The sequence below is a fragment of the Choloepus didactylus genome, chromosome 2, assembly GCF_015220235.1.
Source record: "Choloepus didactylus isolate mChoDid1 chromosome 2, mChoDid1.pri, whole genome shotgun sequence".
NCBI lineage: Eukaryota > Metazoa > Chordata > Mammalia > Pilosa > Megalonychidae > Choloepus > Choloepus didactylus.
The window spans coordinates 105,921,693-106,210,050 of NC_051308.1; the positions used below are offsets into that span (position 1 = coordinate 105,921,693).

At 40.3% G+C, this 288,358-nt stretch overlaps 4 protein-coding genes, 1 non-coding gene and 3 pseudogenes across 15 annotated transcripts; 4 read left to right on the top strand and 4 right to left on the bottom strand.

Annotated features, from left to right (window-relative positions):
- Positions 1-17,580: 17,580 nt before the first annotated feature.
- On the bottom strand, positions 17,581-21,015 carry ACKR1 (atypical chemokine receptor 1 (Duffy blood group)). Its single transcript, XM_037813492.1, has 2 exons — positions 19,100-21,015; positions 17,581-18,597 (listed from the first exon to the last, which is right to left on the bottom strand). Exons 1-2 carry the CDS (start codon positions 19,118-19,120, stop codon positions 17,608-17,610), a joined length of 1,011 nt encoding a protein of 336 aa, XP_037669420.1. The 5' UTR covers positions 19,121-21,015; the 3' UTR covers positions 17,581-17,607.
- Positions 21,016-23,011: 1,996 nt separating this feature from the next.
- On the bottom strand, positions 23,012-51,620 carry CADM3 (cell adhesion molecule 3). 4 transcript variants are annotated; one of them, XM_037825616.1, is made up of 10 exons: positions 51,381-51,620; positions 33,871-33,972; positions 31,713-31,853; positions 31,067-31,219; positions 30,229-30,366; positions 29,715-29,885; positions 27,432-27,522; positions 26,837-27,006; positions 24,165-24,287; positions 23,012-23,279 (listed from the first exon to the last, which is right to left on the bottom strand). In XM_037825616.1, the coding sequence occupies exons 1-10, from the start codon at positions 51,460-51,462 to the stop codon at positions 23,161-23,163; spliced, it is 1,290 nt and encodes a 429-aa protein (XP_037681544.1). In that variant the 5' UTR covers positions 51,463-51,620; the 3' UTR covers positions 23,012-23,160. The 4 variants fall into 4 exon arrangements, with proteins under 4 accessions (XP_037681544.1, XP_037681545.1, XP_037681546.1 ...); XM_037825617.1 differs by lacking the exon at positions 33,871-33,972; XM_037825618.1 differs by lacking the exons at positions 33,871-33,972; positions 51,381-51,620 and adding an exon at positions 32,143-32,207.
- On the top strand, positions 35,400-190,306 carry AIM2 (absent in melanoma 2). 7 transcript variants are annotated; one of them, XM_037825627.1, is made up of 7 exons: positions 35,400-35,800; positions 97,498-97,561; positions 170,662-170,943; positions 184,305-184,447; positions 187,076-187,489; positions 189,154-189,342; positions 190,085-190,306. In XM_037825627.1, the coding sequence occupies exons 3-7, from the start codon at positions 170,682-170,684 to the stop codon at positions 190,103-190,105; spliced, it is 1,029 nt and encodes a 342-aa protein (XP_037681555.1). In that variant the 5' UTR covers positions 35,400-35,800; positions 97,498-97,561; positions 170,662-170,681; the 3' UTR covers positions 190,106-190,306. The 7 variants fall into 7 exon arrangements, with proteins under 7 accessions (XP_037681555.1, XP_037681552.1, XP_037681553.1 ...); XM_037825624.1 differs by lacking the exon at positions 97,498-97,561 and adding an exon at positions 130,150-130,263; XM_037825625.1 differs by lacking the exon at positions 97,498-97,561 and adding an exon at positions 167,921-168,012.
- TRNAR-UCU lies at positions 74,669-74,742 on the top strand. The gene has a single exon. It is a non-coding gene; the product is annotated as a tRNA-Arg (tRNA).
- Positions 105,948-110,437, bottom strand: LOC119512553 (annotated as a pseudogene).
- On the top strand, positions 170,996-172,841 carry LOC119526500 (annotated as a pseudogene).
- Positions 190,307-197,046: 6,740 nt separating the features above from the next.
- Positions 197,047-218,286, bottom strand: LOC119526495 (myeloid cell nuclear differentiation antigen-like). 2 transcript variants are annotated; one of them, XM_037825615.1, is made up of 8 exons: positions 217,861-218,286; positions 210,152-210,436; positions 209,188-209,324; positions 208,638-208,811; positions 205,354-205,521; positions 200,231-200,650; positions 198,709-198,811; positions 197,047-197,355 (listed from the first exon to the last, which is right to left on the bottom strand). In XM_037825615.1, exons 2-8 carry the CDS (start codon positions 210,414-210,416, stop codon positions 197,312-197,314), a joined length of 1,311 nt encoding a protein of 436 aa, XP_037681543.1. In that variant the 5' UTR covers positions 210,417-210,436; positions 217,861-218,286; the 3' UTR covers positions 197,047-197,311. The 2 variants fall into 2 exon arrangements, with proteins under 2 accessions (XP_037681543.1, XP_037681542.1); XM_037825614.1 differs by having other exon boundaries at positions 198,623-198,811; positions 217,861-218,269.
- Positions 218,287-279,260: 60,974 nt separating this feature from the next.
- On the top strand, positions 279,261-281,027 carry LOC119526494 (annotated as a pseudogene).
- Positions 281,028-288,358: the final 7,331 nt, after the last annotated feature.

Consider the following 288,358-nt stretch of genomic DNA (forward strand, 5'->3'; position numbering starts at 1 on the left):
AGATTCAGTAACCCTAGTTTGTTCTATAGAGTCCTCCATGGTTTAACTCCTCCCTATTTCTGTCATTTCTGCAGCCTGCTTGGTGCTATAGCAATGTAGACCTGCCAATTTGCTTGCCATTCTCCACTCAGATCATGATGACTTTCCTCCCTGTGCCAGCTCACATTTTCCCTTCTACCCAGAGTCCCATCATTTTCTCTCCCCTCACCTGGCTAGTTTCTGTCTATCCTTTGGTAACAGAAATATCCATTTCCCCCATCCAAACTTTCTTCAGTCCATCCCCTGATTATGGGTTCTTGAGCTCCTTACTCAATGGATGATGACAGAAGAGAATTCAAAACAATCCTTACACTACCTTATTAGGTAACCAGAGATTTTATAAAGCTCCAAAGTGTCCAGGAGTATTGCTTGGGTGAGTCAAATCAGAGAATTTGCCACATTACTGGACCAGTTGTGTTGACTGGAGAATTGCCACAGACATCTCTGAGGCAGAGACCAGATTCAATATAGTCTGGTCCCTGGAGAATAAGAACAGTCAGGATTCCAGATGTGGACTGCCCAGGGGAGCTTCTTGGGAGGATCATCCCCTGCATGCACTGCTGGTATGGTCCTGTAGTGTAGGTCCAACTCCCAGGCACTTACTTGCAGCCTCCCATAGTTGCTTGTTCTCTTGACCACCAACCCTGATCTTTACTTGCTCAGTATTCTGCCTGGTTCTGTTAATTGGTTAGAGACTGGGGACCCTGACACTTTTTCTCCTCTGCCGCTCTCAAGTACTCCCATCTCTTTTCTCAGATCTTCCACCAAGGGCTGATTTCACCGTCCTCATATAAAAGGGGTGTTGGCCTCTTGGGCCCGGACATTTGCCAGGAGGCTAATATACAGGTGAACTTCAGAGCAGTGCTGTGCCCAGCTCCCTGGCAATTTCCCCTTTCCAGCCTTTGAACCCAAAGGCTGATCATTTTTCCCAGCAAAGGGAAGAAGGGATTCATTTTGTGCCTCAACAGCATCTCTCTAAAAAACAAAACAAAACAAAAAACCTGGATGAAATTTATTTACAACAGGGAATTTGTTAAGCTTTGAGCCTTAGTTCAGTGTCACCACTGACTGGAAGTCTCTCTGACAAGCAGTGTGTCTCCCCTTCCCCTCCAACTGGGTTGGGGGCTCCTCTTCTTTGCCCTGTAAACAGCAATATCTACTTCATGGCACTCACCACATGGTGTTGAATTGCGTTGTTTGTATGACTATCTCTGCCACCTCTAAGAGTTTTTTGAGGGTTAGGGGTGTCTCTTAGTCATTTTTGTATTCTTTATCCCAACAACAGTGAATGACACATAGTAGATGTTTAATAAATCATTGTTGCTGTTTTACTGCATTTCACTGATCTCCTTTGAAGTCAGGAGTAAGTCAGAGAGCTGACCCCTGCCCTCAAAGAGTTTATATCCAATTTAACCCAGATTGCTGCTATTGATAATAGCAATCCTTTCCTGAAGGAAGGGGCAGATGAGACACCAAAAATTACTATGCAGGTGGAAAACACATAGAAATATATTTAGTGAACCAAGAGCTAACAGCTTAGACCGTCTGAATGGTCAGCCAGAGCTGCAGTGATTCAGCATGAGTCAGAGGATTGTGGCAAGGAGTCCATCAGGAACCCAACATTTTACCTCCCCCCACCCTTCATCATGTTCCAGATGAGGCATATGCTGTGTGGAAGGGTAGCAGGTACTCTGTCTGACCCACAAAGCACAGCATCAGATGCAAAGTGGTCTTTAAAAGTTACTTCTTTCAAAGCTGATCCATGTCAAGGAATAATCCTAAAATCTAAAAAACAATTGATTTAGAAAAAAATATAGCAGAGTTTTAGCCATGTGGGAAGCATGTTTGGAATAGGGATTCTTCCAGGGACTTTCATTCTTATAAAGAAGATGAGGGAGGTGCATGTGCAATTGGTGCATAGATATGTCTCTAATCTCTTTTCTCTGAATTGCAAAAATTGGCAAAAAGGCAAGATCTAGAGGTGATGAGGGACTTCGACTAGCAGGACATCTGCTGGAAGTCTTATGCAGAACATCTGATGAATTCTTGCTTTGCCTTGCTGACAACTTCATCTCTCAGTAGGTAGAAAAAGCAATGAGGGGGAACTTCTGCTCAGGACTTAATTATCACCCATAAGGAAGACCTGGATAGTGATGTGCATATGGTAGGACACTAGGAAAAAAGTGACGACAGCATCTCAGAAATCATAATAATAAATGACAGAGTGGTCCTTTATAATCAGTATGGCAACCATCTCAATTCCTTTTGGGAAACAGGCAATGTATGAATGAAGTAATTAGAATAGTCAGATCGGTGTACCCCAGATACTAAGAGAGCAGAGTTCTACAAGCTCAGAACAAAAGTTTATGATCTTGTGACTCATGATGTAAAACAGTAATGGAGCCCCATTGTCTAATGTGATGGGCATTTCTAAGAAATGAAATTCAAATAAAATAATCATAAGTCATCCTGATAAAAAAAGGAGAAGGCAGGGTAACAAAACCCATGGGGCTGCCTAAAGAGCTCTTTGATGAGCTCAGATAATATAAAGACCTGCACAAAAGATATAAGGAAAGAGCATAACTCAGAACAAGTCTAAAAGTTCACATGGCCCTGTAAGGACAATAATAATATTAATGCCCAGTATTTACTGAGGATTTACTTTGTGCCAGGTACTTTCTCAGTACTTCAATATACATTAACTCATTGACTCCTCAGAATAGCATTATGAAGTAGGTGCAACATTTATTGTCTTTTTACAGATGAAGGACCTAAGAAACAAAGTGCTTAAGCTACTGGCCCAGAGTCAAAAAACCAGTAAGTAGCAGAATTGGGATTTGAATCCAAGCATGCTCTCTACAGAGTCAGCACTCTTAACCTCTATTTTATACTTCTGTATGCTTCACTATAGTACTCAAGACATTGTGAGGCAGGTAAAGAGCAGAATGCATAGTTCTTTGGGAAAATAATAGCTTCAAATGGCTTTTAAAAGGATATTCCACCTAAGAGGAAGAAAAAAGAAATAATGGTCTTAATGGAGATGGTAAAATGGAAACAGATATCCAAGAAAAGGCAGCCCTATTGAACTCTTATTTTGTTGGCATTTTCTCCAAAGAGAAGGCTTTTAAGTTGGAAAAGGTAAACATTGCTGTAGTCTTGAAGCCAAAATAGACAAGGAGAAAGCTTCTAGGTGTTTCAAAGTGTTAGCTGTGCTGGTTGCTGGGATGCTGACTGGCCAGAAATGAAACAGGACCCCTTTATGCTAAGACTGCAGCATAAAAGCAGGGAGCCCAGGTCAGGAGGGATAATAGTCATGGAATTCAAGGCCCAAAACACCACTGAGCCCAATTCTTTGTCCCATTTTTCTTCATAGAATCAACTAAAGATCGGGTTCAATTCTAGGCATAATGTTTTTTGTTTTGTTTTGTTTTGTTTGCAATTTTATTGAGGTATAGTCTCACACCATACAAATCATCTGTAGTATGTAATCATTGGCTCACAGTACCTTCACACAGTTGTGCATGCATCCCCATGATCAATTTTAGAACACTTTTCAAAGATAGTTTTTGTGCCAATACCATGCTGTTTTGGCTACTGTGGTTTTATAGTAGGCTTTAAAGTCAGGCGGTACAAGTCCTCCCACTTCATTTTTCTGTTTTAGAATGTTTTCAGCAATTCAAGTCATCTTTCCCTTCCAAATAAATTTGGTGACTAGCTTGGCACAAAGATAGACATATTGATCAATGGAATCAAATTGAGAATTCAGAAATAGACCCCCAGATCTATGGTCGACTGATTTTTGATAAGGCCCCAAAATCCACTGAACAGGGACATTATAGCCTCTTCAAAAAATGGGGTTGGAAGAACTGGATATCTATATCCAAAGGAATGAAAGAGGTCCCCTACCTTACACCTTGTACAAAAATTAACACAACATGGATCAAAGATCTCAATAGAAGAGACAGTACTATAAAACTCCTAGAGATAATGTAGGGAAACATCTTCAAGACCTAGTATTAGGAGGTCACTTCTTAGACCTTAGACCTAAAGCACAAGCAATGAAAGAAAAAATAGATAAATGGGAACTCCTCAGAATTCAATGCTTCTGTACCTGAAAGGAATTTGTCAAAAAGGTAGAGGCAGCCAACTCAATGGGAGAAAATATTTGGAAACCATGTATCTGATAAGAGACTAATATCTTGTATATGTAAAGAAATCTTACAACTCAATGACAATAGTACAAACAGCCCAATTATAAAATGGGCAAAAGACATGAAAAGGCATTTCTCCAAAGAGGAAATACAAACGGCTAAAAACACATGAAAAATGTTCATCTTCACTAGCTATCAGGGAGATGCAAATCAAGACCACAATGAGGTATCATCTCACACCAACAAGAATGGCTGTCATTAAACAAACAGGAAACTACAAATGTTGGAGAGGATGTGGAGAAATTGGAACTCTTATACATTGGTTCAGCTACTCTGGAAGACAGTTTGGCGGTTCCTCAGGAAACTAGATATTGAGTTACCCTACCATCCAGCAATTTCACTTCTTGGTATTTACCAAGAGGACCTGAAAGCAGTGACACGAACAGATAATTGCACACTGATGTTCATAGTGGCATTGTTCACAATTACCAAGAGATGGAAATAATTCAAATGTCCTTCAACAGACGAGTGGATAAACAAAATGTAGTAAATATACAAGATGGAATACTACGCAGCAGTAAGAAGGAATGAGGTCATGAAACATATGACAACACTGATGAATCTTGAAGACAATGCTGAGTGAAATAAGCCAGACACAAAAGGAGAGATGCTGTATGTTACCACTAACGTGAACTCTGTGAAAAATGTAAAATAAGTGTCCTATATCGTAGAATCTAGGCATAATATTTTATGGGTGCAATGAGTTGATGGTAGAATGGATGCCATCCTGCTTGAATATCTCCTCATGAAAATAGGGCTGTCCTATAACTATAGGTATAATATCTGAATGGCACCTCACCGTACACAAAGTGCTTTCACATACATTACCCTCCATGATCCCCACAACATTCTACAGTGGTAGAAGCTCTTAGCCTATTTAACAGAAATTTAGAGGAATAAACCAACAGGCAGAACTGGAACTGATTTTAAACCAAAGGCTCTGCCCACTCATGGTCACTGTCTTCAAAGATCTGAAGGACAGGGATGTAGAAGAGGGATTAGATTTGTTCTGTTAGCTCTATCTGGCTCTAAGGGGGAACAAATTTCCCAGCAATGATAGCATCCTGGCCTTGGAACCATGAAGATGTCATATAAGGTTACTCTACTGTTTGGAGGATTGGTCTGCTAGAGCGATGGACCCCAGAATTTTAGATTTCATGGACAAAGCAACAACAATAATAATAAATGGAGGACTGACCTAGAATTAATATTTCTACCATTTTAGCAGCTCATTAAAAAAGGGAATTTAACACCAAAGAGAGACGAGCCCATCTCTACATTGCCTTTTTGCTTTTTTATTTCATTGCAGTCTGGTGAAAGTTTTGTCGCAAACTGGCACCAATCCACAGATCATTGTTTGGGAAACTGGATTAGAGGGTTTTTAAGGTTCTTTCTAAAAATTGTACAACTCTAAATCACATATTTTGGTATGTAGTTATGTGTTACTTATACTTTAGCTAGTGTCTTGCAAACGTAAGCACTGTGCTGAGTTCTTTACACATTAGCCAATTTAATCTTCCCAATAACCCAATATAATAGATACTGTTCGTCCCATTCATTTAATATGGAAATGGAGACTCAGAGTTCTGTGACTTGTCCCAGGTCACACAGGGAATTGAATTTAGGTCTCTGCCTTCAGTGCCTTTGTTCTCAATGACTGTGTTATGTGGCCTTGCATTATTAAATACCAATAAAATATTTCAAGTGTCTTCATGGACTCTGAGTTTCTAGATAGCAGGGCCCGTATATTGCTAATTTCTGAAACCCTCAGTAGCAGCTAGCACAGCACCCCCACTACATTCAGCAAAAATGGCAAGTATTTATTGAACACCTAATGAGTTTCAGGAAGTTAGTTTAGGGCTTACTGAGGTACACCAAAGATATTTGATTAGTTGATCAGCGAATTCATATGGAAGAACTTTGGAATCTATGAAACAAGCAAAATAATACTCTCTAACTTCTACACTCGCTGAGTACTCAAACACACAGAAATCTTCAGTAAGGAGAGCCTTTTCTCTGACCTAACAACCCAAAGAAGAAAAGCCCTGATGTTCCTCACGTCTTAGACCCTCTGCTCAGTGCCAGGGAGGACAGCAAGGCCCTTGTCTGTCCTCTATTTCCTGTATTCCCAGCACCTTGCAATGCCTGCTGACCGACAGGCTAAAGGACTCCGTGGGGTCCCCTGGGGGTCTTTCTTAGTCTTTGCACCACTAGAAGGCTGTTAGGAAGAACTCACAGTGAGCCAAACAGGAAAAGCTGGTTCCGTGGGAAAAAGCTGAGAGGAGTTGGGGTAGTGTAGGCAGGAGGTAAAGATTCTAAAGGGACCAAGAGCCTGGCGTTTGATCCCACAGCTTATGTCCACATAGTGCTCGTCATCTGCCCACTGCCCGGTGTGCCAAAGAGATTTTTTGTATCGCACTGCACCTTGACAGTGAAAAAGGGTGTAGCTTGCTGAGAACTTCCGATAGATGTAGTTGTTATCTGGGCATGAATACAGCAGATGTGACCAGCAGCCGCCGCTGGAGTGTTGTGAGGTTTAGGGGCTGAAGCGAGGCTGCTGGAGGTGCCCTCACTGAGCCCTCTGCCTGCCACCTCACCGGCACTGGGTGCTCCTGTGCCCCTTTAAGGGCTGCCCTTCCCAAACACTCAGGCGCACACACACGTCCAGCACCGGGGCTCAGGGACTGTGGGCGGGGGAGAAGAAAAGTGAGAACAGCAAAATTTATCCATGACAACCTGAAGGTGGCAATAATCACTTTTAACTCGAAAATTGCTTGAGAATGAACTACATATCTTTGTGTGGCTATGCAAAAATATATGTAAATGTGTGACCCTTTTAGCTAGTTTCTCCTGCAGAATGTGGCCCCTTGGTGTGAGGCTAGAGGAAGCTAACTCTAAGTAAGTGATGGATTCTGTCCAGTTGTCCCTTTGGGCTGAAGGGGTGAGTGGAGGAGCAAGTCTTCTGTTCTCCTGACCATCTCTGCCTCATAGCTGGGGGTTTGGAAGGAGGCTAGAGCACAAGGGTAGGTTCCTTATCAATAAATACCTATTGCTTTGATTCAGTTTGATTGGATGCGAAGAAGGCAGGCTGAGGGCTTTCTGATCCTGGTCCCCTTCCCCATCCTTCGTACCCCCACTCCTCCCCACCCAATCACATCCTGGCCCAGACATGACAGCATCACCATATTACTTTGAATGTCACAGTAAAATGGGAACATTTCACATCTCTGAGCCTCACCTTTATCATCTACAAAATGAGAAGGAGGCTGGACCTGATCCTTTTTGATGTTCCTCCTAGAAGTTCAGATCTGAATGTCTTGAATTTATGATGAAAAATATAGCAACAGGGATGTGCTGTCATGACTCATCACCAGCTGGGAGTAAGCAAGAAGAAGGAAAAAGGGCTTTGAAGTTATTCTGAAACACAGACTTGGGTGCAAGTCTTAGAGTTTCTGGTTCCTAACAGTTTATATGGGGACAAGTTGCAGAACTTCTCTGAGCCCCATTTTCCCTTCTGTCAAAAGCATACATTAAAGCCCCAAAAGGTTTTTGTACTTAACCTCTGTCCTCAACACGTGCATTAATATAGACAACAAACCCTCAAAATGCATACTATGTGTCCAGTGCTGGCTAGGTTCCAGAAACTAAAAATAAGGAAGCCAGAGACTCTGTCCTTAAGAAACCTGGACTAGTGGGGGACAACACAGGAGAACAGAGTTAAGCTACACCAAGGTGATATGTATTGTGCCCAAAATACTTTGGGAGCAAGAGCAGACACACCTAAATCACCAGCCCAGCCCACAGGGATTCAGAGAATGGCTGCAGATCATGGGGCATCTGAACAGAGCCTTGAAAGACAAGTAGACATTGGTCAGACAGAGGGGAGGTGTTGAGAGCTGTCCAGTCCAAAGGGCAGCCTGTGCAAAGGCACAGAGGCCTGAGACAATGTGGCTTGCTTTTTCAGAGCTACTTATCACTCAGCGTGCCTGGAACTTAGAGTGAGAGCATGATTGGGGAGGTGGAGAGGCAGACCTAGGGAAGGCTGGGGGTGGGGCTTAGGTGCCCTAGGAGGGCTTGGCCTTACCGTAGGACGATGGGAAGCCAGTGACATTCAGAGGAGCGATGTGGGCAGATGGGCTCGTGTTAAGTATCTCTCTGAGTGCAGGTGGAGATGTGTTGGGGAGGCCCTTCAGGAGCCTGGAAAAGCCAGTTGCCTTCTCCCACCTGCCCTGGAAGAGCTGAATACCTGTAATCCAGACTGACATTACTTCCTACATTATTGGCCAGAGCTACTCTGGGGCATAATTGTGACAATTCTCTGTGCCCCTCTTCTTCCCCCCACGTCCCCATCTCTGCTCTTCCTTCCATTTGGCTCCTTGTTCCTCCTCAGCTGCCTAATTTTCTCCTACTGCCCTGGACCCTCCTTGTGGCAACATTTCTGAAAATTAGCTTACATATGATGTCTGCTATTTCATTCATTGCCCCTCTTAGAGGAATTTTTATGTTAAAAGAGGGACATAGGGCGAGGGCAATGTTTACCAGAGAGAGACAGGGCGGGGGTGGCAGAGAAAGAGTGTATGTATAGCAGCGGATTGGGCAGCAACACTTTCCCACTCTCCATCCCACCCCACCTCAGATCACAGGTAGAGACTGACCCTCTCCCCTGAGCAGACCAGGGTGTGAAATAGCCAGCTGGGGTTAGGCAGATGTCTATGCCACCAAACACAGACAAGACCTGGCCACTGGGAACCGGGTGGATGGCCTCTGCCTTAAGGGCCCTGGGGCCCAGACATAGCATCTGGAAGCAGGAGACTGTGTGTGTCAGTGCACACCTGTGCATCCGAGCACACACTCACATCCCATGACTGCGTGCATGGTGTGAGATCCTGTGTGTGGTGTGAGGCTGTGTGGATCTCTCTGCTCCCTGGAGAGGTGATAATTTTCCGTCCTGTGCTTCCTGGCCCCTCAACACTCATTCAGTTCTGATCCTGCTCTCACCCCACACCCGATTTACTGACAATGCCTCCTGTGGTCTCCTTTTCATCCAGGGCAGGAGAAAGAAAGGTAGAAAGGTTGTGTTCTCCATCTTTGCACAGCCCCCAGTCCTCAGCCATTTTTTGGAAGGATCGAGGCAGGTCCACATTTCTGGGACAGAGGAAGCCTTTGAAGGAATGGGGATGTAGCTTGTCTCACTTTGCTTAAAGCATAGGAACTGAGTACTTGTGCAGGGCCTGCCATCAATGCATGGTCGTGCCTGAATTTTGAAGTGGAGTCTGGAGGGCAAGGAGACTGGAGAAGGGAGAGGTCTGGGGAGCCAGAGCCTTCCACTGCTGGGGGTACGGGTGTGGCATGGGACAGGAGGCCTTGGATAAAGACAGAGCCCAGGTTTGAATGTCCAGCAAAGCATGCCCTGTGTCTCAAACTCCAGTGCAAGCCACCTGGGGCTCTTGTTAAAGTGCAGATTCTAATTCGGCAGATCTGGGTGAGACCTAAAACTCTGAATTTCTAACAAGCCCCCAGCTGATGATGCCAAGAGTCCACATCTTGAATGGCAAGAATGTAGATTAAATGGCACTAATCTATATTTCACAAGAACAGTGGTTGCAGGGGGTGGGTGAGCTCAGTGGCTGCTGAGAAGACAAGTTCTCTCCCACTACTCCACCTTCCCACAACCATAAGGAGCCTCCAAAGGACTCCATATTCGAAAGAGCAAAAACTACAGGAGAGAATGTGTGAGAAGGGCTGGAATATAGTCATTGTAGGGTCCCTGGGGGAAGGTTGGGTATGGTAAATGGTATTCTAGAGGCATCACTGCTTTTTGGCAACCCAAGAACATTTTATTGTCTGCTCTAAATAAGACTGTAATGCAGCAAATGCCAGCCTGAATGCTAGCAAAACGCCTCCCAACAGTCCCCTTTTCTCCACCACCCTCACCCTCACCATGTCAGCCTCTATTTTAAAGGACTGCTTCATGAGAGTTTCCTATTAAACAAGATCTCAAGGCAGTTCTCTTAGTCAGGTGGTCACAGTGGCTAAGTGAAGATACAAGGACAGAGATGGAGGGCCGACTCCCAGCAGAGCAGCTCCCTGCATTACTGCGTTTGTAAGAACTCACATTAGGTAGAATGGTCCCAGAAGGCAACGGACATTTTCCCAGTTGCCTGTGGGGCAAACTGTTCTTTAATACTAATTGCAGTATTTCCTCATAGCTGTAACTCACTTCAGAGCCTCCACATCTGTCAGCTCATTTAATCCTTACATCAGTTCTGCGAGCTGGCAGAGCAGGTGTCATTACCTGCTTTTCCTCAAGTGAGAAAACTAAAGCTCAGAAAGCTGGTGACATGGCTCAGAATGCCAAGACCCCTGTCCCCCAATTCAGCCCAAGGCTCTATCGAACTACTCAGCCTTGATATGTCCAGGGAATGAGAATAGCCCTTGGAATCCCTGATCAATAGCCTGGCATCTTGGGAAGTAGTCTACCCTGGTTTGTAAAGGCATCTTCCTCAACCCCCCTCCTCTCTGATCATCTAAGCTATAGCAACAGGGAGCAGGGGGAGTCTGGTAAGCAGCTCATGAGTTCTGCCACCTCCATTTATTAACGTTAGTTCTAAAGAACTCTTTATATTTTATACTTAGGATTCTAGGCTTGCTTTTCATAAGAACCTTTCACCTCTCTTAGAGCAGAAATAGCAAATAATTCTCTGGCCCAGCCTGGGCTGGAAGGGAAGTGGGAGCTGACATGAGAGCATCTGACCACTAGAGGGACCCCTGGCACCAGCTACAATTTTGCTGCAGCAATTGGTGCCTGGAATGGTACCCATCGGTTAGAAAAATTCAAGTCAGGTGCATACCTGGCTAGGAATCCCTTCATTGTTCTGCAAACCATGATCCAAAGTGACTAATGTATCCTGACTATGAACCACAGGAATCGAATTCCAGGATCCAAACAAAGAGATTAAAATCATCACAAGTGGGACCCTGACACCAGAATCAAAGAACATGCATTTTCATCTAGAGCTCTCATTTAACATATTATCCTAGGATTTCCAGAGTCTTCTAGTCACAAATATTCTGATTCAGAACATTTTGGGTTTGGCCAAGGAGTATTAAAAATCTCTCCTCAGGTGATTCTGATGCTCCGACAATTTGGAGAAAGCTGCCAAAGTCATTCAGGCTCTCTCCCAGTTCAGGAATCCCATTTCTACATTTCAGTAATTTGTCACTGCCAGCAACAGGTTGAACCCTTTTTGTAACTATGAACTCAAAACTAAATTAATTTTCCCCTCTTATTCTCTTCCATGACATCAATTCTTTTTTCTCAAAACAGCATTTGCAATTATTTATCTGTGTGTTTACGTGTCTACTCTCTGCCTTTCACATTAGCCTCTAAGCTCCACCTGGGCAAGGCCCATAGCTGATATGCTCACCAACATAAGGCAAGAGCATCCAACAGTACAGAGCACATAGTTAGTGCTAAATGAATGTATTTTTTTTAATTAACAAGAATGCACAGCCCATTTCTATGACATAGTTCCAATTTGGGGAGGTTCTTAACATTTAACCCAAATCAGTCTCCCATCCAGAGTTTCTAGTTTATAGCTACACAAATGTCAATTGCTTCTTTGATAAGATAGCTATTCAGTTATTTAAAGACAGCTAGATGTTTTCTCCACTTTTCCACTGCCCCCCATCTCCTTTAGCATGGTGTTTAGATTTCCATCATTTTGGCCACCTTACACACACCTCTTACCCCCTTTTGAGGGCTCAGATTGGATAGAGGCCTTTCCAGGATGCAGTACCCAGAACTGAGCCCTCTATTCTGAATATGGTCTGTCCAGGTTTGGGGGGAGTGGCATGGTGCTCTCCTTTGTCTTGCACACTGTGTCTCAATGCAGTTTCAGTCTGCATTAGCTTTTTGGCTGCCACACACTACTGAATCATCTTTAGCCTGTGGCCAAGTGAAATCTCTTAAGAATTTTTTTCTTTACAAGAACTTCTGTTGAGGCAGTGTCTATGCAATTGATTTTTTAAATGCGGGTTTTTGCATTAACCTCTATTAAATTTTATTTAATTTCTTCAATTTTTGCTATCCCAGTGTCCTTCCCTCCCTATGTTCCTTTCACAGTCTCCTAAGTTTTCCATGGATCTTCTTCTGTCAATCAACCAAGGGTGTGAAATGAGCAGCCCTGTTCTGGGGCTGGAAGGATATGAAAGAGAGGAGGAGAAGCATAATCATGTTTTTGGAGGCATCGAGGTTGACAGGACAGACAATCTCACCTCTTTCTCAAGCCACAGACAGAAAAAGTCCAACTAATTTACAAAGATCTTTCTTCTCCAATTCTCCACACCCGTTCCTTGTCCTCTGGGTAAAATTGGCCTTTAGCATGCTGGCTTCCAGAGTCCACCACACCCACCTTGGAAGACTGTGTAAGGGCAAATGCTCTTCTCTCTTGTGTCTTCTCTGCATCTGCACAGAAAGAACATTCTGAACATGGCAGTGAGGAAGGGCCTCACCGTGGATTTTTTGTGCATCCTGGGATACAAAGGTGTTCAGAGTTGTTGAGGGCAAAGGCTGGGGAATCCTGAGGACCCAGGAAGGAAGGGGTCAAAAGGAACCAGGAGGATTCTGGGAGACACTGATCTCTAGAATTGTGTCTGATTCATTTCTATATCTTCCAGGATTCCACACAGTGCTTTGAACTTAGTAGATGCACAATAATAAGTTCTATAAATGAAACGAATTGTATACTCTTAAGTGCCTTAAAGGGTTAACACGGCTCAAGTACCCAGAAAAGCAGAGAGAGAAATTTCCACAGGGGGGCGGCAGAGGCCAGAAGGTGAAAGAGAGGGAACCCCGAGCTCAGAAGTGGAGAAGGGGTTAACGGGACAGGGCAGTCAAACTGGACCTAAAGAGGAGGAGGAAAAGCTGAAAAAAGAAAGAAATCAACTGGGCGGTCAAAATGACTTTTAGGCCCTAGGAGAGTGTGGGCTCTCTCCCTGAGTGTGATGAAATCTGAGGAGGTGGCTGGACTCTGAATTTGATTCTGAGCCAAATGGAGACTTTGTCTCCTAGAACTCTGGGTAGTCTCCTGTGACTCACTTTTTTTCAAGTAAAGATGAAAAATGACAGTGCTTCCCAGCTTTCCCCTGCTGTCCAAAGCCCAGTGTTCCAAAGGAAAGAAAGCCTTGTTCCTCCAACATGTGTCTCAGAAACTGTGACAAAACCCCCCAGCTCCAGTCAGCTATAAGTTGATGTAGAAAACAGGTTCACAGGCCAGAAATCTTGTACTAACAGTCCAGTCTCTTCCCATCCAGGGATGGAAGGAGGGAATGGACAAGCAGTAAACTGGCAATCCAATCAATGAACAGACGAGGCAATTTTACTGTGTGATGAATGCTACAATGGAAACACCCCAGGTAAACTGGTAGAGAATAAATGGGCACATTTGATGGCCTGAGGGCTACATCCGATTAGATGGCCAGTCTTTGAGGAGGCAATCTGTGCACGGAGATCCAAAGCGTGAAATGGATTCATCACATAAGGAACACAGAAAAAGAGGGTTCCAGGCAGACGAGATGACAAGTAAGACTCTGGAGTGGAAAAGGGATTTGCTCATTCAAAAAGCAGAAAAGTTGCCACTGAGGCTAAAGCTTAGTGAGTAAGAGGGAGCACAGCCTGGCTACCTAAGTCCTATTACATAGTGCAAAAGCATTTTGACTGAACTGTAAATGGCAATGGAGAGGAACTAAATGCCAGATTGTGGGTTTAATAGTATATGGTCCTAAAGAGATACTCCATAACTGTCAACCGATTTTCTAAGGGTCCTATAATCCTCCAAAAGTTAATAATTTTTGGTCCAGAGGTAGAAAACAAAGTTCATGCCATGTAGAAAGACACAGCTTGGAGTTACATACAATGTATTCTTCTAAGACATGAAGAACCACCCAAGAAAAAAGTATAGACAGTTGTCCTTGGGGGGAGGGGGGAGGGGATTTTATCTGGGAAATTTTAGAGAGCAGGCAAGTTTAAAGAGATTGATGTGTCCAAAAATGTGGTTGGGACCTACAGAGGAAGGTGGAGAGACATGATAGTGATGGGAAAGTTAGGGCTCTCATGCTAGAAACCACAGTTGCAAACAACTGAACAATAGAGATATTTGAGAATTACAAGCACTTTGTTGCCTCATTTATACAACTTTCTCTAAAAAGTTTCCTAAATCTATTTGTGGATAAAGATATCTGATGTATCCCCCTTGAAGCGATGTCCCTATGTTCCCCTGAACCAATTTCCCCAGAGACCTGGCTCCTGGAAATTCCCTATTCCCTTCGCCGAAATAGTTAAAGAAAAGATGAAAGCTAGCATGCATTTTTGCTGAACTGATTTCTCAAGCCCCACCCCCATCCCTCCTGCCCAAATCACTTCAGTGTCTAGAGATGATTTGGAAGGACTTGGACTTGTTAATTAACCCATACAGTCACATTTATCTGCAAGGTGCATTATTGTTAATTAAAACTGCGATTTTCCTTGTGCCCAGACGGCGGGCTGCTGTTGTCAGAATAATTAGATAGCATACAATGGTTTTCATGCAAATCCCTGGCAATTAGAGTTGGCGATGAATTGGGTTTAAAATCCCAGCGAAGTTCTCAATCCGAATTCCTCTGAAGGTGGCTGTGGGAATAAGGGATGATGGGGTTGAGGATAGAGAGAGGAGGGGTGGATAAAAGGGTATGAGGCCCAGGTGTTTGTTTCCTAAACCCTCCGGGAGGGGCACCAGCCTGAAATAAATGGACTTTGAGCTTCAATCTTACATTCAAGCTTCCCTCAAGGTATAAGTCTCTCTCCTTAAAGAAGCAAAGCAAATTGACCCTCCCTGGGGTTTCATGCACTCCCAAGAGCTTGCCTTCCTGGCTCTCATCTTTCTGAGAGGATTTTTCCCTAGCCAGGAGGCCCAATAACTCAAACATGGCTAAAGCCCCTGCCAACCCTAAGATCAAATTCTTAAGGGTTCTAAGGAACAGGATTTGTATTCCTGTGGGGTTGCAGAAAAGATGCCAGCTTCAGACCACTTTTGGAGTGGTTGGTGGGATGCAGTAGTTTAAATAGACAGGGGTAACAGTACTCTGAAGAAACCCTTAAAGAAATGACTAAGGTCAGGGTTTAGACAAATTCGTTTCATAGATAATGAAAGGAGTGGGGCAAAGCTGGCAGTTGTGGGAATAAGAGGGAGATAACTGGGGAGGCTGTTTCCAGTGCACCCCTGACCTCTTATCAGCTGTGGGCTTCTGCTCCTGCCTTGCCTTTGTGAGGGATGTGATAGATGCTGAGCTATTACCCAAGAGTCTTGGGTTCTTTCTAACTGGACTGAGTGAAGAGGGATTTCTATCTGGAGGTACAGGGTGGGTGGTAGATAAGATGACCCTAGTGGTCATAAATTAAACATCAGGCTGACACTGAAAGATTCAGGACATAAAAAGCAAAGAAACATCCTCTCATCCCTGTCAGCTAGGTCAGCCTCTGAGTCCAGCACTTTGTAATGGAGGAGGGCAACGTCTGGTAGGATTGAAAGAGTGTTCAGGGCCTGGAGAGGGAACTTTGAGAAAAAGCTGGAGAGGCAAAAGAAGAAAAAGAAAACACTGGGACACATTCATGAACTCTGAACTGTGGTCAGAGACTTTAGCATAATTTAAGATCTTGGATTACATTTTTTATTCATTTTGTCTCTTTTCCTTTCTGTTTCAGACTTTCTTCCGTGTCTCAATTGGTCTCTAAATCCCGCCTTTCAATTTATGATGAACCAATCAGGAGCTGACCTGGTTGTTGCTATGAGACAGGAGGGGGGGAGCGGTTAGAGGTTTGTCACTACACCCACCCAGGAAAATTCCCTGAACCCTTTGCACTTTCCTGCTTAGGATGCTCTAAATCATCTCTGCTCCTCTCTTGTACTCTCCAATTGAATCCCACATCCAAAGAGTAGAGCAGAGCATCTTATGGAAGAAGCAAGGTACAGCACATCTTTGAAAAATGGGTTCACATCTGTACTCATATTCAGACAAATGTGAGGTATCCTCTCAAGTTTCCTTTGCCCCTTTAATTGGATTTGAGGAACAGATATAATTTTGTGTGTGTGACATCATGGAGAGAAAGACGTGTTTGTTGCTGATGGTAGAAGTTGTTCCCTTTGTGATAGGGGCTTCCATTGATCACCTAAGCTCAGCTATGTGGGAGTTAAGGAAAAGCCTCCAGGGTCACGATTAAGCAGCCAGAGAATCAGGGGGATTATTTGGAGGAATGGGATGCCCAGAGCATAGGAGTACCTTGTGGAAGGTGGAAGGAAAGATGTGTATAGGAAAGAAAGGTTTGTTTCAAGAGTTGGGGTTCAAAAGGGATAATTGGGGGATTCCAAGCAGAAGATGAATCAGATCAGACCCTCCTGTAAGTTCCTCCACCCTTAACAATTTCTTGATCTTTTCTTCCCTCTACACATCCTACACAGCAAAGTCTCAGCAAAGAAACCAGGGTAAAGAAAACTCATTTGGGTAAGAAATGAATCATAAGTCCTGATTCCATATCCTGAGAACAAGGACAAGGAGTAGAATTAAGTGTGTGGGGGTTGAAAGAGATCTGTGCACAGACCTAGGTTTGCGCAGTTCAGACACTGACAGAAATGCACGTTTATGTGTAGACATGTTATTACCTGTATACATCTAACATGAATAAGGGTTCTACCAGAATGAGACAGACTGATGCCCACACACAGATACTCACACACAAGGGATAAACCTGGGAGAGATGAATCCTAGGGAGGGTCTTTTAGAATTATCTTGGTATGTTCCTTGGACTAAGAAGAGTCCCCAGGAGGCTTCTCCCACCTTTCCCCACTACTGCTATAATCTTTAAACAAACCAACAGAAGTCAGAGAGCTGGAAGGCAGAGAAGAACGCTAGACAGGCCAGACAGGGGAGAGGCAATGGCACTTTGGGCTTCATCCTCACCCTTCTCGTCTTCTCTGTCCAGATTCTATTCCTATCCCACTTGCTCTCTGCAGCTTCTCTGCTTTCTTTACCTGCTAAGCCATTTATTCTAGTTTTTCAGGTTTAGCTGTTACCCTGATGGCTCTGCTCCTTCTTTTCCTCCCCGTGCAATGGCAGAAAAACCCCACACCTCAAGGGAACATCTGTGTGCCCTGAGGGTGTTTGCACATCATTCACATTCTCTCTGGGCCAGCTAAAAAAAAACAGATGCTGGCAGGAAAAGCTGGTGTGAAATGTGTCTCTCCCCCCATTTTTCTTCCTCTCTTCTTCATCCTCAGACAAAATAAGAAACCATCCATTTCATAAAAGCAGTGTAAGCTTTAATTCAGGATTTGCCTCCAAGGGACTCCAGATGAGAAGACTGCCTTGTAGGGAAGGGCAGGCAGGACATGGAGGTGTGGGTGGCCTGGTGGCAGAACAGGGCCAGAAGCAGGGGTGTAGCCATACAGTGTGATATTGCCAGGGCTTCTGCCAGTTGCAGCATCAGGTCCAGGACCCTCTGGGCCAGACATGTTGACAATAGCAAGATCCTGGACCTCACCAGGGCGTCTATTCCCAGAGCCATTCCATGAGGCCACCAGAAAATGAACCAGAGCCACAGGATATCAACCCAGGGTCCTGGCCCCCTCCCCAATGCCTTCTTCAGACCCTTGGCTCCTACCAAACCCAGTGGCAACAAGAAGAAGATGGCAAAACAGGCTGCAGTGTGCACGGACTGCAAAGCTCCCAGGCTCCTGCTGGACATCAGGACACAGAGTTCATCAGAAGTTTCGCTGGTCAGGGTGATTGGCAGCCCCAACAGGAGAGCTGCTCCCCAGACTCCCACAGTGAGCCCCAGGATGAGGCCTGGGACGTGATCTTCACCCAGCTTAGGGCCCAGGCAGGCTCGGCACCCTAAGAGCAGGGCCTGCGCAAAGGCTGAGCCATACCAGACACAGTGGGCCAAGCGGCACAGGCTGGTGCTGTGGGCGCTACTGAGCCCTGGAGCCAGGATGGGCACCACGATGCTGCAGAGGATAGAGCCCACAGCCAACTGTGCCAGGACCAGCCGGCCTGGGCAGAGGTCCCAGTGGAAGAGAGGTCTGAAGAGTGAGAAGAGGACAGCCCCACTTCCTAGGATGCCCAGGACGCTGGCAAGGATGAAGAAGGGCAGCGAGGAGTTGTCAAGCAGGTTACAGGAGTGGCAGGGGGCAGCTGCTTCCAGGCTGGTGTCGTTGTAGTCAAATGATTTGTAATCATACCACTCAGACTCATTCCAAATATCTTCCCAAGCCAACTTACTTGAGTTGCCACTTATGGAGAGGGAGGGCTCCACCTGGAGGACACACCCAGAGGGCAATCAGATCATCTAGTTACTCCCACTTTCCCCACTGAAAGGTCTCCTGAAAACTTTGGGAAGGTGGGAGGAGAGAAGGACAAAGGGAGAGCTGGGGTTGGGAGAACAAGGGAGCTGGGGTATCTTCAGACAGTTAAGATGGTGAAAAAGGACATAGCAGTGAGACTCAGGAGACTGCGGAGAAAGAGAGTCAAGGAAAAGCTGAGGAAGGGGTGGTGGATAGGACTGGAAGAGCAGGAGAAGGTCAGAGAGGGAGGATAATGAGGGAAGTAGGTGGACATGAACTCAAAGGGAAATGAGAAGGAAAATAATGGGGGGGGGTTGGCTAGGAGTCTGGGGTAAGAAGGAGAGAAAGGAAAAAGATTTTAAAAGTGAGAGAAAAAAGAGGGAAGGGGTAAAAGATGAGGGGAGAGGTGAGGTAAGCAGAAGGGGGAACGGGGGCAAAGAGAGAAGGGATTGTGGGCTTGGCGCCCACACTCACCGACTGCAGACAGTTCCCCATGGCACTGGCTGAGCTGAGGCAGGCGGAGCAAGGGCTGGGGCTACTCTACTGGTGGTTCCGAGATAAGTGCCAAGGACTAATGAGGGCCATCAGTTACTGGGCAGAGTCATGGGGTGGGTGGGGGGCATTCCGGAAGCAATCCACACCCACTGCCTTCCTAAGCCTCAATTCTACATAGGGACTAGCCCCAGGGGCTTCCTGTTTTGAGGTTGGCTTCTTCTGGTCAGGACCTGTACTCAGGAAAGGAAGGAGGTGGGGACCAGAAAATCGGTATTTTCCTGAAGGTGGAGAGAGGCAAGCTGGAAGGGAAAGCTGAAACACCAGTGGGGCTTTCCAGCAAGACAAGATCCTTCAAGAACAAGGAAGGAAGAGGGGGTCAGGGGCCAAGTGTGAGGCAGAGATAAGAGAGATGCTAGGAAGGTAGGGGGAAAGGGCAGCTAATGACTCTCACCGTTTCTCTATCCCCTTGAACTTGATCCAAGGAATGCAGTTCTAAAGCTATGTGTTTCTGGGAGGGGTGGTGGGTATGTGTGGTTGGGCCCATGTGATGCTGACAACCTGAGGGTACAGGCGTGGGCTCTTCGTGGGCATCAGTCTGGGTATAAGAATGTACTTAGTTATCTGTGTGTGTGTACGTGGCTGTGTTCTTACATATCAGCATGCATATATATCTGTGTGTTAGGGGGTGTATGGGTGTGTGCATGCCTATCTCTATGTCTGGGTGTTACAGTGTGAGAGGAGGGAGGACTTGGGGTGGCTGTCAAGGCTGCATAAAGAAGCTAATTTGGGAAGCAATTGGGCATTTGCCTAGCCACCTTTGGGTGCAGTGAATGTATCTTCCATATCAAACAGAACACATGGTCTGACACGTTAAAGTAGACTCAGGGGGACAATGGGATGGCATATTTCAAAATGGGACTGTTGCCCATCGGGTACTCTCTATTCATATTTCTTTTGGGAGACATACAGCCTCTGGAAGCTGGTTCATTGGCCTAGCATCTTAGCAATATGTGAAGTTTCTTATAGGAGAGAAGAGCTATTTCTCTCTGGCCAACAGAGAGAAAGGGCATCTACCCTGTAGGCAGATTCTGAGGTAGCCACTTTCCCCCAGCTGCTTTCCAATGATCTCTGCTGTTCCATTCCTGCTTTTTGCATTTTATTTCCCCTGCTGGGGAGACTTAGCCTGGAAATTGGGAAGGGTGGGAATGGAGAATCCAAGTCAGGACAGTGAGGTAGAGAGGAGTTGGTTAGGGGACACAGTTACATTTGTCCAAGAAAGCATGAGATATTTTAACCTAGATTCTGCCAAGGAGCTTCAATCCCATGCGCAGAGAGGTGGAGAAGGGAAGTGTCACATCTCACAGCAAGGTGCCAAAAGGCCTTATAGACATTTTCTCCTTTTCTCCCAGGACACTAGCTCAAATTCCAGGCTCCATGTGAGGGGGGTTGGAAAGTGAGGTTTGGGGGAGTCTGGTGAAGTTCTCCAGGAAGGCTGTTGATGGTTTCCCACCTTCATCTCAACATTCTCCAGCATTGCCTAGCAGAGGGCAGCAGGGAGCAGCCAGATGCCCCAACCCCAAACACTCTCTGGGAAACAAGGACTCAGCAAAAGGGGTGGAGGGAGAAGAAACTGAATACACTTTTCTCCCTCCAAAAGTTATACTGTTTGCAATACAAAGATACCATTGGGTGGTGGCATGGAAAGGGACGCACCATCTATGGAGGTACCAGGTGCAAGGGATACTAGAAGAACAGCCCTTTATACACAAACATCTGAGCAGCAGCGAGAGCAGCAAGAAGGAGGCAGCCGAACTACACGATAATCCAGATATATTGAGGGTAGCCCGTCTGAGATTAGCACAGGAGAGTTAGAAAGATTATAAAGATACACGATCCCCTCCCTGCTTTCTTCCCCCCACCCCTCCACCCCCAAAGACAGACGCACACAGCACAACAGCCCCTCTCCCCCCGCCCCCCGTACAAATATGGCTTCTGTGTAATATGGACAGAGTGGTTCAGCTCAAAGAGGAAAAGTCATCTTCCCAAAAGCAGGTGCTGGGAGACAAGGGAACCTGACAGGCCTGGGGCCCCAGGCTCCTTTGCTTCTGTAAAGAGGAGGGGACCCTGGCTTAGGTGAGGGGCTGCCTTGTTGTGCCCAGGGCCCTGACCAGTGGCTGGAAGATTCACAGCAATATTACCTGAACTGAGGGGTGGGCAGACCTGCTGGTTTGCAGCTGCCTCCATTTTGCACGCCCCTTGTTGGAGCAGGGAGGACATGCTGGAGGAGGGTGAGACCAGTGCCAAAGGGCATCCTGGGTCTGAGGTGGGGCAGGCCGGCTGGGACAGAGAGGGCCAGCAACATCATCTCCACAATAACCAGTTCCCACCCATGGAAGGAAGACAGAAAAATCAAAAGCAGGGGTGGAGAAGGGAAAGAGACAGGGCCTTTCACTCCCAGTCCTCAATTCACTGAGTACAGACTATGGGAAAAGGAAGTGACAGTGGATCATTCCAGGGTCAGTGCCAGGGAGAGGCCTGGGGGGTGCATAGCAAAGGCTGTGGCACTGACTCCATGGCTTGGGGAAGGGGAACGAGGGAGGGGTTGGATGCTCTGTGTTTTAGGGAGACACGGGATGGACAACTGAGCAGAAACACATCCTGGGACTCCTTATTCCAAGACAGATGGGCATTGGGAGCAGCAAGGAAAATACCAGGATGGAGCAACATCCCAGGTGAGGTACAAACCCTGACTAGGAATCCTCCACTCCCAAAGCCCTCCTTTACCTGTCCCCACAGTCCCACCCACCTGCTTAGGACCCCTGGGAGTTTCCCCTCCTCCTCAATCTCTCTTTTACTCAAACACACATGCATGCACACACTGCACACACGCACACATTGACATACTCAAAGTTCACATTATTCCCTTAGTTTGGGCAGGAAACAGCTCAGTGCACTGAAGCTCCTTTTAGTATTTTTGTTGTTATATCTGCCTGGCTGGTGAGGGAGGGAGAGCTCAGGGCTGTCTTAGGGAACAGGAAGGAGGCACAGGGGGCACAAGAGGCGGGGAGGAGTTGCTGAGCAATGCCAGGAGAGGAGCGGTTGCCGTGCAACAGTCCAGGGTCTCGGGTAAGAGGTCGGGGGGGCCCCTCGGTGGGGGAAGCAAATGCATTTCAGGCCCCAGAGCAGTGCCTCTCCCACAGCCGCTATAGCAAGGGGCCCACAGAGTTCTCTGCTATCCCTCAAGGGCAGTTCCTGTGAAAAGGGCCTGGCTTCATTCACTGTGGGAGAGTGGGGTGGCAAGGAGTGGATGGGTACATCTCTGCCATCCTTCCCCTCCTTGCAGGGACCTGCGCTCTCCCTATGGTGCAGCTCTGGATTCCTGCATGGCTGCGTGCCATCTGCAGGTCACATCTCCTGGGGATCTCTTCCATTCACCCCTTCCCCACTGCGGTGGAAGGGGACGCTGGGATGGCCCCTCCTCCCTGTCCCTAGCTCTCCCCGTGTGGCTGGCAGAACAGCCACCTCCAGCTCCTGCTCACAACCCTCCTGTTTCTGGAGAAGTCTGGGGAAGCTGCACTGTTTTAAAGGATAAGCGTCGGGGGTGGGGGTGGGGTGGAGGGTTTGGCTGCCGAGAGCCCCCCATGACCAAACCAGCCCAGCTCCTTCCCCTTTCCTTACCCCTCCACCTTCATTCTCCTCCGAATCCTCCAGTTTTTGCTTTCCTCATCCCAGGGCCCCTGCCCCTCCAGCCTGGAGACGGATTTGATTTGGGATTGTTACAAAAATAATAATAACCCAAACGCAGAGAAGCCACGGAAAGGGCCGAGGGCAACCCTCCCCTCCCCCCCGCCCTCCTCCCTCCCCATTCCAAACCGAGTACAAAACCGCACCCAAAGCAGACATTCTGTACAGGGGGGTGGGCGGGCTGGGGAGCAAGCGGGAGGGGCGGCCCTGGGGTTGCTCTGTACAAGTCCGGGTTGGTGACGGCCCCAGCAGTCCCCACGGGGCCCCTGGGGGGCGCAGGAGGTGGGCGGGCGCCCCTAGATGAAATATTCCTTCTTGTCATCCCCGCCCGACTGCCCGCCTTCCGCGTTGATGATGGCCGTGTCCGCGTCGGGGGCGTCGTCGGAGCCTTTCGCCTCGTGTGTCAGGTAGGTTCCTGGGTGGAGACAGAGGCTCCTCCTCTCAGGGGCAGCTTCCAGCTCTCTGAAGCCCACACTGTCCGCCTCCCCTTCCATCATCCACACGCTGCTCAGGTACCTTTTCCCTTGCCTAGCGCTTTCTTCCCACCTTCTCTAACCTGCGTTTTCCTTCCAACATCTCACACCTGATCACGCCCTCCCATGAATTAATGAATCTTGCCCTTAATTACAAATTCATCTATAATACAGGCAAAAACAAAAGTGCTTGCAGGTGTATGTGCATGTGTGCGTGAGAGAGAGTAAGAAAGGCGGTGAGGGGGAAACTGCTATCTGAGCTTTGTGGGAAAGGCATTTGAGATCTGGCTAGCATTGAACCAACCCATATAGACAGTCCGCTGAACGTCATATCAGAGGGGAAGTCTGAGAGGAAGGAATGTGAGGTGAGGGGTAGAGAGGGTACGGATATAGGAAGAAGGTAAACAGAGCGTAGAGAGAGGGAAAACAAATGGTGTGGGGACAAGAGGTGAGGAGATCCAAAGAAATGAGGCTAAACAGAGAGAATGGAGAAATGGGATGGAGATGCAGAGTTTCAGGGAACTTTCTGCCTTACGGCAGGAGACCCCCGAGGCAGAGCAGCATGAAAGCAGCAGCTGACTGAGTGGGAAGGTTTGATTTGACTTGGATGGCCACCAAGTAATCAAGCTTTACTGAGGGGCTTGTGGTGCTTGGTTATCGCAGGGCTGACAGTGACGGAGTTGGCAGCATTATTTCTCTTTCTCAAACACTCCAAGGGCTGAGTGAATCTCTGAAATCTCTTCCTGCATCCTTTTCCTTCCTGCCTGTCCCTGTTTGACCCTCTATCCTCTCCCAAGTCCTCCCGATGGCTCCCGCTTGTCTCTGACCTTTGTGCCGGATCAAGTAGTGGCCAAGGAGGATGAGCAGGATGAGCAGCAGGAAGACAATGAAAGCCACAATCCCACCGATGATGGCGAACATGTTGGAGGATGAGGGCACCGGACTGGGGTCTGGAGGGAGTGAGGGATGCACACAGTCAGATCTGGAAAGAACCCTTATTCCATAGAATATTTGACCTGGCCATGCATAGTCCTACAGAGCACAGAACATGGACTAACATCAGGAGAATGAAGCGGCATCATTCAGTAAAGGGAATATGCCTTAGTTTGTACCCTAGTTTCTTGCACAGTACCTAGTTAGTAATTGTTAAAACAAACTGATGCATGCATGACAAAATAAAGCTTCTGCTCACACCCAAGCCTCTAAGTTGAGTTAATGGCACTGAAGCTTGATTGTGATCAAATATCATCAAATATCATCACTTTAACTCTTATCATCTCTTGCTCTTTTTTTTTTTTTTTTTCTTTCAAATTTCTGGGTTCCCAGAGTATTCCTTCCCTACCCCCCATGCCTCTCACCCTCCAGTCTGCTTGCTATTCTGAGCTGGCTTCTCTCAGGGGCTTTTCAGCCTATTCACCCACTGCTCTGAGATAAAGGAGGAAAGAAGAAGTCAAAAAATGAGGGGCAAAGAATGAAGCACTTTAACAGAACCTGTAAAAGAGGATAGTTGGTGACCGCCTGTATAAAGAGCAGTGTTTGGCAGGGGAGCTTAGAGTAACAGTAAGCCCCCAATTCTCTAGCCTGTTCCAACTAGGTGGCCTGGGACTCCATTTTTATTTCTATACCAACCAAAGGTTTGTAGGAAGGACGAGGCCTGAACTGCTTGCTCCCATGATGGCTAATGTCTCAGCCATCAGATTTGGAGAATGTGTTCTACATAGTAATATTTATAGAGGATTTCTGCAGCACAGACCAGGCTGGGTGTGGCAAGGACAGCACCAGCCATAGCCAGAGTCCCAAACATCTCTGGACACAGTGCAAAGGCCCAGGATACAGATCTGATGTGTCCAGAATTATAATACCCATAGATGTAGCTCTCCCACCCATGGGAAAGCTGCTACTTTTCTGTAGACTCAGCTTGAGCTTTGATGCCTCATTGACTCCTTATATATTTTGTCTCTCCTTCCTTATGTCTCCTCAGGCTTGACTGGGCCAACATTTTAGCTCCTTGCTTGTCTATGTTTTACTTGAAAAGAAAACATTTATGTTCTGGTTCCTTATGCTCTGCTTGGGAGGGAAGGAGAGGAGGGGTCTCAGGGCTCCATGATATGATGGGGCAGTTGTGATGGTGTAATTTGGAGGAATCAGAGCAAGCTTACTCACTGTCTCTCTCCCAGAGATATGTTAGACACAGTCCACATTGAAAATTAATCTGGGATAATTATTCCAGAGGCTACAGAAATGGAAATTCCCTTGAAAATTACAGGTTTTCATGGCCAGAAAGACCTCTGGGGTCATCACTGACAGGCGCCTGTCTCTGCGTGGAACTACATTTAATTTCATTCCAGGCAGGTGGGGTCAGTACTGCTTAATATTTCTGGAAGAAGATGCAGCAACTCATTTGACCGCGAGGGGTCAGCACTCGAAGCAGAGGAAGTCAAACGGGACCCTCTTGGCTTTTTACCACAGGACAGAGAGGGATCAGCAAGATCCCAACCAGGAGGACACCGGGACTTTGGGGAGGTGCAGGACTTCCCTCACTGCCAATCACTGTCAGAGGTGGTCTGGAGAGATCCAGGTACAGAGACCAGACCTCAGTGCTTTGTCTTTGCTGTGGGTGTCTTATAATAGCCTCGATTGTTGTGCTGAGGCTGCCCCCACATGCTGAGGTCTGTCCCCAGAGTCAGAAACACCAATTCGGATAGTCTGGTCCCAAGAACCTCAGGCCTCTTAACCTTGGGGGGCCTGGCTGTGATCCCCCCTGCTTTAATGGGTGTTTCCAGGAAAGGGAGCCTCTGCCATGCCCCTGACCATGCATTTCCCCTAATCTGAGAAGAGGCTTATAAGATGTTCTAGCAGGACCCCACTACCCTTGGGATCTTACAAAAAATCCCCTGCCAACTCTTCACAAAGGAGACTCTGTGCTAGCCCATTACTTCTCCTGAAGCTAATTATGGGGTCACAGCTTTGGGAAGAAATTCAAAGGAGAATCATCTAGTCCTCCTAGAAGATATGGCATCTGAGAAAAGATTCTGTCTCTCAGCATAGTACAAGCTTATCTCTATTTTCAGCCTGGACCCAGAAGAGTGTGTTCAAGGTCTGCAGAAATATAAATGACTGCAATAGCATGCATCCCAAAGCTAGTGACAGGAGAAGCAACTCTGACAACAGCCCATTGAAAAGGCAAATGCCTATACACCTGCACTTGAGAGGTTCTGGGGCTTCTAAACACAGAACTATTATTCTTGTTGTCAGGTGAGTGCAGGGGCTGGAGGATGGTGTCACTTAAGCCACCACTGCTGAACAAAGGCAGATGGGAGCCCACCCTTCTATTGATTTTTCCTTGTTATACATTCCAGAATGGACATAGGGCTAAGTCCTCAGGCCTCCACAGGTGGGCTGTTGATCCTTTACTCCTCTCCCAATCACTGTATGGAGATGCTATTGGGAGAGGGAAAAGAGAGAAGATAAGAACACGGTAGAACTGAGGAGGGCTCACCGTTAACATTGAGAGTGTAGTAGGCCTTGTAGCTGCCCATGTTGCTCGTGGCTGTGCAGCCATAGGTGCCGCTGTCACTTTTGTTGAGGAAGGGGAAGATCAGGGCACTCTCCTGGGTTATCTTGAGGGGTGGTACGCTGCCCTCCTTCTCCCACAGGTACTGCTGGGGACTGTTGAGGCAGAGAAATCAGAAGTGTTCAGGAGACAGTAGGACTGGGAGCTAAAGGAAGAAAAAATGGGGAGCAGGGCAAGTCAGGGAAGGTTTGATGGGGGCTCAAGAAGTTACAAGGGCACAGAGGCTGAGCTGCTCAGAGGCAGGGGGAGGAGGAAATCTTTGGGTCATTTTGGGAAGGTTCCTAACTTGCATATTGCTGCAACTTGGCTCCTTATGGGAACCCCAGGGGTTAAAGCCAGGGATGCCCCCTCCCCACTTCTGCTGTCTTTACAGGAGAAACAATTATTGATGGGCATTGTTAGAGAGCGGCAGGAAAAATGGGAGGCTCAGGCAGTACAGACGATAGGAATCCTTTAAGTGAAGACAACACAATCTGAGAGCACGGAGGTACGTTAGAGGCCAGGAATCGGATCTTCTTACACGGGATTGCCGCGACCCTCACAATGTAGTGACAACTTCTCGCCCTCGCGGGGATGTGGAGGTTCTGGCCTGATCATTGCTGTAGGTGTGTCTGTGGAGAAGGAAATGGTGTCAACGTAAAACCCCCCAAACAATTTAGATCAGCTGCCTTCATACGTGTTTTGAAATCACTCAGTTTCGCACTATAGTTTCTACCACAAATGCCTCAGGAGCCCAAGGAGCTGTGAACAAAGGCCCTCCTCCCTTTACCTCTGGTGAGCAAAGACCATTCTTGCTACTAGATGTGTGAGAGACTTGTTGTATTGCAACCTCATGGTGATAGGATTCCAGAAGCTCTGTCCTCAGTGGGTACCCAGGAATGACTTAATAGAGACCTGGTTTAACTGTGCCTAGCAAAAATGCCGAGCACATAGATGGGACGTACATAGATCGTTTTTGACAGAACAAATAAACCTGAGCTTGATCACTTAACTAAGTTCACAACCTGTCAGTCCTCTCTGTTCTGCAAGGGAGCTTAGAATGGGAAGCAACCTTTGAACATAGAAATTTCTAATGGTCAGTCCAAAGAGGAAGGGAGAGCTTTGAAATAGGAAGAGATGGGGGTCATATTTTGGCTGCAAAAAAGGCACTGACACATATAGATGGGCTCTGTGAAAGAATAATGGCATCTGCCTCTGACGCCAAAGGGCTGCTTAGGAGGCCAGGTCCAGATGGCCGCCTAGAACAATACAACCAGATGCTGGTTTAGAACAACAGATAAAGAGGACGAGCTTCCCTCAAGGAGAGAGCCAACCTTAACAATCAGTTAATGAACATGTACCAGTCAAATCAAGCAGGACAAAATAAATAGTCCAGGTGAGAGAATGGGTATTCCAGGGCCCTTTAGCCATCGAAACCTCTAGCACGGTGCCTGGACTATAGCATTTGTTGGCTGAGTGCTGATCACAGTTTGGCCAAAAGGGTCTCTGGAGAGTAATTGCCAGCTGGTCTGTACAAAACAGTGGAGCCTTTGTGGCTCAAGTCAGGGGATGGAGACTAAGGCTGGGAGCCTGACACTCAGAGATAATAATAAAAGAAATAGCATTAAAAAAAATAGAATTTTGAAGTTTCTTTCATATACATTGTTTCATTTATCCTCATGATAGTTCTCAAAAGTAAGTAGGAGCCACAAACAAATTAAATGCTTTGGCCAAAGGAACACAGCTACTAAGTGGAGGCAGTAGAGCTATAACCCAGGTCATCTGCCCCCAGGCTAGTTTCTGAACTTCTGAAAGAGACTGAGTATCTACTAAATGGAAAGTGATGCCACCCCAAACCTCTCCCATGGTAAAGTTTGAATAATGAGACTAGCAACTGATTTGAATTGCATTAAGGTTAGGAAAAGTCAGTTAGGACAAGAGATGCATTATTTTACAACTCTTTATCTTCTGCCTTTGTACTTTGTTTTCCTTTTCCCTTTATGTCTCCCCACTCGGAAAAGTTCTTTATGAAAAATTCCTAATTTCCTCAGATGAGGAGGGAAATTCTCCTGTCCCTCCTCAAGGCAGAATTCATAGGGGGATGAGGGTCCTTGGAAAGGTTAGGGACAGGATAGTAACAGTGGCCATTTCAGGCTGGAATCCCAAGATGAGTCATGGAGCTGGGGCAGACAGGGGAGTACTCAGTTGTAAGGTGTGGGAATATCAATACTAGGGAGGCTGTGGTTTCATACAACCCATATTTTCTTGAAATCATAGAATGTTAGACCAGGAAGATGCTTTGGTGATCCTCATGTTCATCTATCTCATTTAGCAAATAACAAATCAAGCTCAGTGGGGATAAAGTAATTTTCTTGACATCATGCAGCTAGTGGTGTGCAGACTAGAACCTATGTCTTCTGCCTCCTGATTTGCTGTACTCACCACTACAATTTAAAATCTAGCTGCATAACACTGGCCTAGTGCAGGGGTTGGAAAAAGTCTGTGGGACAAATCCTGCCAGCTGCATGTTTTTGTAAATAAAGTTTTATTGGAATATGACCATGCTCATTTGTTTACATGATGTCTGTGGTTGCTTTTGTGCAACAAGAGAGCATTAAGTAGCTGAGACAGAGGCTGTATGATCCTCAAGGCCTATATATTTGCCAACTGGGTCCTTTACAGAAAAAAGTTTGCCAACCCCTGGCCTATTCCCGCCATCTCTCATTTCTTTGTATATTGCTTCAGCTACAGTCACCTGCACTTTCCTTGACCCCACTCCCCACCTCGTACCTGATCCCTTTTCAACCCCAAGCCCATGGCATACATAAAACTTCAATGCGCTGAGAGGTGGATCTGTCGGCTCCCTGTAGAGATTCATGGTTCACAGAGCATACTATGCTGGCCCCATCATCCTCTCGAGTAACCTGGAACGTCACTGAGCTGCTCACAGTGAAGGTTTTGCCATTGGGGTCCTCCTGTACTCGGGTTGGTTCTCCTAAAGTACAGAAATAGATACATGTATACACAGAGAGTGAGCCCTAACATACATATATAGTGTGGGCCCCATTGTAGACACACAGATAGTGTGTCCCAACTCAGACAAACTTAGAGACTTTTGAAATGGATATGCCCACCCAGAGAGAATATAGGCCCTAGCACACACACATACTCACACACACAAGCGTACACAAAATATATCATGCCCTTTCTCTTGCTATACAATTATACCACACCTTACGTGCCCATACATAGGCATATATTTCTCTCTCTCTCTGTCTCTCTTCCTCTTCCTTCCCCCCACCACCTCCTTCTATAATCTCAAGACAGGAGGTACTGACCGTGGAGTTCTTGGTCACCCTTCCTCCAGCTGAGCTTGGCTGCAGGTTTGCTCCCAGAAGACTGACAGTTTAGGGTGGTTGACTCTTTTTCCCGTAATGATGACTTGTATCCAGAGATTATGGGCTTCTGTGGAATTCCTGCCATGGATACAGGATGGACAGAATAGGAAGGAGAGGCACCATGTTGTTATGCCTCAGTTCTCCCTGCTGAGAAGGCATCCCTGGGGGTCAGGTACCTGGGTTCTACTTTACTTTTTGATGGGTAGGAGCAAATAGAAAAAAAATCATCTTTCTCTTTGTATCTTCTCTCTGAGGGCCAGGAAAGAAGACCTACAGGAGGCATGGTAGTGGGGAGATATCCCATGCTTGAGACATGTGACAATACCCAACATCCCACTGCACAATGAGGTGGCCACAGAAATAGTGTGACACTCAGGGAAGCAAAGAATAAAATTAAAATATAGAGTGGAGATTTCAGCATGTAAGCAACTGAGATAACTTGTTTTGGAAATTAATACTACACATCACACACACATCTCATGTTTCCTTCACTATAATCTTGAGAGGTAGATGAAATAGACACAATCATTCCTCTTTATAAGCTAGGAAATACAAGCCCAAACAGAGCAAGAGGTTTTCACAGATCAAACAGTAATTAGAGGAGGAAGGATCAGAAACCACTGCTCTTTGCATTTTATCCCGTTGCAAGGAAACACAGGCAGAATGTATCAAGAATGCTTGGAGATTTGCCTGGCTCCAGGCTGCTTCAGGGGCCAACCTAGAGAGGTGTGTTTGCAAAGCAGCATGCTGTGGAGACACTAGTGTTTGGGAGCCTCACCGAGCACAGTGACGAGAGACTTGGCAGTTCGCACAGGCATGGTGAAGATTGAGCAGGTATACTCGCCCTCGTCCGCCAGAGCCACGTTGCTGATGCTGATGCTGAGCTCGTGGGGAGTAGAATGAACCAGCTGGATCCGATTATCTCGAAGGGCTGGGGGCAAGTGGGAGAATTGGAAGCCAGGCTTTTACAGCACCTCTCATATTTATCTTCCATTCCCAGGCCTGCTCCCTTGGGGGAAGAGGTATAATGTGGTAGGGATGGGGGGAAAGGGAACCTGCTCTTCAGTTTGAGCAATCTTTAGGTCATTCAGTCACTTTCCTGGGCCACTGGGCACAGCAGCCTAAGAGACATACAGAAAAGTAGGATGGATCTTGTGGGCTTCCTTGTGAGATGCCTAGGCCAATACTGACATCAGCTTGGCCTGTGAAGTCACTCTGGGATCCTATAATCCCACACATGGTCTAGGGCAGATCTATAATGCCTAAGTTTCTCTAGAACCATTTGTGGAGCCTATGGCTTGCTGCTTCCTCAAAAAGCATATCTCCATGTTTCCCAGCCTCTGGACCAGAGGGACATATCTCTCAGGCTCCACAGTCCCCTTCCCCAGCCTGTGGTTCCCAAGGGGATAACACATGGGACATACCTCTCTTCTCCCCAAAGTAGAGAGTCTGCTGGGCAGGGTTAGACCACTGCAGGGATGAGTCCTCATGGTCTTTCACTTGGCACTTGAGCACCACTGTGCCACCAGCCACCACTGTTTCATCAGATGTCCAGGGCTGACTGTCTGCAGGAGTAGAGTAGGGTCAGTTTCCTGAACAACCCCTGATACCTCCACCCATGTCTGGGCCAATGTCTACTTCACCTAGTTCAGACCCTCCAAGGCCCAGGTCTCTGTGTGATCTTAAGGCTTCATGGGAGAATAGAGGTGGTGACGGGAGTGGGCGTGGGGGTAGTGAGGCAGGGTTGGGGCTCTGAACACACAGAAAACACGTATTTATACTTGTTGAAGGTTTGCTGAATGAACCAACAGGGCCATATACAGAGGAATAAAAGCACCCCAAATCTGCACATACCCTCCATATGTATCTTTTCGGATAGGGTTCTACCATTCACTTTTGAAAACACACATACACATCTGTCACTCTATGTTTTGCCTTCCTGCCACCACCTGCATGTAAGAGCAAGAAGAGGAGAAGTGGTTGTAACTAATAATCCTGAAAGTCAAAAGAAGAAAAGGCTAAGCTAATCCTTGCTTTGAACATTCATTTACACAACGCATAGCGGATAAAACTGTAAAACAAACAAAAACAAATAACTGAAACATTTTGACATAGACTTTTAAATTCTCCCAATAATAACTTCCCTTCAGTCACCAACCCCTTCATATATTCTTTTTAGTGTCAGTACTACCCACCTCCCAACACACAAACCCATATCAACCTGTTACTTTTTTAAAGGGTAAAGGATTAAGGTTTTTCCCTTCAATGTGATGAAAATATACTTCCCAATCCCTTGCTCCTTACTCAAGTTAAAAAAAAAAAAAAAAAGGTTTCATAAGGTATCTTATGAGTGTGTCATTTGAACCCCAAGTATACCTTCTATTCAGGCCTGGTTGTGAGCCCCTCAGACCTGGTAACACTTGTTTCCTCTCCAATATTGTTCCATGTTCCCCACACTGTGGACTTCTGATTCCCAATATTGAGTCTCTAGTCTTCAGAACTGACTTTCTGTGGCCCAGAAAGCTCCACAGAACTAGCAAAAAATAAACAACATCTTCCAGCCCTGATTCCAAAAGTCCCACAAAAATTTGTTCTACAGTGTCAAATTATTTAACCAGTATTGTTTATCTCTGAAAAGGAAACCAAGAGACTACCTTCCTACATTCCTCTCATTGAGCACTTTAAAAACAATCCCCGTGATCCTCATGGTGCTAACCTCATCCAACCCTGTCTGCTTACTCCTTCCTTCTTGGTCACTGGAACTCCATTTCCAAGAGATACAATAAGCACTCCTAGCAGAGAAGAAGCTGAGGAGTGAGGGTGACATGTGCTCGAGTTGATACCAAATATCAGTGGTTCATTCAGGGTTGTCTCTAATCATCTAGTAGTAGTGTTTAGAATCATAAAAATTAGAACTGAGGAGTATCTCAGAGATCATGTAATCCAATGTCCTCATTTTAAAGATGTAGACAATGAGGCAATGGAGGTGAAATGATTGCCCATGATTATTCTGCTAGCCAGTGATTCTAGTATGATCTAGAACTCAGTTCTTCGACTGTAAATGTGATATTCTTTTCTTTAGAATACCTCTCAAGCAGTTGGCTAACAGGAGAATTCAAAATTTGATTCTGAGATTAATGTGCCAGTGTCTGAGCTGGCTGAATAAATTTGCAAGTGGTATATTCCTCAAATGTCTCAAGAAAATGTTTGGGAAACCTTTCATTTACTGCTAGCCATACTCCAATTTTTGACTAATAATCTCTTTGTCCTTGATTCATTTTAAGGAGTTTTGCCTTGATGTGTCCTTCCTGCTTCTGCTGATTAATACATGCCCCTCAAATCAATTTTTTGGAAAAAGGTATGGGGGTACAGAGGTCTCTGTACTGGAGTAAGGGATGAAGGAGTAGGTGCAAGAGAAGTTGGTGGTGTAAAACTAAGAAATAAAATATCAAATGGAAAGAAGAAAGTTGTGTGGTAATGAGGGGAGTGAGAACACAGGGTAGAGGCAGTGTGAATGGGAGATGATGTGAGAATGGGTGAGGGAACTGAGGCACATTGAGATGAGGGGGCCTGGAGTCTCACCTTGACTGGCCAGCATGTCAGGACTGCTCCAGACTGTGGAGCTGAGGGCCTCGTCCAGTGGAGCCAGAGTTCCCAGCTCCAAATCCTGCTCCTGCCAGTAGCCTGGGGAGAGAATCTCCATCAAGGATGAGCCCTACATATGAACTGCTGCAGTCTGAGGTCTGTATTTCTATTGTTGGGAGTAGGGGAGAGACTAGGTGCCTGTGGAAAGTATAGTCACCGGGATACCTAAGAGAAGGTGGGTTTCTCAGAGAGGGGAGAATTAAGTAGAGTCCTGAAAAAAGAAGTGAACTTCTCCTCCAAAGGAGTGAATTATAGGAGGATGCTAAGTTTTATCTGTGTATCATATAATGTTAAAGACAACAGAGATCTTAGAGATCATCTGGCCCAATTATCCCTCTTCACAGATGAGGAAAATGAAGCCCATGAAGACTCAAAGTGACTTGATGAAGGTCACTACAGAAAAATGAAAGAGAATCAAAGATTTTTCACTCCATATCCAGGATTCTTTCTTCTATACCATATTATTCATTAGAATAATGACAGGTTTAATAATTATGAAATACTTTCACGTGTAATCCTTGTAATAAACCTGTAAAGTAAGTTGGCTGGCATTATCATTCCTATTTTGCAAAGTGGAAACCAAATGAAGTGACTTGCCCAAGGCCATACAAGTGGAAGACCTGAAAATCAGATGACTGATTCCAAACCCAAGCTCTATTTGCTACAAGGTGAGGAACCCCGCCCCGTCCCTCCACTGAAGGAAGAGACTATTGTTAGGGTGAAACTTATCCCAGCCTTCCCATGATAGATAATTACTTTCTAATGGGTACTCAAATTACTTTTTAAGTTTTCCTACTCTACCCTCAGTCACTCTGCTCCGTATCTGCCACTGATTCTGCTCTCATTTCTGGTACAACACCTCCAGGACCCGGAGGACCATCTCTCTTCTTACTAAGTGGACCCTAAACCTTTCTGAGAAATTCTGTGGCGTTAAGGGCCTATTTCAACCAGAGGAGGCGGAGGGACAAAGAAACCGGTCACGCGCATCTTTTCAGGATCTCCCGCCATAGAGCCCAGAAGCGGCCAATCACGTGCGCAAAATTCAGTGAGGTCACCAGCTGCTGAGCGGAGACGGGAGCCGTTTCGCGTCCCGGGCCCAGAAGTGCGTGGAGAACTTCGCCAATCGTCCCAGCGCGCTCGAGAGCCAGCGGGGGTGGGGATGGGGGTGGGGATGGGGGTGGGCGGTGCTGGTGGGAGAGGAAGGACAAGGGGGTACGCTGGGACTTAGGGCGGGACAGGATCCGGGGGGCCTGGGGGCAGAAAGATACTTAAAAGAGAAGTGGGTCCCGGGCTTAGGGTTGGCGAAGAAGAAAGGGCACGAGAGAGAGAGCTGCGTTCTCAGAAGGAAGAGCACCGCCAGGGTGGGGGAGGGGGGAGAGGAGAGGGAAGGGAAAGAGGGGAAGGGAGAGAGGAGTGTGTTTTTATGGGGGGCGGGGGGGGCGTGGGGAGAAAGCGGGCAAGGAAGGGGGTCCTGGCCTTGTCAGGATGGGGCTCAAAGAGGGCGCTTCAGATGTTCACTGGCCTCCACAGGGATACCACAACCCCCTTCCATCTTTCCTCACAGACATCACCCAGGAGATTTGAGCAATTACTCTGTTCCCAAATGGGAGAGGTGCTAATATCCAAATGGGGAAAGGAAGAAAAGCAGAGAAAACAGAAAAACTGTAGCAAGTAGGTAGGGAAAAGTTGGTAAGGAAAAGGGCCAGGGAAAATGCTGATGCAGCAAGGCAAGAAGAATGAGACTAAAAGGAAAGGGCCAGGGAGAGGACAAGGGCTCTCAAATCCAGCAGAGGCTCTCTGCGGGGCGCCGCGGGTCCTCACCTTGCTGCTTTCTGTGAACATCAAGGATGGAATCCACCTGAGTTTGGTGAGTGTTTCATATAATTTTCCAGTTATGTGTGTTTATGGGTGAGCTGCCGCAACGGGCAGTAGGAAGCCAAATTGCGTTGTGCTGAGGTTTGGGATAGTGGAGGGATAGGGAGCAGCCAGGGAGGGGTCATCCCCACATTTTGGTACCTAATGCACAAAGCAAGCACTCAGTAGGCATCTGACTGAATGGAGGGAATATCTGTCTGGTCCTTTGGTATAGAACTTTCAGTTTATAAAATGAGTTTTCATTTAATCTCAAAAACAAACTTAAGATGTAGGCAGCCACATAGAAATAATTGATTTTTAGAGATAAGGCTCAGAGAGTTCAATGACTTACCTAAAGGCACACAAATAGCATGCTTCTCAAGAACTATCTTCCTTTTCTCTGGTGTTGCTCTCAAAGCTTTTCCAACAGCTGCTCTTTCTGATAGTATTTCAGCACATTGCATTTTAATTGTTCGTATAGTAATCATTCTCCTCATTTAAACTTTGAGCTGGTTAAGAGCAGGGGCATCTTTATATCCTTAGCATTTAGCCCATAGTGGGTTCTCAATACCTTTAATTAGTTCTGCTAATTCATTCAATCACAATTGGCAGTATGCCACATATATTCTTAATCAGGCAGAGCATGTTTTCTGTCTAACAGCATGGATTTGGCCTTTGCTCTCCTGCTCCTTCGTTCATCTGTGTATTTTCCTGCATCCTCCTGAGTTACTTTTCCCTGTGCTCATATTCCTTTCATCCCTCCCCTTTTCTTACATTTTGCTGGCATTTTTTCCCTGCTATGATGAATAAGTGAAATGGTGATGTAGGTCATTCAAACCAAACTGAACTGTTTAGATGAAGAAATGGATAACTAAACAAATTATTTCCAATAAATGGCATATTTGCAATATGCTGGATAAATTGTTTCTGTAGGTTTATGGGAACTCTGGTTGTAATGTTTTAAGGAACTGGTTGAGTGGTGGCTGTCCCCACTCCAGCCCCGGGTGACAGTTTCTCTCTCTAATTCTGAAAAATTTTCGTGATCTCATGTCTCCTTTTGAAAACTATCTGTTAATATGCCTGAAAAGTTTTCTTGACGTTTTTATAAAATTGTAAAACTGTAATGATAAATCCTGATTGGTCGCTCCCCTGGGAGCAGATAAGTGATTATAATGCCGTCAGCAGAAACATGGATAAGTAGCAGAAATCATAACCTGTGTTGTGAAAGGCTTGTGCCTTCTTTGGAGTTATAGTGTGCCAGTCATTTATGACCTCAGCATAAATTCTCCCAATGAGTTGAGACGGGAAAGGAAAACTTACAGCAGACAGAGCAGACTTTGAAGTGGAAATAGTAAACATTCTACTCAGGTTTTTTGGAAGGAGCTGCTGTCACAGAGGCCAGACATTGAGACCACATGACCATCAGCGAGGGGAGGCCCAGGCTGCTCGTGTAGAACAACAGATGAAGAGGACTCTTACTATTGCTCATATTATTTCCCTGCATAGACTGTGTTCGCTGACTCCCCATTTTCTTCAGATACAATCTTGATGTGTTAGCCTGACCCTCAAGGTCCTCTACGGTGTGATGCCAACCCGCCTTTCATCTTTGACTTTTCTCTGCTGCACTCACCCCAAACCCTAGCCTTATGAAGCTATTTAGAGTTCTCTCTAAAAATCCTTTGCTTTCTTGCACCTGTCCCTTTACTACAGTAACTTTGTTTATAATGCCCTTTCCCCAACTTCACAGTTCTAAACCCTATCTATCCTTAAATCCTAGTGTATGTGGCACCTCCTCCAAGAAGTCTTCCCTGATTATCCCAGATGGAAGTTATCTCTCATTTCTCTAAGTTACAACATTTATCTACATTTCTCTAAGTTACAACATTTATCTACATTTATCTACATTTGTTAAATGATCTGGCTTCCCTCCTAAATTGTAGTTTATTCAGGTGGGTTGGTACCTGATTCACCTTTGTATCTGATGCTGGCCCTAACACAGCATACTGCACACAAAGGTGCTTAATAAATATTTATTTAATAAGTGAAACAATGACACCGAGTATCTTCTAATGTGAGAACTAGCTTCAAAATCTGCCATTGCAGAGGAAATAGCAAACCAAATAGGATAGGAAGAAATAGTCCAAGGAAAGGACAGACCATACAAAGGCTGAAGTTCTAGAAACCTACAAAGGGAAGGAAATCAGTATTTACCGAGCACCTTCTATGTGCCAAGATCCCAGTTAAGCGCTGTATGTTCATTATTCCCAGAATAACTCTTAACGGGTATTATTATGTACATGTTAAACATGAATTAACTACGGCCTGGAGAAGTTAAGTAACTCATCCATATAATACATCTATTAAGTGTTGGGAAGAGGCTGGCTTTAAATTCAGGGTCCTCTGATCACAAAGCCCAGGCTTTTTCCATGTCTTCACTATATTGCTTTTTTCTGCAGGAGTGTGTATTGTGTGTGTGTGTGTGTGTGTGTGTGTGTGTGTGTGTGTGTGGTGGTTGGGGAAGTATAGGGGAAAAATTTCCTTCTTACATTGATGGCCACTTTTGAGCTTCTTTCTGACTAAGGGTGGCCTATTTAAACAATATTCACAATACTCACCAGCAGTGTGATAAAAATTATGATGCAGCAAGTTGGAAATGGGTGGTGGTGCTATGATTTAAACTCACTGAATTACATTGTTAATTGGATTTCTTAATGTGTTTTCATCTGTAACTTTGGGGCTCTTTCCCGCACCCCTAAGAGCCTTACAATATGGGACTCTTAAGTTAACCAAGCAAGAAACTCACCTAGTTAAAACAAACAAAATTCCCACACATTTTCATAGCGCTCTAAGCACCTAAGCTTAAAATGGAAAGGTTATTTTCTTGTTTGCCCTCCATTGCTTTGGGGGTTTCTTAATTCTTAGTTGATTTACCCATGGGTTCCAGTATTTTTAGGATTCTCAGCATTTTAGAGGACAAAGTAGCCCTTTCAATCCTAATTTCCTTCTGATTGACTGTTCAAATTAAGAGCAGCAGAGGTGAGAATTGGAGACTCACTAATGTGCCTCTTTAAAGCATACATGGGCACCTATGATTTGGTATTTCACTCAATAAGTGCTCAATAAATATTTATTGAGTAAGTAAATGAGTGACTCAAACAAATAAAAATGTAATATGTCTCCAATGTAAGTGTCTGTAGTAGGACGCCTATGAGAGCATGCCAGGATAGCCCTTGATTCCTTAGTATATAGATCTTCCCTACCCTGTCTCTTTTTGGGACCTACATAAACACAGGCCTTAGGGCCATTAGCAGGGTCACAGGTGCACATTTGGAATAGAGGGAAAAGGGGACAGAACTTTCCTGCATAACCACTGCTGGTCTTGTCAGGGCTTGGGTCCAGAGCCCTACTTCCCTGACTATAGAGGAAACCTTCTCCCTGAGTAGGAGTTGATGATGATGGTGATGGTGATGATGATGATGATTCAGCATTTCTATAACTCCAGAGTTAAAAATATGCTTCATGCCAGCCTACTTGTTATTCCTCACGACTACCATGACAGGTGGGTGGAAGAGTGTTATCTCCAAGGGAAAAACACATTGGGGGCTGTGGCCCAGAATACTGAAGGGACCCACTTTTAGAATGGTTTACCCACACCCATCACTGGGCCCCCTGACCAAATGATCTCATACTAATTTTTCCCTGACTCCAGCTACTTTAGTGAATTCTTGGTGTATCTGGACCACACACACAGAAGGGAATGGCCATGACAACATCAGGATTAGAACTCAGCCCCTGGAGCTTTTCTTTATGCTCAGAGACACATTTTTCTTTTACAGTGAGAGTCCAGTTCTGCAACTGGAGGGAAGCAGACCAATCCCACCCAAGTCCTGATTTAGGAAATTACTCCAAGATTCTGGGGAGTCACTTTGATCTGAGACTTTAAAGCATAACACAGAAAAGCCTCTCTTTACACTAAACTTCCTACAAGTGTTACACACTTCTACTGCAGTCACTGTCCTTTCCTGGTCTAAGGGTTTGAGGGCCTGGGTGTCAAAATATTCACCTACTTCCTGCCTTCTATCCCTTTCCAACTTTGTGTTCCCCTAAGTTTCCAGTTCCCTAATGTACCAGATATTACAGTGCAGTCAGCCGAAAGCTGGGTCCATAAGAAGTTATTATATCCATATATCTTATATCCGTAAGAGTTACTCTGTCATCTAGGATCCCCTGTTTTCTCAGGTTTATTTCCTTCACTTTCTGTTGCTCCTCAGGGGTAGGCCTCTGTCCTCTGCCACACAGCAGGATCTTGTAAAGGATCTCCTCCCTTTAGCTCAGACGCACTCCAGCTCACATTCACTTCAGAACTTCGTAGCTCAGTCATGCTTCAGTTGCCTGCCTCCCTGATCTAGGCCTCTCTCTCTTCCACTTCCCCCACACTCCCATCCTCACTCTAGCTGGGCTACTGAAACCTTGCTCTTCCTTGTTTCCTTTCTCCTTGATTTTCTGTTGCTGTCTGGTTTTCCTCCTGGAGTCTTGTTTATCTACTTCCTTTGGCTTCCAGCAGCCTCTTGGATCTGGAGTCACTACTCTGTCTCAGCTTTGCTTTATTCTCCTAGGAGACATACAGAATATAAGTGAAAATAGATGGTGAATAGGGGAGGGGAACAGAATCTTCATTATAAGAAGTTCCTACCATCCTATTTAACCCCTTTGCTTGATAAGGCCTGGCCAAGTGGTCCAAGATACATAGAAGCAGGAATCCTATACTATTAGAAGAGCCAGGAGATTTAGGTTTGGAAGGGGCCTGTATGCAGCCTGGCCTCAAACTGCTTTATTATTGCTCGCTGGCAGGTTCCTTTTGGATCCATCCTAAGCAAGTTGTTGAAAATGGAGGGCTTTTATTTCCTGGATTTGGAATGGTGTGTGGCTAGGCTCTTTCTAAGCTGAATGAAGAGGAGGGACTCTTTGGGGTGGTTGCATAGCTTGCCTGTGGTGGGGGTTAGGGTAGGAGTTAAATGAAAAGCTTACCTTGGGGTCAGCCTTCTTTCACTGAGAAAAGTTATTCCAGATGTTTTTCTATATTCAAGTGTACCAAACTCTAAGATACCATGAATGAATATATTTTATATATGTTTCCTAAAACCTTGGAATAAATTTGCATGTCTGGTCATTTTCCATCAACTTCTAATGGCTAGAAGTGGTTATTCCTAGAACGTTTTTCATCCCACCAGACAGAAGATGGAGCCAAAGTCCTTTTGACCCTCTGCTGCCGAAATTCCGTAATTCATCTCCTTCTCTGTTTTAATTATACCTCAGTCTGTCCAAAATATTTCTTCCCTTCCATGGTTCTTAGAAACATAGACTTTTAGAGTTCACAAGGATCCTAAATAGCATCTAGTCCAGTGCTCTCATTTTAAAGATGAGGAGCCAAAGCCCAGAGAGGTTCAGGAACTTGAGCACAGTCACACAGATAGTTAGGGGTAGAACCGTGTTTATAACGCTGGTCTCCTGAAGTCACTGTCATTTTATAGCAGCCCTTGTAAGGGGTTAAGTTGGCATTTATTGTAGTTTCACATCCAGTGACATCCAACCTTCCCACTCCCCACCTCACGCTTTATAGGAGTGAGGAACCACAGGACCCTAGACTTCAAGGGAAGTAACTCTACTAAATGTTGGGTTAGTTGAAAAAGTTGGCACAAGATGAGAAGGGAATGCCTGAAAGAACAAATAAAGCCACTGGGACCGTAAGAAACCATGATACAAAGAATGCATCTTTGCAAACTTCAGGGCCTTACTAACAGATTCCAATTTCCACAAAAGAGGAGGCCAAAGGGCAGAAGGAGCTAAAAAGGGTGACTCAGAGGCTAGGTTGTGTGTGTGTGTGCACATGCTGGAACCTGCACTGTGGAGAGCTGTGGGAATGCTGACCAAATCAGGAAGTGGGAGACTGGGACTAGAAGAGAGGAGATCACAAAGCAGAGGAGAATGTCCTGTTCTTGAGCTACAGAAAGAAAAAACCTGGAGGCAGAAGTGGGCTTGTGGTAGGCTGAGGGGGGCCCTCAGAGACTTAGTTAAGATTCCGACGAGCAGAGACTGGTAAGTGGGTGGCAAAGAAGGAGGTGGGGACAGCTGTTGCTTTGATTTGCTATTGAGTCAGTGTTCTCAGTGCATTAGCACTGGGAGGGAGCCCTAGGCTGGCCCCCAATGAAAACAAGCCCCTCTGTAGCCAATACTGGGTTGTACTAAGGAGAACTGTGGTTGGGAGACAAAAAGGAAGGGAATCTGACCCCAAAGGAGCCCCTTCCTAGTTTTAGTTCCTTCCTTCTAGGACTGGATTGTGTGCTCTCATCAGGCATATAGTGTTCTGCACTGAACGGCTGGGAGGATGGGATGAGGCATGGCAAAGGGGATGGGTCTCCCAAAGACCTTCTGGGAGAATGGGTTCTGTGCAGGGATTTGACTCTCAACGGTTGTTTCCCAGGTAGGGCCCTAAGGGAGGGATAAAATCACTCCATTTGAGGATGTCCCTGAGCCATTTTAGGAATGCCCATTTACCCCATTTCCTCATCCTCTTCCAACCATGCTCACATACTTCAGAAACCAGAACAGATATGACTTGGGATCTGCAGATAAATGCAGTGGAGAGTCAGGTGGCCAGTCTGTGTCTCAATTCTTAGATGTCCCCTGAACTGAGTGGAAGGGTTTTACCCCCTTTCCCTGAATTTATTTTATTACTTTTATACTTATGAAATAGTGCTAGGGGAAAAAAATCCCCCATCTTAGGAAGGTACATGGGAAATGAACATAATAGAGTCATTGTGGGGTAAAATGAGAGCAGAATTTAGTTTCACTCATTGGAAGGGTATGGGAAAATAAGGAATGGGAAAAGATGATAGCCCAGGAAAATCAGGTTAAGGTTGCAAAGCCTTGCTCACACTTTCTAGTGCCTGTCACTGTGCTTCAATAACTGTTTGAGTGCATGGATGAATTCCTTTTCTCAAAAGGTTCTATCTTATTCTCCTTTGCTCTTTGTATCACACTTTAGATATTTCAGGATGGTGACTTGGTGTGATGGGATAAGAATTCTGTGAAGAAAGTTTAATTTTTTAGAAGTCAGGCAAGAAAGCATTCATCTCTGCTAGTTCTGGTTTTGCTGATTTGTTTTTACTATTTCCCTTCACTGGATGATCAGAGTCAGGGTGTAGATGACAGGTTCAGGGCAATAGTTAGGAGTGCTACATGAAGAAAAATGTGTTCTGCTCTACACACCCACACTACTCTAGCTTCCCTGCTTCACCCAATCCTAACTGAGATTTAGTCTCTTCCCTTCATTCTTCTCACTTAAAAAAATTCTGTGTTTTTTTAACAAGTGCCACATTATTCACATTAGCCTTACTTTGTGCCTTCCTGGGAATTTAACTCTTCCTTAAAACAGACACATTCTTCCAAGTCTACAAACCTCATAGTCTCTGTAATGTCAAATAATACTCTTCTGATACAAGGATCCCCTCCTCTGTTCTTAAACTTATACTGAGTGTCTCTTCTTTGATGCAGGTATACATCCGTTCTTGTTCCCCTGTTAAGATGCATGGCTGTTAAGACCTGGTTGCCCGCTTTCTCTCCTTCAGCAGGCATCCCTCAGTGTACATACGACAGACCACAATTTTCACTATTCATATCTCTGTTTTCCTTTTCTTCCTGACATAAACACACAGCTTTTCTTATGACCCAGATACAGAGCCCTTTTCAAATGCCTATATTAATCAGAGCTCCCTACTTCCAGAAAACCATATGGCTTAAACTCAGGGATTCTCCCCAAAAGCAGAATTCAGGCTCTCTCTTCTGCTCAAACTCCCCAGGAGAGGGCTAGAATCCTCTCCTCCCCAGGGCTGAGGCTCAGTCCATCTGTCACTGACATTGACTCCAGAGCTCCGAAACGTAAGAAGAGTTGGCATTGAGCAGTAGTTGAGGCTAAATTAGAATACGTGTAGCCCAGGGGCTTAGTGATCCTGGTTTTATATTTGTTTGAGATTACAGGATAGAGATTAAGGGAGGTATCATATGATACATGTTTGGAAAAATTCTATCTTTAAGAAGTAGACTCCACCCAGTGAGTGTAATTTTCTCATTGTCATTTTTGCATTTGCTGGGAGACTAGATGATTAAGATGCAGATGATAAAATTGGCCCTACATTTAAAAATAAGACAAGAACTGGACTGCAGGCTTTTTAAAGGCTGGCTGTTATGCTAAGTTGCAAGGTCTCTGTCATCACTGTATTTATTGGACTCTTACTGGGTTTCCAAGAAGGATCAGAAGTATTTAAATCAAAGATTCAGTAAACCAGCTCACCTTCAGGGTTTTTTTTTTTTTTTTTAACCTGTCTGAAATTCCAGGCTTTGTCTGGAATTCTAGAATCAGAACTCAGAATTGGAAGCAAAGAGCCAGGGCATAAAAGAAGAAAAATAAACATATGAACCAAGGATACTCAAATTCCCAGTGACGTCTGGTGGTATTGGAAGTACTAATTTTCCATCCTACCTTGTCAACATATGGCACTACAAGAAAGGAGGAGTGAGACAAGGAATGGTTGGCTTAGAGATGAATGGCTGAGACATCTGCTTCCATGTTTCCCCCTAGGACAAGGTGATGTGCCTGACCTTCTTGACCCTGAACTGGAAGTAAATGAGCCAAAGGTGCTTATAATTAGCAATCAATACACAATTAGTGTAAGTCTAGCTGGTGGAAGGGAAAATAAATCCTTAGAGAAGACAACATTTTAGTTTGTTCTTTTATGTTATTTAGCTTTCTTATTCTCCTAGAGACCTCCAGGAGAAAAATATAGAAAGACAAGAGGGTTAAACTCTTATCCAAGGGTGACATAGAGGGTGATAGACATATTTAAAGAAAAAACTTGGAATATCTGCATTGGAATTCTTCATAAAATGTGTCTTTTTTTTGATGAGGTCATGGTCTCAGGGTGATGAGAGGATGGGATATACTCCAGCTGTTGCTGCAACCCTAATCCTGTCTTCCTGAAGGCTCACTCACTGAGACAAATCGCTTCCATTACCAGTGCTTGAGAAATGAAGTTTCTCCTTGTTTCAAATGAGGAAACTAACGAGGGATCCTGGAAATTCATTTTGAAAACCTGCCTCCCCAACTAGACTCTGCTGTAGGTCACTCATGAGTGTAATCTATCATATGAACTGTTACGCAGAAATTGACCAAGAGAAATCAACATTTAGGGGAAGAGAAGCTTGCATAGTTCCTTTGTGATGTGAGGAACAGGCTGTCTAGTCTCAGACTGGCAGGAGCTGAGAAGTCGCGGCTCCTTGCCGCACTTGACATCATCAGCTTATTGGCAGATGACCCAAAAGACTAGCAGAGTCCAGTTTAAAATGCATCTACTGAGATTTGACCAAGGACCTGGACTCTGGGATGGGATGGTTGTATTTAAGGCCATTGGTTTTGTACAAGTTGGTTGTAAAGGTAGGGAAAATGAGTCTAAGGTTTTGATTTTTGTTTTCTGTGCCTCTCGCATATTGGGTTACTCCGTTAACTATTCTGCTAACCCATATTATGTATTATCCTTGTATTTACTAATAAGGTTGAGGGTAAAGGAAAACTAAGCACTATGATGGGACAGTTGAAGTTGACTGTCAGACTCATATATGATTATCATATATGGGCAACATGGTGTCAACCTAAAACATGACTATTCACAGTTCTGTTTTTAATCTATGAGGCCATTTATGGCAAAGCATCCAGTTATTTTGAGGTCATTTGAGGTCACTCTATGCCTCAGTCTTCTGTGTATCTCAAACAGCCCTTCTTTTTAACCTGAGACTTACTCTTCAGATCTGTATCTCAGAGCTCTGTTTCACTATTCCTGGTGGAGCAGGTCAGTGATCATAACTAAGATCATGCTTGTTTGTGGTGGAGGGAGGGAGATTCCAACCCTGTTCTGAGAGCTGCACTGTGGAGAGTAAAGAGATTATGTAGCTTGGAGAGAGAGCAGGACCACGGAGAGCAACAAGAAGAGCCTGGAGTGTCACCATTAGGGGTTAGTACCATGGAGAGCTCAAAGCACAGGTAGTTTGTTCCACAAAGAACAGGGGAACTGGGATTATGATTAGGGCAGCCAGTTCCTGTGCAGTCAAATTGAAAGAACAGACGTCAGCTCTTCCTTCAAGAGACCATCACTCCCATCACTTGCTCTAAAAGGTCTTCTGACCTACTTTGAACCTGTCAGAGAATTGGACCTGAGGGATTATGTTCAAAATGGAGGACCACCATCAGACTGAGTTCGTCAACATAAGCCTCAGGATTTATGACATGAATATAAGTATTAGTAAAGGCAGAAGGGGTTTTACTTTGCTACAACTGATTATGAATAAGATTAGGATTATCTTCTAATGAAGGAAAACATCCAACAGAGCCTCTGTTACCCCTCAGAGATCATGGACACAAGGAAGCTTAAACATCTGTTACCATCAGTTAGGACATGAGATGTATCAGGGTCAGAGTGCCCTAATTGCTGTAAATAGTCCAGACTAGATTATATATGGAAAAACGGTGTGGGATCACTCCTCTAAAAAAGAGAATCATCCTTAGGATGGTAGTGGGGGAATATCATCATTCTCTTTAGGCTTAGGGAAATTTTGGAAAGGAAAAAATGGTTTTCTCTTCAGTACTTCCTGTTTCAGTAAAGAAATATGTGGCTTTACTGAGGTGCTGTTGAGCAAAAATTTCAAATGTTTTGTATGTTCAAGGCCCTTGAGAGTTTGGCTTCTTGTTGGCAGAAGGGATAGATCTCCTTATTATAGCAGAATTGTATTGAGTTTTTACTTAGGTAGTCATTGCACCCCTGAGTGTCAGCTGGTTCCGACCTTGTTAAGAACCATGACCACTGCTGATCCTAGAGGCAGACAGGTGTTTTGCTCCAGGAGACTTGTTCTTCTCTGTTTTATAATGACATGGAGTGTATATCCTTAATTTGACTGGGTTCTTGGAGATCTGGATCTTTTTCTGATGGTTTGCTTCTCTCTATCTCTTATAAACACTCCCGTGGTTATTTCTCTTGTCAGAGTTTATGTGTAGCCCTCCAGAACATGACCCCATCCAAGAAACAAAATGTACCAGCATATGGGCCTACAGCCAAAGGTTAAACAGGAAATATTAACTTCTAAGATAAAAGAGAAAGGAGAAGATATAATTACCCAAACTTTCTAATACCCTGGATTTTTCATTCAGTAGTCAGTAATGAGCTGGTCCAGTCCATAGCTTCCTTTCAAGGAGAATCTGGGACCTAGATTACCATCCTTAGATGAAATTCCATTACTGAGAAGTCGATGACAAAAAAGGGATTGTTGAGCCATATACAGTTCCACTGGAATAGGAAACAAGAGAATGTGACTAGTCACAGCTCTAGGCGTTTTATTTCTCTGGTGATAACTGTGGAAATTTTTTCCCTTCCATGTGACTAGAAAAAGCTCCTCTTGACCCCATTATACCTATTATTTGGCTGCAAGAAAGTAGTAATAGCAAGGAATATCAAAATCAAATCTATGGATTTAAAAAGCCATGGCATAACTGCCCAGCCTGCTTTCAAAGTGACCAGAACACCAAAAAGATGCCATCTGTGGATTTATTTGGCTGCAGAAGTATGAGTCACTCTCCAAGTGAATAATGAATGTCTGAAAACAAGTGAGAGAGAGAACCAGCACGCCTGACAGTAGTGAGCTGGTTCATTTTACTGTCAGTGTAGACAGAAGGTTTTACACTGTGTTTAGCAGAACCCTACCCAAGTTTTGCTTTTAAGGATTATAGGGAGTGTGGGGAGCCCCTTCCTGGGAGAAAGGGGAAAGGGCTCCAGTTCTTACTTTCTTATTTTAACATGAACAGTTCTCCTTAAGGGATTTCACAGTCTTCAAAAAAAAAAAGAGTTGAAATCACTGCCCTAGAGGAAACTGGAAACTACTGGAACCAACAGTGCTTTTCAGCCCTGTGGAAAACTTACGATAAAATCTTTGGTATAACTGCTGGCTACCTAGGCCCCACATCAGAAAGACTTGTTTTGTATGGAATTAACTAAAGTTTACTCTACTTACTATATCCAATGTCTCTGTGATGGTCTCATCTTTTCTGTGACTGAGAATGCTTCCATTCCTGTGTCTGAAGGGAGGGCATATCCTTCCCAAGGGTTACAGCTGCAACTAAGAACAGAAACTGGATGGAGTAGCTCTGCCAAGCAGATCTGTGGGCAGAGCTAGAGTGAATGCCTCCTGGACCTCTCCAGCACATTGGGCATGTTCTCCACACTGGGCATCTGGCCAGGGGGCTGCAGAATGTATGGCAGTGGACAGAAGGTCACTGGGAAGGGAAAGATTTTCATGTGTGGAGCAGTGCAGTGCAAGGTTAAATTGCTGTGACCTGGGTTTAGAGCAAAATGAGGCTGTCCACTCTCCCTTTCTACCTAGATCAACTCACAGAGTGCTGGAAATAACTTGAGAAGGGAGAATCCAAGGGAAGCTGGTCACAATGTTGATTGTCGAGCAGCTCACCAGTGAGATGACCACAGGATACATTAAGCCTATAGGCTTTGTATCCCCCCAAATCTGTAATTGCCAACTTCTGCCTATACTAGGAAAATGTGAGAAGGAAGGGGCCAGTGGCAAACTCTGAATGTCTTTAATTGTTCCAGAGCTTCTAGCCAGAGCACTAAGGGCCAGCTTCAAATATCAGTTGTTTGCCCTTCTCCAACCTCGCAATCCCTATTGAGCCTTATGGAGCTTTAAAAAAATTTATGCTAAACTTCAGGGAGCTATGTACCCCAGCAGCACATGAAGTTTGTTTTCCTTAGTCTAAATGAAAATAGCCACCCTACCACAACAACCTTGGCCATTCATTCATCCACATATTAGGTGTCTTGTAAAGAAGACAGTTGGAAAATACAGGGCAGTATTTAAAAATTTTAACTCCAGCATTAGGAATGTTCCAAGTTATGTTTGAGGCTATGGCAGGATTATATTCCTTAAACCTTCACATCTCTCCTAGTTTTGGTCAAACATTACCAGCTAGGACAAGTGCTCTCTAGTCCCCATGCCCAGGCCAACTCAGGGTAACAACACGCCTTCTGCATAATTCTGATTAGAATAGCCTTCAGGATCACCATCCATGAGCTTTAAACCTGTATACCTACCTTTGACCATCAAAGTTGACCTTCTGAGATCCAGAAACTAAGGGGTAGGGTTAATTTAAAGTAGAAGATTGCATGTGGTTTAGTTCTGTCCAACAACCTGAGACAGTGCCCACCCAAATGGCCACTATCTGGACAGATAATGCTCCACAAGGGAAATGAGGCTTGATTTAACTTTTCCTTGGGAACACATCTCCCTCCTCATCTAGAAATCCTCCATTCAAAAGTTGCTGCTTTTCACTCTTTGCTTCAAGCCAGTGCTCTAAGACATATTTTTATACTTGGGAATAGAGCATTTCTGTTCCTCTCAACCTTAAGCCTGAGTAGGGGCCAGGCGCCAAAGTTGAATACCAAGACAGAATAATGCAGTTGGAGAATAAAGAATTGGCTAACATACAGATTTACTCCATTCTCCAGTGTTTATATCCTAGAGTAGAAGAGGTCACACCTTTTCGAGATGGCATCTTTCTTTCATTTTAGGTCCCAGCCTGGCACCATTAGCTTCCATTGCCTAACAGGTGGGGTTTGGGCACGCTTGCCTCTTTCTAATGTAGCTAGCAGATTGGGAAGGCCAGGCGTTGTAGTTGAAAGTGAAGGCCCAGTCAGAGGTTCAGTATTGAGGCACAAATACCCAGCAGCCTCTCTTTGCTTTGCACTTATCCTGCTCTCCTCCAGGACTCTCTTCACTCTCCTCAATGGGTAGGGTCATCAGTGCAGTCCTCCTGGGAAAGGGGATCCCAGGAGGAGGGACTCCTGTGTCTGTGGTGACTCAAGCAGGAACTACCTTTGGGGAGTTTCGATGGGTAGAGGAAGGAAGGAGTCAGCCAGCTAGCTGTAGGAAGGGGATCCCCAGAGTCCCCATACCAGGGGAAGCTCCTTTATCATGATGGAGACTGGGGGAGGAGGTCAGGTGAGGTGGAGCAATTATTCCTCCAGTACCCTGCCTCTTAGCCTGTTTTCCTCAGATGAAATTCTCTACATCATTCTCCCTAGATTCAACCCCTCCCCTTCCACCCCCGCTCCGCCCTGTGCCCATCCCTGCTGGCCACTGGGTCCATTGCCCAGGAGCCGCCTCCCCTTTCTCCTCCCCTGCGGTTCTTTCTGTTTTTCACTGGCATCTGGCCGGGCACACCACCACCCTCCCCCTCACTCTCCCCACATCCCTTTGCTCCGCAGAGGTCCAGTTCCCTTCTTCCCCTCCCCCACCCAGCCCTTCTCTGAAAAGGGCGGAGGAGAGAAAAAGATACATTCCTTTAGTCCCTTCCCAGCCTGCCCTCCCTTCTCCAGGGACCTGAGGCTCTGAGCTATGTCTCCCATCCTAGTCTCCTTTCAAACTGCCCCCTGCCACCCCATTAGCCATCAGCAGCATTTAAGAAGGCAGAGGGTGCCCCCACATGCTGACCTACATAGCTTGGCCAGGGCGGGAGGGACTCTCCCCCAAGTCCCCTCATCCCTGGCCCCGCCTCCTTTCTCCCCCTACTCTCTTCTTTCATCTCTCTACCCTTACCAACCGAAGAAGGTTTGAGTTACAGAATGGGGCAAAGGGGCTAGGTATGCTACCCAACCCCAAATTGAGAGAATCAATGCTTGTCCCAAGAAAGCTTTGGGTTTTCCATACATCTTCCTAATATATCTTGATCCTTTCCTTTGCCCAACCTCCCTCCCCCTCTGAAACCTCCTCCACTCCTGTCTGGGTTTCTTTTCCCAGCTTCTGTCACCTAGGGATATTGCCATCCAGGAGCCCCTTCCACCTTGTGGTGGTGTTTTGCTCCAAGGAGAAGCCCCCCTTCTTTGCCCACGCCCCCCTCAGCAGCCTCACCCAGGCCCCCTTCCCAGCCCAGTCGGAGCTCTGCCGTGGGTGAGGGAAGGTGGGGGGTGCAGAAATGTTTGCATACAGCAGTTTGGGGATTGCACTGGCTACCCAAACCATACTGACATACATACACAAACACCGGACACACGCCCTGACTGAAACAGCGACAAACCTCACTCCGCCCCCAACACACACTGACACAGACATACACACAGATACTGACACAGAAACGCAGAACCAGACACCAACACAGACGCGCACACCCAGACACACACACGGACATCAACACATCCAGACCCAGGGCTGCTCATAATAGACATAAGCCCTGAGATCCAAACCCGGAGGGTGCACACGCAGACACACACTCGACGGTGTACACAGGGGAGTGCACACGCCGGCACACCCCACGATCCACAGAGACAGGGATGCTCAGAGACAGACACAAGGGTATTAGCAGCGGCTGGCGACTTCAACCCCCGCTGCCAAACAAAGCCTACAAGCTCCCTCCGCCCCCACTCCCGACCCGAACCCCCGCCAGGTCACTCCCCACCTCCCCTGGCGCCGCCCCCTCCCTCACTCACCGTCCTGGGAGAGGTTGGCCCCGCCGGGCGCCCAGCAGCAGGCGAAGAGCAAGAGCAGAGGCAGGGAGGATGGGGCCCCCATCGCGCTTCCCGGCCGGCTCCCTGGCTGAGCGCTGGCGAGCCTGGGTCCCCAGGAGCTGGGGAGGGGGGCAGACGACGATGCTGAACTGAAAGGGCGCCCCCGAGCCGCTTAGGAGCCCGGGGCCGAGGCGGGGACCGGGAGGGAGCCGGCGCTGCTGCAGTTGCGGGGATTAAATAGGGCGCTCGGAGCAAACCATTCTGTTGGAGGTGGAGGGGGGGTGACGGGGGCTGGGCTGGTCGCGGGAGGGGGCCAGGCTGCCGCATTCCCCACTCCCCCCGCCTCCCACACCCCCTCGGTGCTGTCGCGTGGTGTCTTCCGCCCTCTCCCCCGGGAGCTCCACCAGCCGGGCTTGGGTGTGGAGCGGAGGGAGGGAGCTGGCTCAGCAGCAGGACCCAGAGCGCACCCCTCTTAGGCTTGGGGTGGAGGAAGGGGAGTCGGGCAGGGCGGTGGGCCAGCTGGCGAGAGTGGCTACTGCAGGCCTTGGCAAGGGCGTGCCCACTAGCTCGAAATCCTCCCGCTCTGTTTTCCATCACTTGGCTTCTGGGGATCCCCATAACCCATGGGGTCCTCCTGTCAGCAGTGTGCCCAGGAACAGCTCCTTAATGGATAACTTGTTATCTTGGCCATTCCCCTAACCAGTACATCCCTAGTTCCTCTGACCCAGGAGTCCCTAGTATCTGTCAAGCAACAATTTCTGGACTCAGGCAATCTCCTTTGAAAAGCATCCTCCAGCAACCGCCCCCCACCCCCCCACCCCCCAGGCATGGGAATCCAATAGCTCCCTTAATCCATTGCTGAAGAAATTGCTCACCCTCTAAAAACAGTGGATTCACTTCAGACTCTTGCCCAACCAGCCTATAAAACTGCAGCTCAGTAGCTTTCCCTCTTAAACCTCCCTATTCTGCCCTTCACCCCTAGCCCAACCCCCTACCAATATTTTTTCTTTTTTCTTAATTTTTCATAGGATCTTATCCTTCCTTTTCAAGTTTGTAGTCAGTAAGATTCCTGGGTAAATGGTCTGCTCTACAGACCCTTAGGAAACTGTCCTCTTAAGGACCAGTGCTTCTGGGCCTAATGCAGTTCTTTTCTCTGAGGCCAGATATAAGATAGATGGAAGAGGAAGGGTGTTTGTTCTTACTCTTGGCTCAAGAGTCCCAAGTCCTGGGGGTTTGCTGTTCTTTGTGATTGAGGGACCCTGGAAGCCTCTTGGTACGTCTCTGGAAGGGATCCTTCTGAGACAATATAGCTAAAGCTTAGGTTTTGTGAATAAGTGTCTCAATTTTAGAATCATAGGATCAAAAACTTCAGATATGTAAAGATCCTTAAAAAACATCTGGTCCAACCCCTTATTTCACAGCTGCAACTGAGGCCCAAGGGACATTAAGTGACCGACCCAAGTTTACACTGATAGTTAATAGTAAGAAACACACATGTTGCCTAGGATATTGAACAAAATGACTTAAAAGTGCCTTTCAGACCTCTACGGCTAATATTTTGTCCCTTAGGGATCTGGGTTCAGGTCTTCCAACTCCTAGACGAGTCCTCTTTCTGTGTTAATGACAGTGCCTCTTTTTGCTGATGTTTAGGTATCCTTTCTCCCTCCAAGACAAAGTTTCTCAGCCCTTGGGATGTAGTTAATGTCTGTCACCTAGTATCTCTAGGACCAGGATGTGGGAAGTACTTTGTAATCAGTAAAACTCTATACAAATGTTAACTGATGGAGACTCCTAGAGAATGTTCCCAGGAGATCCTTTCGGATGGTCAGGGTGCTGCCCCACTTTTCTCTCACTGCCTTTTAAAAATTTTCTGAGTGTCTGGATAGTTAATAAGAATTTTTTGCAGGGCAAGAAATTGAGTACCTTTGGCTGTCTGACTTGCCTGCCTTGACATATCTCAGTGCCTCCAAACCATTCTGTTTCCCTGGGGTTCTTTTTCTCAGTGGTTCTGATGTCTTGAAATCTCTGAGAGGTGAAGATGGAGGGGCTAGTTTAGTTGAGGGATATGGAAGACACTGGCTGATATGTGGAGACCTGGATGTAAGAGAGAGAAGAGGCTTGAGTATGGTGGGGGAGTGGATAGGAGATAAAGAGAATATTGTACTTTCTGGCAGAGGTGGGACCAGGTTGGCATGATGTTAGTCAGGCAGAGAGGAGGATGGATTGCATGTATTTTAAAAGAGAATTGGGCTTCAGAGGAGGAAGATTAGGTTTTCCTAGTCATAGGGTTTTGATGGATAAAGAGTATTATCTTTGGAGCTGGAAGAAACTTTAGAGATCATCTAAGCTGAGCTTAATAGAGGACAGTTTAGTGTGTGGTGGGGAAGGCAGTAGAGTAGAGATGGATGAGGTGGGGAGGGCAGGATGTGGGATTAACGAATCATCTTTTCCATCTGCTGCTCTGCAGTGATCCCTTTCTGCCTTTCCCCTCCTTAATTCTCTAATGATTCTGCTGGTCTGGCCCCACCCTCTACTGTAACTGCATGGGATGAGAACCAAGGGTGGGAGGAAAAGAGGAAAGCTATTTTGGAGAGTAAAGAGCTAGCAAACGAGACTCTGGAATGCTCTTTTCCCACTGGCTCCTCTTCCCTTTACTGCATCATCAGCATCAGTTTGCCAGCAGCTTAGTCTCTGGGAACAGGAACAGTCATTGGCTTTTAGAATTACAGAATAAAGAAGTATTAGAGTTTTAAGGGGGCTTCATGTTTTCTAATCAATATCCCTTGTTGAACACATGAGGAAAATGACTCAGAGAAGCTAAGTGACTGTCTTTGCTCACACAGATAGCTAGTAAAGGCGATGCCATTATTGGATGGGGAAGGGAGATAGATGTCCGTTCCCTAAACCTTCATATACACCTGTGGTTGGAAGGGGCGGGATGGATAAGGAGAATCATTCCCGGGACTCCTAGAGCAGTATCCAGTCTGAGGTATTCCTCATGCCTTCTCATCTCAGAGTGAGAGTGGTCTCTCCTACACTGATGTGATGTCCCCATTTGGAATAATTCCCCACCTCTACTCACTTTAATTCCTTTTTTACATGCATACCCAGCATTGTACAGGTACCCTCTCCACTGGGAACAGAGTTCTATAAAAGAACTGACTATGAGGACTATCCCAATCATAAAAATATGGAAAGTAAAAGTATCCATGTTGGATCGTGCTCTCCATGGTTACTTGACACTCTAAAATTCTGTGACATAACAGTATGTGTTTCTCAGAGACTTGAGCAAAGTCCGGAGTAGGTTGTCAGTGGAATTATAGCCCCGGTAAATACAGTGAAAGTTGGGGGTGGGGGGAGGTAGGCACGTCTTGGCTCCTGGATACCCCTGTCCACTCAGCAACAGCCTGGGGAGCGGGGGTTTGGAATGTGGTGCTGGCATCAGTGCTGGGCTAGACACAGCTGTGTGGGCGCTGGGCATTCCTTTCCCTACGCTGCTCTTTGGGCGGGGGGAGGGAGAGAACTGGGCCTGAGTGGGGGTGAATTTTACATATTCATCTGGGAGGGATATGACAGCACCTATAGGAAAAGAACTCAGAAGACTTGGCCCTGTACCCATTTAGATTCTGCTTTGTACTTTAAGCCTTCTCCTCTGTATGATCTTTATCAGTAAATTCTGCATAGGTTTTCACATTGCTTTCCTCTTCAATTTTCCACCCAACTAAACCAGTACTCCTCATACTGATTCTTAATTCCGTTATCCAGTTTTAATTAACTTCATCATTAATAATAACCTCCGTACACATTTTAATTCTAACCTTAATTGAATTCTAATTTCAATCCTAACCTAATCTATTACAGATTCTAGCTACTAATCCTAATACCAACTCTATTTTAATTGCCAGTTTTAACCAGCATCTTAATTCTAACCTGTTTTAAGCCAGCAACTAGGACAGCAACTTTCACATAAAAATGATCACAGGTACCATTTATTGAGAATCCATTCTATGCCAGACCTTATGATACATATTTTGAATATATATGCTCATTTAGCTCCCTTACAAATAGGATAAAACACAGGTTTAATGAGATTATGTAATTTGAAAATAGTGGGTTCAACTCTAGGTCTGCTTGACTTGAAAGCCTGTGCTTATTCCTCTTTCTGCCAAGAAATACTTTTTGAGTGACCCTCTCCTAAAATTCTAACTAACTCTGACTGGAATGATGTCTAAAATACTTAATTTTATTAGTAGCCTAGTTTTTCTTTTTTTTAAATAAATGGTTCTACAAAATAGAAACCAAGCCAAACCTCCCAATCCCTCCTTCCCAAAAGCTCCAAATCTCCCAGCTCAGAAACCCCATTAACACCTTCAATAAATTATTTGTAAAGTTAAAATATTCAAAATATAGAAAGAAACAAACTGAGAAGAAAGGCTTACTTCCCAGGGTTGCCACATTGCACAATTCCAAGAAGCATCATTTGCATTGGATTTGTGCAAGAGCAACTCCCCAAGGCTTATTAGCAAAGCGGATAAAGCCAAGGTAAATATCTACAAATTAAATCACCCTACGTATGTATATGATTTAGGCATGAGAATCACTAGACAATTTTATGATTAACCTAATGGCTATAACTGTTAAGGGCCAACTGTGTACCAGATTCTATACTAAGTTATTTACATTTATTAGTCCCTTAAATATTCACAAGCCCTCCATGCAGTTTGCATTATTCCTGTTTTACAGCGGAGGGCAGTTAGACCTGGAGAAGGAAAATGACTGATATGAGAGCACAAAGATAGTGAAAGATGGTCCCAGTTTCAAATATAGATTTGTCTTACTCCAAAGTCTGAATTCTTAAACCATTACACTCACCCAGGGAAGGCTTCTGAGAGAAGAGGACATTTCGAGCTTGAGTCTTAAAGAGAGAAGGGAAGTCATCTGATATTAGAAAGGAGAACGACCTGTGAGACAGGCTGAGATCAATATGGGGAGGACAAGGGGAAGAGGAGCACGATAAGTGGATTACACGGGGAGGTCAGTAAAAGGTGAGCGAGTAATGGGGGACTAGAACAAATAATGAACAGAGGCCAGGGAAGATGTTTGTGATAAATTCAGGCAAAAATAAAATCATGTAATAAATATGTGTGCCACTGTTGCTTCAGCTACAGACTGATTAATGTATTATGGGAAGACAGTAGACACACATAATCATCTGTAAACAAAAGTACACATTTTCAGTTACGTGGGTATCTATCTGTGGTCTCTCCAGTGAAATAGCTCCACATTCCTCTCCCTAGGGCATTCTGTGCTCCAGCAATATCAAATGGCCTGTAATTTCCCACACATACTGTGTTGTTTCATGCCTCAGTGTCTTTGCACATGCTGTTTTCCATACCTGGATTGCCCATCTCATTAAGCCTGATGAAACTTGTGTTTGTGTTTATCCATCCAAAGTTTGATTAGATGTTGCTGCCTCCGTGATACCTTCTACCCAGAGATAATCACTCTTTGCTAGGTGCTGTTGCTATATTGGATATATGCTGCCACTATTACACTTCTCTCACTGTGTTGCAATGGTTTATCTATGTGTTTTTTCCCTCTAACTGTGAGTTTCTTGAGGACAGGAATGATATTTCATGAATCTTGGTATTGCTGATGCATAGCTTAAAAACTGATGAATAGTATGGATGCTTAGTTTACTCTACTGAATTAAGCTGAAATTATATGTTTATAAACACATAGGTTTGATAAACCATTTTTCCAGACCCACATGCATGCATATAACCACATTTTGTGTTTTGCTGCCATACTCTTCACGTGAATGTATGTGTTCACATAGATACGACATGCAAAAGATAAGGTGGCTGATTTTAAGACACGTATATACACATTTTCATCCACTTATTCAAGATACTCTAATTTTTGGAGTTGACTTTAGAACATGCCACATTCTTTTGCATAACTTCAGTTGTGGAAAATTTTCATCCTTTGAGGTTGGCTTTTAATTTTGAAAATTGCCAAATGTCTTTGGGATCCAAACCTTATAGATAATGGTGGGGCATGTTGGGTAATACAAAAACAAGACATGACTGTGAAATAATAGTAAATGGTTTCAAGGTGGACTTATCTGCTGGTTCTTGGTTCTTCAAGCAATTCCCAAAGAGGAGTTCTAGAATAATTCTGACTAGTGGAATTCTCATCTATTTGTCAAAACAAAATCAAATATGAGTTTCATAATTTTATAGCCATACCTGGTGAACATACCTGCATATGTATAAACACAAAAAATCACATATCCAGAAAAGAACTTACTGATCTGTAATTTATTTGTGCATTGACTTATTAACTCATTCTTTCATTCATAGTTGGAGTGTCTATATGCCATGCACAAGACTAGTTGAAATTGGTTGTTTTGACCTGGTTATTTTATAAAAGGCTATAAATTTCCAGGTTTTAACTTCTTTCAAAATTATAAAATAAAACACTCAATGGATGTTCTTGACCTGTCCCCAATTTCCACCCCAGTTTTGAGTCTCATTTTATCTGTGAGGAATAATGCAAGAGTCAGAGATAGGGTTGGATTCCAGATTAAAAATACCTGATAATTAAAACCAATATGACAGTTTAGTGACTGTTAAAAACTGCTCTAACAAATGTCGATTTCTGGTGCTAGAGATTTGAGAATACAAAGGTGAGTACTACATGAAACCTACCTTCAAGGAATTCCTAGTCCAGTAAAAGATAAGAATGCAAACACATAATTACCACACCACATGGTAAGTGGTGCAGTAAAATTATATGTAAGGGATGGTGGAAGCAGAGAAAAGGCAGACATTAAATTTGTAGAGAACCTTAAGGAATGACTAACAGTTGGTCAGGTGTGGAAAGTATGAAAGTCACTCCGAGAGAGGGAACAACATATGCAGTTGCAGTCAAGTAGGAAACAGTAGTCAGTTGTGGCCAGATTGTGAAGGGAATTTATGCTCGAGATTGCCCTTCATTGTGCACCCAAGGAATCGTTGAAGGTTGTGAGTATTGAAATGACAGTGCTAGGTTTGCATTTCAGAAAGATAATTCTGGCAGTGGTGGATGGATGTATTAGAGGAAACACACCAGTTGATGTAGAAGTCTGACCCTTCTGAAGGCCACAAACCTAGTACCATGACATTAAATAGGACCCACTGAGTGTGGTCTTGTCTTATATACTGTGGGTAATGTGCTAATACACCCAGAACACAGTTATAGGCCCCACTTACCAGTACACAGTGCAGTGCTGCAGAGCACACAGTTGCACAGTGATGCACAGTGAGACTGCAATCTCCAGATTAAATGAACAACTGGGTCATAAAGTTTCATAGAAGAAGGGGTGGCCAACCATCCTGGTTTTCATGGGACTATAGACTTTCTCAGGAAAGTCCTGGGCAAACTGCGTGGATGGTCACCCTAGGCAGTTCCTGGCAGAAGCAGCGTGCATTCAGTAGCACCTGTTACCCAGAACAACTCCCTGGTAACTGGCTGGGGTCAGCTCCAGGGCAGAATGGAGGGAGTGGAAAGACAAGGGAGTTATTTTCTGTTTTAGGGAAGGGTAAAGGTGGCAAGGGGCAGAGCTGGCGATGCAGAATAGCTAGGCCAGTTCAATGGGACAAGGGAGGAGAAGTAGTAGGAGACAGAGGGTGGAGATTGGCCTCTCATCCAGAATAACACCTCCACTATCTGAGATTCTGGGCTCTCTGCTGGTGATAAGGAACATTGCAGACTCAAAATAACAAGCATTGGAAAGAGTGAGTGTGTGTGTTTGTGTATAATCTTTTCATTCATACATACATTTCATATATTCGTGAATCTGTTTATTCATTCAACATCTGTGGAATGCCTTCTATGGGCCTGTATTTTGAAATATATCTTTTAGTCTTTATGCATGGCTCTATGACTTGTGGGAAGTAGTGTCTCCATTTTACAGATGAGAAAAATGAGGCTTGTGAAATTTGGTAACCCCTTACAAATCACACATTAACTGATGGAGCTGAGATCTTAATTTAGTTTTAGATCTTAGTTTAATTTTTGTAATATTCCTGTTCATTCCAGCAAGTCACTATACCCATCTGTGCCTGATTATAACAGTTACCTGGGGGAACCTGTTAAAAATATTTTAGGGGCCCAGGAGAATATGATTCCATATGTTAATAATAAAGATTCCTGACCTTACTGTTAACAGCTGCTCCTAAGTGTTTCTTAGGACCTGACAATCCTGAGAAACAACACATCGCAACCTGCATCTCCTCACAAAGAGCTCATTGACTTCCAAGGGAATCGTAAGTGTAAATAGCTCATTAGAACACAGTTTTGTTACATCTTAAAACCAAAAAAAGTCACTGATTCTTTCAAAAAATAATTTTCTTGACCCCTCCTCTCCAGTGATGGCTAACTTTGTTTATAAAATCCTGCACAATCTGGTGCTTGCCTCTTTCTCTGAACTCATGTAATGCTCCCACTTCATTGTAGCCACACTTTAAAAAAAAATCTTATGCCTGTCCTAAACTTCTGCCCTGATTGGTCTTTCGGACCTGGAATGCCCCTCCTCTATTCTGTGCAGAGCTGGCACCTTCTTTCTTTCATATCTCAGTTTAAATGTCACCTCTGAGAAGCCTTCCCATTCTTCTGCAATCATTTATTATTTTTTGCTGTTTTCTTAATAATTTATCTTTTGCTTGTTTATTTATGGTCTGCTCTCCCCCCCACTGCCAGTAAATATAAGTTCCATGAGAACAGAAACCATGTGTATTTTGATCCAAGTTGTGTTGCCAGGAAATAGAAGGATATTTATTGCATCTAACAGTGCCTGGTACATAATTGGTGCTTATTAAATAGTTGAATAAATGAATGAAAGAAAGAGACTATCCTTTTCCATCACATTTAGAGAAGAATGTCCAAATTCTCTGATTTAACACTTTAACCTTACAATCAAGCTCCAAAGTAAACCTCTCACTTCCATTAAAGCTTTCTCTCTGGTTCAGTGAAAGAAAACATCTCTTTCCCTTTACCAGCCTCTATGTAATGTCCCTCCAGAGGCCTTAAGACTGTTATTAAATTGCCCTTCAGCTTCCTGTATATCAGGTGAAATATCCTAATTCTTAACCTTTTGCCAGTTCTTTCATATTTTCAGTACCTCTTCTCTCATTATTTTTTCTCAGACAGTTGGGTTCAGAACTTGTCCCAGAAGGTAAGGCCATGATTGTTACCGGTTGAACAAGAGATGCTGTCTTTTGAATGTTTTTCTGTTCTTATTTTGAAATTGTCTTCCTTCGCTAAGTGGTCAATTTGTGGTCCATTTTGATCCCAAGACCTTTTTATACCTTAAAATTCCAGAGCTTCCTACAGCTAGAATTGTATTCTCTCCCCAGGTAAATAGTAATTTAATGACATCTGGTAAGGGTTGCCTCCAGAGCTTCCAAACTTAGGGCTTCACTGTGGACCAGCGTACCCACACGTCCATGCCTGTCAGGTTGGCATTTTTTTCTGCTATTCCTGTGGCTAAGCCAGAAAGGAGACTGACAAGTTTAGGGATTCTCTCCTACATTCATGTGTAGTCCCAATTGCTTTTCCACTTTTACTCACGTGTCTTCTTTTTGCTATGGCTGGGCATAGCCTGCTCTCTGCTACCCTCGTGTGGCCACGCTGACCCCTCACCATTCCTGATCCTCTGCTCCCTCAGTGTGGTTGCTTTGCTGTAATGCAGCCTCTCCCCAGCTCCTTAGAAGCTCTACCACCCAACTCCTGAGTTTTGAATGTACACATAAAACATTTTTCAGTTTAACTTCAGTCTTCTCTTCCCAGGTAGAATCATCCCAGTTCCTTTAACCTTCCCTCATTTCCTTCTAATATTTATTTCATCTGTCAGAGATACTGGTAGGAAACAACCTGCATACTGTGAGAATGGACTCCAGTAAGGTCTCTTCAAGCAACAAATCCCGTTATCTTTTGCCAAGTTCAAAACCCAGTTCTGTCTCTCATGAATGCAGTTAGAATAGTATGTTGCTATTGTTATTTAATCACAGAAAGACCCTCTTCTTGCTCTCAATCTCAGATCTCTTTAAGCTAATAAAAATATACCCATTCTTGCCTCCTGAAGTCAATGGTGGACTTGAAAGACCCAGAGTGCCAGTGCCTCAGGAATGAGTAGTGTAGGCAGAGGTACATCTGCTTTCTTCCTCTTCTCATTGCATAGCAGTGTTAGCAAGGAAAATGAAGGATTATTTAGGATAAAATAGGTATGTTAGTTTGTTTGAAAAACTCTGTGGATGTGAATAAAGGTGAGCTGGATTTAAACCAAATTGGGGAGGATGGGACTTGAAAACCAAGAACTGAAGGGTTTTATCTTTATCAAAGATAAGTCAGTTGGAAAAATTTTGTTGCAGGATATTATGTTACTGAACTGGTATTGAAAGATTATTCCTCAGATTCAGTGTGGTAGAGATATTAATTCTTTCTTCCTGTTAATCTGTAAATTCAGTGCAATCCCATACTAAACCCCAGTAGGATATTTTATGTAACTTGACCAGCCAATTCTAACATTCTCTTGGAAAATAAAGTCCAAGTATAGCCACAATTATTTTGAAAACACACATGGGGTGAGAGGAGAGGAGGGCTTGCCAGATATCCTAAGTTATGTTAAAATTATAGCAGTTAAAACAGTGCAGCATCCACACAGGAATGCATAAATAGATCCATGGAACAGAAAAGAGAACATAGTCAAAACCCAGTGCAGGAATTCTGTGTATGAAGCAGATCATCATTATACTACATTTCTAATTAGCGCCTAGGGGTTGGACTGTTTAAGGAATGGCTCAAGAATAATTGGTTGTCTATTTGACAGTTGAGATGGGTGGGGAACGAGGGTGTACTTAGAACCCTCCCTCATACCATATTCAAGAATAAATTTCAGATGGACTGAAGTGCTAAATTTAAAAAAAAACAATTTTATTTAAAAATATTGAAAATATTTGTAATATTGGAGTGGGAAAGGACTTCCTGAGAAAGACACAAAATCCAGAATCCATGAAGGAAAGGACTGACAAATTTGACTGCAGGAGATTTAAAATTGATATAATTGTAGATGTCATACACAAAATTAAAAAGCATGTTACAGACTTGGAGAATCTTGTTTACAATATTTATACCAAAGTGTTAAAATTGATAATACACAAAATATCCAACAGAAAAATAGTCATAAAAAGACACAAAATTCGATTAATAGGCAAAGGATGTGATTATTCTCAGAAAATATAGTTGTCTAACAAACATAACCAACAGAGAGACCCTAGATTATTTAAAAAGCATCATAGAGACCCATTGTATTGTTAAAAATTAAAATGATAGATAATATTCAGTGTTGGCAAGTGTATGGGAAAACAGGCACCATCATACATTGTTAGTGAGAATGTAAATCGGCATAGCCTTTTTGGAGGGTATTTTGGCAGAATGTATCAAAATTTATAATGGAAGTACTAGCAGCACCATTTCCACAAATCTGTGCTATAGAATGATTTATGTATAGGGATGTGCATCACATCATTGTTTCCATTAGTGAAGAATTGAAAACAACCTAAATATCCATCAATCGTAAATTGGTTAAATAAATTATGCTATATCTATACTTTGTAATAACACCTAACAGTTAAACAGAATGAAGTAAATTTATATGTGCCAACATGGAAAGATACCCAAGATGTATTGTTAAGTGAAAATAGTAAGTTAGAATAGGAAAAAAAGCCTAAAATAATACATGTGTATATGTTACATTTTATATATTTTTAAGTGTGTATTTATGTAAATGATAGCTACTTACTGGCTGTGTAACACTGAGCAAGATACTTAACCTTTCACTATTTTATTTTCCTTGTAGAAAAAGTAGAGATAATAGTATTTTCTTCCTAGAGTTGATGTTAGAATTAGATAAATTAATTCATTTAAAGTGCCTTGAAGAGTTTCTGGCACACGGCAGACACTCAATGAGTGCTCCTATTATTACAATGCATATTAAACTCAGATAATCATTATTTCTAGGGTAGGAGTGAGATTTAAGACATAAGCAGGGTGACTGTAATTCTTCATACTTAAAATTTTTAATAGTAATCATGTGCTTATGTATTGAATGATTAAAAATGAAAGAAAATAATTTTAAGAACTTATTTCAGGGAGATCAGTTAAAAGACGGTGATAAAAATCCAGGAACAAAGTAAAAATGTCCTGAGCTAGGGTGATGGCTTTGGGAACACAAAGGAGAAGCTACATTTGGCACCTGATCCCTGTCTTTCCAACTTATTTACTATTACCCCAACCCCTACTTCTGCCTTATGTTCTGCAATGCCAAAGTACTTACAGTTCCCAGAAAAGCAAGGAAAGGGGAAGGGGAAGGAGAGAGGAAGGGGAAGGGCAAGGTAAACAAAATGGTTCCAGTTTTACACTAACATAACCTGATATGAGAGAGAGGGAGAAGACAGGCAAGGCTTTCAGTTTTGGGGTCTTAGTGACTTGGAAAATGTGGAACCATTGAAAGAAACAGTGGAGTCAAGAGAAGTTTTTTGTGGGATGTAGTATTTTGGGATGGTGGAAGATTTAGTTTTGTTTAAACCGTGTTAAGTTTAATTTGTTGGGAACCCATGTAATAGGAAATATTCAGTAGATTGTGTAAAAAAACTGGCATTCTGGAGAAGAACTGAAGCTTTGCCCCTTTAAGGTAGAATGACAGAAGCCTCAAGTTCTCAGGTCTCATTTCAAGAGTTCGATCTAATACTTCCATTAAATAATAAAATAAAGAATTGTGGCATCATGGAACTAGCCATGGGCTTGAAGGAGAGAAGACCTGTTCTGGCTATGCTGTTTATTTATTCATTCTTTTTTCAGTAAACGTATTGAGTAACTACCTCATGCCAGGCACTGTTCAGACTATCAAGGTTAGAAAGAACTCAAGTGCTTGCTGTCTGGTAGGAGACAGACATGCACAAAATTGATTGCTTTATGGTGTAGTCATTTTGCCAATGGCCTTATGCACAGGGTGGGGTAATGCTGCAAAGATGGGTGTGATCCAGTCTGCTTGGGATTGTGGTGGATATCAGGGAAGATCTAACAGAAAATGAGGTGATTGAATTGAATCTTCAAAGAGAAGGAAGAATCTTCCAGGCAGATGTGAGGGTGGGAGAATAGAAGGGGATTACAGAAAGGGGAAACATTGTATATCAGGCTATGTTAGTGTAAAACTGGAACCATTTTGTTTCCCTTGCCCTTCCTCTTCCTCTGTTCTTCCCCTTCCCCTTTCTTTGCTTTTCTGGGAACTGTAAGTACTTTGGCATTGCAGAAGATAAGGCAGGAGTAGGGGTTGGGGTAATAGTAAATAAGTTGGAAAGACAGGGATCAGATGATAAATAGCATTTAGGGAGAATGGAAATTGAGAAATAAGGTAGGCAATGGAGAACATTGTGGGATTTTGTCTTCAAGAAAAATGATAATCCCTCTGTTGATAGTATGGCAGATGGGTGAGAGAGGGGAGCAGGGCTGGTTACAGGTCGGGGAACGGATTATTAAAATATTTCTAAAAATCATTCTGTGTCTTTCTGAACTAGGCACAAGCAATGGGAATGGAAGGTGAAGGATAAGATTTGACAATTAAAGAGGCAGAGTTGATAGAACCAGTAGCAGATTAAGTTTGGAAGATAAGGGTTGAGAAGTCTTGACAGATTCCAGGTTTCTGACATTAGTGACTGGATGACCAATCTGTCTCCCCAGTACCGCTTTTATCAAATCACCCTTCTCCTTTCAATTTATTAGTAGCATGTAATCATTTTTATGACTGTGGTTCAGATCTCCATTGTAACTTACCTTGATTATTTCAAAAGCCTCCTCACTGTGCCCTCTTGGAATTACCCACCACACAGAATTATCCATTATTATCCGTTATAAAATTATCCATTATAAAATGCAAATGAAATCAGAGTTCTCCCTTCCTTAAAAGACTTCACTGCCTCCACATCTCCTGCAGGATTAAAATCTATGTTCTTTAACATGACTGTATGAGATCTCGGTGAACTGGACTGACTTTCCCTGTCTTTCTAGCCACGTGCTTTGTCACTGCCTGCCCAAGACTTTGTACTTCTGCAGCACCTCACTTCTTATAGTTTCTTGCACAGACACAGTGGTTTTTTGGTTGTATCTTTGCTTCTGCAGTCCCCTCTTCCCCTTCCTTGTTGGTTTCCCTAACCCAAAATACACACACACACTCCCCATCCTGACTTCTCTTTTTTCCCTTTTCTTCTGGTTAATGATTGTTCTTTCTTACTCTAGCTTAGGTTTGGAGTGCTAGAAAAATGTTCTTAGACTCAGTTTGTCTATCTTCTTTGCTGTTGTAGGATCTGTGGACTTATCTCTACAGCTAGGCAACTTTGTTGGATGATTTGGCTTATTTTTCTGTTTCTGGCTGTACTTTATTCAGGGAAGTTACAATGTTTTCATTGTATTTTTATTTCCAGTGCTTAGCACGTTGCTTGGTTTAAAGGAAGTGTTCATGGGTGTTCCAGTTTGCTAATGCTGCCATTAAGCAAAATACCAGAAATGGATTGGCTTTTATAAAGGGGATTTATTAGGTTACAGATTTACAGTTCTGAGGCCATAAAAGTGTCCAAAGGAAGGCGTCAACAAGAAGATACCTTCACTGAAGAATGGCTGATAGTGTCTGTAAGACCTCTGTCCGCTGGAAAGGCATGTGGCTGGCATCTGCCGGTCCTTCGCTCCTGGGTTGCATTTCGAAAGGGCTTTCTCCAAAATGTCTTTGGGTTTCAGTCTTAGCTCCTCTTTCTTAGCTGTGCCTCCTTGCTTCTTTCTCCCAGGGTGTTTGTCTCTAAGCATCTGGGAGTCCTCTCTTAGCCTCCCTGGGGCAAACTGTGGGCTTCATCTCTTAGCTTAGCATCTCCAAACGTCCTTCTCTCCAAATTTCCAAGCATCTTTGTCCTGGTTTAGCACATCCCGTGGCATTTTGCCTCTCTCCTCTCTGTGTGAGCTCTCTTTAAAGGACTCCAGGAAAGGATTAGACCCACCTGGAATTGGGCGGGTCACATCTCCATGGAAATAACATAATCAAAAGGTCCTACCCAAGAAGATTGGATTAAAAGATCATGGCTCCTCTGGGGTCCCATAGCAGCTTCAAACTGGCACAAAGGTTTGTGGAAAAATAAATAAATAGGTGGATAATGCTACCATTAAGTACATTAGTGTGTGTGAAAACAGCAGAAAACTTACAGAAAATATAAATTCATATTTATACGTTTTTCAATTGAGATGCCTGGGAGTCATGGGACGTACTCTAAAGGGAGCTGAATATACCAATTTGGATTTTAAGATACAGATTTGGGAATTTTCACCTCATACTTGGTGGTAGGTGCCATGATGCCATTTAATTTCATCCAGGGAGAAAATAGAGAAGAGAGGAAGAGACACTGTAGGGCAGTGTTTTTGACCACAACCCACAAAAGAAATCAGTTTTTCAGTATGACCCAGAACACACACGTATACATGTACTTGTAACTGAAATAATAGTTTCATGAATCAGTCCTTAGTCTTATTAGAGGATGATGCCATCTGATACTTTCTTTTTCATCCTTTCCTTTCCTTTCCTTTCCTTTCCTTTCCTTTCCTTTCCTTTCCTTTCATATGCTACACTATACTATGCTATTTCTTTTCTCTTCTATTTAATAAAATAAAGGTGCTGCTAACATTCTGACTTGAAGTCTGATGAACACTGCTCTGTGGAACACCGATATTGAAGAAGCAGAAGGAAGAGGAGGCCCTGGTAAAAGAGACTGAAAAGGAAGGGCCAAGAAATAGGAGAGTGAGAATAGCAGAGGTGTGAACATTTTCATGAAGAAAGGTGTGGTTAGTAGTGTGAAACACCGCAGAAAGGTGAATTTGACAACTTGGAAGCCAATAATGACTTGAATAAGAACATTTTATAAGAAGCTAGATTGCAGTCAATTGAGGAATGAGTGGGGAGTAGGAGAAAACTGACTGAGCATAAACTGTTCTCTGTAAAAATAGAGACCATGCTAGGCACTAGTCTACTAAAGACTTTCTCATCCTTTATCTCATTTGTGCCTCATAATGACCTTACAAGATAGATATTATTAACTTTTGTGAGTTTTCTAAAAATCAAACGAGTAATCTGAGTCTCAGAGAGGTTCGTTTAGGCCCCCATTATCATCCAGTAAGTCCCAGAGCTGGAATTCAGACCTTCATCATCCTCACTTTCAAGTCTGTGGTTTTCCAGTTGGACCATAACAGCAATCTTTGTGTGTGTGTGTGTAACATTGGATAAGTAATTTAATTTCTATGAGTCTGAGTTTACTAATCCATTTAATTACAGCTGGAGAGGGTTGACAAAAATTATAGACTAAAGAAATACAGAAAATAGAAAGTAAACATTCACTCAGCATTATCAGTTAAATATTCAAACTAGTTTTTTTTACATTTATAGAGTAATAACTGCACATGTAAAAATTCAGCTGATGCATATGGTTAAAAGTGAGACTAAATTATTTTTTAAAATTTTCTCTATTTTGAGCATTCTTTAAATCCAGGGAGAGGATATTTGATCCTTTTGATTTTCTAGTTTATCATACTAAGCATTCAGTACCCTCCTTCCCCTTCCCTGCATTCTTCAAAGAGATTGTATATTCAAGTGTGATTAAGTGACATTGTGGTGGAGTAAAAAGAGAACTGAATAGGAGTCAGGTACTCTGAGAGTGGATACCAGGTTTGTGACTGACTAGCTAACTGATATTGAGCAAGTTGTTTTTTTTTTTTTTTAATCTGGACATCAGTTAAGAAACTGGGAGTATAATGAGCCACTAAAGTAGAAGTCGTAGAGAACTTATCTAATGCTTTTCTCCCTGTCTTCTAAGCACCCACTACTTTTTATTCCACCTTGGGATCATTCCCAGGCCTGACTGCCCCTTCTAGCCTATCCTATCCTTGGAATACCACTCTACAATTGCCGAGACAAGGAAGAGACCTTTGGGGAAAGATCTCGGACCCTTGCTTCCTGGAACAAATTGTGAAGGGTCTAGTTTGTGCCTTTCAGCAGACACATTTTGTGGAAGCCTGTCTGCAGCTGCTTACTGGCTGAATGACTTTGGGTAAGCCACTATATGTCTCTGATCAAGGTTTTTTCTTTTGTAAAAGGATAATAATGAAAATAGCTCCTCCCACACTATAGGATAGTTCTGATGATAAAATAGCATAAAGAATTCAAAATACTCTTATGATCATTATTACTACTGTTAATACTATTTCTTAGAGTGATAGACTGGTAGAGGTAGGGAGGACCTTGGGAATTCAGCGTCTGCATTTTAAAAGAGGAGAACCTAAGCCTGAATGAGATTCAGTAGCTTACCCTTGACCCTGTCTTTGGTGTTCTTCAGAATGTTCTTTAGGGACAGAACTTAGAAAGGCTGATCCTATGTAAGCCATGGTCAACCACTGTGTCAGGATAAACTGTATATAGATGTTGGTATGATTTGCCAGATAGAAGATGCCTGTGTAAGGACAAGTTTAATCTCTGGAGCATTTTACTGTCATACATTTTGTTTAATTAAACTGATGCATTGTAAAAGGTGAATACTTTATTCTCTAACCCAGTATGGAGTCTTCTTTACCCTGTTCACCTCAGGACTCATTGCAGGCTGAATGGGAAGTGGGACTGAGATCACTAACTGATGAAGAAAGCCCAGTTTACTCATAATACTAGGCGAAATCAGTGTTCTTGACTCCTTTGGCCTATGACCATGGAATCTTTGACACATTATGGATCCATCTTCTAACTCTTTGGCCTCTGGCCTAGAGTATCTGAGTCTTTTAGGACCAGGGCCCCAGAGAGACTGTGAAGATTGAGGATGCCAGCCCATCTTCATGGTAACTCAAAATCATGGGGATTTGTAGGGCCCTACTCAGGGCCTCTCATTTTTATACCCCGTGGTACAGAGTCACAGGCGAAGAGGTAAAACAGACCCAGGTGTTTTGTAGATCCAGCCAAATTCTGGTGGTGAACATGGGGAATAAGGGATGAATGAGCAAGTCATCTGGGCAAACCTAAAGAATATCACACTGTGTCCGCTGCATGGAAGGACATTTGGGAGAACAGATACCATAGACTGAAGAATAAAAGGAGGATGGGAGATCAGCGCTGAAAGGATGGGGAAGGAGTGAGTAAAGAGGTCTTGAGAATGAAATCTGCAGGAAAGAAAAAGGGCTTGGGGACAAAGAATGGAGAATACCTAAGACTCTGTGGCCAAACGACAGAGTATAATGATTGAGGGGAGTGGTAGAGGAGCTCAGAGGCCTGGGAAGCTCAGAGAGCCTTAAGGAACTGCAGAGAGAAAAGACCAATGGGCTGAATCTGAGGGGGTCTATGACCAGTGACTTTGGACATTAGTGTTTGGAATAGATGGGTACTAGGGCAAATGAACAGATGAACACATGGCCTAAGGAATTTAGCATTATTTACTAGGTGGGAAAAGGACTACAAGATAAGGGGTAAGTTTAAAGGACATGAATGAAGATAGGTGTGCACAGAAGGGAAGGGGACTTTTAAGCAGAAAATGACTAAAGGTGATGGGCATTGCGGAGGTAAGAGAAAATTGTTGAGGATGGCAAGAAGAAAAAGAAGACAGTACTGGGGAGCTAGATCTGAACACACAAGAAGGTTATATCTTGGGATTAGAAACTAAGGTGTAGAGTATCCTATTCTAAAGAGGATAAAGGGAGTTGAACTAGAGAGTAGCACCACTAATTAACTCATTTGTTGGGGGATCCAGATGAAGCAAAGGGAAATTCTACCCCCAAATGCTTAGAGCTATCTGGAGGAACATGACAACACACTGCCCCTCTTTCGTTGAACACCACTAGCTTCCTTGTTCTTCTTGAAAAAAGAGAGACTTCATATCCTTGGACACATCTCTAGAATTCTCTAGTGAGGTGGGGGATGAGGCAGTCACTCGTAGTGGACTGGAAGGTAACTGTGGGGTAGTCTCCCAGGAAAGGCAGATTCTTCACTATTTCCAAATCCTGTTTCGGGAGTTTAGAACTACCTTGACTCATGATTATGGACTCTGTTACGATCTCAAGTAGCCCTTGCAGGTTCATCCCAATGTCTTGATAGATGGGTTCTAGGTATATTTTATGGGAAGCCTAAGAGGTCTGGGTAACCCAATTGGACTCAGCTAGACCAGGAATGGTTTCTGAAAGTTGGAGGGGATGATTAAAGCAAAATTAACTCTGTATTTGCTCCTCCTTTGACTTGATTCTCAGACTTAATTATTACCTTGATTATCTCACTTCTTAGAGATTAAGAGAGAAGTTAAGGAGACAAAGAGCAATCTGCAGTCAGGCCCATTGGCTGAGGAAGGAGGGCAAGGGGAAATTCAGGGAACTTAAATGTTTTGGTATGATGGGGCTAGAAAAATGCATAAAGTGAGGAATAGACAAATGAGCACAGGGCAAGACCACATGAGGACAAAATGTCCAGAATGGAATTGAAGGGCCTTTACCATTTTGCCCTTCTTTAAAGAGTTGTCCATTTTGCCCTTCTTTAAAGAGTTGGGAATTATGAACTGAGCATCTGTTAGTTCTGCAGAGTGGTCTAGCACCATAGACCTGACATAGCAAAATACTTTATTCAACACTCCTGGGAGGTTCTGACAGGAGGTGCTGAGTGGGCTGATTCCTAGAGCGTGAGATAGTAACAGGGAGCTGCTGGTAGGTAGAGACAGGTGAAGATGGTGTATGGAAACCACTTCTAGAGACTGTGCTCACAGTGGATCTGAAGTAATATTTGGGGCACTGTAGGAAGATGAAAGTATAGAGTTTAAGGGCTGTATTGTCCATATGACTATTTTATTGTCTTACTCCATCTAATATCTTCTAGCATTTAAAACATGGGCTAGCTGGTATAGGCACCTTTAGGGAAGGTGTGAGTAGGACCAGAGTGGTTGTAGGATTTAATTGTATTTGTTTCCAGGCCAAAGGAAGAATTTTTTTTGGCATTTGTCATATGTATCCCAGCAACACTTCATGAATGAAATAATGTATGAGCATCACCAATTTGTCTGTAGGGTCAAGGAGAGGTATTCAATTAGCAGCATGAGTAATGTTTGAGTCACGGATAATTGGTAGAGTTAAATCAGTAGGTTTTTTTTTTTTTTTTTTTTTGGAAGGAGAATGTACTTATCTTCTAAGGAATTTACATAAACACAAATGACATATACTTAGTTTCAAAGAAGATGAAATGTACTGTCTTCAATCATTTTGAGTGGCTTAACCTCATCTTTCCTGCCACTTAAAAAATATTGCTTTCTTTGAATGTTTCCCTCCTTATTTTAAAATTAAAAACCTAGTTTAGAGACATTATTCACACTTGCTTATCAAGAAGCTTTTTTTGATTTATGGATGATAAAACTAAACAAGAAATGTCAAAGAGACATTTCTTATTTGAAAAGAAACCCTGGACTAAGTTCAGAGTATTTTTTGTTGAAATAGATTATATGTATAAGGGATACCTGGAAAGACTAATGGTGGAGGTTGTTTGCTAGAATGGAGAGATTTCTGTGGGTTGGTTGGGGCAAGGAGGAGGGGGAGATGAAGAGAGGGTATAAACAGGGAAGGGAATAATCTGGGAAATAGAGTTGAGGATTGTAACTCATGAAATAGGGGAAGGAAGGGAACAAACACTTTGCACCATGACATCTCAGCTAATCTGTATCAGCAGCACTACTGTATAATTGCCTCCCTCTTTACAGATGAAGAAACTGCAGATCAGAGAAGTTAAGTAATTTTCTTAAGATCTCAAAGTAAGAAAGCCACACAATTTGCAATTGAGGCTAGGCCTTTCTGCTTCCAGAGCCACAGTCTCTGGTTCAACTGGGAAAAATCACCACTTATGCCACCCAATGCCTCCCATATGTCTTTCAGAGTAATTCCTGTGTTGGAATTTGCCTGCATACTCCTTTAGGGTGGGATCATGTCATTATTTCTTTCATCTTTGTATCACCAGCATCAAGTGAGATCATTGCAAAATAGTAACTGAAGCTCCTGAAGAGAGTTGGAGAGCTGGGAGTCCAGGCTGTGGAGAACACATAATGTTCTAAAGGCGGTGAAGTTTTAGGGATAATTTGGGAGCCTGATGTATTTCTTGGGTATGGGCCAATGTCATTATGAAGAGCAGAGGGTGTGCATGTGTGAGTAAAAGAACATTGATTGAGTTGGTGGTGGAAAGTGTCCCTGAATGTCTAGGCTTTCCATTCCCTTGCATTGGAGTAGCCCACTGCTGTCCTGTGGGGTTGAAGTCTTTTTTTATAGGCCACATGGCCCTTTGATTAGTTCCTTGACTAGCACATGGTTAGTAGCCATTCAAAGTAATACAAACTCTGAATCAGTATTCAGTTCTGTAGATCAGGTGCTTAGAGTCCTCTAGGATAAATGTGTTAAGAAATACCAATTCTTTGCCTCTTATTTTAGGTGAACAATAACGATCAGTTCTATTTTTTTTTTTTTTTTTTTTTTTTTTGAGACCCTGTCTCTAGGTCCTAGATGGCAGGCAAGCATGTTTGGAGTGGCTGCTTTTCCCCAGGTGTTGGAGAGGCTTTTTATTGTATCCCTATCCTTACTGAATTGACTTGGTTCTGTTCTATATCAGGTCTCACTTTCATGGCTATAAGAATGGGTAGGGCAGTGTGGGATAATTGTAGTCTTATAGTTACAGGAGTCCTTAAGGAGCTTCTAATGTAAGCACTTCGTTTAGTTATTTTGTCTCTTCATTTGGCTGTCACCTGAGCTCATGGTTTAGAAAGAACTACCTTAACTTATGATTGGAATGTATTGGCAGTGTCCAGAGCTGTGGGCCATGGAAGTATATGCTGTAAGAGACGAGAGGGGAGTCTGAGTTTGCTCTCAGCTTTTATTATAACCTTTTGAGTGGGAATGGAGTGGCAGACACCGAATCAAAATCTTTAAATTGTCATCAGGAGCATAGAGGCCAGTTATCTCCTGATGTGTCTGGGAACCAAATAGAATATGAGCTGCAGGTGAGATAAGAGGGACTTAGATTAGACTTTCAGAAGAACTGGCACAGTGGAAATTATAACCAACAGTGATTATGGAATTGTCTTCTCCAGGAGACTTTTAAATATAGGAACTATTTTCTTTGATGTGGGCAGGGTAGATGGCTATGGAGGGTCAATTTAATTGTCTTAGGACAACTCTAACAAGTCCAAGTAGCTGAGAAACCTTCATTCTTTGCATTTGGCAGCCCTGAGAGGAAAGAATGGAAGGGACTTGGGGCTGGGGAAGGTGGAGGAATGGGAAGCAGGTATGCATGCAGGGCTATATGAGGACCATCTATTTCATCAGCAAATTGCCATCCTCAGTTCCCTCACACACACACACACACACACACACACACACACACACACACACACATTCTCTCTCTTGCTCGCTTGCGTGCACGTTCTCTCTCTCTCTCACACACACACACACACAAACTCTAACATGCACACACATTCAACACTGTTCACCACATCCTTAATTCTAGTGAAGATGCTGAAGGAACGTCAAATCAGATTCTCGGTACCTCTTCCCTGGGCTTGACAAATACAGTTCTTAAAGCTGAGAACTGAACCAGTCTCCTGGAGTCCAGCTTCCCTGCCATTCTCTACTGCCGTTCACACTGTTTCTTTACAAAGCAGCTCCTTTGTCTCTAGGATCCAGGGTTTTCCTGAATCCCCCAGCTTTGCCCAGCTCCTGTCTGAGAATAGCTGGACCAGGATGAAACCACACTGAGGGAGTGGGGGGTGGAGGTAGAGATAGCTTCTGCTTTCTCAGCAGGGCTGGGTGTGATCTGTTTAATTAGCATGAGAACGGAGAGGCTTTCTCTGTATCCTCTCTTAGGGATGGAGAGGAAAGCAGAGCAAATGCTCTTGCTCTTTCCTTGTCCATTAGGGATTCTGGGATTGGGAAAATGATCACCTTTACATTCCTCCAATCCTCTGAGGACCCCAGGACCCACGGTATCGAGAAAAGCTTTGATGGAGCTGGCTGGTGGATCTCCACTCCAGATTTTCCAGCTGTCCCTGTCCCCCCCTCCACTGCTCAGAAAGCAGGATGCAGAGATGGCTCGGTGATGCAGAAGGTATGTGCTTTTTCAGTTCTGGTGCTGATGCTGTGTGTGTGGTGAGGTCTCTGTGGCGCAATGGACGAGCGCGCTGGACTTCTAATCCAGAGGTTCCGGGTTCGAGTCCCGGCAGAGATGATCACCTGGCAGGTATCTCTTTTATTTTATTTTTTGTCTCTCTACGTTGATAATTATATTTATCTTTCCCTGGAGGCTTTGGGGAAGCTAAAGGAAACCACTTTCCTTGGGAATCCTGGACCTCTCCTTTCCCTCCCCTACTTCTTCGTTCTTTCTCTACACCTCCCTTACTGACTTTCATTGTCTAGAGGAGGCTCCGATATCTCCTACGTCTCTCTGCTTAGTCTGACCAAACAGCCTTTGAATTATTTTGCTTCATACTGGGATAATTAATACATAGTGACTGAGATGCCAGATTACAGGTTTGGGACCATTATAATTCCCTCCTCTTACTTCTGAAAACAGAGAAAGCAAACATAGGCCATTGGGGAGAAGTCCAGATGTCCTCTCAGGTAACACCCAGTTTGACTGAGATGAACATTTATGGATCAAGAGATGGGCTCACGCAGAGAATAATTACGTTTACTATTATTATCAGCTTTGTTTGCTTTCCTAGGGCTTTTTGTGCTAAAGCTCATCACTCACTTCCTCATCTACAAGGTGAAATATAGCATTCCTCTTTTTCTCAGTGGAATAAACCATGGCAATACACTGGTTACCAGCAGTGAGTTGAATAGGTTTGTTCCCAGAAATTCAGAGCCCTGATCTCTTCACTGTGAAAAATCCGTAACCTTTCCTATTTGCAGGACATGCATGGAGGGTTGTAGCGAATATTATTTTCACAACTCCTAATTTTCAACAAGCCATATTCTTACCAACCTCTCTCATCTCACATTCACTTCTGCTGTCTTTCCCTCTTTCATCTAATGGGCCACATTTGGCCAGATTCAAAGTTTGGTCAGATTGGGATGTGGCTTGGGTTTCTATTTGGGACTGCTCTGGCTCATTCTCTTGCATATTGTTGTCTCTAGCCTATTAGCTAGCAGAATCACCCCTGCCAGGAACTGACCTCTACCTCAGGTGAACTCAGGAAACCTGAGAAGACACACTTCTCCGCCCCACTGCTGTGGAGAGTCAGCATCTCTCCCATGTGGGGCAGCCCTGGACTGGTGGCCAGAGGACACAGCCTTACATTTGCACTCGTAGGAAGCTGGGGATGGGTGAGTGAGTCCATGTAAAGTTTAACCAAATCTTTCAGGGGGTAGGAAATTAATGGGCAAACAGGAGGACTTTGAGGGAAATTGATGTTTTGGGTTTTTTTCCCCCTCTTTAGGATACATAAATGTAATAGAGTACTTTAATATGACTTAAAATCCTTGCAGTGAGAGCCAACATAGCTTTACCTTTCAGAGTTATCTTGGTGGAACATCAATTCAAATATTAACTATCTCCTACCAGCCCTGTGGATAAGCCCTTTGGAGGATATTGGTGTGGTCCAGAAATTCCTAAGCAGCCCTTCCTTGAGCCTTACTTTTATTGTTAGCTCGGCTTATCCTAGACATTTTTACTTTAAGCCCTGGCTTGAAATGGACAATCGTTGCATTTGGTGGGGGAAGAAGAGGGTTGTGAAGGAGAGTGTCTCATTTTTCAATCATGATCCCTAATACCACATCTTTCGAAATCTCCCTGCGTCATTCTATTGTAATACAACTGTTCAGCAGTAAGTTTTGAGAAAGTAAGGAGACTTTCACTGAATCACTGCTAATGGTCAGGACAATGGTAAGGTCCTGTCTGGTCCATTCTAAAGTTTGCTCATTCTAGAAGCTTTCTGGCAGTAATGATCAGGCTTTGTGGAATAGCAGGGGGAGTGGGGGTTGATGTCAGGGAGGGAATGTGTGCCCAACTGGGATTAGTTCAAATGTCTGATCAGAGTGAAGTCCTATGCCAGTGAGAACTGAAACCCACAGATAATCCCCCAAGCCTGATTTCAGCCAGTCATTTCCATTTTCCAACTTGGAACCAGAAGGCCTTGGTTTAAGGTGCATCTTTGCCAAGTGCTAAACCTCTCTGAACTTTAGTTTGCTTATTTATAAAAACAGGGTTATCTATATGTCCTAAAAATATGAAAATGGATGAAAAAGTTTGTTGTAAAATCTATACAAATTTACTGGCTGATGATGTTAATTATCCAGTTGGTTTTGTCTCTCTTCTCAGGATGTGCCACAAAATAGGGAAATGAAAGAAGGATGTAGGGTCTGAATAATTGACTCTTGCTTGGAACATCCATGGTGGCTGTGTACCATCAGTTTGGGGCTGATGCTGAGCTGTACTACCCTAAGAAAGAAGACAGATTTGACTTTTCTGGCTGGTGGGGTCTGTCAGAAGGCAGATGTTTCCTCTGTACCCCAGATGTGGGGCTTCAGCTCAGCCGGGTAGGTGGAGGTTCCTGTCAGCTATACCCAAGGGAGCAAGGAGGCTCTGCTTACTCAAAATGTTGCCCATCCTTCAGCTCCCTCAGCCTTTGAGAGATAGCATTTAGGGGACTTGAAGGATAGCAGAAGGACTGGAGGCAAGATTTCTACCTTGGTAAAAGTTCTTCCATGTGGAATAACAGTTTTTGTCTTAATACTTGAGGGTTAACTCTTATTTTATGAATATCATAATTAATGTATTTTAAGTATACTCTTGGAATATAAACTATAAGTGGTTGCTTTTTTTAAAAAAGTTGCTTCACTCTAGGACTCAAATTCTCAAATACTTCAGACGTGTTGGAGCTGATCATTAATTACAAATTGTGTGGGTAGGATATGTCTTATTTATTATTGTGTTCACAGTGCCTGAAATATGATAAGCATTTGATGACTATATTTGAAAGAATTAATGCTGACTTAGACTAGTGATAAATTATGTAGATAGGAAAAAGAAAGAGACAGCTCGTAGGAGAGCGGGAACACAGGCAATATCTTTATGCATTAATTCATTCACTTAACAAATATTCATCAAGTGCCCACTTTGTACTACCTTCCATATTCTAGACACTGTAACCCAAAATAGCAGTCCCCACACTCTTGGCATGCATGTTCCCATGAAAGAGACAAATGATAGACAAATAAATAAGTATTATGGTATAAATTCAGGTAGAGACACATGCTGTGGAGGAATCTTAATGACGATAAGGGTAGGGGGTGATGGGAAGAATGGTGGTCATGAAAGACCTCTTGCAGGAGGTGGCATTTGAGTGAAGACCTGAATGAAGCTAGGGAGAACAATGAGATCTGGAGAAAGGGCATTCCAACCAGAGAAACAGCAAGAGTAGACACCGTGAGATGGGCATGAGCTTAATGACTTTGAGGATAAGTTCTAAAGCCAGAGTGGCTGGAGTGGCAGGAGCGATGGAGAAAGGATATGACAGTAGGTTCAGCAACTAATAGGGGTCATGTCATACAGGGCAATGTTCTCAAGCCTGTCACCTCCAACTCTACCTTTGTATAATAAGTCCAATACATTTTCACTTCTTACTATCCTGTAATCAGATTCAAAGGTAATGTAACCTTCCAATGCACATAATTAAGCAAATCAATATAATCTCCTAATTGCAATAAAGACATAAGAGGAGATAAATTTGTAACAAAGTCATAGTGATTTTAATATGTAAATGCCACACTAGCCATCTCCTGGTTATATGAAGAATCACCTTGAATGTAACAGCTATGTTTGCAGACAAAGCGGGTGTGTTGTACTGCTGACATAAATATTCACGAAAGATGTCATTCACCAGCAGTGTTGTGATTTTTTAAACTGGTGAATGCTTCTTGGTAAATTTTTGATCAAAACAAAGTAAATCTTCTCACAAAGCACCCAGTACTTAGAATTCCTGTAAAGTATAAGAAGTTTTAAACTATGTAGAAAACTCTCTACATTTATAGGTAAAAATGAGGTAAACTCCAGACTTATATACAGATGGATTTTTAGTAAGTCATTCACAAGAGAGGCACAACATGGACAATTCTTCTTTGTGTGGGGCATTCCTGCACACTGCTGGACATATAAATCCCAGGCCTCCCCAGTCATTATGACAACAGAAACACTCTACCAAATTTTCAGACCACTTCCCAGGGGCAATTCCAATCCCAGTGGTAAGCACTGACATAAATAGGGCCTTGTAGATCAGGCTTCCCTATGTCATATTAAAAACCCTTGGTGGGTTTGAGCAGAGGAGTGAAGGGATCTGATTTATGTGTTAAATGGCTCATTTTGACTGTTGGTAGAGAATAGACTGGTGTGGGGGTGGGAGAGCAGGTTTGTAGGTCTGCTTGACCCAAAGCCCTTTAGAAATAGCAGAATAAAGTGCTGTGGTTCCCAAGTGGTGGTGCTGGTACCCCCAAAGATGAAGGGTTTTTATAACCATGTCCACCTGCAGAAGTGATTTAATATCCCTGGAGAGTTGACCTGGCACACCTATTTCACCTATATTTGGCTAGTAACTTGTTATTTTTATTTACTGTCATTACCAGAGTTGTCATCTACTAGTGAAAATGTTCTTTTTGTTTATATATAAAAGCCATAGCAAATAGAACTTACTTCCCCAAATGCTGTTACAGTCTTTAATAGTTCCCATAAATTATAATGGAACAGAATATCTTTAAACTTCTCTGTGTCCTCCTTGTAGGCTTGGTCTTTTTGCTTCTGTGATGGTAAGGCCTAATCCTTTTGAGAGACCAAATGGTGAAACGTGAAATGTTGTGATAAGAAAAGTGGAAAACTATGAGCACAGTGGAAGAAGCAGCTGCATGGGATTCGCACGGACCTGGGTTGGAATCAGAGGTCTTGATCTTTGCTTGTTTTATGACTTTGGGAAGGTGTTAGGTCTCTCTAAGCCTTGTTTTGTTCATCTGGAGAGCCGGCTAAATAATACCTAGAATTAAATAAAGTAAAATATAAAGTGCCTGGATGCTTAGAGGCGTAGTGGGTGCAAACAAATGCTAGTTTCCTTTGTAGGCAGTTCTTTTAGCCAGTCTTCTTCAGATTGCGTGGGTCAAGTGAGCTTTTTGGAGACCCTGTGCGAAGGTTTAGGGGACTCAGCCATGGAGGGCTCATGTTTCTGTCCCAAGAAGATGCTTGGGAATTGTGAAGTCCTGGTAGAAGTAAGAAATACATAATATATTTTAGATAGTGGTCACCCTCCAAGAGCTCTTTCACTTCCGTGTGGTCACTGTGGGAGCCATGGATTCTTGGAGGCTATGAGACTGCAAGCCCTGCGTCAATCCTGAGTACTCTGAGAACAAAGTTACAGGAAGTCACCTCTGCTTAGAGCAATGCAGGGCTTTGAAGCCAGGCTTGAAGGCAAGTGCATCTGTCTAGAGAAGGCAGGTAGGCATGGTGAGAGCTGGAATTAAGAAAAGACAGATGCTTGGGTCGCTGGGAGGAGACAGGAGACCAGGCCTGGGTTGCTGGGTTGCTGTGTTGCTGGGCCGGGGCTCCTTCCTGGAGTCTTCCCTGCTGTGGGCCCAGAACAGTGCTGAGTCTTAGGGGAGCATCTTCTGGGAATCACTAGCAACCTCTTATAATCATTTCTTTCTTTTGCTACATGTATAGGCCACTTCTGAGGAGGGAAATGCTAGCATCTAAAAAGTAGACAATTTAGAACCAATTATATTTCTTTTGAGGGAAGATATGACTTTTTTTTTTCTTTTCTGATTATGTAAAAACTTCTAACAGTGCTTTTTGAATGTTTGTACTGAAGTGTGACCCTAATGGCAGAGGAGAGTGACTGCTTACCCCCAGGTGTCAGGGAGCAGAGCCTAAAGTTGCCTGTGCCAAGGACAGTGTTTCTTTGAATCCTTATACTTTAAGCTGAATTCTAGTTCAAATTTGGGTTCTACTTATTAGCTGTGCTTTTTAAAATATAAAATAAGGATCTGACCCAACTTTTAGAGTAAATGATGCCTGGCATGTACCCCCCATATGGATGTCTAGTGTACCCTAGTTATAAAACCAGAGAGATATATTCCTATTAAAAATGAGTTTGTGGTCCCTGAGTATCAACTCAGAAATGAAGGAGGAGGTAGCCTAGCAACATGTTAGGTAGACAGAAACCTGGCAGAGAATAAACGTTCATTCATTTATTCATTCGACCAATATTTATTTAGTACCTACCATGCGCTAGGCATTGAGCCAGGTACTGGGTGCATTGATGAGCAAAAAGAGAGAGAGTCACACAAATAAACAAAATTGTGACTGTGAATGAAGGAGAATCCACAGAGCAAAGAAAGTCTGTGGCAGGTGGAATTGACCTACTCAGGGAGGTGAAGAAAAGCTTCTTTCTATAAAGTGTCTCTTGACTTGAGTCTGAAATATCATTAGGAAATCACTAGGCAAAGAATGAAGGGAACAGCTTTCCAGACGGAACGAACAGCATGCACCAGGGTCTTGTGGTGAGAGGGAGTATGCCAAGTATGAGGGACTGAAAAGCCAGTGTTGTTTGACTACAGAGAGTAAGGGAGAAAGTGGCGTGAAATGAAGTTGGAGAGGGAGGCAGGAGGCAGACCCCAGAGAATCTTGTAGTCCCTGTAGGGGGCTTTGTCCTTATCCTAAAAGCAATGAGAAGTCACTGAAGGGTTTTAAGCCAGAGAATAACATGATCGGATTTGCATTTTGGAAAGATTACTCCAGCTGCTGCACAGAGAGCAGAGTGGAAGGATGCCAGGAGCTAAATTAGGAGTTGCCACCAGTAGTTGTTGTGAGAGGTGATTGGATTAAGGGGTGATTGGTGGTGATGGTGGTGATGTTAAAGACAGAAGATGGATTTAGAGATATTATGAGCTGAAATGTGCAGGATTTGGTGATGGAATGGAAATGGAACAAAGAAGAGGGAGTTGTCAAGGATGTCTTCAAGATTTCTGGCTTGGATACCATTCACTAAGACAGGAAACCCAGGAAGGAGACCAGGTTTGGGAGAAAAGATGGTGAGTTCACTCTTGAGCTTCTGATTGGGGTGCTTCTGAGGTGCTTTTGGGATATCTAAGAGGAAATGTCAGGAAAGTGTGAAGTTGAGGGCTGGGTGAGGGTCTTGTTTTTAAACTTTTTATTATGGAAAATTTCAAATATAAGCAAAATTAGAGAAAATGGTATTATGAACTGTCATCACTCAGTTTCAACAATGATCAACTCATGGCTGAACTTGTTTCATCCATCCCTCCACCCACTTTGTTTTGTATGGAAGAGACTTGAGTTTATTTGAAAGCTATTGGTAAGGAAATCATTGAGAGGGAGTCTGAATATTCAAGAGAGAGCAAGAAATATAAATGATAGGCCAGAGTTCCTGATAAAGTGGGAGGGGAATAGAATATAGAGTACCAGTGGAAAAAATTTACTTTAGGACGCTAGAGGGCCAGCTCCTCTACTGCAATAGGAAGGAAAGAGGGTAGGATGATGGGACGTGTGCAGATAGGTTTGCATGTTTGGTGTCTGGAAGATAAGAAAATTTCCCCTGATGCCTGCTTTTTTTTTTTTTTTTAAGTCAGTACCTGTGTTATCATCTTTTTCTGGGGGAAAAGAAGATGTTGGATGTTTGAATCGAGCATAGAAAGTTGAATTAGTTATTATGGAAAGTGAGAAAATGATAATATAGCACAGAAATGTAGAATATTTACTAGATGGTATTAAGGGCCCGTGTGGATTAGATGAATTGATTCTAAGCAACAGATTCAACTGACATACATTTGTGCATCCAGCTTGTTAATGTTTACTTTTGTAATATAATGTTGTTACTCTATTACTTGGTGGAGGAATGTGTCCCTGTACATGTATATGTGTGTGTTCTACAGAGGTTGTGGATTCCACAGTCTCCTGTGTGTGATCCAAATATCATTGTGTCACAAAAGAAAGGTGCTTTTAAGCCTTAACATGTTGTATCTAATGCCTGCATAGTTTGTTTCTTATTAATTGGTTCAGGGTGCCACCTGCTGGACAGCATGCTTAACATACCCAGTCAGGTTTTTCCAATGCAATTCTAAAACATTTATTCTTTGAAACATCAGTGTTTTTGCATACATTCCCAACCCCTCTCTCCTAAATGAGTTTCATTTTTCAGATACTCTTTTACTTTTTATACCTGTGGATCAAAGCAGATGCATTAAAATGTGTTTTGTTCTGACACTTGGTTTTGGTCTTTTGGTCGACTGCTGCAATCTTTCCCATTTCAATGCATTTGTTTTCTGCAGACCTTATCTGTAGAAAGCAAAGGAATAAAATGTCAGATATTATTGGTTAAAGTTCTAGAAAATACAGGGAATAAAAACAACAACTTTGTCCAGATTAAGAAATGTCCTGTTTAGCAATCCCTCAATTTTGGATTTTGTGATCCACTCCCTTCCTATTCCAATTTATTCTTCTAGTTCTTTAAAAATGTGTATTTCTTTATAGTTTTCAAGATGAGCACTCAGGAAACTAGTCTTCTATATGTGACTTTTTAAAATAGCCTATCTTAATATGAACACAATGCCCTTTAAAACCTTTTCTCTAAGCTCTTTAGTTCACAGTACTGAACTTCTCCCAATTTCTAGGTTTCCATTAAATAATTAATTTCCTTCACATATACTCACTTTATTGGAGAATTTGAGGCTGAATCACTCTAGTTTCCTCTCCAATAATTCAGTCAATAACTTTTAATTATGGTCATTTCACATGCACAAATCCAACCATGATTCACACAGAATTTAGAAAGCTACAAATATGAAGTACTGAGTCATTTCACAATAAAATTACCATTCATTCATTTACTCAACAAGTCTTTATTAAGTGCCCACTTGTGTCAGGGACTTTGATGGGCACAGGTGATATATGGGGAATAAGACAGGCACAATTCTAGTCTTTCTGGAGCTTGCTGTCTAGTATGGAAGACAGACATTACTTGTCACTCCAACAAATTATGGTGAGTGCTGTGCTAGGGCAAGTAAAAGGAATGCCCCAGGAGCATCTGGAAGCTAAAGAGTCATGGAGATCCTCCTGGAAGAAGTAGCATTAAGCCATGAATGAAGGAGAGAACAAAAAGACCCCAGGCAGGGTGTATGCCTCATACTGAGGGCCAGATTGCAGAGGGGCTGGTAAGCCCTGTAAGGACATTCGATTTTATCCTAAGGCAAATACCAGCCAATGAAAGATTATTCGTGTGTGTGTGTGTGTGTGTGTGTGTGTGTTTAGGGGTGGGGTGACCACGTTTAAATTTATATTTTAGAAAGATTAATCCAGCTGAAACTTGGGAGAAGGTCTGGAGGGAAGCCAGGTTGGAGACCAGTTTAAAGGGAGGTGCATGTGGCATTTGCTTGTATTAGGGCAGTAGACAGAATAATAAGTGAATGAATCTGAGAGATATTTAGGACATAGAATGGATGAGACTTGGTGAAAATTGGCTGTAAGAGATAAGAAAAAAGAGAAGAGTCCAGGATTACTGCCAGCTTTCTGGCTTGAGCAAATAGGTGAATAGTGCCATTTAATGAGAGAAGGAACACTAGAAAAGAAGTAGACTCTCCAAATGGCCAAGGACAATAAGTATTTTCACTTTTAATATGTTGAATTTGAGGTGTCTAAGATGTACACGTGAATATGTCTAGTAGGCAGTTGGATATATGAGCCAGGAACTCTGGAGAGAAGACTAAAAGAAATCTAAATCTTAGGAATCATCAGTCTGTTGAGAGTAAATTGGTATCTTAGGAGTGGTCGGTGTCTCATAGAGTATGAAGTAGGGAAAGAAGAATGGTGATGTGGATCCCTGAGGAACCATTATTTAAGGAATCATTTGAGAAGGTAGGAGTCAGCAGTGAGACTGGTCAGAGAGGCAGGAAGAAAACCAGGAAAGCTGGAGCCAGAGCCAATAAAAAGGAGCATCTCAAACAGGAGGGAGTGGACTGCAGTGTCAGATGTCCCTGAAAAGGGCTAATGTTTTCTTTTGAATTTAATAATATGTGACCTTGTCCAGTGCAGTTCCAGTAGAGAGACAGAACTAGATTTCAGGGAGTTCAAGAGTAAGAGGGAGATGAGGAAGTAGAGGCAGAGAGTGCAGAAAATAAGAATATTTGTTGTGAAACTGGGTTTAATGATGAGATGGGAGCTGGAGGGAGCTATATGGTTAATGGTGTTTTTGTTTGTGTGTTTGTTTTTTGGAAAAGGAATGGTTGAGAATGTTTAAATGCTCATGGATATCATCCCATAAGAAAGAAAGATTGAAGGAACAGGAAAATGGTAATCAATAGATTGATTAGTCATAAAGAAGGCAGGCAGAAATAATAAAAAAATCATTTGTAGTGTCCTTTTATGTGCGGAAACTGTTCTAAGAGCATTATGTCATTTAACTCTTACAGAACCTCTCTAAGATAGATGCCATTATTATCATCCCACTTTTCCAGGTGAGGAAACTGAGGCGCAGATGGGTTCTGTGAGTGATCAAGGCCGCATTGTAAGTTGTGGCACTAGGCTTCAAATCCAGGTGGTCCAACCTGAGACTTGCACCATTAACTACAATGCTATATTGTGGATCCACAGCCCAGCTGAAGACTTAAACAGGAGATATCCACCTTAGTTATTGGAAATGAAGTTGAGAAGTATAGGGCTGGCATGGATGAAGGTATCATCTTGGTTAGGAAGTTTAGGGAGCTCCATTCTAATGGATTCCATATTTTTTATGAAGTAGAAAGTTGGCTAGTTTGCTGAATGGGCACAAATGTAGAGGAATCAAATATATGAGGAGAGTGAAGAAATCTTGATATAATCATTATTGAAATTGGAAGAGTCCGACGACTAGGAAATATAGGTTTGAGGGGGCAGCATGGAGAACCCAGAGGAAGTTTGTAACTGTGACTTTATAGTTCTGTGATTTTCTCTGGCAGCACTTAGCAGCCTAGTTACAAACACAGAGGAAGCTGAGAGTTGGAGGGACCCAGAGTTAGAGTTTGAGTGGGGGTGGGGGTGGGATATGAGGGCAAAACAAAGGCAGAGGAGGTTTAGGAGGCTGGCAAGTGTTGGGCCATAGAAGCCAAGCTAGATAGGCATGGAAGTGAGGTCAGAAGGGGAGCTAATGGGTGGGTCAAAGAAGTCAAAGCACTGGTATATTGGAAGTAATTTCGTAAACAAGCTGAAATGATCGAAGGTTATTTTCAGAGGATAGAACATGTGATTGCATTATTTCACAGGCAGAAAAAAATCTGGATTAGTGATTGCAGTAGAGGAAAAGAAAAGGTTAATGGAGATGGGAACTCAATGAAAAGACAAGGCAGGATTCTGGACAGGTCACCTCTGTGACACAGTCATGCAGAAAAATGGCAGGACCTGGTGTGGAGAAGGTGGCTCACAGTGTGGTTGCTTGACTTGCGCCTCAAGGACTGTTAGCAGTTGGAGGAAGCTGTTGATGGCGGGCTCCTTGGGATGACAGTCAACACCCATTTTACATATGTGCATGGCCTTGATACACTGGCCTGTGAGCTCTTCAATTCTAAAATGAAAGGCAGAGTAGATTATCTCTAAAGATCCTTCTGATTTTAACTTCTGTGTTTTTAAGCAGAATTCCAAGTCTGTAGGGTAGAAAGAGCATCTTATTAAAAAGTTCTTCTTAACAAAGTGAAACTCAGAAATGACTCCTGTGAATCCACAGATCCTAGACTTAGAAACTGTTGATTTTACTCATACTTTGGTTAATACCTACTGCCTACCTCTAATTCTGGCTATTTGTTTTGTTCTGTTTTTTAACTATAGAGGTTTTGATGAAGTAACCTTAACAGTACAGCCACAGAAAGTTCTCTGTTGTAAACACATGGTTCCAGAAGGTCCCTGAACAACAGGTTCAGGCTCTTGAGTTGTTGAAGATCTGCCTTTGCTGAGCATCAAGGAGGACCACTAAGGGCTTGTCTTCATTGTACCTGCATCATATGCACAAGAGGCTTGTTTATCTTCAAAAAAGCATTAAGCAAATGATATTGACACCACAGCAGTCATTTTTGTGGTGGGTTTCTCATTCGGGTTAATATAGCAAACTTTCACTCTGAAAGTGTATTCCAAGTTGTTCCTTTTGTTTGAAATATGTACATTTTAAAGGTGGATTGAATATGGCCTTTACAGGACATGTGCCTGAAATAAATTAAACATGGCACCACCTGGAGACGGAGGGTTAGGAGGAGGTGATGTTTTGAAGTATGGGGCTGTTCCAGTTTGCCAATGCTGCCATTATGCAAAATACAAGAAATGGGTTGACTTTTATAAAGAGGGTTTATTTGGTTACAAATTTACAGTTCTGGAGCCATAAAAGTGTCCAAAGTGAGGTGTAAACAAGAGGATACCTTCACTGAAGAATGGCTGATGGCATCCGGGATGCCTCTCTCAGCTAGGCAGGCATGTGACTTTGTCTTTCAAAATGGCTTTCTCCAAAATGTCTCTGGGCTTGTCTGTCTTAGCTTTTCCGGAGCAAACTCTGCGTTAGCATCTCCAAACGTCTCCAAGCATCTCTAAGCATCAGCTCCCAAGCATCTCTCCAAAAGTCTCTCTCAGCTCCTCTGAGCTCCTTCTGTTTGTGAGCTCTTTTATAGGACTCCAGTGATTAAATTAAGACCCACCCTGAATGGGCGGGGCCCATGTCTCCATGGAAATAATTTAATCAAACTTTCGCACACAGTTGATTGAGTAACATCTTGGTGGAAACACTCAAAAGATTAATGTCTGTCCTCACAAGATTGCATTAAGGAACATGGCTTTTTGGGAACATAATATATCCAAACCGGCACATGCATTTTTCTAGTTTTGCATTAAGGAAAGGAGAGTTTAAGTGGAGCAGAAAATAAAGCCCTTGGTTTTAACACTTCTGGCTGGAGTTAAATGGAGAAGAGTCATGAAGGTTACTCTTCTTTCCAGATTTGTACAATTTATCTTCACTGTGCTTTGAATGCCCTTCCTGCATTTCTTCACTTGGTAACTTAAAACATCCTCTGAGATATCAACTCTTCAGTGTAGCCTTTCTTGATTTACTTCCCCACTCAGCCCCATCTAGATCAGGTGCCCTGCCTTTGTACACACATCACATCCTGTTTGTGTCTCTGTCATGTTGCTCACAATGAAGAATTTACTTGTCATTTATATCTGTCTCCCTGACACAATGGCTGGCCATAGTAGGCAATAAATTAATTTATAATGCAGTCATTTTGTTGTGGATTTACAATAAATTTGTTCTTTCTTTGCTCCTGTCATCATATCTGGCAACTTTTTGATGCCATGCTCTATATTAGGAACTGGGAAAGTAAGGATGCACAAGGCAGACAATGTCCCAGCCTTCATGAGATGTGTGTTCTAGTAGGGTAGACTGACGAAAAGCAAGTAAACATACCACAAATGAACAAATACACTGAAGTTATATTTAGTTTGTTATGAAGGGATCAAATAAGAGATAGAGACTGATGGGGAAACTACCTGAGTTAAGATGAGTAAGAAGTCCTTCTCAGTTGGTGGCAAGGGAGAGAAATAAGAAGCCGAATACTCAAGGCAGAGGAAACATCAGCATGAAGATTCTGGATCAAATGTGGGTGAAGCAAAGTGAGCTGGGGAAGACTGGAGAGTGGAAGGTGTGAGATTACCAAGAGGCTGTTGCCTCAGTTAAGAGTTCAGAAGAGAGGGCCTGGGAGTACAGTAAGAAGGCCATTGCAATAACATCATGAGTAAGAGAGCTATTGCTGTCTTGGGATAATATAATGGCAGTAAAGATGGAAGACTGTGGGTTTGCTATGTGTTTTGAAAATGAAAATTGATCATATTTGTTGATGATTTGGATGTGATAAGAGAAAGAAGGGAACCAAGGGTGTCTCTGACTTAAATAATGTATGCTATTTACTGATATAGGAGATTCAGAAGAAAGAGATGCAAATATGAATGAAAGTCAAGTCGCATCCGTATTTGAGATGTATGTGGAATTATCCTAGAAAAGGTTCAGTGTGGGAAGTTGGGTGTCAGTCTTGAGCTCGAAGGAGCTAAGAGCCTTCAGATATTAATTTTAGAGGTCTTGACATAAAAATTATGCTTTAATCTATGGGAATTGGTGAGATCATTTAGGGAAAGAATATGTAGAGAGATAGCCAAGCCTTTTGGAACTCTTAGGTTTGAGTCCTAGTACTAATTTAGGTAAAGAAGGAAGAACCATTAAAAAAATGAGCAGAAATAGCCTATAAGTGGATGGCTTTTGGAAGCAAAAAGAGAAGAGGGCTTCAAAGAAGAGGGAGTGCAGTTGTGTCCACTGAATTTAGCTTAACAAGGCGGTCACTGGGTGCTTTGGCAAGAATGGTTTCAGTGATTGGTAGTGAGCAGAGAAAGTAGGAAGTGAGGCAGTATATGTAAAGAACCTTTCAAGAATTTGGTTATAAAAAAGAGCAGAGAAGTGAACCAGTAGTTCAAAGAGATGTAGGCCAGTGAAGATTTGTTGTTCCATTTTTAACTGGAGATAGCAGATTATGTTTGTATGGCAATGAAGATAATCCAGGAGAGAGAGAGGTTAGAAGTTTTAGAGAGGAAATGGGTAATGTAAGACTGGAGTCCTCTGTAAGGTTAGAAAAGATGGAGTCCAGAACCTAAGGCTTTGATGAAAGGAATTTCCTGTGCCAGTTTGAAATTGTTATGGACCCCAGAAGAGCCATGATCTTTTAATCCAATCTTGTTGGGTGGAACCTTTTGATTGAGTGTTTCCATGGAGATGTGACTTGTGCAACTGTGGGTGAGAACTTTGATTAAATTATGTCCCTGGAGATGTGACTCTGTTCATTGGAGTCCTTTAAGAGAGCTCACGGAGAGGAGCTCAGAGCACCTGAGAGAGACATTTTGGAGAGAAGCTAAAATACGTAATCCAGAGTTTGCCCCCAGGAGAAGCCAAGAGCCAACACAGACTCAGACGCTTGGAGACACTGGGAGATGCAGACAGAAGGACATTTGGAGATGCTAAGCTAAGAGATGAAGCCGAGTTTGCCCAGAAGAAGCTAAGAGAAGACTCCCGGATGCTTAGAGAAAAACACCCCAGGAGAACCAAGCTGAGAACTGAGAGAAGCTAAGAGAGACAGAAACTCAGAGACATTTTGGAGAAAGCCATTTTGAAATGCAACCCGGGAGCAAAGGACCAGCAGACAATAGCCATGTGCCTACTCAGCTGACAGAGGTGTTCTGGACACCATTGACCTTTCTTTATTGAAGGTATCCTCTTGTTGATGCCCAATGTGGACACTTTTATGGCCTTATAACTGTAAATTTGTAACCTAATAAATCCCCCTTTTAAAAGCCAATTCATTTCTGGTGTTTTGCATAAAAGCAACTATAGCAAACCGAAACATTTTCCTTTCCCTGTTGAAACAGAGGGAGAAAGAATATGATGGGTACATATGAATAGGTGGGTGTATAGGTTGCTGGTTGCTGGTAAGATGTGGGGCTTTACATCTAATGGCTTCTGTTTTCTCACTGAGGAATGAGGTGAAATCATTAAGACAGAGTGAACAAATGATTGGTTCTATTCTGCTCCCAATGACAATACTTATTTGTCAGTACTCCTTGGATTTCTATTACCTTTTGGCATGGATGGACTCCAGTTCAGCTACGCCTTTTCTTGTCTGAAAGCAGTTTGTTGTGCGTGTCAATAGTTCTTTTTAATCAAATGCATCTCTTTGCATGTGTGTGTGTTGGGGGGGGGGTCAAATAAATGCCCCTGAATCATGCTTTTAGAGCAGGAGTTGGTCAGGATGGTTGACTTTGCAGTTTGGGAAGAACTGATTGCTGTAACCTTAGGGGAGCTTTTCAGAGGCTTTGGAGGAGATGGATGTATGAGAGAGAGAGAGAGAATTTGTACAACAGTGGTAGAAAGAAAGGAAGAATGGAGATGACTAATTAGAAAGTTTAACTTCTGCTTTGTGCTGTGCACCATATAACTCCCATTTTTATCTTCCACAAAATTTTTAATAAAATTTACAACATTGCTAGCCAAAGCTGATACTGGTGCTGTTAATGGGCTCAAGATAGTGTGGAATGAGAGCAGAGGCTACCCAAGGGGTCCCATGTACATTTGGGTTACATTAATTTTTTTTTATTATGAAATAAATTATATATACTGAAGAGTGATGTAATTCATACAAACAGCTTAAAAAGTATAATTACAACCATAAAGTAAACACTTAAGTTCTGACCAGGCAGCTTAAAATTAGAACACTGCCAGTTCGTTTGAAGCCTTTCTGATGAACCTCCTCCATTGCATCCCCTGCCAACTCCTAGAGGGTACCAATCATCCCCTTAGTTTTCTTTATAGTTTTATCATGTGTATAGCTATTTCTAAGCAATATGTTACCTAGTTTTGCTTAATTTTTTTATTTTTATTTTGAAATAAATTCAAAATTATAGGAACAGTTGCAAAAACAATACTAACCCCATACACAGAATTCCATCATACCCTGACCCCCCTCCCCTGATAGCCCAGTCCACCAACTATGACATGCTGTCACATCGCTATTTCTTTCCCTCCCTCCCTCCCTTTCTATCATCCATCATCTATTGCACTGTCTTCTGAATGTATGAGAACTAGCTGCACACTTCCTTGAACATGCACTATCATTCACATATACACTTCCCATGAACAAGAACATTCTTTTATGCAATCCCATTAAGCGCAGCTAAGAAGTACAAGAGATTCAACAATGACACAAAGCTTACATTCTATATTTCCTTTTCCTTATGTCTCAACTGTGTCGCTTTGAGCCTCCTGTCCTCCATCCTCCAGTCCCATCCAAGTTCATCCTTGGCATTCAATTGTCATCTATTTAGACTGTCTTATGCTCTTCCCCACCATCCATTACTAGAAATTTCCCTTCAACTCAGACAGCAACCCTACACTCATTTCTTAACTCCCCATTGCCCCTTCCCCCATTTCTCTTAACCCAAATTCTACTTTTCATCTCTATGGTTATATTCTCTGATAGTTTCTTTGTGTTTACTGTGGGGCTTAAAATTAACCTCTTAAATCCATAACCGCCTTGTTTTTCTTTGACACCACCTTCACTTCAATAGGACACATAAACTATGCTCCTATACTCCTCCATTCCCCCACCTTTATATAGTTATCTAAAATTACATATTTTACATTGAGTTCAAAACCACTAATTTGTCATTAGAGTTTGTGTATTTTATATCATGTAGGAAGTAAATAGTGGAGTTACATTTCAAAAATTATTGACTTCTATTTGTATTCCATTGTGGTTGGAGAATGTGCTTTGAGTATATTCAATTATTATTTTTTTTAATTTATTGAGGCTTGTTTTATATCCCAGCTTATGGTCCCTTCTGGAGAAAGATCCGTGATCACTGGAGAAAAATGAGTGTCCTGGTGATTTGGGATGTAAGGTACTATATATGTCTGTTAAAATTCTCTATATCTCTTTCTCCTTTCTTTGTTTCTCTGTTGGTAGGGATCCCTTTAGAATCTGAAGTAGGACAGGTCTTTTATTGGCAAAGTGTCTCAGAATTTGTTAGTCTGTGAAAAATTTAAGTTCTCCCTCAAATTTGAAGGAGAGTTTTGCTGGATAAAGTATTCTTGGTTGGAAATTTTTCTCTCTCAGAATTTTAAATATGTCATGGCACTGCCTTCTCGCCTCCATGGTGGCCGCTGAGTAGTCACAACTTAGTCTTATGTTGTTTCCTTTGTATGTGGTGAATTGCTTTTCTCTTGCTGCTTTCAGAACTTGCTCCTTGTCTTCAGTATTTGACAGTCTGATCAGAATATGTCATGGAGTGGGTTTATTTGGGTTTATTCTATTTGGAGTTCACTGGGCATTTATGCTTTGTGTATTTATATTGTGTAGAAGGTTTGGGAAGTTTTCCCCAACAATTTCTTTGAATGCTGTTTCTAGACCTTTACCCTTCTCTTCCCCTTCTGGGACACCAATGAGTCTTAAATTTGGACTTTTTATTTTATCTATCATATCCCTGAGATCCATTTCAATTTTTTCAGTTTTTTTCTTCATTCTTTCTTTTGTTCTTTCATTTTCTGTTCTGTGGACTTCTAGGACACTGAGACGTTGTTCAGCTTCCTCTAATCTTGTATTGTGAATATCCAGAGTCTTTTTAATTTGGCCAACAGTTTCTTTTATTTCCATAAGATCTTTTATTTTTTTATTTACTCTTGCAATGTCTTCTTTATGCTCTTCGAGGATCTTCTTTATGTCTCTTATATCCTGGGCCATGGTCTTCTTGATGTCCTTTAAATTCTTTGCCATGTTTTCGTTCCTCGATTGTAGTTCTTTGATTAATTGTGCCAGGTACTGTGTCTCTTCTGATGTCTTGATTTGTGTGTTTGGAGTTGGATTCTCCATATCGTGTGGTTTTATCATATGCATTAATATTTTCTGTTGTTTTTGGCCTCTTGGCATTTGCTTTGCTTGATAGGGTTCTTTCAAGTTGTAAAAAAAAAAGATACCAATCTAATTTTTCAGAAACACAGTTTGGTGATGTACACTTTCTCTAACCAACCAGCAGATGGCATCTGTGAGTCACCTATACCCCTCAAGTCAGTTCTCAACCTTGTCCCTGCAGTGTGTGGGGAAATGATTCTGTGGCGTTCAGTTGGAGAAGTCAGTTTGGGTGTGTTGCTGGAGCCGTCCACCCTGAATATGGGGCGTGTATACGGGTGGCCAGGGAGGAAGGGCAGCTTTAATATTCAAATCCCCCAGGTTCCCGGAGATTCAAGGCCGCTGCAAGAGTCTAAGCCTTCATTTCATTTCAGCCCCAGCCCCTCTCTCTCGATGTCTCACAAACCACTGGACTTGGCATAGTGTCCCTGGGTTGTCTGAGCGGGCCCCCTCTCCCAGCCGTGATCCTCCAGGGCCTCTGCTGAGGGAATGCTGTGCTACGTCACCAGTGCGCACCATCCCTCAAGGGAAGCCCCGGGCCGCTGGGCCGTGCAGGGGCGCTTTCAGCCTGATGCAAAGATGGCTGAACGGGGCATCTCAACACCCCTCTCCTCACACAGTTCCTCCTTCCCAGCTCCGGGACAACTGGCGGGGCTTTGGGCTGTGGGCGCAGCCCCGGGCAGAAGTTTATCCAGCCCTCTGGGGAGCCAGCTGCAAGCCGTGGGGTTTCTTTCTGGTTCCGGCTCTTCCCTCCGTTCCCCCAGCCCTGAGGGTATCTGTAGCGGTCTATCTTCCAGGCCAGACACCGAGAGGCCGGCCCAGCCCCCTCTTGCTGTGTTTTACTGTGTGGCTCCCACTGTCACAACTACAGCTGCTCCTGGGTTTTTCCCTTTTTTTTTTTTTTTTTTTTGAAAGAGCCAGTCGGTCTTCAAACGCCAAACCCTGGCTTCCCCAGGCCGCTGCGCGGCTGTGGGTCTTCCAGCCAGCTTACTCACTTGTTTCAGAATGCAGACTCCCGGTTTCACCAAGTATATGGCCCCTGTGGAACTAGCAGACCTCGTCCAGCTGGCTCATCACTGTAACCAGTATTCTGGGTCACTTTCTGGTTTTTATCTAGTGTTTTTCACGGAGGTGTTTTTTTTTTGCCATCTCACCTAGCCGCCATCTTAGTTTCTCCCATAATTGTGTTTTCCAGTTTCTTTTTGAAACTGTTTTTCCTATAGTCCTGTATCTTCTACTTTAGTAAACTGGGAAGAAAACGTCAAAGATTACAAAGGTTGCAGAGGGTGGCAATAGACTGGGGACCAGAAGTTTTCAATCATCTAGAATAGGGTTGGTAAACTTTTTCTGCAAAGATGTTTTGTTTTACAATCCTTTAAAAATGTAAAGATGATTCTTAATTTAAGATCCTTACAAAAATAGGCAGCAGTCTGGATTTGACCCATAATATTCCAACTTCAGTTCTCTAAGTTCAACCTGAATTGCAGAGCAACAAAATATCATAGAAAGACTTTAAGAAACTTAAAATTGTAAGTTGTGAGAGGAAGTGGTGAGCAGTAACATCAGGATCAAGCATGAGTAAGAAAGATTTCTTGGAAAACAGAATGAGCCAAGGAGAGGAAAGGAGGGAGAGAAATTATGAGACATTTAAAGGAATTAGGGATGTGGGAAAGAGGCAGGGATGTGAGATGAGGACCGAACAGGGATATCTTGAACAAAGTGGAGAATCTGGGAAAATGGACCCAGTGAGGTAGATTTTCTTCTAAGGATGATTTAGAGCCTAATACACACCAACTCTTCTGTGTAGCAGACTGGATTTGCATGGGACTTTGAGAAGGAATTCACTTCCAACTGTGGTTTATAACTTGAGACCTGTTTTAACTGTATGTGGCAGGTCATAGAACTTCGCTTGTTTTCCTAACACCTGCCGACACTGTGGTTTAGTATTTGTTCAAACAGCTTACATGACTGAAGAAAAAGAAAGATAGAAAAAAGAAAAGAGAGGGTGAAAAGAGTGAAACACTGCCCTGTGGTGCACATTGGCAGGGTGGATGGGAAGAAAGCAATGTTTGTGGGAAACTTTTTGTGGATTGAGATGCACATGCGGTAATTTCAGGCATATAGCTTTAATTAAAATATGAATCATTTTTTTTGCCCCCAGATAATTGACCATCAGAAAATATTCAAAGTGGAGAAAGAGAAAAATCACAAAATAGACTGAGAGGTAATAGATGCCAAAGAGAAAGGAAGGAAATGAACATTAAATATGAGACCAGGATTGAAGACAGGTTAACTGGCTATTTTTTCCTGGAAGATAATTTAAAAGACAGAAACTTCTAAATACCCTGGAAACATTGGACAAGGGCCCATTTTTCCCAGATTAATGAAAGAACACTGAATTTCAGGAGTCAAAATATCTTGGCATTTGTCTTGAGTCTACCCCTTATTAACCTTGTGACTTCAGGGAAGTCATTTAGCTTATCTGTGTCTCGGTTTCCTCATTAGTAAAATGAAGATAATATATTTTTCCTATTTCATGTTGTTTTGATTTATAAATGGATGTTAAAGGACTTTGTAAGCTTTAAAGAACTACAGTAATCTCAGAGACCTTAATAGTTTTAGTATTTTATAGGTTATTTATATACTATGATTTGAGGAATTTCTAAAGGATTAGATATCTGCCAAATTTCTCCTAAATTGGCCTGTGATAAAATGATTAAATCATTTTCATGGGGTCCAAAGTTTCTACAGTCCTTGGATTAAAGAAATAAAGAGGATATTATTAAACAAATGTTATCCAAGTTGGGGCTTGATTCATCTGTGAACAGCTTAGCTTTTGATTAGCTCTAATCACTTAGCAATATCTTGAGAGAAAAGAAGAGAATTGCCACTAAATAAAGAGGTCCAGAGAGCTAGGGGTCACCATAACAGTACCAAATACTTGTCAGGAGGACAGCAGTAGAGGGGAGGAGGGCATAAAGAGAGGAGAAGCCTATTGAAATAACTTCACAATTTGAGCTTAAGCTGTTTTTTTCTACCTGGATGAAAGATTTTTGAGATGGCTGCCTGTCATCTGTTTTCCTTTAAATTCTTTGCCAGTGCCATTTTTCCCTAAACAAGTGGTTTCTTTAAAAAATTCAATTTTATTGAGATATATCCACATACCATAAAATCATCCAAAGTGTACAATCAATTGTTCACAGTACCATCATATATTCATCACCCCAGTCTATTTTTTGAACATTTTCTTTGTACCAGAAAAAGTAAAAATGAGAATAAAAAATAAAAGTAAAAAAGAACACCCAAATCATCCCCTCCACCCTATTTTCATTTAGTTTTTTGTCCCCATTTTTCTTCTCATCCATCCATACACTGGATAAAGGGAATGCAATCCACAAGGCTTTCACAATCACACTGTCACCCCTTGTAAGCTACATTGCTATACAATCGTCTTCAAGAGTCAAGGCTACTGGGTTGAAGTTTGATAGTTTCAGGTATTTACTTCTAGCTATTCCAATACATTAAAACCTAAAAAGGGTTATTTATATAGTGCATAAGAATGCTCACCAGAGTAACCTCTTGACTCCACTTGGAATCTTTCAGCCACTGAAACTATTTCTCTAAACGAGTGGCTTTTAAGACAGAATCCTGACTAAGTCCCTCGGAGCTGCTGTGGCATAGACACCTAGCTTCCCACTGAAAGTTCATGCCTTCCTTCCAGGGACTGCATTTTCCAGACTCCCATATAGATAGGACTGGGTGATTATTTCTCACCAGTGGCACATGAATGGGTGTGATGTGTGTCTCTGACAGGCTGAGGTAATTAAAAAGCAAATGTACTTTTTCCACTCCCTTTTTGCTTGTCTGCTTGCTGGGTATTGATCCACTGACAATGCTGGAAACTAACTCTTGAAGATGGCACAGCCACAGTGATGTAAGCAAACTGGACCTCTGAGTCACTGTTTAAGAGGAGAGCTGCCCCAACCAGGAACACTTATATCAGACTGAAATGTGAGCAAAAATTTGGTTTTTGGTGTTAAGCCACTAGGATTTTGGGGTTTTCTTTTGCAGCAGCTAGTGTTACTTGAACTAATACATCTACTGAAATCAGATGATTCTGTTCTTTGCAAATTGGGATTTGCTGAAGGCAGATGAATGATGAAATCAACAAAGAGCAAAGAGAGGGGAAGAGTAATGATTATTTCTTTCATTCATCTATCCATCCATCTCTCCATCCATCCATTCTTTTCTCTGCTTGACTTGACTGCATGGTAGTAGCCCAGAAGCTGGGTGGGAGTTAGTGACAGCTCTTTGTATGCACTTGGCTTAAACTCTTGTGTTGGAGATGAAAAACGTATAAACAGTAAAAGCCAGAGTTTTCAACAACATGATTTTAAATTGAGTGCTGAGTGAAAAAGTGGTTTTTCACCACTTTACATACATTGAATTTGTTTCCTTTTCATTTTTTACTTTCCAGTTGGCAGAGTGCCCTTGAAATGCAGGATTTGTCATTATCTGGTTTCTAACATCAGCACAGGAAGGTAAGAGAATTGTTTCTGCCAAAAACCAAGATGTGTGCTTGGAGTCCAGGTTTAGATACTAGAGTATGAGAGAAAACTGGAGCCCAGGTATCTAAGTAGGTAAAGTTACACATGCAAAGTAAGCAAGACCTAGAAAAAACAAACAAATAAAAATAGGGCACTTATAAAATCTCACCAAGCTGGTCTCTGAGATCTCATAATTTTCCCACTTATATAGGTTATGCTCACAGGTACTTACAATATGATCACAGCAAGTTTACATTTAAAACAGTTGTCACAGTGTGGTATTTGAATAGCAATATGGGGTTAGACTAGGTCTCAAAATCAGAGTCTAAATAAAAAATTTACCCTATAGTCACTATAGGATTAAGTGGTTTAACTGAAACAGAAAACGTGGTTTGAGGGCTCTCTCAATAAGTCTCTATCACTATTTTGTTCAGGCAACTGAAAATCTCACTTGCATTAAGTCTTTCTTTAACTTTCATAGTCAAATACCTGACTCTTGGAGGAAGAGCTTTCTATGGTATGCCGGATTCTGTACGATCCTCTCTGGGTTTGAATCCTTACTCTGCCACTTATCTTTCTGTATGACTTTGGGTAAGTTACAAAACCTCTCTCTCCCTCAGATTCCTTGTTGGTAAAAAGGGAATAATCATAGGGCCTACCACAGAGTTGTCTGGTGGGGAGGGGGAGAAGTTACATTTGCTAATAGAAATGCCTCATTAGAACAATAACTACTATGTAAGAATTTTCTGTTGTGAGGTAAATGCATTTCCTCTTGTTTGAACTTCTGTTGAGAGGAATGCAGTTGACCTCCTTGGACATTATAAGGCCCTGACACAGGTTCCTTCAGGCTTTTCCAAACCATATTCGTAGCACTGGATACCATAACCAGCATGTCCTTTATGAAGGCCACACCAGAATCCTGGCCTTTTATCTTTAACTGTATCCCTTTCCCTTACCTTCTCTCCCCAGAGTCTTTCTGTCTTCCCTGCAATCATGTCCTCACCTCAGTAGCAGTTTTTCACTTGATAACCCAGTCTTCTACATCTAGTTCAAGAGATATACAGAAGAGGGTTTATTTTATTTTATATTTTATTGATGTAGAGATGTTAAGAACCTAAAGTTTTTCATAGTCATTTCTGGGAGAAGAAAGGCATTTTAATTTAGGAGTAAAAGAACAATAGCTGTGAGAATAACATAGGTAATCACAAAAGTGGGGATTGGTGACAGAATAAGCTACCCTAGGATCCATCATGTTGGCCCTAACAGGTCACTCAACAGGTGGTTCCCCAGAAGGAAACTGGGTTTGGGGGGGGGCGGGATGTAGACAGAGGAGGATCTACAACAAAATCGGGCAACTTTACTTTGTATTGGATTTAGCTGTCATAATTGCACATATTTTGTATTCCCAAGTAGAAACTGTAGCAAATTAACTGAATTTCATAGCAAATAGATTAAGATAAACACAGCAAGAAGAATTATTTCAAGAGTCTTCTGCACACAGAATTCTGTGTATCTTTTGGTGACATATTTTCTAATGACAAAAATAACTCAAGGAAATCTTTAAGTTCAATCAGTAGTTTAATCGTCAGTATTCTAATTTTGAAATATTTTATTTATATTGTAGAATAAAGCAAATAAGTAAAAATGTTAATACTATTAGGAACCAAGATTTTTGGTTAAAGGGGAAAAAGCCCTGTATTGAAAAATCTTAGTTGGAAGTATCAACATGAGTGCAAGATTTTATACACACACACGAACATAACACACACATACATAAGATTGTATATAAATCTGTATATGATATATTGTGCTACATACAGTATAATCAGTATAATTATACACTCTATCTAATTTGCATATAATATAAACGTCTATATTATATATATATATTTATATAGAAAGAGAGACAGCTTGACAGAGAGACAAATAGAGACAGAGAGAGTATAAGAAAGCACTCTGTTCAATGAAAGCCTAGAAACCATTATGCTCCAGAAAGTAGGAAACACTTCTGGCATTCAGATCTTATTTTGTAGATACCGTTCTTACTAAAAGGAATCAGAACTCCTTGGATAAATGGATAATTCTAGATTTGGGGCAGGGAAAATTCAAGGTGAGCTTAAACTATTTTCTTGTACCAGAATGCAAGGAAATGCTAAAGACTAATTGGTGAGCATCTTCTCAGAGGGATCTAACTTGAAGGGACTCCCAATGGCCAAATTTTGGACAATGTCAGGCACAAAAAGAATGATGTCTGCCTTTAATCATATCAATAAAAATATCTCTGGGTCCAAAATGATACTAAAAATAAAAAGACAAAAAAAAAAGGAAAAAAAATTTATTTGCTACAATGAAGATTACAAGTCCACCAATTCCTCATTCTGATAATTGATAATTAAAAGGAAATAATCAAGCTTTGCTCTCTTTGTTTCAGTCAGGATAGGCAGGTTATGCTGCAGTAACAACCTACCTCGAAATCTTAGTGGCTTAAAACAAGAGAATTTATTTCTACTTTTACTACCTATCTTGGGTTGGCAGGTGTTTTGATCCACATTGTCCTCACTTAGGGATGCAGAGTGACGGAGATTGTGTCATTTAGAATGCTGATGGTCCCTGTGGCAGTGGAAAGTGTTCGAAAACACACCATATGTCTGCACATATTTCATTGGCCCAAGCAAGTTACATGGCCATGCCCATATTTAGAAGGGTAGAAAAGTTCATTCTACTGTGGCAGGTTGTATGGTTTTCTTAGGAAATAATTTTCTGTCTTCTCATTCCCCAGGGATAGAGTACACTTCCTCCTTCCACTGACTTTGGGACTTGCTTTGTCCAACACACTGTGGGTGGAATTGACAGTGTGCTGGCCCCAAGCAGAGGCTTTAAGAGGCAGCTCATGCTTTCACTCTTTTTTGCACTTAATGATCCAGCAGCAGAAGAGCAGATCCCCAGTAGCCACTGCTCTTTTCTTTAGAGTTTCAGTCTGAGAGACGTGGTATTGATCCAGAACTTGGAGCAAAGCTCAGCCAATCTACAGCTAAGCCAAATCACAGAACTGTGAGCCAGAAATGTTTGTTGTTATAAGTCACTAAGATTTTGGATTATTTGTTATTGAAATAAAAGCTGTCTAATGCACCCATTCTGTATACAGAGGGAAGAAAAATAAAGAATATTGGTGACTAGCTCCAAAGACTACCGAATTGCTTTTAGAGAAAGAACTTTTCTGAGGATTTCAGAAGATTGCCAGTTAATAAATGTAGAAGAAATGATAGCATCAGAATTCACCATCTTGCCGCCCTGAAATACAGGCCTACCTCAGAGATATTGTGGGCTCAGTTTCAGACTGCCACACTAAAGCAAATATCACAATAAAGTGAGTCACTTTAAATTTAGTGGTTTCCCTGTGCATATGAAAATTATGTTTGCACTATACTGTAGTCTTTTAAGTGTGCAATAGCATTATATCTAAAAGAACAGTGTACATATTTTAATTAAACAAAACTTTATTGTTATAAAATGCCTAACCATCATCTGAGCCTTCAGCAAGTCATAATCTTTTTGCCAGTGGAGGGTCTTGCCTCGATGTTGATGGCTGCTGACTGATCAGGTGGTGGTTGCTGAAAGTTGGGGTGGCTGTGGCAATTTCTTAAAATAAGACAACAATATGAAGTTTGCTGCATCGATTGACTCTTCTTTTCAAAAAAGATTTCTCTATAGCATGTGAATGCTGTTTGATAGCATTCTTTTTTTATTTTATTGAGATTGTTCACATACCATACAATTATCCAAAGATTCAAAGTGTGCAATCAGTTGCCCACGGTACCATCATACAGCTGTGCATCCATCACCACAATTAATTTTTTTTCCAATTTTTAGAACATTTTCATTACTCCAGAAAAGAAAGAAAGACAAAAAAGAGAACTCAATTCCTCCCCTCTCCCTACCACCCCCCTCTATTATTGACTCATAGTATTGGTATAATACATTTGTTACTGTTGATAAAAGAATGTCAAAATACTGTTAACTGTAGTACATAGTTTGCAATAGGTATATATTTTTTTCCTATATACTTGTTTGATAGCATTTTAACCACAGAACTTCTTTCAAAATTGGAGTCAATCTTAAACTCTGTTGCTGCCTTATCAACTAAGTTTATGTAATATTCTAAATCCTTTGTTGTCCTTTCAATAATGTTTACAATATCTTCCCTGGGAGTAGATTCTATTTCAAGAAACCACTTCTTTTCTCATCCAAAAGAAGCAATTCATCCATTGAAGTTTTATCATGATTACAGGAATTCAGTCACTTCTTCAGTCTCTACTTCTAATTCTGTTTCTCTTGCCATTTCTAACACATGTGCAGTTACTTCTTCCACTGAAATCTTGAACTCCTCAAAGTCGTGCATAAGGGTTGGAATCAACTTCTCCCAAACCCATCTTAATGTCAATATTTTGAACTCCTCCCATGAATCACAGATGTTCTTCATGGCATCTAAAATGGTGAATCCTTTCCAGAAAGTTTTCAATTTACTTTGCCAAGATCCATCTGAGGAATCACTATCTATGGCAGCTATAGTCTTACAAAATGTATTTCTTAATAAGACTTGAAAGTCAAAATTACTCCTTCATCCATTGACTGCAGAATGAGTATTGTGTTAGCAGGCATGAAAACAACATTGATCTCATTGCACATCTCCATCAGAGCTCTTGGGTGACCAGGTGCATTGTCAAAGAGCAGTAATATTTTGAAAGGAATCTTCTTTTTCTGAGCAATAGGGGTCAACAGTGGGCTTAAACTATTCAGTAGGCCATGTTGTAAACAATTGTGCTGTCATCCAGTCATTATTGTTCCGTTTGTAGAGCAGAGTAGATTTAGCATACTTCTTAAGGGCTCCAGGATTTTTGGAATGGTAAGTGGGCATTGGCTTTAACTTAAAGACACCAGCTGCATTAGCTTCTAATAAGAGAGTCAGCCTGTCCTCTGAAGCTTTGAAGCCAGGCATTGACTTCTCTTCTCCAGCTGTGAAAGTCCTAGATGGCATCTTCTTCCATTAGAAGACTGTTTTGTCTGCATTGAAAATCTCTTGTTTAGTATAGCTACCTTCAATTTTCTAAGCTAGATCTTCTGAATAACTTGCTGAAGGTTCTACGTCAGCACTTGTTGCTTCACCTAGCCCTTTTATGTTGTGGAGACAGCTTCTTTCCTTAAACCTCATGAACCAATCTCTGCTAGTTCCAAACTTTTCTTCTGCAGCTTCTTCACATCTCTCAGCTCTCACAGACTTGAAGAAAATAAGGTCCTTGCTCTGGATTAGGCTTTGATTTAAGGGAATGTTGTAGCTGGTTTGATCTTGTATCCAGACCTCTAAAACTTTCTCCACATGAGCAATAAAGCTGTTTCACTTTCTTATCATTCATGTGTTCACTGGGGTAGCACTTTTAATTTCCTTTAAGAACATTTCCTTTGTTTTCACAACTTGGCTAACTTTTCTGTTCAAGAGGCCTAGCTTTCAGCCTAGCTCTGCTTTTGACATGCCTTCTTCACTAAGTGTAATCATTTCTAACTTTTGATTTAAAGAGAGAGATGTGCAACTCTTTCTTTCACTTGAACACTTAGAGGCCATTGTAGGATTATTAACTGGCCTAACTTCAATATTGTTGTGTCCCAGGGAATAGGGAAGCCTGAGGACAGGGAGAGGGACAGGAGAACAGCCAGTCAGGGGGCAGTCAGAACATACACAATATCTATCAATTAAGCTCACTGTCTTATACAGGCGAGGTTTGTGGCAGCCCAAAACAATTATAATAATAATAACATAAAAGATTACTGATCACAGATCACCATAACAGATATAATAATAATTAAAAACCTAGAAATACTGTGAGAATTACCAAATTTTCACACAGAGACACAAAGTGAAAACATGCTGTTAGGAAAATGGCCCTGATCTTGCCACAGACCTTCGATTTCTAAAAAACACAATATCTGCAGAGCACAGTAACATGAAGCACAATAAAATGAGGTATGCCTGTACTTTCTATTTTCAATGGGGAAAATGTACTTTTAGAACAGAGATCTGTCATCATCAAACTCTCCCTCGTTAAAATGGACAGCTTGACATTGTGTGTCTCCTGGTGTAATGCAACTTGAAATAACAGGACTGCTTTTGAAAAACCCTTGCCAAAAATGTTTCATCTGAATTTAATTAAAACTTTAGTTCTGATTTCCAATATGCAGGAAATTCAGGAGGCATACAAATATATTAAACAATGCTATGAGAAACAACAGAACAATGAGGAATGTGGGAATTTTATAAGGTGATTGGTCAAGTCTTTTCAAAATGTTCATGTCATGGGAAAACAAAACAAAACAGTATGTGTGTGGAACTGTTCTAATTTCAAATTGACAAAAGATGTAAAAAACTAAATGTGGTGTATAAACAATTGGATTCTGGTTTGAAAAAACTGTAAGACATTAGCTGTATGGTTTAGGAAAGTTGAGTATGGAAATTGGGTGATAAAAGATTTTTTTCTAATTTTCCAAGTAGGAGGCTAGAGTATTTATAAAGTTCAACCTTGATGGGGAGAAACAAACCAATCAAAAACAGGACGGTGGTGAACAGGTGTTTTAGTTTCCTAGGCTGCTCCAGTAAATACCATGAAATGGATTGGCTTAAATAGTGGAAATTTATTAGCTTACAGTTTTGAGACTGTGAAAATGTCCAAATCAAACCATCATCAAGGTGATGCTTTCTTCCTAAAGACCAGCTTCCAGGGATCCTTGGCTCCTCTGTCATATGGCAAGGAACATGGTGATGCCTGCTGGTCTCTCCTTCTCTTTTGATTTCAGCTTCTTGATTCCATGGGTTTTTCTCTCTCTCCATTCTATTTATAAAGGACTTCAGTAATAGAATTAACACACATCCTGGTTGAGGTGGGATACATGTTAGCTGAAATAACCTCATTAAAATGTCCTGCATACAATGGATTTACATCCACAGGGATGGATAAAATTTAAGAATGTGTTTTTCTGGGGTGCATACAGCTTTGAACTACCACAGTAGGTAAAGCCTTCTTAACACTGTTAGGGAAACTCAAACATTAGGTTTTATTTTGCGTTTTTTTTTTTTTTTTTTTTTCTGGGATGCAATTTTCATACCTCAGCAGTTAATGAATGTGATTCTTCATATTCCAGCAGGCTGAGAGTGACTGATATCCAGAGGATCTATCAAAAACTGACCACACTGAACCTCACTTAACATAGTCTTTGGTCTGTATGGGGCTGGGTCAACTATTGTAGTACTAACTCAGCACAAATCCTGAAAAATACGTATGTGAGAGTCCAATTTCTGGATGGTATGTTCTCCAAATAGGGTATCTTCATGATAAAAGATATCATGTATTATTATTACATGTATTGGTATCTGTATTCAATAAGCCCCCCAGACTAAAAGTAGTATAATGAGTTTTGCTGTTTGAGGTCACTGTATTGGAAGATCATACCCCATTTCCCACTCACTGTCCATTAAGTAATTTACTTAAGAAAGTTAGACTTTATCTGAAACTTGGTGTATTAATTAGGGCTCTCTAGGGAAACAGAACCCACAGGAGATATCTTTAAATATGAGATTTTATAAAAGTGTCTCACATAACTGTGGGGATGCATGAGTCCATATTCTGTAGGGTAGGATGCACTACTCCAAATTCCCTAGGTCAGGCAACAAACTGGCAACTCCGATTAAGGTCTTCAGTGAATTTCCCAGGAGAGGCTGGCTGACTGAAGAAGAAGTGAAAGTTCTCTCTCATCTTCCTTCAAAGCCTTCAATTGATTGGATTAATCCAGCTGATTGAATTCTTTCATTGTAGAAGGCATGCCCTTCATGGATATAATCAGCCACAGATGCAATCAGTTGACCGATGACTTAATAAACCAGCCTTCTGGTTTATTAACCAGCCACAAATGTCCTTGCAGTAAGGGTTAGGCCAGTGCTTGCTTGACCAGACACCTGGGCACCATCACGTGGCCAAGTTGACATGTGAACCTAATCATCACAGTTCACCTCATGTCATCTTGGCAGCTATCCACATCACCTTAAACCATGCTTAGTCTCTAAATAGAATACAATAACAAACATGTCTTACCTAACAATACTCAGCTGTCCTGTGTATAACTGGGAATGCACTAAATCTCTTCAGAATAGGGTGAAGTCCTTGAGTAACATTCACTCTTAAACTTGATGTCCTGTAATTTAAATACTATGAAATGAACAGTACAACTTATGTCATATGATGAAGGGATAAGATAGCAAAGAAAACAAAGATATTTGCTTGTAGACAAATAGAAGAATACTCAAAACACAGAGGAAATATTCATGCCATCGTAATTCTTGTTTCTGTAACTGGTCATGTGGTCATAATTCATATTTATCACTACCTTCTTCCACTACCCATTCCATGTTTCCTTTACCCTTAGCAAGCACTTCAGCTGGCTGTGGTTCTCTGCTTGATGGGGTGACCCAAACCTTCATTCCTGAAGTTTCTGAGCCATTGGTAGTCCTGCCTGGATTGGGTTGTTGCAGTTTTCCATTGGCTTTCATCACAGCCCTAGAGGATCTCCTGCATTCCAGGAAAAATCTTCTTTACCTCTATTGTGTTGTTACAGTCCTATTTCCCCTTGGTAGTCAGAATCAATCACCCCAGCCAGTTTAGTGATCCCCTCCCTTGCCTGTTGATTCAGAGGCATAAGAAGCCCAAAGTGGCCAGGTGGCAGTCTTAACTTCCAGTTCAATGGAATTATTGTTGTGTTTCCTGTTGAAAGCACTCCTCCTTTTGGAACAAAGACTTGTAGACCAGCAGAGCTTAAAATTGCAGGGATAGGAAGCAAAAATTTTCCTAGCGGATCACTAGGAGTGATAGTGAATGGTGCCACTCCTGTTTCAACCCCTTGATTCCTGGACGCATGAATCCTGGCTATGGGAGAAACAACACCATAGAGTGGATGCTGATTCAGAGCATACACTGTCTCCTGGAGAACACTGCCCCAGCCCTGCAAGGTAGTTGCTGCCATAATTGAGTCTTCAACAGGCTGTTCCGCTGTTCTTTCAAGCCAGCTGCCTCTAGCTGATGGGAAACATGGTAAGACCAGAGAATTCCATGAGCATGTGCCCATTCCCTCACTTCATTTGCTGTGAAGTGGGTTCCTTGGTCAGAAGCAATGCTACATTGAATACCATGACAGTTGATAAGGCATTCTGTAAGTCCACAGATGGTAGTTTAGGCTGAAGCATTTCGTGCAGGGAAGGCAAACCCATACCTGGAGTATGTGTCTATTCCATTAAGAACAAATTGCTGCCCCTTCCATGATGGAAGTGGTCCAATGTAACCTCCCACAAGGTAGCAGGCTGATCACCTCAGGGAATGGTGCCATATCCGGGACTGAGTTTGGATCTCTGCTGCTGGCAGATTGGGCAATCAGCAGTGACTGTGGCCAGGTTGGCCTTGGTGAGTGGAAGTCCATGTTGCTGAGCCCATGCATAACCTCCATCCCTACCACCATGACCACTTTCTTCATGAGCCCATTGGGCAAAGACAGGAGTGGCTGGGGAAAGAGGTTGACTGGTATTCACTGAACAGGTCATCTCACCACTTGATTATTAAAATTCTCCTCTGCTGAAGTCACCCTCTGGAGAGCATTCACATGAGACACAAATATCTTCATGTTTTTTGCCCACTCAGAAAGGTTTATCTATATAACTCTTCGCCAGACTTCTTTGTCACCAGTTTTCCAATCATTTTCCTTCCAAGTCTGTGACCATCCAGGCAAACCATTAGCAACAGCCCATGAATCTGTATACAGACACACCTCTGGCCAATTCTCCTTCCAAGCAAAATGAATAACAAGGTGCATTACTTGAAGTTCCACCCACTGGGAGGATTTCCCTTCACCACTGTCCTTTAAGGACACCCCAGAAAGGGGCTGCAGTGCTGCAGCTGTCCACTTTTGGGTGGTACCTGCGTATTGTGCAGAACCATCTGTAAACCAGGCCTGAGTTTTCTCTTCCTCAGTCAACTGATTGTAAAGAACTACCCAAGAGGTCATACCTCTGTGCTGGGAAAGAGAAGGTAATGTGGCAGGAGTGGGGGCCATGAACATTTGGCCATGAACTTGTGCCTTCAGGACCTGCTCAAGCTCTATCTCGTGTATACCATGTCCATTTTATGATGGGGTGCTGCTGTGTACACCCAACTTTATGACTTGGCCAGTCAGACAACACCCAGTTCATGATAGGCAACTCAGGTCTCATGGTAACTTGGTGGCCCATGATTAAGCATTCTGTCCCTGCTAAGGCCCCATAGCAGGCCAAATGCTGTTTCTCAAAAGGAGAGTAGTTATCTACAGAGGATCATAAGGCTTTACTTGAAAATCCTAAGGGCCTGTATTGTGATTCTCCGGTAGGAACCTGCCAAAGGCTCCAGAAGGCGTCTCTATTTGCCACTGGCACTTCCAGCACCATTGGATCAGCTGGATCATATGATCCAAGTGGCAGACCAGCTTGCACAGCAGCGTGGACCCGGCACAGAGCCTCATCTTGTTTCAGTCCCACTCAAAACTAGAAGCTTTCCTGGTCATCAGTAAATGGGCGAGAGTAGCACACCCAAATGAGGAATATGTTGTCTCCCAAATCCAAAGAGGCCAACTAGGTGTTGTGCCCCTTTTTTGGTCATAGGAGGGGCCAGATGAAACAGCTTATCCTTAACCTTAGAAGGGATATCTCAGCATGCCTCACACCACTGGTCACCTAGAAATTTTACTGAAGTGGAAGGCCCCTGTATTTTTGTTGGATTTATCTCCCATCCTCTGACACACAAGTGCCTTACTGGTAAGTCTACAGTAGTTGCTACTTCTTGCTCACTAGGTCCAATCAACACGGTATCATCAGTGTAGTGGATCACTGTGATGTCTTGTGGGAGGGAGAAACAATCAAGGTCCCTGCAGACAATATTATGACATAGGGCTGGAGAGTTGATATACCTCTGAGGTAAGACAGTGGCGGTATACTGCTGACCTTATGAGCTGAATGCAAACTTTTTCTGGTAGTCCTTACTAACAGCTATTGAGAAAAAAGCATTTGCCAGATCATTAGCTACATACCAGTTACCAGGGGATGTGTTGATTTGCTCAAGCAATGATACCACATCTGAAACAGTAGCTGCAATTAGAGTCACCACCTGGTTAAGCTTACAGTAATCTATAGTCATCCTCAAAGACCCGTCTGTTTTCTGCACAGGCCAAATAGGAGAGTTGAATGGGAATGTGATGGGAATCACCACCCTTGTATCCTTCAGGTCCTTAAGAGTGGCATTAATCTCTGCAATCCCTCCAGGAATCCAGTATTGCTTCTGATTTACTATTTTTCTAGACAGGGGCAGTTCTTGTGGCTTCCACTTGATCTTTCCTACCACAATAGCCCTCACTCCACAAGTCAGGGAACTATTATGGGGATTCTGCCAGTTGCTGAGCATGTCTATCCTGATTATGCATTCTGGAACTGGGGAAATAACCACAGAATGTGTCTGGGAACCCACTGGACCCACTGTGAGATGGACCTGAGCTAAAACTCCATCAACCACCTGACATCTGTAAGCCTCTACTCTGACTGGTGGACCAGAGTAACATTTTGGGTCTCCTGGAATTAATGTCACTTATGAGCCAGTGTCTAATAATCCAAAAAATATCTGATCATTTCCTTTTCCCCAATGCATAGTTACTCTGGTAAAAAGCCATAGATCCCCTTGAGGAAGGCTTGGAGGAAGATTAACAGTACAGGTTTTTGGCAGTGTGATGGGATCCTTCCCCAAGGGTACCTGGCTTTCCCCTCATCCAAGGGTCTGTAAACTGTCTTAAGTCTGGGAATTTATTAAGGGGACACGACTCTCTATTTTTATAATTCAAGTTAGACTTTTGTTCAGTTGATGTAGAATTGTTCTGCTTATACATAGCAAATAAGAATTTAGTAGACTGCCCATCTGTTTTACTGCTAGGTATTCCATGATCTGCTAGCCAACACTGTAAGTCTCTATGAGTCAGATTATTTTGACTGCCACTTTGAGCCTGCTGTCCATTATGGTAGCCATGCCCACCTTTCCTTTGGCAATTAACTGCTGCCATGTGGCTTCTGCCAACTTAGGATCCAATTATCCCCATTGTGTTTAAGGATTCCAGCTCAGTGACAGCAATTCTCAAAGTAATATCTGACCTACAGAGAAGGGTGACTACAGAGCTCTTCAGGGATATGGGAGCTAGTCTCACAAATTTATTCATCACAGTCCTTGTAAAAGGTGTGTACTCTGGACATTCCTGGGGTGTGTGAGCAAGTCTTCCATGATAAATCCACTCTTAACATTCCAATCTTTCTAAGCCTTTGGATTCCCTCCTCTACATTATATAAGGGCAGTTCTGCCATTTTGACCTTAGGTAATGTCAGCCACCTTTTGATCCATGTTTCAGTCAACCACCCAAACTGTTACTGTCCCCCTTTCTGACCCCTTGAGCTACAATACTGAATGCAGGTCTCTTCTTAGTGGGCCTATATCAATAAATTCAGCCCGATATAACTTTATATTCCTTTGACCATTATCCCACATGTATTCCCCTTTATAACTATATAAATTGGAAAGCTCATGCAGTTATTTTGGAGTATAACATACTTCCTCATAGGTCATACTTTGTACCTCACCCTTTGGGGCTTGTTGGGACTTTAGTTATAGCTCTTGAAGAAAAGAATGGTGGTGGGGGAAGGACATGAAAAGAATTAACAGGTATTTTTCAAGCCAGTTACCTCAAGACATTCCACTGCAGTTTCATCTGGTGAAACATGATTAATCTCTCCAGACAGAGGAGTGAGGGCTGCTTCCTCAGGGGAGGTAATTACAGGTTTAGCAGGCACTGAAGGGTTAATCTCTTGGATGGAGGTTGGATGGCAGGCTCCTTAGGGCAGACTGGAGGTGGGGAAGCTGTCTCATAAAGGCAGAATGGAGGGCTGGGGTAGGGGGCTGTTTCCTCAGGGCAGACCACTACAGGTATATCTAGCAAAGACTGCAGAATCAGGGTTCCAGTGCACCCACTGCCATTATTATTATCCCATATGTCCCCATCCCAATTTTCAGGACCCCATTTTTTTCCAATCAATGCCTTTTCTTTAAAAGCAGACACACTGAGAGGCTGAAATTTTAGTTTACATTGTAAATCTACTCGCACAATGAGACTCTGGGTCTGGTTTTCAGAGATCTCAAGTCTGCAGCCACAGGAAATAAGATTTTCTTTCAGGGCACAAATAGAAACCTTTACATCTGTTACTGGGCATTTAAGTTTCAAATTTGAAGCCTTCAGCTTGTCCCTTTCTCTTATAACTTTATCCAGCATATCTAAGAGCAATCAGCGAACATCATTATACCTCTTAACTCCACAAAACTCTGTTATGGTGTCAAAAACACTGTCACCCAGAGCTTTGCCTCATACAAGAGTATGATTAGGAGAATCAAATGGTGATATTTTGCATATCTCCATTGCGAACTCATGCCATGGACTTCAGTGCCATCTTGATTATTGGAAAAGGAGTCAAATGGAAAAGGAGTCATTAGTGCTTTTGAATCTAATCAGACTAGAAAACCAATTGTAAAAGCCCATTTTAAGATTCTGTTTCTCAAGAACCACTCCAGGTACCAAGCTGTATTAGTTAGGGTTCTCTAGGGAAACAGAATCAACAGGAAATATCTGTAAATATGAGATTTTATAAAAGTGCCACATGAACTTTAGGGATGCATGGGTGCAAGTTCCATAGGACAGGATGCATGAGTCCAAATTCCATAGGGCGGCAGTGAGCTGGCAACTCCGATGAAGATCTTCAATGAACTTCCCAGGAGAGGCTGCCTGGCTGAAGAAAAAGTGAAAGTTCTCTCTTTTCCCGTTAAAGTCTTCACTGATTAATCCAGCTGATTGGATTCTCTCATTGTGGAAGGCATGCCTTTCGTTGTTACAATCAACCGCAGATGCAATCAACTGATGATATAATAAACAAGCCTGGGTTTTTGTTTGCTTGTTTTGTTTTATTAATTTTTTAAAAAAGTTTTATTCTAGTAACATATATACAACCTAAAATTTCCCCTTCTAACCACATTCGCATATATACTTCAGTGGTGTTGATTACATTCACAATGTTGTGCTACCATTATCATCATCCATTACCAAAACTTTTCCATCACCCCAAACAGAAATTTTGTACCAATTAAGCATTAACTCCCCGTTTCTTACTCTCTCCCCAGCCCCTGGTAACCTATATTCTAGTTTCTGACTCTATGAATTTGGTTATTCTAATTATTTCATATCAGTGAGATCATACAATATTTGTCCTTTTGTGTCTGTCTTATTTCACTCAACATGATGTCTTCAGGATTCATCCATGTTCATACATACATCCATGCATGTATCAGGACTTCATTCCATTTTTAGGGCCGAATAATGTTCCACATTTTATTTATGTATCACATTTTATTTATCCATTCATCTGTTGACGGACTCTGGGTTGCTTCCATCTTTTGGTAATTGTGAATAATGCTGCTATGAACATTGGTGTACAAATATCTATTCAAGTCCCTGCCTTCAATTCTTTTGGATATATATCTAGAAATGGAATTGCCAGGCCATATGGTCCTTCTGTACTTAGCTTTCTGAGGAAGCACCACACTGATTTCCACAGTGGCTGCACCATTTTACTTTCCTATCAACAATGAATGAGGGTTCCTATTTCTCCACACCCCCTCCAATACTTATTTTCCATTTTTTTTTTGAGTCTAGTCATTCTAGTGGGTATAAAATGGTATCTCACTGTGATTTTAATTTGTCATTTCCTTAATGGTGAATGATGTTGAGCACCTTTTCATGTGCTTTTCAGCCATTTGCATAACTTCTTGGAGAAATGTCTATTCAAGTCTTTTCCCCATTTTTTAATTGGGTTGTCTTTTTGCGGTTGAGTTGTGTGATTTCTTTATATATTCTGGATATTAAAACTTTATTAGATATGTGGTTTCCAAATATTTTCACTCTTCTTTAAGGTATCTTTTTACTTTCATGATGAAATCCTATGATGCACAAAAGTTTTTCATTTTTGTGAGGTCCCCTTTATCTATTTTTTCTTTCACTGCTTGTGCTTTTGGTGTGAAATCTAAGAAACAGTTTCTAACACAAGATCCTGCAGATGCTTTCTTATGTTTTTTTCTAGGGGTCTTACATTTAGGTTTTTGATCCATTTTGAGTTAATTTTTGTATATGGTGTGAGGTAGGGGCCTGCCTTCATTTTTTTTTTGCATTTGGGTATCTAGTTTTCAGTCTGGTTTTCAGACACAAGATTTTAACAGAATGACCCCCTTCAGGCCATTCTAATGATGTTCACTGCAGTTTGTTACAGCTTGCCCAGAGGCAGCAAAGCCTGGTGGTTAACCAGGAGCCATCTATATGGCCTTGAGCTACTGACACACAGCAGGCCCCCATTGGCTCTGTCTCCTCAGCTATAAAATGGGAGCAGGACTCTAGGAATTCTTTCCTTTGGTTTGGCATCATTCTCACAGGCCTCTGCTAACTTTGGGAGAGATAGGCTCCCAGACTGAGCTCCACTTTTACCCATAAACTCCAATAAGAGAGGGGAAAAAAGGCCTCTGGCCAAAAGTAAGTGTGCCTCTGTGTTTCTGGGTGGAGTGGGAAACTTCATCCATGAATCTCCTCAGTCCCTGAGTTCAGACTTCAGCATTGCAGCTTTGGGCTTGGTGTAGACCAGGAACCAGACCTGCCTGTTGTGTTTCCTGCACTCAGCAAGCTTGCCTTTTGGTTCTGAAAGGGGTCTGACTCCTGTCACCAACCTCTGCCTGGCCCTACACAGGGGCCAAGCTCACTGGAGACCCTGAATCTGTAGAACAGAGAAGGAAATTTAACTCTCTGATTGAATAGACAGCTAGGCAGCAACGGTGTCTTGTGAAGTTCTGCAAGTGCTTGCACTATGCTCACCTTCCATCCTTTACCTCAGTCACTCCCCCATGACACCTTTGCCAGGTAGGTACTGTTATCAACCACTTTAAATAAATAAGAAAGACACAGAGAGGCCCACTTATCCACCCAAGGTCATGTAACAATAGGAACCCAGGGTGAGTGATCTATCTTTCTGGAAAGCCTGTTCTCAAACCTCAGCATGCATAACAAACACCCTGTGTATTTCTGGGGTGCCACACTTTGAGAAACTGAACCTTCATATTCCCCTGAACTGACTGGGCACAGCTAAATTAAGTTATAGCCTCAAAATGGAAACCTATGTAGTAATTTAAAAATCATGGTGAAGAACTTAAAAATAGATTTTTTTTTTTTTCCAAATAAGAAAGTATGTGCTCATTGTAACAAATTGAAACAGAACCAAAAAGAAAGCAAAACTCATTTTGGGTCCTAAAGATATCTACCTAAAGATATCTCCCTAAGATTTCAGAGAGTATTTGTTGATGTGGCCAAATGTTCACAAAAGATGGATATGCTAGAACAAACAGGTACAAATACTTCTGTGAAACTCCACTTATACTGGAGCTGGGCTCACACAGGTTCAGAAGAAGCCTCAGGCAAGTCTCTGCTAGGCAGCTGCTGGAGATGGGGGTTATCCCTCACCCCTCCTGAGTCTATCTGGTAAAGCAGTTGGCATGAATGGAATGTCCCTGGTGGCTAACCATAACTGGTTTCCTCCTACTCACCCTGGGCCTGGGCAGCTATCTCAGGGGCCCCCAACAGCAAGCCACCCTTTGCTGCAGAACTGGACACTCACAGAAGAGTAACGTTAATTCAACCAACAAACATTTACTTTTGTTGTGCTAGGATGTGCAGACCCCGGAGATATCGAGATGAATGAGACAAGTCCTTGGCCCTCCTGGAGCTAACAGTCTAACAGTGGAGACAGAAGTGAAGAGACGATTAAAACAGGGTGGAGTGAGAGAGGGGGAGGCACAGTGGAGACTTGGGGTGGTGGTGCTGGGGACAAAACCATGGGGAGATCCTAACCAGCGGACAAGGCAGGTGGCAAGGACAGCTTCTCAAGCAGGAGGCGCAGAGTCAGCCAAGCACAGAGGGAGGGCAGTGGAGTATGTCTGAAGCTGGGCATGCCTGAAGGTAGCGGCTGGTCTCACCTCTGGGGGGCCTGAAACCCAAGGAGGGTCAAAGACTCACCTAAGGTCACTCAGCCTACTCTTAAGTGCCTTTTCTCTAGAGAAAAAAAACCTCGAACAGAAGATTTAGGGCTGCAGTTTTCAATCGAAGGGCTTTGTGGTTGGATATGGAAGGGGCAGGGCCTTAATCTTGCAGGAGGAATCTCAGCCTCCAGCAGCCTAATGCATCTGTGTTTTAGTCAGGGCCCCACCCAGAGGGCAGGGGCTGTGGTGACTGAAGGGACCATTCATGGGACTTATTTTCTTCTTTATTTTCTCATTTGGGGTTACTAAAACTTTGAGAAGTTCATCTATAAAGCAAAGAATTTAGGGGAACTCCAAGTTCCCAGTCCACCTGCTGGGGGGGGGGTGTTCTAGTCTGCTAATGTTACCAGAATGCAAAACACCAGAAATGGATTGGCTTTTATAAAAGGGGGTTTATTTGGTTACACAGTTACAGTCTTAAGGCCATAAAGAGTCCAAAGTAATGCATCAGCAATCAGGTACCTTCACTGGAGGATGGGCAATGGTGCCTGGAAAACCTCTGTTAACTGGGAAGGCACGTGGCTGGCGTCTGCTCTAAAGTTCTGGTTTCAAAATAGCTTTCTCCCAGGATGTTCCTCTCTAGGCTGCAGTTCCTCAAAAATGTCACTCTTAGTTGCACTTGTGGTAATTGTCCTCTCTTAGCTTCTCCGGAGCAAGAGTCTGCTTTCAATGGCCATCTTCAAAATGTCTCTCATCTGCAGCTCCTGTGCTTTCTTCGGAGTGTCCCTCTTGGCTGTAGCTCCCCTTCAAAATGTCACTCTCAGCTGCACTGAGTTTCTTCTGTTTGTCAGCTCATTTCTATGGCTCCAGTGATTTAATTTAGACCCACCCTGAATGAGTGGGGTAACACCTCCATGGTAGTTATCCAATCAGAGTCATCATCCACAGTTGGGTGGGGCACATTTCCATGGAAACACTCAAAGAATTACAATGTAATTAACACTGATACATCTGCCCACACAAGATTACATCAAAGATAATGGCATTTTGGGGGACATAATGCATTCAAGCTGGCACATTCCACCCCCTGTACCCCAAAATGACATTATCTTTCCATTTACAAAATACATTCATCCCACAACAATATCACAGAAACTTAAATCATTTCAGTAACAATAGTTAAGTACAAGATTCCACCAAAATCAGTTATAGGTGTGGTCAGTCCTAACGCATAATTTTCCTTTACCTGTGGATCTGTGAACTTAGAACAACTTATGTGCTTCCAGTATACAAAGGAGGGATATTCATAGGATAAACATTCCCATTGCCATAAGGAAAAAGAGTAAGGAAAACAGGGCTAACAGGACGAAAACAGTTCCTAAAACCCACAGGACAAACTCCATTAGATTTCAAAGTCTGAGAGTTGTTTACAGAATGACATTGCATCCTTAGGGCTTGAGAGAGCGGGAGTCTAACCCTTCCTAAGGGCCTTTGTGGCAGCCCTTTCCTCTCCAAACGCTAGGGGTGAGTTCTCCAACATATCCACACATTGGGGAGACCACCTTCTCGGCCCCACCCTCCTCAAACATCAGGGCAGCACCCAGATTCCCTTCCATCTCTGGGGCACATGCTCAACCCCTTCAGAACAGTGGGGTGGCAGCCAGGCTCTCCCCAATTCCCTGGGAATGTGCTCCATCCTATTTGGGGCCTGGGGTGGCAAAACTCTATCAGAGCATCAAGGCGGAATGCCCACTTTCGACCTCCAGGGCAAACTCACCCTTTCCATGTGTGTGGGCCACTCCGCTCTCCCAGCCCAAGGCCTCTTGACTCCAGACCTCAGCCTCCATGGCTCTGTCTTTGAAGACATTTTTCCTTCAATTTGTTCCTTCTCTGTCTCCTCCAGTCCAGACCAGCAATGGCTCTGTCTGTAAAGATCTTGCAAAAATTCTGTTGGCTTTGTGTGAAGCACACAGGGGTCAAAGCTGTCAGAAAATAGGACTTTGCACAAATCCTTTCTGCTTAACTCCTTTTCCAATCTTGGCTTGTACTGAAATGGTGGCTGGGATTCTGGGATTCCACCCCCTGGAAGCTCGTAATTTTCGAAGCCATCAGCTTCTGGTTTCTTTGAACCCAAGAGTTCAGTTCTAAGTTTATCTCTCTCCACTCGCATTTTACTATAAGCTGCAAGGAGAAGCCAGGGTACATCCTCCACACATAGTCTGGAGATCTCCTCAGCTAGGTATTCGAGGTTGTCACTTTCAAATTCTTCCTTCCATCTGACAACAGGACTCAATTTTGCCAAATTCTCTGCCGCTTTCCAGTTCACAATAGCACATTCATCATTTCTGTTCAAGGCCTCGTCAGAAGTATCTTTAGAGTCCATATTTCCACAAACAGTCTCTTCAAAGCAGTTAAGGCCTTTTCTATCAAACTCTTCACAGTTTTTCCAGAATCTTCCCCTTATCCATTTAAAAAGCCACTCCAACATGTTTGGTGTTTGCAAACTCAGCAGCAAAAGCACCCCACTGCTCTGGTACCAAAATCTCTTCTAGTTTGCTAATGCTTCCAGAATGCAAAACACCAGAGACGAATTGGCTTTTATAAAAGGGGGTTTATTTGGTTACACAGTTACAGTCTTAAGGCCATAAAGTGTCCAAGGTAAACACATCGGCAGTCGGGTACCTTCACTGGAGGATGGCCAGTGGTGTCTGGAAAACTTCTGTTAGCTGGGAAGGCACGTGGCTGGCATCTGCTCCAAAGTTCTGGTTTCAAAATGTCTTTCTCCCAGGACATTCCTCTCTAGGCTGCAGTTCCTCAAAAATGTCACTCTTAGTTGCACTTGGGGTATTTGTCCTCTCTTAGCTTCTCCAGAGCAAGAGTCTGCTTTCAATGACCATCTTCAAAATGTCTCTCATCAGCAGCTCCTATGCATTCTTCAAAGTGTCCCTCTTGGATGTAGTTGCCGCGGGCCCCACGGACCACGTGATCCAACCAAGCCTTCTGGTTTTAACCAACCACAAATGTTCTTGCAGTAAAGGTTAGGCCAGTGCTTGCTTGACCAGACACCTGGTCACCCTCACCTGGCCAAGTAGACACATGAACCTAACCATCACACTTGGCTACACAGCACCAGATTTTTTCAGGAAATCTTCTTGTGTTCAGATCTTAGCATTTCCAGCACATCACGTCCTTCATAGTTACTAGAGATAGATATGACACTGTATAATGCAATCCAACTGGTTTCAAGAAAATGCTATCTGGGAGACCCCTACCTTTAAGCTTACTTGCTGAGATAGCTGGTTTTGCAAGTGTCATTTACTCGGGATAGGAATAATAACTGCTTATCTTTAAGTCTACATAGTTACTCTGCCTTGAGGGGGCCTGCATTCTTAACCCTGAGGTATGGTCACTGTAGTGGCCAAAAAAAGCTGAAATCCTATGATATGTGGTGAGCTCTTTTCTTACAGAATTCGAATTTCAGATCATGTATACACCAGACAGTCTGAAACAAGAAGATCCATAGCGGTATTACAATTCGAGTACTAGTCCTCAATATCCAAGGGCATTGTGCTGGTTTGGATGTATTATGTCTCCCAATATGCCATGTTCTTTGATGCAATCTTGTGGGGGCAGACGTATTTAGTCTTGATTAGGTTGGAACCTTTGGATTGGGTTGTTTCCATGGAGATGTGACCCACCCAAGTGTAGGTGATAACTCTGATTGGATTATTTCTGTGGATGTGTGGCCCCGCCCATTCAGTATGGGTCTTAATTAAATCACGGGAGCCTTCTAAGAGCTCAGACAGAGGGAGCTTGGTGCTGTGGCTTTGAGAGACATTTTGGAGATGGCCACTGAAAGCAGACTTCTGATGACGCTTTGGAGGTACTAGCCCAGAGTTTGTTCTGGAAAAGCTAGAGAGGACAAAATGCCCCAAGAGCAACATTTTGAAGAATGCACAGGAGTTGAGAGAGGAGCTGGAAAACAACCTGGGATCAGCAGATGCCAGCAACATGCCTTCCCAGCTAATAGAGGTTTTCCAAACACCATTGGCTTTCCTTCCATGAAGGTATACTCATGTTGATGCCTTAATTTGGACATTTTCATGACCTTCAGACTGTAAATTTGGAACCAAATAAGTCCCCTTTTTAAAAGCCAATCCATTTCTGGTATTTTGCTTAATGGTAGCATTAGCAAACCGGAACAGGCATAATCAAATTTTTTAGTCCTATTGTATTCATTAGAGTTGATAGAACTCAATCCAAGGCAATGGCAAGAAATGACTATAAGAAAACCGTAACTACCTCCAAGCAGTTGCTGAAGGAGTGGAGAGCTAAGGAGGCCTGCTATAGCTACTTAAAATTTCTAGCAGATGAAGCTGAGCATATAGGTTCTTAATGAATATCTGTCGAATGAAGGCATAGATGAATGAATGAATTAAATATCAATTTAAGTTTCTTAACACGGTCTACCAGTTTTTCTTCTACCTTATAATTAGGCTGACACCATGCGGAACATTGTCATATGCAGGACAAGCACTTATGGTAGGGAATAGCTCTAGGAAACCTGATACATTACTTTATGTGTGCCTAACTCTGGATTAGATTATCTAGACTTCATCTCAGACCTACCTATTCTTTACTCCAAGGGCCACAATGTGATGCTAATATCACCAATTATCTCCTACAGCCACTTCCCCTGCCACATTTATCTGGCAGGTTTTATCAGTTCACTCACTTCTCTGCTTGACTTAACCATAAATGCAACCTGAGCCTCAACCAAGGCTGCAGGAATCTGCTGACCCACATGGAAGACAGACAGGAATGTTTTAAGCAGTGGTTCTCAAACTTCACTGTGTGTCAGAATCACCGAGGAAAGCTTTTTAAAACAGTTTGCTGGTATCACTTTAAAGTTTCTAATTCAGTAGATCTGGGGTGAGGCCCAAGAATTTACATTTCTAACAAGTTTACTGCTGCCCCAGGGGTCACACTGTGAGAACCATTACTCTAGGCTGGGAATGTACTTGAAATTCAGGAAACAAAACAGAGAAAGAGCTATTTGCTTTCAGTTCTCCATGCCTAAAACATCTTTGGCTGAAATTTGAAGTTAATAGGAGAAAAACTGGTCAGACTTCTCTGAAACAAGAAACAGGAAGTTAAGAACTTTGATGGGAGGAGACTTCAAATCCTGTAATAATTGCAACCTCTCTTTCCAGGGCTCAGCACACTGGTAATTGGCAAGGGCTGGTCAACTTTCTAAGTTAAACTAGCCAGTGGCACTTTTTCCTTGTTATCTTTCAAAATCGCTTCTTATCATGGCCCACCATTAATTAATGAAGAGCTCTAGCTTTCTACGCTAACAGTCATTACTGAAGCTCTGAGTTCACAGCTAAGCTGTTGTGGAAGAGATTCCAGTAAGGTAAGGCCTGTGGGAAATTCTCTAGAAAAAGCTCAGGGAACCAGTTGCTAATCTGAAAATCAGGAGAAATAGTAGTTATAGGTTTTTGTGGTGGGAAGAAAGGCTAGTATTTACTATATTCCAAAAAAGAAAAAGCTGCATGTAGTCTGATTCTAAACCTTCAGTTGACTGGGGGAATAGATGTCATCTTTTATTTCACCGTAAGGTCTCAGGACCTTAAAAAAGGAAATGCATTTGGCTGCAGCAGGTATTAGAATAATACCTGTTCAAGGGGTTGACCCAGACTGAGCCTAAAAGGAATTCTGGCTTTCTGGGTGTGTTGGCTTGTAGGCGTCTTATTTACATGGATTTATATTTAGAAGAGGGCTTTTGATGTCTGGCTTATGGAGGCAGGAGAAACTTAGGATCTGAGGAGCGATTCCTGGGAAAAAGACAAGAACAGTGGCATGTCAGAAGGTCTATTATGTGATATTAGGTTAAAAATATCAGAGCACAAACTGTATTATACAGTGTTCTTGCAATAAAAGAAAAAAAAAAAAACAAAAAAAACCCTGGCAGATAAACTCTTATTCCACAAATTCAGATATGCAGGAAGTGTGGATTTATAAAATTTTTCTATTACACAGTTGAATTTCTATTTCCTTCAGTCTCTTAGATGTCAGAAAATTTCAGTCCATTTGAGATTGGATTCCAATTTTCCCACAGTTACAGCTAAATTCCTGGATTTGGGGAAACCAGTTAATTTCATATTATAACTATTCTTTGAAATTTGTCAAGACATCGTCTATAGCCCTGTTGAATATATAATAAATATTTCTAGATGTTCCATCAGATCAAGGTTGTTAATTGTGCTATTCAGCTCTTCTATATTTTTGCTGATTTTTTTTTGCTTGAACTCTAATTTGTTGAAAGAAGTATGCTATAATCTACCACTATCATGGTGTATTTGTCAATTTATTGCTGAAGGTTTATCAATTATTGTTTATATCTGTTGATACTATTTTATGAGGTGCCTACATGTTTAGAATTGTTGTATTATTTTGGTGAACTTAATCATTAATCATTCTATAGAAACTGTATCCTTAATAATGCTATTTGTCTTGAAGTCTTCTTTGATTGATATTAATATAGCTGTACTACCCACTTTTTGGTTAGTATTTGCCTGATGTATCTCTTCCCATTCTTTCCTTTTCAATCTTTCAGTATTTTCATGCTTTAGGTGTGTTATCTGTAAATAGCATAGGAGCTGGATTAGAAACTTTTTTTTTGATAGAAGAGTTGTATGTTTACAGAAAAATATTGCAGAAAATACAGTGCTCCCATATACCATCCTACTGTTAACATCTTGAATGTTCTATTCAAATGGTACATTTGTAATTGATGAAAGAATATTATTATAAATATACCATTAGCTATAATCCTGTTCTGGAAGGGCAAACTCCTTGGAATATCAGAAGACTCTTCTTCACAGCTTCAACATGAGTGATAGGCATTAGATTTGGGGAGAATTCTGAACTTTTCGTGGTGGAATGGAAATGGAGGACCTAAAACATAAGATGATTCTTTGGATGGATTAACTGTGGCAGCAGTGATAAAATCATCTGAGGGAGACATAAACAAAGGTTCCCTGTGTCCATCCATGGCCACCCTCCTGTTCCTCATCTAAAGAATCGAAAAGTATTCTGTTTAGACATTGGCCATAGCCTACAGGCTTAACCCTCCTGCTCTGATAATTCATCTTACCAACTGTGTCAATTATAATCTGCTCCACCCTTACCATGAGGAAACCTGTCACACAATCTGTATTGGTAGGAAAAAGTAGAGGATTTTGGAGTCCAGATTGGCTGAAGCATCTAGTTTTTAATCGCTCTTATTTTTAAAATCTTACCTCTACCCAGTTTCAATCTCAGAGCACACTGGTTTCTTGCATATATCCCTTCATATATCCCTTTCTGGAGTATAGTTTCTGATACAGGCTGAGACTGCTCTCGGAGCCTGTCAGAGCAGGTTTACAAGCCATGTATGTAATTGGTTGCCCAGGACCTGGTGAGGACTTGGTGATGAAACACACATTCCAAAGACATATGACAGTAATAGGAAATAAGGAAGCAATTATGTCTCTGATTAAAAGCTATGAGACATCACTCTTCCTCTTAGTTTTCATCTAAACTCTGTTTATGCTTCCGATGCTTTGAGCTTTTGCTGCTATTGCAACTCTACCTTTTGTTTGATTTTTGATGGTTTTCTCCTGTCCAGACGCTGAAAGCCAGACACAAAACATGTCACTGACTCCACCATAGCCACTCAATTCTTGGCAGCTCTACTGTCGTGTGCTGGTTTGATCGATTATGTACGCCATAAAAGACTATGTTCTTTTAATCGACTCTTTTGGGGGCAGACCTATTGTGGGTGGGACCATTTGATTAGATTGTTTCCATGGAAGTATGATCCTGCCCATTCAAGGTGGGTCTTAATCCTTTACTGGGGTCCTTAAGAGTGCTCATGGAGAGAAAGAGCTCAGAGAAGCTGAGAAAGACATTTTGGAGAGAAGGTAAGACATGTAGTCCAGTGTTTGCCCTCGGGAGAAGCCAAGAGAAAAGCTAAGACAGAAGCCCAGAGATGCTTAGGCAGAAACACCCCAGGAGAAACAAGCAGAGAGCCGAGAAAAACATCCAGAGACATTTTGGAGAGAGAGAGCCATTTGAAACTAGAACCTAGAAGAGAAGGTCCAGCAGACTCTGGCCATGTGCTTTCCCATGTGACAGAGGAACCCCAGATGCCGTCGGCCTTTTTTCAGAGAAGATGTCATCCTGTGGATGCCTTAATTGGGACATTTTCGTGGTCTTAGAACTGTAAATTTGTGAACTAATAAACCCCCATTGTAAAAGCCAATCCATTTGTGGTATATTGCATTCTTGAAGCTTTTGCAAACTGGAACATGTTGGGTCAAAATAAAGACACAAACACACTTTGCCTGATACATGCACACACCCCCCACCCCCACAAGGTCCTTTCTTTATTCCCCTATGCTGTCTTCTGGTATCATCATTAAATTTATTTCTGGTTATAATATGGAGTATGAGTGAATAGGAACCTCTGGGGCCAATATTTACTGGGTTCCATATGTTTAGAAGAAGAGAACAGCTATCCTGGCTCTCAGAAAAATTAAATCTGGATGGAAAGGAGTCAGCAAGATGGCAGCTAGGTGAGACAGAGCAAAAATCACCTCCGTGGAAAACACTAGATAAAAAACCAGAAAGTGACCCAGAACACCAATTCCAGAGTAGCACCAGCCAGACAAGGTCTGCTAAAGCCACAGAGAACATGCATTTGGTGAAACCAGGAGTCTGCATTCTGAAACGAGTGAGTGAGTTGGCTGAGTCCCTCGGCCACGCTGCAGTGTGGGGAAATGGTGAGTTGGCATTTTTTTAAAAAAAAAAAAAGAAGCCCAGAAACATCTGCAGATAAGACGGGTGCGGTCTGGACTAACGCCTCGGTGTCTGGGGTGGAGGATACCCCTTCCCACACCCACTGCTGATTGTCTCGGGTCCAGGGGAGCAAAGGGGAGCCAAAAGGAGAGGAAAAAAAAAAAAAAAACGCATGACTTGCAGCCATCTCCCCAGTGGGTGGGGCTACTCCTGCCCTGGGCCAAACACACAGCACAGAGCAGAGTCAAGAAACCCAGCCTGACAGGGAGTCTTTCCCGCAGCACCGCTCACAAGACACAATATCGGCTGTGGACAGTGGCCTTGAATACACCCATGGCTGATTGTCCCGGAGCTGGGAGGGCGGAGCTCTGCGGAAAGGGGGAAGTTAACACGCTCCATTCAACCATCTTTGAAGTGGGCTGGGAATGCCCCTACACAGCCCGGCGGCCCAGGGCTTCCCTGGAGGCCGGCTCTCACTTGTGACGTGGCACGGCCCTCCCCACCTCAGCAGAGGTCCTGGAAAAGCACAGCAGAGAGGGGGGAACTGCTTGGAAATCCCAGGGAAACTACTCCAATACCAAGGACTTTTGGGTTGGTGGCAGAGAACAGCCTTAAATCTCTGGGAACACCTGGGAGGTTTGATTATTAAACCTGCCCTTTCTCCCTAACCGCTCAGGCACACACCCCTCATTGAGGGCAGACAGCACTGACAGCACACCCAAATTAAGTGCACCAATTGGACCCCAAAAGAATCAGATCTCCACATACCACAAAGTTGGGGAGAACTGACTTGAGGGGAATAAGTGACTCATGGACACCATGTGCTGGTTAGTTAGAGAAAGTGTATGTCACCAAGCTGCAATTCTAACAAATTAAAGATCAAGTAAAGCAAATGTCAAGAGACCAAAAACAACAGAAAATCTTAAAGCATATGATAAAACCAGACAACATGGAGAACCCGAACCCAAACACTCAAATCAAAAGATCAGAAGACACACTGTTCTTGGCCCAATTAATCAAAGAACTACACACAGGCAATGAGAGTATGGCACGGGATATAAAGGACTTGAAGAAGAGCATGGCACAGAATATAAAAGACCTAAAGAAGACCCTAGAAGAGCATAAAGAAGATATTGCAAGAGTAAATAAAAAAATAGATCTTATGGAAATTAAAGAAACTGTTGGCCACATTAAAAAGACTCTGGATACTCATAATACAAGATTAGAGGAGGTTGAACAACAACTCAGCCTCCTCGAGGAGCACAGAACAGAGAATGAAAGAACGAAAGAAAGAATGGGGAAAAAAATTGAAAAAATCAAAATGGATCTCAGGGATATGATAGATAAAATAAAACATCCAAATTTAAGACTCATTGGTGTCCCAGAAGGGGAGGAGAAGGGTAAAGGTCTAGAAAGAGTATTCAAAGAAATTGTTGGGGAAAACTTCCCAAACCTTCTACACAATATAAATACACAAAGCATAAATGCCCAGCGAACTCCAAATAGAATAAATCCAGATAAACCCACTCCAAGACATATTCTGATCAGACTGTCAAATACTGAAGAGAAGGAGCAAGTTCTGAAAGCAGCAAGAGAAAAGCAATTCACCACATACAAGGGAAACAACATAAGATTAAGTAGTGACTACTCAGCGGCCACCATGGAGGCAAGATGGCAATGGCATGACATATTTAAAATTCTGAGAGAGAAAAATTTCCAACCAAGAATACTTTATCCAGCAAAACTCTCCTTCAAATTTGAGGGAGAGCTTAAATTTTTCACAGACAAACAAATGCTGAGAGAGTTTGCTAATAAAAGACCTGCCCTACTTCAGATACTAAAGAGAGCCCTACAGACAGAGAAACAAAGAAAGGAGAGAGAGATGTAGAGAATTTCAACAGACATATATAGAATATTACATCCCAGGTCATTGGGACACCCATTCTTCACTAGTGATCATGGATCTTTCTCCAGAATGGACTGTATGTGGGGTCATAAAAACAAGCCTCAATAAAATAAAAAATAAAAAAATGAATTTGTTCAAAGCACATTCTCTGACCATAATGGAATACAAATAGAAGTCAATAACCATCAGAGACTTGGAGAATTCACAAACACCTGAAGGATAAAAATGAGGGGGAGATGAAAACATTCCCGGACAATCAAAAGCTGAGGGACTTCATCACCAGTAGATCAGTCCTAAGCAGGCTGAAAGGAAGGGACACTAAACAATTGACTGAAACCACATGAAGAAATAAAGATTTCCAGTAAAGATCACATGGTAAATATAAATACCAATACTACTGTATTGTTGATTTATCACTCCACTATTTACTTCCTACAGGATCTAAAATACATAAACTGTAATGATAAATTGGTGGTTTTGGACTCAATGTTAAATATGTAATTTTTGACAAGAACTACATAAAGGTGGGAGAATGGAGGAGTACAGGAACACAGTTTACATGTCCTATTGAAGTTAAGTTGGTTTCAAAGAAAAACAAGTAGATTTAAGATATTGAATTTAAGCTCCATGGTAAACACAAAGAAAGTATCAGAGAATATGACTATACAGATGAAGAGTAGAGTAGGGGTTCCAAGAAGTGGGGGAAGGGGCAATGGGGAGTTAAGAAATGAGAGTAGGGGTTTTTGTTTGGGGTGAAGGGAAACTTCTAGAAATGGATGGTCGGAAGGTGGTAGCATTGCAACATTCTAAATGTGATTAATTCCACTAATGGAATGCTAGGGAGGGGTAGAATAGGAAGATTTAGGCTATATATATCTTCCCAGAATTGAAAAAAAAAAAAAAAAAAAAAGACAGTCTAAATAGATGACAATTAAATGCCAAGGATGATCCTGGATGGGATCTGAGGTCAGAGGAGAGGAGGCTCAAAGGGACACAGATGGGACACAAGGAAAAAAAAAGAAGGAAATACAGAATGTAAGCTTTATATCACTGTTGAATTTCTTGAACTTCTTAGCTGCGCTTAATGACATTGCATAAAATAATGTTCTTGTCCATGGGAAAGGTATATGTAAATTATATTGTTTGTTCAAAGATATGTGCAGCTTGCTCTCATATGTTCAGAGGACAGAGGAATAGATGATGGGTGTTAGGGAGGGAGGGAGGGAGAGAGGGAGAAAAAGAAAGAGACAGTGGTGTGACAGGATCTTAAAGGTGATGGATCGGGGTATCGGGGGAGGGGGATCAGGGTATGATGGAGTTCTATGTATGGGGTTTGTACTGTTTTTGCAACTGTTCCTGTAAGATTGAACTTATATCAAAATAAAATTTATTATAAAAAAAAAAATCTGGATGGAAAGTTTCAACCTGAGACGAATCACCAGTCACTTCATTTGTTCAGTAGGCCTCCCCGTTGGCAGCCATTGCCAGTGTACCAACTTCTGGCTGCTTAGGCCCTTCTCTGGAGTGTGATCTTCCCTCCTTATGAGCCTGTGCTCTAGCCTGTCTTCTCTCAGAAGCTGCTCTACACACAGCCTTCCTTATCTCAATTGATAGGAACCATGTCCTTCCAGTCCTTCAGCTAAAAAAATTATTTTTCTCTATACTCTGTGTACAATCTGTTAAGAGAATATGTTGACTAGACCTTCAAAATATATCCAGAATTGAATATAATTTCTTACCGTCTCTGCTGTTACTATACTATTATGAGCTGCCACCATCTGTCCTGTAGATTACTGCAATAGCCTCCTTACTTCTGTCTCTACAGTCTATCTCATTGTATCAGCCAGAATGATCCTTTTGAAACAAAAGTCAGATCATGTCCTCCCTTTTGCAAAATTCTGTTCTGACTTCCTATTTGCTTCGGAGTGACAATGGCTTATATATGGGATCGCAAACATCCTGGTTTATGGTGATGGTCCAGTGTAATTATTAATAGCATCTCTTACACTTAAATGTGCCCTACTTTGGACCATAAATTGTGTGGCCCTACATGATCTGTCCACCCCATCTCCCACTTTACTTCTCTAACCTCATCTCCTGTTATTTTCCTCCTCCTTGCTCTGCTGTGACCACACTGGGCACCTTACTGTTCCTTGAACAGTGCACTCCAGAGTTAGATACTTCGCAAAAGTTATTTCCTCTTCCCAGAATGTTCTTCTCCACTTGCCTGTAAGACCAACTCCTTTAGGTCTTTGCTTAAACTTTATCTTCTCAATTAGTCATATCCTAGCCATCAATTTAAAATTGCATCACCCACCATCCCCTGCATTCCTGATCCCCCTTCTCTGCAGTGTTTCTGATTTCAGTAACATACTATATCATTTACTTAGAAATCATGTTTATTGTCCCTCTATCCCAGGTAGAATGTGAACTTCTAGAGGGCCAGGACCTTGTATTTTTGGTTCCCTGATGTAGCAGAAGAGCCCAAAGTGCCTCACGTGTAGTAGGCACTCAATATATATTTGTTGAATGAATGAGTGAGTGAGTAAATGAATGAACTGTGGCCACCTTTCTCAAGGACTTGTCAAGTGACTGGATAGATTTAAAGAGCCTAAATGTTAATAGCCGATAGTGACTTATTGGTCTATTCCTGAACTGGATATCGTTTGCATTTTTATTTTCCAAAAGAGTATTGGAACTTTTTGAGCATATGATTTGGCCATTTTCTCACAGGCCAGTTTAGGGGAGATTTGGAAGACAGGTAAGTCTTTGGGATCCATAGAAATAATCCCACAGAAGTAACTATATGTTTTATCTAGGAGGAAGGCTAATCCTGCAGTAATGGTACTAAAAATATAAAAGATGTTGATCTTGGCATAGTACTTTGCAGTTTACAGAGCTCACTCAATCCCATTACCTTATTTAATCCTCACAGCAACATTTCTTCTTATCCCCATTTAACTGATGAGAGACAGAGCCCAGAGAAATCGATGACTTTCTGAAAGGTATACAGCAAATGATAGAAAGGTCAAGTGGCAAAGAAATTTCACCATCCGCGTTCAGTGTCCATTTTCTTAATATCCCTTTTAAGATTAAATCAGGGTTCCCTTTTATTGTTGTGCCCTTTGGAATTTTGTGGGAAAGTATGCAAGAGACAGGATTTTCTGACCAACAGCAAATTAGGACATTTCACTGGGGTCCTAATATACAGCTGGACCCCATGGGAGCAAGGCCATGTGATTTTTCATTCAGATCAAAAAATTTTGTACAGGACTTGCATAAGAAAGAGAAAAATAACTTTTTTTTTTAAATAGCATTTCCTAGTCCCCTCCAAGTTTTTCTGCACCCACAGCCATGACAACCATAAATATAATAATAATAGTTACATATATTGTACACATCATTTGTCATGAACTATTCCAAGTGTATTGCATGTGTTAATTCACTTATAGCTCACATCAACTCTATGAAGTAGTCATTATCATTAGCCCCCTTTTTTTCTTAAAAGGTCCATAAAAGTTAAATAACTTTAAGCACATTTCATAGATAAGAAGTGGTAGAACTGGAATTTGAATCCATGTGGTCTATGCTCCAAAGAAGTGCTGTCCAAAATAAAATATAGCCACAGGTGTGATTTTATATTTTCTAAACATCACATTAAAAAAAGAGAAACCAAGTCAATTTTATTAATGTATTTTATTTAACCCAATAAATGCAAAATATTAAGTCATCAATAGAAATCATGTAATTACTTTGTCCTCAATATGAATAAGCATGTAATCCATACAAAATATATTAATAAGCTATTCAACACTTTTCATACTAGGTTTTCAAAGTCAGGTGTGTGTCTTATTCTTGTAGCACATCTCAATTTGCATGCTAAATTTTAATCAGAAATACTTAATCTGTATTTAGATTTCATAAAATTTACAGTTGAAACAGTAGATTCACATAGCCAAGTTATTCCAATCATACTTAAAAATTTCTAATAATGGAATCAAGTATTGGAATTTCAATTAAAATTGAATACAATTTAAAGTTCAGTTCCTCAGTCACACATTTCAAGTGCTCAAGTGGCTGTTGTTTTGGGCAGTGTGGCTCTAGAGCCATGCCTGGAACCACCATGGCATATTTCTTTGATTGACAGGGAGAGAAGCCCTCCTGTTGCTGTGACTGCCCAAGTGTCCCTATCCTTGAGTAGTCTCTTTCCATCTTCTCCTTGTGAGCTTTCCCTGATCTTGGCACTTCATTCTCATGTTCATCTTTAATATTTCAAATACCCCAAATTACACAGCCCTACTTATCAACTTGAGGAAAGGAGAAAAACATTATAAAGCCAAAGGGAGATGTAGGTTTTCCCTATTAATGTTGACTAAAAGATAGATAAGAAAATTTAGGAAGAGGGAGGGCTGCATATTATCCAATCCTGGGGAAAAATATTAGCTACAGTAGTTTTTATGCCAAACTCGGTTTGCTTGATCAGGTTCAGAAATAGTGCCTCCAGTTAAAATTGAAACCCTCTTAGTATCCTCCTTTTGTTAATGTGATTGTATTTGAGAGACAGAGATAATTTGTAAGAAATCAAAAGGAGAAAGCTACACCTAGAATTTCCTTTCACATTCCAGATTTGGTCTTCAGGGGAAGAAGTACCTGCCCCTCTGAAGCCAGGAAGACACTGAAGAGAAAATGAGAGGAAAAGCAGAGACCTGAGAGGCAACTGAAAGTGGGGAGGTTCAGAAGTGAGTTTATCTTCTGGTGTGTTCTAGCTAGTGGTAAGAATCAATGTAAATATCTAGATAGTTATTATTTTAATCACCTCACTCATGTGTTTCAGGCCCAGAATCGCAAAGTAACGCATTGAGGACTATGGAAAACTTTTAGGTTCTTTTCTTCTATTCTCTTCTCTTGCTCTAATCCTTCCCTTGGGGAGGTGCAGAGAGAAGCTGGCTCTCTGGCCATATTGATCTATAGTAGTCTTTGCTGCCCTGACTGACAGCTTCCCTGAGATGAACTCTATGCTAGTGGTTATTGTGAGCCCATACTGACACAATAGACTAGAAAATCAACATGAAAATTGTAAAAATTTTTGAGTATATGTGATATCATCCAAGTAACGTACGATGAAAGCATGGTATATACCTAGCTTTCGTGCTGATGGAATAGCTCACAACAGCTAGAATGCAGTTCAGCCTGGGGAAAGGTATCATCCATGTGTTTGTTATTGACTATCTCCCTCCGCTGCAGCTCTATGGGACGAGAGACTTTGTTTATATTATTCTTTTCTATATCCCTAGCACATTGGCCAACACCTGGTACTCATTTATTAAATAAGGAAGCAACATTCAGCTTAGATGTCACTATGTCCAAGAAATTTTCCCTAACCCCTGTCTTCTGTAAAGTCTGAGTTAGGGATTCCTCACTTTGCACCCTGTGTTTCTCTATCATGGATTTTTTTACACTATAATCTTATTGCCTGTTTACTTACCTTTATCTTTCTCTACATCAGCACAGCCCAACAGAACTTTTCAGTGCTGGAAATGTTCTGTATCTTTGCTGCCCACTGTAGTAGCCACTAATCACATATGGCTACCAAACACTTGAAATGTAGGTAGCGAGACTGAGGAAATATATTTTTAACTGTATTTATTGTAATTAATTTAATTTTAAATCTAAATGGCCACAAACAGCTACTCATAGCTGTATTGACCAGCACAACTCTAGATTTTAAGCTCTATGAAGTAGGAGACGGTGTCTGTCCAGTTTTCTGTTATATTTCTTGGGGTCAGTATAGTGCCTGGAATATAACAGGCACCCAATAAAAAAGAAAGTTGGATGTATAACCTGCAAACCTGCAGACTGTGTGTCTCTCAGAGGTTGATACCTTGTGCTGTGAGATGGAGTTTGAATATGAGAAAATTCCATTTCAAAAGTCTTGGATATCTGCAGTGATGAGTTGAAGAGATTTAAGTTACTATTATTGGATGTATGAAAGTCCTTCAAATGTGATCTACTAATAGTTGTTAGGCTTAAGGTAGCTGAATTTGTGAGAGAAATTACTTATTCTGCCTCAGCTCTGAACTATACCATAGAGATTTTAAAAATGTATTTTCATAAGCTGCTTGAAGATCCACAAAATGAGAAAAATGAAGGAGATCCCTACTGGGAATGAAACATTACCTCAGAGTGGAGTGGGCATCTCATTATTTCTCCTTTGTGGCTGAGTGGTTTCAGTGCCTGCAACTTCTTGAGTTGAAAAATTGATTTTTCCAATTTAGTAATGAGAGCTAACACTTATAAAAGTATGTGCCACATAACAGGCACTAATCTAAGTGTTTACCATGCATTAGCTTATTTGATCCTTACCACAACTTTATGATATTCTTCATTTTACAGATGAGGGAATTGAAGCATAAAAAGAATAAGTGACTTGCCCAAGGTTTCTCAGCTAAGTGGGGAAATGAAGATTCGAACTCAGACATTCTGGCTCCAAAGTCCATTCTCACCTATATTGCCTCTTGTATAATTATTTGTACTGTCTCTCTATACTTCTCATTACCCTAAAATGTTTTGCTGTGGCTGTGAAATTGTGTGTGTGTCTGTGGTGAGAGTTTCCTAATGATGGTGTTTTCTAGGCAGTCTAGGAGATGAGGGAGCTGGAATGAATAAGGAGTTGGATGATGTAGTTGTGGTCCAGTGAAAAAGAATTTACCTTGGATTAGGAGCCTCTGTTTTCTCATGAAGCTCTCAGAAATGTTCCTTACCTTATAAGTAATTATGGAGGCTATTAAGGTCAAATAAAATATGTATATGAAAGGGCTTTATAAACTATAAAAGGGTTGCATCCTAAGTCGGAGTGGCTGTCTGAGAATCTAGGGCTATTACAGAATGTCAGATTTCAGGGATTAGAGTTACAGAATTTAGCAGTTTGCCTGAGAATGAGGGAATATTCTTAGGAAGCTGGGAGAATTAGCATACCTCAGCAGGAGTCAGTAGGAATAGCTCTTCTGTATCCTGCAGAGATTCATCATGTCCTAGGGAGAAAGAGAGGTCTGGTAGCATCATACTTCCCCAACTTTGTCTTCTTCCTTATAATCCCAGATTTTCTGTCTTGATATTGCCTCAATCCCAATGCCTTGGAAATCATCCAAATCACAAGCAGGAGAGAGATTCAAGGATGATAAATTCTAGAATGACTTTATTTCTGTTACCAGAGGCCAATTAAGTCTGTGAATAGAAAGTCACCTCCCGGGCTACCTTGGAGCAACCTAGATTAGACCTCTGTTCTCATGGTTGTTAACTCCTATGAAGAGCTATAGGTTTCTTCCCCTTGGTTGTTTCAGCTCTGATGCTTTAGTGAGAGGCATCTGTGGCCACAGGGTGTCTGCTTGAGAGTACTGCTTGTTGTTCTGGCTATGATCATACCTCAGAAAGAACTAGTAGGCCACAGAAATTATGAAAGTTTAGAGAGACTTCCTTAAGAAGAGATAATTTTACATATCTCTTTTATACTGGAATGAGGAGACCGTGTTAGATAGCATCAAAATCCATAAAAATTTTGAAGTGAAAATAAATGGAAATTTATTTATTAAATCTTAGGTTATTATTCCCATTATATATGTGGTACAACCAATACTTAACTAAGCTCATACCATGAAGTACAATATGTGAACATTATTATAATTTTCTTCACAACATTCCTGCAAGGTAGGCATTATACTTCCACTTTACAGACCAGGCTCAGAGAGTCTAAGTACTGTGCCCAACAACAAATAGCTAGTCAATGCAAGAGACAGGATTTGAAGATGTGTAAAAATTTTAAATTTCTTGCTCTTTCTGCTGTACCAAGTTGCTTCTCTTGAAGCAAAAACGAGAAAGCTTGCACAACTAATTAAAAGAAGATTTTCTTTTTAGGGTGCAGTAAGCTTGTGGATGGATAGCATCAAAATTATGCTTTAGTTTCAAAAGAAAGTTAATGTTTCATCCAGATTCAGCACCCTTCTCTTTGGTAGCCAAGTATTCCTAGAGCCCAGGTATATTCTACCAATACTAATGACAATTTGGCTTTATAGTAACAGGAGATTTTATAAAAAATGGACAGGTGAAATAATGTGATGTTTCAAGTTTTATTGAGATTTAAAAATGCAGATTCACTTCCATGCTTTCTGCATTTTTTTCCGATTTTTTTTTCAAAATGAACATCTACAATCAGCAATATAAAATGCAAATGGAGACTTTGATGTTTCCTTTTCAATGTCCCTGCCTCCTTCTAGGAAATCTTGATAGTATACAATGTATAATATTGCTAATCAAGTTTTAAAAATTTTAAATGCTCCTAGCCATTACATACTGTCATAAAGGCATCCATTATGATATTAAAGGTAGGTTTCTCTACTTCAAGGAAAGTTTGGTACCGTAAAGATCTCAATTACATAATCTTTCTATATGAGGTGGAGTAAACTTAGGTACATATCAGCAGAGGCTGGAAAGAGGAAGATAAGAAAAGGTGCAGAATGTAGAAGAGAGTGTTCTAGAGAACTTAGCTGGGGAAATATAGATAATAGACGGGCGCTATCGTTAATATAGAGGCCCTGTAGGCTGGGATGGCAGAGAGAGGACATGAGTGCTTTCACCATGCCTGTCCCCTGAGCCCTCCATGGGGACTGACACTTCACAGCTCAGAAGCATTCTCACAAAGCGTCTCAAAACAGAGCTCACGCAACCACTCCCAGCTAGTCAAAGTTGACCCTCATGATGAAAGCTTTTCTCCATCCAAGTTCTAATTTTTTACTAGCTTGAGGAAAAGATTGAATTATTTTCCAAATCTCTTGGTATACAGAGGAAAAGAAAGAGGGAGCAGTTTCAAAAGTTCTCTGCCCTTTGATTTAGTTTGACTAAGTAAGTTATGATAGATTATAAAACATGTATAACAAAATACCACTTTTACCACAGTTACATTAACTTATAGACATTAATGAAAATGATCTGAAAGGATTTTCACAAATGTGTTAATTAATAGAGGTGGTCTCTCTGGATGGTAGGATGAGTGTTTTTTTCCCTACTTCGCTTTGGCTACATTTTCTGATTTTTCAGTAATGATTTATATTGCTTTATTAATAACAACAAAAACAAAAGCAAATTAGCTGAATGAAAGAATATATAAAATTTTTTTTGTGTATTCAGGTTGTTTTATCTTTTTTTTTTTTCTAGCATAGGCTGTCTAGAAAAGGGATAACTGGCTGAAAATAGACATACACAGCAAAAAGAGCAAAATCCTTAATCCAAAAAATTGATTTAAAAAATTTAAACCTTCATGAAGTGTTGCTGTTCTAGTTTCCTAGACTGCTCAAGGAAATACCATGCAATGCTTTGGCTTAAACAATGGGACCTTATTTGCTTATGGTTTTGAGGCAAAGAGAAAGTACAAAATGAGGCATCATCAAGGCGATGCTTTCTTCCTGAAGACTGTGGTGTTCTGGGCTGGCTGCTGGCAATCCTTGGTTCTTGGCTTGTCACATGGCAAGACACATGGTGGCATCCTTGTCCCTTCCTTCTCTTCCGGGTTCTGTTGATTTCAGCTTCTGGCACCTCCCGCTGTGGCTTTCTCTTTCTGAATTTCATTCTGCTTTTAATGGTCTTCCAGTAATAGCTTAAGACCCATCCTGACTGAGGTGGGCCACACCTTAACTGAAGCAACCTCATTAGAGGGTCCTACTTAAAATGGTTTCACACCCACAGGAATGGATTAGGTTTAAGAACGTGTTTTTTTCCTGAGGACAAACGGCTTCAAACCACCCCAGTTGCATTAAGCTTCATAGTGGGTCAAAGTTACAGTTCTTAAAAAACCTCATGGAGGACATTTGATTTCTTAAGATTGTTAAATACTGAATAGATACGTGAATTTTTAAGCATGTGTTTAAGACCTAAAGGTATAACAGCATGTATAAATACCTATGTACCCATCATGCAATTAGCATTATTGCTTCTGAAGCCCACTGTGTGCCTCTCTCCAACCCCAACCAACTTCCCACTCCTCTGAAGTAACTACTATCTTGAATCTTGTGTATTTTTATCTCTCTGCTTTTAAGTTTTGTATAATAAACAATGTATTATTTAATTTTTTATATTTATACTTTAAATAAATGGAACCCAATTATATGTCTTCTTCTACAACTTGCTTTTACCTACTAAATGTTATGTTTCTGAGATTTGCTTATGCTACTATTGTAACTGTCATTAATTTTCACTGCTGTGTAATACTCCTGTATGCCAATATACCACAATTTATTTGACCATTTTATAGGTGGTTTTTATGGTGGTTAAGTTCATGCATCAACTTGGCTAGGTTTTGGTGTCCCAATTTTTTGGTCAGGCAAGGACTGGCCTGATTTGTAGTGTGAGGATATTTTGTGGATTTGAATCATTAGATCATTAGTCAGTTGATTGTGTTTTTGACTGGTTACATCTGTAGTAAACAAAGGCAATTGCCTTTGGCAATGAGACAAGTCTCCTCATTCAATCAGTTGAAGGCCTTAAAGGGAGAAGCGATTATTTCAGCAGTCAGAAAGAAGGAATTTCTATCTCTACTTCAGCCAGCTAGCTTCTTCTGGGGAATTCATGGGAACTTGCATCAGAGTTCCCATCTTGCAGCCTGCCTTATAGAATCCAAACTTGCCAATCCACATGGTCACTGTGAGCCAATTCCTGTAATTAATCTCATAATATTTACAATATATACATATACCTTTACTTGTATCTCCTGTTGGTGCTGTTTTCCTGGAGATCTCTGATTTATACAGTTACTTTTCTCCCCTTTTCTCAAACAGAGCTGATAGAAAGTTTCTCTAGGACTGGGACTGCTGTGTCGTAGGATATGTACATCTTCAAAAGTAATAGATAATGCTAAACCATGTTCCAAACTGGTTGTATCTCCTTATACTTCTCTTTTTAGCAGTGAATATTTTCCAATTATCTACATCCTCACCAATACTTTATATTTGTCATACTTTAGTATTTGCTTCTCTTGTGGTTGGTAAATGGTATCTCATTGGTAAGGATTTCCATATGTTTTTTTGCCAGTTGTGTTTCTTCATTTGTAAAGCACCTGTCTCAGTTATCTATTAAGTTCTCTATTGGGTTATCTTTTTCTTACAAATTTATAGGATTCTTTGTGTATTCTGGATACAATTCCTTTGTCAGTTACGTGGGTCTGCACATACCTTCTGCCAATCTTGGGCTTGTTTTTTCCACCTTCTCTGATATGCTTTAATCAACAGAAGGTCTCAATTTTAGCGTAATCGAATTCATCAGTCTTTTCATAATTTTCATTCTATACCCTTTACTACTCTATTGTTATGAAACTATTGTTATATGTTTTCTTCTAGAAGTTTTATGGTTTTGCCCTTCACGTTTAAGGTTTCAGATCCACTTGAAATTATTTTATGTGTACTGTTTCATTTTTATTCCATATAGAAATGAGAATTACTATTAAGACAATTCTTCCCTATAAAATATGCACATAAACATTTGATATTTTCTTTCTGTGTTCAATAATTTACATTTACGAAAATAAATCTTGTACATTTTTGGTACCTATTTTTTCTAGTCTTATTTGATTATTTAAGATATCTATTGTGTTAACAACAACATATGAGCTTTCCCTTCCATCATTGTGTTTCAACAGATCTAATAAGTATTTTCTGTACCTTTATCTGAGTGCATGTTAAAAAAGTCTTGCTCAGAACCAAGACCTGGGCACCTCTTGCCAGATCATACTTCCAAGCTTAATTCTATTCATGAATAAAGCTCTAGAGATGCACCTTTAAAAGCAGCTACAAATCTACCTATTGATAACATCTTTTTTTTCTAGCTCATCTGTACCAAATGTTAAATCCAAAAAATTTTCCCTAGAATCCAGTGTGTTCTGACTACTTCATTCCACTGACACTTAAGAAGTACAGATGCCTTTTAATACTTTGTAACTTGGGGATGATTGAAATAAAAAATGTTAGACCTTGTGTACTTATATATGCTGTCACCAATACTTTTGCCTTTTGTAAATGTCATGAAAGTGTGTGTATATGTTAATGTCCTTCAGTATTTTATTTATGCCAAAGTAGATCCGTATGTGGTTAAGATTTCAGGCTCTGGAGACAAATTACCTGGGATCAAATATGACTTCTCTACTTGCATCTTGGGCAAGTAATCTATCCTATCCATGCTTTAGTTTCTCTATCTGAAAATGGGTTTAATAATTGTTTCTATCACTAGGGTTGTAGTTGGGTCTGGAGAATACTGTGGTTTAAAGATTCACTCTCCCTCTCAGCTTCCTGAGGCGGGTCTGTCTATGTTCCCCTACCCATCCCCACTCTTCACCATGTTCTTCCCCTCTCCAGAGCTTTAGCCTGCCCCAGTCTGAAAACGTGGGCTGAGCAGAGAACAGAAGCCAGTCCACAATATGTTTTGTGGGGTTGAGCATATGCCTACTTTTGCTAAAATTGTTAGCTTCTATCACAAACCTCTACTGCATATATGTTTATGAAATTTAGACACATATGTAGTAACTTACTGTTTTCAGAAAATAGAAGATAGTGAACCATTTCCTGTGTCATATCCTTCTTCAATACCATTTTGGTGGCTGTTCTCTCAGTTTTGCATGATCACATAGTTTCAGTTAAAAATTGAGTTAGGATGAATTGCCATTTATTTAAATCTGAGCTTATAGCTTTATTTCTTAAGGTAAATACCAGGGAGAAGAATTGCTGGTTTATAATTATTAGCAGTTTTTTCAAGAATCTTTAATTCACTGTAAGATCACTGATCTAGGGATTTTACTTCACTTGTTTCCTTCCTTAATTTGAACCCTAGAAATAGGGCTATTTTTAGAGTGCATGTGTCCTTGAAATAGTCAGCCCCTTTACTTCCTCCAGCCCTGCTACCTTGCATAACTCCATAAATGAGTTGCATTAAGGGACATCATTCACCTTCTATTCTATGTGTCTGAGGTCCTCCTTTATTCCAGCACATTTTTAAAATAGGTTACATCATTTGAAATGTCCACCTCTTAAACAGGGCCTTTTGAAAGAAGAAGGACAGAACCACCTCTTTTGCTTTGGAAATTATTGGGATTTTGATGAATGCATATTCATATATATATGCATTCATATGATTTTTTAGCACCTTCTTTGCATCTCCTGAGTTACCCTCCAAATTAAAGGGCAGCAAGAGAAGCAGACCTGAGCTGCTTGGCTTGAGTCATGCTATCCTACAGATTGTTCTGAATACTGAGATAATGAGGATTCATGTAAATAGTATACTTTTTAAATACATAATTGTATTCATTGTAATCAGTTACACACTTTCCACTCTCAAGCATGTAGGATAGTATTGTAACTTGTGAATATTCAGTATTCCTAGGAATTCCTTCTACCCTTCAACAATGGGCATAGTTAAAAGGATCCCTGCCTGTAATAAGCAAAATGAGAGAAAGGCAGAGCTCATCAAGACACATCTTGACAGTTGTTCTATCGCTGACCAACTCTTCTACTCAGCTGTTTTTTCAGTGTTATGAAGCCACACATAGTATTAATCTGACTGAATGTAAGCTCTACTGTCCTCCACAACTGTGAGAATAAGAACAACTGAATATAGGAACTTTAACCTTTATCCCACCATTCTCTTTCCAGCTGAACTTTTTAGGTTATTTTATCTTTATTAATTATTTTTTACCCCTTTTCTAAGTTCAGCCTTTCCTTTGGAATTTACAAGTCCCATTTTTTTTTTTTTTTTTTTTTTTTTTCCATTTTACCAATGCTTCTGAGTCATTCTTTTTTTTTTTTTTTTCCCCTTTTAAATTTTTATTGGGATTGTTCAGATACCATACAATTATCCAAAGATCCAAAATGTACAATCACTTGCCCCTGGGTACCCTCATACAGCTGTGCATCCATCACCACACTTAATTTTTGTTCAATTTTTAGAAACTTTTCACTACTCCAGACAAGAAATAAAGTGAAAGATGAAAAAAGAAAAAAAGAAAAGGAAACTCGAATCCTCCCCTATCCCTAACCAACCCCCCTCAATTGTTGACTCGTAGTGTTGGTATAGTACATTTGTTACTGTTTATGAAAGAATGTTGAAATACTACTAACTGTAGTATATAGTTTGCAATAGGTATATATTTCTTCCTTATATGCCCCTCTATTATTAACTTCTAATTGTATTGTCATACATTTGTTCTGGTACATGGAAGTGATTTCTAGTATTTGTACAGTTGATCATGGACATTGCCCACCATAGGATTTGGTTTTATACATTTCCATCTTTTGACCTCCAAATTTCCTTCTGGTGACATATATGACTCTGAGCTTCCCCTTTCCACCTCATTCACACCCCATTCAGCACTGTTAGTTATTCTCACATCTTGCTATTAACATGTCTGTTCATCTCCAAACATTTAAGTTCATCCTAGTTGAACATTCTGCTCATACTAAGCAACTGCTCCCCATTCTTAAGCCTCGTCCTATATCTTGGTACCTTATATTTCATGTCTATGAGTTTACATATGATGATTAGTTCTTATCAGTGAGACCCTACAATATTTGTCCTTATGTGTCTGGCTTATTTCACTCAGTATATTGCCCTCGAAGTTTTGTCATCAACCCATTTTTTTTTTTAATATGGTTTTGTTCACTCACCATACATTCCATCCTAAGTAAATAATCAAGGTTCTCTGTATGGTCATATATTTCTGTGTTCACCACCTTCACCACTATCTATATAAGGGCTTCTACATTTCTTCCACAAGGCAGGAGAGAGAGTCAAAGAAGGTAGAGAGGCAAAAGAAAGAGGGAAAAAAAATGGCAGCTAGGAAGCAGCAAAAGGAAAAATAACCTTAAATCAAAGTAGAGTAAAGAATCAGACAATACTACTAATGTCAAGTGTCTAATATGCCTCCCCATCCCCCCCTTATCTGCATTTACCTTGGTATATCGCCACTGTTACATTAAAGGAAGCATAATACAATGATTCTATTAGTTACAGTCTCTAGTTTATGTTGATTGCATCCCTCCCCCAATGCCTCCCGATTTTTAACACCTTGCAAGGTTGACATTTGCTTGTTCTCCCTCATAAAAGAACATATTTGTACATTTTATCACAATTGTTGAACACTCTAGATTTCACCAAGTTACACAGTCCCAGTCTTTATCTTTCCTCCTTTCTTCTGGTGTCTCACTTGCTCCCAACCTTCCTCTCTCAACCGTATTCATAGTTATCTTTGTTCAGTGTACTTACATTGTTGTGGTACCATCTCTCAAAATTGTGTTCCAAACCACGCACTCCTGTCTTCTATCACTCTGTAGTGGTCCCTTTAGTATTTCCTGTAGGGCGGGTGTCTTGTTCACAAAGTCTCTCATTGTCTGTTTGTTGGAAAATATTTTGAGCTCTCCCTCATATTTGAAGGACAGCTTTGCTGGATATAGGATTCTTGGTTAGCGTTTTTTCTCTTTCAGTATCTTAAATATATCACACCACTTCCTTCTTGCCTCCATGGTTTCTGCTGAGAGATCCGCACATAGTCTTACTAAGCTTCCTTTGTACGTAATGGATCGCTTTTCTCTTGCTGCTTTCAGGATTCTCTCTTTGTCTTTGACATTTGATAATCTGATTATTAAATGTCTTGGCGTAGGCCTATTCATATCTCTTCTGTTTGGAGTACGCTGCGCTTCTTGGATCTGTAATTTTATGTCTTTCATAAGAGATGGGAAATTTTCATTAATCATTTCCTCTATTATTGCTTCTGCCCCTTTTCACTTCTCTTCTCCTTCTGGGACACCAATGACATGTACATTATTGTACTTTGTTTCATCTTTAAGTTCCTGGAGACGTTGCTCATATTTTTTCATTCTTTTCTCCATCTGCTCCTTTGCATGTAGGCTTTCAGGTGTTTTGTTCTCCAGTTCTTAAGTGTTCTCTTCTGCCTCTTGAGATCTGCTGTTGTATGTTTCCATTGTGTCTTTCATCTCTTGTGTTGTGCCTTTCATTTCCATAGATTCTGCTAGTTGTTTTTTTGAACTTTCGATTTCTGCCTTATGTATGCCCAGTGTTTTCTTTACAGCCTCTATCTCTTTTGCAATATCTTCTCTAAACTTTTTGAACTGATTTAGCATTAGTTGTTTAAATTCCTGTATCTCAGTTGAAGTGTACGTTTGTTCCTTTGACTGGGCCGTAACTTTGTTTTTCTTAGTGTAGGTTGTAATTTCCTGTTGTCTAGGCATGGTTTCCTTGGTTATGCAAATCAGATTTTCCCAGACCAGAACAGGCTCAGGTCCCAGAGGGAAGAAATATTCAGTATCTGGTCTCTCTGAGGATGTGTCTTAGACAATTGTTCCACCCTGTGATACCTCAGGTCACTGTGCTTTTGTGCCCAGCAGGTGATGCCTCTTAGCCTATAATTCTTGACTGGTGTGAGGAGGTATGGCTGTGTTCCCCCAGGCTCTGGGGTCTGGTTCTGAATTGAAAGGGCCCCACCCTTTTCCTCTTAGAGAAGACAGACCCCCTAGGGGGATCTATCTTAGACCTCCTTAGGGGGAGGTCATTAGCATTTCAATGGTCTCTCTCTCTCTGCTTGTGCTGTCTCCACCCTTCTCTGAGTCACAGCCCTGGAAACTGAAAATGACTGGGGCTTTCTCCACTGAGCCGAAAAAGAAACAGATAGTCCCCTTCAGACCTAGTCCAAGGTGACCCTCCGGCTCGCCAAGGTCAGTTGTCACCCAAAGCCTCTGTCTCTTTTTTGAGGACTCATACCTGTACTGAGCAGTTCACACTTGCTACTTAAAACCCCAGTTGGAGCTCAGCTGGGAGAGAGCTTCTCTCTGGCACCACGAGGCTTTGCAGCTCGGGCTATGGGGGAGGGGTCTCATGACTTGGATCCACAGGTTTTACTTACAGATTTTATGCTGTGATCTTGGGCATTCCTCCCAATTCAGGTTGGTGTATGATGAGTGGATGGTCTCGTTTGTCCCCCCTGCAGTTATTCTGGATTCTTTACTAGTTGTTTCTGTTTTTTTTTAGTTGTTCCAGGGGGACTACTTAGCTTCCACTCCTCTCTATGCTGCCATCTTGCCCCGAATTCACAAGTCCCATTCTTGAGGTTTAACGTTGAGACAGAGAATTCTCATTTAATAGTGATTCATCTTCCTTATCACAGCCCATGTCTTTACTCTGATGTTTCCATTCTAAGAAGAGACCACCAGGGAAGGAACGTCAACAGGGATCCCAGGAATGTGTGATGGTGCTGAAAAGCAACAGAGTATTTTGAGTTTGAACCTTTGAGACTAAAACACTTCATGCTAATGTGGTATAAGTAAGTTTTTCCCAGTAAAAAGTTTAGCATCAACTTAAAAGAGAATTTTTCCCAAGAAGAATCAAAATATATTTTCCCATTGGTTTCCTACAGTTAACCATGCTGTGCACACTTTTGATGCATGGCATGGTCTATGTCTCCAGTGACCATATCAGAAGACTAGGTGAACAGCTCAAGGAAAACACAAACAAAAAACCTTTAAATGCAACCTTGTAGGAAAGATAGAGTTTTCACTATAAGGATTTGAGGTAAGGTTTTGGAGTCTGTCTGAAGTGGTCATAGAAAACATCTAATTAGCCCCTTTTATTTAGAGATGAAAAAAACTGAAGGGCAGTGTATTTATGTGACATGATGACAATTACAAAGTTAGAAAATGTGAAATCATCATACTCTTCTACCGGCATATGAGAAGGACTGATTCATGAATGTCTGATTCCTGTATTTTTTTACCTCCCTGTATGTTTCTGTACTTTGTATTCATGCACTTTTCTGGTAGCTTTACTTTGCATTCCTGCATTTTATTTTAAGTGACAGTATTTGTAAATATGAAGGAAGTTAAGAGATGAGTATTTGCTTAGGTTGTTTCTCCAAGAAAGGGATTCTGTCTGTGGGAGGTTTGTTGGAAGGTGTTTTGGGGAACACTACCTCTAAAGGAGTTGAAGGAAGCAGGATTGGGCTGAGGGAGAAGTTGAACTGTGATGCATTGTACTGGGGGCCTCGAAAACTGGCTACTGGAGAGCTGGATTAGGCTCCATAGTTGTCCCTAATGAGGTAAGGGGTGGGCCTTTGACCCTCCCCATCAGCCAGTCCCTGGCTATGGGCTGCCCCCAGGGAGGGGCATAACCTTGGTTGAAGCAGTGCCCTTCAGCTTAGGGAAATCCCAGGAGACAAACTCACCTGCCAGCAGCCAACACTCCCTGTAACTGGGGGAATGGGTGCTTTGGGTGTGGGGGTCAGGGAATTTGGGTGAAGCACTACAGCCTCAGTCCAGTTATTGGAAGTGAAGAATTACCTGACTGAAAACCAATACATAGGGCCAAGATGAAAGAATAGTGATGTATGGAAAACCCAGAAGAATAAATTTATAGTGGAAAACAATATGTAGAGTGTGTTATGGTTCTTGGCTCAGGGAAATGTCCTTTAGTGGCCATTTTTGTTTGGGCTGGTACAGCATTTAAAGAACTAAGCAGAGTGGTCCTATATTTTGTTTAGTTTTGGTCTGCATCCAGGAACCATAGGAGAAATCCAGCAACCTGAGAGTAAAAGGAAGAAACTAGGAAAAGAACTTCTTATGGAAGAGCCAAATACAGAGACTGAATGGGGAAACCTGGGGTTGGACAAACAATTCAAAATGGGGATCTCTCTAAGCAAGGCTCTATATCTACCTCCTGTGCCTCTATTTGTTGATTCACGTTCGTTTTTATCCTGTTGGTTACTGAGATGAACTTTGTTTTGTCATGAGGGGGCAGTGTTGTGTCACATTTAAGAGCATGGGCTCTGCCATCATGCTGCTGAAATTCAAACCCTGTTTCTGCCGCTCACTGGTTGAATGATCTTGGGCTATTCACATAACATGTCTAAGCCTCTCTCTTCTCATATGTAAAATGGGAATAATAATAGTACTTACTTTGCAGGATTGTGACGTACATAAACTGGAATAATGCTTGTAAGCACCTCAGAGATTGCTCTGGTCACTCAGGCCAGAAGTTGCTGTGAAAACCCTTGACCATCTCATATTTATAGCAATCCTTAACGAGATTTTCTTAAGAAGGATATTGTGGTTTTTTGAATGAAAGACAGAGGCAGAAGATAGATGTAGTGGGTCGGCCAACAGACCAAAGTCAACTGTGAGAATAGAGATAAACTTCAGAACAGCTGCTCTGGGCCATCAACACATAGGGGAGAAAAGCTGCAACTAAAATTTGGACAGTACACTTTTATTGAAGTTGGGGCTGCGTGGAGGGACATCAGCCCTCCAAAGAGGCATCTATATGTTTTGGTATTTAGTTGAGAAAATCAGGCTGAAGCTGCAGGTCATGTGCTTGACATGATGAACCAGTGAATGTGAGGCTCAACTGGTTTGTGAGGCTTCTAGTGCCTGGCATACCTTCATTCTGTAGTTTCAGGGCATGTTCCTTTATTTGAAAATCACCCTAGCCACATGTTCAAGACTTGTGGGAACCAGGTATCAAAGATACAACTCTTACGTCTCATGCTCATCATCCCATTTGTCAGAGAGTTAGGGTTAGGTTTAGTGTTAGGGAGCCTGAATTTGTCACCTGTGAACCTCAGCTAAGTCTTAATGTCAGAATAATCCTATGCTTTTCTATTCTTTCTCCTCTCTCTTCCTAGTGGCCCAGTTAAGACCAACCCCCAACTTATCACCAGCTTCATTAACTTTTTAAACCATTTTCTAATTTTCCCTCATCCACTTTGGCAAATGGGAAATAGAAAAGAAACAAGAGTAAACTGTAGAGTTTCTTATTAGGCAGAGAAACCTGAGGATCAAAGGACCACTTTGACACTGCAGAAAAGCTAACCCAGCTGTACTACTTGTCACTAGTAAATTAAAAAAAAATATACTCACCAGAGGAAGGAAAAGCCTGAGGTTGCTTTTCATAACACACAAATGACATGATAGATTATCATTAAAAATTCATCAGTAACTGATTAATATAAATGATAGTTTGTAAATACTAAAAAGCACCGTTCTGATCCCCATTGTTCTTGTATTCAGGTACACTGCTGCAGTTAAACACAGGGATGGTTCCTTCTGCCAGGCTTCATGTTAATATTTATAGGTTAACTTTGTTTCAGGTATAGTGGTCATTTTAAATTTTTTATCACAACCTCACCTGACTGCCGTCACCCCTGACTCACTGGGTGACGAGTGAGGAAGACACACTGGGAATGTAGGCAAAGACATATGATTCAGAAGCTGGAAAAGGTCTAAGATCTTTGTATTGTCGATATGATAACATTGAGTAGATGTAGGGGTCAAGGAAGCAGGAAGACTGGAAAAGACTGTGAGGTTTGGAGCTTAGGTCATTGGGAGAATTGTGGTTCCATTAGCAATAAAGGAGAAGTCAGGAGAAGGTAGTTAGGGTCTAAGATATGTTGAGTTTGAGTTTTTTTGATACATACAAATAGAACTGTTAGCACAAAGTTTTGAATGCAGACCTTGAGTTTTAGGGTGGCAGGAGTGGTTGTGGTTGGTCTTGGTGATTTGGATTTGGAGTTATTGTATACCTGTAGTATATAAGAATCATATATTGGACAAATGTGCACTCAGTGCCTGTGGTGATATTTTATTATTTTGTTTTATAGATGCTGTGTTAAACCAGGTAGATTCAGTGTCTGCCCCTACAAAGTTTACATTTCATTGAATAAGGCAGATGAGCAATAGACTTTATAAGACAATATGATGATAATAATAATGCTGATGATATTACTAACAGTAGACAGTATTTACTGAGTGCTTTCTATGTTTCAAATATTTTGCTTAGTGCTTTAGCTCTTGTACTCTTCACAATACCCCCATGGATTAGGCACTGTCAGCCTTCAGTTGGTTAAGACTTGCCCAGGGTCACACCAGTTGGTACAGTGTAGCACGGCACCATAGCCCATATGCTCCTTTGTTCTCTGTTGCTGCGATGGGCAGTACTGGGTATGATGGGAACAAAAGTAGGAGACGAGCTGGCAGGATTTGAAAATAATTTTGGAGAAATTACTTGGAGAAAGTGAAATATAAAGAGATCTAAAGGTGAGTAAGAATTAATGAAATGATGGAGGAGGATGAAATAGAGGGCAAGGTACATTTTGGTTACCATATTGGGGTGGAGGGACATGGCCCAAGGCCCATTCACAGTGCACTCTGGACGAGACAGCCAAGAAGAGAAGAGAGAGGACCCCAAAGCACAAGCAAAGCACCCGTGTTCATGAGGTGGGAAGAGGAAGACACACTGGGAATGTAGGCAAAGACATATGATTCAGAAGCTGGAAAAGGTCTAAGATCTACCTTCAGGGCTTTCATTTTTGCCCCACCAATGTTGCCTTTTTATCTACTCCCTGTTTTAGTACATTGTGACCCAACCTAACTAAAAAAAATCATGGAACAAAGGATAAAATTGGGAGGAAATGAATAATTATCTAATGGATGTTTTCCTAGCAGTATTTGCTGGATCTGAACCACATTCTTCTTGAAATATTCTGTCTTGGCTTCCACGACCCCTTCAGCTCTTGCTTTTCCCTACTGCTGTGGCCTTTCTTTGTGACTGTCCCTTACTGGCTTTTCCTCTTCTGCCCAGCAGCTCTCCTCCGAGCTCCTCATGGCTCCAAGGACTCCCTCTTCTCACACTCAGTGTGCCCTCCCTGGACAAATTGATCCTGTCCTACAGACCCAAATGCTTCTATATTCTGATGCCATCCAGAGTATTTTCTAGAATTCTGACCATTGATCTAAGCTCCCAGGCTCATATATTCAGTTAAAAAACTCTGTTTACATATCCCCCAGGCACCTCAACCTCAATACTTACAATACTAAACTCACAGTCTCCTTATCTGCCCTGACCTACACCTCCCCCAGCATTCCATTTTTCTGTAACAGCACCATCATTCACCTACTTTCCTGAGCTAGACACCTGGCAGAAATGTTTGTCTCCTTGTCTCTTTTAAATGGGTTTATAATGGACATATTTCGTATCTGTGGCTGCCCAGCATCCTTTAAATAACCTTTCTTTACTTGGGGAAATTCACATGTAACAATCCCTACCTCTTCAACTCAGAAGTCAGAACACAAATTCTCATTTCTCTTGAGCCCCGATGGATATGTGTGGCCTAGGCTTCCCCAGTCAGATGCTTGCAAGTGAGATTTGATTTGATAGTCACCGACATGAGGACCATCTCTACATACAGCTTCCACTTTGCTGATACAACTGGTTCCAGGAGTGTCTGGGTTTTAGGGGACAGAAGCAACTGCAAGGCATAATTTCTGATCCATAAGTGACATTTAGCAACTATGGTGAAATCAGGTTTGACATCCTGTGTGTGCTGGCAGAAGCAGTGAATTTACTCACTGAGAACAGTTCTGCTGTTTGGTTTGGTTGGGGGTGGGGTGGGGATGGGAGAATGTGGTATTTTGTTTTTTATTTTTCTATGAGCTTAGACTTGACTCCATTCTTTCAGTATTCCCAGTGATATCTCTGAGGAGTTACTATTCTTTAATAAAGCCCTTTTCTCCTTAAACTGGCTGGAGTAGATTCTGTTGTTTGCAACTAAGAACCTTGAACAAAACCTTTTTAAAAATTTTGCTTCCTCTCTGGTCAAAAGCTTTACTGTGGGCTTCATCTCTGTTGTATAGCAGGTGCAGGAAAGGATGTGGTCAGGGGGAACTAGAGATAGGTGGGGTCGGGGAAGTGCAGGACCAGACCCTCTAGGGTTTGTTTATTTGACCTGTTTGTACTCCTAAAATGAGTTTCTGTATATTGGATATGTAAATTTTGTCCAAATACTCTGCAGAGGGCAGTGATGGAAAGGGAATGGACATTTTAGCAGAAAAAAAACTGGGCTTAAATTCTGTCTCCACCACTTACTAACTGGGAATTGTTGAGCAACTGACTTAACCACTCTAAATTTCAGTTCCTTCATTCATGAGGTGTTGTTACTTTATTTGCCATAGAGGGTTGTTGCAGCATTATATAAGATAACTGGTGGAAAGTATCTAGCGCTTTGCGGCAGACTGATAAACATTAGTTGTCTGTGCTAGAGACAGCCAGAACCCCTAGAGAATCCTCTACAAGTCAATACAAGAAGTATTGACTATTTCATTCCCTTTGCCTGGAATTCCACCTTTTGTATTCCCACTTATTAAAACCTGACACTTTGTTATAGGCCAAGACCTTTTTTTCCCTAATGGATTCTCCCCAAGTTATCTTTGCTGGAAGTAATTAATTCTACGTTGGAAATGCTATTATATCTTATTGTCGATAACCTTTGGAATAAATGGCATAGAATATAGAGCCTTCGGATGCAAAGTAGGAAGATACTTTAGTGAGCATCTAGTAGAGCCCCTTATGTTTTACATTTAATCTTATTTAATGTATATATTTATATATATAGATTAAAATTCAAATAGTATTACAAAGATGATAATAAAAAGAGTAGTCCCCTGCCCCATGACTCCCTGCTTCCAAATCTTACTCCCCAGAAGCAACCTTTTAGCCTTTTCTAATAATATGCTTATAGTCCTGTTTTTCAATTTTAGCCATTCCATTATCTATTGGTTTTCAGAAACAAAAGATGAAAATTTACTTTTCTAACACCCCTGCCCCACACCTTACAAATACATGTGATTCCATTCTCCTCTTCTCCCTATATAGTCATTGTGCTGGTTAGGATGTATTATGTCCCCCAAAATGCCATTATCTTTGATGCAGTCTTGTGTGGTCAGGAAATGTATTGGTGTTGATTGGGTTGGAGACTTTTGATTGAATGTTTCCATGGAGATGTGATCACTCAATTGAGGGCGAGATCTTTCACTGGATAATTTCCATGGAGGTGTGGCCCCACCCATTCAGCATGGGCCTTGATTAGTGTACTGGAGCACTATATAAGCTCAGACAGAAGGAGCAAGCTTGCTACAGCCAAGAGGGATGCTTTGAAGAACACCCAGGAGCTGAGAGAAGAGCTGAAGATGAGAGACAGTTGGAAGATGGCTGTTGAAAGCAGATTTTGCTCTGGAGAAGCTAAGAGAGGAAAAACGCCCCAAGAGCAACTGAGAGTGACATTTTGGAGGAACTGCAGCCTAGAGCGGATGTTCTGGGAGAAAGCCTTTTTGAAACCAGGACTCTGGAGCAGATGCTAGCCACATGCCTTCCCAGCTAATAGAAGTTTTCTGGACACCATTGGCCATCCTCCAGTGAAGGCACCAGATTGTTGGTATTACCTTGGACACTTTATGGCCTTAAGACTGTAACTGTGTAATCAAATAAACCCCCTTATGTAAAAGCCAATCCATCTCTGGTGTTTTGCATTCTGGCAGCATTAGCAAAACAGAACAGTTATTTCACAATTTTTAGTTAAATCAGTGTTTGATGTTTTATATAATTATAATCCATTCTCCTCTTTTCCCTATATAGCCATTTCACAATTTTTGGTTAAATTAATGCTTGATGTTTTATATTATTAGAAGTATGTAAATATAACTGACAGTTAAACCACGCAGTGTATTATGATTACATTTCCTTCCCTTTGCATTAATCTTTTTCTAAAGTTAATGACACTTCTTTAATAGTTTATTCAAATTTTTAGGTACTTATCACTAATTCTTTCCAAACTTCGAGAATTGTAAAATTAGTTTCAAAATAGTTACCTACCACCTGCAACACACACACATACCACATGAACCTTTTCCTTTAAAAATATCCCTCCTTGAGTTTTCTGTCCTCTTGGAATTTTCCATCCTCCTCCTTCAGGGCTGAAGCTGGGCAAGTTGTTTCTTAGGGAAGTCAAGGTTCAGAGATTTCTTTTCACCATTGTCCCAGGGATTTCTTGAATAATTATGCTTGTTCCTTACACTTACTGATAATTAATTATCAGCTTGCTATAGAATACCCGGTTGAAAATTGTTTTCCTTCAAGTTTTAAAGGAATTGCTCTATTCTCCTCTAATTCCCAGGGCTTCTGACAAGAAGGCCAATGCCATTCTTATTCCTAATCCATGGATGTGATCTATTTTTTTCCTCTGTTAGGTTTTAAGATCTTCTCTCTCTTTGATGTTTTGTAATTTAAAGCATAGTTCCTTTGTGTCTATTATCTCACTTATTCATTGAACTCAAACAGCTAGTAGTTTATTATTAAACATCCTTGCATAGCCTCTATATTTGTTCTCCCCCCCCGCCCCGCCCATCTTTTGTCTTCTAGGTCTAGCTCTTTCAGAGAGCTCCTCAATTTTATCCTCTATCACTCTATTAATTTTAAAATTTCTCTATCATATTGAAAAATTAAAAAAATTCTTTTCTGTACATTTGTTTATTGTTCACTTTTGTTAGCATTATCTTTTTGTTTCATCTATGCAATTCCTTGAAATAAATTCTTTATACACATACACACATATATCCTGTTGGTTCTGTTTCTCTCTAGAACCCTGACTAGTACAGATTTTGGTACCAGAAGTGAGGTTTGGCATGTCCACTAGTCACATTTCTGCCAAACCTGATGCTCACACAACTGAAATGCTCTAACCCTTTCCCCAGAGAAGGATGCAAGCCCTTGGATGATGTTCACTCTTCTTTGTGATATCCCATAACTTATATATTATAATGTAAACTTAGTACAACTAATATTATTTGATAAAGGGATAAGAAAGGGAGGGAAGGAAACAAAGATATTTTGCTATTTATACAAATACACCCACAAACATATTCATAACAAAATAAGGAAGAAATACCTCATCATCATTATAGTCCTCATTTCTGTAACTGGTCATGTGGTTCTAGCTGTTATTTATAGTGACCTTTCACTACCATTTCCATATTCCCTTTACTCTCAGTGAGCACTTCAGCTGGTCATAGTTCTTTTTCTTGTGGGGAGACCGGAAGCTTCATTCCTGAAGTGTCTCTGGGCCATTGGTAGTCCGTTCTTCAGGTCGGGTTGTCGTAGTTTTCCATCGACTTAAATTTCATAGAAGGCCTAAGGAACACCCTAAGGGATCTCATTATTCCAGACACATTCTTCCTTACCTCCATTGTGTAGTAGCCACCAAGTTTCCCCTTGGTGATCAGGATCCATCACTGCAGCCTGATGATTCAGAGGCAGGAGAAGACCATAGTGGTCGGGTGGCAGTCTTAATTTCCAGTTCAATGCAATCATTGTTGTCTTTCCTGGTAGAAGCACTCCTCCTTTTGGAACTGAGACCTCTAGACCAGCAGAGAATAAGGTCGTGGGGATAGGAAGCAAAAATTTTGCTAGTGAAAATTTACAAAAACAAGAAAGAGGATGAGAGGTTACCGTGGGCTGGAGGGAGGGAGAAAGGGGAGCTGTTGTTTAAAAGGGAAGTTTCTGTTTGGGGTGATAGAAGAGTTGCAATAATGGTAGCTGGTGATGGTAGAACAGCATTGTGCAAGTAATTAATGACACTGAATTGTACACTTGAAAATGGTTAAAATGGAAAAAAAAAAAAAAGCTAGTGAATCACTGAAGGTAGTAGTGAGTGGTACCACTTCCATTCCATCCCTTGATTCCTGGACCTGTGAATCCTGGCTATGGGAATAATACCACCATGCATTCACTGATTTAGAGAATATAACTGGAGATATTCTCCAGGTTCTCCTGGAGAACATTGTCCCAACCCTGCAAGGTACTGCCACTTAGCTGGCAGGCTACCAAATACCTAAGTCAATTGTGGCCATGGCGTGGAGTAAACAGGAGCCAGCTCACTTGTCCAGATTTTGTCTTGCTGCCATAGGTCCAGTAACACGCATGCTAACTGTTCTGACATTTTTTCACCCTTATTAACCCCTCTCTCTAGCTAAACTGATGTGGTTTGAGCAACTGAATGCCTGCCTCTGCTACACTGCTGTACATTTCATCCTTCTGAGAATTAGATTCCCTAATTACCTTGCTTGATGAAGTCTTCGACTATGACTCCCTCGCCCAACAAGGTGGATTTTCATATACTGTACCTGCTGTTGAGTAAGATCTTTCTGTGAGAGGTCAGATAGCTCTAAGTGTGACCCACATTCCACCTGACTCTGAATTTTGCATCCTGCTTGAAATCTTGGTTTAAATCAGAGAAACTGTGTAACTTGGCCAAGCAGACACAGACAATAAATGGTAGAGCCTGGATTCATTTACTTCTGTTTGCTTATAACGGTCATGCTCTTTCTGCCTTTAACAAGAAAAAGGTTTGAGATTTGTCATGTAGCATTGGATTGTCTATTACTGACATATCTCAAACCAAATTCAAATGTCATGCCTCTTTGGATGTGGTGCCCTGGAGTGCCTCTTCTCTCCAGAAGAACCAGCCCTCCTTATGTTTCCTTGTTCTTCCCCCTACTTTAGCCTGCAATCCTGAAAATCTTCAGCCCACTAGAGTTATGAATGTTGGGATCAAATTGTGAAGCTAAATCAGTGCTGATGACAGCAGATTAGGGACATAGGAAAATAGGAAACCAGAGAAAGAGATAGGTAATAAATATTTAAAGAGGGTATAAGGAGTTGGGCCAGGAACCAACCAGTTACTTTCTGCCCAAAAGCCCTGAAGGCATCTCTAACACAATGTATCAAAACTTCTCCCACACTTACCTTTTAATCTACTGTAAGCATATTCTACCTTCCTTATTTTCATTTACTACCTATCTAATTTTCCAGACTAGAAATTTAAGATAAATAATTATTTGCTCTCTCCCTTTTTACCTACAATTGTTAAACGGTGCCTGTGGATTATAGGCAATCAATTTCCTTAAGCTGTAACCCCTTCTCTTCCAGATTGCCACTTCTTTTTATAATTCTTCAAATATACTATAAATTCAAGAACCAAATATAAACATATTGGCCAGATGTGAGAGCAATTTAGATCCACTGTAGAAAATACAGTCCTTTAGCCAGAACAGAACTTGACAGGGCACAACAGCCACATATCTGCATCTGTACAGGACCTCATGCAAACCTCCAACCTTTTTCTCATTAAAGGCAGAAAGAGCATAATGTTGGTAAGCAAACAGATGTAGACTAATCCAGGTGCTACCATTTACTGTCTGTGTCTGACTGGCCAGGTTACATAGTGTCTCTGATCCTCAATTTCCTGGTTTGTAAAATGGGGATAATAATATTATCTACATTAGAGCATTGTTATATTGATTAAATTAGTTAATTAATTTATTCCAAAATGTTCACTGAGCTGATGCTCTGTGCCAGGCACTGTTCTAGATGCTAGGAAAACAGTAGGAAATAAAATATACAAAGATCCTTACTTGATAGAGCTTACATTTTAGTTGGTGGAGACAAAAAATAAATAAAATAAAAAAATGAAATAAATAGAATGTAGAGTAGATAAATGGTGATAAGAACAAGCCATATAAACTTGGCCAAATATCTTCCAAGCAAAAAGGACAGCAAATACAAATGTCTTTGAAATAAGAATGTTTCTGGAAGGTTTGAGGAACTGTAAGGAGGCCAGAGTGGCTGCAGTTGAGTGAGCAAGAGAGCAGTCAGAGATAAAGTGAGAGGGATAATGGTCTTATATGGCCATACTGGTCATTTACAGTAGATGCCCATTCCAATTGGGCAGCTGTGCCATACAGTGCTTGTGCACTGTATGATTTTTTTTTAATTTAATTTTACTGAGATTGTTCACATACCATACAATTAACCAAAGATCCAAAGTGCATAATTAGTTGCCCATGGTACCATCACACAGCTGTGCATCCATCACTACAATTTTTTTTTCAATTTTTAGAACATTTTCATTACTCCAGAAAAGAAATAAAGACAAAAAAAAAAAAAAAAAGAAAACTCACATCCTCCCATACTCCTAACCACCCCCCCCCATATTGACCCATAGTATTGGTATAGTACATTTGTTACTGTTGATAAAAGATTGTTAAAATATTGTTAACTGTAGTACATAGTTTGCAATAGGTATATATTTTTCCCTGTATACCTTTCTATTAACTTCTAGTTGTAATGTCATACATTTGTTCTAGTTCATGAAAGAGATTTCTAATATTTGTACAGTTAATCATGGAGATTGTCTGCCACAAGATTCACTGCTTTATATATTCCCATCTTTTAACCTCTGACTTTCCTTCTTGTGACATATGTGACTATAAGCTTTCCCTTTCCACCACATTGACATACCATTCAGCACTGTTAGTTATTCTCATAGTAATGTGCCACCATCACCTCTGTCCATTTCCCCTTAAGTTCAACCTAGTTGAATAGTCTGCTCATAATAAGTAACTGCCCCCCATTCTTTAACCTTGTTCTATATCCTGGTAACTTATGTTTCATGTCTATGAGTTTACATATTATAATAAGTGCATATCAGTGAGACCCTACAATATTTGTCCTTATGTGTCTGACTTATTTCACTCAATGTAGTGCCCTCAAGGTTTCTTTCATCAATTTTTTTAAAGATGGTTTTGTTCACCCACCATACTTTCCATCCAAAGTAATAGTCATATATTTATGTATTCACTACCATAACCACTATCTATGTAAGGACATCTCCATTTCTTCCACAAAGAAGGAGGAAGAGTCAAAGAAGGTACAGAGACAAAAGAAAAAGAAAACAAAAAAAAACATGACAGCTAAAAAGCAACAAAAGGAAAGATAGAGTTAACCTAAAGTAGAATAAAAGAATCAGACAACATCACCAATGCTTTGTGTCCCCCTCTTATAGGCATTTAGCTTTGGTATATTGCCTTTGTTACGTTAAAGGAAACATAGTACAATGTTTCTGTTAACTATAGTCTCTAGTTTGCATTGATTGTATTTTTTTCCCCATTACCACCCTATTTTTAACACCTTGCAATGTTGACATTCATTTGTTCTCCCTCATGTAAAAACAGATTTGTACATTTTATCACAATTGTTGAGCACTCTAGGTTTCACTGAGTTATACAGTCCCAGTCTTTATCTTTCCTCTTTCCTTCTCGTATCCCACATGGTCCTAACCTTCCTCTTTCATCCATACTCACAGTCATCTGTGTTCAGCATACTTACATTGTTGTTCTACCAAAACCCAAATTTGTGTTCCAAACCTCTCACTCCTCTCTTTTTCTATCTGTCTGTAGTGCTCCCTTTAGTATTTCCTGTAGCTCAGGTGTCTTGTTCACAAACTCTGTCATTGTCTGCTTGTCAGAGAATATTTTAAACTCTCCCTCATATTTGAAGGACAGTTTTGCCAGATATAGGATTCTTGGTTGGCAGTTTTTCTCTTTCAGTATCTTAAATATATCACACCACTTCCTTCTTGCCTCCATGGCTTTTACTGAGAAATCTGCACATAGTCTTACCAGGCTTCCTTTGTATGTGATGGATCGCTTTTCTCTTGCTGCTTTTAGGATTCTCTCTTTGTCTTTGAAGTTTGATAATCTGATTATTAAGTGTCTTGGCATAGGTCTATTCAGATCTATTCTGTTTTGGAGTATGCTGCGCTTCTTGGATCCATAATTTTACGTCTTTCATAAGAGATGGGAAATTTTCATTGTTTCCTCTATTATTGCTTCTGCACCTTTTCCCTTCTCTTCTCTTTCTGGAACACCCTTGACATGTACATTCATGCATTTCATGTTGTCATTCAATTTCCTGAGACGTTGCTCATATGTTTGCATTCTTTTCCCTATCTGTTCTTTTGAGTGTAGGTTTACAGATGTCTTGTTCTCCAGTTCCTGAATGTTTTCTTCTGCCTCTTGAGATCTGCTGTTGTATGTCTCCATTGTGTTTTTCATCTCTTGTTTTGTGCCTTTCATTTCCATAGATTCTGCCAGTTGTTTTTTCAAACTTTTGATTTCTACCTTATGTTCGCCCAGTGTTTTCTTTACAGTCTTCATGTCTTTTGTTGTATCTTCCCTGAACTCGTTGATTTGATTTAGCGTATTTCTTTGAAAATCTTTAATAATTGTTTCATTAAAGTGAAACAGTATCCCAACTGTATCTTGATTGAGGTGTTTGTTCCTTTGATTGGGCCATATCTTTATTTTTCCTAGTATAAATTGTAGCTTTCTGTTTTCTAGGCATCTGGTTTCCTTGTTTACCCCAATCGGATTTTCCCAGACCAGAATGGGTTTAGATTTCAGAATAGGGTTATATTCAGTTTCAGGTTTCCCTGAGGGTGTATCTTAGAAAATTGACAGACTTTCCTGTGAGGTCTCTAGTTGCCGTGCTTTTCCTAACCTGCCCAGCAGGTGGCGCCTGTCAGCCTGTTGCTTCCAACTGGTGTAAGGAGATGTGGCCCCTTCAGTTTCTGTTTTGGCTGTTTTTCCCCAGGCTCTGGGGTCTGGTTCTGAAGGGAAAGCTGGGCTCCATCTCCTTATTCTTAAGGAAGATACACCCCCTAGGGAGTTATCATCTGCATTTGAATAGTCTCTCTGACTCTGTTATCTCCATCCCTGTCTGTATCAGAGCAGTGTGAACTGAAAATGGCTGCAACTCTCTCCTCTGAGTCCTCAGGTTGAGAGAGAGAAAAAGGGACAGAAAGCCCCCTTTTAGAGCCAGTACATGGCCCCCCAGTTTCACTTGTTGGCCAGAGGTAACACCTGGTCTTCTGGGCTGCCCCTCCCAGGACAGAAGAGTCTTCTGTTTCTTCAAGGTCAGTTGTCACTAAAAGCCTCTGTCTGCTTGTTGGGAGTTTGTAGCTTGTATTCAGTGGTCCACATTTGTTAATTAAAACCCCATTTGGAGCTTGGTTGAACTATATTCGCTCACTCAGAGAGTGCCGCTCTCTAACACAGTGAGGTTTTGCAGCTCAGCCTCCCAGTACAGTTTCGCAGTTTTTACTTATAGATTTTATGCTGCAATCTCGGGCATTCCTCCCAATCCAGGTAGGTGTACAATGTGTGGACAGTCGTGGTTGTCTCCCAGCAGTTGTTGCAGATAGTTTACTAGTTGTCCTGGTTGTTTATTAGTTGTCTGTATGATATTTTAATACCGCTCCTGCTTATGGGTCTGTTAAGGAAATTGTGTATGAGAATAATGCAGCATAGTCTATGAAAGTAGGCATAGTGAAAGTTAATGAACTCTTGGAATAAAGCAAGTGATTATTTCTAGAAATTAAGTTTTAATTTTAAAAAGGCAGGATTAGAATATTATAGTGGTTAGGAATGAGGATAGATTTAGAATTCAGAAAAAACTAACAGTCATAGAAATTCTATGAATGGATGACATTTCTGATTTATTCAAGCTACTGTTCTCTGACCCTTATTCAAATTGACAGTGAATACCTCTCTGCCTTTGTCTTTGTGTTTTCCTCTACTTTACTCATTTTATCCAAGATGCTGCATTTTCCAGGAAGTCTTCTCTGTTGATCCTTACTAGATTGATAACTCCTTTACTCTACTTTATTTCGGGACCTCCTTTTTTTGCTCTCATGGTTTCTTCTGATATTATTTTACAATAAAATTGGAGATGAGACATTCTTTATTGTTGCAAATAGTGAATCCCTACCCTAAGCATCTAATTTTGGGGATTCTTAACTCAAATTACTAAAATCTATAATTTACTCATATTTACTCAGCAAAAGGGGCAAAATGTATTGGAACTTAGACTTGGTTTTTTTTTGCTTGGTTTTGGGTCTTGATATATTGAAAAGAGCAGAATAATTTGCAAGTGATAAAGAGACAGTGGTTGATTTTGGAATTTCCTTTCCTTTAAAGTGTCAGATTTGAGGCTTGAGAATTTTTGGTCTAGGGGAAAAAGTTCTGGTGTATCCAAATAAATGTTCCTGTTTCTTTAAAATATTTAAGATATCAGCTAATGGGTTTTTGTTTTTGTTTTTTTTTCAGGAAAAAAAAAAAAAGCAAGGGAATTATGGATATGCAAGGTGGTAGAAAGTTAGTGGAGGAAGTGATTACCATTTTGGCCATTCCCTGTTCCCCAGCCAATTATATAGATGGCTGGCTGCTCTGCAGGCTCATGGCCAAAAACTGATTTAATCATTTCACTCAGGGATTGTAGCCTCAGGATCACCAACTAACAAAGCAGAGAATGGAATCCCTTTGAGAGCAGAAATCTGACTTCTCCAGGATTTGGAATATATATGGCAAGTTACTGTTTCTTAGCCTTATGTTGGAATCTAGGCTGTGTGATACTGTAATTGCAAAAATGTACTGAGATAACCAGGATGAAAGTATGACCAAAGCCTAAATAAATATTGTATTCTCCAGTTAAAAAATCATGAATAAAAAGAACAATAAATATTCCATGATTTGGTATCATCTTTCTTTGGAAAAGAGACAAACTGAACAAACCGAACTGCTTTGAGTTTCTTTATAATGCACCGTGTTTTACTTCCTTCCTAGAATCTAGTTTACTGGTGCAGTGGAACCATAAGAAGTTGGATTATTCCCTTTTCCTATGGAAATGGATGTTTCTAAGCCTTTAACTTGAATGTATTTTGATGTAAAGCTCTTAGATTTTAACAAGCCTTCTCAACCTTGTTCCTCTTTTGAAATTATTCTATAAATAGAACTATGATTTGCCCACAGCTCTGTTCTGGGTTTCATTCACTTTTTTTTTTTTTTTTTTTTTTTTTAATCATCATTTTATTGAGATATATTCACATACCACGCAGTCATACAAAACAAATTGTACTTTCGATTGTTTACAGTACCATTACATAGTTGTACATTCATCACCTAAATCAATCCCTGACACCTTCATTAGCACACACACAAAAATAACAAGAATAATAATTAGAGTGAAAAAGAGCAATTGAAGTAAAAAAGAACACTAGGTACCTTTGTCTGTTTGTTTGCTTCCCCTACTTTTCTACACATCGATCCATAAACTAGACAAAGTGGAGTTTGGTCCTTATGGCATTCCCAATCCCACTGTCACCCCTCATAAGCTACATTTTTATACAACTGTCTTCGAGATTCATGGGTTCTGGGTTGTAGTTTAATAGTTTCAGGTATCCACCACCAGCTACCCCAATTCTTTAGAACCTAAAAAAGGTTGTCTAAAGTGTGCGTAAGAGTGCCCACCAGAGTGATCTCTCGGCTCGTTTTGGAATCTCTCTGCCACTGAAGCTTATTTCATTTCCTTTCACATCCCCCTTTTGGTCAAGAAGATGTTCTCCATCCCACGATGCCGGGTCTACATTCCTCCCCGGGAGTCATATTCCACGTTGCCAGGGAGATTCACTTCCCTGGGTGTCTGATCCCGCGTAGGGGGGAGGGCAGTGATTTCACCTTTCAAGTTGGCTTAGCCAGAGAGAGAGGGCCACATCTGAGCAACAAAGAGGCATTCAGGAGGAGACTCTTAGGCACAAATACAGGGAGGCCTAGCCTCTCCTTTGCAGCAACCGTCTTCCCAAGGGTAAAACTTATGGTAGAGGGCTCAACCCATCAAACCACCAGTCCCCTATGTCTGTGGTCATGTTAGCAACCATGGAGGTGGGGTAGGCGAATACCCCTGCATTCTCCACAGGCTCCTCAAGGGGGCACTACATCGTTTTTTTTTTTTTTTTTTTTTTTTTTCCTTGTTTGTCTTTTTTCTTTTTTTTTTTTTTTTTAACTTTCCCTTCTTTTTTCAAATCAACTGTATGAAAAAAAAAGTTAAAAAGAAAACAAACATACAATAAAAGAACATTTCAAAGAGACCATAGCAAGGGAGTAAGAAAAAGACAACTAACCTAAGATAACTGCTTAACTTCCAACATGTTCCTACTTTACCCCAAGAAAGTTACATACTATAGCAACATTTCAGTGAACTTGTTCCTACTACATCCATCAGAAATTAACAGACCATAGTCATTTCTGGGCATCCCCAGAACGTTAAATAGCTTATCTGTTCTTCTTGGATTATTGTTCCCCCTTCCTTAATTGCTCTCTACTGCTAGTTCCCCTACATTCTACATTATAAACCATTTGTTTTACATTTTTCAAAGTTCACATTAGTGGTAGCATATAATATTTCTCTTTTTGTGCCTGGCTTATTTCGCTCAGCATTATGTCTTCAAGGTTCATCCATGTTGTCATATGTTTCACCAGATCATTCCTTCTTACTGCCGCGTAGTATTCCATCGTGTGCATATACCACATTTTATTTATCCACTCATCTGTTGATGGACATTTGGGTTGTTTCCATCTCTTGGCAATTGTGAATAATGCTGCTATGAACATTGGCGTGCAGATATCTGTTCGTGTCACTGCTTTCCGATCTTCCGGGTATATCCCGAGAAGTGCAATCGCTGGATCGAATGGTAGCTCTATCTCTAGTTTTCTAAGGAACTGCCAGACTGACTTCCAGAGTGGCTGAACCATTATACAGTCCCACCAACAATGAATAAGAGTTCCAATTTCTCCACATCCCCTCCAGCATTTGTAGTTTCCTGTTTGTTTAATGGCAGCCATTCTAACCGGTGTTAGATGGTATCTCATTGTGGTCTTAATTTGCATCTCTCTAATAGCTAGTGAAGCTGAACATTTTTTCATGTGTTTCTTGGCCATTTGTATTTCCTCTTCAGAGAACTGTCTTTTCATATCTTTTGCCCATTTTATAATTGGGCTGTCTGTACTATTGTCATTGAGTTGTAGGATTTCTTTGTATATGCAAGATATCAGTCTTTTGTCAGATACATGGTTTCCAAAAATTTTTTCCCATTGAGTTGGCTGCCTCTTTACCTTTTTGAGAAATTCCTTTGAGGTGCAGAAACTTCTAAGCTTGAGGAGTTCCCATTTATCTATTTTCTCTTTTGTTGCTTGTGCTTTGGGTGTAAAGTCTAGGAAGTGGCCTCCTAATACAAGGTCTTGAAGATGTTTTCCTACATTATCTTCTAGGAGTTTAATGGTACTTTCTTTTATATTGAGATCTTTGGTCCATTTTGAGTTAATTTTTGTGTAGGGTGTGAGGTAGGGGTCCTCTTTCATTCTTTTGGATATGGATATCCAACTCTCCCAGCCCCATTTGTTGAAAAGACCATTATGGCTCAGTTCGGTGACTTTGGGGGCCTTATCAAAGATCAGTCGGCCATAGATCTGAGGGTCTATCTCTGAATTCTCAATTCGATTCCATTGATCTATATGTCTATCTTTGTGCCAGTACCATGCTGTTTTGGCAACTGTGGCTTTATAATAAGCTTCAAAGTCAGGGAGTGTAAGTCCTCCCACTTCGTTTTTCTTTTTTAAAGTGTCTTTAGCAATTCGAGGCATCTTCCCTTTCCAAATAAATTTGATAACTAGCTTTTCCAAGTCTGCAAAGTAGGTTGTTGGAATTTTGATTGGGATTGCATTGAATCTGTAGATGAGTTTGGGTAGAATTGACATCTTAATGACATTTAGCCTTCCTATCCATGAACATGGAATATTTTTCCATCTTTTAAGGTCCCCTTCTATTTCTTTTAGTAGAGTTATGTAGTTTTCTTTGTATAGGTCTTTTACATCTTTGGTTAAGTTTATTCCTAGGTACTTGATTTTTTTAGTTGCTATTGAAAATGGTATCTTTTTCTTGAGTGTCTCTTCAGTTTGTTCATTTCTAGCATATAGAAACATTACTGACTTATGTGCATTAATCTTGTATCCCGCTACTTTGCTAAATTTGTTTATTAGCTCTAGTAGGTGTATCGTTGATTTCTCAGGGTTTTCTAGATATAAGATCATATCATCTGCAAACAATGACAGTTTTACTTCTTCTTTTCCAATTTGGATGCCTTTTATTTCTTTGTCTTGCCGGATTGCCCTGGCTAGCACTTCCAGCACAATGTTGAATAACAGTGGTGACAGCGGGCATCCTTGTCTTGTTCCTGATCTTAGAGGGAAGGCTTTCAGTCTCTCACCATTGAGTACTATGCTGGCTGTGGGTTTTTCATATATGCTCTTTATCATGTTGAGGAAGTTTCCTTCAATTCCTACCTTTTGAAGTGTTTTTATCAAAAACGGATGTTGGATTTTGTCAAATGCTTTTTCAGCATCTATTGAGATGATCAATTGATTTTTCCCTTTCGAGTTTTTAATGTGTTGTAATACATTGATTGTTTTTCTTATGTTGAACCATCCTTGCATGCCTGGAATGAACCCCACTTGGTCATGGTGTATGATTTTTTCAATGTGTCTTTGGATTCGATTTGCAAGTATTTTGTTGAGGATTTTTGCATCTATATTCATTAGGGAGATTGGCCGGTAGTTTTCCTTTTTTGTAGCATCTTTGCCTGGTTTTGGTATTAGATTGATGTTAGCTTCATAAAATGAATTAGGTAGTGTTCCATTTTTTTCAATGTTTTGAAAGAGTTTGAGTAAGATTGGTGTCAGTTCTTTCTGGAAAGTTTGGTAGAATTCCCCTGTGAAGCCATCTGGCCCTGGGCATTTATTTGTGGGAAGATTTTTGATGACTGATTGGATCTCTTTGCTTGTGATGGGTTGGTTGAGGTCTTCTATTTCTTCTCTGGTCAGTCTAGGTTGTTCATATGTTTCCAGGAAATTGTCCATTTCTTCTACATTATCCAGTTTGTTGCCATACAGTTGTTCATAATATCCTCTTATAATTTTTTTAATTTCTTCAGGATCTGCAGTTATGTCACCTTTTTCATTCATTATTTTGTTTATATGGGTCTTCTCTCTTTTTGATTTTGTCAGTCTAGCTAGGGGCTTGTCAATCTTGTTGATCTTCTCAAAGAACCAACTTTTGGTGATATTTATCCTTTCTATTGTTTTTTTGTTCTCTATGTCATTTATTTCTGCTTTAATCCTTGTTATTTCTTTTCTTGTACTTGGTTTAGGATTGGTTTGCTGTTCATTTTCTAGCTTCTTCAGTTGATCCATTAGTTCTTTGATTTTGGCTCTTTCTTCCTTTTAATATATGCGTTTAGTGCTATAAATTTCCCCCTTAGCACTGCTTTTGCTGCATCCCATAGGTTTTGGTATGTTGTGTTCTCATTTTCATTCGTCTCTATATATTTAGCAATTTCTCTTGCTATTTCTTCTTTAACCCACTGATTGTTTAGGAGTGTGTTGTTTAACCTCCAGGTATTTGTGAATTTTCTAAGTCTCTGATGGTTATTGACTTCTAATTGTATTCCATTGTGGTCAGAGAATGTGCTTTGAATAATTTCAATCTTTTTAAATTTATTGAGGCTTGTTTATGTCCCAGCATATGATCTATTCTGGAGAAAGTTCCGTGAGCACTAGAAAAGTATGTGTATCCTGTTGATTTGGGATGTAATGTCCTGTAGATGTCTGTTAAATCTAATTCATTTATCAGATTGTTTAGGTTTTCAATTTCCTTATTGGTCTTCTGTCTGGTTGATCTATCTATAGGAGAGAGTGATGTGTTGAAGTCTCCCACAATTATTGTGGAAACATCAATTGCTTCCTTTAGTTTTGCCAATGTTTCTCTCATGTATTTTGTGGCACCTTGATTGGGTGCATAGACATTTACGATTGTTATTTCTTCTTGCTGAATTGCCCCTTTTATTAGTATGTAGTGGCCTTCTTTGTCTCTCAAAACATCCCTGCATTTGAAGTCTATTTTATCTGAGATTAATATTGCTACACCTGCTTTCTTTTGGCTGTAGCTTGCATGAAATATTTTTTTCCATCCTTTCACTTTCAGTTTCTTTGTGTCCCTGTGTCTAAGATGAGTCTCTTGTATGCAACATATTGATGGTTCATTTTTTTTGATCCATTCTGCGAATCTATATCTTTTAATTGGGGAGTTTAATCCATTTACATTCAACGTTAAAACCGTGAAGGCATTTCTTGAATCGGCCATCTTATCCTTTGGATTATGTTTGCCATATTTTTCCCTCTCTCTATTAATATCCTTTATTGTACCCATACCGAATCTCTTTAGTACTGAACCTTTCTCCAAGTCTCTCTGTCCTGTCTTTGTTTCTCTGTCTGTAGGGCTCCCTTTAGTATCTCCAGTAGGGCAGGTCTCTTGTTAGCAAATTCTCTCAGCATTTCTTTGTCTGTGAAAAATTTAAGCTCTCCCTCAAATTTGAAGGAGAGCTTTGCTGGATAAAGTATTCTTGGCTGGAAATTCCTCTCACTCAGAATTTTAAATATATCGTGCCACTGCCTTCTCGCCTCCATGGTGGCTGCTGAGTAGTCACTACTTAGTCTTATGCTGTTTCCTTTGTATGTGGTGAATTGCTTTTCTCTTGCTGCTTTCAGAACTTGCTCCTTCTCTTCTATGTTTGACAGTGTGATCAGTATATGTCTCGGAGTGGGTTTTTTTGGATTTATTCTATTTGGAGTTCGCTGAGCATTTATGATTTGTGCATTTATGTTGTTTAGAAGATTTGGGAAGTTTTCCCCAACAATTTCTTTGAATACTCTTCCTAGACCTTTACCCTTTTCTTCCCCTTCTGGGACACCAATGAGTCTTATATTCGGACGTTTCATATTATCTATCATATCCCTGAGGTCCATTTCGAGTTTTTCAATTTTTTTCCCCATTCTTTCTTTTATGTTTTCATTTTCCATTCTGTCATCTTCCAGGTCACTGATTCGTTGTTCAACTTCCTCTAGTCTTGTACTATGAGTGTCCAGAATCTTTTTAATTTGGTCAACAGTTTCTTTAATTTCCATAAGATCATCCATTTTTTTATTTAGTCTTGCAATGTCTTCTTTATGCTCTTCTAGGGTCTTCTTGATTTCCTTCATATCCCGTACTAGGGTCTCATTGTTCATCTTTAGTTCTTTGAGTAGCTGCTCTAGGTGTGTCTCTTCTGGTCTTTTGATTTGGGTGCTTGGGCTTGGGTTATCCATATCGTCTGGTTTTTTCATATGCTTTATAATTTTCTGTTGTTTTTGGCCTCGTGGCATTTGCTGACCTTGATAGGGTTCTTTTAGGGTTTGTAGACCAGTTGAAGTCCTTATCTCTAATTTATCAGATCTACAGCTTCGTGGAGTACACTTTCTCTAACTAACCAGCAGGTGGCGTCCACGAGCCACCTGTTCTCCACAAGCCAGATCTCCCCTGCTTAGCCTTTTTGGTGAGTGGGGGAGTGAGTCTTGTGGGGCCCAATTGGTGTCCCAAGCTTGCGTGTGTAGTTGGTGTTGCCTGCCCTGTATGTGGGGCGTGTTTCTGGGCAGTCGGGGAGGGGGGGTGGCCCTAACAATCAAATCTCCCTGATGATCCTAGAGTTTTAAAGCTACTGCAATAGTCTAATCCTTCAGTTCAGTCCTGCCACAGTTTGTCTCTGCCACTGACCCACAAGTCTTTGGTATTGGCGTATGGCTCCTGAGACTTGCAAGTGGGCCCCTCTTCCAGGCTGTGCACCCCGGGTCCTCTGTTGAGGGATGACTGTGCTATGTCGCAGGTGAGTGCCGTCCCCCCAGGGCAGTTCTGGGCTGCTGGGCTGTGTTGGGAGGCTCCCAGTCTGCTCAAATGATGGCTGAATGGGGCTCTGTTAATTCACACTGCTCCCCCTTCCCAGCTCTGGGACATTCAGCTGAGGTTGCAGGGAAGGCTAATATCCACGCCCAGTTTTGTGGTGTGTGCCTGTTATTTGAAGCACTTCCGTCACACTGGGTTGTCTGGGGCAGCTCTGGGCTATGGGGCTGGCGATGGGCAGGAGTGTTCCCTGTCCACCAGGATGGTGGCTGTGAGCGGACACCCCCCTTTTCTTGGGAAGTTGTGTTGTTTAGTGAATTTTCTCAGCCACTGGATTATTGCCTTTTGTCTCAGAGCTCTCTTAGTTCTGCTCTTGACTTGACGTGCCCAAATTTCAATTCTTTGAAGCTTTCTGTATTGAGCTTCTTAGAGTAATTGTTTTAGAAAAAGCAAAAAGGGTTTAAAAAAAAAAAAAAAAAACGGCCCTCCTCAGAGATCTAATGGGTTATTGAAATGCTAATAGACAAAGCAACCAGGGCCATTAAGGAAAAGTGCCCAGGGCAGAGAGATCAGCCTTGCTTCGGGATTTGCATATGCGCCTCAAGGCCTGATCTCCGCCCTTCCCCTTTCTGTGTTCACCAGAACTCCAAAAATCCTCCGCTTTTATTTTGGAGTTTTTCGTGTTGTTTTTTTTCTATGCTTGTCTCCTCTCTGCTGGGCTGGCTGCTCTCAGAGTCTCTGGTGTCTGGCCTCAGTCTATCTATGGTTGGAGTTTGAATCAGTAGAATGAGTTTCCGGTAAGAGCAGCCACTGCAATTCTCCCTTCTCCTTCCTGGAGCTGACAGCCCCTCCTCCCCCGGGACTGAGCCTGGCAGGGAGGGGCGCGGGTCCCCTGGCCGCAAAAACTTACAGATTTCGCTGATCTCAGCAGTTCCACGTTTTCATGAGTGTTGTATGAAGTATGCCCAAAGACAGATTGCTCTGTGGTGTCCAGTCCACGCAGTTCCTGGCTTTTTACCTACTTTCCTGGAGGAGTAACTAAAACATACAGCTCACCAGTCTGCCATCTTGCCCCGCCTCCCTTCATTCACTTTTAACTACTCACTGCTTTCCATTTATGCTGCTCCTGGCTTGAAAACCCCTCTTAGAGGACAGATACTGATGAGATTTTCTCTATCTGAGTTCAGGCAACTCTGGCCCTTGATAAACCAAAATCAAATGAATCCAATAGAGCACAGAAGGTAGGGGTGGCCAGGGTTGAAGTTCAGACAGGAAAGTCTAGAAAGGTGATTCAAAAAATGTTTATTGTGTGCCAAATACTATTATAGGTGATAAGAGTAAAGCAGTGAACAGCAGACCAAGTCCCTGCCCACATGGCACTTCCATTCCAGTTTAGCCTGACAATTAAAAATTAAACAGACACCAATAACATATATATTTTATTGTCAAGTAGAAAGTACTATGAAGAAAAGTAAGCAGTGTAAGGTAACAACGAATAATGGAGTTATGTGCTATTTTATACAATGTTGTCAGGGAAGGTCTATCTTAGAAGGGGACATTTGAGCAGGAATCTAAAGTGAGAGCAAGCAATGCATATATATTCTGGGTGAAGAAATGTAAATGATCTAGGCAAAAAAAAGTTGCTAATATTGGAATTATAAAAGGGCTAGATATTTGGGGGTGGGGTACCTTCCAAATCACAGTTAGTAACATCAGCTGTTCCCTCCTTCCCTCCTTCCCTCTTTCCTTCCTTCCTTCCTTCCTTCCTTCCTTTCCTCCTTCCTTCCTTCCTTCCTTCCCTCCCTCCCTCCTTCCTTCCTTCCTTCCCTCCCTCCTTCCTTCCTTCCTTCTTTCCTTCCTTCCTTCCTTCCCTCCCTCCCTCCTTCCTTCCTTCCCTCCCTCCCTCCTTCCTTCCTTCCTTCCTTCCCTCCTTCCTTCCTTCCTTCCCCCTGACCTCCCTTCCTCCCTTTCTCCTTTTTTTATTTTTCTTTTTCCTCTCCCCCACCCCCAAAAAACATTCCACACTCTCTGAACAATAAGAAGGCAGTTGGCACTAGAAAGAGCAGAGGGCTGGATCCAGAAGACTTGCGTTCAAGCCTTGATGTTTGCGTTTACTAGCTGTGTGGCTGCAAGTAAGTCATTCCCCCTCAGATAACCACATTTAACTTGTAATAATTGGGAGATCATAATAAATGGCAACTGCTGTGTCAGGCACGCCTTGCTGGGCACTTTATATTATCTGTTCTCAAAGCAACCCGGTAAGGTAGGAATTATCCTCATTTCAGAGATAAGTAGGTGCTCTATCAATGTTTCCTTTCCCTTCCACCTTCCAGGCTCTGTGTGAAAGCACTTTGTAAGACACTAAAAGTTGGGCTATTATGCATGTTATATCACCCCTCTCAGTCTGCAGTGTGTGCCCCTGGGGGCATGAGGCCTCTGAATAGATATAAGTGTTGTTTACCCTATGATAAATACTTTAGAAATTCTTTGACTAAAAATATATTATGGAGAAATTGCAAGTTTTAGGTTTATAAATAAAAAACAAAACTTCAGAGAAAAAACTGTCTTCCTCCCTATATAAAATGTGACTAAAATGTGATTATATTTTATCTAATAGGGTTATAGTAGGATGAAATTCTTATAGACAAGTAGAAAACATGCCCAGCTAACTGTGAGCATATAATAGGTGCTCACCAAATGTCAGCTGTCTTCTTCCTTGTTTTTGGTAGGACTGGCACATTTAGGTGGCTCTGGCATTACAAGTATTTCACCTGTGTTACTTCTTTTAGAAATGTTCTAGGTAATAGTTGAAGTTAAACTTTTGAACTCTATATGTGTAAGTAAAGTTTCTCCAGCCCTCTGCAGCTTGTAGGAAAAAAAAATAATAAGGCCAATTAATGGTAATGATTCAGAATTTATGAACCTTGACTCTACTGATATGGGTGTTCAAGCTCCCCTAACAGTCACAGTCATAACTTGCTCCTTGGCTGTGTCCTCCACCCCATAGGAAGCTGCTCTGGAAGTCACTAAGTGGGACATCTTTTCATGTGTCTATTGGACATCTGAGTAAATTGCTTTTTCATTCCTTTTGCCCGTTTTTCAAATGGACTGTTTATCTTTTGCTTATTGATATGTGGGTCTCCTACACTCTGAATACACAATCTCTATTAGTTATATACTTTGAAGATATCACATTATCTGGCTTGTATTTTCACTTTGTTCACTGTGTCCTTTTTTAGAAAGAGATTTAGAATTGCACATAATCAAATTTAAGTTTTCCTTCCTGGCTTGTACTTTTTGTGCCTTGTGTAAGAAACCTACCCCTTCTCAATGTAATAAGAAATTCCTACATTTTTTCAAATGGTGTTACTATTCACATTTATGTCTTTCTACATTTATATATATACATGCACACACACACACATATGTATACACATATATAAATTATATATTTTATGATGTGAGATAAAGACCCAATATCATCACTCCCAATATAGATTTGTCCCAACACTTTCTATAGTTGGCCATCCTTTCCTTGTGATTTATGGCACTTTGGATCTATACTGTGTTCTCCTTTACATGCAGTTCTATTACCACACTCTCTGTTGTTATCTGTTAGTCTATTTTTCCCTGTGCCACTATCATACTGTTTTAATTATTATACACAAATAAGTATCTAGTAGGTCTAGAGCTTCTTTAATAATCATCTTGAAATTTGGCTTAGGTATTTTGATCCGTACTCTTTGATGTGAATTTTAGGATCAATCTGATAACTTTTATGGAAAATGTTTGAGATTATGTATGACATTTATAGGTTAATTTGAGAAGAGTGCCATCTTCATGTTATAAATCTTTCCATTCAAAATATCACTTGTATCTCTGTCTATTTAGGTCTTTTTAAAATATCATCCAATAAAGTTTTATAATTTTCACTGTAAAGGTTTTACACATTTTTTTTGTTAGATGTTCTTAAGTACCTTGCAGTTTTGTAGTTATTAGAAATCATAACTTTTTATTCGTTGTTTTTTTGATTGTGTGTTACCGAAATAAAGAAATATACTTTTTGTATATTGATTTCATATCCAGAAACTTTGCTGAGTTATTAATTCTAAGACTTTTTTAATTATCTTGGATATTACACATAGTGAAATATCTACAATGTGGGGTTAGCATTGAGATAGATAAACAGATCAATAAGAACACAATAAAGAGCCCAGAAATAGATCCACTCATGTGGTAACTGATAATGATGCAAAAGCAAGTCAATGGAGAAAGGATATTCTTTTCAATATATGTTGTAAAACCCCAAATTACAAGATTTTTAGAGGAAAGCACAGGAGAAAATCTTTTGATCTGTGTTAAGCAAAGATTTCTCAGGCATGATACCAAAAACACAATCCATAAAAGAACAAATCGGTAAATTTGACTTCATCAAGTGTATAGATATGCCAACATTTATCAAATTTTGTACTTTAAAGATACTTACTTTGTTGAATATCATTTAAGCCTTCTTGATAACTTTGTGTAAAAAATAAGAAGAATATATTCTGTTCTCTAAGAATTCCGGAGACACGTATAACCTTTGAAGATATCCTTTCTGGGCAACGGTGACAATTTCCCTTAAGAAGTTCTTACTTAGATTTCACCCAAATCTCCTTTACTGTACTGTAAATATTTTACTTATTTTCATTCTACAAAGATATTAACATCACATCTTGCTTAGTATTTGAATGTAGAATTCATTTTTGGTGGTATAACGTTATGTTTTGAATTTCTTATAGGCTGATTCCAAAGTCGTGAAATGGAGAGTGAATATAAGGAAATCCTGTTATTAAAGGGCCTGGATAACATCACTGATGAGGAACTCCATAGGTTTAAGTACTTTCTTACAGATGAGCTGCCGATCTCCACAGGCAAGTTAGAGAATGCAAATAGGACTGAGGTGGCTAATTTGATGATTCAAAATGCTGGTGCAGTCTCGGCTGTGATCAAGACCATTCATATTTTCCAGAAGTTGAATTACAGGCATGAGGCAAAAAATCTTCAGGAGGAGAAGGAAAAAGGTAACGTGGGAATATTTTCACCTCCCCAGTCCATCTGTCTAGCTAATCCAGGACATTTCATTTTATGACATCAGTGATATAATGCCCCCAGTGCCTGTTGGAATGTATTTGCTAACTTGATGTATTTGCTCCTTTGACCCCTTTACTGAGAATCACTAGAAAGTGTTTGTTACTGATCTTACAAATCCCTTCCAGTATGTTTGTCATCTCTTGCTCTAGCTATAGAGTTACCACTTACCATTTCATAGACTTTCACCCTGTGCTGTCTTTTTCTCCAGACTGCTTTGCAGTGACAATGAACAGAGGAATTCAATGTTAACTTCTCAATGCACAGCTTACATAAATATGTAATGTTCTTCAAAGTTTACAGAAGGCTTGGAGATAACATAAAGGAATTATAGCTCTGAAAATCCTTAAATGGGAAATTAGACACATTTGCTCCTGCACACAGACTGGCCATCCCTCTCCTTAGGCACAACATGTTATGTTCTCAGTTAATTCTCCTTTCTACAGTGGAAGTCTTGTTTCCCAGATTCTCTTGTAATTCATAGGTTGCCTCTCCTTCTCTCTACTACAACTGCTACTGACAATATAAATTTATCCAAACAAAGACTTAAAAATATGATTAAACATTCCCCAATAGCCTGGCAGTGGAGGGAGAGTCTCAGGGGGCTCAGAAGCTGGACAATCGTAGGTATTGGTGGCAAGAGAAGCAGCATTCAGAACCCGGTGCAGAAAGGAATGAAAACAGACAGAACTCAGAAAAGCACAGAAATCAAAATTAAACAACTTTGTTTCCCCACAGCATCAGTCATCTGCACTGTCCAATCTTGCCCAATTAGAACAAGCTTAATCAGACATGGATTGTGGCCAAACTTCACCAACCATTCCTGGTTTTTTCCAATAGCAATTCTGTGCTTATTTGGAGTTTTCTCAATGATGAAACTGTCAGAACCATTTGTTGTGCCTTCTTTTAGTAGGACCAGATAAAAATATGAGCCTAAGTGTGATCCTTCCTCTTTGGACATACTCTAACCTGGCACTGCTGCTCCCCATGTTCACTCACCGATTATGTCTGCTACAAACCAGTTATCATCTTACAGGGCATCAGCTTCATCGTGATCTGGGTGCTGCTCATGTTTGGTCAAGGTCTGATGGCCATGCAGGTGCTGGTGGTCACCTATGGCTTGGTCTCTGCCACCAAGGTGGCCTCCTATGCCTACGTATAGTATGGTCAGCCCGGACATTACCAGAGAGTGAGCAGCTACTGTAGGAGTGTGACACTGGTGGCCTACATGGCAGGCTCTGTGCTGGCCCAGGTGCTGGGATACCTGGCCAATGTGCCATACCTTGACCTCAACATCATATCCTTGGCCTCTGTCTCTGTGACCTTCCTTTTCTCCCTTTTTCTACTGATGCCCAAGAAGAGTATGTTCTTTCATGTAAAACCCAGCAAAGAAGCTCCTCAAAGGCTATCAGGAAAAGAAGCTGTCTTAGATGAGCACCATAAGGATCACCGACCAGTCCACCAAGAGTCTGTCAACATTTCAGAGCCTGAGGACGATGGCTAATTAGGCAGCCCAAAGCCAAAAATGTGGCTTAGAGAGTTTTTATCCAGTGATTTCAAGATTTGAGGGAGTGCTACTCCTCAAAGCACCTTTTGTTACTGGTCCCTCTGGTGGGCTTTATCCACAGCAGGTTTTAACCAGGTTTTGAACTATGTTTAAATCCTGTGGGATTACAAGTCAGCATCCCAAAGTTCTACAATATATAACAATAGTGGATGCACTTTGTGCCGGTTTGAATGTATGTCCCCCAGAAAAAGCAATGTTCTTTGATGCAGTCTTGTGGGGCAGACATATTAGTGGGGATTAAGTTGGAACGTTTGGATTAGGTTGTTTCCATGGAGATGCGCCCCACCCAACTGTGGGTGATAACTCTGATTGGATAATTTCCATGGAGATGTGGCCCCGCCCATTCAGCATGGGTCTTGATTAGTTTACTGGAGCACTATATAAGCTCAGACAGAAGAGGTGAGCTTGCAACAGCCAAGAGGGACACTTTGAAGAATGCACATGAGCTGAGAGAGGAGCTGCAGATGAGAGACAGTTTGAAGACAGCAGTTGAAAGCAGACTTTTGCTCTGGAGAAGCTAAAAGATGATGAATGCCCCAAGAACAACTGAGAGTGACATTTTGGAGAGAAGCTGAAGCCTAGAGAGGAACATCCTGGGAGAAAGCCTGTTTGAAACCAGAACTCTGGAGCAGACACCAGCCACATGCCTTCCCAGCTAACAGAGGTTTTCCAGACATCACTGGCCACCCTCCAGTGAAGGTACGCGATTGTCAATTCCTTACCTTGGACAGAGGAACATCCTGGGAGAAAGCCTGTTTGAAACCAGAACTCTGGAGCAGACACCAGCCACATGCCTTCCCAGCTAACAGAGGTTTTCCAGACATCACTGGCCACCCTCCAGTGAAGGTACGCGATTGTCAATTCCTTACCTTGGACACTTTATGGCCTTAAGACTGTAACTGTGTAACCAAATAAATCCCCTTTTATAACAGCCAATCCATTTCTGGTGTTTTCCATTCCAGCAGCATTAGCAAACTAGCAACCTTTGGAGGTGCCCTGGCAGCCTTTGCAGTAGGCTACGTGAAAGTCAACCAGAGACTTTTGTGAGTGTTAGTTAGCACTGGGGATCTTCTCAGCAGCAGATGCAGGTTCTCTGTTTCTCAAGCATTACACAACTCATATTTGGGTGTGCTTTGCTGGTCTTTTGATATTCAAGTCAAGTTACATGTTTCTTATAACCATAGCAGCATTTCAGATTGCTGTGAATCTCAGCATGGAGCACTATGCCCTGGTGTTTGGAATCAACACCTCCGTGGCCTTGTTGATCCAGACCATCCTAACTGTGACCATGGTTGATGGCCAAGGCGTGGGGCTTCCGGTCGCATTCAGGTTTGATTCATGGAAGTTACTTCTCAGTCTTTGTTAGAATTTTCTTAAAGGGAAGCATTGATATAATCTATTCAGCCAAATGCAAAACAAGAATGTTTCTCCCCTACTGATCAGAATCCACATGGACTGGTTGATCCAGAGCCTGATATGAGAACAGTAACACGTTTTTAGCCGAGTCTCACCTAAAATGGAATCAAAGGACAGGCGACTCATTGAAAATACATGGTGTTTTGTGTATGTACTTTGTATTTTAATGTTTTGTCCTAGATTAAGATACTGTGAAAATGGAGAGCGGATGCTTAATGTATGCATAATTTTAAAATAGATTGGGTTTAAATGTTTGGAAACAGATAGAGGTGATGGTAGCTCAATATGGTGAGTGTAATTAACAGGACTGAATTATGAGTGTGACTGTGGTTGAAAGGGGAGGTTTAAAGTCAACTATGTCACTAGAAGGAAATCTAGAGAATAAAACATGGGACTGTATAACACAGTGAACCCTATGGTGGACGATGGTGGTGGTTAAAAGTACAAATGTAAAAATGATCTTTCATTAACAAGAACAATATATGTCATTATTGGAGGCAGTAATAGAGTGGTATATGAGAAAAATTGCACCTATTGCAAACTATGGGCTATAGTTAAAAGTAAACATTTTAATATTCTTCCAACAATAGTAACAAATGTATTACACCAGTGCTAAGGATCAATGGTGGTGGGAGATAAGGGGTATGGGATATTCTGGGGATTTATTTCTCTCCATTTTTTTTTAACATTTTTTATTATGAAAGTTAACATATATGCAGAATAGTGATAACTTTCAGAGTAGGTTTAAGTAGTTACAGAGCAAATTTCGAACTATGGTATGGTTGCAGTTCCAAAATTTCAGTTTCCTCTTAGCTGTTCTGATACACCAGAGACTAAAAATAAACATCCATATAATGAAAAACAAAAAATATGATTAAACAGATTGCTGAACTGTCTCCATCTGCAGTACATTCATTTGGTTTACCTTTCTCATTTTGTTCCCTAGAACAATTGATATATTTGATATATCCTTACTTTATGTCTGAATGATTAAAAAGGGTCAATAAAGGAACATTTCATCTGTCACCTGAGGATTCTCCCAAATGAGAGCTTCCAAATGCAACAATTTTAGGATTCTAAGTTCAACTCTAACAAAAAGTAAAAATCATCTGACAGCTTTTCTGTGGTACTGTGTGTGTGTGTACTCAACATGGATAATGTGACTTCTGTCACATGATTTTTTTTTTTTTTTTTTTTTTGAGGGAGAATTGGAGTTTATTTTTTAATATTGGAAAAACATACATTTGTATGTATACTATATTGGTTAAATTTGACCAGTGGTGATTTCTTTTTTTTTTTTTTTTTTTTTTTTAATCATCATTTTATTGAGATATATTCACATACCACGCAGTCATACAAAACAAATTGTACTTTCGATTGTTTACAGTACCATTACATAGTTGTACATTCATCACCTAAATCAATCCCTGACACCTTCATTAGCACACACACAAAAATAACAAGAATAATAATTAGAGTGAAAAAGAGCAATTGAAGTAAAAAAGAACACTGGGTACCTTTGTCTGTTTGTTTCCTTCCCCTACTTTTCTACACATCCATCCATAAACTAGACAAAGTGGAGTTTGGTCCTTATGGCATTCCCAATCCCATTGTCACCCCTCATAAGCTACATTTTTATACAACTGTCTTCGAGATTCATGGGTTCTGGGTTGTAGTTTGATAGTTTCAGGTATCCACCACCAGCTACCCCAATTCTTTAGAACCTAAAAAGGGTTGTCTAAAGTGTGCATAAGAGTGCCCACCAGAGTGATCTCTCGGCTCATTTTGGAATCTCTCTGCCACTGAAGCTTATTTCATTTCCTTTCACATCCCCCTTTTGGTCAAGAAGATGTTCTCCGTCCCACGATGCCGGGTCTACATTCCTCCGCGGGAGTCATATTCCACGTTGCCAGGGAGATTCACTCCCCTAGGTGTCTGATCCCACGTAGGGGGGAGAGCAGTGATTTCTCCTTTCAAGTTGGCATAGCCAGAGACAGAGGGCCACATCTGAGCAACAAAGAGGCATTCAGGAGGAGACTCTTAGGCACAGATATAGGGAGGCCTAGCCTCTCCTTTGCAGCAACCATCTTCCCAAGGGTAAAACCTGTGGTAGAGGGCTCAACCCATCAAACCCCCAGTCCCTTATGTCTGTGGTCATGTTAGCAACCATGGAGGTGGGGTAGGCGAATACCCCTGCATTCTCCACAGGCTCCTCAAGGGGGCACTACATCTTTTTTTTTTTCCTTGTTTTTCTTTTTTCTTTTTTTTTTTTTTTTAACTTTCCCTTCTTTTTTAAATCAACTGTATGAAAAAAAAAGTTAAAAAGAAAACAAACATACAATAAAAGAACATTTCAAAGAGACCATAACAAGGGAGTAAGAAAAAGACAACTAACCTAAGATAACTGCTTAACTTCCAACATGTTCCTACTTTACCCCAAGAAAGTTACATAATATAGCAACATTTCTGTGGACTTGTTCCTACTATATCCATCAGAAATTAACAGACCATAGTCATTTCTGGGCATCCCCAGAACGTTAAATAGCTTATCTGTTCTTCTTGGATTATTGTTCCCCCTTCCTTAATTGCTCTCTACTGCTAGTTCCCCTACATTCTACATTATAAACCATTTGTTTTACATTTTTCAAAGTTCACATTAGTGGTAGCATATAATATTTCTCTTTTTGTGCCTGGCTTATTTCACTCAGCATTATGTCTTCAAGGTTCATCCATGTTGTCATATGTTTCACCAGATCGTTCCTTCTTACTGCCACGTAGTATTCCATCGTGTGTATATACCACATTTTATTTATCCACTCATCTGTTGAAGGACATTTGGGTTGTTTCCATCTCTTGGCAATTGTGAATAATGCTGCTATGAACATTGGCGTGCAGATATCTGTTCGTGTCACTGCTTTCTGATCTTCCGGGTATATACCGAGAGGTGCAATCGCTGGATCGAATGGTAGCTCTATATCTAGTTTTCTAAGGAACTGCCAGACTGACTTCCAGAGTGGCTGAACCATTATACAGTCCCACCAACAATGAATAAGAGTTCCAATTTCTCCACATCCCCTCCAGCATTTGTAGTTTCCTGTTTCTTTAATGGCAGCCATTCTAACCGGTGTTAGATGGTATCTCATTGTGGTCTTAATTTGCATCTCTCTAATAGCTAGTGAAGCTGAACATTTTTTCATGTGTTTCTTGGCCATTTGTATTTCCTCTTCAGAGAACTGTCTTTTCATATCTTTTGCCCATTTTATAATTGGGCTGTCTGTACTATTGTCATTGAGTTGTAGGATTTCTTTATATATGCAAGATATCAGTCTTTTGTCAGATACATGGTTTCCAAAAATTTTTTCCCATTGAGTTGGCTGCCTCTTTACCTTTTTGAGAAATTCCTTTGAGGTGCAGAAACTTCTAAGCTTGAGGAGTTCCCATTTATCTATTTTCTCTTTTGTTGCTTGTGCTTTGGGTGTAAAGTCTAGGAAGTGGCCTCCTAATACAAGGTCTTGAAGATGTTTTCCTACATTATCTTCTAGGAGTTTTATGGTACTTTCTTTTATATTGAGATCTTTGGTCCATTTTGAGTTAATTTTTGTGTAGGGGGTGAGGTAGGGGTCCTCTTTCATTCTTTTGGATATGGATATCCAACTCTCCCAGCCCCATTTGTTGAAAAGACCATTATGACTCAGTTCAGTGACTTTGGGGGCCTTATCAAAGATCACTCGGCCATAGATCTGAGGGTCTATCTCTGAATTCTCAATTCAATTCCATTGATCTATATGTCTATCTTTGTGCCAGTACCATGCTGTTTTGGCAACTGTGGCTTTATAATAAGCTTCAAAGTCAGGGAGTGTAAGTCCTCCCACTTCGTTTTTCTTCTTTAGAGTGTCTTTAGCAATTCGAGGCATCTTCCCTTTCCAAATAAATTTGATAACTAGCTTTTCCAAGTCTGCAAAGTAGGTTGTTGGAATTTTGATTGGGATTGCATTGAATCTGTAGATGAGTTTGGGTAGAATTGACATCTTAATGACATTTAGCCTTCCTATCCATGAACATGGAATATTTTTCCATCTTTTAAGGTCCCCTTCTATTTCTTTTAGTAGAGTTATATAGTTTTCTTTGTATAGGTCTTTTACATCTTTGGTTAAGTTTATTCCTAGGTACTTGATTTTTTTAGTTGCTATTGAAAATGGTATCTTTTTCTTGAGTGTCTCTTCAGTTTGTTCATTTCTAGCATATAGAAACATTACTGACTTATGTGCATTAATCTTGTATCCCGCTACTTTGCTAAATTTGTTTATTAGCTCTAGTAGCTGTATCGTCGATTTCTCAGGGTTTTCTAGATATAAGATCATATCATCTGCAAACAATGACAGTTTTACTTCTTCTTTTCCAATTTGGATGCCTTTTATTTCTTTGTCTTGCCGGATTGCCCTGGCTAGCACTTCCAGCACAATGTTGAATAACAGTGGTGACAGCGGGCATCCTTGTCTTGTTCCTGATCTTAGAGGGAAGGCTTTCAGTCTCTCACCATTGAGTACTATGCTGGCTGTGGGTTTTTCATATATGCTCTTTATCATGTTGAGGAAGTTTCCTTCAATTCCTACCTTTTGAAGTGTTTTTATCAAAAAGGGATGTTGGATTTTGTCAAATGCTTTTTCAGCATCTATTGAGATGATCAATTGATTTTTCCCTTTTGAGTTTTTAATGTGTTGTAATACATTGATTGATTTTCTTATGTTGAACCATCCTTGCATGCCTGGAATGAACCCCACTTGGTCATGGTGTATGATTTTTTGAATGTGTCTTTGGATTCGATTTGCAAGTATTTTGTTGAGGATTTTTGCATCTATATTCATTAGGGAGATTGGCCGGTAGTTTTCCTTTTTTGTAGCATCTTTGCCTGGTTTTGGTATTAAATTGATGTTAGCTTCATAAAATGAGTTAGGTAGTGTTCCATTTTTTTCAATGTTTTGAAAGAGTTTGAGTAAGATTGGTGTCAGTTCTTTCTGGAAAGTTTGGTAGAATTCCCCTGTGAAGCCATCTGGCCCTGGGCATTTATTTGTGGGAAGATTTTTGATGACTGATTGGATCTCTTTGCTTGTGATGGGTTGGTTGAGGTCTTCTATTTCTTCTCTGGTCAGTCTAGGTTGTTCATATGTTTCCAGGAAATTGTCCATTTCTTCTACATTATCCAGTTTGTTGCCATACAGTTGTTCATAATATCCTCTTATAATTTTTTTAATTTCTTCAGGATCTGCAGTTATGTCACCTTTTTCATTCATTATTTTGTTTATATGGGTCTTCTCTCTTTTTGATTTTGTCAGTCTAGTAGGGGCTTGTCAATCTTGTTGATCTTCTCAAAGAACCAACTTTTGGTGATATTTATCCTCTCTATTGTTTTTTTGTTCTCTATGTCATTTATTTCTGCTTCAATCCTTGTTATTTCTTTTCTTGTACTTGGTTTAGGATTGGTTTGCTGTTCATTTTCTAGCTTCTTCAGTTGATCCATTAGTTCTTTGATTTTGGCTCTTTCTTCCTTTTTAATATATGCGTTTAGTGCTATAAATTTCCCCCTTAGCACTGCTTTTGCTGCATCCCGTAGGTTTTGGTATGTTGTGTTCTCATTTTCATTCGTCTCTATATATTTAGCAATTTCTCTTGCTATTTCTTCTTTAACCCACTGATTGTTTAGGAGTGTGTTGTTTAACCTCCAGGTATTTGTGAATTTTCTAAGTCTCTGATGGTTATTGACTTCTAATTGTATTCCATTGTGGTCAGAGAATGTGCTTTGAATAATTTCAATCTTTTTAAATTTATTGAGGCTTGTTTTATGTCCCAGCATATGATCTATTCTGGAGAAAGTTCCATGAGCACTAGAAAAGTATGTGTATCCTGGTGATTTGGGATGTAATGTCCTGTATATGTCTGTTAAATCTAATTCATTTATCAGATTGTTTAGGTTTTCAATGTCCTTATTGGTCTTCTGTCTGGTTGATCTATCTATAGGAGAGAGTGATGTGTTGAAGTCTCCCACAATTATTGTGGAAACATCAATTGCTTCCTTTAGTTTTGCCAGTGTTTCTCTCATGTATTTTGTGGCACCTTGATTGGGTGCATAGACATTTACGATTGTTATTTCTTCTTGCTGAATTGCCCCTTTTATTAGTATGTAGTGGCCTTCTTTGTCTCTCAGAACATCCCTGCATTTGAAGTCTATTTTATCTGAGATTAATATTGCTACACCTGCTTTCTTTTGGCTGTAGCTTGCATGAAATATTTTTTTCCATCCTTTCACTTTCAGTTTCTTTGTGTCCCTGTGTCTAAGATGAGTCTCTTGTATGCAACATATTGATGGTTCATTTTTTTTGATCCATTCTGCGAATCTATATCTTTTAATTGGGGAGTTTAATCCATTTACATTCAATGTTATAACCGTGAAGGCATTTCTTGAATCGGCCATCTTAACCTTTGGTTTATGTTTGCCATATTTTTCCCTCTCTCTATTAATATCCTTTATTGTACCCATACCGAATCTCTTTAGTACTGAACCTTTCTCCAAGTCTCTCTGTCCTGTCTTTGTTTCTCTGTCTGTAGGGCTCCCTTGAGTATCTCCAGTAGGGCAGGTCTCTTGTTAGCAAACTCTCTCAGCATTTGTTTGTCTGTGAAAAATTTAAGCTCTCCCTCAAATTTGAAGGAGAGCTTTGCTGGATAAAGTATTCTTGGCTGGAAATTCCTCTCACTCAGAATTTTAAATATATCGTGCCACTGCCTTCTTGCCTCCATGGTGGCTGCTGAGTAGTCATTACTTAGTCTTATGCTGTTTCCTTTGTATGTGGTGAATTGCTTTTCTCTTGCTGCTTTCAGAACTTGCTCCTTCTCTTCTATGTTTGACAGTGTGATCAGTATATGTCTCGGAGTGGGTTTATTTGGATTTATTCTATTTGGAGTTCGCTGAGCATTTATGATTTGTGTATTTATGTTGTTTAGAAGATTTGGGAAGTTTTCCCCAACAATTTCTTTGAATACTCTTCCTAGACCTTTACCCTTTTCTTCCCCTTCTGGGACACCAATGAGTCTTATATTCGGATGTTTCATATTATCTATCATATCCCTGAGGTCCATTTCGAGTTTTTCAATTTTTTTCCCCATTCTTTCTTTTATGCTTTCATTTTCCATTCTGTCATCTTCCAGGTCACTGATTCGTTGTTCAACTTCCTCGAGTCTTGTACTATGAGTGTCTAGAATCTTTTTAATTTGGTCAACAGTTTCTTTAATTTCCATAAGATCATCCATTTTTTTATTTAGTCTTGCAATGTCTTCTTCATGCTCTTCTAGAGTCTTCTTGATTTCCTTCATATCCCGTACTATGGTCTCATTGTTCATCTTTAGTTCTTTGTGTAGCTGCTCTAGGTGCTGTGTCTCTTCTGGTCTTTTGATTTGGGTGCTTGGGCTTGGGTTATCCATATTGTCTGGTTTTTTCATATGCTTTATAATTTTCTGTTGTTTTTGGCCTCGTGGCATTTGCTGAACTTGATAGGGTTCTTTTAGGGTTCTTTTAGGGTTTGTAGACCTATTGAAGTCCTTATCTCTAATTTATCAGATCTACAGCTTCGTGGAGTACACTTTCTCTAACTGACCAGCAGGTGGCGTCCACGAGCCACCTGTTCTCCACAAGCCAGTTCTCCCCTGCTTAGCCTTTTTGGTGAGTGGGGGAGTGAGTCTTGTGGGGCCCAATTGGTGTACCAAGCTTGCGTGTGTAGTTGGTGTTGCCTGCCCTGTATGTGGGGCATGTTTCTGGGCAGTCGGGGAGGGGGGGTGGCCCTAACAATCAAATCTCCCTGATGATCCTAGAGTTTTAAAGCTGCTGCAATAGTCTAATCCTTCAGTTCAGTCCTGCCACAGTTTGTCTCTGCCACTGACCCACAAGTCTTTGGTATTGGCATATGGCTCCTGAGACTTGCAAGTGGGCCCCTCTTCCAGGCTGTGCATCCCGGGTCCTCTGTTGAGGGATGACTGTGCTATGTCACAGGTGAGTGCCGTCCCCCCAGGGCAGTTCTGGGCTGCTGGGCTGTGTAGGGAGGCTCCCAGTCTGCTCAAATGATGGCTGAATGGGGCTTTGTTAATTCACACTGCTCCACCTTCCCAGCTCTGGGACATTCAGCTGAGGTTGCAGGGAAGGCTAATGTCCACGCCCAGTTTTGTGGTGTGTGCCTGTTATTTGAAGCATTTCCGTCACACTGGGTTGTCTGGGGCAGCTCTGGGCTATGGGGCTGGCGATGGACAGGAGTGTTTCCTGTCCACCAGGATGGTGGCTGTGAGCGGACACCCCCCTTTTCTCGGGAAGTTGTGTTGTTTAGTGAATTTTCTCAGCCACTGGATTATTGCCTTTTGTCTCAGAGCTCTCTTAGTTCTGCTCTTGACTTGACATGCCCAAATTGCAATTCTTTGAAGCTTTCTGTATTGGGCTTCTTAGAGTAATTGTTTTAGAAAAAGAAAAAAGGATTTTAAAAAAAAAAAAAAAAAAAAAAAAGGGCCCTCCTCAGAGATCTAATGGGTTATTGAAATGCTAATAGACAAAGCAACCAGGGCCATTAAGGAAAGGTCCACAGGGCAGAGAGATCAGCTTTTCTTCGGGATTTGCATATGCGCCTCAAGGCCTGAGCTCCACCCTTCCCCTTTCTGTGTTCACCAGAACTGCAAAAATCCTCTGCTTTTATTTTGGAGTTTTTCATGTTGTTTTTTTTCTATGCCTGTCTCCTCTCTGCTGGGCTGGCTGCTCTCAGATTCTCTGGTGTCTGGTCTCAGTCTGTCTATGGTTGGAGTTTGAATCAGTAGAATGAGTTTCCGATAAGGGCTACCACTGCAGTTCTCCCTTCTCCTTCCTGGAGCTGACAGCCCCTCCTCCCACGGGACTGAACCTGGCAGGGAGGGGCGCGGGTCCCCTGGCCGCAAAAACTTACAGATTTTGCTGATCTCAGCAGTTCGACATTTTCATGAGTGTTGTATGAAGTATGCCCAAAGACAGATTGCTCTGTGGTGTCCAGTCCACGCAGTTCCTGGCTTTTTACCTACTTTCCTGGAGGAGTAACTAAAACTTACAGCTCACCAGTCTGCCATCTTCACATGATTTTTATGAATATTAAATGAGACCATGTAAGTGATAATATAGAGCACATAGTGCTCTACAGATGTAACTGTTATGTTGTATCTAAGGCACTTTAGAAAAGGACTGGTTATGGCATGCATTTTTTTTTTTTTAACTTTTATTTTCATTGTTAGGATTGTATGTAGTTCTTAGAGATTGCCACAAGGTGGCAGAAACAACACATAATTGCCCAAAATAGCCAGCCCTGTAAGTGCTTTTTTGACTCTGGGACAAAAGCCAGGAATCTAGGAGTGTTGTCAGATATGGGCTGAAGATATTTAGGAATGGTCTTTTATTTTTCTTTCCAAATCAATAATTCATTCTTTTCTCAGACCGAGATGGTACCAAATTTCTCCTAATGCAATTCTTCCCCCATTTAGGTGTTCTAATGATCCTGGGATATTAGTAGATGGCTAGATAAAAATTATCCAGTCTTGGACCAGGTTAGAAATTCATAGATGAGTGGTAGCTCTGTAACCTGTATAAGAAGTTGGTTAAGATCCTTTACAGCTCTAAAATTCCAGTCGAAGTCATTCTTGGGCCTACTTTGGATTTAACAAATTCATTTATGCCCCATGTTGCTCCAGTTATGGTAGGAAACTAGTTTTCATTTCCTGAGGTTTCGTCTTTCATTCTTTATTGAACATTCTTTGGATTTTCAAAGCATGGTCTCGGCAAAGGGTACAGGAGCCAAGTGGCGGGAGACCAGCAGGGGCGGGTACTGGAGTCCACGTCACTACCCTAATACCTTGTCATATGTTGGTTTACTTGTACTAACTGCTTTATTTTCTTGTTTTTTTTTTCTTAATTTTTTTTCATTCTTGATGTTTTCCTAGTTTTTAACCAGTAGTTTTTATAAAATAAAGTTTTCCCACATTTTCAAGTTGCTTCCCATGGCAGAGTTTGTTAGTAATGAGCAAGACTACTATTGTTAGAAGCAAAATCTCTTCATGTATCATTACATTCCTGTACCTACATGACTCTAAAGGTTTACCCTACTGCCATAATAAGCTAGTAAAATTGTAAGTGTGTATGTGTGTGTACAACACCAAAGCAGGTTTTTACTCAAGAAAATTGTATTTTGTTCCTGAGAGGAAGTGATATTTAAATTTTCTCATCTGCCTATGATCATATCCTCTTTAATTTTTTTTAACCAGTTGATAAGAAATATAAAACAAAAAAAGAAACAAAGCTAGTGGAAAAGAAGAGACAGCCTGAAATGAGTCCTGGTCCCTCTACAGCCACCAGAAATGATGTCGTGGAACAACGTGTTGTACCGGAAGTCTCTCCTCATATTAAGGTAGGATGGGGCAAGTCAAGTGGTCTTAAGTAGTTCTTAGAGCTTCCTTCAGTCACTAACCCTGTCATTACCCAGCATGAAAGTAAAGAAAGCAAGACTGTAAGAAAGGTTTGGCTATCAGAAAGAGAAGTTGCTTCCAATTCATCTGATTAAACACCTACTGAGCCCCTAATCTCTTCCAGGCACTGCGCGCTTTAACACATTGCCACAAGTGGGGTTCTATAGTGAAAAAAATCTAAGATGGACAGTTGTTTTCAGGAAGTGTATTGGAAAGGATTAATACCAGAAGAAGTAGGATAAGAAGGAGAATTTGAATGTCAGTGCAGTTGCAACAAAGGCCTCAGCCCATCCTACAGGGAGTGTAGGTGCTGAGAATGCTTTTCAGAATTGTCACGATCTGGACAGAGGGGAATTGGGCTGCATGCACCTGCATTGACCAAAGTGAGGCAGCCTCTTCAGCCTGGAGTAATTCCTGGAAAGGGACTCAGCCTGTGGGAGAAGGGTTGCTTTCGTACAACTGGGGAGGAACAGACAACATGGGAGGCTCATCACAGAATCCAGCACACACATGCAATTCCATTTCCTGTGAAGCAGGGATCATATCATTTTATAGATTTATTAACTTAGGGAAACTGACTCCGTGTCATTTCCTTCTGTTTGTCTAGAGCAGCTGTTTCCTACGTGTTGGCAAATTTTCAAGGACTTGGCCCAAAACCCTTTGAGTTGTCAGGGAGACTAGATTCAGGTGTAAGTCGTGCCTTCCCATCATACGTAATGAAAGTATGCGTTATTTAGTCTGAAAGACCCAATTAAAGATATATGGTGTCAAAGAGAGCAAACCTAAGTGAAGCTGACATTTTCCTGCATTAACTCCAATAGAATCTCAGCAGTCCCCGTCAGGAGTCCCATATGGACAGGCATTTCCTACTCTCCAGTTCCCATCGGAGGCTCCATTCAGAAACTCCTACACTTGGCCTCATAAGCCTGTATTTTTTCTGTATTTCCCTTTGGTTCTGGATAGCTAGTTGCTTTTTAAACGTAGTATTTGCTTTTGTGGTTGATGATAAAAGTAATATCTCTTGGCTCTTAATTTGGAAAACAGGAAAAAAAAGGAAATAAAATTACTTGTAATCCTATCATCTAGAGAGAAACATATTTGGTATTGTAAAATGTCTTACTTGTATGTATGATTTATTTATTTATCCAGTGAGAAATAAGATTATATATTCTCTTTGGAGTCTTACCTTTTTGTGAGTTAATTAAAACAGTTTGTCACATTATTACTCTAAAGAATTTTTTGACATTAGCATAGTGTTGTATTATGTGACTATACCATAATTTATTTCACCAAATCCTTATTTTTGGATATTTAAATTTTTTAGTTTTAAATAATTATAAATAAAACAATTTAGTTATTTCACATAAAACTTAGTGTGTAACTAATTCTTTCTAAGGTAAATTTATTGAAGTAAAATGGGTTCTTCTTTTCAATTCCCCCTTTAACTCATAAGAACTCTGAACTAGGTCTCCCTCTTACTCGCATTTTAACTTAATCTGCACTTTTATTATGCACAGGGCCATCCTTAAGAACTGGGGAGTCAGGTCAGGCCACTGAGCTCCCTTACATTTATACCAGAGTGAAATGAGTATTCCGGCAGACATTGATGGAGGACATGGACATCGTGTGCGCTAATAGAGTCAGTAGAAGAGGACGGGCACAGTCACCATCTTGGCCTTAGCAATATTTCAGGGATCTGATGGGCTCTTTACATATAAATGTACCTTTGAGCCTCTGGTTATCCCACTCCCATGCCTCTAATTCAACTTCCTGAGTTACTATTTATTTTTATCATAGGTGTGGGGTTCTTAAATGTAGGACCTAGGATGAATGCTCTGGTTCCTAAGAGCTGTTAAATAGCTATAAAATAATGAAGATATAAATGTTTACCTCATGATTCCATATTTTGCTGCCTGCCCCCATTTTTTTGCCATGTATTCCCAAGCATGTAGGAAATCTGTGGGGAACCAGAGGTTAATGTGAATGGCTGCTTTCTTCCTTCTTTGCTTCCCATGAAGGGAGTAAGCAGAGTTTACCAGGGACCAGTATTGTTGGCTAACTGTGTTTTACTCTGACTCAGGATATAACTTAGGAACAGGTATTAGAAAGGGTGAGTAATAGCTGTTCTGTCTTCTATATTTAAGAAAACACCAAGCACCTAATAATAATAGGGGCTAATGTTTATTATGCAGTATTGTATACCAGATACATTTATAGATAAGGAAAAGGAAACACTGGGAGGACAAGCAGCTGGCTCCAGGTTACATAATAGATGGAAATGCAAAGATTCCGGCTTAGGGAAATCTGGATCCAAACCTGCACTCTCAAATACCATCCTATATTGTCTCCTCTGAACACAGGACTTAATATCTCCTCCCTGTATTGTCTTTTCTGTCTTGATAATTCTAGGTCTCACATCTTTTCCTAACCTCTCTATAACTCTTCCTTTTACTCTACCTGTCGTAACTGGCTTCATGAGGTCTAACATTGCAGGTGACGTGAGGTTTTCTTAATAGTACCTTCTTTACTCATAACTTATGTATTTGTTTCTTTGCCTTCTTCCTGAGCAGAAACAGACGGTGGTCCAACAGGAAACTACCAGAGAAGAAGGGTTGCAGAAAGACCGTTTAACAGTCACAGTTCTAAAAGCAATGAAGCCATTCGAATTTGAGACCCAAGAAGGGAAACAAGAGATGTTTCATGCTACAGTAGCTACTGAGAGTGAATTCTTTTTTGTAAAAGTTTTCAATACAAGGCTAAAAGATAAATTCATCCCAAAGAGAATAATTATAATATCAAAATATTATTGGCACGTTGGCTTCCTGGAGGTGAATAATGCTTCGCTTGTATTTGATGCTAAATCTGACCAAAAGATGATTATCCCTACTCACATTACCAGAAAAGCTGGTGAGACCCCAAAGATAAACAAGCTTCAAACTCAGCCCCTTGGAACAATTGTGAATGGGGTCTATGTGGTCCAAAAGGTAAGTTCCTATACATAATTTTGTGTTGATTAGTAAGAATGACTTATTTTCTACCCTGATCTTGAAGGAACTTTAGAAATATGTTTCAGTATATTTATATAAAGAAAATACTAAAACAAATAAACCCAAGAAACTAAAGTACAGTAGACTTAATGATATGCCCAAACTCAAATACATTAAAAGCATTTTTATTCTCAAGAAGTCATCACATTCCTGCTTCAACATCTTTTTATCCTTGTAGCTTCTAAAAACAGGTTTCCTTCATACGCTAATAATATTTAACCTTTGGTTTATTATTATTGTACTTTATTTCAAAAATGACTTTATTTCAAATGACTATTTTAAATGACTGTTGAGATGCCTAGTGGTGTTCACATGCACCCAGTGAATATTTTGCCCAGCAAAGGGAGATCAAGTGTCTGTGATCTTTACCCAGGACAAAGGCTTCCCCTGGTCCTGATACTCTCCAGGCAAAACCAATGTGGCATGGTCTTGCTGCTCCAGAGTCTAGACATGACTCAGAAGACACCGATTTAAATATAGAAGCCTTATCTGTGTGATGTCATCACGGAAAGCCACCAGCACACTTGGGAGTCCGGTTCCGAGACCTCTCACTTAGATGGTGTCAGCCCATGGTTGTAACCTAGAATCAGAGAGAACACCACCATTTCTGTGTATTCTGTCTCCTCAAGACATTATCCAGGCTCATCTTTTATTTTGAATATAAGAATGAAAATAACTGTTGTTGGATAATAAGTAATAAGCCAGATTAATTGACCTGGAAGACCAATAAATTGGGCAGGATTAAAAAACTGTGATTAAATGAAGAAAGTAGAAGAAAGAATTATTAGAAGTGAATAATAATAAAATATTATGACTGAGCCTCAGGAGAAGTAGCTTTGTATGGCTACTTTTTCTGGTTTAGGACAGGGCGTAAAGGGCCTGAGGAGCCAGAGAGAAGCAATCTACTTAGCTTACATCCAGGAACTCTAGGATAAGCTCTTTTGTGTTGAGGTTAGTGGCAGAGGAACTGGTAGATAGCCTCTGTTCTCCTGGAAAATTCAAACAGAAAACGATCTTGGATAGGAAAGCCACATTCATTACCTCAATCCTGAGCTTTCAATTTGGCCACGAATATATATATTCATCAGCCCATAAAATTAAACTTCAAATACTTTAAGTCTCATAGATAACTGATCAGCGTCCTCTTCTCTTTTGACTGGACTTGATTGTGAATTATTTCCTTTCTCTGGTTCCTTATTCTTATTAGGTTCTTTATTGGGTCTTGCATTCTTGACACTCATGTCTCATGGATTTATTACTTTAAATGAGTATTTCCAATCCAAGTGTCTTCCTTTCCCGTGGCTATCTTGGCTACTGACCTGGAGAAGCCCCAGCTTCTCCGTCTACCAGTTGTTGCCTTGCTGGGTCATCCTGGCCTCCTGAAGGAAGATAGACTGGAACTGGAAAGAGGTTCTCAGGAGGAAATATGTTCTCTGTAAGATACGTCTTCCCTGTCTATCTGAATTTGCTTATATTTATTAGGTATATACCTGCCAGTTTGAAAGTTGAATTTTTTTCCCTATTTTTTTTTTCTGACATTTGATTGATTTAGCATTCCTCAGTTGGATTATCAAAGGTTGCATATTGATTTTATTTTGCAGAAAACAGAAGGGAAGAATCGTATATTATTTGAGATGACTGACAACACTGACAGGATGGAAGTATTGGTGCGTGGACGATGCGTCAATGTCAAATGTGAGGAAGGAGATAAACTTAGACTTACTTTCTTCGAGCTGTCAAAGAGTGGAGAAAAGCTGCAACTGAAATCCGGAGTTCACAGTTTCATTAAGGTAGGAACTGCATGGAGGAAAGTCAACTCCAAAAGGGTGATATTTTGTGTTTGCTTTTCAGAAAGCTGACAGATGCTGTTTAGCAGGCTATGCTGTGGAAGACCCTGATATTTAGCATACCTGCATCTCACAGAACTGAGGAACCTCCTTTTTAGGAGATACACATCTTAGAAATGCAATTAAGAGGACATGAGCTTCAAAAGGCAGAGACACACACACTCTGATACTCACACAGCCCCACAAAGAGTTCCTTTGTCACACTGATAGTCCAATGCAGACAACTTGTCCAAAGTTGGACACATCATTCTGAAAAGTGTACACAAAATTAAACACAGGTCATACAAACCTTGAGGAGTCATTTTTTAGAGCCAGTGTAGCCCATCCCTGCCCCTATGAGAGTCCAGGGTGATTGAGTTCAGTATAAATTCCTACCCCTGCCCTTTCAACCCACCCTCAAACCTACTGCCCTTTGGTCCTCTTCCCCATGTATCTGCATCATTTGCACCAATCCCTGTGTCTCTTTGTAAGAGTGACTAGAAGCTTGAGGCATCTGCATATGTGCCCTTATTAAGTAAAAATGTATATAGCAGGCTGGATATTAACTTCAGGAGAGTGATCCAAGGATGAACAATGGAAGGAGAGAATTTAGTGAAAAGAGGAAAAGGAGGACAGAGTCAGTTCAAGCATAGGAGTGTCTAATCAGCTGCATCTCAGACTGTGTATTTTTTTTTCCTCCATCCAGGTTATTAAGGCCAAAAAGTGAAATGAGAAAGACTGATCAGATCAAATGGTCTACACAGCATTTAATTGAAGAATACCTGATACAACCACTTCAGCCAGATTGTTAGCCACCTGAAGGCAGCAGTTCACAGGCTCCCCACAAAATTAGTCAGAATAAGATATCTCTTGAGAAAAATTCCAAAATCTTGAACACTTATCACAATAAAAGTCTGTTTCTCATTCATTACAGCCTCATTGTCTGGTTTAGTTCATGGTAGGAGTAGTGCTTTTGTAGTAGTAGTGAATATGTAAATTCATATTCGGAGATATTGTGGCTGTTCAATAAAGATCTGTTAATGAATGAATGAAGTGATTAATGGAAAATTTTCCTATATTGTACAAGTCAATATGAGCTAAATATATAAATAGCCAAATTCACAGGAGAGCAAATATGAAATGGTAGTAAACATGAAAAGATTGTCAGTGTCACTAACAGTCAGAGAAGTGCAAACATACAATAAATAAGATTTTGGATTCCACTTATGAAGTAGAAAGCTGGAAAGAACCTCACTTCCACCCTTACAACAACAAAATAAAGCCAGATAATCTGCAAAATTGATTCTTAACCAATCAGAGAGATGACGATGTAGGCAAGTACCTAATCCAAAATCTAAGAAAACATAAACATCTCCAAGGAGAGAAGTCCTTGCTTACCTGGGGACACAAGATACAGCACAGGATAGTATAATTCAGCTAAAAGTTTTAATGAATTGCTAGAGGTTGAGGATGAATGGGCAAAGAGTATACAACCACTGGAAACCTCAATCTTAAGGAGAATTTGCACCTGCTTAAATACTGTTCTCAATGGACCTCACTAGAGGGTCATGACAAAGATCAGGGGAGGGTCTGGAGGAAAGAAACAGCAGCCACTGTGGGAAAGGAATGAAACTCAGCCTGGATTGTCCCCTACAGAACCAGAGTCTTAAAACTCTGGGGGAAGGGCAGCAAACTTTGTCAGCTTTAGAGCATGGTGAAGACACATTGCAACAAAGAGAAGTAAGCAGTAAAGTTTTTCTATTCCTGGGAGAAGGGCAGAATTTTCTGGGAAACAGAATATTAAGGGTGTCTTTTAGCTGAAGAAGGGACAGAATCTCAGTGAAAGTCCCACCCTCAAGATCAAAGGACACAGTGCCTGCCCAAAACAGGCTGAATCAGAACAATGGAGAACTCACCTGTACTCTTCTCCCACCCTGGTTCTTACCACCATGCTAACCAAACATCAGATAATAAGTCACAACAGTTTACTTCCAGGAAAGAGTCAAGGGCATGTAATGAAGCATTGCCTTAGGTACAACTGTAAAGGGGAAACTTACAACAAATAGTGAGGAAGACAATGAGACATAAACACAATGTAGAATTAAAGGAATTTTAAGCCTTTGGTGCACTGAGAGAGGGTAAACACAGCAACAAAAAATCACAAACTGAGCACTATTCTTGACCAGATTGACTCAACACCTCGATAAAGTCACAGCAAAAGAAAATCCATGCTCATTTACAAGCATAAAAACTAAGTACCTCAATCTCTACCCTAGATGGCTTTCAACAAAAATTGTGAGGAAAACAAACACACACACAATGTTAAGAGATAAAAAAATGAAAAGAACCAAAGTCAGATACAGTATACATATCTGAACTTTCAACAAAAATTGTGAGGAAAACAAACACACACACAATGTTAAGAGACAAAAAAATGAAAAGAACCAAAGTCAGATACAATATACATATCTGAACTATTAGAAACGGAATGAAAATAGGTGGGCAACATGCATAATCAGATGGGACAATTTCAGTAAAGAAATAGAAACTATGAAAAAAATCCAATGGAAATGCTAGAAATGAAAAAAAAAGAGTTACTTAGATGAAGAATGTTTTCAACAGGATGTCAGTAGACTTGACACAGCAGAGGAAAGAATCAATGAACTTGAAGATAGATCAATAAAAATTACCCAAAATGAAACACAAAAAGAGAAAGGAGTGGATAAAAAACAAACAAACAAACAAAAAAAAACATAACAAAAACAGATCAGAGCATCCAAGATTTGTGGGATAATTTCAAGTTGTTTAAAATATGTAGTCCCAGAAGGAAAAGCGAAAAATAAAATGGAGCATAAGGAATATTTGAAGAGATGAAGGCTGAGAATTTTTCAGAACTAATGGCAGATACCAAACCACAGATCCAAGAAGTTCAGAGAACATTGAAGCAGAATAAATAATAATAGTAATAATAAACCACACACACACCTAAACATATCTTTTTAAAAATACTAAAAAACAAAGACAAAAACCTTGAAGACAGTCATAGAAAAAAGATACATTATATACATGGATACAAATATAAGAATTACAGGAGACTTCCTGTCACAAACTATGCAAGCCAGAAGGCATGGATTAACATCTTTAAAATACTGTAAGGAAACAAAAAAGCTATCAAACCAGAATTTTAAACCATATAAAAATACTCAAAACCAGAATTCTAAACCATATGTAAATACTCAAAACACCCAGCATACCTATACTAAAAGAAATTTTAAAGGACGTTCTTTGGGCCAAGGAATATAAAGCCACACAGAAATTTGAATCAACACAAAGAAAAGAAAAGAAGTACTCTCAAACAATACTGGTAAGAATGAAAAATGGTACAACCATGTTAGTAAACAGTTTGGCAACTTCTTAAACAGCTGAAAAAAATACATCTAGAATGTTAAATTATGAGGAAGATGCAGACAGAACAACCACAAATCTCACACATTACTGGTAAGAATGCAAAATATTACAGCTACTTTGGAAATAGTTCGGTAGTTTCTTAGAAAATTAAACATACACTTACCATAAGAACTTTATGATCATGAAATGAAAACTTACGTTCACACAAAAATCTGCATGTTAATGTGTAAAGTGGCTTTATTTGTAATCACCAAAAACTGTAAACAACCCAATTGTCCCTCATCTGGGTCATGGATAAACAAGTTTTAATACATCCATATAATTGAATTCTACTCAGCACTGAAAATGAAAAAATAACTGATTCAGCTACATAGAGAACCATAAAAATACTATACTAAGTGAAAGAAAACAAACCCAAAACTCTACATACCTTTTTATTTTGTTGTTATTATGTTCTGGAAAAGCTAAGTTATAAGGAAAGAAAACAGATGAATGGTTGCTAAGGTCTTGCGATTGGGGGAAGAGTTGACAAAGTAGAATGAAGGAAATTTATATCATGATGGACCTGTTCTATGTCTTCAGTTTTGTGGTGATCACACAATTAGCTTGCATTTGTAAAAACTCACAGAACTCTTCATTATATGCGTGAATCTTACTGTATGGATATTATAACTTAATTTAAAAAAAAATGGAAAACTTTGCATCAAGTTGGAAGATAGTTATGGATATTTTAAATATTCTTTTAATTGTATTACTGATTTATCTAAAATAAGCACCTGTTGGTTTTATGATAAATAAGATGAACCTTCTTTTTAGACATTTACAAAAACTAGGTCTGGGATTTTACAAAATGGCTATTTCTTGCCCATTAGATTAATAATATCCAGGGATTGTGAATGTGACAATGATGTAATTTTTAAGAACAATGTTCTCAGAAGTATAACTGGTACATCAATTTGGAAATATTAAGAATTATGTTCATATTCTTTGACCCAGACATTACAGTTATAGGTATTTATCCTAGAAATATGTTGACCTATGGGTAATAACTGAATATTGTTTTTAATTAGGAATAATTTAAAACAATTGAAGTGCCCAGCAGTAAAAGAATAGTTAAATAAGTGATGATGAATTTGTTATTGAGCATGACATAGTTTAAAAAGTACAAGTTTGATTTATATGTTCTATCATAGAAAGATTTCTAAGACATATTGGTAAATAAGAAATGCAAATTATAGACAATAATGACAGTATTTTATTGATTATTTACATTAGCTTACTGCTAAGTGTTTTATATAGATTGCTTCATGTAATGTCCACAACAGGTCTATTATGTAAATACTGTTACTAGCCTCATTTTACAAATGAGGAAACTTAGGCATACTAGTTAAATTTCTATAAACAAAGCTGTATTTCATTATGTATAGATATGCATATATATGAATAGAAAAAGATCTGGAAGGATACACAGTAAACTGATGATTTTCTTTGGGTATAAAAGTGGGGTGTCTGTTTTTCAACAATAATTTTGAATTATTTGAATTATTTAAATTATATAACAGTCAGAATATAATAATTTGGTTTGTGGGTGAGTAAAAACAAATGAAAAGAATGAATTTTGAAATTAATCATGACAATTTTAAAACATATAAAATGTATAAAAAATAAAGTAATGAACTTATGCATCCCACCAAAAAGATTTATAGGAAGAATATTGACAATACAGTTGGGTGTGCCTCTTCTAATTATAGTCATACTGTGATAATCTAGAGATACTCTCAGAGATATTTCTCTGCCTCTAAACTGTCTTCAGAGCACTGATACAAACCACATTTCTAAGATGCCTGTGGCAGCAGATAAGCATCTCTGTGAGCTCTTGTGACCTTTACTTTGGATGACATACTTCAAATCTAGGGGAATCCTCCTTACTTTGCTTTGCACCCAAGGAGGGGCTATGAGATAAGGCAAGAGGCAAAACATCAGATAGAGTGGGATCAAAGCATTAGAGGATAAAGCTATTTATGTGTAAAAATCAAGGAGATGAACTATGTAGAATTGGGCATCATTTTATGCTTATCGCATTTAGAAACACCCTGTCCTGAGAAGTTAGAAGTTCAAAAGTGAATCAACATGACATTAAAGAAAAAAAAAGACATTGGACAGGTTCCTTAAATGACTCATTGTCTAATTCTTAATCACCATCATCTACATAGTAAAGAGTAGTCAGTTACTGAAACTTTATAGGAAGTAAGATGAATATGAAAGGTATTGGCATCAGAATGCAAGAAGTTTTTTTTCTCAGTGTCCATAAATCAAGTTTTTATTGGGAGGAAGTTTCAGCGTCTGTGATCTTTTCAGGGTGAAATCTGTTTCCAGATCTTGAACCACGTCAATATTCTCATTTGTAGAGAATGAAGAAACTGGATTAAGTAACTTCTAAAGTTCCTTCAAAATCTAGTTCCCCAAAATGATGATAATTATTTTGAAATATATATTGTAATGCTATTGGAAGTTGGGCAAAGAAACAAAAAAATATCTAAATCTTACTTTTGGCATCTAAACCTACTGTAATAAAAGACACATAATCAGAAAGAAAACACTGAAAGGCAAAACAACACATTATTACTTTTATCTTTGGTCCCAAACTATCGTTATTACTTGTATCTTTGGTCCCAAACTATAAGGCAGAATTCTAATGCTTCTTTTCCTTAAATTAGTTGGTAATAAATAGCCTCAGACCATCAAAATGTCCCTCACGATCTCCAACTTACCACTTTTCCCCACCTCTACCCCAAATCAGACCAATATGCCTGGATTCTAAATCGAGCTCTACACTTTGTCATCTATGTGCCATTAGGAAAGTGACTTTGCCTTTCTGTTCCTCGTGTTTCTCATATAGGGAAAGCTATCAACCTTCTGGAGCTAATATGAAGATTGACAAAATAATTGCAAAATACTAGGTACCAAATATGTGATCAGTAAATTCACTGGAAATTTCACTTTTTAGATAGCTACCTTCCTTACCATATATCCACCATTATTTTACTCCAGAGTAAATTAATTGTTCTTCAGTTTTTGCCTAATGCAGGTCTTTACCTGGGACAATTTTCTAATAGAATCTCTGTATTAGAATGTGATAACCAGGAAATATTGGCTGGGGAGTGTACCAGTTTGTATACATTATGTCCCCCAGAAAAAGCCATGTTCTTTGATGTAATCTTGTGTGGGCAGATATATCACTGTTGATTCGATTGTAATTCTTTGAGCGTTTCCATGGAAATGCACCCCACCAACTGCAGGTGATTACTCTCATTGGATAGTTTCTGTGGAGGTGTGGCCCTGCCCATTCAGTGTGGGCCTTGGTTAGTTTACTGGAGCACTATAAAAGCTCAGACAGAAGGAGCGAGCTTGCCACAGCAAAGAGGGACACTGTGAAGAACGCACATGAGCTGAGAGAGGAGCTGCAGATGACAGACAGTTGAAGACAGTCATTGAAAGCAGACTTTTGCTCCAGAGAAGCTAAGAGAGGACAAACGTCCCAAGAGCAACTGAGAGTGACGTTTTGAAGAGGATCTGTGGCCTAGAGGGGAACATCCTGGGAGAAAGCCATTTTGAAACCAGAACTTGGAGCAGATGCCAGCCACATGCCTTCGTAGCTAACAGAGGTTTTCCAGATGCCATTGGCTATCCTCCAGTGAAGTTACACAGTTGTTGATGTGTTACCTTGGACACTTTATGGCCTTAAGACTGTAACTTTGTAACCAAATAAACCCCCTTTATAAAAGCCAATCCATTTCTGGTACTTTGCTACTAAGGATTGTTGGTACTTGAGAAAATGAATGGGACCAGATATTTCACATCAGACAGAGCTAGAAATGCTTCTAACATATAGGAATGACTTTGTGCAAATCACCAGAAGTTACCTCTTTTTGCAGACAAATTACCCAATTATGCCCCCTCAGGGAAGACCAATTCTGAAAAGAGACCTCATTCTGGGCTAAAGCAACCCTGCACCACGGCATGGGGTTTGGCAATTGAAGCACAAGCTGGATTTCAGCCCCCATCTGCTTTCTTGGCTGTGTTACTTTGCCCAGGGAATAGTCTGCTTATTTTTGGCAAGGACTTTATCCTCTAAAGATCATATCCAGAGTAGAACTCCAAATATTGCTTAGAGCCTGTGTGCTCCACCTGATTTGCAGGCCAGACACTCTTTGCTTTAAGCAACTTACAAAAGGAATAGAGACTCTTGGGAAGCACTCCTTTAGGAAAAAATAAAATGCTCTTTATTTTTTTCAAAAGTTACAAATGCAAAAAGTTACAGATGCAAATATGGTATTTAGACAATAAAAAAAGTATAAAGAAGAAAATTAAAAGAACCTCTAATACCATTACCTAGAATTAATAGTTGACAAATTTCAATCATATATATGTATTTTCCATTTATAGGTCTTATCACCATACACATCATTATTGAAAGCATCAAGATTTTTAGAAAGAGGACTCTAGTGATGTTTGCATATTTGAATCAGGATTGAGTGGGTGTTTCTTGCTTTTCTTGGCCTTGATGACCTTGAAGAAGAAGACACAAAGGTAGACCAATTGAGATTCAGCTGGTCACAAGTTTCTCTCCTAACTCCTTTAAGGTTATATTACGGTCCTTTGAGTCACCACTCTCCTCCCTTGGCTCAGACCCTAAAATACGATGTGCACTCAACCCAGTATGCACACAGGTGGGCTGGGCAGAAGATGCCAGAGAACAACAGGAAAAAGGTGGAAGCTGGAGTACCCAATGCTAATACTTGAGGAGTATATTCTAATTGGGGGCAGAAAGGTGGGAGGAGGTTATAAAGGGTATCCCTGATGTAATAACATTGAGAGTAAGAGTTGGGAAGTTTGGACTGATGGGCCTGAGAAATGGAGAGATCTAAGAGCATTTGTATTCCTGTATACCTGGCTGTGTCAGCACTTGTGTTTAAACTCTTTGCATTTCAATATTAGCTTTGGTTCGTTACCAAGAATCCCAGATGGATTTATGTGTGAGGGTGTAGTTTGTGTTCCTCATCTTTTGAAAAAAAAAATCATTATCTGGCTGCTGCTTCTTCCACATCTATCAGATTTATCGTTTTCTAAAACACCATCTGCTGTTTCAGTGTTAGGTTATTATATACAGTGTTGCTTTTCTCCCCAAACTAACTACAGTGTATTGAGTGCTTTTGATTTGATAGTCACTGCGATAAGTGATGCTTATGCATTATCTTATCAAATCTTCAGAGCTACCCTCTGAGATAGAAAATATTTCCCCACTTTACAGATGTGGAAACTGAGGTTCCTAGCATATAAGTTCTTTAGTCAACTAGAAAATTAGAGCCAGGATTTGAAATAAATCTGCCTTAAGCAAGCCTAAATACTTATTAAACTATCTCCCTCCCTTGGTAGTCTACCAATTTTTAAAATATTTGGCTTAGGTATCATATCCTTTTGAAGGCCTCTTTGAATTTTCTCTTTAATATGATTAAAATTTTCCTTCTTTCAAGAAAAAGAGAAAGAAAGAAAGCAAGCCAGGAGGGAAAGTGGAAGGAATGATGGAAAGGAAAGAGGGGAGGGAAAGAAAGAAAAAAGGAAGTAAGGAAGGGAGAAAGAGATAAAGGAAGGGAGAAAGAAAGAGGCAGAGAAAGCAGGAGGAAGGGAGGGGGGGAGAGGAGAGATAAAGGAGAGAGAGATAAAGAGAGATTTTGCATACTTTATAGGGCAAGGCTTAGTTCTTTAGTCACCTGCTGAACTCTCTAAAGTCTAATTTGCCACTTTGGAAAAAGGATGTTCTCCACCCAGTTCCTACCTTGATGAAACTGTGAAAGCCAGATTTCAGCTGATACTTATCCACACTTAATGACAATTCAAAGCAGATGAGTTTAAGTTTGTCACCTTTCTCACAGTTGATTTTGGTCAGTCGTCCATAGATAACTACTTCCATCTTCCCAGTATTATCTTGTATTTCATAGAATGTGCATTTATCCCTCACTGTTTTCTGGAAAAAGAAAATTAACATCCATCTTCTGAGAACTAGTTGGAGAATTTCCACATCTGTTGAGTATTAATGGAAACATTTGTCTCTGACAGGGTAAATACAAAATATAGGTCGAGAATTACACAGTCACTGTGTAGCTTAAGATAACTTGCTCAGAAAATGCTCCCTTTTGAGCCCTCCTAGCCTTCCTCATTCCAGCTCCTTATCTGCCTGACTCTTAGAAAAATCAATTTCTTTCCTTTTTTTTCTCCTGCTTCCACTTCAGGAGAGCTGGTATTTCTTAAGGAGCCTGTATACAGAGGAATCTGGTAATCTCATTAGGTTTCTTGACACCCATCCTGGAACAGGGAAGGGAGGCATTCAAAGCTCATTATGAGTGAGAGGAAGACTGCTGCAAGTCCTCATCAAGTAGATTATTTTATCCTACTATGTAATTCCTTCTTCTAGCTTCTCTATTTATTCACTCTTCTCCAACCTGCCCACCTTCTTGGAACTACATCATCTAGTCCAAATGTTCTATTTGTCTATCTCACCTACACCTTTACTTGCTAATTCTACAAATGCACATATACTCAGCCATTTAAGCAGATTGTAAAGAAAAGAACACAGATAAAACAAGGAGCCACCCTAGAAGACATATATAATGGAGTATTAAACAATACTTTACACAATACTTTACGCAAAAAGTAAGGACAGCTGAATTTAGAGTTTACATGGTTTGTTGAGATTGAAAGACACACCTTAATTCTAATAATTCAGAAAATTTCACTGCATTGGATTGTTCATATTTATAAATTGAGGAATTAAACTACATGATTTCTCTAGTTTTTTCAATGTCTATATTTCTCTTATTATTTAATGTCGAATTTCTTAATATCCCACCGTCTTCTGCTGAATGAATAAATGAGACAGAGGTAACATCTCTCTAGTGTCCAGATGATTAGAATCCTAACTGATGGACATAGTTGCATTCTAGGGGAGAATAGACCATTAAGTTCTTACTCCAGCTGCTATAATCAGAATCTGAGCTTTGGAGAAAAATTATTTATTCAAAATTAAAATAAGGTTGTTGCTAATACAGATGGGACAGAACTCAAAGAAATAAAATCCTCAGAAGATGTATGTTGGTATGAATTCTGCACTGTTACAGACAACTATGGCTGTGACTGGATCATCATATCTGATAAAATGCCAAGGTTCCCTGATGAATCTCTTTCTAGATAATTTGCATGGGAAGAGAAATGTTAACAGGTTACCTATCCTATATCCTGAAGTGGGATGACTCCACTCTATTAAAACTGACCAGTGGGGCTTGAGCTCACAGTTTCAGTAAATTGACCAAACTCCTTTTGGTAAATCAATACTTTTAAATTCTGGTGTTGTTGAAGGAAATTGTACAAAACAATGATGTGAACTTACCTTATGCACCATAAACACCCCATTCACAGATGTTCCTGGAGTTTGCAAGCAAAGATGATTGATTTTAGGGGTTGCATTTGCATTTCTAATAAGGCGGTTTGGGACCTCCATCTTTTGGTCAGCATTAACATAAGACACTGATGAGAAATTGTACAATTCCAGGAAGCCATTGCGGCCAACATAATCTGATATGGCAATCACCCTCTTTGGGATGAACTTCTCCTTCAAGTTGACATTAAAAACCTTCACTTGGAAGAATTCACTCTCGGTAGCCACTGTGGCATGAAACATCTTTCTCTCCTCATCTGAGACCCCATATGCAAATGGCTCTGTTGCATTCAGCACCATCACTTCTTTGGGGCCCCTCTGGACACCCTCTTCTCTGGAAGCTTCTTTAGGCAAAGTCTTCAATCTTCGTTTCTACTTAGAATGGACAGGCCAAAAGAACAGGCACAAATAAACAGGGAATACAGAGTTACTCTCTAGGGAGAGCCATCTCAGGCTCTCTGTTGAGCCTCAAGAAACACCACAGTTGGATGGAGTTGAGGTAATGTTAGACAAAGATGGCTCGTGCAAATGAAGAGAAAATGATAAACTGGTATAATTTCACTCATGGAAGAAATGGAGATTTTAAAAATCAGATCTATATAAAGAAAGGAAGACCATTCAAGAAGAAATAAGTGAAGGTATAAGTGAAGGTATTTTTGTTGTTCTTAACTGATCTGACAGATAAGTTTCTTCAAATAATAATAGCAACAATATATTGAATTATTACAGCTTATGGATAGGTGAAATGAATGAAAGCAGGAAGAAAGAATTGGGAATACTCTGTTATAAAGTACCTTCACTGCCTATGAAGCAGTGTAGTATTATTTGAAAGTAGACTTGGATTAATTGTAAATGTATATTGCAAATTCTAGGGAAACTACTAAAACATGAAAAAAGAAGTATAGTTGATATGCTAAGAGAGGAGAGAAAATGAAATAATATAACATGCTCAATTAAAATCAGAGAAGGCAGAAAAATAGTGGAAGATAAAGAAAGAAATGACAAAGGTAATGAATAGAAAACAGATAAAATATGGTTGATATTAATCCAACTCTATCAATAATCATTTTACATGTGAATGGTCTAAAAACACTAACTAAAAGACAGAAACTATCAGAATTAATAAAAGAAGACCCAATTATATGTTGCCTACAAGGAACCCACTTTACATATAAAGGCAAAGAGAGATTAAAAGCAAATTGATGGAAACAAGATATACCATGCTAACACTGATCAAAAGAAAGCTGAAGTAGCTATATTAAGTTCTGAAAAAGCGGATTTCTGAGCAAGCAAAATTATTAGAGATAAAGAGGGGCATTGCATATAAAGGGGTCAAATCCCCAGGAAGATACAGCAATGCTTAATGTGTATGTGCCTAACAGCAGAGCATGCAAATACATGAAGCAAAAAGTGATAGAACTGCAAGGAGACATACACAAATTCACTATCGTGGTTGGAGATTGCAACACCCCTCTGAAAGTAATTGACAGATCCAGCAGGCAGAACATCAGTAAAGACACAGTTCAACTGAAAAGCACCATCAATCAACTGCATCTAATTGACATTTACAGAATACTTCATCCAACAATAGCAGAATACACATTCTTCTGAAGCTCACATAGAACATTCTTCAAGATAGACCATATCCTGGGCCACAAAGCAAACCTTAACACATTTAAAAGAATATAAATTATATAAAGTATGGCTTTCAGACCACAGAATAAAACTAGATATCAACAGCAGAAAGACAGCTAGAAAAATTTAAAAATATTGGAGATAAAACACCACACTTCTGAATACCACATGAGTCAAAGAAGAAGTCTCAAAGATACTAAAAAAAAATGTTTTGAATTAAATGAAAATACAACTTATCAAAATTGTGGAATGTAGCAAAAGCAGTGCTTAGTGGGAAAGGTATAACATTGAGTATATACATTAGCAAAGAAAAAAAGATCTAAACTCAACAATCTAAGCTTCCACCTTAGAAGACTAGAAAAGTAAAGCAAAATAAATCAAAACAAATAGAAGGAAATGAATAAAAGCTAGAGCAGAAATCAATGAAATCGAAAATGGGAACATAACAGAGAAAATATCTATCATGAATGTAGATGCAAAAATCCTCAACAAAATGTTAGCAAAGTGAATTCAAGAAGGTTTTAAAAAAATTATATACCATGACCAGGTGGGATTTATTCCAGGTACGTAATGCTGGTTCAGTATATGAAAATCAGTTAGTGTAATCCATAAAATCAAAAGACTAAAGAAGAATAAACATATGACCATATCAATAGAAGCAGAAAAAGCATTTGACAAAATCCAATACCCATTCATGATAAAAACTCTCAGCAAACTATAAATAGAGGGGAACTTCCTCAACTTGATAAAGAATATCTACAGAAAGTTTATAGCTAACATCACACTTAATGATGGAAAACAAGTCTGGGAACAAGGCAAAGATGCCCTTCTCACAACTTCTTTTAAACATCATACTGGAAGTCCTAGCTAATGCAATAAGACAAGAAAAAGAAAAGATATGCAGACTGGGAGGGTAAAACTAAAACTGTATTTTTTTCTCAGATGATATGATTGTCTATGTAAAAAATCCCAAAGAATTGAAAAAAAAAAAAAAAAAAAAAAAAAAAAGAAAAACTCCTAGAAAAAATGAATATTTATGGCAAGGTTGCAAGATTAATATACAAAAGGAAATTGCTTTCCTATCCATTAGCAATGAACAATTGGAATTTGAAATTAAAAGCACATCATTTACATTATCACCAAAAAATGAAATACTTAACTATGTCTAACAAAATTCAAACAAGATTTATATGAAGAAAACTACAAAACCCTAATGAAATAAATTAAAGAAGAACTAAATAAGTGGTGAGAGATTTCGTATTCATGGATAGAAAGACTCAATATTATAAGATGTCAGTTCCTCCAAAGGTGATCTCTAGATTAAACACAGTCTCAATCAAAATTCCAACACATTCTTTTGTGGATATTGACAAACTGATTATAAGGTTTATATGGAAAGTAAAAGTTCCAGAATAGCTAACAAGATACTGAAGAAGAATAAGGTTGGAGAAGTGATACTACTTGTCTTCAAGACTTACTATAAAGTTAAAGTGATCAGAGTGTGGTATTAGAAAAAGAATAGACAAATAGATCAATGGAACAGAGATATACTGCACAAATATAGCCAACTGATCTATTAAAGGCAGCAAAAGCAATTCAATGGGGAGAGAACAGTCTTCTCAACCAATGGTACTGTATCAACTGGACATCCACATGCAAAAAAGAGAGAGAGAGAGAGAATCTAGACACAGACCTTACACCTCTCATAAAAATTAACTCATAATATAGACTTAAATGCAAAACTGTAAAACTTCCAGAGCTTCTCCTTGGATTTAAAAGAAATAGAGCTACATGGGGATACCATGGTAGGACTGGTTCTGGTTTCTAGACAGATTTGGGTTTGGTGATGACGTTTTAGATAGAATACTGAAAGCATGATCTATGAAAGAAGATATTGATAAGTTGTACTACATTGAAGTTAAAATCTACTCTGTGAAAGGTACTGTTAAGACAATGAAAAGACAAGACACAAACTGGGAGAAAGTATTTTACAAATACATAACTTATAAAGGATTTACATCCAAAATGTACAGGGAACTCTTAAAACACAATAACAAAGAAAAAAGTAACAATTAAAAATGGGCAAAAAATTTGAACAGATACCTCATCAAAGAAGATGTACAAAAGCATATGAAAAGATGCTCAATATCGTATGTCATTATGGAATTGCAAATTAAAACAACAATGAGATACTAGTACACACCTATTAGAATGGTTAAAATCCAAAACACTGAGAACATCAAATGCTGGAGAGGATGTGGAGCAGCAGGAATTCTCATTCATTATTGGTGCTAAAGCAAAATGGTACAGCTACTTTGGGAAACAGTTTGGCTATTTCTTACAAAGTTAAAAGATAGAGTTACCATAGGACCCAGCAATCATGCTCCAAGGTATTTACCCAAAGGAGTTGAAACTAATGTCCACATTGAAACCCACACATGAAAGTTTATAGCAACTTTATTCTTAATTGACAGAGTCGGAAGCAACTGATTTGTGAATAGATAAACAAATAGTAATACATCCATAGGATGGGATATTGTTCAGTGTTAAAAAGAAACAACTATCAAGCCATGAAAAGACATGGAGTAACCTTAAATGCATATTGCTAAATGAAATAAACCAGGCTGCAAAGGGTACATATGATATGATTCCAACTATCTGATATTCTGGAAAAGGCAAAATATTAGAGACAGTAAAAATATCAGAGATTGTGATGGATTCAGGGGCAGGAAGGGAAGCATGAATAAGTAGAGCACAGGATGTTTTTATGGCAGTGAAATTATTTTGTATGATACTGTAATGATGGATACATGGCATTATGCATTTGTCAAAACCCATAAAATTGTACATCACAAAGAGTGAACTCTATGGTAAACAATGGACGTTAGTTAATATAATATATCAATATTGGTTTATCAATTGCAACATTACTACCATTTCTGCTACAAGATGTTAATAATAAGGAAAGTGTCTGATGGGTTGGGAGGAGCTATATGGGAACTCTGTACTTTCTGTGCACTTTTTCTGTAAACCTAAAACTGCTTTGAAAAATAAAATTTATTGAAAAGAAAAACACCCACTATGTGAAAGAGCATGGAATGTTGAAAATAAATCCTAAGGTATGGTCAGTAAAAAATGAGGAACTGAGTGAATGGAATCTGGAATATTGGTGATGAACACACTTTTGTATTCACTTCTTCTCTTGCTCCTTCTTCTTTTCTCTCTCTCTCCCCCTAGACCAAAGCAAGACTGTAACCCTTTTGAGGTCAGGAACTTAGAATTTAGAAGGATCTCAAAATGCACTTTATTAATGAAAGTGAGATTTAATTAAATAAGGTATTGTATAGTAGGGGATCAGAGAAAAAGTTCTTTCAAGATTCTGATCACTAGTATGATTGTACTGTAGGGAGGAGAAAAGAAAGAGAATAGGAAGATGGTACCTTGGATAAGAAATTGCTGGAAGGAGTTGATGGAGGTATGTGAGGAGTATGGGGATGGCACCTCATTGTGGGTAGGCTTGTCACTGAAGTTTGTGGACACTGACTCTGCCCATGAGATAGCATCATTCTTTTGGAGTCATCAGTTTTGGTGACTGTGTCTTTCATTTTCTGAAGAAAATAAAAATTTTTATTGCACACGATTTAGTAGTAGAAGCACATTTTTTTAAAAAACAGGATCTTCACTGTGCCAATTTTCTCTGGAATCATAGCAGACATTCAGATACTTCAACCACTTTGCCTGCCTCCACCACACCCAGCATTATAAAGTTGATGGTGTAAACGGTAGAAGCTCAGATGATTTAAGCTTCATTTGTCTGGGTTGGGATACTGCTTGAACTTTTCTGTAAACTGGCCTATGTGAACTTGGTTAAATATACTGGTTGAGGTTAATATCTGATAGATAAACCCACCAGGTCATAATGGAGTAAGTCTCATACAAAGTTTGCTGCCCATATAAGCTAAACCTTTTTCTTCAAGCAAATATATAAATTGGTTCCTAATATCTGCTCTTCAGCCTCTAAGAAACCCAGCTTTCTGTCTTTAGGGTCCTCTGGTTATCACAGTGCTGGAAAGACCCTTTAAAGTTCGCAATCCCAGAGACAGGAATCTACTACCCTTAGGATCTATATCAGGCAACCAGAATCCTTCAGGCATACTCAGAACTATTCAAGATTTCACCTAGGCCATGACCATTACTTGGATTTTTATTCAAGCAAGAGTAAGAGTGTTTCTAAACTCATACATCTTGACTACCTGTACTTTCACTAATGAAAGCTCATTTCGAGTATTCATAAAACTAGGTCAATCAGCCAGTTTTTACCATTTCTAGTATTTGGTAATCTAATTTGTAAAGTGCCACTAGTTGATAGGGTGTTGATGAGAGAGCTGCTTGAAGTACCTGCCTGCGTAGTGTGGCTTTCTGATTAGAACACCACTGACTGCCTCTAAGCCAGGTGCCTCATTCCTCTTTAGACTTCCAGAACCTGGGTCTTAGAAACAACCCCCCAAATCAACACTGTCTATTCTGAAAATGTTTAAAAATAAATTACAGGCATTGTAACATCTGGGCTTTGGCTCTGGAGGCAATATATGCCCATTAAATGCTCGTTAGGAATTCAAAAGGATGGTTTTGAGTCCACTGTGCCATTCACTACCTCTGTGGCCGTTTTGAGATATATAACCTCCGTGACCTTAGTTTTCTCATATGTGTAAACACCCTCAGGAGGTGTTATGAAGAATAAATAAGATAGTGTATATGAAGAACACTGGTTTTGAATTTATCACCCAGTAAATGGTCATTTAACAGAAATATTATTATTGTCTTTGATATTCCATGGTCTATGCAGGGATTTTTGTGTCTGCTCTGATCTACAGATATATCATGCTTTATTCTGACTTAGTGATGTAAATCTTGTACCTGTATATGGTTGTGTTCTGGGAAGATTTCATTAAAGAAGTTTCTTAATTCACTTCAGTAGCATGAAGTAATATAATATCAGTGATGGGAGAATCTTGAACTCTTATTTCACAATCAGTTAAATCAAAAGCTTTTATCACAGGAGTAGGATTTGGATGCCTATAATATAATCTAGGGCTGGATAATATTTTTTAAACGGTAATCAATTATTTTCCCTCAGAGTAATTCTTCTACCTCTCCCCTGCCTGTTCATGATTATGCCACTTAGAATTCCTTGCTTCAGGAAAGACGTGACAGCAGAAAACAAAAGTAATAGTGATATGCTTCTGAAATTGAATCCAAAAAGCATAAAGAACCATTTCATAGAGAAAATCTTCAGGAGAACACCTAATGAGTCAGAGCAAGACTTTCCTGCGCACCAAGTGGGTCATAGAGCAGGCGGTCAGGCATGCAGCTTCCAGGCCTCCTATGGTGGGCACGGGACCTAGGGAAGAAATGCCTGCATGGTTGGTTTAGGTGCATGAGGCTGAGGAGGCAGGTGAGTCTCCACAGGATTCCTGTGTTCAAGGATGTTCAGAGGCAGCAGAATTATTCCTACGAGTGTAGGATGGTCCAAGCCACATATTCAGGCAGATGGGGTCTTACAAAGTGTCACACAGTCCCTTCCAAGCAAGTATGCATGCGAAATGCAGAGCTGTCTTGAGATATCCTCATATGTCATTGAAGGGGCAGAGAACCAATGGCCCTTAGGCAGCAGTGACTAGACAAGGAATTCCTCCTTGGCCACCCAGGCCAAGAGGCAAATAGACACAGGCTGCTAGCTCTGTCCCTCACGTAAGACCTGGAGAAACTAAGGAGAATATGTGCATCTTGAAACTAACAGCAAAAATAGCAACAGCAGTAACAATAATGACTGCCATGCAAAACCAAAAATTCAGAACCACTTTATTTAGGAAGCCTTATTCAATTGTTCTGTGCAGTGTGGTGAGGATGAGCTACAAGCTAGGTCAGAATTCATGAAGACAGTAGTTATTTAAAGTCTGCTTTGCATGTCCCTCAAGTCACCTTGGCAATCTGTCCAATCACCACAGATACCTTTAGAACCCCGAATTCAGGTTACCACAAGGGTCATATCAGTGCAGAACAAAACTTGGTCTACACAGTTGTGAACCTACTTCTCTCTTCTCTCCTCTTGGAGAGGGTACATATAATCCAAGCTTATTGTCTAGCAGGCTAGAAAAACATACATTTTTTTATAGTTATCGTAAGTGCTATAAGGAAATGTAAAGGGATCTGTAAAAGCAAACAATGGAGACCCTGATCTCTTCTGGGAAGGGTGTATCCGTGAGGACCTGCCCGAGGAAGAGATTCAGTCTGGCGCCTGAAGGTTGAAGGGATTTGGGTCAGTGATGAGATAGGAGCAAAGGATTCCAAACAAGGGAAATAGCATCTGTCAAAACACCTGATGTGTGAAGGAGTATAGAATGCTGAAAATAAATCCTGAAGTATGGGCAGTGTGCAAAAAGGGAAAGGCGTGGAAAGAAACTAGAAATTCGATGAATATACTCCTAAATTCATCTCTACTATGCTGGCCACTTCCCCCAACCCCCTCTCTAATCTCAGACTTACAAAAGACTGTAAAGCTTATGAGGTCAGGGATTGTTTCATAAATGCACACCTTGTAAATAGCAATGGTCTTATAGTCTAGTAGGGTCTCCACATACACATTCAATTAATTAATGAGGGATTTAATTAAATAAAGTTTATGTAGTAGGACAGGCAAGGAATGAGAACAGGAGGATGTTACCTCGGTTAGAGAACTGTCGGACGAGGTTGATGGAGATGCATGAGTAGTCTGAGGATGGTTTTCAGTTTGGAGTTTGCTGGCCTCTACAGTTTTTGGCAGCTGACTCTCCCCGTGGGATACCTTCATCCTTTTGGAATCAAGAGTTTTTGTGGTTTTGTTTTTCTTTTCCTGAAACTAGTTTTTTGTTGTTGTTAATAGTTTTCAATATCACATGAAGCACAACATCTTTTCATTACTGAGCAAATGATCTCTTTATTACTAGATTTTAAATACACTTAAAAGTGATGTCCTTGAGAACTCCAGGGAATTGCAGCCATCCCCTGAAGAGATGGCCAGAAGGCAAGAGATGGGCAGCTATGGTTGCTTTAAACAAAGAATATGGACAACTTAGTACATATCAATCCTCTACTCAGCTCTCTGGTGATGGAAAGAGCACTATACATGGATTTAGGAAATCCAAGTTTGAATTTAGCTTCTTTGAGTAGGCTTGGACAAGTCATTTTCCTAATGTGATTTTAACTTTAGAACTTAGGAAACTTAGTCACCTTACCTTCACCACAGGAGTATCCTTGACTGATTCAGATTCCAAAGCTTCATTCATAGTGTTTGTAGATTTAGCAGTAGTGGATTGATTCTGCGGGCTCTTTTGGACTGTCACTGTTCCTTTTGCTTTATATTTCCTTTTAACTGATACAGCAAAAGGAGGACATAGTAAACCCAGAGAAATTGGTCTAGGGTAGCATGAGACATTTTCAATACTATTTCTTCTCAGTCCCTGCTTCTGGGTCTGGGTAAGCTTTTGTCTACCTCCACTGCATTAGCCCAGCCTGGCCTCAGAGACCAGTAGTAGCAACCCAGGGACAGGTCATGTCTCGGGCTTCCTCGGTGGCTTCTTTACACATCCCCTGTGCAAAGAGCATGGACTCCCATGCATCTCACTAAAACCCTTTCTCAAACCCTCTTGTGCTATCTTTTGCTTTTAAAAATCTCTATTTTTAATGGTGCTTACTGGTAGATCTTTATCTGTGAAAGATCTGTTCTAAATACAGAAACCAGGGAAAGAAAATATTATCTGTATTTTGATGTGACAAACTGGTGATATTGGTATTTGATTTTTTAAAATATTTTTTGACCCAGTGATTTTACAATTACTGTGATCTTCACTTCTCTGAGAGGTAGTTTTCATTAAGTACCACCTTACCATTGTTACTCTAAAAGATAAAAATGGTGGAGTAAATAGTCTTAATAGAGCAGGTGCATTATTTGGCTTAAATACTTTTTTAAAAACTCATTTAGAGTAATTTCATTTTGTCATTTTCTAACATTTCTAATTTACTGGAAGCCTCAACTCCCTCTGCATTTTGTTCTTTATCCCCACCCCAAATTCATGCTCTAAGATACATTCAAACTCTTGGTAGGAAAGGAATCTAAAGTGGTCAACTTGTTGGCATCTGAGTTTTTTCCATTATCATGACTATCTGACACATAAACTGGGAAAGGGTTTTCTCTATTACCTTTGATTTTCTCATTTTTAAGTGTTCCAACAAGGCATTCAAGTTTTGGTATATCTTTAAGCAGTTCTATTAGTTTGTCCACACTGGCAGAACCTGGGAATTTTTCTTCTATCAAGTCAGCAATTTGAATTCTGTTATATTCTTCTTGCATTTTTCTAGTCAATTTTAAATCAGATTTCAATAAGGACTTAATTATGTTAAAATGATAATCATCGATGGCCTCTAATCCTTTCAGTAGAACAATTTTCTTGTATTCATTCGCCATCTCTCAAGTTATGTCTAAGCCTACAAAAGAAAAATGACGTGTGTTACATATTTATACAGACAGTTAAAAAGACTGGATATGCCTATTTGAGTGAGCAGCCCATGTCAAAGTGCTGTCCATGGGTGTGTGTGACAAAGATGGGCTATAATTGCTACTTGCATCATTAAGGAAAATGGACTAAAACTGCTGCATTAGAAAGTTTATAAGAACTGCTAAAAAATTCTCCCTTATTAATATGTGAGTAAATGAATAAAGTGAGAAATGAGTGTGGTAGAAGTTCTGGAAATAGTTGTCTGTCCACTCTTTTGAATCTGAGCTGTGTAGGGTCAAAGTTTCTAATTCCTTTTCTCATCCTTTATTTGACCTGGAGCCTGGCCTTGACTGTCTTCCTGCTGGTTCCTGACTCTTCCCACACATACTTGACTGAAGTGGCCTATAGTAGGATTCTCTACAAAAACAGAACTGTCAGGGCAAGCCACAAGATGGGAACTTGATGGTGACGTGGTATCCCCCAGGAGAAGCCACAAGTTGCGAACTCTGTGAAAATGATGATGAGTTTTCCAGGTAAAGCTAGCTGGCTGAAGTAGAGGTAGAAATTCTGCTTTCTGACTGCTGAAATCATTAGTTCTCTCTTTGTGGCCTTCAGCTGACTGGATGAGACGTGTGTCGTTGCTGAAGGCAATCTTCTTTGTTGATTGCAGATGTAATCAGCCACAGATGCAATCAATTGACTAATGATCTAAATCTGTCTACCAAATGCCCTCACAGTAACAATCAGGCTAGTGCTTGCTTGACCAAACAACTGGGCACCATAATTTAGCCAAATTTACACATGAAATTAACCATCACATGGCATATGCACAAAATGGGCTGCAACTTCTCACTGTATAAGAATATGTTTCTGCCATGGTACTGCAATTTCATTCTGGGGTACTGATCTTCGTCCACCTGGCTTTTCCCTAATTAACCCTCATTAGGAACATCATTTTTTGGGGATTGTACCAGATCCTTTGGGTCCTATGGATCTATATCACTGTCTGCTGTATTTCTCCCTGCTCCCTAGTACAGGATTGCAGCATTTTTGGCCTGGAATATTTTGACAGTTGCTGGATAGTTTTCCCTTCTCAAGCTTAATCACTCCAATAAATTCCTTTTGTACAGCCAGTTGTCTTTCTACAAAGACACAGTTCTAGCCTGCTTAGAATCTTTTAATACTTCCCAATTGCTTTTAAAAAACAATTCCTTGCTCCTTAGCACACTCCAGAAGCTCTTGAATAATCTGTCCCCTTTTTACTTCTCTTATTTATGCTCCAGAAATATAAAGTATACCTTGCTTTTGCAGACCCTGTGACATTGCTAATGTCTTTCATTCTGCCTGGAAAGCCATTTCCACCTTTCTTCCTCTAATTCCTATATAGCTGTTCAGACTCAACCAAGGCTTTGTCTTCCAGGAAGCTTCCTTAGCCTCCATATTGGCCTAAGGGCCACTGCTCTGGGCTTCTTGAGCACCTTTTGTACATCCTTGGTGGTGCTCCATGCATGGTACAGATTCCAATTTTCTCTTTAAATTCATGAATCCCTTTAGTTTAGAGACCATGTCTTTGTGCAGCTTTGTATAACTGTGGTGTTCAAATTCCTGGGGCTATGAATTGCTTCTTTCTTTAGAGTGCATGAGTGTCCTCCATTTGAGCAGGCCTATAGAGTGAAGGAGAAGTCCACCCAAAGACACATTTTAGTGAAACCGAAGAATATTAAAAACAAAGTGAGAGAGACAACGAAGATGGCAGCATAGAGAGGAATGGAAGACTGCTAGTCCCCATGGAACAATTCATAAATGACCAAAAAACCAGCAAATAACCTGGAACAACTGCAGGGAGACATACATGACTATCCACTCATCACACACCAACCTGAATTGGGAGGAATGCCTGAGATTGCAGCATAAAATCTGTAAGTAAAAACTGCCGACAGTGCCAAGAGCCGAGAGCCCCTCCCTCATGGAAGCCTCGTGGTGCTAGAGAGCAGCACTCTCTCAGCCCAGCTCCAACTGGGGTTTTAATGTTAACTGCTTAATACAGACAGTGAATCCCCAACAAGCAGACAGAGGCTTTTGATGATGACCGACCTTGGGAGAGTCGGGAGACATATCTGTCTCAGGATGGGGAGCCCAGAGGATTGGGTGCTATCTCTGGCCAATGGGTAAATCTGGGAGCTTCCTGTCCCTTTCTCTCTGAGTCAACCTGGGTGACTCAGTGGAGAAGCCTCAGCCATTTTCAGCCTGCAGGGCTGTGCAGTAAGGAAAGCCTCAGCCATTTTCAAACCACAGCACTCTAACCAGCAGGATCAGAGAAACAAAGAATCTATTCATACGCAAATGACCTCTCTGGAGGGGGCATAGCTTCTCAAGAGGAAAGGGAGGGGCCCAGCTCTTCTACCTGCCTTACATTCCAAAACAGACCCCAGAGCATGGGGGAGGAGAGCCGCAGGCCACACCCCCTTATACCAGCCCATGACAAGCTGACAGGCGCACCTGCCAGGCAGAAAAGCACAGGGTGTGTCAGTCCTCTAAGAAAAACCATCAGGGAAACTGGATACTGAATATTTCCTCCTTCTGGGACCTGAGCCTGTTCTCATCCGGGAAAACCTGATTGGGGTGGCCTAGGACGTCAGATGCCTAGACAACAGAAAACTACAACCTGCACTAAGAAAAACGAAGTTATGGCCCAGTCAAAGGAACAAACTTACACTTCAACTGAGATACAGGAATTTAAACAACTAATGCTAAATCAATTCAAAAAGTTTAGAGACAATATGGCAAAAGAGATAAAGGCAGTGTTTATGAAAACACTGGGCATACATAAGGTAGAAACTGAAAGTTCAAAAAAACAACTAGCAGAATCTATGGAAATGAAAGGCACAACACAAGAGATGAAAGACACAATGGAAACATACAACAGCAGATCTCAAGAGGCAGAAGAAAACACTCAGGAACTGGAGAACAAAACACCTGAAAGCCTACACGCAAAGGAGTAGATGGAGAAAAGAATGAAAAAATATGAGCAACATCTCCGGGAACTTAAAGACGAATGGAAATACAAAAATATACATATCATTGGTGTCCCAGGAGAAGAAGGGAAGGGAAAAGGGACAGAGGCAATAATAGAGGAAATAATCAATGAAAATTTCCCATCTCTTATGAAAGACATAAATTACAAATCCAAGAAGCGCAGCGTACTCCAAACGGAAGAGATCTGAATAGGCCTACGCCAAGACACTTAATAATCAGATTATCAAACGTCAAAGACAAAGAGAGAATCCTGAAAGCAGCAAGAGAAAAGCGATCCATTGCATACAAAGGAAACTTAATAAGACTATGTGTGGATCTCAGCAGAAACCATGGAGGCAAGAAGGAAGTGGTGTGATATATGTAAGATACTGAAAGAGAAAAACCACCAACCAAGAATCCTATATCCAGCAAAAATGTCCTTCAAATATGAGGGAGAACTCAAAATATTTCCTGACAAACAGACAATGAGAGACTTTGTGAACAAAATACCTGCCCTACAGGAAATACTAAAGGGAGCACTACAGAGTGATAGGAGAAGACAGGAGTGCATGGTTTGGAACACAATTTTGGGAGATGGTAGCACAGCAATGTAAGTACCCTGAACAAAGATAACTATGAATACGGTTGAGAGAGGAAGGTTGGGAGCATGTGAGACACCAGAAGAAAGGAGGAAAGATAAAGACTGGGACTGTGTAAGTCAGTGAAATCTAGATTGTTCAACATGTGTAAGTCAGTGAAATCTAGATTGTTCAACAATTGTGATAAAATGTACAAATACGTTCTTTCATGAGGGAGAACAAGCAAATGTTAACCTTGCAAGGTGTTAAAAATGGGGAGGCATTGGGGGAGGAATGCAACGAACATAAACTAGAGACTATATTTATTAGTCTCCCTTTAATGTAACAGAATTGTTGTATTAGGCTCCCTTTAATGTAACAAAGGTGATATACCAAGGTAAATGCAGATAAGAGGTGGGGATAGGGGAGGCATGTGAGACACTTGACATTGGTGGTGTTATCTGACTCTTTATTCTTCTTTGATTCAAGGTTATCTTTCCTTTTTGCTGTTTCCTAGCTGTCATTTTTTTTTCCTCTTTCTTTTTTCTTCTTCTTTTGCCTCTCTACCATCTTTGACTCTTCCTCCTGCTTTGTGGAAGAAATGTAGATACCCTTACATAGATAGTGGTGAAGGTGGTGAACACATAAATATGTGACTATACAGGGTACCATCAATTCTTTACTTAGGATGGAATGTATGATATGTGAACAAAACCATCTTAAAAAACAAAAAAATGGGTTGATGACGAAACCTTGAGGACAATATACTGAGTGAAATAAGCCAGACACATAAGGACAAATATTGCAGGGTCTCACAGATAGGAACTAATTATAATATGTAAACTCACAGACCTGAAATAGAAGGTACCAAGATATAGAATGAGGCTAAAGAATGGGGAGCAGTTGCTTAGTATGAGCAGAATGTTCAACTAAGATGAACTTAAATGTTTGGAAATGAACAGAGGTGTCGATAGCAAGATGTGAGAATAACTAACAGTACTGAATGGTGTGTGCATGAGGTGGAAAGGGGAAGCTCAGAGTCATATATGTCACCAGAAGGAAAGTTGGAGTCAAAAGATGGGAATGTATAAAACTGAATCCTATGGTGGGCAATGTCTATGATTAACTGTACAAATATTAGAAATCTCTTCCATGAACCAGAACAAATGTATGACAAGACAACTAGAAGTTAATAATAGGGAGGCATATAGGGAAAAAATATATACCTATTGCAAACTATATACTACAGTTAGTAGTATTTCAACATTCTTTCATAAACAATAACAAATGTACTATACCAACACTACGAGTCAACAATTGAGGGTTGGTTAGGGATATGGGAGGATTCACGTTTCCTTTTCTTTTCTTTTTTTTTTTTTCTTCATCTTTCACTTTATTTCTTGTCTGGAGTAATGAAAAGGTCTAAAAATTGAACAAAAATTAAGTGTGGTGACGGATGCACAGCTGTATGAGGGTACTGGGAGCAACTGATTGTACACTTTGGATCTTTGGATAATTGTACGGTATGTGAACAATCTCAATAAAAAAATTAAAAAACAACAACAAAAAAAAAAACAAAGTGAAAACTCTGAAAGCTTTCAGAAATAAAGAACAGTTCCCTTACATAGTTTCAAGAATCAGACTGAAGCTGATTGTCAACAGCAAAAGTACCTAAACAGTACAGTGGAATAATTTTTATATTGTGGTATGAGGTGATAAGAGGCTATGTTTAATCTTTATTCATTCCATTTAAATGTTAATATTCATATATATATATTTTGTTGCACTGGAATATTGATGCATTTAATTTTAGATTAGAGACCCAGGTCCCATTGAGGCTTCTAGTAATACAGTATTTCTAGCAATACTGTATTTCAAATGTATGCATTAAATAGTCCTTCTGAAGCCCCCATATTCTGAATTTCACAACATACCTAGCCCTGTGGGTCAACCTGTCTTGACAATAAAAGTAATTCTGAAACTAGCATTTTAATCTAGCCAAAATAAGATTTAAATACAAAGCCTCAAAAAAATATTCTGTATTAGGACTCAAAAGTTTAGAAATACAAAGACTCACACAGAGATATCTTTTGGAAGTTGTATTCATTATGATAATAATAAGTAAAGCCAAACTTTACTGTAGGCCAAATGATAAGTAAGATTAAGAAACTACTTGATTATGTCAATCTATGCCTTAAAATAAATCAAAGAGGCACAAAACAGGAAGTATATCAACATGGTGGGGGAGGGAGAAAATAGAATATGGCAATTCATTAGTGTACTTGTTTTTAAGGTGAAGATAAAGGTATAAATTAAAAAGTGATAAGAAGGTGTAAGGAAGCATAGAATATGTATCACAAATTGAAATAAAGAAAGATAGCAGAAACAAATCAATGTTAATTATCACAATATACATAAAGGACTTAACCATCTGAGAGACCACTTTTGTCAAATCGGATTTTTAGAAATCTCCTACATGTTGATGACAAAGACCATTTAAAGGTTAAGGGAAAAATAAATGAAAAAAGTTTTATGATGCTAAGAGTACTAAAAGCAAACCAGTTTATTTATATTAGTTTAGCTTTAAATAGAACTTAAAAAGTATCATCAGAGGAGGAATTGCAACACATGATAAAAGATTCAACTCCTAGGAAGAATCAACAGTTCTAATTATATATTTGCTTATAATTACTAAAATATATTAATGTAAATAATATCTTGCAGTATATTTCTTTCTCTCTCTATATATTTATATATATACTTTGACCATTCATTTAAATATTTGCATATATATACTTAATGTTTATAAATATACACATACATATCAATATAAACATATTCTGAAATTGGGAGAACTACAAGGAGGAAAAAAATGACAATTTTATGGTTGAAGATTTCAGTGTCTCTTAATTACTGACTGAACAAGTTTAAAAGTAATAACTAAAGATTAAGAAAATTAAAGCAATATAATTAAAAGCAAAATAACAAGTTTTAACATATTTCAACTTCTGAAACCAACATTTAAAATCTCACATTCTAGTAAGGTTCACTTGAAATATTATTTTATCAGGTCATACAGGAAGTCTAAAACAATTCCAAGAGTAGGCAATAGATTTAATTGACTCCCTCTGACTTTCCCCTCCATTTTTCCCCCAGAAAAAAAAAAAAAATCAGTAAATTTCAAGAAGGCAGAGGGTAATCCCAAAGGAACTGAAATAATAACTCTGGTACCTGGTGTCAAAAAGAGTTCAAAATAGAAATTAAACTGTCATATAAGTAGATCACGAAGTCATATTTTTACATAACTATACTGTGGAACCGAGAATTTATCTGCTGTTTGTGTGTGTGTGTGTGTGTGTGCATGTGTTCTAAAATTGAGAGAACGCCATATAATACAGCTTTATATGTACATTTATTTTGTACTTATTATTATATCATGATAATTTTGTCATACTACTGTCTAGTCTTTTCTCCAGATCCCCACCCAGAGACCAAGTTTCATCCTCAGCCTCCAGCCAAGACAAGCAAAGCCCTCCTCTAATTACCACCTCATGTCAATAGACACCAGGACAATTAACTTTCAAACTTGTCAGTCAAAAATGCACTTCCCTTTGTCCAGGTCCCAGCTGTTGTGGAATAAAGATGTCTATTAATTTGTCTGGGTAGGTGAAGGATTTGAATCAAGCAAGTGCTTGTTTTCACTTCTCTGAGTATCATTTGTGCCAGTCCTGTTTCTATCAGAAGGCTCCGTAACTATTTCTCCCCTGCCGATCTGTGTTTACCAACCAGGTAACCAGGTCTGGGTTCCCACAGGACTCACCTCACTGGAAACTTCTTCCACAATGGTATAAGTCTTGAGATCTCCTTCAGAAAAGCAGGAATCACTGCTTGTTTTGATAAAGTAGGAAGATAGATGAGTAAAATTCTAGAGATTTAACTGCAGGATGTTATAATCTCCTGAAGGGCAGAAGAAAAGGAACTATTTGGAAAGATAAGGGGGAAAAAGGCACTGGTGAGAGTTACTTAAAAACCTGACTAGCGTTGGCTACCTCATACTGTGCTATCTGTTAGGGAGAGAGAGTTAGAAAACAGTTTTGAGACTCCTCCCATCAGTGTTCTTAGCTTTCGATTTCCCTAGTTAGAGAAACTGAAGAGTTTCCTTCTTGTAAATAGCTTACAAAAGTCTTCCTGTAAATATCACAATGAAGAATTACAGCAGGATTATCCTGTTTTAGAATTTTTCTTTTCTTTTCCTTTTTCTTTTTTTTTTTGGTAACAGATGACCATAGTTGAATCAAGTTCAGCAAGAACTTTCTTATCCAGGAAACTTACCTAGGGCTGGTACAAACCTATACGGACTTGAATGAGTCACAAATACAAAAAAAGTGACGTGAGTCAGCCAGCTACTTCTCCCTCCTTTCCTGTCCACAGAGTGGCAGTGGCAGGAAGAGCCCTTAGAGGAGATATCTATTGCTATCAGTCTTTGCTGCATCGCCTGGATGGAGTCAAGTCTGCTGTGAAGTTACTTTTGGTTTAAATAGCACATGAAACATTCACCCAGTTGTTAACAGTTGGCAAACCTGGAGCTTGACAGAGCAGAAGGTCATTAAGAATATGTAAATTCTTGCTAGAATATATCAAAAAGAGTTTTGCATTAGTTACCCTCTTTTTTGATGTAAGATAAATTATTTTATTTTTTTCACATGCATGTTTTTATTTTATTACTCATCTAACCAAGCACCAGAGAAAGGGATGTCAGTCACAAGGTCTTTACAATCACACGATCATAAGAGAAAAGATATGTAGTTATATAATCATTACCAAAGCTCAAAGCTACTGGGTTACAGTTCAACAGTTTTAGGTATTTCCTTCTGGATATTCTAAAACACTGGACACTGAAAAGAAATGCCTATATAATGAGTCAGTAATCATAATCATTTGTTAAATCCTAACTTCTCAGTTACACCTTGTGCCAGTTTGGATATAGTATGTCCCTGAGAAAAAGCCATGTTCTTTAATGCAATCTTGTGGGGGCAGATGTATTTAGTCTTGATTAGGTTGGAACCTTTGGATTAGGTTGTTTCCATGGAGATGTGACCCACCCAACTGTAGGTGATAACTCTGATTGAATTATTTCCATGGAGGTGTGGCCCCATCCCTTCAGTGTGGGTCTTAATTAAATCACTGGAGCCCTGTAAGAGCTCAGACAGAAGGAACTCAGTGCTGCAACTGAAAGAGAGACAGAAAGACGTTTGGAGATGGCCAATGAAAGCAGACTTTTGCTGATGCTTTGGAGATGCTAGCCCAGAGTTTGCTCCAGAGAAGCTAAGAGAGGAAAAAACACTCCAAGAGCTATATTTTGAAGAATGCACAGGAGCTGAGAGAGGAGTTGGAACATAATCTTGGATCAGTAGATGCCAACCACATGCCTTCCCAGCTAACAGAGGTTTTCTGGATGCCATTGGCCTTCCTATGGTAAAGGTATACTGTACTGATACCCTAATTTGGACACTTTTATGGCCTCAGGACTGTAACTTTGTAACTAAATAAACCCCCTTTATAAAAGCCAATCTAGTTCTGGTATTTTGCACTAAGGTAGCATTAGCAAACTGGAACACACTTTCTCCCTCTCATTTGATCATCCTCTCAATCTTCAGGGCTATCTGGGCAATAACCAGTCTAACTTCTTCATGCTGAAAAAGTTTGTTAACATTATGGGGTAGAAGAATGAAACTGGTTGATGTTCTTGGAGAGACTGGCTCCTCTGGGTTTTGGGGCTTATCTGGCATAGGAGCAATCTAGAAACTCTAAGTTTCTGGAAAAAAACTTAATAGGTAAAAATTTTCTATAGTCTTAGATAGAGCCCAGGGTATTCCTTAGGGTTTTCAGAAATACTGCTGATTGAGGCTTGGCATACTGTGGCAATTTGAGATATCTGGCTGAAATTTGCATTAGAGTAATCTCCAGAATGACTTCTCAACTCTATTTGAAATCTCTTAGCCACTGAAACTATTTTATTTCATTTCTTTTCTCCCTTTTGGTCAAGAAGGCATTCTCAATTACATGATGCCAGGGCCAGGATCATCCCTGAGAGTCATGTCCCATGTGGGGGTGGGGGGTGGGTAGTGAGTTTATTTTCAGAATTTGGCTTAGAGAGAGGCCACATCTGAGCAACAAAAGAGGTTCTCTGTGGGTGACTCAGGCATAATTATCAGTAGGCTTATCTTTGCCATTACAGAAATAAGTTCTATAAGGGCAAGCCTCAAGATCAAGGGCTTGGCTTATTAAATGGGGATTCCTTAATGATTGGGAGAATATCAGGAATTCCCCAGGTGGGGAAATGTAACAATTCCACCATTTTTCTCCAGTCCCTCAAGGGACTGTTTAAATAAACTGATGAGACAGGTTAAGTTAGTGTGCTACAGAAAACTTAAATTTTGGTCATAATAGACATCTCTTCCTTTGATCTCACACAGAAGTTGAAGTTTTAGAATACAGACATTATCATCCTTTACTCTATATTCTGATTTACCTTAGTCCTAACCAGATAAACTTCATTCATATCTCTAATTGAATTCTGGTCTCTTTTTTCAGCTTCTTTGACAGTTCCTATATGGAGTAATGCTGGCATTCAGAGCTGCAGAGCTCTAACTCTGAGTCTCAGATGTTACACAGATACCCAAAGTTCCAGGGAACTACCAGGTTATACACAAAGAGCACAACAACTCAGAATTTATAGAAAACCGTTAAAGCTCAGGAATAAATTTGACTGCTGTAAGAGCTTACAATCTAGGTCCTAATTTTCTTATAAGCATTTTCCAAATGAAGCTATTTTCAGAAATAAAAACATTTGACAATTGACTTATATTGGGGTCATCAGCCACCAACCATAGCAGAAGTTTAGTCATGTCACCTTTACACATTTACCAGGATTATGTTAATTACAAGATAGGACATAAGTTATATGCTTGCCCTGCTTCTCCCTCTCTCTTTTGTTTTTTTTTAAGTTTTGTTCACACACCATACAATCCGTCCTAAGTGTACAATCCATGGCCTTTGGTATAATCACATAGTTATGCATTAACCACTACAGTCAATAAGAGAACCTTCTCATTTCTTCCAAAGGAAAAAAAAAATCCCATACTCCTTATATTTCCCTATTTTTGACATTTAGCTTTGATATAGTGCCTTTGATACCATTAATAAAAGAATATTACAATGTTACTGTTAACTATAGACCTTAGTTTACATTTTAATTGGATTTTTTCCATATAACACCCTATTATTAACACCTTGTGATAGTGATGCACATTTGTTCTAGTTCATGTAAGAACTCTTATATTTATACAATTAACCACAATCATTGTCCGCTCTGGGTTTTGTTAAGTTATACAGTCCTGGTTTTTATCCTCCAGCTTTCTTTCTGGAGACATACATGACTCTAGCTTTCCTCTTTGAAACATACTCACACACCACTTTGCTAATTACACTTACAGTATTGTGCTATTCATCTCCAAACCTCACAATGAGCCTTATTGAGCACTGTGTTTTCCTTAAGCATCAAATGCCCAATCACTATCCTCTTTCTATCTCCTGATAATCTTTGTTCTCAAATTCAACTCTTGGAGTTTGCTCATTCTAGTTAGTTCATATTAGTGATATCATACAGTATTTGTCCTTTTGTTTCTGTATTATTTGCTCAGCATAATGTCCTCAAGGTTCATCCACATTGTTGCATGATTCATGACTTTATTCCATTGTACAGCTGCATAATATTCCATTGTATGTACATAGCACAGTTTGTTTATCCACTCATCAGTTGATGGACATGTGGGCTGTTTACAACTATTGGCAATCATGAATAATGCTGCTATAAAAATCAGTGTGCAAATGTCTGTTCATGTCCCTATTTTCAGTTTTTCTGAGTATATACCTAGTAATGGGATTGCTGGATTATATAGTAATTCTATACTTAGCTTCCTGAGGAACTACCACACTGCCCTCCAGAGTGGCTGCACCATTCTACATTTCCACCAACAGTGAATAAATGTACCTATTTTTCCACATCCTCTCCAAAACTTGGAGTTATCTGTTTGTTTAACAGTGGCTATTCTAATAGATGTGAGACGAAATCTCATTATGGTTTTGATTTGCATTTCCTTAATGGCTAGGAAAGTTGAACATCTTTTCACATGCTTTGAGCCATTTATATTTCCTCTTTGGAAAAGTGCCTATTCATGTCTTTTGCACATTTTTTTAAATTGGGTTTTTGTCTTTTTGTTGTTGAGTTGCAGGAACTTTTTGTATATTCTGGATATTAAACCCTTATCTGATATGTGGTTTCCAAATATTGTCTCCTATTGAGTGCCTTTGTACTTTCAAAGTCCTTAGACACACAAAAGTATTCAATTTTGAGGAAATCCCATTTATCTATGTCTTCTTTCATTATTTGTGCTTTGGGTATAAGGTCTAGGAAACCACTTCCTACCAGAAGATTGTTAAGATATTTCCCTACATTTTCTTCTAAAAGTTTTATGGTCTTAGCTCTAGTGTTTAGGTCTTTGATCTATTTTGAGTTAATTTTTGTATAAAGTGTGAGATAGGGGTCCTATTTCATTCTTTGGATATGGATATCCAGTTTTCCAAGCACCATTTTTTGAAGAGGCTGTTCTGTCCCAGTTAAGTACACTTGGCCACCTTGTGAAAAATCAGTTGTCTATAATGAGAGGGTCTATTTCTGAACTTGATTTGATTCCATTGATCAGTATATCTATCTTTATGCAAGTACCATGCTGTTTTGACCACTGTAGCTTTGTAATGTGCTTTAAAGTCAGGTAGTGTGGGACTTCTCACTTCATTTTTCTTTATCATGATACTTTTAGCTTTTCAGGGCACCCTGCCCTTCCAAATAAATTTGATTATTGTTTTTTCTATTTCTGCAAAGTAAATTGTTGGGATTTTAATTTGTATTTCATTGTACCTATAAATCAATTTGGGTAGAATTGACATCTTAACTATATTTAGTCTTCCAATCCATGAATACAGTATGTCCTTCTATTTATTTAGGTCTTCCTTGAATTCTTTTAACAATGTTTTGTAGTTTTCTGTGTATAGGTCTATTACGTCCTTGGTTAAGTTTATTCCTAAATATTTGATTCTTTTTGTTGTTATTGTAAATTCAATTATTTTCTTGATTTCCTTCTCAGATTTCTCCTTACTAGTGTATAGAAACACTACTGATTTTTGCATGTTGATCCTGTATCCTGCCACTTTGCTGTACTCAATTATGAGTTCTAGTAGTTTTGCTGTAGATTTTTCAGGATTTTTCTACATGTAGGATCACGTCATCTGCAAACAGTGAAAATTTTCCTTCTTCTTTTCCAAGTTGGATGCCTTTTATTTCTTATTCTTGTCTAATTGCCCTAGCTAGAACTTCCAGCACAATGTTGAACAACAATGGTGACTGTGGGCATCCTTGTCTTTTTCTTTGTTCCAGATCTTAGAGGGAAAGCTTTCAGTATTTCCCCATTAAGAGCAATGTTAGCTGTGAGCTTTTCATATATTCCCTTTGTCATGTTGAGGAAGTTTCCTTCTATTCTTATCCATTAAAGTGTTTTCATTAAGGAAAGGTGTCAAATTTTGTCAAGTGCTTTTACTGCATTAATCAATCATGTGGTTTTTCACCTTTAATTTATTGATGTGGTGTATTACATTAACTGAATTTCTTGTGCTGAACCACCCATGCATACCTTAAATAAAACTCACTTGATCATTGTGTATAAATCTTTTAATGTGCTGCTGGGCTCCATTCGCAAGTATTTTGTTGAGGATTTTTGCATCTATGTTCATTAAAGAGATTAGTCTGTAATTTTCTTTTCTTGTAGTGTCTTTGTCTGGCTTTGGTATTAGGGTTCCTGGACTTTTCTTTCTTGGGAGTTTTTTGACTGATTCAGTCTCTTTACTTATGGTTGGTTTATTGGGGTCTTCTATTTCTTCTCGAGTCAACATTGGTTGTTCATGCTTTTCTAGGAAGTTGTCCATTTTGTCTACATTGTCTAGTTTGTTAGCAAATAGTTGCTTGTAGTATCCTCTCATAATCTCCTTTATTTCTGTGGGGCCAGTAGTTATGCCCCCCTTCCCATTTCTGATTTTATTTATATGCATCTTCTCTCTCTCTCTCTCTCTCTCTCTCTCTCTCTCTCTCTCTCTCTTTTTTTTTTTTGGTAGCCTTGCTAAGGGTCCACTGATTTTATTGATTTTCTCAAAGAAGTAACTTCTGGTTTTATTGATTCTATTGTTTTTGTGTCCTCAATTTCATTTATTTCCATTCTAATCTTTGTTATTTCTTTCCTTCTGTTTGCTTTAGGGTTAGTTTGCTGTTCTTTATCTAGTTTCTCCAGGTGAGCAGTTAAGTCCTCTATTTTTCACTTTCTTCATTAGTACAGGCATTTAGGGCAATAAATTTCCCTCTCAGCACTGCTTTCCCTGCATCCCATAAGCTTTGATATGTTGTGTTCTCATTTTTGTTTGCTTTGAGATATTTACTGATTTCTCTTGAATTTCTTCCTTGACCTTGTTTAAGAATGTGTGTTTTAGCCACCATATATTAGTGAATTTTCTACCTGTTATTGTTTTCCAGCGTCATTCTATTATGATCCAAGGATGTGTTTTATATAATTTCAATTTTTAAATTTATCAAGACCTGTTTTCTGGCCTAAATGTGGTCTATCCTGGAGAATCATCCATGAGCACTTGCAAAAAATGTATATCCTACTGTTGTGGGATGCAATGTTCTGTAAATGCTAAGTCTGGTTCATTTATCTTTTTATTCAAGATCTCTGTTTCCTTATTGATCCTCTGTCTCTATGTTCTATCTATTGATGAGAATGGTGCATTGAAGTCTCCAGCTATTATTGTAGTAGTGTCCACTTCTCCCTTCAGTGTTGTTAATATTTGGCCATGTATTTTAGGACACTCTGTCTAGGTGTGTAAATATTTATGATTGTTATTTCTTCTTGATGTAATGCCCCTTTTATTAATATATACTATCCTTCTTTGTCTCTTTTAATTGTTGTACATTTGAAGTCTAATTTGTCTGATATTAGTATATCTACCCCCACACTTTTCTGATTGTTGTCTGAATGAAATATCTTTTTCCAACCTTTCACTTTCAACCTGTTTTTATCCTTGGGTCTAAAGTGAATCTCTTGTAGACAGCATATAGATGGGTCCTGTTTTTTAATCCATTCTGCCAATCTATGTCTTTTGATTGGGGAGTTTAATACATTAACATTATGTTATTACTACAAAGGCAGTACTTTGTCTATCATTTTGCCCTTTTGTTTTTATATGTCATATTGTTATTTTTTTCACCTTTAGTTGCCCTTACTTAACATCTTCATTTCTGCACTCTTCTTCAAAATTCTTCTCCTGTCTTTTCCTATAAGCCTGTATTTCTCCCTTTAGTATTCTTACATTTGTTCATGATCTCTTTTAGTGTTTGTTTATCTGTAAATATTTTAAACTCTCCCTCATTTTTGAAGGACAGTTTTGCTGGATATAGAATTCCTGGTTGGCAACTTTTCTCTTAAATATATCATACCACTGCCTCCTCACCTCCATGGTTTCTGCTGAGAGATCTGCACTTAGTCTTATCTAGCTTCCTTTTTATGTAATGGATGCTTTTAACTTGCTGCTTTCAGAATTCTCTCATTGTCTTTGGCATTTGACAATCTGATTAGTAAGTGTCTTGGAGTCGGTCTTTTGGATCTATTCTGTTTGGGTATGCTGTGATTCTTGGACCTGAATTTGATGTCTTTCTTATGAGCTGGGATATTTTCAGTGATTATTTCCTCAACTATTCTTTCTGCCTCTTTTCCCTTCTCTTCTCCTTCTAGTTCACCCATAATGTATATTTGTGTGCTTCATGTTCTCATTCAATTCCCTGGGACCCCATGCATATTTTTCAATTCTTTTCCCTATCTGTTCTTTTGTATGTAAGATTGCATATGCTCTGTCCTCTAGTTCACTAATCCTTTCTTCTGCCTCTACAAATATGCTGTTGTATGTCTACATTGCGTTTTTCAACTCTTCTATTGTGTCTTTCATTCCCATAAGTTCTGCCATTTTTTTTGCAAACTTTCAAGTTCTTTGTGTTTTCCCAGAGTCTTCTGTATATCCTTTATCCCTTTTGCCACATTTTCCTTCAACTTGAATTGATTTAGAAGATTTGTTCAAACATATTTAATTAGTTTTTCAACTCCTGTATCTCACGTGCAGTTTTAGTTTGTTCCTTTGACTATGCTGTATCTTTATGCTTGCCAGTATGACTTGTGTTTTCTATTTGCTGTTGTCTAAGCATCTGATTTTCTTGATTAGTTTATTCTGGAAGTCTTTTTTTCTCTCTGTTGTCTTTGTTCTCTAACTATTCTTTGACATTTGGTTCTATTTATTCTGGAACTCTAGCATAGCTTCTTTTTAACTGCTAGCAGCTGTACTGTGGTAACCCTCTAGCTGGTCTGTAGATAGCACGAGATAATAACTTGAAAAGGGTCCCAAAACAGGTAATGTTGGTTGATGATCTGAGGTCATGAAACACTGTTTGTCTTAATCCAAACTGGGGTCATGGGGGAGGGAGTTGAAGTCTGGTTTTGGAAACTGCCTGAATAACTCCATCAAAGCAAGAATGTCAGAGAAAAGCAAGGAGAATCTGGAGTGACTGTCACAAACATCTGTGCATATTCATGGTTCTCTTACAGGCTTTAGATTACTGCTGAAGTTGATATGTGCAACTGGTGTTAAGGTACTTGGTAGAGCAGGACATTAGGAAAGATGAGAGAGGGCCCCGATCCAGAGGTCAGTGGATACAGGACACATGGAAGGAAAACCATGATTCAGGTATTTTCCTGTCCCCTTTTGGTAACCAATTCATGTGGTGTCATATCTATTGGGACTCCAGCATAAGACATGCAAATTGCTGTCACAAACAAGGGAAACTCAGAACAATGCCCCATAATCAACTGTACAGCTGGAATTTTAATAGACCAAAGAAATGCTAAGATATGCACACTTTTCCTGCACAATACTTAGGAAATGGCCAAAAATTAGTGATCTGTGCCATTACACAGAAAATTCACAAGTAGAGCATGCAAGGAATTCTAATATGGGGAGAAGCTGTCTGGATAAAACTGCATAACTTTTTATCATCTGAAGTAATCCACAAGGCCATTTAAAATTCTCAGGGAAGAGGCCTCGTCAGATTGATATCCTAATCAAGGTGTCAGCAAAGTGTAGCCTTATGACCCAAACTAACACACCATCTGTTTTTATAAATAAAATGTTATTAGAACACAGTTATGCTTACTTATTTGTGTATTATCTGTGGTTCTTGTTGTGCTACACCTATGGAATTAGTGAGCTAGCTGCAGCAGAGTTCATCTCAGCTGAAAAGCCTAAAGATTTTACCATATGATTCTGAACCAAAAAGAAATTTTCCAACATGTGCCATAATCCATCAGTCTAGGAGAGACCAGAAAGCACACAAGGAGAAAAGCAAAAGCAAAGAGAAAAACAATCACAGCAAGAAATCTCAGTAAGCCCTTTTTAAGTCCATATTAGGCGCAGGGACAAAGGCTTAGAGATAAGTTTTATGGTCTCAGAGAAGAAAATGGAATGGAAGAGTATTAATACCCTTATCCACCTTCTTATCCCTAATGGCCAGAAAAAGCCTATTAGTGTCAGAGCCTCAGCTAATCAAATTGATTTATGCATTCATAGAGTCATCAGTCACCTGAGTAATGTCCCTCCTCATTTTGTCTTCACAAAGAAATTGATAGGGTGATTGAGATTTGAATATTGAGCCAATCATGTATTCCTGAGCAATGATGCATTATCCTTTATTGCATATTGATGGGTTTAATTTTAAAATATTTAAAAATATTTTGCATTTATTTTTATGAGGGGTGTTGGCCTTTATTTTTCTTTTTATGTAATACCTTTATCTGGATTTGGTATGAGAGTAATATTGGCATTTCTAAAAGAGAGTGTTTAAGATTGTTAATATTTTATCCTTAAATATTTGATAGTCCTCTCCAAATATCTATTCCTGTAATTGCTATTGTAGGGAGGTTTTTGGTTACGAATTCATTTTCATCAGCAGATATAAGAATATTCAGTTGTCTGTTTCTTTATAAGGTAGTTTGGCAAGTTGTATTTTATAAGATTTTTTTTCCATTGGATCTAAGTAACTAAATTTATTGACATAAAGCTGTTTGTAATGTTCTTTGATTATCCTTTTAGTTTCTATAGGATCTGCTTTGTCATTCCCTTTTAATTTCTGGTATTGGTCACTTGTATTATCTTTCTTTTTTATTAATCTTGCTAGTTAGTTATTACTTCTATTAATATTTTATAAGAACCACACTTGGGCTACCTTAATTTTCTTTTGTGTGTGTGTGTGTGGTCCAAATACATTGACTTCTATCTTATTTTTATTACTTCTATTCCTTTGCTTGAATAATGTTTCCTTTGCTCTTCTTTTTTCTAGTGTTTTAAAGTGGAGATTTATACCATTTATTTTTACTCCTTTTTACTTTTATAATATAATTATTCAAAGCACTATTTTTCCTCCTTTGCACTGTTTCTTGCTCTGTCCCTTAAAGTTTTATGTCATGAGTTTTTTTTTTTAATATGATAAGCTTTTATTGTCCTTCAGCTGATATATTTTAATATATTTTATATTCTAATTTCAGTTTTTATTCCTCCTTTGACCTATGGAATTTTCTAAAATCTGTTATGTAATTTCTAAATACTTTGGAATTTTCTAGATACCTTATTGTTATTGATTTCAGATTTCGTTCTGTGTGTTTATGTAATATACTTAAGATTTTGGATTTGTTAATTTTCCTGAAACTTCTTGTAAGTCCCAGCATATGTTCTATCATGGTGAATATTCCATGTATAGTTGAAAAGAGTGTTTAGTATCCAGTTGTTCTTATGGTCGGTAAGTGATAATTGAATCATGATGACAGCATGTGTTGTTAATCATTTTCTAAATTCTTTCTTATTTTCTCTTCTCATTTTATTAGTTACTTATAGAGTAGCTTTAAAATATCCAACTAGACTTTCAGTTTCATCCCTGACATCTAAGAAGTCTTCTTGTCCGAAACAGTGCAAACAGGAAGAGAGTGAAGTATTTAGAGTTGTTTTCAATATTCTAGTTGAAAGAAAAGTAAAACAACCACCTAGAATTCTATATTGAATGAAACCATTGAAATTATCCTTTGTTATTCACAACAGCCAAAAGGTGGAAACAACCCAAGTATCCATCAACAGATGAATGGGTAAACAAAAGGTTGTATACATACACAATGGAATATTATTCAGCTGTAGAAAGGAATGAAGTTCTCATACATACTACATTGATGAACCTTGGAAACATCAACTTGAGTGAAAAAGCTTGGTACAAAATGACAAATATTATATGATTTCACTTATATGAAATACCTAGAATAAGCAAATTCACAGAGGCAAAAAGTAGATTACAGGTTTACAGGACTTGGGGAGCAGGGAGATAGGGAGTTATTGCTTAATGGGTGTAGTATTTCTGCTTGAAGTGTTGAAAAAGTTTTGGTAATTGATGGTAGCATAAGATTATGAATGTAATTCATGCCACTGAATTTTACACTGAAAGTGGTAAAAATGTAAAAGTTGGAGTTGTACGTATGTTACCATAACAAAAAGTTTTAAAAAAAGTGAAAGAGAAATTAAAGACTGTCTCAGAAAAATAAGAACTGAAGAAATTCATTGCCAGTGGACTTGCCCTACAAGAAATGTTAAAAGAAATTCTTCAGAGAGAAGGAAATGATACAGATCAGAAACTCAGATCTACATGAAAAAAGGAAAGAGCATCTGAGAAGGAATAAATGAAGGTAAAATAAAATCTTTTACTTCTCTAATTCTTAATTGCTCTAAAAGATAATGGTTTAAACTATTAGTAACAAAATTTGGGGTGATTTTAGCAATAATTAGCATATAATTAGGAGAAATGAGTAACACAAATGTCACAGGGATGAGAGAAAGGAATTGGGAATACCTGTGTCTTACAAAGTACCTGAGCTATATATGAAACCACATGTAATTTGAAGGTGGTTTCAGATTAGTTAAAAATGTATTTTGGAAACTCTAGGGAAACTACAAAAATTGAAAACTAGTATAATTGATGAACTAAGAGAGGGCAGAAAATTGAATCATATAAAGCATCCAATTAAAACAGGAGACAGTATAAAAAAGAGGAACAAAGAAATAAAGAGCAAATGCAACAAATAGAAAATAGTTACAAACATGGTATATCAATAGCCACTTTAAATGTGAATGGTCCAAATACATCAATCAGAAGACAGAGATGGTCGGAGTGGATTAAAAAATAAACAATACCAAACTATATGCTTTCTTTTTTTTTTTATCTTCATCTTATTGAGATATAGTCACATACCACGCAGTCATACAAAACAAATCGTACATTTGATTATTCACAGTACCATTACATAGTTGTACATTCATCACCTAAATCAATCCCTGACACCTGCATTAGCACACACACAAAAATAACAAGAATAATAATTTAAGTGAAAAAGAGCAATTGAAGTAAAAAAGAACACTGGGTACCTTTGTCTGTTTGTTTGTTTCCTTCCCCTATTTTTCTACTCATCCATCCATAAACTAGACAAAGTGGAGTGTGGTCCTTATGGCTTTCCCAATCCCATTGTCACCCCTCATAAGCTACATTTTTATACAATTGTCTTTGAGATTCATGGGTTCTCGGTTGTAGTTTGATAGTATCAGGTATCCACCACTAGCTACCCCAATTCTTTAGAACCTAAAAAGGGTTGTCTAAATTGTGCATAAGAGTGCCCACCAGAGTGACCTCTCGGCTCCTTTTGGAATCTCTCTGCCACTGAAGCTTATTTCATTTCCTTTCACATCCTCCTTTTGGTCAAGAAGATGTTCTCCATCCCATGATGCCAGGTCTACATTCCTCCCCAGGAGTCATATTCCACATTGCCAGGGAGATTCACTCCCCTGGGTGTCTGATCCCATGTAGGGGGGAGGGCAGTGATTTTGCCTGTCAAGTTGGCTTAGCTAGAGAGAGAGGGCCACCTCTGAGCAACAAAGAGGCATTCGGGAGGGGGCTCTTAGGCACAATTATAGAGAGGCCTATCCTCTCCTTTGCAGCAACCGTCTTCCCAAGTGTAAAACCTATGGTAGAGGGCTCAACCCATCAAACCACCAGTCCCCTATGTCTGGGGTCATGTTAGCAACCATCGAGGTGGGGTAAGCCAATACTCCTGCATTCTCCACAGGCTCCTCAAGAGATGGTCAGAGTGGATTAAAAAATAAACAATACCAAACTATATGCTTTCTAAAAGGAACTTGCTTTAAGTATAAATTCTCAGGTTAAAAGTAATTGGATAGAGAAAGATATATTATGCTAAAACTAATAAGAATTGCCATAGCTATTTTAATTTCATATAAAACAAACTTCAAAACAAGGAAAATTATGAAGGTTAAAAGGGGTCATTACATACTGATAAAAGGGCAACTCTCCAAGAAGACATAGAAATCCTGAACATGTAGGTACCTAATAACAGAATGTCAAAATACATGAACCAAAAACTTAGAGAACTGAAAGGACAAAATAGACAAATTCACAATTACTGTTGAAAATTTCAACACCCCATTTCAGTAAATGATGGCTCAAGCAGGCAGACTATCAGTAAGAATATTTCAGTTGACCCCCCTGTTCTAGTTTGCTAATGCTGCCAGAATGCAAAACACCAGAGATGGATTGGCTTTTATAAAAGGGGGTTTATTTGGTTACACAGTCACAGTCTTAAGGCCATAAAGTATCCAAGGTAAGTCATCAACAATTGGATACCTTCACTGGAGGATGGCCAATGGCGTCTGGGAAACCTGTTAGCTGGGAAGGCACCATGGCCAGTGTCTGCTCCAGAGTTCCGCTTTCAAAATGGCTTTCTCCCAGGATGTTCCTCTCTAGGCTTCAGCTCCTCAAAAATGTCACTCTTAGTTGCTTTTGGGGCATTTGTCCTCTCTTAGCTTCTCCGAAGCAAAAGTCTGCTTTCAAAGGCCATCTTCAAAATGTCTCTAAGCTGAAGTTCTTCTCTCAGTTCCAGTGTGTTCTTCAAAATGTCCCTCTCAGCTGTAGCAAGCTTGCTCCTTCTGTCTGAGCTTATATGGTGCTCCAGTAATTTAATTCAGACCCACCCTGAATGGGCGGGGCAACACCTCCATGGAAATTATCCGACCAAAGGTCTTGTCCATAATTGATTGAATCACATCTCCATGAAAATGCCCAAAGGATTCCAAAATCCAGTCAACACTAATATGTCTGCCCACACAAGATTGCATCAAAGATAATGGCATTTTGGGGGATGTAATACATCAAACTGGCACCCCCCCACCAAAGATATCTACGCGTTAACTCCCAGAGCCTGTGAATATGTTACCTCACATGGTAAAAAGGACTTTGCATATGTGATTAAGAACATCATGATGAGAAGATTATCCTGAATTATCCAGGTGAGAGCCCAACATAATCACAAGGGGCCTTATAAGGGAAAGAAGGTGACAGGAGGGTCAGAATCAGAAACAGATGTAAAGATTGAAGTAGAATTTGGTGTGATGCCTTTGCTGGAAGAGGGCCATGAGCCAAGGACCGAAGACATCTTCTAGAGACTGGAAAAGGTAAGGAATGCATTCTCCTCTAGAGCTTCCAGAAGGAACGCAGCTCTGCTGAGACCTTGATATTAACCCTGTAAGACCTGTTTTGGACATCTGACGTCCAGAACTGTGAGATAGTAAATTTGTGTTGTTTTAAGCAACTGAGTTTGTGATAATTTATTATGGCAGCAATAGGCAACTTAGGTCACAGGATATAAGGTTAATATATAAAAGTTGGTTGCTTTTCTAAGTATCAGCAATGAACAATTTGAATTTGAAATTAAAATATTCAACCATGATTACTGATTTGTTTTTACTCCATTTAATGATGTCAGTTTTATTCATAATTTTGAAACTTATAAATTATGAATATATATATACACACACACACATATAGACAGAGAGAGAGAGAGGGAGACAGAGAGAGAAAGAGAGAGAGGACAGAGTTGTATATTTATGACTTTAGGATTCTGATGAATTGCTTATATCACTGTGAAATATTCTTTGTCATCTCTTATAATAACCTGTCTTAAAATCTAGTGTGTCTATTAGTTATATAGCAATGCCAGCTTTGCTATGCTTAAAGTTTGCATGTTACATTTTTTCTATATTTTTACTTCCAATATAGTTGTGCATCTTTTGTAGACATTATGTAGCTTCTATAGACATTATGTGGCTTGGTCTTCCTTATTTGTCCAGTTGATACTCTTTCCCTTTAAATTAGGGTGTGTGATGGTTAGTGTTATTTGCCAACTTGGCTACACTGTAGTACCCATGAACTCAGTCAAACACTAATTTAGGTATGGCTGTAAAGTTTTTTTTGTAGATGTGATTAACATCTACCAGTAGTTGACTTTAAGTAAATGAAACTATTTTCAATAATATGTGTCAGTCTCAGCCAATCAGTTCAAAGGTCTTAAAAGCAAAACTGAGATTTCCCTGAGGAAAAAGAATTTCTGCCTCAAGTCTGCTCCTTCCAGCCTAACACTTTGCTGCGCTACAGATTTCAGACTTGCCAGACCTCACAGTTGTGTGAGAGTCAATTCCTCCAAATAAACTTCTTAATATACCTAAATATCCTACTGGTCCTGTTTCTCTGGTGAATCCTGACTCATACAGTGTTTAATTTATTTCTGTTTCATGTACTTACTGAATTAGTGTGGTTAAGTTCACAATATTCTTTCTTTCTTTCTTTCTTTCTTTTTTCCTTCTGTTTTTTGTTTTCTCTCTTGTGCCTTTCCTGCCTTTTTTTGCTGGGAGTGCAGGATGCATTGAATGATTTTTATCATTCAATTTTACTTCTTTTATTGGCTTTTTATCTATACCTCACTTTGATTAAGATTTTTGCATGTGCCTTTGAGTTAACACTACACATCCTTATCCCAATAGTTGTATTTATCATCAATACTGTAACACTTCATTCTCCACATTTCACTTTTGAACCCTCACACTTCTACTTCATATGTCCCTCTTCTTACTTCTGATTCACATTTCTTGCTGCATACTTCACACAACTCTTCACACTTTATGCTTCCCACTTCAAAAATACCATAATTTTATAGGAGCAGAGTGCTATTTATATATCCCCTGCTTTTGTGTTATTGTCATCAAATTTTTATTTCCAAATTTGTCATAAATCTCTTTATTTATGACAAATAAAAAAAAAACTGCTTATTTGCTCTAAACAGTTAGTTGTCTTTAAGGAAATTATGAGAAAAAATATTTTGTTTTTATTTACCATTTTATAAGCTTCTTTTATTTCTGTAGATCCAACTCTCTTCTTATATTATTTCCCTCATCCTAAAAAAGCATCCTATATATTTGCTTTCACTGCATATCATGGTTAGGAATTCTCTAAATTTTATTTTATCTGAAAATTTTCTGGTCTTCAGTCCTTTTTGTTTGTTTGTTTTGTTTTGTTTTGTTTTGTTTTGTTTTTGTAACTGGGTCCTCTATCACAACCAGAAGCAGAATTCAGTATTTATATTTTAAATGCAAATTTTAGACATTTTATTTTCTTAGATGATTTTTCCTGTTCCTTAGTGTGCTTCAATTCATTATTCTTTTCTTTTTTTTTTTTGTCATATTCATGTCTCTACCCGAGGCAATTTTGTTCTGGAGGCCACATATTTAGAGTGAGGTAATGAGAGAATATAGTTGGAGATCTAGTAAGGAAATTTATCTACTAGAGCAAATGAATGGGGCCAGATATTCCATGTCATCCAGGGCTAGGCAGCTTCTTGCATATATTAGTACCTTAGTACAAATCGTCCTTGGTGCCTCCAGGAGGACCCTTTGAGGGATAAAATTACAGGGACCACAGCCCTTCTCCAGGGTAATAAGATTTGAGGATTCACGTATAGGTTGGATTTCATTTCTTACATCAGCTGCAAGGACCAACCTGCCTATTATTAGGCAGAGCCCTGTTTAGGACTTTATTCTGGAAATCACATTCCAAATCCAGACCTCAATGCAGAAGACAAAGTGTGTGTCCCACCCTCAGTGCCTCACATGAACAACCACCACAGGCAGCTCACTGGATTAAAGAAAAAACATATCTGTTACTCTTGGAGAACCAGATCCCTAAAAAAAAAGGAAATTTTATTTTTTTTTTACACTATCAATGTTACAGATGCCAATATAGTATTCTTAGAAAATACAGGAGCATATAAGGAGAAAATCTTATAAATGCCATCAATCTAATCCACAACTAGGGTATAACAACTCTTAATATGTCTACTAAATCTATTGTTTAAATGGAAGGCTCATTAACAAAATCATTATTAATGCAACCTAATTGATATAGAAGGGGGTACATTACTTCAACTTTCAGATTTCTATTTAAATTGATTGGTTCTTGCTTTTCTTGGCCTTGATGACCTTGAAGGAGAGATAAAGAAAGACAAAATGAGAGTCCAGCAACTGAGCAAAATGCATCTCAGTCGCACTTCTCCCTTCACCCACACTGTCTCTCCTTCCCATGAGCTACATCATCCTCCCTCTCTCTTAAAGACGTTCTTTCTCTCTCACCCATTTGCTTGAATATATTATTCACTTTTGAATCATACAGCTCTTTCTAGTTGGGGTATGAGAAGGCTCCAGTGCACATTCCTTCCAATTAATCTCCCTGCCTCAAAACATGGCCTCTCTCTGATGCATTCCTCCCAATAACTGCAAAAATAATTTTTGCTAAAATGCATTAGCTACTGTAGCATGAAACGTGTTTTTTTTTTTTTTTTTCCTCTTTTCTAAGGATTCATATTTAAATAGCTCTGTTGCTTTCAGTACCATCACTGTCACTGGGCCTTTATTGGCAGCTACCTGGCATTGGGCCTGTGGTTTCTGGTTCTGTGAAGGATGGACAAAGGAGAATAAAGGAAAAATTTTGAGTAGGGAATATAGAGTCACTGTCCAGTGAGATAACTTAGTCACAGCACTGTGTCTCAATAACATTCACAGATGTTTAGAGCTGGGGCCAGTCTAGAGGGAAATTGCTAGACGGGGACGGAGAGAACATTATGCATTGGTACAACACCTAGAGGAAGTATTATAGGAGACAATAAATATGAAAAGCAGGGCACCTTTTTCTCATCAGAATAACCCTTCTGAAGTAAAGCATGATATTTAACAAGAGCAACAGAGAATGAGTGCTTGCTGAGAGCATTGTCATAAGTGATTTTAAGAAAGTTTTAGAATAAAATAATAAGTTTCTAATCTTCCCCTTGCCGACTTAATGAATCAAAGAATATAAAAATAAAGAAAATAAAATTTAATAGCATTGAAAAATGGAACATGGTGCCTACCACAAACAACACACATCAAGAGTTTTCAGAGATCACTTGAGTAGAAGGGACCGTTTTGAGAGTACAACTCACAGTGCCTCTGATTAAGAAATAGTGCTCAGGTAGGAACACATACAAGCAGAAACCCTCAGAGTCCCTTAATCTAAGTAGGCTCAGGCTAGAGTGTCTCAATGCAAGTGCTGAGGAGCCAGCATGTTAATGGAAAACCTGGGATTAAGGTGGTTTATATTTATTCTCCTTTGCCTACAGTATCCTGATCTTGAATTGCAGCAGCGCTCTTGAAATGGAAGAGAGTTTGTCTAATCCATAAGAGGAAGTGCTAGAGGCAAAGATGGGCCATGCAGTTCATAGAAATGAGGACATGGAGCCATGCTAGTCTCTTCTAGATACCAGTAGCCCATAGAGATCTTTGACCTGGGATATTACTCACCACAATCACCTGTGGGTGATTAGGCTTTACTGGGCTCTGACTTCCCGTTAACGTGACCAGTTAACCCCAGCACAGGGAAACACTTTGCCTAAAGCAAATTAGTCAATAACAGACCCATAATAAGAGTAATAGAAGTAATGATGATATGCAACTTGACAAGAAAGGTACTGGACCCACATGAAAATTTTACAACTACTTGGGGAGCCATAATAGAAAAATGGGGATTCAAGACAAGGATGTTCATTGCAGAGAAAATTGTAATAGGGGATATTTGAAAGTCAATCTATGGGAAATTAATTTTTAAATAAACTTTAGTACCTTCATGCAATTGAACACTTATATCCATTAAATAATGATTGCTAGTTCTATTTATGAACTTGGAAAGATGGTCATGTTAAAATAGGTAACAGAATATTAATTACTGTATGACACCATTTTCAGAAAAATTATGTTACATAGGAGAACATCTGAAAGTTTATACAGAAAAATGTGGTATAATCTAGATGTTGGGTCATTTAAATTTATTTATTGTTAGTTTGGTTGGTTGTCTGAATTTCCTGATTTTTCTAAAATAGTCATGTATTACTTGCATAGAAAGAAAAAAAAAACCCAGAGTGCTATAGATTTTGGAGGTGGTGTGGTTTTGTCAGTAATCTATGACTGCCATTGTGTGTCAAGACAAATAACCCCTTGTTTTGGAAAAAGGCTTGTTGGGGTTTCAGTTGGTTATTAGACTGTTACTGATGCTTGAGGGACATAGAAAACAACTGATCAGTCCAATTTTTTTGAAGAGTACAACTTAAGTATTAGCAGAAACATGAAATTATAGATTGAAGCCCATTCCTTTCATTTCCAGATCTTGATTTATGGTCTTCTTTCTGCCTTGACTTTGCCAAACTCTAAACTTTTGTTTGTTTTTGTTCCCTTTAGGTCTCAATTTAGATATCATCTCTTTAACTATATTAAATGACTCATTTGTCCTTCATTAGCTGTACTGATTTACGTCTGAGTCTTTAGTTTTAATTATTTCATTGAATATATATATTTATTGAGAGTCTCCTATACAGCAGGCATTGGGATACAGGGGTTCACAAGGCCAATAGGGTAGCCCTATTCATAGTTGGGGGGTGGCAAACATCTATAAATCGCTGTTTATAGTGGTAGAAAATAAAAAAAAAAATAAGGTCCTACAGAAGTGAACATCATGAAAGTTTCAGTCATGCTGCTGGGGGAGTGATGGGGAGGTTCTCAGGAAGGATTCCCTGAGGAACAAATAGCATTGAGATCTCAAGGGTGAACAGGTGTGACCAAGTCAGGCTATTTCCAAGTAGAGGAAGCATAGTACGTGAGGACCCTGCAGAAGAAAGGAGCATGGTGTGTTGAAGAAACTTTAATAGATCAGTGAACAAAGCAAGAAGGTGTGATGGCGACTCGAGGGTAATGAACACACTGCTGTACTCACTTGTACTGCTAGGGACCCTACACCTCCCTCCTTCCCCAGCATAATACAGAAAACTTCTCAGGGCAGGAGATAACATCAAGTTCTCTGTATACTCCTTGTGTAAGCAAAAGACCAAAATGAGATAAAAATCCCAATATATACATTTGATTAACAACTAATTAGTAGGTTATTTAGTAATCTATTAGATTAATTAGCATTTGGAGTTATTTATGAATAGGAGACGAGATCAGAATTTTGATTGAATTCTGAGTCTTATATATTGAGTCCTATATTTTGAATTGAAGAAAATGGATTATTTATAATCTATTAAATTAATTAGTAATTAGAGTTGTTTATAAATAGGAGTTGAGAACAGAATTTTTATTGAATTCTGAGTCCTATATTTTGAGTCCTATATTTTGGGTTGAAGAAAATGGAGGAAAAGAGGAGCAGGAAGAATGTACCTCAGTTAGGGAAGTAGAGGGTGGAGTTGATGAGATCTGGGGAGGTGGTGGATGGCCCATGACTGCAGATGTGCTGGCTCCTGACAGAGAAGGGGGCTCCTGAGACACTCTATTTCTTTCGGTCCAAATCTTCTCTTTGGTTGTGTGTGTGTGTGTGTGTGTGTGTGTTTGCTTTTCTTAAAGTAGATTAAATTTTCCTGTTAATAGTTTTCAGTGTAAAATAAGCAGACTATATATATGTTCATTACTGTATGGTAGGTGTGCTGGTTTGTCTATTTATGTCTCCCAGAAAAAGCCATGTTCTTTAATGCATTCTTGTGGGGCAGACATAGTGTGGATTGGGTTGGAGCCTATAGGTTCAGTGTCCATGGAGATGTGACTCACCCAACTATAGGTGATAACTCTGATTGTATCATTCCCATGAAGGCGTGGCCCCACCCATTCCACGTGGGCCTTGTTTAGTTTACTAGAGCACTATATAAGCTCAGACAGGAGTGAGCTTGCTACAGCCAAGAGGGACACTTTGAAGAATGCGTAGGAGCTGAGAGAGGAGCTGCATTTGAAGATGGCTGTTGGAAGCTGATGCAGACATTTTGGAGAATGCCATTTTGAAATGCAACCTGGGAGCAAGCAGACATCAGCCACATGCCTTCCCAGCTAACAGAGGTTTTCCGGATGCCAATGGCCTTTCTCCAGTGAAGGTGCTCTTTGTTGATGGACACTTTATAGGCTTAAGACTGTAACTTTTATAAAAGCCAATCCGTTTCTGGTGTTTTGCATTCTGGCAGCATTAGCAGTAGGTTTACTTATACCTAGAAGTGTTTTCTTGGGACCGTGATGGAGTGCTGCCCATTTCCTGGCTGGTCTGTAAGAAGTGGGAGTAGATGTTTTCAAAAAACAAAGGGAGAGGAAAAAGAGATACAAATCATGCCTCTAATGACCTGTGTGTTGGAATGTGACTGACTTGGAATTAGAAAAACCTGGTTCCATGAGCATGGGCAAGAAATTATTTCAATCTGTTTGTTAACCAATCTTTGCAAAGGGGATGATGATGTCATATTTATAACAGGAATTTCCATTACATTTGTTATGGTGCCTAGCTCATTACCTGGCACAAAGGAGGTGATCAATAATTGTTTGATTTTGTAAATATGAACTGTGTGGTAGTATTAATGAAAAGTCAAATGCCTGAGAGGGGAGAGTGAGTGGAAGAGCCATAGAAGAAGTTCCTTCTGTGGACTTCAGTCTGCTCCTCTTCCTCAAGCTTACCTGACCTACAGCAGTCTCCCCTGCTATTTCAGATTCCAGAGCTTTACTTGTGGTGGGTGCAGGTGTAGCAGGACCTGCTTCTTTATACTTGTTCTTTCTCACTGGAGGTGTTCCTTTTGCTTTGATTTTCTTAGCAACTGACGCAGAAACAAGAAGCAAACAGTAAACCCAGAGAAGTAGGACTAGGGCAGCTGAAGCATTTTCAATACTATTTCTTCTCAGTTCCTGCTTCTGGGTCTGGGTATGCTTTTGTCTATCTCCACTGCATTATCCCAGCCTGGCCACAAAGAGACCAGCAGTAGCAACCAGGCACAGGCCCTGTCTCAGCCTTCCTCAGTGGCTTCCTTACACATCCCTGTGCAATGAGCATGTCCATCCCATGGTCTGGGCTCTCATGAATTTAATTCAAACCCTTTCCCAATCCTGTTCTCCTATTATTTCCTTTTAAAAATCTAACTTTTTCTTGAGACTAAATGGTGAGTCATCATCCATAAAACATCTGTTAAATGTACAAAACCAGGAAAAGGAAATATGGCCTGTGTTAGCAGTGTGACAAATGGTGATATTGACTTTTGACTTTTTTGAAATCTGATTTTTGTTTAAACCAGTGATTTTGCAAGAGTTTAAGTTCTTCATACCTCTGAGACGAATAAACTATTTATTTAAGTATGCCTCATTTTTGTTACTAGAGAGGATAAGGATGATGAAGTAAATAGCTTTAATAGAGCTTGTGTAGTTATTGAATAAATGTAAATATTTTAGAAATAAACCACTATATTTATACTTTTGTTTTGTCATCTTCTAACTTGACTAATGTACTGGCAGCTTTACCCTTTGACCTTTTCCTCTCTACCCTACCCCAAATATGGCCTCCAAAATGTACCTATCCCCTTTATAGGAAAGGGAATGCCCTAAGTTGACAGTTTGCTGGCATCTGAGTTAGCAACATTATCATCATTAGTGAGTCTTAATTTGGTAAAGGAATGAATCAACTATGATCAAGGCAGGTTGGAGAGGGTGGGCATAAAGTGGGATTAAGGCAGTCTTCCCTTTTACCTTTTGGCCTCACATTTGTAAGAGTTTTAACAATGTCTTTACGGGATGGTATATCTCGGAATAATTATATTAGTTTGTCAACACAGGCAGAGCCCGGGAATTTTAATTCCATCACATCAGCAATCTTAATTTTATCATATTCATCTTGTCTTTTTAAATCATTTTTAAATCAGAGACAAGTAAGGATTTAATTGTGTTAAAATGATAATTTTTGATGGCCTCTAATCCCTTCAGTAGAATAATTTTCTTGTATTCATTCCCTATCTCTCAAGTTATGGCTGAGCCTCTAAGAGGAAAATGACATACAGGTTACACATTCATACACAGTTTAAAAGACTGGGTATTCCTAGGTGGGTGCATCTGCCTATACAACCTGGGGGCAACCAGGGACCATAAGCTGGTGCTCCATAACCACTGAGTTCCATTTGGAGCTATCCAGCAAACATCAGGTCTATTAACCCACCCTGTCCCAAACCAGTCACTTTCATGTAATATTATGGCTTAGAGACATTGCTCTGGAGGCGGCCATCCCATTTTCCTTGTGCTGAAGGAAGTGTGTTGTTAGGAGTGGGTCCATTGTTACCAACAGAAAGGGGCTGCCTGGCTTAATCTACCGTACTCAGATGTTAGCCATCCCACCCCATCCCAAAGTTGTAAATGCCCCTCTTTGTCTCTAATAGTTCAATGCTCAGCCTTACTGTCTAAACATTTTGCAAGCTGAATTGCTCTCCCCACTGTTATATTGTCAGAAAAAGAAATTCAATGTTCTGGGGCTTCTAAATTAATTGGGCATTTCTTTGGATCTGTGTTAGTTAAGTTTATGGCATCTAGAATCCCTTATTGTTCTCACATCGTTTTGATTAATTTTCTTAGTTCCTTCCAGTCAGCTCCCTGGAGGGTGATATCCACCAGGGTAACCAGGAAACACCACATAGGTAATTGGCCACATACCCAACAATCTGATTGATTCATAGAAGCTGCATAATAGTATACCCATTGCAAAAAAAAAAAAAAAAAAATACTATTTTATGTCAGTTCCTCAGGCTACACTATAGTAGAGGCACAGAGCTAGGATATGTCCAAAGTACAAGTCAGAGTCGAGTGATTTTATATAGTAATCTATCTGTTTGGCTACAAGTGAAGGTGTTCCACTCCTTAGGCAACACACACATTTATAAAGTTTTGTATATAATTAATGATACTTAGATAAAAATAAATGCTCTAATATTTAGCATTTCTTGTCTGTTTTCTGAAGATGTGTTTTAAATCTTCTAGGGGTTTACATTGAATCTGTCTGTCAAAAGTCTGTAAGTTTCCCCGCCTTCTTCGGGGTTCTTGGCAGTTTGTTTTTTAATATTTGTCCTGTGAAGGAGTCCACAGAGTACCACTGTGAGTACCTTGTCCCATTAGAGATTACTCTACCATTTCTTCAGGGTATGATTCATCTTCCCTTTTTCCCTGGTAGATTGTGGTTCAAGATGCATGCAATTTCCAATGTATGTTCAGTACTTGTGACAATTTCTGCAAAATCTTTGATATAAACGATCCCCCCCATTATCACTTTATATTGAAATGGGAGTCCAAACCATGGGGTTATTTCCTTCAGGAGCACCTTGGTTACTTCTGGGGCTTGTTCTGTCCTGCAAGAAAGGCCTCTACCCATCCCGCAAATGTATCTAGTGAAAGGGCCCCACTTCTCAGTACTGTTTGTAGTTACCATTACATAACTGGCTTTTCTACGTCCTTGCTCCATGAAGCTGCTTCTATTAGTGTGCATCTCAATGTCTGGAAGTTCTAAAGGTTGGTTGACTAAATCTGAACAGCTGGAATAGACTTCAATTATTTGTATACAGTCATGCATAGATTCCCCTTCCCCACTTGGAAGTAAGGTAGCTGGGTTTAAGCTAGAAGAGGCTTTTAGAGTGATATTAGGATTATCTAGTAGACTAGCTTGATATCTACCCCAGCAATGGGCCAATATCCACCTTCCTGTACTAACACTGGCCATACATAGTATAGCATATGCACAGTGGTGGGTTGTCCTGAAGTGAATTTTCAGCTTCTTTGAGAGAGTCACAGGTGGCTACTACAGCCCTTAGGCATACTGACCATCCTTGGGTAGTTGTCTAACTGTTTAGAAAAATAGACCATGGCTTGTCTGTCATTTCTTAATTTTTGAGTAAGCACTCGTAGTCCAAACCTGTGTCTTTCATGTATGTAAAGGTCAACATGTTTTCTTGGGTCTGGGAGGCCTAGGGCTCTGTTCCAACCCAGCCTAGCCCCAAGACCAAAGAACACATCAGGCACAGGATTATACATGAGTTTAATAGGAGTTGCTTACAGGAGACATGTTTCCATGGCAGCATTGGCCAGCTGGGAAAGATGGAAGTCAGTGCTCTGCAAAAGCAGGGGATGCCAGGAGGTGATCTCTCTTTTTTTAAAAATTTCACTTTAGTGTGAATGTTCATGTTTTGCTGCAGAAATATTATTGTGTTTGGTCTAAGAATAATGACTTAGACCCTACTTAGACATCTGTTTAATACTCTGTGTATAATGTGTGCATTAAATATCCTTTCTAAGGTCATTCACATTCTGAATTACAAAGCATGAGGCCCCAGGATTCAGAAGTGATGCTATCAACCAGTCTTGAAGGAAAAAACAATTTGAAACCAGAATTTTATATCTACCCCAAATGGCATTTAAATGCAAGGGCCAAAACTTGATTATCTGATATTCAAGGCCTCAGAAGATTCGCAACACAAAGACATCCATCAAACGGTTTGGAAATAATATTCAATAAGAAAATAAATAAAGCCAAGAAATTATGCAAGCCAAATGGTAAGAGTGAAGAACTAACTTGATTAAGTTTCTCAATGCCTTAAAAATAAAGAATAAGCCCTGATCAAAGCAAAAGGACTCCAGTAATTTAAATAAGACCCACCCTGAATGGGCAGGGTCCATATCTCCATGGAAATAATTCAATCAAAGCTTTTGCAAAGGGTTGATTGAGTCACGTCTCCATGGAAACACTCAATCAAAAGATTAATGTCTGCTCTAACAACATTGCATTAAAGAACATGGTTTTGAGGGGATGTAATATACTCAAATCAGCACAGCCCTCCTCTCTATATATTCCTTTTCTCCAGATTCCAGCTATTTTCCTGGCATGATGTCTGAACTCTTACCTCCTCAGTTCAGTGTGACAGCCATGTACTGTTTTTGTTTTTGTTTTTTTTTTAACTTGCAAGCTTTTTTTTTTTTTTACAGAGAAATCATGCATAAAATACATGGTTCCAATATATCACCCTATTATTAGCCTCTTGCATTAGTATAGTATATTTGTACAATTAATGAAAGAACATTTTTATAACTGTACTATTAGCTGTAGTTCATGGTTTAGTTTTCAGGGTTTACTGTTTGTGCTGTAAAGTCTTATGGATTTTTAAAAATTTTTATTCCAGTATAATATTTGCAACTTAAAGTTTCCCTTTTAATCATGCAGATAATTTAGTGCTATTAATTACATTCACAAAGTTCTGCTACCATCACCAACATCCATTACCCAAACTTTTCCATCATCCTAAATAGAAACTCTGTACAATTAAAGCATTAAATTTCCGTTCTCTATACCCACTCAATATTTGTCCTTTTATGAATGGCTTATTTTACTCAACATGGTGTTTTCAGGGTTCCTCCATGTTCTCACATGTATCAGAACTTTTTTCCCTTTTATGACTGATTAATATTCCATTGTATGTATATACCATGTTTGTTTATGTGTTCATTGGTTAATGGACAATTCTGTTGCTTCCATCTTTTATCAATTGTGAATAATGTTGCTATGAGCATTGGTGTGCAAATATCTGTTGGAGCCCCTGCTTTCAATTCTTTTTGGTATTTACCTAGAAGTGTGTTTTCTGGATCATATGGTAATTCTGTATTTGACTTTCTGAGAAACTGTAAAACTGTCTTCCACAGTGGCTGTACCATTTTACATTCCTCCCAACAATAAATGACTGTGCCTATTTCTCCACGTTTTCTCCAAACTTGTAATCTCCTTTTTTTTTTTTTTTAAATAGTAGCCATTCTTGTGGGTATGAAATGGTATCATCTTATGTTTTGGTTTGCATTTCTCTAATGTTTAATAATATTGAGCATCTTTTAATGTGCATTAGCCATTTGTGTATCTTCTTTGGAGAAATGCCTATTCAAGTGTTTTACCAACATTTCAATTGGCTGTTTGTCTTTTTATTGTTGGGTTGTAGAATTTTTTTATATATTCTGGATATTAATTGGATATTGATTTCCAAGTATTTTCCCCCATCATGTAGGTTGTTGTTTGCTTTCATGATAAAGTCCTTTGTGGCACAAAAATTTTTAATTTTGATAGGGTCCCATTTACATAATTTTGTTGTTGCATGTGGTTTGAGTGTGAAGTCTAAGAAACCATTGCCTAACACAAGATCCTGAAGATGCTCCCTACATTTTCAGTCTTCAATCCATTTGGAGTTGATTTTTGTATATGGTCCCGAGGAAAGAGTCCACATTCATTCTTTTGCAAATGAAGATCCAGTTTTTCCAACACCAATTGTTGAGGAAACTATTCTTTTCTAATGAGTGGACTTGGCACTTTTATCAAAAACCAATTGGCCATCATGATTCTATATATAAAAAGTCCAGAAAAATCTACAATAATGCTGCTAGAGCTAATGAATGAATTCAGCAAGTGGCAGGGTAAAAGATCAACTCACAAAAATAATAGTGTTTATATACACTAGTGATGAGCATTCTATGGAGGAAATAAAAAAAATTCCATTTACAATAGAAAATAAAAGAATCAAATATATAGGAATAAATTTAACCAAGGATGCAAATGACTTGTACAAAAACAAAACAAAACAAAACAAAAACAAACCACAACTGCATAACATTGCTTAAAAGGAATCAAAGAAGACATAAATAAATGGAATGACATTCCATGCTCATGGATTGTGAGACTAAATATCATTAAGATATCAATTCTACCCAAAATGATTTGCAGAGTCAATACAATAGTAATCACAATCCCAACAGCCTCCTTTGCAGAAATGGAAAAGCCAATTATCAAATTTATTTGGATTGTTAAGGGGCCCTGAACAGCCAAAACCATCTTGAAAAAGAAGTATGAAGTAGAAGAACTCACACTTCTTGACTTTAAAGCTTATTACAAATCTACAGTGGAGAAAACATCATGGTACTGGCACAAGGATAGATATATCAACCAATGGAATCAAATTGAGAGTTCAAAAATAGATGCTCACATCTAAGGCCAATGATTTTCCTCAATGCTGCCAAGTCCACTGAATTGTGAAAGGAATATCTCTTCAGCAGACAGTCTTGGGAGAACTGTGTATCCATATACAAAAGAATGAAAGAGGACCCCTATCTCACACCATATTCAAAAATTAAAATGAATCAAAGACTTAAATATAAGAGCCAGGAATATAAAACTCATAGATGAGAACATAAAGAAGCATCTTCAGGATCTTGTGTTAGGCAATGGTTTCTTAGACTTCACACCCATATACCATTCTATAAAAATACACCTAATGTAAACTATGGACTATAGTTAATAGTACAATTTTAATATTCTTTCATCCAGTTGTAACAAAGGTACCACAATAATGCAAAGTGTCTGTAGTAAAGAGGTACCTGGGAACACTGTAATTTTTACATGATTTTTCTGTAAACCTACAACTTCTCTAGTTAAAAAATGTTTTTAAAATAAGTTGGCCATGGAGGCGGGGCAAGATGGCAGAGTGGTGAGTGTAAGAAAGGAATAAGTTTTGTTTTCACATAGAGACAGCATGGAATAAGGGAAATGGAGGCAAAACCAGTTTAAACAAGCCCCAGACAAAGAGAAGAGAGAATCTGCCTGCTCCTTATATGGAAAAGTAACCATAGTTACTAGAATGTAAAGAGATATGAGGTAATATCAGAAGCGGGAACTCACAGCAAAAAAATAAAAATAAAAATTTGGGGGGGATAGGCTGATCAGTTCAAAATCTCAATAATGAGCTAGTTGGCTCTCTGGGATTGGCTGATCAGTTCAAAATCTCAATAATGAGCTACTTGGCTCTCTGGGATTGGCTGTACAAGTTAAAATTTCAAAAGATGAATTAGTTAGTGTTCTCGGATAGGCTGTAACCTCTGTAGTACCCAGTCAATGGGGAAACAGGGGAGGGACTTGCGAATTAGGAGTAGGAGATTTAAAGATCGCCATTCTCTTCCTCTGGCGCGCCAGCCTTCCACGTGTTTGGCTGGATGCCCTATCTTGCAAGATCGTAAACAAATTCTTTTCTCCTCCAGAACTGAGAGAGTGTTTATTCCCTTACAGGTACCGCTTTATTTCCGACAACTTGGTGGCTCGTCCGGGATATGAAGCTTTGGAGGGGGACCCCCGAGGTGGACAAAGGGAAGGCGCGCCCCGCTGATTGAGCGGTCTCGGACTCCGCCATTGGGGGCCCCTCTCTGGCAGCTAAAGCGCCCGAGACCAGATGCTTGGATCTGCCAGTTGTGGATGAGTAAAGGGGGAAAAGGAAAGGCTTGCCTCTGTTTGACCAGGCAACTCCATGCACGGACCAAGGTAAGGAAAGTAATATATTGCCTTGGTGGTCGGGAATTCCTGATGAGTCTGGAGCTGCTTGTGTGTGACTGAGACGTGTGACATACTGCACGAAGTGAGTGTGGAGTCTCAATCTGCGGTTCCCTTCTCCCGTGAGGGAAAGGGCCAGAGATGGACGAAGCGAAAGGAACTGAGAGAAAGAAGCCCAGACAAGACTCAGGATGGGAAATAGAGGCAGTTGGCTGGCCGGGGAAGAAGAAAAGGGGGCACCTATAGAGTCCCTCGGGGACATCCCTCCAGATAGCTCACTAGGTAGGATGTTAAAATATTGGACCGATAGCGATCGGACCAAGGGAAAGGACAAAAAGAAAATGATTAAATATTGTTGTTACATTTGGACTGAAGAAAGCATTTCACTGCCAGATGTATTCTGGCCAAAGTATGGGACAGAGGAGGACTGGCTCTGTGCCAACCTTGTAATTTATGTTAATGAGAAGAAACCCTTTTCTAAGAAGGAGTCTGATTATGCCATGTGCTGGCTAAAGAACAAAAAAACTCCCCTCTACCCTGTGAAAGATAAAAACCCAAACTTGGAAGATGAGTTGGTAGAATCTAAACCCTGGGACCCCTTATTAAGCCTTCCTCCTCCCTACTATTCTCCTCCTCTCGCAGGGCAGAGATTGTTAGAGTCTGAGGACCTAATAAGGTCCGCACAGGTTCCAGGGGAATCAGGAGGCCCATCGGCTCCAACTGCCCCACCAGATATGACCCACCAATGGTTGAGGAAAGAATTAACACAGTGCAAAAAGGATGTACAGAATTTTCCATTTCCAAAAACTCTTGAAGGAAAGAGAGTAAGGGAACATCACCCCATTAAATCCCTTTACCCCTTGAGGGAGGTGCCTATGGGGCCAAAGGAAGTTGGGTATGTAAATGCCCCATTAACGAGTGCAGAAGTAAGAAATTTTAAGAAGGAGATGAAATCGCTAATAGAGGACCCAATGGGGCTGGCTGAGCAAATAGATCAGTTCCTAGGCTCTAGCCTATACACGTGGTCTGAACTTATGTCCATATTAAACATCCTCTTTATGAAAGAGGAGAGAGGAATGATAAGAGGGGCTGCTATGAAAGAATGGGAAAGGCAACACCCGCCAGGGCAAGGGGTGATGGCAGCAGAGCAAAAATTTCCAAATACTGACCCTGATTGGGATAATAATGATAAAGAGGATAGGGCACAAATGAAGGATCTCAGAGACCTCATTGTAGAGGGAATAAAATTGGCGGTACCCAAATCTCAAAATTTGGATAAGGCCTTTGAGGTAAATCAAGAGAAAGATGAGTCTCCCTCTGCTTATCTACAAAGATTGAGAGAACAAGTAAGGAAATATTCAGGTATGGACCCTGATGACCCTGTAACCCAGGGAATGTTAAAGGTCAGCTATGTGAAGGGATCTTGGCCTGATATTCAGAAAAAGATCCAGAAAATAGATGAATGGATGAATAAGCCATTGGAGGAGTTATTAAGGGAAGCACAGAAAGTATTTGTAAGAAGGGAGGATGAAAAACAAAAGCAGCAGGCTAAAGTCATGATAGCCACTGTTGACCGCTTGGTCAAGAAAAGATTAGAAACAGGAAATGGGGGATGCAGACAGAGGCAAGATAGGGGAGGGGGCTGGGCTGATTTAAAAAAAGGAGCAAGGAAAATGCAGAACTCTGCAGGGTGTTCATTGTGAAAAGCCTGGCCATTTCAAAAGGGAGTGCCCAGACTTACAGAAGGAGGGTAGCTGGAGAATGGTGCAGGATCTAAGGGCCATTAATAAAATTGTCCAGGTTCGACACCCTGTAGTTCCTAATCCTTACACTCTCCTGAGTAAAATTCCCCTCCATCATAAGTGGTTTAGTGTAGTAGATTTAAAGGATGCCTTCTGTGCCTGTCCCCTTGATCCAGAAAGTAGAGACCTGTTTGCCTTTGAGTGGGAAGATCCCTTCAATGGGTGAAAGCAGCAATACAGATGGACGGTCTTACCTCAGGGTTTCACAGAGTCCCCCAATCTCTTTGGGCAAGAGTTACAGAGGGTACTGGAAAAATTTCCAGTGCCACCTGAAATCACCCTTCTGCAATATGTAGATGATCTATTAATATCAGGTAAAGAAAGGCAAGTGGTGGCTCAAGCTACGAAAAATCTACTGAACTTTTTAGGGGAACAAGGATTAAGGGTATCTAAAAGTAAACTGCAATTTGTAGCAAGGGAAGTTAAGTACCTAGGCCACCTCATAAGTGAAGGAAAAAGAAAAATCCATCCAGAAAGAATCCAGGCCATAGTAGAGTTGCCTCTTCCTCAAACAAAAAGAGAGCTAAGAAAATTCCTGGCATTGGTAGGGTACTGTACATTGTGGATAGATTCTTTTGCATCTCGAACTAAAGGGCTATACCAAAAATTACTAGAGGAAGAGCCTGACAAGATAGAATGGGAGGAAGTGGAAATAAAGGCATTAAATGAACTCAAGCAGGCACTGGTGCAAGCTTCTGTTCTAGCACTTCCTTCCCTCGAAAAACCCTTTCATCTGTTTGTTACAGTAGATAAGGGAACAGCTTTGGGGGTCCTAACCCAATTCTGGGGAGGCCAAAGAAAGCCGGTGGCTTTCCTTTCAAAGGTTTTAGATCCAGTCTCTAGGGTGTGGCCTGGGTGTGTTCAAGCCATTGCAGTAACTGCCCTTTTAGTAGAAGAAAGCAGGAAATTAACCTTTGGAGGGGCATTAGTAGTTAGTACTCCTCATCAAGTGAGAACTATTCTGTATCAAAGGGCAGGGAAATGGTTAACTGATTCCCAAATCTTAAAATATGAGGCAATCCTAATGGAAAAAGATGATTTGGTCTTAATAGCAGATCATAGCTTAAATCCGGCCTCCTTCCTCTGGAAGGGGCCTGAGCAAGTAGAGACCCCTGAGCATGACTGTTTAGACCTAATTGAATACCAAACTCGAGTCCGACCTGACCTAAGGGATCTTCCCCTGCACTCGGGGGAAAGACTGTTCATAGATGGATCCTCCAAAGTCCTAGAAGGAGAAAGGCACAATGGCTATGCAATTGTAGATGGGATAACTTGTGAAGTAAAAGAAGCTAGCCGATTGCCCAATAAGTGGTCAGCTCAAACTTGTGAGTTGTATGCACTAAATCAAGCCCTCAAATTATTAGAAGGAAAGGATGGTACAATATACACTGACTCTAAGTATGCCTTTGGGGTAGTCCACACCTTTGGAAAGATCTGGGAAGAAAGGGGATTAATCAATAGCAAAGGAAAAGAACTGGTTCATGGGGAATTGGTGAAACAAGTATTAACCAATCTACCCTTACCTAGAGAAATATCAGTGGTGCATATAAATGGACATCAGAAGGGACCTACTTTTGAGGCAAAAGGCAATAGGTTGGCTGATGAAAAGGCTAAGGAGACCTCTCTCTACCCCCCTTTAAAAATAATGGTCCTAATACCCTCTATCCCTAAGGAATTTGGGGTCCCTACATTCTCTGCCAAAGAAGTAAAAGAGTTGAAACAGGAGCAACCTTAAATGATCAGGGGAAATGGTTTCCCCCAGATGGCAGACAAATGTTAAATAAACAAATAATGAGGGAGCTATTAGCAGTCCTACACCAGGGGAGTCATTGGGGGGTACAAGCCATGTGTGATGTAGTACTTAAACAATTTGGATGTGTAGGCCTTTATACAGTTGCTAAACAAATCTGTGAACGGTGCATAATTTGTCAAAAAATTAATAAAAAGTTTTTAAGAAAACAGGTACAAGGGGGAAGAGAGCCGGGCCTGAGACCATTCCAGAGCATTCAAGTTGATTATACTGAAATGTCACCAATCAGTCATTTAAAATATATTTTGGTAATTGTCGACCACCTCACTGGATGGGTGGAAGCCTACCCTCTATCCTCAGCTACAGCATTGGGAACTTCTAAAGTTATCCTTGAACAAATCATTCCTCATTATGGGTTAGTGGAAAATATAGACTCTGATAATGGCAGTCACTTTACCTCCCGTGTATTGCAGAATGTCATGAGAAGCCTGGGTGTCACTTCGGACTTCCACACTCCCTGGCATCCACCATCCTCTGGGAGAGTGGAAAGAATGAATCAAACCATAAAGAAACATCTTTCTAAATTAGTTTTGGAAACAAAGTTACCTTGGATCAAGTGCTTACCTATAGCTCTACTAAGAATCAGGACTGCCCCTAGAAAAGAACTGGGAATTTCCCCTTATGAAATGCTTTTTGGTTTGCCTTTCCCCAGGAGGACTGGAGAGCTCCCCTCCCTAGACACAAAGGATCTTTTTCTTAAGAATTATATACTGGCCTTGTCTTCTACTTTATCATCTCTCAGGCACTGTGGACTGCTGGCTCAGACCCCGCCTCTTGAATTTGCTGCCCATCAACATCAGCCTGGCAGCTGGGTTCTGATCCAGTTGTGGAGAGAATCCAAACTTCAACCGATCTGGGAAGGACCCTATCAAGTCTTGCTGACAATTGAGACGGCAGTCCGAACGGCAGAAAGAGGCTGGACTCATTACACACGAGTGAAGGGACCAGTGCCTGAACCAGACGATAAGTATCCAGCAACTCAACCTGAATCCTGGAAAGTGACTCCTACCTCAGATCCCCTAAGGATCACTTTAAACAGGCAACAGTTGAAAGAACATACTAGGAGGGAGGGAGGGCTGGATTAAACCCTGTGTTTGCATTGTGCTCTGTGTATAGCTTAATGATGAAATTGCTTATACTGATCATAATGTTCTATATTTAAGGAGTAATAGGTTCTGCTAAGCTGGTTATAAGTGTAGTCAAAGGCTTAAAGTCTCAAACTGTACAATTTGATGTTTGTCAAGTAATGAGCTGTAAAAATCTAAAACATCAGCAACAACTGAGGGAGGAATATAAGCATTTATGTAAGCAGACTGTTCAAATAGAAAGCAAGATTGTTGGGGGGCAAACATTTGAGAGGATAACTTATGAGACACCTAACCCCTGTTATTCTTGGAACACTGCTTGGTGGACCACACAGTATGAGGGATGGGTCTTACCCAGGTTGGAGGAAAAACCATTAAGGGAAACTTGGCTGGAATTTAACTCTCCAGTTCAAATTGACCCCAAGGTCATTAGAATACTTAAGGCCAAAGACTTAAAGCAAACCACAGAAATAGAGACAGGTTATGGAAATACAAATGCCTGGGTAGAATGGGGTAAACACACCATCCAGAGTCTAAACAGAAGTGACTGTTATGCTTGTACAACCAAACAACCCACTGTTCAGATTATGCCCTTCCCCTTGGGGATGAAAAAGCATGAAAGGGAGTTTAAATGTATAACACTCCTCTTTCAAAATGCTACTCCTGGTGAAAGTTGTAGTACGTTGTCCTCCCTTTTCCCTCCAGTCCAGAAGGGAAGTGTCAAAGCCATACCAGCGTCTCACCTTGGTCCCAGAAACCACTCTGCCTGTCTCTCCAGATGGGAAGAAGGGCTCCAGGATCTTGGTACCATGGCTTTGTGTACACAGGTGTGGAATGTGAGCAAGGATAGTACTGGCAACTTCTCCAGCCTAACTATACCCCGAGCAGACCTCTGGTGGTACTGTGGGAAGGGCATCCTCTGGCCAACACTACCTGAAAGGTGGGGAGGAACCTGTGCTCTGGTTCAGTTGGCTATCTCATTTACCCTGGCATTTGAAAGTAATAAGAAAGTACCAACCCAAGGCAAAGGAGAAAAGAAAAATGTACAAAATGTACCTAGTTCCTTCAATAAAAAAATGTTTGTAGATAGTATAGGGGTTCCCCAGAAAGTTCCTAATGAGTTTAAAGCCAAAAATCAAGTAGCTGCAGAATTTAAATCATCCATATTCTGGTGGGTCACCATCAATAAAAATGTCAATCATCACCTAAAATTTATCAACTATACCAGGGATGTCATTAAAGAAATAGCAGAACAGTTAGATGCCACTAGCCGAATGGCATGGGAAAACAGAACGGCCCTAGACATGATGCTAGCTGGAAAAGGAGGCGTCTGTGCTATAGTTGGGGGAAATTGTCGTACATTCATCCCCAATAATACCGCACCTAATGGAACTATCACCAAAGCCGTACAAGGCTTAATAGCCTTATTTCAGAAACTAGAAAAGAATTCTAGCATTAACAACCCACTCACAGAATGGTTGGAAAACTGGTTCGAGAAATGGAAAGGAATTTCAACATCTATTTTAATTTTCCTTATCATTCCAGCCAAAATGTTTATAACAGCTGGGTGCTACATAATCCCGTGTGCTCAAAGGCTAGTTCAAAAACCCATCAAAACCACTAGAATCAAAAATAAGAAAGATCCCTATGATGAGGAATGTGAAAAAGCCCTTAGCAAATTTGAGAATCTAAAATGTGAAAACTAAAAGTGTTTAAAAAGAAAGAGGAGGGAATCTGTAAGAAAGGAATGTTTTGTTTTCACATAGAGACAGCATGGAATAAGGGAAATGGAGGCAAAACCAGTTTAAACAAGCCCCAGACAAAGAGAAGAGAGAATCTGCCTGCTCCTTATATGGAAAAGTAACCATAGTTACTGGAATGTAAAGAGATATGAGGTAATATCAGAAGCGGGAACTCACAGCAAAAAAAATAAAAATAAAAATTTGGGGGGGATAGGCTGATCAGTTCAAAATCTCAATAATGAGCTAGTTGGCTCTCTGGGATTGGCTGTACAAATTAAAATCTCAAAAGATGAATTAGTTAGTGTTCTCGGAAAGGCTGTAACCTCTGTAGTACCCAGTCAATGGGGAAACAGGGGAGGGACTTGCGAATTAGGAGTAGGAGATTTAAAGATCGCCATTCTCTTCCTCTGGTGCGCCAGCCTTCCACGTGTTTGGCTGGACACCCTATCTTGCAAGATCATAAATAAATTCTTTTCTCCTCCAGAACTGAGAGAGTGTTTATTCCCTTACAGGTACCGCTTTATTTCTGACAGTGAGGAGCAGAATTTCGTCTCTCCCCTAGAGCAGCTGGCAATTACCCAGGAACTATATGAAACAGTGTTTTCGGGGTCTCCAGTAACCAGTCACACATTGGACACAAGTTTGGAATTGGAGGAAAAGCTGAGATCACAACGAACATTGTAAGTTCTCCGGACCAGGGGTCTGGTGCCCCTCCCCACCCAGACCTCACAGACTGTCTTGCTGCTGGCTCCCTGAAAGGGGGAAAAAAACCCAAAAAACAGCAATCTGCTGAGGGCAAGAAGGGAGGCTCAACCCAGCCTCAACTGCAGAATTAATTAACAAATTAATTAACTAACTTTGGGAGCTGGGGTGCTAAAGAAGGGCTGGGCTCCAAGAAGTGGGGGCACGTAAAAGCGGGCACCCATTCCCAGACTCCAAAAAAGTCAATTTTTTTTTCCCTTACATTTTGTCCCTTCTGGCTTCTCACTGATCCCTTATCTTTTTGTATTTCAATAGCCCCCAGCAGGGGTGGAACTGAAGCGGTTGGAGAGTAATTATCAGACAGTAGCCCAAAGCATATCTTTAAATGCTCTATTCTGACACTGACAAAACTTCCAGGCTGGGGAAAGACGTTTAAAAGAGACTCATTTTTTTTTTTTCCTTTTTTCTTTTTCTTGATTTCTTTTCTACTTTTTTTTTTTTTTTTTTTTGATCTAAAAGTAATATATGTGGTTATTTTCTATCGGAAAGCCCAGGTTGAGGGACTAGGCTGGGCTTGAGGGGAGACAGAGTACCCATAGTGTCTTTGAATTCCGTATTCACTACTGAAGCCCTCCAGCCCCATCTTTAATTGGCAACTCAGGCTGACCAAGGAATCTACCTGGAGTGGCCCCAAAGAGGAGAGAGGAAAAAGGAATAGTGCCCCTGAGAGACAACTGGAGTTCTGAGGATTGGGTGAGTGGAGGGAGGCCCAGCTCAAGTAGCAGTCCTCCTTCTGGGAATTCAGACCCCAGGGGCTGGAATTCAGATTCCAGCTTCAGTCAGCCACGCCCCTGACAGGATCAGAGTCACCAGGAGAACTAAAGGCTCCATACCTCCTTACACTGGTGGGGGAGCTGCGGGCTGGCCAGCACCACCTGCTGGACAGGAGAGGAAAAGCACCAATTCTAAAGGCCCCATAGGAGGGTCTCATTCTCAGGAAAACTCCATACCCTCCCAATGAGACCTGGGCCTCACTAGACTGGGAAAATCTGACTAGGGTCGACCATATCTGAGGAAACCCACTCACAAAAAGGTTACATAGAGACAGAGCAAGAAACAGAAAAAACAAGAGGGGAAAAATTCTGATCAACTAAATAGAACCTAAGTTAGAGGTCTAGAATAAGTTGAACTGAATAACAGAGGCCAGAAAACAAAGCCAACCAAGAAGAAAACCACTAGGTAAAAGACAGAAAACAAGCTCCAAAATAAACTAATCAAGAGAATCAGATGCCTAGACAACTTAAGATAACAAGCCATACCAGGAAACACGAAAACATGGACCAGCCAAAGGAACAAACTAGTAGCTCAGCTGAGACACAGGAGTGGAGGCAACTAATGCTAAATAAATTTGATGAAACGAAGGAAGATATAGCAAAAGAGCTGAAGGATATAAAGAAGACACTGGCTGACCATAAAGAAGAATTCATAAACTTAAAAAAACAAATGGCAGAACTCATGGGAATGAAGGCCACAATGGAGGAGATGAAAAACACAATGGAGGGACACAACAGTAGATTTGAACAGGCAGAAGAAAGGATCAGTGAACTGGAAGACAGGTCATTCGAATTCATACACACACAAGAAGAGATGGTGAAAAAAATGGAAAAATATGAGCAGGGTCTTAGAGAGCTGAGTGACAACATGAAACACACAAATATACATGTTATGGGTATCCCAGAAGGAGAAGAGAGGGGAAAAGGGGCAGAAAGAGTAATAGAAGACATATTCACTGAAAATTTCCCAACTCTTATAAAAGACAGAAAATTAGAGATTCAAGAAGTGCAACGTACCCCAGATAGAATATATCCCAATAGACCTACTCCAAGACACTTACTGGTCAGATTGTCCAATGTCAAAGACAAAGAGAGGATTCTGAAAGCAGGAAGGGAAAAGCAATCCATCACATACAAGGGAAAGTCAATAAGACTATGTACAGATTTCTCTGCAGAAACCATGGGGGCAAGAAGACAGTGGCATGATATATTTAAGATACTGAAAGAGAAAAACTGCCAACCAAGAATTCTATATCCAGCAAAACTTTCCTTCAAAAATGAGGGAGAGATTAAAACATTTTCTGACAAACAGACACTGAGAGAGTTTGTGAATAAGAGACCGGCACTACAAAAAATACTAAAGGGAGTGCTACAGGCTGATAGGAAAAGACGGTAGAGAGAGGGTTGGAGAAGAGTGCAGAAATGAAGATTATCAGGAAAGGTAAAAGGAGAGGAAAAAATAAGATATGACATATAAATTCCAAGAAACAAAATGGTAGTAGAAAGTACTGCCCTTACAGTAATAACACTAAATGTAAATGGATTAAACTCCCCAATAAAAAGACACAGACTGGCAGAATGGATTAAAAAACAGGACCCATCTATTTGCTGTCTACAAGAAACTCACTTTAGACACAAGGACAAACATAGACTGAAAGTGAAAGGTTGGAAAAAGATATTTCATGCAAACAACAACCAGAAAAAAGCAGGAGTAGCTATATTAATATCAGACAAGTTAGACTTCAAAAGTGAAACAATTAAACGAGACAAAGAAGGACACTATATATTATTAAAAGGGTCAATTCATCAAGAAAACATAACAGTCATAAATATTTATGCACCAAACCAGAATGCCCCAAAATTCATGAGGCAAACACTGCGATCACTGAAAGGAGAAACAGATACCTCTACAATAATAGTTGGAGACTTCAATACACCACTCTCATCAATGGATAGAACATCTAGACAGGATCACTAAAGAAACAGAGAAGTTGAATTGTATGATAAATGAACTAGACTTGACAGACATTTATAGAACACTACATCCAACAACAGCAGGATACACTTTTTTCTCAAGTGCTCATGGAACATTCTGTAGGATAGACCACATGTTGGGTCACAAAGCAAGTCTCAACAAATTTAAAAATATTGATATTATACAAAACACTTTCTCAGACCACAATGGAATGAAGTTGGAAATAAATAAAAGGCAGAAGGTCATAAAATTCACAAACATATGGAGGCTAAACAATACCCTCTTAGAAAACCAGTGGGTAAAGGAAGAAATTACAAGAGAAATTAATAAATACCTCGAGGCAAATGACAATGAAAACACAACTTATCAAAACTTATGGGATACAGCAAAGACAGTGCTGAGAGGGAAATTTATTGCCCTAAATGCCTATATTAAAAGAGAAGAGAGAGCAAAAATGAAAGAGTTAACTGTTCACCTGGAGGAATTAGAGAAAGAACAGCAAACTAACCCCAAAGCAAGCAGAAGGGAAGAAATAACAAAGATTAGAGCAGAAGTAAATGCAATTGAGAACAGGAAAACAATAGAGAGAATCAACAAAACCAGAAGTTGGTTCTTTGAGAAAATCAATAAAATTGATGGACCACTGGCTAGGCTAACAAAAAAAGAGAGAGAGCAGATGCAAACAAATGCAATCAGAAATGGGAAAGGAAATATAACTACCGACCCTGCAGAAATTAAGGAGATAATGAGAAGATACTATGAGCAACTATATGCTAATAAACTAGACAACTTAGATGAAATGGACAACTTCCTAGGAAACCATAAACAACCAACATTAACTCAAGAAGAAATAGATGACCTCAACAAACCAATCACAAGTAAAGAGATTGAGTCAGTCATCAAAAAGCTCCCAAAAAGGAAAAGCCCAGGATCAGATGGTTTCACATGTGAATTCTACCAAGCATTCAAGAACAAATTAGTACCAATCCTGCTCAATCTCTTCAAAAAAATTGAAGAAGAGGGAAAGCTACCTAACTCTTTCTACGAAGCCATCATCACCCTAATACCAAAACCAGGCAAAGATACTACAAAAAAAGAAAATTATAGACGAATTTCTTTAATGAATATAGATGCAAAAATCCTCAACAAAATACTCGCAAGTCGAATCCAGCAGCACATTAAAAGAATTATACACTACGACCAGGTGGGATTTATTCCAGGTATGCAAGGCTGGTTCAACACAAGAAAATCAATTAATGAAATACACCACATCAATAAATCAAAGAAGAAGAACCACATGATCATCTCAATTGATGCAGAAAAGGCATTTGACAAAATTCAACATCCTTTCCTGATGAAAACACTTCAAAGGATAGGAATAGAAGGGAACTTTTTCAATATGATAAAGGCAATATATGAAAAACCCACAGCTAACATCACACTCAATGGGGAGAGACTGAAAGCTTTTCCTCTAAGATCAGGAACAAGATAGGGATGCCCACTATCACCATTGCTATTCAACATTGTGCTGGAAGTTCTAGCTAGAGCAATTAGGCAAGAAAAAGAAATAAAAGGCATCCAAATTGGAGAGGAAGAAGTAAAACTTTCACTATTTGCAGATGACATGATTCTATATGTAGGAAATCCAGAATAATCTACAGCAAAGCTACTAGAACTAGTCAGTGAATACAGCAAAGTAGCAGGCTACAAGATCAACATGCAAAAATCTGTAGTGTTTCTATACACAAGTAATGTGCAAGAAGAGGAGAAAATCAAGAAAAAAATCCCATTTACAATATCAACCAAAAGAATCAAGTATTTAGGAATAAACTTAACCAAGGACAGAAAAGACCTTTACATAGAAAACTATAAGAAACTGCTAAAAGAAATTGAACAAGACCTGAAAAAATGGAAGAACATACCATGTTCATGGATTGGAAGACTAAATATAGTTAAGATGGCAATTTTACCTAAACTGATTTACAGATTCAATGCAATACCAATTCAAATCCCAACAACTTACTTTACAGAAATAGAAAAACCTATAACTAAATTTATTCAGAAGGGTAAGGTGCCCCGAATAGCCAAAAATGTCTTGAGAAAGAGGAGTGAAGTGGGAGGTCTCACACTACCTGACTTTGAAGCATATTACAAAGCTACAGTGCTCAAAACAGCATGGTACTGGCATAAGGACAGATATACAGATCAATGGAATTGAATTGAGTGTTCAGAAGTAGATTCTCACATCTATGGACAACTGATCTTTGATAAGGCAGTGAAGCTGAAGCAACTGGGAAAGAGCAGCCTGTTCAATAAATGGTGTTTGGAGAACTGGATATCTATTTCCAAAAGAATGAAAGAGGATGTCCATCTCACACCTTATACCAAAATTAACTCAAAGTGGATCAAAGACCTAAACATTAGCATCAAGACCATAAAACTCTTAGAAGAAAATGTAGGGCAATATCTTAAAGACCTTGTGAAAGGAGGTGGTTTCTTAGACCTCACACCCAAGGCACGAGCAACCAAAGAACAAATAGACAAATGGGATCTCCTCAAAATCAAAGAACTTTGTCAGAAAAGTCAAAAGGCAACCTTCACAATGGGAGATGATATTTGGAAACCACATATCAGATAAGGGTTTAATATCCCGAATATATAAAGGAATCCTGCATCTCAATAACAGAAAGACAAACAATCCAATTAAAAAATGGGCAAAAGACATGAACAGACATTTTTTTCTGAAGAGGAAATACAAATGGCTCAAAAGCATATGAAAAAATGCTCAACTTCACTGGCTATTAAGGAAATGCAAATCAAAACCACAATGAGATATCATCTCACACCTACCAGAATGGCCATTATCCAAAAATCAGAAAATGACAAGTGCTGGAGAGGATGTGGAGAAAGAGGCACACTTATTCATTGTTGGTGGGAATGTAGAATGGTGCAACCACTCTGGAAGACGGTATGGAGGTTCCTCAGGAAGCTAAATATAGATTTGCCATATGACCCAGCTATTCCATTGCTGGGTATATACTCAGAGGAACTGAAACTTAAGACACAAACAGACATTTGTAAACCAATGTTTATTGCAGCATTATTCACAATTGCCAAGAGATGGAAACAGCCCAAATGTCCATCAAAGGACGAGTGGATAAACAAACTGTGGTATATACACATGATGGAATATTATGCAGCTGTAAGACAGAACAAAGACATGGATCATGTAATAATGTGGATGAACCTTGAGGACATTATGTTGAGTGAAGTTAGCCAGAAACAAAAGGACAGATTCTGTATGGTCTCACTAATATGAACAGACATTAATGAACAAACTTTGGGAGTTAAAAGCTGACAACACAGGCAACCAGGAGATAGAAAGAGGGCAGAGATCAGCCATTTGATGCTGAAGGACTACAGAATGTTTAGGATTGATTGCATAGATCCAGAAATAGATAGCATAATACTGTGTGATGGTAGCATGGTATTGTAAGTACACTGAACAAAGATGTCTGTGTGTAAAGCTGAAAGAGGTGGGATAGGAGAATGTATGACACCAGAGGTAAAGATAGATGATAAAGACTGGGACTGTATAACGTGGCAAAAACTGGAGTGGCCAATGACTGTTACTAAATATACAAATATAAAAATGTTTTTGCATGTGGGAAAGCAAATGAATGTCAACCATGTAGAAATTTGAAAAAGGGATGGTATTCAGGGAAAAACATAATCAAAGCAAACTGGAGTCTATGGTCAACAGTAACATTGTAATATGCCTCCATTAAATGTAACAAAGGCAATACGCCAATGCTAAATGTATATGAGAAGGGGATATAGGGGAGTAATATGGGATTCTTGGTAGTGGTGTTATTTGCTGTCCTTAGTAGTATCTTGTATTGTATGACATGTTATTTTTCTTTTTATCATTTTTTCTTATTGCTAAAAAAAAAACAAAACAATTTTTCTTGTAGTAATCAGTATGTTCAAATGCTGATTGTGGTGATAAATGTACAACTTTATGATGATACCATGAACAACTGATTGTACACTGTGGATAAATGTATGGTATGTGAATATAACTCTATAAAATTGTAGGAAAATATATATATAGTAGTAAAAGTGTTGGAGAAAGCATGGTGAGAGGGATGATGCCTCACCAATATGGACTAACTACAATGTGTAAACTCAGAATTGAATCTTAGAACATAGACTAATGTGGACACAATAATTGTAATAGTCCCTAGATTGTAAGCTCTTACAGCAGTTAACTTTATCCCTGAATTGTAAGGCCTATCTCTAAACTTTGAGATGCTGATCCCCTAGCGTATGTTGTCACAAACATTGGGACTGGCAGTTTGATGTGCTGAGCCCTCGAGCATGGGACTTGCCCTTATGAAGCTCATTACCACAAAGGAGAGTCTAAAGTTGTATGTAATGGTGCCTAAGAGTCTCCCCCTGAGTACCTCTTTGTTGCTCAGATGTGGCCCTCTCTCTCTCTAACTGAGCCATCTCAACAGGTGAACTTGTTGCCCTCCCCCCTACATGGGACCCAACTCCCAGGGGTGTAAATCTCCCTGGCAATGCAGAGTATGACTCCCGGGGATGAATGTGGACCCAGCATCGTGGGACTGAAAGTATCTTCTTGACCAAAAGGGGGATGCAAAATGAGACGAAATAGTTTCAGTGGCTGAGAGATTCCAAATGGAGTCGAGAGGTCACTCTGGTGGACATTCTTATGCACTATATAGATAACACCTCTTAGGCTTTAATGTATTGGAATAGCTAGAAGTAAATACCTGAAACTACCAAACTCCAACCCAGCAGTCTGGACTCTTGACTTTTTTTATATTATATATAAATTATATAATAATGTAGATTACAAGGGGTGACAGTGTGATTGTGAAGACCTTGTGGATCACACCCCCTTTATCTAGTGTATGGATGAGTGGAGGAATAGGGATAAAAACTAAAGGACAAATGGGGTGGGATGGGGGAATGATTTGGGTGTTTTTTTTCACTTTTATTTTTTATTCTTGTTCTGGTTCTTTCTGATGTAAGGAAAATGTTCAGAGATAGATTGTGATGATGAACACATAACTATGTGATCATACTGTGGACAGTGGATTGTATACCATGGATGATTGTATGGTGTGTGAATGTATTTCAAGAAAACTGAATTTAATAAAAAAAAATAAGTTGGCCATGATATTGAGGGTTGATTTTTAAACTCTTATTATGATTACATTGGTCTATATGTGTCCTTGTAGCAGTATCATGCTGTTTTGATTACTGTGGCTTTGCAATAAGTTTTAAGTTTGGGAATTGTGAGTCCTGCAACTTTGTCATTTGTCAAGATTGTTTTGGCTATTCTGGCCTCCTTATCCTTCCACACAAATCTGATGGTTCATATTTCCATTTATGTAAAGAGAGCTGTTGTAATTTTGATTGGGATTGCATTGAATCTGCAAATCATTTTTAGTAGAATCTACATCTTAACCATATTTGGTCCTCTAATCCATAATCCATTGATTTAGGTCTTCTTTTATTTATTTTAGCAATGTTCTGTAGTTTTCTGTGTACAAGTCCTTTGCATCCTTGGTTAGATTTATTCCCTGATATTTGATTCTTTTATTTCCTATTATAAATGGACTTTTTTCTCAATTTATTCTGTAGGTTGTTCATTACCAGGGTATAGAAAAACATACTAATTTTGGGGTGTTTATCTTGTACTGCATCACTTTGCTGGTTTCATTTATTAGCTTTGTTGTGGATTTTTCAGGATTTTCTGTATATAGGATCGTGTCATATGCAAATAGTGAAAGTTTTACTTCTTCCTTTTTAAATAGGATGCTTTTTTTTTTCTCTTTCTTGTCTAATTGCTCCGGCTAGGATTTCCAGTACAACATTGAATAGCAGTGGTGTCAGGGGCAATTTTTGTCTTGTTCCTGATTATAGAGGGAAAGCTTTCAGTCCTTCATTGTTAAGTATGATGTTAGCTGTGGGTTTTTCATATATGCCCTTTATCATGTTGAGGAAGGTTCCTCTTATTCCAAGGTTTCCAAGTGTTTTTATCAAGAAAAGGTGCTGAATTTTGTCAAATGCGTATTCTGTATCAATTAAGATGAGCATTTTTTCCCTTCATTTTTTAATGTGGTATATTTCCTAATTGACTTTCTTATGCTGAATCAACCTTGTGTATTAGGAATAAATCCCACTTGGTCATGGTGATAATTCTTTTAAAGTGTTGTTAGATTCAGTTTGTTAGTATTTGTTAAAGGATTTTTTGCTTCTATATTTGTAGATATTGGACTGTAGTTTCCTTTTCTTGTGGTATCTTTTTGTGGATTTGTTATTAGGGTGACTTGGACATCAAAGAATGAGTTAGGAAATGTTCCCTCCTCTTTCAGTTTTTGGTTGAGTTTGAGCAGGATTGGTATTAATTCTTCTTGGAATGTTTGTTAAAATTCACCTGTGAAGCCATCTGGTCTGGGGCTTTTCTTTTGTTGGGGATTGTTGATGACTAATTCGATCTCTTTATTAGTTATTTTTTTAGATCTTCAATTTCTTCTTGAGTTAGTGAAGGTAGTTTTGTGTTTCTAGGAATTTGTGCCTTTGATCTAGGTTATCTAATTTCTTGGTGCACAGTTGTTCATAGTATCCTCTTAGACCTTTATATTTTGTGGGGTTGGAAGTAATACCCCCTTTTCATTTCTGATTTTAGTTATTTGTGTCTTTTCTCTTTTTTCTTTTAAGTCTAGCTAAAGATTTTTCAATTTTATTGATCTTTTCAGAGAATCAGACTTGGTTTTGTTGATTCTATTTTTTTTATTCTCTATTTTATTTGTCTCTGCTTGAATCTCTTTTATATCCTTCCTTCACTCATTTTGAGTTTAGTTTGCTCTTCTTTTCCCATTCCTTCAGTTTTGAGGTTAGGCTTCTGATTTAAGATCTTTCTTCTTTCTAAATAAAGCATTTAGAGCTATAAATTTCCTCTCTGCACTACCTTTGTTGCATCTCATAAGTTTTGGTATGTAGTGTTTTAATTTTCACTTGCCTCAGGGTATTTCCTAATTTATCTTGTGATTTCTTCTTTGACTCATTGGTTGTTTAAGAATACATTGTTTAATTTGCACTTATTTGTGAATTTTACATTTCTTCCTATTATTAATTTCTAGCTTCATTCTAATGTAGTTAAAGGAGATACAGTGTACGATTTTAATGTTTTGTGACATTACATATGGTCTGTGAAAGAAGGAGAGCACAACTCCTTCCTCAGTGTCCATGCAAAAGAAAGTTTTATTCTACTCATTTCTACAGGTCTTTATAGCATACAAGGTAGTTTTCTACATGACTCTTCTCAGGTATTTCTGGGAGGGGTACATTTTTTCTAAAGCCATGAGGTGTATTTATGTATCTTTAGTCTTAAGGGACAATTTCGTTGGGGCTAGACAGGAAACAGCAGGGGCAGGGGGCAGGAGGTGGGAGACAGGAGCACGGAAGGAGCCCAGCAAGAGCTCGGAGACTATTCCCTCATCTAAATTGCAGTCTGCTTTCAGACATGCAAGGCTTTTGGCCTTTTCCCATTCTGGAGCCCGCCTTCAGGCTTCCAGATTTTGGGAAATGGGCCCTATGTATAATCTATCGAGCCAGAGGACCTTCCATGTCTCCACAATGGTCTATCCTGGAGAATGATTAGTGCACACTGGAGAAGAATGTGTTTTCTATTGCTCTTGGTTGAGGTGCTCTATATATGTATGTTAGGTCTCTTTGGTTTAGAGTAACTTTCAAGTTTTCTATTTCTTTCTTGATCTTCTGTCTAGATGGTCTATCCATTATTGAAAGTGGTGTATTGAAGTTTCCTACTATTAATGTATAACTGTTTATTTCTCCCTTCAAAGATGTCAGTATTTGCTTCATATATTTTAGGACTATGCTATTAGGTGCACACATATTTACAATTGTTATGTCTTAATGTAGAATTGACCCCTTTATCAGTATATAATGACCTCTTTTGTCCTTTGTAACCATTTTTTACTTAAAATCTATTTTATCTGACATTAGTGTGGCTACCCTATCTCTCTTTTGGTTACTATTGGTATGCTACATATTTTTTCCTCCTTTCACTTTCAATCTACTTATGTCTTTGACTGGAAGGTAAGTCTCCTATAAACAGCATATAGTTGGGGCATGGACATGCTTTTTTTTTTTATTATTCATTCTGCTAATCTCTGCCTACTTACTGTAGAGTTAAACCCATTTAGATTTAAATCAACTGCTGATAATTCAGGACTTTTTTCTGTTATTTTGTCATTTAGTCTTTGTTAGTCTTATAACTTTTTGACCCTTAATTCCACCATCAACACCTGCTTTCACATGTAGGTGATTTTTTGTATTGTACCATACGAGTCCCTTCTTATTTATTTTTGAATGTATTTTTCATATATTTTATTTGTGGTTACCATGGGCTTAAAATTTAACATCCTAAACATATAACAATCATTTTTTTATTATCAACTTAACTTCATACACAAATATTGTTCCTATACCTCTCCATTCTTCTACCCTTTTTTGTACTTGTTACAAATTATATTTTTGTACATCTCAAACTACAGACTTATCATTATTTTTAAAGCATTTAAATTTTAGTAACTTAAGAAATAAGAAGTAGAGTTAAATACCAAAAAATACATTATACTAGTACTGGCATTAATAAATTACCCTATGATTACCTTCACAGGAGGTCTTCGTTTCTTTACACCACTTTGATCCACTGTCTAATGTTCTTTCTTTTCATTCTGAAGATCTCCCTGTATCACTGCTCTAAGGGCAGCTCTGTTGGTAATGAACTCTCTGATCACTTTTTTAAATCTGCAAATGTCTTAATCTCTCCCTCTTTCCTGAGACAAAGTCTTGCTGGATATAAAGTTTTTGGCAGACAATTATTCACTCTCATTACTTTGAGTATTTCATCCCACTGCCTTTTTGTCTCCATGGTTTCTGATGAGAAATTGGTACTTAATCTAATTGGGACTCCCATGTACATAGCACATTGCTTTTCTTTTGCAGTTTTCAGAACTCTTTCCTTGTCCTTTGCATTTGACAGTTCTACTACTATGTGTCTTGGTGTATTTTTCTTCAAATTTATCCTGTCTGCTATTTTTTAGATCCTTGGATGTGCATATTCATATCTTTAATTAAGTTTGGGAAGTTTTCTGTCATTATTCCTTTGAATGATTCTTCTGCCCCTTTCTCTCTCTTCATGCATATATTGACATGCTTCATGGTGTCCCACTGATTTCTTAGGCAATTTTTGCTTTTATTATTTATTTTTTTTCTTTCTGCTCCTCAACTTGTCTAATTTCAATTGTCTTGTTTTCAAGTTTAGTGATTCTTCTGCCAGCTCCAATCTGCTCCTGGCACTTTTTCATTTCAATTATTGTGGTCTTCAATTCCAGTAGTTCTGTTTTAATATTTCCATCTTTTTATTAAAGTTGTCATATTTTTTATTCACTTCCTCATTGATATTTTCTGGATTTTTATCCTCTTCCTTTGGATAGGCCATCATTTTCTGTTTCTTGTTTGTCTTACAGCCTTTTGTTGTACATTGCACATTTTAATATTTTTAAATGTTAACTCTGGAATTTGTCCCTGAGATGTCTGTTTTCTGTGTCTGTCTCCAGTTTTTTATATGATAGAGATTTTCTTGAGTGTCAAAAGCTGATAAAACCAAACAAACCAATAGGGAAAACACTTTTTAAAAAATGGTTTTTATTGTGAAATACAACATATACAGATAAGTAATAGCTTTCAAATTATGGTTTAAGAAGTAGTTATAGAGCAAATTTCAAACTATGGTATGGGTTACAGTTCCACAATTTCAGTTATTTCCTTTTAGCTCTTCTAATATACTAGAGACTAAAGAAATTATCCATTTAATGATTCAGTAGTCATAATCCTTTGTTACATCTTACCTGTTGCTACTCCTCTCTCTCATTTGATCATTGGCTTAATCTTCAGGGATATCTAGGCAATGACCACTCCAAGTCGTTCATTTTGAAATGGGGTGCTGACATTATGGGAAGGGGGATGCATCTGGTTGATGTTCTTGAAGAGGCTGTTGCCTCTGTGTTTTGAGACTTATCTAGCATAGGAACAGTCTGTAGGTTTCAAGTTTCTGAAAAGTAAACTTAGCAAGTGAAACTTTTATAGAGTCTCAGGTAGAGACCTGGGTATTCTTTAGGATTTTCAGGAATGCTGTCAGTTTGGGCTTGGCATACTGTGCCAATTTGCAGTATCTAGCTGAAGCTTGCATAAGAGTAACTTCGAGGATAGCCTCTCAACTCTATTTGAAATCTCTTAGCTACTGAATACTTATTTTGTTACATTTCTTTTCCCTCTTTTGGTCAAGAAGACATTCTTAATCCTATGATACCAGGGCCAAGCTCATCTCTGGGAGTCATGTCCTGTGTCACCAGGGAGACTCACACCTCTGGGAGTCATGTCCCACATGGCGGGGGGGGGGGGGGCAGTAATGAATTTATTTGCAAAGAAAAGCACATTTTACTGCCTTTTCAAATTGGCTTACATTGGACAGTGCTTTCCTTCAGAGTTCAACCCTGTTATCAATAATGTCAGCCTAAGGTGAATGCAAAGCGCAGGGTCCTCCCTGTCTTTTCTGTGCCTGTGTCTTGTCCTGGGGTTGTGCTTGCTAGTGAACTTAAGATTTCTTCTGGTTACAGGAATTTGAATGCCCCTTCCACTCCCTAGGGAACAGACCATCTCCCTCTCCTGGGTTCTCTACTGCAGGCCTTAAGGCAGATAAACCTTTGCCCTAAATGGCTTGACTCAATTGTTTCTTATAACACTTTAGCTGTCCCAAGGGGCTTCTGTCTGGAGGACAAATTCTGAGAGAAGGGGAAAGTTTCCTAGATCAGTCTTTCCAAGACAGAAGGATACCAGGGACCCACAAAAGAAACACCAGCCAGCTCCACATTGCTCTTGAAAGAGGTGGGGCGTGGCCCATCAAAGGTGCCAGGAACATCTCCTATATCTCTTTGAAACTGCATTCTTTTTCATTAAGTTCTTGCCCAGTAAATCCAGCCCTTAACTGTTTTCTGGAATATTGAGGGTGTCTTTAAGATTTCTCTGCCACTTTTGCTCAAGGTAGGTTAGAAAATGGTTACTGTTTTTGTTTGCTTAAACTGCTAGAATGCAATATGCCAGAAATGGGTTGGCTTTTACAATGGGGATTTATAAATTTACAATTTGCAGTTCTAAGGCCATGAAAATGTCCAACTCAAGGCATCCCCACAGGACAATACCTGGACTCTGAAGACAGGCTGCTGGCATCACCCAGGACACCTCTGTCACATGGGAAGGCACATGGCCAGCATCTGCTGGTCCTTCACTCCCAAGTTTTGTTGCTTTAAACTTTTAGCTTCAGTGGATTCCTCTCTGAGATTCTGTGGGTCCTGTTTTAGCTTTTCTGGGGCTTTTCTCCATGAGTCCTTAATTTCCTCTCTCAGTTTCTGTATGTGTTTTATCCTCTTATAAAGGACACCAGAACAAGGAATAAGACCCACCCTGGGGCTCCTCAGTTGAAATGACCTAGTCAAAATGTCCCTCCTACAGTAAGTTTACACCTACAAGAATGGATTAAAAGAACATGACCTTTTCTGTAGTATATAATAGCTTCAAACCACCACAGCCACCCTCATAACTGGCCCCCAGCTATCTAAAGTAGCTGATCAAAAGCAATTATCAGTTATCAGAGCACACACTCCTGGGTCCTGGGGAATAAGGTCGTTATATCCCATCCTGACAGCAGAAAGCTGCACCAGGAACCAGGATTGAGGACCTCCCTGCTGCCTGTCTTGAGGCTGGGGTATGGGCAACAGTAGCCGCTACATGGAGAGTGGAATTCTCCAGTGTATGCCACAGTTTACTGGCTTCTTCCTTCCACTCTTCCCTGAATGCTGCACAATGTTCTACTACACTCTGGAGTTCCGGAATAGATGATTCACACAGTTCCTACCTGTTTAATAGTTGTTCTGGTAGAGGGACTGATTCCTGGAGCTTCCCACCCTGCCATCTTCCAAGAATCCTCAGTCCTTGTGCTTGGCTTTGACACCTGCTGACTAACTGACCTGCAATTAGGAAAGCTTCCCCAGGTAGAGATCAGAGGCAATTGTGGAGCTCATCTTGTAAATTCACCTTCTCTCAGGAATCCTAGCATTGTTTCCTATTGCTCAGTGCCTGAGAATTGTTGCCTCATGTATTTTGTTTATTTATATTGTTACTTATGATGGATAGGGTAGTCTCATACCAGTAAATCTGCCACAACTAGAAGCAGAAGTCACTGTTTATATTTTAAATGTTGATTACGTTTGTTTTCCTGGGAGACACACACTGTCATTTAGTGTAGATTCAACTTATATATTCTTTACTTTTTGCCCTGTGCTTGCCACTACCTGTGGCAATTTTGGTTTGGAAGATATTTATTAAGACAATAATGTGAAAATATAGTTGGAGAGCTATTAATGTTATAGAGCATATGAATGCGACTAGAACTTCTACATCAGCCAGGGTAGGTCCTAATTGAGTCAGAATGGTGGATGGAGGATATACAGGGTGTTCTGGTTTGCTAGGAGTGCTGGAATGCAAAATACCAGAAATGGATTGGCTTTTATAAAGGAGATTTATTAGGTTACAAATTTACAGTTCTAAGTCCATAAAAGTGTCCAAACTAAGGCATCAACAAGAGGATACCTTCACTGAATAATGGCCAATGGCATCCAGAACACCTCTGTTGGCTGGAAGGCATGTGGCTGGCATTTGCTGGTCTTTTGCTCCTAGGTTGTGTCACTTTCAGCTTCTGATTTTAGTGGCTTTCTCTTTAGGCATCTTGTGGGTCTTCACTTAGCTTCTCTGGGGCAAATTCTGGGCTTCATCTCTTGGCTGAGCATCTCCAAACGTCTGGTTTCAATGGCTGTCTCCAAAATACTCTGGGTGTTTTCTCTCTAAGCATCTGTCTGCTCTCTTTAAAATGTCTCTGCCTTTTATGGTCTCATAGAAGATGCCAGTAAACTAATTAAGACCCTGAGTGGGCAGGGTCATATCTCCATGGAAATGATCTAATCAAAAGGTCTCACCCACAATTGGGTGGGTCACATCTCCATGGAAACAACCTAATCAAATGATCCCACTCACAATAGGCCTGCCCTCCCAAGTTGCATTAAAAGAACATGGCTTTTATCGGGGTACATAACAGTTTCAAACCAGCACACCAGTTAAGAATGTTGCTTGGTGCAATTGATGTTGTTTTAGAACATAGGGATGGCTATTTTGAGGACTGTGAGAGGGCAATTTAAGTGCAAATGCTTTTGTGTGTGCCTGAATAAATATCTATTTGTATTCAAATTATTTGCCTTCATATTTAGCTTTGATTGGTGTTATCAAGAATCCCATGGTGAAGCTCTATGTATTTGAGTGTATTTTCCTTCATGTATGAGAGTGTGCTGCCATGTAGATACAGCCACTTTTGCATACTTTGGACCAAGATGTTTCATTCACTAAAAGATTTATCAATATCTTTTTAGTGTAAAATGCAGGAATTCCAAGAATCAGGGACTTTCCTGGCCCTAAGTGTGTGGCATGAGCACTGTTGATCTCCCTCCTTTTTGAACTTTTTGATGCTTATTCAGCATCTTTACTGGTTTTCCTTTGACCTCACAGTCAATTTGTACCATTCTCAGTCGTATTATACTCTACCTCAGACCACACATTTTTGTCCCATGAACTATGTTCTACTGCATTCTTAAAGTTCATTTATCTTGTTTTTCATGTTAGAAATATGGGAATCTTGCTTGAATGTTTCCTTTTTGTCACCACTATCACCAGATTAGTCACAGTGTCAGTGGGATCTACTTCCAAAATATTCTTATTTTTTCACCAATCCAAATTCCCTATTCTTTTCTCTTATGATCTGAATTTTTGAATTCTATGGTGTGCCCCTGTGCTGGTAAACCAGTTCATCATTTTTTAAAAAAGCCCAGATTTGTAGTGTGTGCTGATTCCCCAGATGCAAATCCTCTGACTATGGTGGATTCCAAGCTGCCAGAAGTTTAACATCCATTAACTCTCCTTTCCCTTTGGTAATGGATGGCGTTGATGGAGGCATAATACTGTGAATGTAGTTAACAGCATTAAATTGCATAATTGAAAGTGGATAAAACGGGAAATTTGAGGTGGTATATATGTTACCATAATAAAAACAAACATACAGAACTGTATAACACAAAGTGAACCCCAATGTAAACTATGAACTATAGTTAATGGTTGTGCCAGTTTTAATGTATTATGTCCCCCCAAACACCATTATCTTTGATGCAATCTTGTGGGGCAGACATTTTAGTGCTGATTAGATTGTAATTCTTTGAGTGTTTCCATGGAGATGTGTCCCACACAACTGTTGGTGATGACTCTGATTGGATAATTTCCATGGAGGTGTTGGCCCGCCCATTCAGGGTGGGTCTGAATTAAATTACTGGAGCACTATATAAGATCAGACAGAAGGAGCAAGCTGCTACAGCCGAGAGGGACACTTTGAAGAAAGCACAGGAGCTGCAGGTGAGAGACATTTTGAAAACGGCCATTGAAAGCAGACTCTTGCTCCGGAGAAGCTAACAGAGGACCAATACCCCAAGTGCAACTAAGAGTGACATTTTTGAGGAACTGTAGCCTAGAGAGGAACATCCTGGGAGAAAGCCATTTTGAAACCAGAACTTTGGAACAGATGCCAGCCATGTGCCTTCCCAGCTAACAGAGGTTTTTCGGACACCATTGGCCATCTTTCAGTGAAGGTACCCGATTGCTGATGTGTTACCTTGGACACTTTTTGGCCTTAAAACTGTAACTGTGTAACCAAATAAACCCCCTTTTATAAAAGCCAATCCATCTCTGGTGTTTCACACTCTGGCAGCATTTGCAAACTAGAACAATGGTATAACTTAAAAGTTTAACATATAGCTCTCAAAATTTCTGAATATTTAACAATCAGCTCTCTTTAGCTGGGAAATGAGCAGGCAGCAGCACACCACTGCTTTTAATTACTCTCACTGCCTCCAAACATAGCCTCTCTTTAATGCATTCCTCCAGATAATCAGCAGAATATATACATCACAAGTGATCAGGTAATCTTCTGCATAAAATCTTTCAATTTGTATATGTTTTTCATGTTGAAGTTTTCATTTTCTCTATTTACAGCAAAAAGTCTTTTGCTCTCTGGTCCCCTTTATTTCTCTCTAGCCTCATTTTCCTGCACTTCTATATTTTCATAATTTTCAGTTGAATAAAACTTATAATGCTGTTGAATAAAACGCATAATGCTTTGATGTGAGATCACAGGATAAGCTAATTAGACATCTAATCAGCAAATTATCTTAAAAAAACTAAAAAACAGCCTTAAAAGTAAAACAGCAAACCTGACAACATATACTATCTAAACCAGAATATTATAGCAGATGAGCGATGATTTTAAAATAAGCATGCCAATAGACTTAATTAGCAATTGAAACAAGAATAAGAAATCATAAAGTAATCCAGTGGAAATATTCAGTAATTAAAATGTGATAATCAAAGCAAAGAACATGATACATGAGGTAAATGATGGAATGGACAAGACTCATATATTTCTTGGTTAGTTGGAAGTTCAGCATGAATAAGTCTCCCAGAATAAGGCTGAGAAACAGAAGGAAATGAAAGTACAAAAGAAAACTTAAAAGATAAGAAGTATAGCGTGGCCACCATCCAGAGAGTAGTAATACTAGCAGAAAAGAAAAAAGTAAAAGGGGAATTTATTTTAATAAAAGTTGTAGCTATGTCTTCCAGAACTAAAGAGAGATGAATGTGTGAAGTGTGCCAACTGGACAGAGAAAGAAACACCCCACTTATACATATTAAAATGAGATTAAAGAGGTACCAACAAGTGAAACTTTCTAAAAGCTTCTAATGAGAAAGAATAGATCATATAACAAGAAACAAGACTCAGACTGAGAGTAGAATTCTGGGCAATGGCATAATATTTTAATGTACAGGTATGTAAATCATTACTCATAATGTCAAGATCCTAAAAGCTCTACAAACTTATTATTTTAAAAAATGTTTTCAGTCAAAACTTATATGGCTTCCAATCCTGAACTGCACTGATATGAAATATTTATAGTCATTATTTATCCCATTTAGTATGAAATTCCTGTTACAGAAATATTGCATTTAAATTGCCAGGTGTTGGCCCAGTTCTGAGTATTTTACATAAATAATGTGTATATACATACTTGCTTTTCTAAAATCAGAATAATTCTGAATTCCAGAACCTACTAAGTCCCAAGGGTTTCATTTAATGTATTATGTGTTAAAGTAAAATAATTTGAACCTAAAATTTTGTATGAAGCTAAATTATCATTCTTATGCAGGGTGTAATGCAATTGTAGTCAAGTATTTGAGGCTTCTGAAGGTTTGTATTATAGGGACAACACTCTTAGAGGAATACTCAAAACAAGAAGACAAACAAATACAATGGTTGTTGCAAGCCAAGTGGGGGCTAAGAATGATCAACAACATAGTAAAGTTAAAAATAGTAAAATTAGGGCTTAAAAAAGGAGGAAGAATAACCATAACAGCACAGAAGTAAAATTCTAGGTGAGACCAATATGTTGGGGAAGGACAGTGCAAGAACAAGGGAAGTGAGAATCCACTAGAATAATTAGAAACATCTAGGCACCTAATAAAATCACTTCAGTATGTAGAAAACCAAACTTTATACATCTTCAAGGAGAAATTGACAAAACAACCGTCAGAGAGAGTAGAGATTTCAGCATACCTGCTTCTTGCATAAATCTATCCAGTCAGAAATCAGCAAAGATGTAGAAAATTGATAGACTTGTAGGGAATTCTGAACCCAACAATTGGCATAGACATATTCTCAAATAGACACGGGATGTTTACTAAAATTAATTATATACTAGGCAATAAAACAAATAACACCAAATTTTTAAAGAATCTAATTATTTCCCTCTATGTTCTTCCTTATCTGACACACCAAGAATTTATCCACGACCCTGGTAAAAGCAATGGGTGAGCTAAAACTGTCTGAAATTAAATTTCTTTCACCTAGGATAAAATGGGGCTTGAAATATAAATCAAACTGAGATATATAAAAATGAAAATGTAGTATACAAATTTGTACTAATTAGGTTTGCAAAAAAATTTTTTTCTTACAAACGTAAGTCCATGGATCAAGAGTTTTTCTGTTAGGTATTAAATGTGTATGTAAGTCTGTGGAAGGATTTGGCCTCATACTACAAAATACAGGTTGTGTTTTGATGTGATTTCTTCTTAACATCATATCATGAACATTTTTCATGCCCTTCTCTTTTTTCCCAGCTCTCATTTTCTTTCCTCTTTCTTCAGAAAGGAAAAACAAAGCACTCCTCTAAACATCAAATCATTCTGGTACACAGCTGTCACCTAACATACATGGAATAATTAGAACTCCTAGACCAAATCTAAGCTGACCCCATGCACAATTTATTTTTTGGGCAATTTATTTTTAATCTTATTGAAATCAATATGCATTTGCTTTTTTTCTTTCAATTTTTTATTGAATATACATATAGATAAGAACATCTACCATAAGTGTAAATGAACTTTCATGAACAGAAAATAATCCTATAAACAGGTCCAATACAGGGTAGCAGATTATTGCCATTATTCTGGAAGATCCTATTATCCTGTGTTCTAGATAAGATTGGAAATGTATTTGCCTAAGAGGAATCTATGGAGAAGCCTTTTGTCAGAGGGCTTGGACCCACTGGACCCTCATGCAAAACTGACAATGTTTTGAGAATTTTGTTTGAGCAGACATACTGCTATGCTGGAATAAAGGGGACACAGAAAGTACAAAACAAATTAAAAATGACATCCATAGTAGAATCATTGAATCAGAGATCTCAACTGAGGAGAGGAGATCTCAGTACAAGTGAGAAGGGTTTCCCACCAAGACTTTTGGTAGGGCAGTATTTCTAACCTAAGACTTGAGGAAATGGGCTTACTGGCAAGATATTCAAGGAGAGTTCATCTCCCACCTGAAAGCAGGGTGTGTGTGTTTCATACCCCAGACCTCACAGAGAGTCTGACCACATTAATATGCATTTGCTTTTTATTCAGGGTTCACTTATGCTGAAATAAACATGGACACCATATTTAGACAGGTGACATCTTGAATTAGTCTAACACAGTCTTCACTTTTATAGCATATATTCTGTACTAGCTCTTCTTCCCACCATGAAACTACAAAATTAGTTCTTCCCTTCTAACCTTCTGGGTTCAAGTGGGCTTTGAAATATTTTCCATAAAACTTCACATAATCTTTGTTACTGAAGTCCTGAAACCCTTTTATGTAGAAAACTAGTCCTTGAAAAATTTGTTTAAGAAGAACTGTAGGGATATCTTTTGGTTTGGTCATGTTTGGGCAGAAAAATGTATCAAAAAGATCTCTTCATAGACTAACAGCAGGGCCTGACAATGTCAGATCAAATTGAGCCAAAAGAGGAAGTTCTGTAGAATGGCACTCAAAACCATGACAAATCTAAATTCAGACTCTTGGTTTGTGCAGTCCACTTCACACTGAACTAATCTCAAAAGAGAAGGAACAGTCACAATTTTGTAAAATTTAGTATTTCCTCCCATCAAAGCTTTTACTTTCTGTTCCATAATAAGTCAACTCTGAATGCCTTCTTCCTATTAAATTCATATTTGAGCCACCTTGATAAATGAAATCAAAGAGTTCTTTCTTTGCTTCTATGTTATAAACATCACTGTGCCAGTTTGAATATATTGTGTCCCCCAAACGCCATTATCTTTGACGTAATCTTGTGTGGGCAGACATTATCAGTGTTGATTAGATTGTAATTCTTTGAGTGTTTCTGTGGAGATGTGCCCACCCAACTGTGGGTGATGACTCTAATTGGATAATTTCCATGGAGTGTTGGCCCACCCATTGGGTGGGCCTTGATCAGTGGAGCCACATAAATGAGCTGACAGTCAGAGGGAACTCAGCGCAGCTGTGAGTGACATTTTGAAGAGGAGCTACAGCCAAGAGAGACACTTTGAAGAATGCACAGGAACTGAGAGAGGAGCTGCAGATGATGGGACAGTTTGAAGACAGCCGTTGAAAGCAGACTTTTGCTCTGGAAAAGCTGTGAGAGGAAAACGCCCCAAGAACAGCTAGAAGTGACATTTTTGAGGAACTGCAGCCTAGAGAGGAACGTCCTGGGAGAAAGCCATTTTGAAACCAGAACTTTGGAGCAGATGCCAGCCACATGCCTTCCCAGCTAACAGAGGTTTTCCAGACACCATCGGTCATCCTCCAGTGAAGGTACCCAATTGCTGATGTGTTACCTTGGACACTTTATGGCCTTAAGACTGTAACTGTGTAACCAAATGTTCTAGTTTGCTAATGCTGCAGAATGCAAAACACCAGAGATGGATTGGCTTTTATAAAAAGGGGGGTTATTTGGCTACACAGTTACAGTCTTAAGGCCATAAAGTGTCCAAGGTAGCACATCAGTAATTGGGTACCTTCACTGGAGGATGGCCAGTGGCATCTGGAAAAACTCTGTTAGCTGGGAAGGCACATGGCTGGTGTCTGCTCCAAAGTCCTGGTTTCAAAATGGCTTTCTCCCGGGACTTTCGTCTCTAGAAAGCTTGCTCCTCTTCAAAACGTCACTCACAGCTGCACCGAGTTCCTTCTCTTTGAGTCAGCTCATTTATATGGCTCCACTGATCCAGACCCACCCTGAATGGTTGGGGCCATGCCCCCATGGGAATTTCTCATCAGAGTCATCACCCACAGCTGGGTGGGGCACATTCCAAGCAAATCTAATCAGCACCAAAACATCTGCCCCACAAGACTACATCAAAGACAATGGCATTTGGGGGACACAATACATTCAAACTGGCACACCAAATAAACCCCCTTTTATAAAAGCCAATCCATTTCTGGTGTTTTGCATTCTGGCAGCCTTAGAAAGCTAGAACAATCAGTATCTTAAGGAAGATCCTCATTTATGAGAGTATCAGTAGATCCTTGTAGCCATTGCATGAGATTCAAATTGCATTTATGGAAGACTGGTAGAGAAAAATTTTGACAGATATGTGAGTCAGATAGTAAATTCTCTCTATTCATCAGGGCAGTCATGACTGGGGGAGGTGCTTCTATGTATTAGTAATCTATTACTCCTTGTAGGGAAGCAGATCTGTTATAAATTTATTCTTTTTTAAATTCAGTTTTATTGAGATATATTCACATACCATACAATCATCCACAATGTATAATTAATTGTTCACAGTACCATCATATAATTGAGCATTCATCACCACAACTGATTTTTGAACATTTTCATTACTCCAAAAAAATTAAAATAAGAATAAAAATAAAAGTAAAAAAGAACACCCCAAACACCCCATCACACAGCCCCCTTATTATTCATTTACTTTTTGTCCCCATTTTTCTACCCATTTGTCCATTCACTGGAAAAAGGGAGTGTGAGCCACAACATTTTCACAATCACATGGTCACACCGTGTAAGCTACACAGTTGCATAATTGTCTTCAAGAATCAAAGCTGCTGGGTTGCAGTTCAGCAGTTTCAGCTATTTCCTTCTAGCTATTCTAATACACTAAAATCTACAAAGGAATATCTATATAATGCATAAGAATAACCTCCAGAATGACCTCTTGACTCCATTTGAAATCTCTCAGTCACTGAAACTCTATTTTGTTTCAGTTCTCTTCCCCCTCTTTAGTCAAGAAGGCTTTCTCAATTCCATGATGCTGGGTCTAGGCTCATCCCCAGGAATCATGTCTCATACTGCAGGGAGATTTATACCCCTGGGAATCATGTCCCATACAGGGGAGAGAGCAGTGAAGTTACCTGCAGAGTTGGCTTAGAGAGAGAGGCCACATCTGAGCAACAAGAGAGGTTCTCTGGGGGTGACCCTTAGGCACAATTTTAAGTAGATTAGCCTCTCATTTTCAGTAACAGGCTTCATAAGGGCAAGCCCCCAAGACTGAGGGCTAAGCTTTCTAAAATGATAGTTCCCGAGCCCAGGGAGGAGGGGGGAAGAAGACAAGGGGGAGGAAGGCAGTCGTCTGGGGATAGGTTTGGGGGTGGGGGGGATGTCAGTCCATCCAGGAACGGGGGTGACTCACAGCCCATCCCATCTCCCTGAAGCTGCCCTCCCATGCAGAGCTCACTCCATTGCTTAGCGTAGGAGGAGGTCTTGGTGATTGAGAGGAGGGGGACTCTTATTTTGTTAGGGAGATCGGGCCAAGACCCGACCTGCCTGGCAGGGCTCGCCTGAGGCCGGGCGTCATGTTTCATGTGGCCGAGCCAGCTTGGTATGGCATAGAGGCCGGTGCGGAGGGCCCTCGAGCAGTGTTCCTGCTGTTGGAGAAGAGCAGCCCAGCCGACTCCGCCCAGCTACTCAGCCTGAACTCTTTGCTTCCGGAATCCGGTATTGTTGCTGACATCAAATTAGAAACCATCCTTGATCCCGACAGCTTTTAGGAACTCAAAAGCCAGCCCCTACCCCTATGCTCAAACCTCCCAATATCACTGCAGGCCACACCAGCCACCCCAGCTACACTCTCTGCATCCTCTTCTGCAGGGGGCTCCAGGATCCCTGCCATGTCATCATCTTCCTCATCACGGGTCTTGCTCTGGCAGCAGCTAATGCGAGCCCAAGCCCAGGAACAGGAGAGGCATGAGCATCGGGAACAGGCTGCAACCACTCCCTTCCCCAGCCCTGCACCTGCCTCTCCTGCCATCTCTGTGGTTGGCGTCTCTGCCAGGGGCCACACATTGGGTTGTCCCCCTGCTGCTCAGGTGCCCAGAGAGGTGCTCAAGGTGCAGACCCATCTGGGGAACACTACACGCTACCACTTGCAGCAGGCCTGCTGGCAGCAGGTGAAACAGTACCTGTCTACCACACTCAGGCCCAAGCTGGCTTCCCAGGCCCTCACCCCTCCACTGGGTCCTGCTAGCACCCAGCCGCTCCCCGCCCCTGAGGCTGCCCACACTACCAGCCCCACAGGCAGCTCTCCCAACAGCCCCATGGTGCTGCTCACTGTTGGTTCCAGCTCAGAGAAGGAGATTGATGATATCATTGATGAGATCATCAGCCTGGAGTCCAGTTACAATGATGAAATGCTCAGTTATCTGCCTGGAGGCACTGCAGGACTGCAGCTCCCCAGCAGGCTTCCTGTGTCAGGGAATCTGCTTGATGTGCACAGTAGCCAGGGTGTGGACACACTGGCCATAACTGTCAGCAACTCTTGTCCAGCTGAGCTGCCCAACATCAAACAGGAAATCTCTGAGACAGAGGCAAAGACCCTTTTGAAGGAACGGCAGAAGAAAGACAATCACAATCTAATTGAGCTTCACAGGCGATTCAACATTAATGACAGGATCAAGGAGCTGGGCACCCTCATCCCCAAGTCCAGTGACCTGGAGATGCGCTGGAACAAGGGCACCATCCTGAAGGCCTCTGTGGATTACATTCACAAGTTGCAGAAGGAGCAGCAGTGCTCCAAAGACAGGCCAACCTCAGCCTGCAGCTCCAAATTCAGGAGCTAGAACCGCAGGCCCAGATCCATGGTCTGCCGGTACTGCCCACCCCAGGGCTGCTTTCCCTGGCCATGACTTCAGCCTCAAGCCAGAGCAGCTGGACCTGGAGGAAGACAGCAGGCCAGGGGCAGCAACGTTTCACATAGGAGGTGGACCTGCCAAGAGTGCTCCCCACCAGCAGCCCTCAGCACCACCCTCAGATGCCCTTCTGGACCTGCATTTTCCCAGCGACCCCCTGGGGGGCCTGGGGGACCCCTTCCACTTGGGGCTAGAGGACATTTTGATGGAGGAGGAGGAAGGGGTGGGTGGGGCTGTCAGGGGATGCCCTGTCCCCACTGCGGGCTGCCTCTGACCCCCTGCTCTCTTCGGTGTCCCCAGCCGTCTCCAAGTCCAGCAGCCACCGCAGCAGCTTCAGCATGGAGGAGGAGTCCTGATCAGGCCTCACCCCTCCCCTGGGACTCCCCCATTCAGGAAAGGAGGACTAGGCAGGCTGAGGCCCTGCCTCCCCCCCCATCACCCCACCTCCTAACCCACAGGTCTGTCCTGTCCAAGTGTTCTAGGGGAAGAAGAGATGTGAATAGGCCCACCCCTGTTATCAGTTTTTTTGTTCTTCCCCCAAAGAACATCCCAGCACAGGTATTTCTGACAGGAAGGAGGCAGTGAGACCAGGCTCTGCCCCCTGGAGATCCCTGCCTTCCTCCTGTCTCCGTGGGACCCCTCCTTGTTCAGGGAAGGTAGGAAGGACACAGGATGAGGTCCCACCCCTGTCTCCTTAAGGACTGTCCTAGCCAGGCCTCCTGGGGAAAGGAGGTGTCAAGCTGTTGCTTCACCCCTTCTCTTGGAACCCTCAGTCTAGTCTATCCTGGCAAGGAAGAAGTATCAAAATGTCACTGGTCCCACCTCTGGGGGTTTAAGCCCTGCACCTTCCCCAGGAACCCCACCCTGCCCTGGCAAGGCAAAGAAGTAGGCCCCTGGGAACTCAGTTGGGGCCTTCTAGGAATGGAGGAGTCAGGCCCCGCCCCTTCACCGTAGGAACAGCTCAGCGCAGGTATTTCAGGCAGTCTGGTCCCCTCAAATCACAGCTGCGTCCCATCCAAGCATTCCACACCGCAGGGAAGGGTGGCACTTAGGCTCCCCCACCTTAACCTGGGACCAACCTGACTTAACCTACCGGGGCCCTGAGCAGGCCTTGCCCTCTTGAAACCACGCGGATTGGGAAGAACCCTGCTTCCTTCCACGGCGGGGCGGGGGAGTCAGTTTTGTGAGGTGATGGGGACTAGAGGGACAGAATTCAGGTTCCCAGAACCCATACCCCACTACCCTTTTTCAGCTTGTGGAGGAACAGGCGGAAGGAAGGGGCCATTGCTGGGAACTCCCTGGCCCAGTAAAAAGTGGAGGCCATGCGGCCACCAAGCCACAGGCTTGGAGGGAGGGTTGCAAAAGCATATTTACTCCCCCCCTTTGTTTATCTGATTTTTTTATTGAGCCCCCCACTCAGAAGTTAGGCCACCCCCACCCAGTTGTCCATTCGGGGGAATCCCCCCACCCCCACTTTCAGAGTTATCAGCAGGCGCTCCCTCCCGCCATCCCTACCCTTCCTACCACAAATACCCACAGTTGTCAGTTTGGGACCAGAACCCGGTGGATGTAATGAGGGGGGTCTGTAGGTTTGTGATTAAAGTAATAAAGGCAATGCCTGTTTGATGCACTTTTAACTTTGGCAAAGAAAAAATAAAAAAATAAAAAAATAAAATGATAGTCCCCAGTGCTTGTGAGAATATCAGTAATTCCCCAGGTGGGGAAATTTAATATTTCCACATTTTCCCCTTGAGAAGGAGGTTTTTAAAATACATTTTTATTCTCTGTCCAAATTACATTGGGATGTATCAGGGTTTCACACTAACCTGTACAAACCAACCAGATCTCACTCCCTATTCAAAGTTCCATGTAATTTTGGTATTTGAATAAACTGACCATACAAGTTAAATTATATAGTGCCCTACAGAAAATACAGATTTTGCACCAAATAAACATCTTTCCTTTGGTCTCACACAGAAGTTGAAGTTTTAAAACACCGTTAATATCATCCTTTACCCTTTAGTCTGATTTGCCTTAGTCCCAACCAGATCAGCTTCATTCATATCTCTAATTGAAGTCTGATACCTTTTTCAGCTTTTTTAACAGTTGCTGTATGGTGTAATAGTGACATTCATAGCTGCTGAACCCTAGCTCTGAGTCTTAAGTGTCATGCAGATACCTGAAGTTCCAGGGACTGACCAGGTTATATACAAAGGCTCGGCATCTAGAATTTAGAGATAACCACTACAACTCAGGAATAGATGTGACTGTTGTAAAAGCTTACAAGAAACCTCTACCATAAGCCCTCCCTGATAACCTATGATCTCAGATTAAATTCTGAGCTTGCACATTATAGTCAGTCCATATTAGTGAGGCATTATAATGTTTGCCTTTCCGTTTCTGGCTTATTTCACTCAAAATACTGTTCTCAAGGTCCATTCACCTAGTTGCATCCCTCACAACTTCATTCCTTCTTGCAGCTGCTCAGTATTCTATTTTATGTATACACAACAGTTCGCCATTCCATTCATCAGTTGATGTACTCTTAGGCCACTTCCATCCATTGCAAATCATGAATACTGCCACGATAAACACCAGTGTGCAAATGTCCATTTGTATACCTGCTCTCAGTTCTTCTAAGTATATACCCAACAATGGAATCGCAGGACCTTATGGAAACCCCATACTTAGCTTATTGTGGGACCACCACACTACCCTCCAGATGGGCAGCACCATTCTATTTCCCTACCAACAGTGAATAGGAACAGCCTTCCCTCAACATTTTTTCCAGCACTTCTATCCCTCTGTTTGTTTTTTCCTCTGCAATTTTATTGAAACATTCACATGCCATTCAATAATAGACAGTGTACAATCACTTGTTCATAGTCTCGTCATATAGTTCTGCATTCATCACCACAATCAGCCCTTGAACACATTGATTACTCCAAAAAATATAAAAATAAGAGTGATAAAAGAATAAAAAAATAAAAATAAAATAAAAAACAATAAAAAGGTCAGACAACAACTCCACCACCAAGATCCCCATACTCCCTCCTTATATCCCTCTATTATAGACATTTAGCTTTAGTATATTGCCTTTGTTTCAATTAATGGAAGCATATTACAGTATTATTGTAACTATAGACTCTAGCTTGCAATGACTGTATTTTTTCCCCAATACCATCCCATTTTCAACACCTTGCAAAATTAGCTTTCATTTGTTTTCTCTCATGTAAAAACATTCTTATATTTGTACATTTAATCAACCTCATTAATCACTCTAGGTTTCACAAAGTTATATAGTCCCAGTCTTTACCTTCTATCTTTCCTCCTGGTGTCAAACATGTTCTTAGCCTTCCTCTTTCAATGGTATTCACAGTCATCTTTGTTCAGTGTACTTAAAATATTGTGCTACCATCACACAGTATTGTGCTATCCATTTCTGGATCTATACAATCAATCCTGTTGAACATTCTATACCTCTTCAACATCAAATGCCCGATCTGTACCCTCTTTCTATCTCCTGATAAACTGTGTCCTCAGTTTTAACTCTCAAACTTTGCTCATTAATGTTATTTCATATTCACGAGACCATACAGTATTTGTCCTTTGGTTTCTGGCTAATTTCACTCAACATAATATCTCAAGGTCCATCCACATTGTTATATATTCCATGACTTTTTTCTGTCTTACGGTTGTAAAATATTCCGTCATATGTATATACCACAGTTTGTCCATCAATGGACATTTGGGTTGTTTCCATCTCTTGGCAATCATGAATAATGCAGCTATATAAATCAGTTTTCAAATGTCCATTCATGTCCTAGCTTTCAGTTCCTTTGAGTATATATTTAGGGATTGCTGGATCATATGGCAATTCTATACAGTCTATGCTTAGCTTCCTGAGAAAGCACCATATACCTCGCTAGTGATTGTACCATTCTACATTCCCACCAACAATGAAAAAGTGTACCTCTTTCTCCACATCCTCTCCAGCACTTTCAATTTTCTGTTTTTGTTTTTTGATAAGAGCCATTTTAGTAGGTGTGAGAGGATATCTCACTGTAGTTTTGATTTGCATTTCCATAATAGCCAGTGAAGTTGAGCCTCTTTTTATATGTTATTGAGCCCTTTGTATTTAGTCTTTGGAAAAGTGTCTGTCCAGGCCTTTGGCCCATTTTCTAATTAGGTTGTTTATCTTTTTGTTGTTGAGTTGTAGGATCTCTTTATATATTCTGGATAGTAAACCCTTATCTGATATGTGGTTTCCAAATATTGTCTCCCATTGAATAGGCTGTCTTTTAACTTTTCTGACAAAATCCTTTGTTGTACAAAAGTGTTCAATTTTGAGGGGATTCCATTTATCTATTTCTTCTTTCATTGATTGCACTTTGGGTACAAGATCTAGAAAACCATCTCCTATCACAAGATCTTTAAGATATTTCCCTTCATTTTCTTCTAAAAGTTTTATAGTCTTGGGTCTATTGTTTAGGTCTTTGATCCATATCAAGTTAATTTTTGTATAAGGTGTGAGATAGGAGTCCTCTTTCATTCTTTTAATTATGGATTTTCAGTTCTCCAAATACCATTTGTTGAAGAGACTGCTCTGTCCCAGTTGCATTGGCTTGACTGGTGTATCAAAAATCAATTGTACATAGATGAGAAGGTCTATTTCTGAACACTCAGTTTAATTACATTGGCAAGTATTCCTATCTTTATACCAGAACCATGCTGTTTTGACCACTGTACCTTTGTAATATGCTTTAATGTTTGGTAGTGTGGGATTTTCTACTTCATTCCTCTTTCTCAAGATAATTTTGGCTATTTGGGGCACGCTGCTCTTCCAAATAAATAAATTTGGTTCTTGGTTTTTCCATTTCTCCAAAGTAAGTTGTTGGGATTTTAATTGGTATTGCTTTAAATCTATAAGTCAATTTAGGTAGAACTGACATCTTAACTATACTTAGTCTTTCAGTCCATGAACACAGTCTGTCCTTCCATTTCTTTAGGTCCCCTGTGATTTCTTTTAGCAATTTGTTTAGTTTTTGGCTTTGGTTAAGTTTATTCCTAATATTTGATTCTTTTGATTGCTATTGCAAATGGAATTTTTTTCTTGATTTCTTCATGATGCTCCTTACTATTGTATAGGAATGCTACTGATTTTTGTGTGTTGATCTTGTAGCCCGCCACTTTGCTGTATTCATTGATTAGCACTACTAGTTTTTTTGTTGATTTTTTCTGGATTTTCTATATATAGGATCATGTCACTTGCAAAAAGTGAAAGTTTTACATCTTCCTCTCCAATTTGGATGCCTTTTATTTCTTTTTCTTGCCTAATTGCTCTAGCTAGCACTTAGAGCACAATGTTGAATAACAATGGTGACAGTGGGCATTCTTGTCTTTTTCCTGATTTTAGAGGGAAAGCCTTCCATTTTTCCCCATTGAGTATGATGGTAGCTGTGGGTTTTTCATATATTGTGTCTATCTTATTGACAAAGTTCCTTTCTATTCCTATCCTTTTGAGTATTTTCATAAAGAAAGGATGTCAAATTTTGTCTTATGTATTTTCTGCATCAATTGAGATAATCATGTAGCTTTTCCACTTCAATTTATTGATGTGGTGTATTACATTTCTTGATTTTCTTGTTTTGAACCAGCCTTGCATAACTAGAATAAATCCCACTTGGTCATTGTGTATAATTTTTTTAATGTGCTGCTGGACTCCATTTGCAAGTATTTTATTGTGATTTTTGTATCTAATTCATTAAAGAGATTGGTCTGTAATTTTCCTTTTTGGAGTATCTTTGTCTAGCTTTGGTATTAGGGTGATGTTGGCTTCACAGAATGAGTTAGGTAGTTTCCCACCTCTTCACTTTCTTTGAAGAATATGAGCAGGATTTATGTTAATTCTTTCTTGAATTCTTGGTAGAATTCACATATGAAGCCATCTAGTCATGGACTTTTCTTTTTTGGGAAGCTATTTGATGACTGAGTCAATCTCTTGTGATTGGTTTGTTGAGGTCATCTATTACTTCTTGAGTTAATGTTGGTTGTTCATGCTTTTCTAGGAATTTATCCATTTTTTTTCTAAGTTGTCTAGTTTATTAACAAATGGTTGCTCATTGTATCCTCTCATTATCTCCTTTATTTCTGTAGTTATGCTTCCTTTCCCATTTCTGATTTCATTTGCATCCCCTCTCTGTTATTTTATTAGCCTAGCTAAATTTCCATTGATTTTATTGACTTCCTAAAATAACCAACTTCTTTGAGATTTAATGCAATACCAATTAAAATTCCAGCAACTTTGGAGAAATAGAATAACCAATAACCAAATTTATTTGGAAGAGCAGGGTGGTTTTGTTGATTTCTCTATTGTTTTTATGTTCTCAACTTAATTTATTTCTGCTCTAATCTTTGTTTTTTCTTTCTTCTGCTTGCTTTGGGGTTAGTTTGCTGTTCTTTCTCTAGTTCCTCCAAGTGAACATTAATTCCTTGATTTTTGCTCTTTCCTCTTTTTTAACATAGGCATTTAGGGTGATAAATTTCCCTCTCAGCATCGCCTTTTCTGCATCCCATATGTTTTGACATGTTGTGTTTTCATTTTCATTTGCCTCAAATATTTGCTAATTTCTCTTGTAATTTCTTCTTTGGCCCACTGGTTATTTAAGAGTGTGTTGTTTAGCTTTAATATATTTGTGATATTTCCTGCCTTCTGCCAGTTATTGGTTTCCAACTTCATTTCATTAACATTGAGAAAGTGTTTTGGATAATGTCAATATTTAAAATTTTTTTGAAGCAGGTTTTGTGACCCAGCAGGTAGTTTATCCTGGGGAATGAACCATGAGCACTTGAGAAAAATGTGTATCTTGCTGTTGTGCACTGTAGTGTTCTACAAATGTCAGTTAAATCTAGTTGATTTATCATACAAGTCAACATCTCTGTTTCCTTATTGATCCTCTGTCTACATGTTCTATCCATTGATGAGAGTGGTGTATTGAAGTCTTCTATTACTGTAGGGGTATCTTCTTCTCCGTACAGTGTTGTCAGTGTTTACCTCATGTATTTTGGGGCACTCTGGCTCAGTTCATAAATATTTATGATTGTTATGTCTTCTTGATGAATTGCCCCTTTTATTAACATATAGTGTCCTTCTTTGTCTCTTTTAATTGTTTTACATTTGAAGTTTAATTTGTCTGATATTAATATAGCTACCCCCACTCTTTTCTGGCTGCCATGTGTGTGAAATATCATTTTCCAGCCTTTCACTTTCAAGCTATTTTTGTCCTTATGTCCAAAGTAAGACTTTTGTAGACAGCATATAGATGGGTCCTGTTTTTTAAAAAAAATAATTGGCCTGTCTATGTCTTTTGATTGGGGAGTTTAATCTATTAACATTTAATGTTGTGCTGGTTTGGATGGATTATGTCCCCCAAAAGGGCTTGTTCTTTGATGCAATCTTGTGGAGGCAGATGTATTAGTGTTGATTAGATTGGAATCCTCTGATTGAGTATTTACATGGAGATGTAACTCAATTAACTGTGAGTGAAACAGTTGATAGGATAATTTCCATGAGGGGTTACTCCACCCATTCAGGGTGGGTGATAATTGGATCACTGGAGTTGTATAAAGGAATTCACAGACAGAAGGACAAGAGAGCAACTGAGAGTGACATTTTGAAGATGAGCTGCAGCTAAGAGAGGACAAAATGCCCCAAGAACAACACTGTGGAGAATGCCATTTTGAAATGCAACCAGGGAGCAAGCAGA

What these genes read in the sequence shown, in the direction of transcription:
- ACKR1 (XM_037813492.1), bottom strand. Translation starts at nt 19,120, where the DNA reads ATGGGGAACTGTCTGCAGTCG. An exon ending in TGGGGAACTGTCTGCAGTCG is followed by an intron (nt 18,598 to 19,099) that starts GTGAGTGTGGGC and finishes TGTGTCCTCCAG; the next exon opens with GTGGAGCCCTCCCTCTCCAT.
- CADM3 (XM_037825616.1), bottom strand. Translation starts at nt 51,462, where the DNA reads ATGGGGGCCCCATCCTCCCTGCCTCTGCTCTTGCTCTTCGCCTGCTGC. An exon ending in GTCTCTCGTCACTGTGCTCG is followed by an intron (nt 30,367 to 31,066) that starts GTGAGGCTCCCA and finishes TATCCATGGCAG; the next exon opens with GAATTCCACAGAAGCCCATA. An exon ending in TCAGCGCATTGAAGTTTTAT is followed by an intron (nt 27,523 to 29,714) that starts GTATGCCATGGG and finishes CCTTCTCCACAG; the next exon opens with ACACACCTACAGCAATGATC.
- AIM2 (XM_037825627.1), top strand. Translation starts at nt 170,682, where the DNA reads ATGGAGAGTGAATATAAGGAAATCCTGTTATTAAAGGGCCTGGATAAC. An exon ending in TCAGGAGGAGAAGGAAAAAG is followed by an intron (nt 170,944 to 184,304) that starts GTAACGTGGGAA and finishes TTTTTTAACCAG; the next exon opens with TTGATAAGAAATATAAAACA. An exon ending in GGGTCTATGTGGTCCAAAAG is followed by an intron (nt 187,490 to 189,153) that starts GTAAGTTCCTAT and finishes TTTATTTTGCAG; the next exon opens with AAAACAGAAGGGAAGAATCG.
- LOC119526495 (XM_037825614.1), bottom strand. Translation starts at nt 210,416, where the DNA reads ATGGCGAATGAATACAAGAAAATTGTTCTACTGAAAGGATTAGAGGCC. An exon ending in GGGTGTTTATGGTGCATAAG is followed by an intron (nt 198,812 to 200,230) that starts GTAAGTTCACAT and finishes TTCTTTTTCCAG; the next exon opens with AAAACAGTGAGGGATAAATG. An exon ending in GCTTTCACAGTTTCATCAAG is followed by an intron (nt 197,356 to 198,622) that starts GTAGGAACTGGG and finishes TTCTTCTTCAAG; the next exon opens with GTCATCAAGGCCAAGAAAAG.